A 264622-nucleotide genomic window follows, 5' to 3' on the forward strand; every position below is an offset into this window, starting at 1 on the left:
TATTACAATATGGTCAAAGGTGCCTTAGAACATATTACAATATGGTCAAAGGGGCCTTAGAACATATTACAATATGGTCAAAGGGGCCTTAGAACATATTACAATATGGTCAAAGGGGCCTTAGAACATATTACAATATGGTCAAAGGGGCCTTTGAACATATTACAATATGGTCAAAGGGGCCTTAGAACATATTACAATATGGTCAAAGGGGCCTTAGAACATATTACAATATGGTCAAAGGGGCCTTAGAACATATTACAATATGGTCAAAGGCCCCTTTGAACATATTACAATTTGGTCAAAGGGGCCTTAGAACATATTACAATATGGTCAAAGGGGCCTTAGAACACATTACAATATGGTCAAAGGGGCCTTAGAACATATTACAATATGGTCAAAGGGGCCTTAGAACATATTACAATATGGTCAAAGGGGCCTTAGAACATATTACAATATGGTCAAAGGGGCCTTAGAACATATTACAATATGGTCAAAGGCCCCTTTGAACATATTACAATATGGTCAAAGGGGCCTTAGAACATATTACAATATGGTCAAAGGGGCCTTAGAACATATTACAATATGGTCAAATGGGCCTTAGAACATATTACAATATGGTCAAAGGGGCCTTAGAACATATTACAATATGGTCAAAGGTGCATTAGAACATATTACAATATGTTCAAAGGGGCCTTAGAACATATTACAATATGGTCAAAGGGGCCTTAGAACATATTACAATATGGTCAAAGGGGCCTTAGAACATATTACAATATGGTCAAAGGGGCCTTAGAACATATTACAATATGGTCAAAGGGGCCTTAGAACATATTACAATATGGTCAAAGGGGCCTTAGAACATATTACAATATGGTCAAAGGGGCCTTAGAACATATTACAATATGGTCAAAGGGGCCTTAGAACATATTACAATATGGTCAAAGGGGCCTTAGAACATATTACAATATGGTCAAAGGCCCCTTTGAACATATTACAATATGGTCAAAGGGGCCTTAGAACATATTACAATATGGTCAAAGGGGCCTTAGAACATATTACAATATGGTCAAAGGGGCCTTAGAACATATTACAATATGGTCAAAGGGGCCTTAGAACATATTACAATATGGTCAAAGGTGCATTAGAACATATTACAATATGGTCAAAGGGGCCTTAGAACATATTACAATATGGTCAAAGGGGCCTTAGAACATATTACAATATGGTCAAAGGGGCCTTAGAACATATTACAATATGGTCAAAGGCCCCTTTGAACATATTACAATATGGTCAAAGGGGCCTTAGAACATATTACAATATGTTCAAAGGGGCCTTAGAACATATTACAATATGGTCAAAGGGGCCTTAGAACATATTACAATATGGTCAAAGGGGCCTTAGAACATATTACAATATGGTCAAAGGGGCCTTAGAACATATTACAATATGGTCAAAGGGGCCTTAGAACATATTACAATATGGTCAAAGGGGCCTTAGAACATATTACAATATGGTCAAAGGGGCCTTAGAACATATTACAATATGGTCAAAGGGGCCTTAGAACATATTACAATATGGTCAAAGGCCCCTTTGAACATATTACAATATGGTCAAAGGGGCCTTAGAACATATTACAATATGGTCAAAGGGGCCTTAGAACATATTACAATATGGTCAAAGGGGCCTTAGAACATATTGCAATATGGTCAAAGGGGCCTTAGAACATATTACAATATGGTCAAAGGGGCCTTAGAACATATTACAATATGGTCAAAGGGACCTTAGAACATATTACAATATGGTCAAAGGGGCCTTAGAACATATTACAATATGGTCAAAGGGGCCTTAGAACATATTACAATATGGTCAAAGGGGCCTTAGAACATATTACAATATGGTCAAAGGGGCCTTAGAACATATTACAATATGGTCAAAGGGGCCTTAGAACATATTACAATATGGTCAAAGGGGCCTTAGAACATATTACAATATGGTCAAAGGGGCCTTTGAACATATTACAATATGGTCAAAGGGGCCTTAGAACATATTACAATATGGTCAAAGGGGCCTTAGAACATATTACAATATGGTCAAAAGGGGCCTTAGAACATATTACAATATGGTCAAAGGGGCCTTAGAACATATTACAATATGGTCAAAAGGGGCCTTAGAACATATTACAATATGGTCAAAGGGGCCTTAGAACATATTACAATATGGTCAAAGGCCCCTTTGAACATATTACAATATGGTCAAAGGTGCCTTAGAACATATTACAATATGGTCAAAGGGGCCTTAGAACATATTACAATATGGTCCTTAGAACATATTACAATATGGTCAAAGGGGCCTTAGAACATATTACAATATGGTAAAAGGTGCCTTAGAACATATTACAATATGGTCAAAGGGGCCTTAGAACATATTACAATATGGTCAAAGGGGCCTTAGAACATATTACAATATGGTCAAAGGTGCCTTAGAACATATTACAATTTGGTCAAAGGGGCCTTAGAACATATTACAATATGGTCAAAGGGGCCTTAGACCATATTACAATATGGTCAAAGGGGCCTTAGAACATATTACAATATGGTCAAAGGGGCCTTAGAACATATTACAATATGGTCAAAGGGGCCTTAGAACATATTACAATATGGTCAAAGGGGCCTTAGACCATATTACAATATGGTCAAAGGGGCCTTAGACCATATTACAATATGGTCAAAGGGGCCTTAGAACATATTACAATATGGTCAAAGGGGCCTTAGAACATATTACAATATGGTCAAAGGTGCCTTAGAACATATTACAATTTGGTCAAAGGGGCCTTAGAACATATTACAATATGGTCAAAGGGGCCTTAGACCATATTACAATATGGTCAAAGGGGCCTTAGAACATATTACAATATGGTCAAAGGGGCCTAAGAACATATTACAATATGGTCAAAGGGGCCTTAGACCATATTACAATATGGTCAAAGGGGCCTTAGAACATATTACAATATGGTCAAAGGGGCCTTAGACCATATTACAATATGGTCAAAGGTGCCTTTGAACATATTACAATATGGTCAAAGGGGCCTTAGAACATATTACAATATGGTCAAAATGGCCTTAGAACATATTACAATATGGTCAAAGGGGCCTTAGAACATATTACAATATGGTCAAAGGGGCCTTAGACCATATTACAATATGGTCAAAGGGGCCTTAGAACATATTACAATATGGTCAAAGGGGCCTTAGACCATATTACAATTTGGTCAAAGGGGCCTTAGAACATATTACAATATGGTCAAAGGGGCCTTAGACCATATTACAATATGGTCAAAGGGGCCTTAGAACATATTACAATATGGTCAAAGGGGCCTTAGACCATATTACAATATGGTCAAAGGTGCCTTTGAACATATTACAATATGGTCAAAGGTGCCTTAGAACATATTACAATATGGTCAAAGGGGCCTTAGACCATATTACAATATGGTCAAAGGGGCCTTAGACCATATTACAATATGGTCAAAGGGGCCTTAGAACATATTACAATATGGTCAAAGGGGCCTTAGAACATATTACAATATGGTCAAAGGGGCCTTAGACCATATTACAATATGGTCAAAGGTGCCTTAGAACATATTACAATATGGTCAAAGGTGCCTTAGAACATATTACAATATGGTCAAAGGGGCCTTAGAACATATTACAATATGGTCAAAGGGGCCTTAGAACATATTACAATATGGTCAAAGGGGCCTTAGAACATGTTACAATATGGTCAAAGGGCCTTAGACCATATTACAATATGGTCAAAGGGGACTTAGACCATATTACAATATGGTCAAAGGGGCCTTAGAACATATTACAATATGGTCAAAGGGGCCTTAGACCATATTACAATATGGTCAAAGGGGCCTTAGAACATATTACAATATGGTCAATGGGGCCTTAGAACATATTACAATATGGTCAAAGGGGCCTTAGAACATATTACAATATGGTCAAAGGTGCCTTAGAACATATTTCAATATGGTCAAAGGGGCCTTAGACCATATTACAATATGGTCAAAGGTGCCTTAGAACATATTACAATATGGTCAAAGGGGCCTTAGAACATATTACAATATGGTCAAAGGGGCCTTAGAACATATTACAATATGGTCAAAAGGGCCTTAGAACATATTACAATATGGTCAAAGGTGCCTTAGAACATATTACAATATGGTCAAAGGGGCCTTAGACCATATTACAATATGGTCAAAGGTGCCTTAGAACATATTACAATATGGTCCTTAGAACATATTACAATATGGTCAAAGGGGCCTTAGAACATATTACAATATGGTAAAAGGTGCCTTAGAACATATTACAATATGGTCAAAGGGGCCTTAGAACATATTACAATATGGTCAAAGGGGCCTTAGAACATATTACAATTTGGTCAAAGAGCCTTAGAACATATTACGACATTGTCAAAGGATGAAAAACATAGAAAAAGTAAAATATTTTTCATTCGTAAATAATACTTATACTGCCAGCGGCATCAATTTATTAAAGCTGAACCTTAAACAAATAACAATATTAACCTCCCATTTTAATATCAGCCTGAGGGCCGGTTTCTCGAGTGCCGGCTAACATTTCTCGAACAGATAAAGTCCCTGCTAAGGCATTTTGGCTTTCTCGACAGGGACTCGGAGTCCCTGTTAAGCGTTTTCGGCTCGATAGAATGACAGCTGATTTCCCAAAGCCAACTATGAAGAAGAAACGAAATCACAGCTGACTTTTCCTTTGAATTATACCCAAACAGCTGATGAAATAATCGAAGCACGCCATTTTTTGCGCTTCACAGCACAATTCTGTGCGTTAACAGCACTCTGTAATTGTTTCTCGTTCAGATAAATTAAAGCAGTCGAGAAAGCGGATTTGCTTTTACGAACAGTTTATCTGGTCTTTAATTTTTTCGAACAGGGACTTTGACAGGGACTCGAGAAACCGGCCCTTAGTAAGGCTATTTTTACATTATTAGTTATTTTACGGCCGCATATCTTTTCAGGATTTCAGGATATTACGTTGGCAGGTCAGAATTTTTTTCATATCCTATTCGGCGGATGGGCCTATCGCCTATCGATTTTTATTAATCCCTACTGACAGGAGCAAAATGTTATTTAAAAATACGAAGCGCATGAATTTTAATTAAGCGTAGCCCGCGAATGCTTTGCCCACCCGACTCTGGTTTGGTTTTGGATCGTCAGTTCGTTTTTGTGTGTGGCTTGAGCCTGGACTCTGGCGGGGCCATTGTCCATATGAAAATTTGATTGATTACTCCCCGAACATCAGGGCCTTACCCTCTAACTATCGATTGTCGCTGTCATAAAAAAGTGGTGGGGCCAAAAGCGCACATATATGCATAAAGAGAGAATGAGTATGCAATGCCGAAGCTTATGCAAATCAAGACATGCCGCACACATCACTTTGTTTTACCAGCCGCCCCTTTCCCTGTCAGTCGCTCCATTTTTTTATCACCACCCACCAGCCACCGCCCACCGGCGAGTTCAGGAGCTTGTCAAAACTTGGTTTCCCGTTTTTGTTAAGAATCTGGTGTAAAAAAACGAGCTGGGAAATCTGGTTGATGAAGCAAACCAGCGAATACACTTGATATTGTTTAAAAAAATATTTTTAGAAATTATTTCTTTTTAAAACAATGAAAAAAATATATCTTAGAAAACAACATTTGCCATACAAAAATAAACAATTGCATCAAAAAATCTATAAATTGTAAATCTTCTGTTTGCCCAAGAACATATATATTTTTTATAAATTAATATCATCTATAGTATAACAATTTTTATTTCTCCAACTTAAAGTCTAGAAGGGATCTGATTAAAGAGTATCGAAAGCGAGGCCGAAAAAAATGTTGGCCACTGCATATTGTTTTCCGTTGTTTGGGAGCCCAAAAAGCAGGATCCAAGAGCAAAAATCATGCTGGGACTGACTCTGGGTTCGAGGCGCAGGCGGCGGCAGATTCCGCTGGCGATGGTGCAACACTTGCCCGAGTTGATTTTTGCATATTCCTGATAGCGATGGCATTAGTCTCCAGTGAACTGGCACATAAAAGCACAGTTATGGACTGATTGTCGGGGCCGCTATCCGACGTACGTGTAAATTGCCAGCCATCTTCCTTCGCCCCGCGATCCTGATCCTGTCTATTGCAGGCAGCAAGTGTTAGTATTTCAAACTTTTGTTCAATAAGATTTATATGACTGACAGTTCGGGGGGTGGCAGCAACGAGACCCGGCACAGTGCGGCAAAAAACAAGTTTTGATTTTCGATTCTATTTTTGTTCTTTTTTCCCTTCCCTGATGTGTAGTTTCTCCCTTTTGATTTTTTGCCTTTTGTTTTTTCTTGTTCACAGCTTAACTGCGCGACGTTTGAAATCCTAGTTGGCCCGCTGCAAAAAGAACAGTCTGAAATGCAGAATTTTGGACTAACGTTTTCATCTAGTTTGGGCAGAATTTACCACTCTAGTTTTTGCTTTTTAGAGGCCTTTACAATAAACAAATAAAATAATATTATATTTACATTTAATTTAGTGCATAATGAAGTTGTATAAAAAGTTCACCATAAAATGTTTTGCACTCGTAATTATATATTTTTGTAAATAAATATTATTTTGTTTAAACAGAAATATGAAGAAAAGTCAAACCAAACAAAAAAGAACTAACTAGTCTGCAAGCAAATATTCAAAGGCGTAACTAGAATATCTTTAAAATCTCGTTTAACAACCCATGGTAGCAATCTGAACAGATATAATCCACTACAGATACTGTAGAGAGATACGCAGATACTTGAGCAATAGCTCGCCATTTTCATTGTTGGCTTACGCCGCTGAGATGTTATTTTGCCCGGTGGCATATTAACTGCATCACGAGCCACTCGAAACGCAGCAAAGCCATCCATTCAATGGCGGCCTCTTCACTGAACCACACGGATATAAACGCACACGGATGGGGATGATGATGATGCCAGGACACACAGCCGCCGCACTGGCAACAATGCAGGAAGGATGAAGGACGAAGGACGAGACAAGAACGTACAGCCAAGCGAATACATAGAAATTCCTCGACTAGGCGCTGTTATTGAAACCACTCGAGCGCGAACTGTGAGTGCTAAAAGCGGCAGGATCTGTAGTGGGATATAGGGATATATACTGTGAAGGAGTGGATCGGGAGGGGATCGGAAACGAGAGCGAGGGGAATAGCGAGCCAAGTGCACACCTTGTCCGTATAGGTCTACAATAATTGCCTGCACTTTAAGTGCGCCATTAGTACTAAATTACAGACAGCCAGCCAACCAAGCGGCAGCTAACGGCGCGGTCTAATTACGCGCTCACCTGCAACTCCCCCATTTTTGCACCCACTTTCACCGTCCAACCACCCACAGACCACCCATAAACCCCACCCATCGAAGCAGCAAATGCAGGAAAAAGTAAAGTGCGCTAATGGCAATTAGAAGTTTACCCGAGTGCAGTCAAAAATTTTGTAACGGCTGCGCAGCTGAAACTGGGAAAAGGGAAATGGAAAATGGAACCCGATGCTGAAGCTTGTGCTGCATTATTGAACATTTGGCTAATTGCCGTATAATTATTGCAGTTAAAAAATTTAGCACAACGCCTGGTGTTGCTGGGTGTTGGCGGCAATCCTTGACCGTAGCAGAAACTCCCATTTGGCCAGGTCATTGTTACACTTGAATATGCTTAATTACGTATACGCAACGTTTGCCCCAGTAAAGTTCGAGCAAAAGCCACAAACATTTGCATTGCATTGGCCAAGACAGACAATCATGGGAGTTTATACACTGAAAGAGTTTTTAAGTGCTAGTCTGATAGTTTATAAAACTCATTTTAAAATATTTTTAAAATAAATAAATCATGAAAAAATATTTAAAATAATAAATTGCAACAGCGAAAATTTTATATTTAAATATTTGCTACTAAAATAATTGTCTAACATTACATTTAAATTCTTCACCTTACTGTTATTAATTTTCGATTGCAGATAATTTAAAAATGTCCTAAAATACGCTTAAATTTTATTTAATTTATATTTCAAAGGACTTTTGCCACAGTGTTCAGATGAGGCAAAAGTGGTTGTACTTTAGCAGCTGAGATGCATTGCCGCATTATGCAGTTGCAGTTGCTGTTTAGCAGTTGCATTGGCTCCCATCTAATGCAAATATTATGGCAAAATCTCATAATTAAGATAAGCAACTCGGTTGAGTGGTTTTAATGAAAATCAAACAATTGCCAAATGCAACAATAACAGTGACATAACAAGGGGCAAATGCAGGCGGACGGATGGATGGAGGACCGATGCACCCAACAATGGCAACCGAAGCCTTCATGTCTGCTTTGGTTAATATTTAATTAATGCTTAGACCGTGTTTGCTAATGGCTGGGCACTGCTGCATCCATTGCCGTGGCGAACAGCATAATTATTTTGCCAGTATTTTGGCCTGGTCACAGTCCGAATTGTACTCGTAGATCCTGGCGAACAATGTATGCCACTCCACGAAATTCGATAGGAATTTGTAAGGCCTGCAACCTAAAACTGTTTACCCTGCCACAGATGGAGTAATGAACCCAGTATGTTGTCCAATTACATGCAATTGATGTTTGAACCCCGTGGCAGGCTTTAAGTTTTTGGGCTAGTATTTTTGATTAATTTTATTCAGTTAGTTTATCAGCTTTTTTAATATTAGGAGGTTTACCTTAAGTTTATTAGATAGGATTTAAAGTTACTGACTTTGTTAAAAGATTTTTTAAAAATGATTTCTTTGAAAATCTGCAAATCATAAAAATTACAAGAAGCAATAATAGTAAATAAATAGTAATAATGGTAAATAATAAATATTTAATAAATATTATTAAGTAAATATTAAATATTTAAAAATATGTTGTTGAGTTAAAAGCTTAAAGTAACGAATTCAAAAATTTCTTAAAGGGTTAACTGCTAGAATCTTTGCTCTTAAATTGCCATCATGCGTAATCGAATCGTGAAATTGCGACTCGATAATTAGGATGAGAAAACTGTGTCGCCCCAGAAAGTAGGCAGAAACTAGGACCTCGACGGGGAGTGCTTATAATTAAGGCTTAATTGAACGCAGCAGTCGTCACGTAAGCCAGTTAATGATGCACACGTTACTCGCCTTTGACACGTCATGAATTCACCGCAAACAGCTAGCCAAACTCACCGATTTCGTAACCCTCTCAAGACCGAATTTAGTTTTGCGGTGGTGTAGTTGTAGTAGTAGCATGTAGTAAGCGGGATTTTCGTCTAACTCCATTAAAACATTTGCATTGCGGACTTTTCGAGGACCAAGCGCTTGTTTGAGGTCCTTTTGTGTCGCCTCGCCCGCAGACAGAGCATTGTTTGAGGTGTACTTTATTACATACCCGAAAAGTTGAATATGCAATTCGGTGTGCATATTAACCCGCAAATTCTGCTCGGGAGGGCGGTTGGAAAAAGTTGCCATTTTTTGGACCAACTATTTAGCATAACGACGGGCACTCATTATGAGGCAATGTACCCCCTTCCCGCCCTCTTAACTTTATTTGCCCAGTGTATTTGACCCCTGTTATTCGGAGGAACTGGAGCCGGGACATCAGGAACAGGAACAGGACAAGACGGCAGTTAGCTGAAAGCAGCTACCAAAGCACCGGGCACGTAAAATATGCGCAGTTGTACACCGGGAGTGTATGCCAGAGATCACTTGACTATAAACGAGATTAAAAATTCAATTACGTTGGAGCTGGAAGCTGCATCGAGTAGCAGCAAAGAGCGCAAAAAACACCCAGCGAGGGCCAAGCAGGGTAAAAAAAACATGGACAGCCAAAGTTGGCCCAAGCTGAACTAACGTGCAAAAGAAAAAACAATCATGACGGAAATAGTATTCTTCGCAGGCCGAAGTTTAAAGCACTCTAGGCAATCTATTGATCTATTGTTATGATAATAATAACCATCGTACTTATTGCTACTTTTTTGTACATTTTAAAATAACCAGGAAAAAATCGTTTAAATCTTGAGAAATTAAAAAGTTTTTGAGAATTAAGTTGGTTTATTTTTATACTCAGAACTTTATAGATATAAGATATAAAATACATATGTTTATTCTACTAAATTTATTCATAATGTATAAGTTTTAATGATATTATTATCCAAATCTCCTAAAACTCCATTTATAGCTCTACAAATGTGTAGATAAAATCGGAATACCCCAATCGAGAACTCTAAAAATGGTAGAAAGACAAACGCCATGGCTCTGGCGTATGCTCTCAAGTCAAAGCTGGCCATACGCTGGCGTAACCAGTTCGGGCAAAAGGGTTCCCGGGGGTCGATGGCTCCCCCGGCGGAGCAGTGGAGCAGGTGAATCGCTGGACACAGAAGTGGTCAGTGGCGGCGACGTTGTCGCATCCAACGGAAGTTGACAACAATTTATGTGCCTGAAACGGATACAATTTACAAGCCGAGCAGCGATGGCCCGCTGACTGTGCACGTGTAGCCCTGTAAAAGAGGTGAGTGCCGAAGGCTGGGTGCCCACTGTACAGGTGCTGCCATGGCCGAGAGCCCCGGCACCGGCACCCAAAAACTTCAAACGGAATTTTGTGTGAGTACTTAGTGCAAAGTGGCTAGGGACAGGTTTCCTTTTTGCGTATGTGTGGCTGCACTCGGAAAAATTCAAAAAGAATTTTACTTCAAATATTTGATTTAACCTTTTTTTAATTATTGGGAAAAATGGAGTTAGAGGTGGAAAATGTATTTCGGTAATTACAGAAACTAACAAGATATATAATTAGCTTAGGGGCGGACCTTTTGAAAAATGTTAAGCGGAGGGTTATTTTTTTCTGGAGGTGAACACTTTTTGAATCATTAAATTAAGTAATTGATTTATAATGCATATAAAGTGCGTGACACTAAATTAATTATAATGGAAAAATGATATTTATAAAATTAATGTAATGAAAATAAATAGTTATAGATAGCCAAAGATTTTAGAAATATTTCCTGAACTTGTAAGAATGTATTTTTTTGCTGACTGCGTATGTGAATCGCATTTTTTCACTCCACTTTTCTCCCCACCACCCCATCTCCTCAGTTGTTAGGGGCAACAGCCGGAGCCGAATCGCATTTGCAGGCCGAGAAAAACGAGCGAAACATTTGAATTTCGTTTCAAGTTGAAGTTGATAAAAAGCCAGAGATTTAGGGCGTGTCCTGGTGCTAGCAACGGACACAAATTTGGGTTCACTTTTTCCGCCGGATTCCCCCTCCCCACATCCCGCCCAGCAGTCCCTTGCTTTCATTCCGCCCAGGTAGCTTGCAGACCAGTCGCAAAAAAGTAACCCGCAATTAAGATAAAGTTTTTTTCTCCAGCGATATATTTTTAACTCGGTAATTTTTGTGTACTTTGGCCAAAGTTCTTGGGAGTGGGCGTGGCTTGGGAAAGGGCATTGTGGGCGGTAACGGCGCTTCAAAAAATAAATTTACTTAAATGCCTTTCATTTAATCAAGCACCGAGAGGGTGTTAATAAAGTGAAATAGACGAGAGCGGAATAGAAAAAAACGTTTTCAATGCCAATTTGATTAATGTAGCTTGTATGTAACGATGTGTGAGCTTCGCTTTGTTGATATGACGATGCTCCAGCCCACACTCTACTGCTTATATTTCTATTGCAATTAAAATGATATAATTTGTATGCAAAACAAAATAATAATAAATGCATACATGATGATAATAAATAAAAAATATATTTATGCGTATTGCAGTAGAATCTGAAATATAGGAGAAATAAATAATACACAGCAAAATAAGTTTGATTAGGTCAGCTAAAAACCCACCAAAAACTGCGCAAGCTTATCAAATGAAATTGACCCACTAAAATGATTACAAATCCAATAAATCATTTTAGTAATATAAACAATTTCACAACAAAATAATTTATGAGATTAATACCATCTAGTATCTTATCACTTTGATTAGACAATTAAACCGTACAATATTTTCCATTCCCACTGTGTCAATAGAAGCCTGTTTTCAGCTGAGCGTTATCAGAGGCAAACTCAAACAAAAAACAATTACCAAAGCTGATGTTGATAACAAGTGGCGGTGTTCCCCAGCTATTCGTTTAAAAAAAACGTCACACACTTGAAAGAACAAACAACTTTTGAGCAATAAAAAATATAATTTCAACGATCGTATTACTAGATAAGGCTGATAAGACAACTAGGTACTTAGGACTGTAAACAACAAACAGAACGGCAATGCCTCTACTGTTTCTTGAGCTTCTCGGCATGTGGGCACTTTTGTTTCTTGCCCCGCAGTAATTTGCAAGATAACTTGAGGACCACTAGGCTGACTAGTAGGGGTACGCCCAAGAGCACAGCCCATGTGTCCAGGCTGTGGAGTTGGATGGCGTTGAGATCGCGGGCGGCTGATCGCAGGTGAGGAGCGCCCTTGTGCCTGATAATGTATTCCGTCCACCAGACAGCTCGATCGAGAGATGTTTGCGGCTGATCGCGATACCGTTCCGAAATGGCTGCCGATGCTTTGGCATAGCTGGGATCGTTGAGCAGCGTTTGGATGGCCTTTTCCAGTTCCTCCTGCTTCAGATTGTTCAGATCCAAGCCCAAACCGAAGCCCATTCGCTGGGCGCGCTGCACATTCATGTGCTGGTCATAGAAGCACGGCAATCCCAGCACCGGTTTGCCAAAGTAAACACTCTCCGTGGTGCTCAGCAGGCCACCGTGGGTGATGAAAATCTTGACATTAGCATGGGCTAGAATATCCGGCTGGGGATACCATTTCTTGATCAGCACATTCGCTGGCTTTCCCGGCATATCATCGTCCTCGAACTTCCACAGCACTCGCTGCTTCAGCTTGGCAAAGGTTTTCAACAGGGTGTCACGAGTTTCCTGCGGCAGATCCTTGCTCTTCACATTGGAGCCCATGGAGAAGTAGACAACGCCATTGGGCGAACCCTCAATGAACTGCTTAATGTCCTCTGGCAGCGGTTTCGGCTTGTGCGAAATTTGCATTCCACCAACCTCGATCATGTTGGGCAGATAGGGACGCGGGTAGCTCAGGGAAAAGTGCTGTCCCAGCAGAATCAACGAAAAACTATCCATGATTTCCTCCATGGTTTTCTTTGCATTCGGGAAATACTTCTTGAACACCTTCTTCATATTGGGCAGGTGAACCAATTCCCAGTGAATATCCTCAACAAGGACTTCGTAGTGGTTTTCCAAGCGTTCCACAAAAGTCATCCTATCAGTGCGGGGAGAGGTCACCAATGGGTTGTACGAAATGGGTGATATATTGCCAACCGCCGCATCAACCTTTCTATCTGTTCCGAAGCTGGAGAAACCAATCAGAGTGGCATTGAAATGTTCCGCGAAGGCGTACAGCGGTTCCATTTGGAGCATCTCGGAAAGCACTATATCAAAAGTTTCTCCCGAGTTCAGAAGCTTCTGCACATCCTTATTGTCCAGAGTGACCTCAGTGAACCTGGTCAAAATGAAATCCATTGCATTTAGCTGCTGCCACAAAATTGGAACATTCAGCAGGCTCATCATTTCTGTAGGTTAAAAAAATTAAAAATATTAGTTCAAGTAAATAATAAAAGTCATCATTTGTTCTTTTGAGAATTTAAATATTTTTGTACTTTAAAGTTCATATTAAATGCAATTATTTCTTATAAACTTATTTCTTTTTAACTATTTTTAAACGGTTTTGAAAATACAGTCGCGTTGAATTTTTTTATTTTTTAATCTATCAACCATAATTAAATTCTCAAAAGAGCAATATTGTATTAAAACTTTTATTAATACACACCATCAGAGAACTCATGCGCTTTAAGAACCTCGATAAAGCGCATGTTTGGCGTTTCCTTGTTCTTGAAGGCGTTGATCACAGTCACCTGGTGACCCTTTGCGGCCAGGGCCTTCAGGTAGTTCTCCATAAATATATACTGGGAGCGACCCGGAAATGGCAGGGTAGCCAAGATCTTGGCACCTTCCGTTTCGAGCGGCTTGGCGCTCAGAGCGCAAAACACAAAAGCGATCACAGCGAATAATCTCATAGTTACTGATCGAGTCTCTAGCAACGACTAATTGATCAGATCGCCCAAGCTTCTCTATATATATGACAAGCTTTTGCTGATAGCGAGCGAGAGAGCTTTTCGAATAACGCTCAATCATGCTGATGAAGGGCATTAGCTTTCGCATTTTCATCGTCGTCGGCTATTTGGAGAGGAGAGATTAGAATTTCGATGGCGATCCCCAAGTTAGGGTAGTCCAAGTAAGACTTTTCATTGCTAAGGCTATGGCTATCACCCCACCCATATTATCTTTATAGGTTCTATAGGTGCACTGATGAAATCACAATTTTTAGCAGGGCCAGCAAACTATTTCACATTTTGTTCAAATATTGCCAAATGTGTTTGGAGCTCGATTTCAATAATAAGCTCCTGGTACGCGATGGCACAATCGTGATGGTAAAAGTTTTTGGGTTAGTATCATCGATTTTGGTACGCACCGGTACCACTATCAAGTCGTTAAACATCTTATACTTGTTTATGGAATATTTTTTACATTTTTGATAAGAAGCGACTGAATTGATTACTAAATAATTAAGTCTTATTTTTTATTAATTTATTTGTTTTGCTATAAATGTTTGTTGCTTAAATATGATAGTCCAAAAAATTTAAAAATCAAGTTTAATTAACAAGAATATTTATCAATTTGGATTTAAAAAATGTATATTTCTAAAAACAAGTGAATGTTTCTTAGAGTTGATGGTCCCAAAAATTATAAAATCAAGAATATTATTAAGTTTGGATTGAAAAGATTCCTATTCCTAAAAACAAAGGGCTTACAACTTTCCCTCCTGTCCCCATATTAATTTCTCAATTTGTACAAACTACTTAAAGTTGGCAAACTCCCAAGAGGCTTTTAAAGATCTTCCCGTGGAGCGGAATCCGTTGGACTGAGTGCTAGGCAAATTCCCCAAAGAATGTGCGTGAGAAGTGCAGGCCAAACAAGCGGAGGAGGCAACTAAAAACAAAACGCACAACAGGGAGCAGCGCCAAAGGACGAGGATGAGGACGAGGACAAGAACAAGGCTCGAAACGAGGACCAATGCAGCTGGCCAGTTGGGAATTTCTGCCGGTGGAGGCGGAACTCGGCGGAGCATAAAAGCCAAAGCGCTGCCTAAGAAAAGAAATTATTTGCTTAAGCGACGGCAAAGGACCTTGTCCGGAGCTTCCTTTTTTCCTTTTCCCGGAACAAAGCGCACACACACACACAGAGCCAGACAAGGAACAACAAGAATGGAAATAAGCTGAATGAAAACAGCAGGAAAGAAGGGAGAAAAAGGAAACTGAGTGGGCAAAAAATATTAAACTTTTATGCACGAAAATTTTTAAGTGTATGTCCGGCGGGAAAAATTGTTACTGTTAATTTATAAATAAGGTGGAGTTGTTATTGTGGGCTTCTTCTGACGGAATGTCCGTCGGTCCCTTCCGAAACCCCTCAACCACCGCAGTGGGAACCCCTTTTTAACCCACCACCGCCACCACCACATCCCGGGCTATTTGTTTTCACTTCAATTTATTTGCTTTCTTGCGCACATTTTCACTCCTTAGCCCTTGTTTACTCCTTTCATCCAACCCACTACCATCTTTCCCATCCTTCTTCTTTTTCTTCATTTTTCGGATACCGTCTCCAACCCTCTGAGCTCTTTTGCCCCTATTTTCTGTGGCCTTTTCTTTGGCCGTTTATTATGGGGCTTTTCGTTTGGTCGGCCCCGGATCGCCTTGCAACTTGATTCAATTAAGTTGCCTGATTATTTTAGCTACAAAAAAATGATACCGAAAAGGGCTTAGAGGACTGGGGAAACGAAACAGCCACCTTTTTTTCCTTTCTTCGGTTAGCAATTTTAATTTTTTAATAAAAGGCATGTGTAAGGCGAGAGCTCTACAAGTGGGGTATCTTGTGGTTTCTGCTACCCTACACTCATAGAAATTTTTACCTAAATACTAGAAAAGTCGCCCTAAAACCGAGGTCGCCCTAAAACTAAGGAAAATTTTCTTATTATACGGGTGGCTAGCCCTAAATATACGAAAAATCGCCATGGAAAATATTTTTATACCCGTTACTCGTAGAGTAAAAGGGTATACTAGATTCGTGCAAAAGTATGTAACAGCTAGAAGGAAGCGTTTCCGACCCCATAAAGTATATATATTCTTGATCAGGGTCACTAGCCGAGTCGATCTAGCCATGTCCGTCTGTCCGTCTGTCTGTCTGTCCGTCTGTCCGTCTGTCCGTCTGTCCGTCTGTCCGTCTGTCCGTCTGTATGAACGCTGAGATCTCAGAAACTACAAAAGCTAGAAGGTTGAGATTTCCCACACATATTCTTTGGCTTCCTACGCAGCGCAAGTTTATTTTAGCCGAGCGCCACGCCCCCTCTAACGCCCACAATCGCCCACTAACGATTTTAAAATGGGTCCTGCGCCCACATCTTTAAAGATTTCCGCGAAGTATAAATGCAATTTTGTTGTGTATATTTATACCTATCGAAATGTAGAAGACATTTTTCAAATCGGACCATTCATTAAAAAGTTATACGATTTATAAATTGTCAACATATATCTATCTCCCTCGCACTCCCTTTAGCTGAATTACGATTATTAGTCGGGACACCAACCCGACACAGCGTTCGCACTCCCTTTAGCGGAGTGACGGGTATTAGATAGTCGGGACACCAACCCGACTATAGCGTTCTCTCTTGTTTAGGGTTAGTTTTTTCAAAAAGGCAAATTTTCCCTGTTTTTTAGGGCGAATTTTTATGAGTCCCCTCCAAAAGTAATTCCTTTTTTTTAGGGCGAAATCGCCCTAAAACGTTGAACAAAATAGCAAAAAAAATGTTCTGAAATTGCCCTAAAACCAAGGAAGAGTCAAACGAAATTTTAAGACGCAATTAATGGATACATATGTAATACATGTGTGTATGTGTGTGTGGTTGACAGGTCAAAACAAGTGAATGTGTGTGTATATTAGGGCGGACCTTTTTCTATGAATTTTGATGCTGAGCGCATTTGACTTTAGAGAAGTCCACCCTTTTTCTTCTTCTTTGCTACTTTTCGTCCGCTGCAGTGGCAAGGGTGGGGGTAGAAAGAGTTGCATTGTCTAGACTTTGTCATAATTTTTCGGGCGCTTGGAAGTGAATGACGTGTTTTTGAGTAACTATTTGTTTGTGAGAAAGTAAAAAAATGGAAACGGTATTAAAAGACTTGGGAGGCGATTCTTTCTCTGTTTTCTGTTGAGTACATACATATATAATTGTGCAATTTGGATATTAATAACTAATTGAATTTACATATCTGTAACAGAGGAAAATGCAGCTGAAACTTAAAAGATTTGACTGGAAGCAGAGTTTTGGAAGTGTGGCAGAACAAAGTAAGAACATTAATAAGAGTATACATATATGTATGTGTATATGTAAATAATGCTTGAGGCAAAAAGATGATGCAACAGAATACACACATGTGTACAGATGTATATATTTACCAGAAATCTGTGTTTATGCACCGGACAAACCGCATTCACAAGTGCATATGCCTAAATAACCCCAAAATTTCTATTGCGTCATTTCGTCAGTAACCGAAATTTGCTTTTGTTGCTTCTTTTTTTCCAGAAGTAGCAGCAAACGCAATCGCAGGCTAAATGAAAATTCTGACTGTTAGTAGTGCATTTTTATATTAATTTCTAACAATTTTTTTTCTTGTTTTAGATTGAGAACGCAAACCACTTTTCGCACTTTTTAAAAGCGAAAGTAAGGGAATAAAACTGCTCAAATCTTTGGAAAGCCACGCTGAAGGTATGTGCTTTTTCTATTTTTCTTTTCTCATTCAATAAATAGACTGTTTTTATTTAATAGAGATACAATCAACTTTAATTTGGCTTGCGATCCATTCAGTGTTGGTGCGACAGCAATGACAAAGAAGGACGGCGGGAGCAAGAACGCGAAGCACACCGTTGCGGACCCGCGAAGCCGTTTCTTGGTTTGGAAGGCTACTGTTGGGGAACTGCAAACACATCTAAAGGCATTGACGGAAAATTGCAAATCCGGAAAGCCAAAACTGCAACCATTCAGCTGCAACGTGGGAACAAGCCCTTTTTGACCTTGGTGAATTTCCAGTTTACCTATCAGAGGTTTTTTTATAGAATGCGAACCTTATTGAAAAGTATTGATGTGTGCTTCAAAATATTTTTTGTTTTAAACCACGACATTTATCCAAAAAATGTTTTATGAAATTCATTTAGAGTCTGATAAGAAAGGTAGAGCTTTATCCGAACTCTTGGAGGATTATAAAACCATAAAACTGTAACTATTTTAAAGAAACAATCTGTTCATTCCAAAAAAAATATTATTTCTATGCCTTCAATTAGAAGTAAAATTTGATAATCAGTACTTATTGTAATAAACCTTAAAAGACCTAAAATTCCCTCCGGCGGAAGCACACAACCTAAAGACCAAAAAATACATTAAGCCAAAACATTATTTTTAAGATCGATGTAATTCTTTTAGCAATAAGAATAAGTAGAAAAGTATGTAAATGTATATAATTAGAAATTGTGTAAATAACAACAAACAAAAATATAAAAAAAAAAAACAAAAAAAATATAATGAAATCGGGTTTTTTATTTATAAAAAAAACCGGGAAATTTTGGGGAGCACTTTGCTTTTTTTAGGGCAATTCGCCTATAAATCCAGAAAAACGCCCTAAATTTATGAAAATCTGCCGTTAGTTTCAGGATATTTTTTCATATTTCTAGGGCAATTTGCCCTAAAATCCAGAAAAACACCCTAGATTTATGAAAATCTGCCTTTAGTTTAAAGGTATTTTTTCCGATTTCCAAGTCAATTCGCCTATAAGTCCAGAAAAATCGCCCTGGATTTAAAGGAAACTGCCTTTAGTTAGTTAGTTTTTAGGGCAATTAGCTTTGAAAATAGAAAAATCGCCCTAGATCTACGAAAAATCGCCCTAAATGTGTGACAAATTAACCCGTATTTTTAGGGCAATTTGCCCTAATTTTGTTGCCTAGTCGCCATTGACCCCCGTTTTAGGGCGATTTTCCTTGTTTTTAGGGCGATTTTACCGAAAAATTTCTATGAGTGTATTGTATTGGTTCATCATCAACTTGGAGTGGCGGGGGTCGACTCAAGTTCGTGGCGAGTCAACAACTGATCCGGGGTTAAGAAAAGGTCAACAGGCTGTTCACTTTTCAAGGGATTTTCCCCAGAAGAGGTCCCATCTTAATGGTCAAGAGCAATGAAAACAACTATGCATACAGCACTCGGGGAAAAATGGATGAGCATACCAACTTAACAAGATGTCAAGCATTTATGATTATCTACAGGATTTTAGGTTAAATAATTACAGCTTTTACCTTAAACAAATTTATACATTTTTCTATAAAAAGTCATGTTATATACAGTGCACTTCACTTTAGAAAACATAAAATTCATTGCACTTTTCCTATCTCAGAAAGCGATAAATTAGTACTTAAGCTGTCACACTAACAATACAAAATCTTAACTGCTCGACTAGTGCCTGAAAAACTTGGCTGTATCTCTCTTGTGTACTAAATGCTCTTGGCCTTTATTCGACTCGTTCGTCTCGTCAGTGGAAGAGCCTGAAAAAACATTAATCAGGATTACCTTGTCGTGTATTTTTCCCCACCTACAAACAACCCACACATGTCTGACTACCGAGGATGAAAGGAATTATCCGGAGGGCCGGAGAACGAGTAGCAACAGCTGCCACATTGACGATGCTTAAAGTGCAAATGCAATTTATTTGCAACAAGCACTTGGTGCACGTGCAACAATGGCTGGCCAGGAATTGAGATTGCCAGAGCTGCGGAACAATTTGCCCATAAGTAAAAATCATTTTTCATTTGTTTTCATTTCCGTTTTATGAAGCATTTTGATTTCTGCATAGTTTCCGACTTCCTCACACTATCCACTACCCAAGTCCTTCTATCCATATCCTTTCTCTTTCTGGGAGACTGGGGACATTAGAGAATGTTAAGTGATGGGCAGAACTGGAGTTTGGCTGAGAGACCTCGGCCATGTTGCTCCTGCATACCTGAAAATCACTCTGCCAGGAGCAAGTTGAATCCTTGAAAGTATGCAAGGTTGGAACTACGCTACACACTCACTCGCTCGAAGAATGCCAGTCAACGTTGACAATCGACTTTTATTGCTGCTGAAAAGGACCAAGAGCAAGGCAAAAAACAAGAGATCGGAAAAATCTGGAACGAGGAGAAAAAGAAACGCATGGATGCGCTGTAAGAAAACTTTATCGTTTTCCTTAAATCATTTTCATCTGTCCAGGATAAACGCCATAAAAATGTCCCCTAAAATAATTTAGAAATAGTGTCAGAAAAAAAACTGTTCTGTTAGTAAATAAATAATAATATAAGTTATACCCCCAAGACTTAAAGATCTGGTATTTTTTTTCCTGTGTACCATCGACTTTGTCAACTTCCAGTTATTACGTTTTGTTTAACATTTCAGCAAATTACACTGCATTGTCTAGAGCTCAGCTCCAGAGTGAAGTTGAAGTCCCCGTTTTCTTTGGTGCTTTTCCCCATTCGACAACTTTTTTACATTTTTTTCTCTCCTTTTTCAACGTACTGACCTCGTCCGGATTTCGATGAGAACTTGTGCAATTGCATAAGCACAATTTCCGGTTGGCACTAAGAAAATATCTGCTGCAGAAAAGCAAATGGCGATGTTATGAGGCTTGTATTCGAAGTTGGCTTGCTCTATGCAAAATAAATGTGTAATGAAGAGTGCATTAAAGTGGATTTAAAAGTTTTTATGTTCTTTATAAATTGTATTTGTATTATACATTTTTTTTTATATTTTCTCATGATATTTATAGTTTTTTAGTCTAATACAGCAACTAAAAATGTAATAAGGGTAATTTTATTTTATAACTCAATCAAAAAATCAAATTACTTTTTTTTATGCTTCAAAAGCAACATATTCTTTTTTAAAGATTTTCTCTTTTATCTCCCACCCAAAATAATATGGTATCTGTTGCTGGCAAGGACATCTAAGAGTATGCTACACTATTTTTGAAGTCAGTGACAGGAAATTGAAAAAGTGTGGGGCGTGAACCGAAAGTTCAGGAAATAAAGAAAAAGAAATAGTTTTCCCTTAATTAAGTGCGTGTGTTTGGATGGCCAGAGAACCTGGCTCCCACAAGTAAACAACGAATGCATGAATTCTTCGGTCTCAAGGTACAAAAAAAATCCACGGTCTAAGTAGTCCAGTAAACCACCGAGGAGGTGGTGGTACCTTGCCACCGACCGGTGGCCAGTAGCCAGGCATTGTTTCGTGTCCATTTCGCTGCGCTTGACTGCCCTGCTCGACGACCTCCGACCTCCAAGCGCCAAGCTACTATTTCAAACCTCTCGGGGAGTTTAACAACATTACGCCACACAGTTCAACAATTTTTTTCCATGTTCCGTTTGCTCTGCGTTTCCAGCTGCTGCTCCTGGCCAAGTTCACATTGTAATCCATCCGGGGAATAATTATTGTCTACATTAATATAGAAGCCGAGGAAGCCAAGAGGGTTTATCGCTTAGCCACGATGGACGGCATTATGATGCCCTCTAAATTAAATGGAAAATGGATGGTCTATAAATTCTAGCTCTTGGTTTTAAAGTTGCAAAAAAGGTTCTTTAACCGAGTCGTAAAGAGGTGTACGAATGGGGTTTCTTTATGGATTTGGTTATGGTTAACTGAGGCTTAAGTCGGGTTGATTTTCACTGATTTATGCAGCTGGGAAAGAAAAAGGCATCAAAGCTTAAAATATTTTTCGCGGACTTGTAAGTAGGAGAATATTTTGGCTTTTTACTATCTTCTCTTATTTTTTTTGGAATTAACTATTAAATGTTTCTCATTTATAATTATATATTCCATCTCCCTATCCTTGAAGATAATCCCCAAAAACCCTGAAATCCATAAACCGAATGCAAGGATGGCTGTTATCCATTATAAACTACAACTCATTAACCAGAATTTAAAGGTCCAACTTTATGCACACTCGCCAGCGGATTAAGCTGCCAGGTTTATGCCACTAAATTGCGTCGTTGTTGAGCATAATTTATGCATTAAAATTGCATGCAAAGGAGAAGTTGACTCTAAACTTGGATCGTACCGTGCTGCAAATTAAATCTAATTATGTGCGGCCAGCAAACGCCGGTGGTAAAAAAAAAACGAGAACGAGTACAGAGGGCTCGGCGAAGGGGGTTCCTGTTGGGTTCGGACATGGCTTTCTTTTTGCCAAACTGACCCGCACAAATGCGTCTATTGACTGAAACAATGCAGACAAAAGCGACGCAGTAACTGAGCCGGGATCACGAAGCGGGCAGCGGGAACGGGAACTGCTGCACCTGGAGGTAAACCAGGTGAACCAGGTGCAGCCGGTTGGCCCCCAATGGAAGCGCCATCATTGAGCGATGAAGACGGCGGCGGTGGCGCGGGATGAAAGGCAAATAACGTGCAGTAAATGAGAAACAAAGGAACTAACCTACACTGCAATCAAAATATTGCTTAGATTTAAATACATAACTCTATAATAACTGAAAAAAAAAACATTTCTTGGGCATTGGATTATAACATTTTCTAGAAAACTTGTTTTTTAGCTGCAGTTATTAAGTCAGAACATAAACAGATTTTTAGAAAATTTTCTTAATTCTGAAGTCGTAGAAAACCTAAAAGAGATACTTTTAGAAATAAATTTAAAAACAAGAAAGGAAGCTACCTTCGGCCAGCCGAAGCTTATATACCCTTGCAGATTCAGCGTTTCTATTTTTGAATTTTGTTTTTAAAGAGTCAAGAATTAAAACGCCTACTTCCTACAAAGTAACAATGAATTTTCTTATATATCTTTGAATATTCCTATGGGAGCCTTAAGATATAGTGGTCCGATTCGGCTCGCTCCGACATATGTACTACCTGCAATAGAAAGAAGAATTTCGGGAAAGTTACATCGCGATATCTTTAAAACTGAGAGACTAGTTCGCATAGAAACGGACAGACGGACAGACGGACAGACGGACCGACGGACAGACGGACAGACGGACATGGCTAGATCGACTCGTCTAGTGATGCTGATCAAGAATATATATACTTTATGTGGTCGGAAACGTCTCCTTCACTGCGTTGCAAACATCTGACTGAAATTATAATACCCTCTACAAGGGTATAAAAATGTTTTTAAATCCAGACTCTTATGATGTTTTAAACCCCAATTTTTTAACAGTGCAAATCTAAAAAGAAAAAAATTGCCTGAGCTTGGCTTGCGCCTGAATTGAGCTTATGAATGGATAGCCAAGAGGGTTTATAAAGGGGGCGAGGCGAGCGGAAAAGCGGTCAACTTATGGCTTAGACGCACGACAAAAATCCATATTTATATATATGAATGCAACGTGGCCATTGAAGTGGTCAGGGGGTCCTGGGACCTGGGACCTAGGTCCTCGGTCCTGGCGACAAGGGAACCAGACCGGACCGGGTTTGGGGACCGGGACACTCGGTTACTTATGCTTCAATGGCGCCCTGAAACTCGGTGTACGAGTATGTGCCGCAATTGCGGTAAAATATGTTTGCACAAAAGGAAATCGCCAAAGCCACGTGTGCAGGAAATGCTGAATTTGTCTGCTTGGCGCGCTAAAACAAAGCCAGTGTCGAATGGACGGCTGGCTATTCCCGGAAACGCTTTCGATTGGATAGGCAGATTTTTTCCATTGATTAAAGGGAAGACTTTTAACGTTGAAGGATGAAGATCTTTGCCATTGCTGACGGGCTTTACCTTCCATTGAAGAATTTTATGTGAATCTATTTCATCCGATTTATTTTAATGAAAGAGGTATTTTATAGGGTTTTCATATAAAGGTTTCAGTCCCATCTATATTTATACATGTCCATACAAAACTGAAAACTTTTAGTTTTACAATTTTTTGTAAATTTAGCAAACGAAATTATTACAATCTGCTCATTTATTACGCTTTTTTGATAAAGGTCTTAACAATTTTTACGATAATAAATAACTCTATAAGCATTGATATCACGTGTATTTAATGTTTTATTAGGGCTAACGAATATTGTATAGAACAACTGCATAATAATCCATTATTAAAATCACATTAAATCAAAACGATAAACACTGCAATGCGGAAACTTCCATTGGTATGAATACTCTTTGTCGGCCATTTAGGACCATTTGAAAAATGTAAATAAATGTCGAATTGAAGCTAACCAAGTGGAACCAGTTCTGGGAACCGGCTGCCAAATGGGCACCGCTCTTTTTCGGGTATTATTGCAATATTGCTGCCAGTGCGCCAAAAACTGTGCTTTCCCGGGCTAGATGGCGAACTACGGCGGCACTTCCGCTGCCACTGCCACTGGCACTCCGGTGTCTCTCGCCTTCCTGTTCATCGGCGTCTGGACTGGACTTTTGGGAATATTATTGAAAAGTTTTACCGCAAGCTGTGCCGAAGCGGAGCTCACTGCAAAAACAACCAACGTATTGTTCGCCGGTTGGATGGTAAAACCAACCCACCACCCCCCCAACCATCCTACACCCGGCAAAAAGATTCGAACAAAAAATCTGGAAAAAGTGGGGAATAATAAAAGGCGAAGAAGAAAGCGAGGATTAAAAATTTTTGCCAGTCCAAAGTTTCAGTTTTGTTGCAACTTTGGCCACCGACACCACAGCAGCCACACCTACTGCTTCTCTCCGATTCCCCAGATCAGCCCTACATACATATATGTATTTGGCCATAGTTCGTTCGCCCACATTTTCTCTCTTTCCCCGGGCAGTACATAAATTTTGCCGGCAATTTTCGGGCATTCGCCCAATCAGACATCAAGTCACTAAAGTATAAAAAGCAGCAGCAGCTAAAACTTTGAAGCGTGCCGTTTATGTGGAATATTTTTATTGCAGTGTGACTATTATTATTAGGATAAAACATATATATATTTTAAGATGTGTGCGTATATTTCCTAAATCCTAAAAGAATATTAAAAAAATGTTCAAGAATGCGTAATAGTAAGTGTTTAAAAAAGCCTTAAAAGCAAAAGCCCCAGAAAAAATTTCATTAAAATAATATCAAGTTTAATAATAAACCTGACTACAAAAATTAGATTTTTACTTTAAAAATCTACAGCTCATTATCCTGCCAAAGAGTAGTTAGGTGCGTTACATTTTTAGGGTACTCCCCGCTTCCTTACAAATAATAGCTTAGGTGCTCTAACATCTTTTTCCGAATCGCTGGCAATAAGTTTCCATTATTTATGGCAAAAGTTTAATACTTCAAATGCAATAATTTAAGCGAAAGCGAATGAGAATTGTCGGGGCAAACACTTTGACTGGGTCTCTTTTCCGGCCAAGGCCAATGGACAAACTCAAATATATTTAAGCTAATTGCATTTTTCCTTTCTGAGAGCGAGGCAAATGATGGTCAGCGGGGGTAACGGTGGCACGAGATTGCGAATCTAATATGCGATGGCAAATGACAGCGCACAAAACTGAATGACCATGTGTTTGGGGTGAAATTTGCACAACCTTGACATTTTCAGCCCCCAATCAAATTGACCCAACACGCTCCGCCAGAGAGAAAGAGGACGGCTGGGCTGGATGGATGGATGGATAGTTTCAAATATGCAATTCGATGTTGCTGAAAGCGGAACAAGCACCAATCCATCAATTATACAGATTAATAATCAACGTTCGCTCGGCTCACAATCTATTGAAAGTGCCCTGCACTCAGGAAAAAGTAGAGAATGTTGACAAAATCTAAAACTGTCGTCTTAAAATCAATATATTTTATTATTTTTTTGGTCATTTTAATGAAATCTTTACCATGACACAGAAAGAAATTACTTTATTTATATGTATGTTTCTTTGTTTATAAATCATGGAATTTATATTATAAAAAAAAATTTTTTCTTATGTTTCTTTTTTAAATTTGTAATATTTTCTTATCTTTATATAAGCGAATTATAATTTTGTGGTTAAACCTTTAATTTGTAGAGAAACTCCTAGTACTATTCTAGATTCATTCGGTTTAACAATCTCCCGAAACCTTTAGATACATTTAAATAATTAGATAATTAAAATTTTTAAGTGTAAAATGCAAGTGACAGTGGAGAAAAAGTTTTGCGGTCGAGAGTGTGTGCCAAGTAGTTGCCAATCAATTTTTGGCATCGTAACGCCGCCCCGCTGCCTACTTATGTGGGTGCAAAAGGGGGGGGACAGGAGTGGCAGGACATCACCATTACCATCCGGCATGGAGGCATCCAGGAGCCATCGGCAGCGGGGAATCAAGGAAACCACCCTGAGCAGCAGCAGGATCGTCAATGGCATTGTGGCCAACAGGCACGTCGATTTCAATTGAATGTGGTGCGGCCAACTACCAATGTCTCCCGTCCCCCGTCCCCCGCTGTCACCCCCATCCACTTTCCACTTCCCACATCACCCATTATGACACGCTGCCAGCAAACCAAACACAATCACAGGAGAGGATGCAGTGCCCACCGTCACACTCACTTGCAGTTGACACTTTTGTAGCCAGCTCGCATCCTGGCATCCCGGCATAGTGGCATCCTGGGATGTCCTTCTGTTTGTTAGCCGTCCAGTTTGCTGGTCCTCGTCGTCGTCGTCTCGTCTCTAGTTGTCTGTCACTTGGCCTATGCCATCGATGGTTCTTCCCCCTCTTATGCAAGACCCTGTGATTCACTTGCAACATCAATTCCGATGACGTGCCCACTCACCTCACCCTTTGGTTGCCACTTTGAATCTGCAACTGTTGGCTCGCATCAAATACGCCCGGAACAATGAGCTAACCCAATAAATATGAGCAGAGGGCTGCCGAAGGTGTGGAGTCTGTTTAATTAATATCTACGATTAGGCCTGTCGAGGCATGAATTTGCATTTAATTGTTAGAACTAGTTGAAGACTAAGTGCCTTAATTGTAGTAGTATATTACTGCAAGTTTTGCAATACTAAAGTTGAGAAAGCAACATTACTATAAAATTTTTAACATAACTTTCTGCCTATCTGTTTTATTTATCTTTCAAAAAAGCCTAGGCCATATCACCAATCAAAGCAGTCGATTTCAAACACTCATCAATAAACACCCTGATTTGGGAGACACCAAAAGTTTTTACCAAACCAACTAAATTAGAAACCAAACTCAAATGGCTAAGCAAACACAAAGGTATATTAGTTTGGCGGGATCCATGGTGCGCAAGTTTCACACGGCGCAGTTTCCACGATGTGATAAGGTATCGATGTCGAATTTCGACTGTGGTATCCCTTTGCCCTATAAGAAGCTAAAGGAGACTCTTGCCTGCGTCAAGGCCAAGCTCAAAGGGCCGCTGACTTTGTCGGAGAAGGTCTTGTACTCCCATTTGGATCAACCGGATTCGCAGGAGATCGTGCGAGGCAAGTCCTACTTGCGATTGCGTCCGGATCGCGTTGCCCTGCAGGATGCCACGGCCCAGATGACCCTGCTCCAGTTTATTTCGTCGGGCTTAAAGAAGGTTGCAGTTCCATCGACGGTGCACTGCGATCACTTGATCGAGGCCCAGGTGGAGGGCAAAAAGGACTTGGCCCGGGCAAAGGATCTCAACAAGGAGGTGTTCGAGTTTCTTTCCTCCGCGTGCGCGAAATACAACTTGGGTTTCTGGAAGCCCGGCAGCGGAATAATCCATCAGATCATTTTGGAGAACTACGCCTTTCCGGGTCTCCTGATGATCGGCACCGATTCCCATACGCCGAACGGCGGTGGCCTCGGTGGTCTGTGCATCGGGGTCGGTGGTGCCGATGCCGTCGATGTGATGGCCAATATACCGTGGGAACTTAAGTGCCCCACAGTGATTGGCTGTCATCTGACGGGTAAGATCAGTGGCTGGACATCGCCCAAGGACATCATTTTGAAGGTTGCCGAGATCCTTACGGTCAAGGGAGGCACTGGCGCCATTGTGGAGTACCATGGACCCGGGGTGGAGTCCATTTCCTGCACTGGCATGGCCACCATTACCAATATGGGAGCCGAGATCGGAGCCACAACATCGGTTTTCCCGTTCAACGATCGCATGGTCTCCTATTTGTGTGCCACGGGACGTGGAAAGATTGCCGCGGAGGCGATGAAGAACAAGGATCTGCTGGTGCCGGACAAGGGCTGCAAGTACGACAAGGTGATCGAGATCAATTTGGACACCCTGGAACCGCTGGTCAACGGGCCCTTCACGCCCGACTTGGCCCATCCCATCAGCAAACTGGGTGCGAACTCCGAGAAGAATGGCTATCCAATGGACATCAAGGTGAGTCTGATTGGATCCTGCACGAATTCCTCGTATGAGGACATGGGACGATGTGCCAGCATTGCCAACGATGCTTTGAGTCATGGGCTCAAGTCCTGCGTTCCCTTCAATGTCACCCCGGGATCGGAACAAGTTCGGGCCACCATTGCGAGGGATGGTTTCATAGAGGTCCTGGAAAAGTTCGGCGGCACCGTGCTAGCGAATGCCTGTGGTCCCTGCATTGGCCAGTGGGATCGCAAGGATGTGAAAATGGGTGAAAAGAACACCATTGTCACTTCGTATAATCGCAACTTTACCGGCCGAAACGATGCCAATCCGGCAACACACTGTTTTGTCACAAGTCCGGAAATGGTAACAGCTTTATCCATTGCCGGACGCTTGGATTTCAATCCCCTGACGGACGAACTCGAGGGCAAGGATGGCAAAATGTTCAAACTTAAGGCGCCAACCGCCGAGGAACTGCCGGCCAAGGGTTTCGACCCCGGCGAGGACACCTACCAGGCTCCGCCCGAGAAGGGCGATGATATCAAGGTCAATGTGGATCCCAAGTCGGACAGACTGCAAATGCTCGAGCCCTTCGAGAAATGGGACGGCAAGGACTACATTGATTTGATGGTTTTGATCAAGATCAAGGGCAAGTGCACTACGGATCATATTAGTGCCGCTGGTCCATGGCTAAAGTACCGCGGTCACTTGGATAATATTTCGAATAACATGTTCATCGGGGCCACCAATGCCGAGAATAACGAGATGAACAAGGTCAAGAACCAGAAGTCCGGCCAATTCGACGCCGTTCCAGCCGTGGCCCGGGATTACAAGGCCAATAAGTTGCGGTGGTGCGCTGTGGGTGAGGAGAACTACGGCGAGGGATCCTCCAGGGAGCATGCCGCCCTGGAGCCCCGTCACTTGGGCGGTGTGGCCATCATTGTCAAGTCATTTGCCCGGATCCACGAGACCAATCTCAAGAAGCAGGGCATGCTGGCCCTGACATTCGCCAATGCCGGCGACTACGACAAAATCCAGCCATCGAGCAAGATATCGCTGCTCAACCTCAAGGACTTGGCACCCGGAAAGCCGGTGGACTGCGAGATCAAGAACAACGGAGGCTCCGACAAAATCCAGCTGAACCACACCCTCAACGAGCAGCAGATCAAGTGGTTCCAGGCCGGCAGTGCCTTGAATCTGATGAAGGAGCTGTCTGCCAAGAGCGGGGACAAGAAATAGTTACCATAGTTTTTCTAAACAGAATATTATTTTAACTAAATTTGTACGTTATTTTATCTTATGTGGACCACAAGTAATATTTCACCATTAAAGTGGCAATCGAGTATTACAAGTATTACTTTCAATTAAACTTTTGGTATACATTAAGTTGTAGATTTAAAAATTTTTCAGGACTTATATCCAATTTATAAGTGTAATTATCAACTAAAAGTTGGCATTTTTCTCTTTGACACACATTGTCTTTATACCAGCAGACCACAAACTCATATAATTCTTTTTTGATATCTGCCAGAGGAATATCCCCTTAAACAATTATTCCCAAAAATAACTTAACTTTACATAAACCGCAGGATACTATAATGGGGGCAAAGTTTAATGCCAAAATGGCACATGAAATGCCGAAAAACTAAACCGAAAGCCGAAATAATTCAAAACTAATTAAAATCCATTTAAAATTGCACACAGCCTGCAATGCAGAAAAATAATAATAAATTTTCCGACTTAAGCTGGCCAACTTTTTTGTCAACTGGGTGGACGAGTGGGTGGTTGGGATGTTGGGTGGCTAAATGGGTGGTGCGGAGGGACAATAAGCGACGCTTATCAACGGTGCCAACCGAAACTGTCACATGCATTGTCATTGTCACAGGGGCGGGTGGCTCAAGGGGCTCAAAAGGGGGTTTTTCCGAGCAGAGGCCGTGCCATATTTGCATTTTCCCTCTCTTTTCTGCTTGTGTGTGTGGGTGAGTGTGCGTGCGGGCGTATGTGAGTTGGCATAGAAAATTATTTGCTACTTTTAATTAGTGCCAAAAAGTCATTCACAAAATCCTGCAAGAGAGAGAGACAGAGCGAGCACCCAGGGAAAGAGACATGCGAGGAGTAGAGTTGGCCACGGAGCGAAAGGGACCGATATGGGGAAAGCGAAAGAGACAGGCAGAGGATATAGGAGCCTCAGTGCACAAGTTCAACGAGCAAATACAAAAATGTCTATATATATCTGTATCCGTCTCGCTCTGCGAACTGCCACTGCTTTTTGCGGCAATATTTGCACAGCCTCCGACTGAATGAGCGGGTCATGAATGTGGTGCATGTGGCAATACAGTGCGTCTCGGCCTTATAAGGCAGAAATCAGCAAGGCAGTCAATAGCTTTTTGTTGATATTCAGTTTATTTTCAAATAAAATACAACACCTATTGTATTAATTACAAATTGATTAGACTACATACAGAGGAACAACATTCAAATTAATTAAATAACGTGTTAACTATTAACAATGGATTGCCTCGCGTGCTTTTATAATCACAATATAGACAGATCACATACCAATCATAGTCTGATTAGCAACATTGTAACATGTTTTTTTAATGAAACCAATTACAGATTGATGCACGCAAACAATGAAATAATAATAAAAAGATAACATAATTTTTCTATGGTCATTAAATAAACCTAAAGTCACATATGTTTATTATCTTCCAATAATTCGATGGGAATTTTTTTTAAAACTGCATTGCTATAATTAAACGCACTGTTCACCGTAAAAGAAGCCACAACCCCAATCAAAAAGGCCAACAAAAAATGATAGCAATTTAGCTCGGCCTAAAACCGAAAATGTTCAATTATTAACTCGTAATGGTAGGATGTGTATGTGGATCGGGGGGCTGAAAGGGGCGGGCCAGAAGGAGGTCCAGTTGGTAAGAAGTCAGCTAAGCTGGCGGCCCGAAATTATAGACTATGATTTTTGTCAAATTGCATTCAATTTTGCCAGAGCTCGAGCAGGACTCCTTTGTATCTCGGCTGCCACAAGCATTTGTATCTCTGTATCGGCTGGATCCATCTTCTCTCCGTCTCTTTCGCTCCTTCTGTGTGTGTGTGGGCAAGTGCATGGCAAATGTCACACATGCATTTCAATTTGAATTTACAATATTTCTGGCTTCAAATGCAGGCATGTGGTTGCGTGTGTTCGGCTTGCCAGGCACTTCATATATGTCTTGGTCTCTACCCGTCTCCCTCTGTCCCCCTATCCCCATCTCCCTCGCTCAGTTTGTCATTTGCATACTTTGCACTTAAGTGAATTTAATCTTTTCTGCATGCTCTCCTCTTCGATATTTGTCAGCCATGAGTGTGTATGTGTGTATGTCCTGCCCTGAGCTAGCTGAAAAATGTGTTTATCTTTTGTATGGATTTTTAATGCCATCTATTGTATCGGGGGATGCCCCTACAATACCATATTCGCCTCCCACTCTTGCTATTCCGGTTCCTTGCTTAGTTTATTTTATTAAAATTTTAATTGCTTTTTGGAAAATGTTTTGTCAATGCGTAGACGCAGCAACAACGAGTTCATTGATATACAGCGACGAAAACGGAAACATTCGAGATATTTTTATGATACACAAACATGTATTTTTCCGTTTTCCTTTTGCTTGGCTGGGTAATAATGGATTTTTCAATTGAACCCACATTTTTTGCAAGTTTGTCAGTTGGCCTGCTAAAACGTTAGAAGAATGATGGGGCAAAATGTAAATGGAAGGAAAATGTTTAAGATTTAGAAAATGTCTAAAGCCTGTGCGGAAGCTCGCAAAAAGTTATATTAATAAAAATATTTACTTTGATTGATTGCTTTTAAGAATCAATTGCATAACAATGCATTGCAGTCTTTAGTTGAGAAATGTTAAAAGAGAAATATTTTCATGGAGTTATTATTTTTGTGCATTGTTTTCGATAGTTTAATTCTAAAGTATTTTCGAAATAAATTCTTTGATTGAGTTTTTATTTGGCTTCAATCGTTATGCATTCCTAGAAATAGTATTCATATTTATTAAGCTTTTTTAAAACATTTCGTTTTTAATTGTAAGATTATGTTTTCTTCCCCTGTTCATATAAAATAATTCCAGTTCAGAAATAGCCCCCAAATATCAGCACCTCCTTCCGCAGATTACTTCCCCATTTGCCAGCTGCAATAAGAAAATTACACGCTTGACTCGAACCGATAAACGTAAATCACACACAAATGACAACTGCCAATAACCTCACACGCGCATCCAAAATGAAAGCAAACCGCAAAAAATAAAGAAAAATTGAAAGCAGAAACACAAACAAGCAAAAATCGAACGAAAATAAAATGAAACTCGCTCTCAACAAATAAATTGCATTTTGGCCGCTGGCGAGGTAAACAGCCACAAATGCCACACGAAAATAGAAGAGAGCCCAAGCAATAGAGCGGGCGGGAAAATAAAGCAAAACTTGACAATAATCGAAAAATTATTTCCACACATTGTGTGCTGGGCGGCGGTGGATGAAGGGCGTGTCAAATCAAAGAAACAAATAAAATGAGGAAAACAAGCGGAAAATCCACAGTGCACATAAAGCGGGAGAAAAAGAAAAGAGCTCGAATTAAGTTAAGCACTTTTATTTATTATTAAAAAAGTTTTCATATGAGGGGGTGCAAAAAAAAGTAGAGGGGCCGCGATGGGTGTGGCGAAGGAAAATCAGCAAAATCTGCACATAATGCAAAGAAAATCCCGAATTTATCGTATCACTTAGATGTGTGTGTGCGAGTGCTAAAATGTGTTGGTGTTTGCCCCCTTTCAAAGGGGTTAGAATGCGCATTATAAACGTTACAACTGTGGGTATAACTCGCAAATATATTCGTCAATATAAAAATATACATTTCAATATATATGTATTTATTTTTTAAAACAATAAGACAGTTATTCTCTTTTTTAATAGTATAATTAAATGTTAGAAATATATCTCTAATAAGTATATCTTTAAAATCATTTTAAATATCTGACTTTAAATTTTAGAAAATAAAATATACCATCAATTCAGAAACTACAGTTATGTCTGCAACTGTCCTCCCCGTGTTTGTGCATTCATAATATAACTGTTGATTATTGCGCCAACACGCACTCGACGTAAGTGAACCAGCAGCAACAGCTTCAGCAGCTTTGACTGTGAAATCTGCGAGCTGTAATCTGGCAACGTGGCGTATGCGCAATATTATTAGATATTGAAAGCAGCCATCGATGATGATGGCGAAACGCTGGCCCTCCTCCCTTAGTGTTTCCCCTCCCACCATCGAAAGCCAAAAACCGAGAGCCGAAAGCAATTGAAAGCAGCCACAGCAGCAGACATATGAATTTTTTCCTGGCTCCCTTTAGCACTCGGAATCGGAATAAACCTCTTTTAGCCCTGGCATCTCATCTCCCGCATTTATATGGGGCATGTGTGACGGTGGAAGGGGGGTTATGCGATTTGGATTCGGATTTGTCTGTGGGCGTGTCTTTAGCGCAGAGCTCTGCGGCCCCATTGCTCCTGCGGATGAAGCTGAAGCTGTATTAAATCGATGGCAATGTGCTAAATTTGTGGCAGATTATTTATTAGTGTAATGGCTTTAAATTTGCCAGCACAGATGCTCAAATCGAGGATGCTTTTCTCTACGAGATTTATGTTTGTGCTTTGAGTATGGCTATTTAAATATGTATAGATGGAATTTTTATACGATGCGATGAACACAAAATGATTGAGTCGAGATTTAACGCGTTTTTTATGCGGTTTTGAAGAAATTTATTGTGGTTCAATGTACAGATGAAAAAAAAAACTAAACAATTTTAAAATCTGCTCAAATGAGCTTATTTCATTTAGTCATTTCTATAAGTAACATAATAATTTTAGTTATAATCGGTGCAAGTGTACTAAAGGTTTCAATATAAATAACTTTGTAAATAAAGGATGAAAATTAACCATTTCCATAAAGTTTATCTATTCTTTAACATAAAGCTCACAGATTATAACACTTGAATTTAATATAAATTACCACTGAGGAATGCGATCTTCAATGGAAGAGGTAATATTATAAGTGCCGACGTGAACTCCATCTTTATAGAATTTACCGACGTGTCGGCAAAGGCCGCGTGGCATTATAGTTGGCCATCGCTTCACATTAAGGGTAACGTTTCTCAAGAAATACGTCCCCTTTGGGAAAACGCAAGCTTTCCTGTTTATAAATAGGTCTGTGTTAATTCCGTGCCTAATGCTATCCGTTATATAGTCCCCGTGCCTCTTGAACAGTGTGCAAATCCCTTGACTGGGCATGGATATCGGCATCAGCTTGAAATTGCCGTCGCGAGCGGAATTGGTGTAGATATCTACTGAGAATTTGTAGTGATCATCGTTAAAATCTTCAAGAATTTTAAAAGTTCCATTCAATATATGGTCTCGGCCAATTAATCGAAGTTTAGTCCAGTCAAATGGTTGTGAATTTGGTGCCCAGTCTATGGATACAAAGCTTGCTTCATAAGTCATTGGGATCTGAAACTAAAATACCGAAATGTAGTAAACATCAGTGATTCAAAATTAAATCTATTATATTTATATATTACCAGTGCTTTGGGTATGATTATGAGAAACACGAATACTATAAATGTCAACATCGCGGTAAGAGAACGATTCAACTATTGAAACTCAAACTCAGTTCGGGTTTTGTATTTATAGCCAGTTTTTTCGCTTTATCCCGTCCAACGTACATTGATCTAACGTGTTAAAAACTAGTTCAAAATTTAGAGATTATTCTCTACACCAACTTTACACGATAGCCATATTTTTATGTGAACTGAAAACATGTTACTAATTAAATAATACAAATTAATTATATTAATACAGACATTACGAAACTATTCCGCTTCGTCACTATGAGGAATGCAGCCTAGAGTAATACATCCAAATTGCTCTTGAAAGTATAAAATAAAAACAAAAGCATAAACTTCATTGAACGTGTGCTTTTGAAACTCAATTTACCTACATCCTTTTTATTTAGAGTTCACAAGTACAGGATTCATTTTAACCCGACAAGCTTAACTGATGTACATTGTTAGCAAGTAGTTTGTTAATAGGAATAAAATCGGTTTAATATATAAGTATATAAGTTTACTGAACATATTTATTTCTATAAAAACTATAGCAATTCCTAGTGACTGTACGTAGCCTATTTTGGCGTTCATAAGCTAAACACCGAGAAAAGAAGGCGTGCGATCTTCGATGGAGGTAGTAACATTGTAAGTGCCGACCTGCTCTCCATCTTTATACAATTTCACGACGTGTCGGCAAAGGCCGCGTGGCATTATGACCGGCCAACGCTTGACATTAATGGCGACGTTCTTCAAATAGTACGTCCCCTTTGGAAAAAGGCATGTATTGGTGCCTACAGATAAGTCGGTGTTAACTCCGTACTTAATGTTGTCCTTCATGTAGTCCCCGTGTTTCTTAAACAATGTGCAAATTCCTTGGCGTGGCAAGGATAAGGGCATCAGCTTGAAATTGCCGTCTCGAGCGGAATTGGTATAAATATCAATAGCCACTTCATAGTGTGTATCGTCCGAATCCTCAAGAATTTTGAAAGTTCCATTCAACATCCGCTCTCGGCCAATTAGTCGAATATTAGTTCCATCAAATGGTTGTGAGTTCGGTGAATAGTCGATGGATACAAAGTTAGCTTCATACGACATAGGAATCTGAAACTAAAATATTATAGAAATATATGAAACTGAATATCTCCCATTTTAAAATATTTTATATAAATTACCAGTGCTTTGGGGATCACCATGAGAAAAACGTACACTGTGTATATCCACATCACGGCGAGAGAACGATTTAACCATTGAAACCCAAACTTAATTCGGCTTTCCATATTTATAGCCAGCCTTTAGCTTTATCCACTCTATTTTACATTGATCTAACATGTTTTATACCATTTTATAATTGGAAATTATTTTTTACACCAACTTGACACGATATCCAATAAATGTGTTTACTTAGTTACATATTAAAAATATTTTATTAAAACTATTTTGCCTCGTCACTCCGAGGTCTAATACGAACTGTGATTATTTAATACTGCTTTTGAAAATCTTAAACAAAACCAATTCAACGAAACTAAACAGAAAACTTATCGAAAACTTCAGGATGCCATGCCCATAACCCTTTAGCATCAACTTATCTGTCACACTCCATCTCCAAAGTGGAATTGCTTCCATTTCCCCAACTCATTCACCCCTTGCAGCTTCTAATCTTTCTAACCATTTGGCCATTTTCAATTCGTTTTACCCCGTTCGGTCGCTTTTTTATCTGGCCACTTTCAAAATCAAATCTTACAAATTCACAACTGACAAACAAAAAAGGAGAAAAAAAACCAGTGAAAATAAGTGCGAAAAACCAGCAAAAGCCGACAGAAGAGGACTAGACAAAAAAAGAGCCAACACGAAAAATCTAATAAAAGAATAGCTCAAAATCGGTGTGTAAAAATCAAATAAACGCTGCAACTGCAACGGCATCCACCAAAGGGAAAGCTTGCCCCCAGCTGAGTTTTCTCTGGTCGGTAAAAAGTTTGTTTTTCGCCTTGCGCCAAGTTTTGTGCGTTTTTAAATGGCCCGAGCTGTGCTGCTACTGCTGCTGCTGGCCCAAACAAAAACGAGCAAGAAAAGCTGGGAAAACCATTGGAAACACATGTCCAGCCAGCGGACAAGGACAAGAGCCATGGATCCTTGGATCCATGGACCCCGGGAGCTGTGCAAATGTTTGTGAGCTTGGATTTCTTTTCGGTCATTACATTAAGTTGGCTATCTGTGGAGATTCGTAGCTGCACAAGCACACAAACTCCCCGATATCCGCATAAGTGGTATTTGTGCTTGTGCTTTCTGCTTTGGCTTGGCCCGCAGATGGGGAGCAACGGCTGCACCTAATGGTCAACGATTCGTAATATTTTTAATATTTGCTCAATAAAATGTCAGACAATTTCTGTCTCTGCCACTTAGACTCATTACATTTATTTGTACGGTTGTTGCTTTGTTTGTGCTTAGCAAGTTCTCTATAGCCATCGTAACTAGAGACCATGACCATGATAATACTCTTAAAAATTAGTATATTCCCTGTCAACTTTTGTTTTAAATATAGTATTGAAGTATAGCTTGTGAGGAAATTTTGTTTTGGAGGTGAAAAATGATTAAATAAAAATATAAATAATTTTGTATCCAAATAGTTATTAGGCTTCATTTTGTACGATAAGCCTAATTTTATAAAATAAAAAATAATAATAAATAAAATGGTGAGTAAATGTAATCATTTATATCCAGAATAAATTTTAAAATGTATAAAATATACCACTATTTACCTTTTCTTTTTATCCGTTTTTTAATGGACAAAAATATCAAATCCAATTAAATTAAGAAATATTTATACAGTAGAATCAAGCTAACTTACCGACTGCGTTATTTAAAAACAAACGTTATCCTTGGCATTTAATTTCGTTGGAGTATCCTTTAGAGTATATATTGATCCCCTTAAGGGAAGCCGAGACATTATTCTTCATATGCGTTGGCCAGGAAAAGCAGAGAATCCCGAGAGAACGGCAGCGTGTAATCCTTTTTGTAGTTGACGCAAATCCTGTTGCTCTTTGCCAAGTCATAAAGTTTAATTTAGTTTTAAGCCTTTCAACTGGAAAATTGCATGGCTGAGGGAGCGAGACAGGGACAGAGGCGGAGAGAGAGAGATCAACGAGTGCACACCACTTATCCCGCTCCCTCGCAACAACAAAGGCAAATGGCGTTGACCGCAGCCTGTCATTTTGTGTGAACGAGAGGGGGACGGAGATAGGACAGCCTGACGACTTGCTGCACTGCTCTAAAATTAACACACGTTTAATATGCAAGTCGTGCATAAATTGCGTTGTTGTTTTTGTTCCTGCTGCTGCCTGCCACCGGAAAGAAGAAGAATTTTCATCTTCTTCTTTACGCCTTTTAATTTGCCATCTGACGTCAGAGTGCAACAACAATGACCACATGTCAGCGCCCAGCGAGAAAATCCTGTGTGCACTTCTCTTATTTTCCCTGACACTTTTCGCCAAAGGGAAAATACGTGCCCGTCGTCTCGTTATCATCGTTATTCTTATTATTATCATCGTCATGGCGGCCGGACATTAATGTTGATGCGCTTTAATTGCCAATTGAGGCGATGGCCAGGTCCTTGCACTCGATCCAATCAGAAAACAGGCACTTAAAGCACCGCCGTCCACGTAATTTCATTACATATTGCCCACCGTTTACTCATACACTTATTCGCGCACTTTTTACATGTATTTCACACACGATTTTCTTATTTATTTGTTTATTGTTATTCCAGTACAAAAACGCAATAGATTCATTTCGCCGGCAAACGCAGAGTTGCACTTAGGTAGCAAGAGGCGTTAGTGCGTTTTTACTGAACAGTGTTGCAAAACGCCAAAAGTCAGGGCTTCAAGTTCTTTTTTTAAATTCTAGGAATCTTTTAGGCCGTTAAATGGCTGTATTGTCGAAAATTTAACATAAAATTTCAGCAATTGATGGTAACAACTCTGGTTTTCAACGATTCAACGACATTTTCAAAATCCTCGAGATTGTTGAATTGCTGAAATTTCTGAAAGTTGACTATGTTTGGAACTGCTGTTTAAAAGCTGACCAAAATTCAACTATTCAGTAAGTCAACAGTTTAGTGAATTCCCTTACAGTTTTTAACGAATTGAAAGCTTTGAAAACATTACTTATCTATGGAAATAACAAATTTTAATTTTCTCCTTTGGCCAATCTATTCTCCCTAATTTATGTATTTTCGCCCATTTATGCCTGTTTTTGGAGCAGACGCGATTTCCGCATTTTTGAGACAGTGCCAAATTTCTTGGCAGTCGCATTAACGGCAAATGTTGCCAAGTAAATTGGCATAAAACAAATCGGCGTCGTCATCGTTATTATCGCTCCTCTTCCTCCGCCGCCTAATTAGATTGTTCTGGCAGCTCAAAAACAACTGGCGAATAGCAGTCGAAAATTGTTAAATAATTTAAACCGAAATTAGCGGCCATTTTGGGTGTGTGCGTGTGTGTGCGCAGACAAAACAGCATGAAAATAAAAATTGTAACCAATTTCATGCATAACAGTTAAATAAAATTTAATTTAGCAGAAAAACGAAGCAAATGCGAGTTAAAACGGGGAAAAAGCGAAAAAGAAACAGAAACTGCACAAATTGCCAAAAGAAATAAAAATCACAACCAGATGAAGAGGGAAGTTAACAGTCGCGGCCACAAAAAGTGTTTAATTCAACATTTAAACATTGAATGTTGTATATGTACATAATATAATTAAAATAAATAAAAATTATAATACAATTTAAATATAATCTAATACAGATAAAATCGTACTAAATCTGGTTAACCCAGTCTTGAGCAAAATTGATCAATTTAAGATATAAGGACAAAACGATAAAATAAATGTATTTTTCCTGTTTAAAAAGTAATTTTTTTTCCAAGAATATGTTCAATTTATCCATGTAAAAATTATTATTTTTTACCTCAGTTGTAAGTGGGAGAAATGGTAGAAAAGAGAGAGTTTCAGAAAATAGACAACGCAAAATGCGTCGGCCATAATGAAGACTTCATATTTGTGTAGCAGCAGCAACAAATGAATGCCGTCAACATTTATTATTAATTTTAATATTTCAAAGAGCTCCGGCCAGCCAAACAAAAACAAAAACACTTAAAAAGAGAACGCCACTTTTCTTTTTGTCCACCAATAGCTGCTGGGCTTGAAGTGAAAAGGAAGTAGGCAGCTGGAATGCTTTGGCAAAGAGCCGACACACTAATTTAATGGCTTTTTTTGTTTGCCAATAAGAAATGGCCGCATTTAAAATGAAAATGCAATTTTTGACATATAATTTAGAAATTTACAAACCACTCTTTACACCTCTCGTTGGCCGCCAGGGACAACAATTAACTTTTAAACCATTGCCAAAGGTGCACAAATTTAATCAATTTATTTCGAAATAAATGGCACTAAATGCATGTGAAAATTAGAATTTCATCAAGTGAAAACATTTGGCTTCGAGCCTAGCCTGAAGTTTTAAGCTAACATTTGATTGTTTAACGAAATTAAAATGGGTTCATTTATTAACCAAAAACAACTTGAAGACCAAAGTTGACAAGAACTTTAAATATGGTCTTAAATTGTTTAATTTGATTTTTTTAAATTGCTGCATTTAATTTAAAGATAAAATATTGGTAAGCCCTTGCATTAATATTATCATATTTCTATATTACTTGCCATAGAAAACATCCAATTAAAACCGATGTGAAATATACTTAAAGAACAAAGTCACACATTAAATATTTCCTTTGTCTAAGCTGTGCAGTAAACGATCTGTCATCTTGTAAATTGCGCGTGTTAAAAATGCCAAAAAGAAGCCAAAGCAAAAAATCAAAAGACAAAACGAACTTAATTTCAACGACAACCAAAAAATAAATGGATGCAAAAAAAAGGAGCTTTAACAAGGAGAAAGGAGCAAAGAGAAAAGGGACCAAAAAGGCATCAACAATGAAAACCACAAAGCGGCGCTTTTGTTTGCCAGTGTCGCATGCAGTCAATCTATATATATATATATATATATATGTACGTATGTGTGTGTGTCGCCTGCCAATCAACTCAACAATCGCAATCAATTTGCCCCGCTGCATAGCCCCTCTATCCACCCCTTCGTCTGATTTTCCCCACCCCATTTTCCATTTCGGGCGCATTGTCGTGGTGCGAGTGCAACTGTCATTTCAAGCACAATCTCTGCATATGCTGAAGGGGGTAGAGGTCGGTGGGATACGTGTGATATATCAGTGAAACCGAAAAAAAAAAACACAAAAAATAATGCCCATGGCGCCGCAGTGCACTTTTTAATTACGATACTGCGACATTAAGGACCGCAGACGTTACATGCATGAATCATTGCCCCAAGATGTTTACAAAACAGCGAAAAGAAAATGTATTTTTTTATAACGGTGTCCCTAAAGTCGAAACTTTAAAGCATGAAATATTCTGTGGCTTATTATTATCCTTTTTATTTTATTAAAAAAATCATAGAGTACTTCTAAATTACAGTAATCGTTTATTTTTAAGATATTTCTTTTAGTTGGTTTTCCCTACGTACAGGTCGCCCCAAAGTAGGCTTTAAAATTGTCCAAATTTATGCACATTATATGCGAATCAAAATCGTAATCATAATACGCATACGCAGCGTTGTACCCGCATACACACACACACGCGCTCGTAAATTTGCCAAGCATTGTTATGCTAAATTTATTTGCCCTCGCAGCCATCTGTTGTTGCTGTGTTTTCGGTGTTGTTGTTAACTTCATCAGAAGTGCGATTGAAACGCAGCTTCCGTTTCCGCAAAATGGCTGTCAATGTGTGTGAGAGGTGGGGAAATGAAAGAGCGGGAAAATTCCACTTTGCCTGCAAACAAATCAACTTGAACTTCCGTTTCATTTCGCTTTTCTTGCCATTTCATATTCTTTTGCAAGTTCACCCTGCTCACCGCTCTGCTCCGAAAAAAAAACAACCCACTCAACTCTCAATTTTTATTTTCCCTTTACTGTGCATTTCGGCGACTTTAGCGTAAATTTACTTTTCACTTTCAGCGCGCCATCAAAAAAGTTTTTGTGCATAGCTAACTTTTTGGCTCACATTACGTATATTTTTCATATTTTTCCGTGCTTCACTTGCCTTGCCCCTCGCTCAATGTGTCTTTTCAATGTCATTGCACACACTCTTACACAAAAAGAAAATTTTCAAACTTCAATTTGAACAAGAAAAATAAAAGTACAACATATTCAAGAATAAATAAAAGACAAATTAGGAAAATTTTAAAAAATCTGTTTTTAGATATTAATTGCGAAACGAACTCTGATGAGAAATCTAAACAATATTTAAATTTCTAGAAAAATAATTTTTATCTGACATCATTTTCATTATTTTTTCGCTGTGTTCTGGCACACTTGGAAAAGCTTTCGTGTGTGTTTCGCGCGGGGAAACTCTGTCTTTTTGGCATTTCATTTCCTTCATTTCAGCCGTTTTGCACCTCGGAGCGGTTTCCTTTCTTTCTTTTTTTTGCGGCGTGGACGTGGGCGGATGGTACAATGGCACTCCTTGTGTTTTTCTATCCTGACTCACTCTTTCTGACTGATTTTTTCCGCGACCCAAGTTGTTGCTGCTTAATTTAATGCTCGAGTGCCTATTTAAATTTTCGTCCCTCATCGTCTGCATTTCCAATTTTGTATTGTCATTTACGTTTGGTTTATATTTTCCTCTCGTTTCCCAGCGAAATCAATCAGCGACCGGCACGTGTGTGCATTGATAACGTGGCCAATAATAGAAGAGCGAAATGTATTTTTGGCAGCCCATGAAAATACATCTCAACTTTTCGATGCGAGTTAGCAATTGTTTGTGCGATGGTTGGAAAAGATGAAAACAATTTTGTGCAGCATGCTGTTAGGGAGTAATTTGCTGTTTTGGCGTCGGAAATGGTGGAAGAACAATGGAAATGGATGCGGAGGCAGAAATTCAAATGTTTGGCAATTACAACTGTTTGTTGGAGATAATTAAATACATTGGTTGAACTCAATCTGCAGAGATTATAGTCTCTTAAAGGGGGATTCGAGATTCGGGAAACAATGTGGAAGAATACGAAATCTTTAAATTTCAAAATTAAAGTGGAATTCAGAAAAGGGAATCTAAAACTTATTATAATACAACAATATATAGTAACAATACATTTTTTTTAAATGAAGAATTTTTAAAAATTTTTCGAATTTTATTTTCTTGTTATTTTAATTCGTGTATAATCTAACTGTCATTCTTGAATTTGTGTTTCGTTAAAACTAGAGAACTACATTTCTAGTTACGTTTAACTTTTCCGTCCTTAGTTTTCTTACCCCCAGATAATATTTTCTTAAATAGCTTAAATATGGCAAAAGGCAGTCCAATTAGCAGAAAGATCACTGCTCCAAAAATAATAAGCAGTACGTCCACATTGTGATACTGCCACCAATTCAGTCTTTGGGCCGCACTCTGCAAATAGGCAGCTCCTTGATGGCGGGTCACATGTTCCACCCAGTAAATGGCCGTCTCCAGGGGTGTATTTTGCTGATCCCGATATCGGAAGGACATGCCCTGAACCAATTTCGTATACGAGGGCTCACTTGTAATCCTCTCGATGGCTTCCCTGAAATCTTTGGCATTTAGCGTCTTGAAGTCCAGCATGATGCCATAGCCAGTTTGCTCGGCATGAGCCATATTGAAGAACTGATCGCTAAAGATAGGCAACCCTATGACGGGTTTGCCATGATAAATGGACTCCGTGGTGCTCAGCATTCCGCCGTGGGTCACAAAAGCCAGGACCTTCGGATGGGCCAGTATGTCAGTCTGAGGAAACCAGTCGGAGATGTAGACATTCTCTGGTTTATTGGGCAGATCCTCTAGCTCGAACTTCCACAGAACTCGCTGTTTTAGTCCGCTAAATGCTCTCAGGATCTCCTGAACCTTTGCTGGCGGTAGATCCTTACTCTTGAGATTCGACCCCATGGAAAAGTAGACTGCTCCATGTTCTGATTCGTTAATAAATCTTTCGATCTTCTCCGGCAGCGGACTTAACTTTCCATCGATATGCATGCCACCCACTTCAATCATATTGGGTGAATACGGTCGCGGGAAACTCAGGGACACGTGCTGATTGATGAGCACTAGAGAGGCATTTCGGCGCATCTCATAGAAACACCTTTTGTTTCCCGGAAAGAACTCTTTGTACAGTTGCTCCTGCCCTGGCAAATAATAATAGTCCAGTAGAAATCGTTCATAGGCCAAGAAAGCTACGTTGAGAAGGCGTTCGTAAAGCGACATGTGATCGTTAAAGGGCAACATTATATGAGGCACAAACGAAGCTGGGGCGGGAGAACCAACCTGAAAAAGAAAAATTTAAATTAATTACATTTTTCATTTTCATTAATATAAATTAAACTATTTAATAAAATTCAAGAATATTAATTCACAATAAGGTATTGCGTTATTTTTCGAAATTAAGATCACCTTATCTTACATTGTTGTAAAATTCAAATATTGTTTACTTACCATATCTGTGATAAAAGTCAGACCTCCACCAGTGCTCAATCCAATTAGTGGGGCATTGAAATGCTCTGCCAAACCATAGTGAGCATCATTATAAAAGGTCTCACAAATGACCGCATCGAAAGTTTGGTTGCTCTTCAAAAGGGCCTCGAAATTGGTGTCCTCAAAAAGTCCTCTTGTGATGCGGAATCCCATTTGATAGTGATCAATAAGCTTCTGGGTCAGTGGCTTCTGGATGGATTCCCACAGGGCGGCAATGTCTCCTGATAAAAAACAATGAATTTTAATGAAATAAAGCAAAATCAAAACAATGCTTATTTTTTACTTACCCCCCATGACTTTAAACACATTTGGTACATTTATGTCGTGATATCGATCCATAGGTTTCTTCAGTGGATAGACGGAAACCACAGTGATCTCATGGCCAGCTTGGACCAATCCCTTGGCCAAGGCATGACCCACATTAAAGTGCGACCGGCCGGCGGAATTTAGAATCATTAGGAAATTGTAACCACAAGAGTAACCGAGGCTAAGTATTAGCACTAAGATCAAGGTAAATAAACGCATGGTGATGAAAATCGATGGAGGAACTTATAACCGAACCGAACAGAGCACGTTGCTACAACACACTGAGAATGTTTGGCGAGGGCAGCATAAACTTATATAGATATCAGAGTATATATATATGGATGTATACACACGATTATTGTGAAATTCTACTTTTGCGTGAGGCTCAGCATGGAGTGGACAGAAGCCAAATGGCAAACACAGTATTTTGATTGTGGAAAATCGAGTATGTCAAGTCGGCTGTCGAATGGGCTACAGTCGAAAGTGTACGCTTTCGATTTTATGAATATAAGTTTTTTTTTTATTTCTTAAATATTTGTACTATAAAATCTAATATTTTGTTGCTGAAATTATACAACAATTTATTTAAATCAAATATTTTGAAGTGTAGTGTCAAGAGCCAAATATGATCAATCAGCATTTGAATTAAAGCACTTAAGTTCTCGAGAGAGAGAGCTCACAAACACAAAACTTGTTTGACTCAACTCAAAGCTTTTTGGTAAGAGAAAATGTAATTGAACAAAGAGTAAATTGATTTTAAGAGAAAAAACTATATCTTAACCAAACAAAATAATAAAGGAAGAAACACAATTGTTTATTATTTAATTGACAACATTTTGGACCAATTAATTTCCTAAAACATAAATTTTTTTAATAAAATGTTTTAATAATTTAAAAATTTTATTTCTTTCCTTATATAATATATTAAAACATTTTTATCAATGAAAATGAATGCAGACAAAGGTGGGACATTTTGTAAATAGCACTGTGTACATTGTACGGCCTAGCCACTTCAAACGTATCACTAATCCACTCACAACTGTTCTTATCAAATACTATAACTAGCAGTGAGAAAAGTAGTCGCTCTTCAGTCTGCTTAGAACTTCTGAAAGAGCTGTCGCAATGCGTTGGCTACCCAATTCCTGGCTTTTTCTGTTGGCCACATTTTTGGGCCAGACATGGGGTTATTCCTACCTGTTGGTGAGCCATACTGCATCGAAATCACATCATGCAGTTGGTTTCGCCTTGGCCAAAGGTCTGGCTAACGCCGGTCATGAAGTCACTTTGATATCACCATTTCCCCAGAAGAAGCCTGCTAAGAACCTAATCGATATAGACACGCCGAATGTTATCACCGTGATGGGAGGTGAGTCCTAAGATTTCTTTAGATTAGTTCATTAAAACCTTTTTCCCGATCTGGCACGTATTGCTTATCGTCTGGCGTAAGCTACGCGTCATATGATAAGATACACGTGTGAATTAGCTGATTACCAGTGGGTCAACAACGAAATTATTGTTATTGTTTATTGGTTCATATTTAAAAAATCATATTAACCAAAAAATGTTTGATTTTTCCATAGTTCACAAGGCAAGAATTCTGGAAAATGCCAAGAAGCCGGTGATTTTGCGCTACCCAACAATGAGTGCCATGGGTTTGGATTTGACAGAAGCTCTTTTCAAGGCGCCGGCAGTGCAGGAGTTACTGGCCCAAAACCGAACCTTCGATGGAGTCATCTGTGAGACCTTCATGAACGACGCCCACTATGGGTTTGCCGAGCACTTTGGAGCTCCCTTGATTACCCTGAGCACTTTGGGAGCCACTGGCTGGACCTCTGATCTGGTGGGCACTCCGTCACCAGCCTCGTATGTGCCGCATAATTTACTGCGCTTCGGTGACCACATGAACTTCTGGGAGCGAGGCCAGAATCTTGGATTCCAGATTTACGAATTTATCTACCAGAATTTGATCAATCTACCCAGGCATGAGGTGCTGTACAGGAAATATTTCCCCAACAACAAACAGGACTTCTATGAGATGCGCAAGAGTACCTCGTTGGTGCTACTCAACAATCATGTTTCGCTCAGCAATCCGCGACCCTATTCTCCAAATATGATAGAAGTTGGTGGGATGCACGTCAATCGTAAGGCCCCAAAGCCACTGCCCAAGAATATCCGGGAATTCATCGAGGGAGCCGAGCATGGTGTCATCTACTTCTCATTGGGCTCCAATTTGAACAGCAAGGATCTGCCCAAGAAGAAGCGAAAAGCCATTGTGGAGACTCTGAGGGGCCTGAAGTACCGAGTACTTTGGAAGTACGAGGAGGAGAGCTTTGAGGACAAACCCGAAAATGTTTTTGTATCCAAATGGTTCCCCCAGGATGATATCCTGGCTCACGAGAAAGTGATTGCCTTCATAACGCATGGCGGACTTTTGAGCACCATGGAATCGATTTACCATGGCAAACCCGTCGTGGGAATACCCTTCTTCGGTGATCAATTCATGAATATGGCCAGAGCAGAGCAATCGGGCTATGGAATCACTGTGAAATATGCTCAACTAAATGCTCCTCTATTCCGATCCGCCATCGATCGGATTACAAGTGATCCCAGCTACCGGGAACGGGTCAAGGTCATGTCCAACCAATTTCGGGATCAGAAGGAGACGCCACTGGAGCGCGCTGTTTACTGGGTGGAGCATGTGACTCGGCAGAAGGGAGCCAAGTACCTGAGAAGTGCCTGTCAGGACCTCAACTTCATCCAGTACAACAACCTGGATGTCCTGGCCGCATTCTTTTCCGTTTTTGGCCTATCTCTTATTTTTGCCTTTCTAACAATACGATTTGTGGTAATCAAAGTAAAAAACAGTCTATCAAAGCCAAAGAGTTCAAAAGAGAAAAACAACTAGTTTTAGGTATAAATATGCATTTAGCTAAAATTTTAGTAAATAGTAACTTGAGAACATTACAAATACAAAAAGACAAAGCCTACACAGATACTAACTAAGCATATTAGAATTAACTTATATAAAGAATTAACTTGCTTGTATAATATTGTATAATATCCGTTGCTTGTAAAATATATATATACCTACAACAAATTAAAGATTACAAATATAATTTAAAATTTTATTTAAGAAATTATCAATTCAAATAATTTGAATAATTTAGAAAAGCTGTGGAAATCCAAACAGAACTAAACTCGAAACCATTTTCCCATTCTAATGTCAATAATAGATTACAAATCAGTGGCGGATCTAGGATTTTGTGGTGGGGTGTGATATCAGAACAATTTTTTTGCTGCATACTTGTTGAATACCAAAATTCCTTTTGAATTCTTAAGAAAATTATCAAAGCATATTATATGTATTATATAGAAAATCTGTGGCTTAAAAAATGTATTGTTGTATTTTTAAATCGATTTTTGAATATTTTTAAAATTGTCAATACAATTTAATAAAATCAATTAAATTTCTTTACTAAAAATAATTTCTTATATGTATGCAGTATGTAGGTATGTAAAGTTATCCAAACAAACATTTTTGTCAAATCATGATTCAACACCACCACTCGTCCGAAAGAAAAGAGAAACACAAACCGGCCGATAAAGCCGGTAAACAAAACAAAGCAAATGAGAATAGAGAATAGAGAATAACACCATATCGAAAACTGATTATGGAGGCGGTGGAGAGTGAGAGAATAAAGCGGAGTTATACAGATATTCGATCGTGCGAGGCGTATAAAATATTGAACAGGGGGTTTTCGGCAGCGTAACGATGATGAGAGATCGTGAACATAATATTGCTGGTCATTTGAGATATAGAGAATGAGAGAAGAATATATTGAAATTCCCTCTCTTCAAATGTCGTTGGAACCTAGCCCAACCGCTTATAATTACCTCATCGCGGGCCCCTGTTAGCTCAGTTTATTCCGAGGCGCCAAGGCGTCCGCACCTACCCCTATATCAGTTCCATAGAGCACGATCGTCGGCCGATAAGAACGCATTTCACAACTGGCAACGATTAAGTCAAATTAATTGTTTGGAATTAGTAGTTTGGAAAACTGAAAATGAAACCAACAGCTGGCCAAACGAGTTTTCTGGCCCTGCTGCTGCTCTGCCTGCTGAGCTGCGTGTCTGCCTACAACTACCTGTGCGTTCTCCACACCGCTGCCCGATCCCATTATCATGTGGGATCTGCCCTGGCCAAGGGATTAGCCAGCGCCGGGCATCAGGTCACCATTGTCTCCCCCTTCGCTCTGAAGAAACCCATCAAAAACATCAAAGATGTGCATGTCAAGAGCATTCTGGCATCCATGGAAGGTGAGTTTCGATGTTAAGTATTACAACATTTTAGTTGGGAAATTTCTGTAATTCTAAAGTAATGCAATTCAATCATTTATCAATGCAATGTCTTTATAAATTCCAGTATGAGTTCTTGGTTCAATGAATTGACAAGGCCTTATACATTATAATGTGCCGGGTGTGATCTGATGTAATATCAAATTGAAGCAATTCTAATGTAATTTAAACTATCAACAATGAAATTTCTTTATTAGTTTCAAGGCCAAATCTTATCGTTGTCCAACAAATCAGTGTTTCATAAAAAGTTCCCTTCAAACAAAATTCATTCTTTAATTCTGTAATTATAAAATATTAATGTTCTTTATTCGGGTTTGGAAGGCTATACATGTTGTTATTTATAAATTTGGAATAATGGAATAGTTAAATTTGTCTAAACCGGTTCTGTTACACTTTAGTGGTTCAGAATATTTCTTTTATAATTATGCAAAAGCCATCTCTCTCTAGCTATGACACACATATTTACGAATGTTTTATTTATTTACACTACAATGTTACTTCAGCTAATAGGTTTTCCATATAGAAAGTGTTATTTAGAAGGAAAACATTTCACCAATAAAATAACAGTTGCATAAACTACTTGAAAAAACAATCGGTCAGTCTTCCACTTGAGCTTTACCACAATCTTTTGCTTGCTATCACGAATTTGATAGCAATGTAATACATGCTGAGCGCATTGGGCTATCAATGCATGAAATCGTCAGTCATTCAATTTAAGACTTATTTGTTATACAATTTCAGGAAGAATGGCCAACCTGTTGGAATCATCCAAGAGGCCAATAATCGAGCAGATAGTTAATTTCCATGAGATGGGCATTGAAATTACCGAGTTGCTGCTGACGGAACCCTCTGTGGTGGAGCTTCTGAAATCGAATCAGACCTTTGATGCTGTGATATCCGAGGTTTTCCTAAACGAAGCACATTTCGGATTTGCCGAGCACTTCAAGGCCCCGCTTATAGGACTTGGCACTTTTGGGGCAATTAGCTGGAACACAGATCTGGTGGGTTATTCAGTGAAAGAGTTATATGAAAGGTGTGTTATTAATGGACTTTTTATTAATTCTTTAAGGTGGGATCTCCTTCACCGCCCTCATATGTTCCCAATGCCCTGTTGAAGTTTAGTGACCACATGTCTCTCGCCGAGCGAGTGGGAAATCTGGCCTTCCTCACCTACGAATATATCTTTCTGAACTACTTCTATCTGCCGCGTCAGGAACTGCTGTACAGCAAGTACTTCCCCAACAACAAGCAGGACTTTTACGAGATGCGCAAGAACACGGCCTTGGTGTTGCTCAACCAACATGTATCGCTCAGCTTCCCACGTCCCTATTCGCCCAACATGATCGAGGTGGGCGGTATGCATATCAACCGAAAGCGCCAGCCGCTGCCCAAGGACATTCAAGAATTTATCGAGGGCGCAAAGGATGGTGTGATATACTTCTCGATGGGTTCCAATCTCAAGAGCAAAACGCTTCCTTTGGAGAAACGTCAGGCACTGATCGACACCTTTGCCCAGCTGAAACAGCGTGTGCTGTGGAAGTTCGAGGACACTGATCTGCCGGGAAAGCCAGCTAATGTCTTCATTTCGGACTGGTTCCCCCAAGACGACATTCTGGCCCATGACAATGTCATAGCCTTCATCACCCACGGCGGTCTGCTGAGCACCACGGAATCCATTTACCACCGCAAACCCTTCGTGGGCATTCCAATCTTTGGCGATCAATTCTTGAATATGGCTCGCGCCGAACAGAATGGTTATGGAGTGACGGTCCATTACGAAGATCTGACATCTGACAAACTTTTGGCAGCCATTCAGCGACTAATTCAAGACCCAGAGGCCAGCAAGAAGGTGCGCGACATGTCCGACAGGTATCGGGATCAGCCCCAGACTCCATTGGAGCGCGCTGTTTTCTGGGTGGAGCACGTTTCCCGGCACAAGGGTGCCAAGTACCTGAGGAGCGCCTCCCAGGATTTGAACTTCATTCAATACCACAATCTGGATGCCATCATAATCCTATATGGCGGCATTATATTCGTGCTTTATTGCATTTTCTTGCTTATCCGTTGGGTGTGGCGACTATTGCAGGAACTGTTTGTGAAGAAGGAAAGTCCCAAGCCGAAGAAGAAATCCAAACAGAACTAAACTCAAGTGATAATTAACACTAGTATTCATGACCAGTTTATAATAAGGGTGCTAAGAAAAAGGTGTTTACAGTAGTGCAATTCTTCTATTTAAAATATATTTATAAAATGGGAATCCCAATATCCGAAATTCAATCCAGCATTCCAGAAATAATTGTAATAAACTCTTTAATTTTCTTTCCATTTTCCCATTCTAATTGCTCTTTTTAAGTTTCAGCTGCATTTTCCTCTGTTACAGATATGTAAATTCAATTAGTTATTAATATCCAAATTGCACAATTATATATGTATGTACTCACCAGAAAACAGAGAAAGAATCGCCTCCCAAGTCCTTTAATAGCGTTTACATTTTTCACTTCTTCACAAACAAAAGGTTTCACAAACACGTCTTTCGCCGCCAAGCGCCCGAAAAATTATGACAAAGTCTAGACAATGCAACTCTTTCTACTCCCACCCTTGCCACTGCAACGGACGAAAAGTAGCAAAGAAGAAGAAAATGGGTGGACTTCTCTAAAGTCAAATGCGCTCAGCATCAAAATTCATAGAAAAAGGTCCGCCCTAATATACACACACATTCACTTGTTTTGACCTGCCAACCACACACACATACACACATATTACATATGTATCCATTAATTGCGTCTTAGAATTTCGTTTGACTCTTCCTTGTTTTTAGGGCAATTTCAGAACATATTTTTGGCTATTTTGTTCTGCGTTTTAGGGCGATTTCGCCCTAAAAAGAAGGAATTACTTTTGGAGTCGACTCATAAAAATTCGCCCTAAAAAACAGGGCAAATTTGGCGTTTTGGAAAAACTAACCCTAAAAAATTTTCCATGGCGATTTTTCGTATATTTAGGGCTAGCCACCCGTATAATAAGAAAATTTTTCGTAGTTTTAGGGCGACCTCGGTTTTAGGGCGACTTTTCTAGTATTTAGGTAAAAATTTCTATGAGTGTATGTGCAGTTTCGATCTAGTTGTGATAATTTTTCTTTGTTGGGTCCTATTTTCAACCACTCTCTGCTTTCCTCCTACTGCTAGTTGCACATAGTTAACGCTTCAGTTGTAAAAATGCCCATCAGCGCGTTCAAATTTTTAACAGCAACCAACTGAGTGCCACGCCCACTCCCACCGAACGCCCCCATGCCACTCCCACTAACGCCTCCGGCTTAATGCTTTTATTTTCTTTGCCGTGCATCTTCCCCTTCTCTTTCCACTTTTTTGCCCGGCAAAAGGCGTGTAAAAGTTTTGGCCCAACTTATTGAAACTGTTTTGGGCCATGGCCGTGCTGCTGGAAAATCAGCGTCCGTCGCGGAAATGTTGGCGGCTTTAATGCCAATCCGGCTTAAGAGTGCAGCCAAGGAACTACTGTTTTTGTGGTACAATTTCAAGTTGTAAGGAAAGTCTTAGAAATAATACTGGCCCCAAATTAAGTAATCTCAAATCCCGGATTTATTTTACTAAAATAAGTACGAAATTTAATTTGAAAAAGGTTTATTAAATTATATTATTATATTATTCGAAATTCTATTATATTTTTCACACAGAACTAGGCCTGCGTTTGTTTTTTTTTTCATAAGCTTGACGGGTAATTTTCCTAAGGTTGAGAGGTTGCAATCCAGGGCAGTAACTTAGAATTTATAAAGAAATAATAAATTCAATTGAAAGAAAAAAAGGTAATTAAAGTTTTTTTATTTATCCTTTTTTACAAATTTTAATGATTTATGATGTCACAAAAATTAATGGATCGGTATAAACTTATCTTAATATTTAAACTGACTTTTATATATTACTCTATTTTATATTGTAAAGCCAATAATTTGTATGCAGCTTTTCTCATGTTCTTATCTGAAGCGACTATTCAACTGTTCACCATCGTCTTGTATAGGTAAAAATCTATATAAATAGAGACGACCAGGTGATCTTGTTATTATGTCAGATCAGTTCACAATCATTGCTGGGTAAAGCCCCAAAGTGTTGTGTATAAAAGCGGCAACGGAAACTTTTACGACTCAGTCTAAGGAAGGCGGCAAGATGATGAAGTTCATCTTAGTGGAACTGCTGGTTCTGCTGGCGAGCTCATCGGTTTTCTCCATCGAAGTGGACACGGACTTGGGACGAGTGCGCGGTGCTAATCTGACCTCCAGATTGGGCTTGACCTTCCATGCCTTTCGCGGCATTCGGTATGCCGAACCTCCCCTGGGGGAACTGCGATTTCTGAATCCCCAGCCCGTGAAGCCGTGGTCTCCGAAAACCTTCGATGCCACTGAAGATGGACCGATGTGCCCGCAACCGTGGGACAATATGACGGATGTTTCCGAGGACTGTCTGCGCTTAAATGTGTACACAAAGGATTTGAAGGGGCGACGACCGGTGATAGTGTTCCTGCATCCCGGAGGCTTCTATGTTTTCTCCGGACAGAGTAAATATTTGGCCGGACCCGAGCACTTCATGGATCGCGATTGTGTGCTAGTCGCGCTAAATTACCGGCTGGGCAGCTTGGGTTTCCTGGCCACTGGAACCAAGGAAGCTCCTGGCAACGCGGGAATGAAGGATCAGGTCCTGGCATTGCGCTGGATCCAGAGGCATATCCATCGGTTTGGTGGGGACCCCGGCAGTGTGACCCTTTTGGGATACAGTGCGGGCAGTATCAGCGTAGCTCTGCACATGCTATCGCCCATGTCGCGGGGTCTCTTCCATCGGGGAATCGCCATGAGTGGTGCGCCATATAACCCACTCCAGTATCAAAACAATGATATTCGGCTGGCCAAACGACAGGCTGGTCTACTAAAGTGTCCCCAGGAACCGGTCAAGGAAATGGTCGAGTGTATGAGGCAAAAACCCTACTTGGATTATGTAAACACCTTCAAGGAAATGTTTGAGTTTAGCGGGCATCCCATACTGAACTGGAAAATCGTGGTCGAGGAGGATTTTGGCCAAGAACGCTACCTCATCGAGAGTCCCTTCAAGACAGCTCGACGTGGTGACTTCTACAAGGTTCCCATCATTACTGGTATTACGGAGTTTGAATTCCTTTCTCCAGCCATTTGTAAGTAATGAGTATGAATCCATTAGGATATTATAATCTAAGGCAGTCTTTTTCAACGTCCTTCAGATCATCTGCGAAATGAAAGCATTGTGAGGAACTACAACCAGAACTGGGAACACTTTGCACCTATTCCCCTGATTTTGGAACGTAACTCAACACAATCGCGAGTTGGCAGTCGAGTTTTGAGGGATAAATATATGCCTGAGAGTAGGGGCAAGCTAGAATACCCGAAATCCGTCAAGGGCTTGGGAGAACTCTACAGCGATGCAATAATTGGAGTGTCCTTCAATCGGTTTCTTCGCTTAATGGCTCCCCACACACATATTTACACCTATCTGTTTCGGTACAAGGGAAGATATAGTTTCTTAATAAATCCCGATAACCAACAAGCTATGGGTGAGCAGATAGTTTATATATTTTTAGGTTGTAAATTATATACATTTTTTAAGCTTTTAAAGGGCCTGTTCATCATGATGAGCTTCTTTATTTATTCCATGTGGGTCTTAAGACTCCTCTGTTAAAGCAAGAGGATCCGGAAAACTTTATGATTGAGCTTTTGACGCGTATGTGGTTTGAGTTTGCTCAAAAAGGGTAATTAGTATATTTTCTAAATACACTTTATAAATGTTATAATTTTATTATTTTTTTTTTATTCATAGTGATCCCCACAATAAGGATGATGAATACTTGAAAGATCTCAACTGGCCACGGTACAATTCACAAGAAAAAGGTTATCTGGAAATTGGTACCAATCTTACTGCAAAAACTGGCGACTTCTTTCTGGATCGATATCATATCTGGGATGAATTATTTCCTCTATCAAGCTTTTGCTGATTGATTCCCTACGACTTGGAATGTCCTTTTACATGTTTTACATTTATTATACGCAAAACATTTTATTTAATTAAGAAATGTTTATCAATACTAGTTTCAAATATTAACGATAGCTGAATAAAAATTAGATTACCCTTTAAAAATTTAAGGAGTTTTGTTGTTGCAAAATTTTGGGCTGTAAGGAAAGTCTTACGAATAATGCCGACACGAATTAGCTGAGTGGCAGGGTATTCAACTATAACGATCTCTAATATTTTTTTTTTTAAATAAAAGCTGTGGTTTATTTATTATTATTATTATTACACACAATATAAAGAAAGTTAATTAGGGCAAGCCGAAGTTTATATACTCTTACAGTTAAAATAGTTACTTAACGTTTTATTATCAAACTGTTTCACTTCACCTTATCTGGGAACGTCCAGCTTTCGCTCTTTCTCTCTCTCTCGATTCCAGGAACAGTGAATATCAGATATATTATTGCCATGTTTTTGAATTTTTTTTTTAAATTGTCGAAAATCAAGATGCCTACTTTAAAAAAAAACAAAGTTATAATGTCTTTTCTATTATTGTTTCGATTATTAAAACTGGAATTATAAGATATAGTGGTAATGTTTGGGAAAGTTTCATCGAGACAACAAAATTAAAAAACAAGAGAGAACGCTATAGTCGGGTTGGTGTCCCGACTATCTAATACCCGTCACTCAGCGAACGCGGGTTGGTGTCCCGACTAATAATCGTAACTCAGCTAAAGGGAGTGCGAGGGAGATAGATATATGTAGATATTTTGATTGCGTATAACTTTTTAATGAATGGTCCGATTTGAAAAATGTCTTCTACATTTCGATAGGTATAAATATACACAACAAAATTGCATTTATACTTATCGGAAATCTTTAAGGATGTGGGCGCAGGACCCATTTTAAAATCGTTAATGGGCGATTGTGGGCGTTAGAGGGGGCGTGGCGCTCGGCTAAAATAAACTTGCGCTGCGTAGGAAGCCAAAGAATATGTGTGGGAAATCTCAACCTTCTAGCTTTTGTAGTTTCCGAGATCTCAGCGTTCATACAGACAGACAGACGGACAGACAGACGGACAGACGGACAGACGGACAGACGGACAGACGGACATGGCTAGATCGACTCGGCTAGTGACCCTGATCAAGAATATATATACTTTATGGGGTCGGAAACGCTTCCTTCTAGCTGTTACATACTTTTGCACGAATCTAGTATACCCTTTTACTCTACGAGTAACGGGTATAATTAGATGAGCTCGGCTGTAGTTGCTGATCAAGACCTTATGTGATTGGAAACGTCTCCTTCACTGCGTTTCAAACATCTGACTGAAATTATAATACCCTCTGCAAGGGTATAACTAGGTTTTGGTTTTTTTAACTTGTCGGGGAATTTTCCTAAGTTTGACATAGAAACTAATTCAACGAAACGCTAAAAATTGTGTGATGCAGTCCAGGAGGGTTATCTAGGACCACAAAATTATACAAATTTGATTTACAAGTAAAAAAATAGTGAACTGGTATTTATCTACTCCTCTTATAAAGACATTTGAAAAGCTTTAAGATATTATAAACAAGAACGGAAGCTAGCTTCGGCAAGCCGAAGCTTATATACCCTTGCAGATCATTCTATTAATATACAAATCGCAAAAATTTTAAATTTCTTATTATTTCACATTAATTTTTCGATCGTTTCTATCACAGCTATATGATATAGTAGTTCGATCTTTTAAAAATTAAAATCGAAATTCGGAAATATTTCAAAATAGTCATATCCCAGAGTAGAAGGGAATGTAATAAAAACTAACAAAGATATAATTTTTTCCCATTAATTTCCATTTAATTTTTCGACCGTTCCTATGGCAGCTATATGATATAGTGATCCGATTTAAAAAATAAAAAAACCGAAATTCAGAAATATATAAAAAAAAATATTCCCAAGAGTAGAAGGTAAAACAAGAGAGAACGCTATAATCGAGTGCCTCGACTATTAGATACCCGTTACTCAGCTAAACAACTTAATAGAAATATGCCTCCTTTTTTGTTTTTCGAAGCTGGAATTAGCTCCCGTTTTTTACCCAGGGAACTCCACGTGGAGGCCTTCTAAAACTTTCAATTCTGCCTAGCACATCTTCCGTCTCTCTCTAGCGCAGGTGAATGCACTTGTGAAAAACGAATACGAGCAAAAAGAGACAAAATGCGCGCCCTTTTCAAATAATTTAAAATTTGCAATAACATATTGTGAATTAGTGTGACCACAGAAAAAAAGGACAAAAAGTTCAAATTAACCATCTGAATAGATGGCGCTATTGTATATTGAATTGAGCCATCTACCCCAAGATATTGGTACTACTGGCCATGAAAGGCGGAAATGTAGGCGCTAGACAGGTTTAAGCGTTAAATGGGTTTTGCGGGCGTTAGAGTGGGCGTGGCAAACTTTTACTTGGCCAATCGATATGTATTGACGAAACAAATACATATCAGTTACTATTTTCATAATAGCTTCAAAACTGTGGGCGATAGAGAGGGCTAGTGGGCGTTAGAGGGGGCGTGGCACCTTTTTGAAATAAACTTGCGCTGCGTAGGAACTCCCAGAATCTGCATGCAAAATGCCAATCTTCTAGCTTTTATAGTTTCCGAGATCTCATCGTTCATACGGACAGACGGACAGACAGACAGACAGACAGACAGACGGACAGACGGACAGACGGACATGGCTAGATCGACTCGGCTAGTGATCCTGATCAAGAATATATATACTTTATGGGGTCGGAAACGCTTCCTTCTACCTGTTACATACTTTTGCACGAATACAATATACCCTTTTACTCTACGAGTAACGGGTATAAAAACACCGGAGCTAGAATTTTTTTACGTTTTTTTTTTTTGATCCTTCCTATGGGAGCTATAAGATATAGTTGTCCGATCCGGTTGGTTCCGACATATATACTACCTGCAATAGAAAAAAGACTTTTTTATCCCGATAGCTCAAAAACTGAGAGACTAGTTTGCGTAGAAACGGACGGACAGACGGACGGACAGACGGACGGACAGACGGACGGACAGACGGACGGACAGACGGACGGACAGACGGACGGACAGACGGACAGACGGACGGACAGACGGACGGACAGACGGACGGACAGACGGACATGGCTAGATCGACTCGGCTAGTGACCCTGATCAAGAATATATATACTTTATGGGGTCGGAAATGTCTCCTTCACTGCGTTGCAAACTTCTGACTGAAATCATAATACCCTCTGCAAGGGTATAAAAAGAACAATGTGTTAACCGCATTCAATATTTGTAATTCTGTAAATTTTTTAACTTTTTTTATACGTTGTAAAACAAAGCTGTTTTACACATTTCTTTGTTCCCAACTGAAGCGACTATTCACCTGTTCGCCATCGTCTTCTATAAATCTGTACATATAGCGACGACCAGGCGATCTTGTTATTATGCCAGATCAGTTCACAATCATTGCTCGGTAAAGCCCCAAAAGCAATTTCAGCCGCTGGGTTTTGTATAAAAACGACAACGGAAACTTTTACAACTCAGTTTAAGGCATGCGGCAAGATGCTGAAGTTCATCTTAGTGGAACTGCTGGTTCTGCTGGCGAGCTCATCGGTTTTCTCCATCGAAGTGGACACGGAGTTGGGACGAGTGCGCGGTGCCAATCTGACCTCCAGATTGGGCTTGACCTCCCATGCCTTTCGCGGCATTCGGTATGCCGAACCTCCCCTGGGGGAACTGCGATTTTTGAATCCCCAGCCCGTGAAGCCGTGGTCCCCGAAAACTTTCGACGCCACTGAAGATGGACCGATGTGCCCGCAACCATGGGACAATATGACGGATGTTTCCGAGGACTGTCTGCGCTTAAATGTGTACACAAAGGATTTGAAGGACCGTCGACCGGTGATCGTGTTCCTGCATCCCGGAGGCTTCTATGTATTCTCCGGACAGAGTAAATACTTGGCCGGACCCGAGCACTTCATGGATCGCGATTGTGTGCTAGTCGCGCTAAATTACCGGCTGGGTAGCTTGGGTTTCCTGGCCACTGGAACCAGAGAAGCTCCTGGCAACGCGGGAATGAAGGATCAGGTCCTGGCATTGCGCTGGATCCAGAGGCATATCCATCGGTTTGGTGGTGATCCCGGCAGTGTGACCCTTTTGGGATACAGTGCGGGCAGTATCAGCGTAGCTCTGCACATGCTATCGCCCATGTCGCGGGGTCTCTTCCATCGGGGAATCGCCATGAGTGCTGCGCCATATGGACCAGTTCGTTATCGAAACAACGACCTTCGGTTGGCCAAACGACAGGCTGGTCTACTGAAGTGCCCCCAGGAACCGGTCAAGGAAATGGTCGAGTGTATGAGGCAAAAACCTTACTTGGATTATGTGACCACGTACAATGGGATGTTTGAGTTCGGCTGGAATCCCACACTGAACTGGAGAATCGTGGTCGAGGAGGATTTTGGTCAGGAGCGCTATCTCATCGAGAGTCCATTTAAGACAGCTCGACGAGGTGACTTTCACAAGGTTCCCATTATTACTGGCATTACGGAGTTAGAATTCCTTTCTGGAGCATTCTGTAAGTGAAAACTAAAATTTAAGAAGAACATTTTAATCTAAGGCATCTAACCTTCTTCACTCGCTTCAGTTGATCTGCGAAATGAGAGCATTGTAAGCAACTACAACACGAACTGGGAACACTTTGCCCCTATCGCGCTGATTTTAGAACGGAACTCAACCCAAACGCGGGTTGGCAGTCGCGTTTTGAGGGAGAAATATATGCCCGAGAGTAGGGACAAACTGGAGTACCCGAAATCTCTAAAGGGCTTGGGGGAACTCTACAGCGATGCCATGATTGGAGTGTCCTTTAATCGATTTCTTCGCTTGATGGCCCCCCACACTCCTATTTACACCTATCTGTTTCGGTACAAGGGAAGATACAGTTTCTTGAAAAATCCCGATAATCAACAATCCATGGGTAAGCAGTTATTTAATATGTTTAAAAATTGCTAAATATATTAGTTTCTTAATTTGTATAGGTCCTGTTCATCATGATGAGCTTATATATTTATTCCATGTGGGTCTTTTGACTCCTCTACTTAAGCGAGAGGATCCCGAAAATTTTATGATTGAGCTTTTGACGCGTATGTGGTTTGAGTTTGCTCAAAAGGGGTAAGGAGTATATTTTCTAAATGTTACGGTTTAGATATTATTTATTTTTCCCAGTGATCCACACAATAAGAACGATGAATACCTGAAAAATCTAAACTGGCCCCGGTACAATTCACAAGAGAAAGGTTATCTGGAAATTGGTACTAATCTCACCGCAAAAACTGGCGGCTTCTTTCTGGATCGATATCATATCTGGGATGAATTGTTTCCTCTATCCAGCTTTTGCTGAGCGTTCCGAAATGTATTTCTATTTTAAAAAATTATTATACCTCAATTTTAGCATTCCAAACATTTTATAAAAATGAAAAAATATTTATATTTCAAACGTCTAAAAAAATTAAATAAATATGAGATTAACCTGTATAAATACTACATCTCTTGCATGCCGTTTTTGTATGCTGAAAGGAGCTACTCTTCAAGGTCCTTGTTTAGAAGCTAAATCAACAAAAAAAGTCCGATGACATACTCATCTCTTCGGGACAGAATTCACAAAAATTAACAAACAAAAATGACAGAATGGTTGAGCGCATAACTATCGCCAGGTGAACGAGCAATGAGCACATTTTCAGCAATTTCCATCTGATGTTTGGATTTTCTCGACTTTTTGCCTGCACAAATTGTTGTAAAAACACGACAGGAAAAGCGAGCGAAAAAGAGGAATGCAGTGAAGCGACCGATTTGCTTGGACAAGTTACCGATTAGATTCAGTCAAGAAGTGAGCTGATATTTCGAGACATCTCTGAGACTGCAAATTGGAATTGCTGACATTGCGTAAATAATAGCTACAGCTTGAACAAAAAACCCAGACAGTGTGTGTTTTCTTTTTCGGAGTGACTATTAAACGTCAAATCCTCTGCCTGGGATATGACAAATCATCATTTTTGCTCATGTTTCCGCTGATGATAATCAGCAGCTCATTAAAAACGCGTCGAACCACAAAACAGGACATCATTAAATAGACTCTTCTCCACTGGCGACCACTCGGGGGACATTTAAAGGGTTAAGAACCGGGAGCCACGGGAGTCGCCAGATCCAAACCCTAAATCGCATGAAATTATCTACATTTGCATGCCAACACAAAACACACAGAGCTAATGGCAATTCCAGCCACACCACATTTATATAGCTCATGAATTTTTGATTACGCATTTGGCAATGCGGCCAAAAACGGCCAAAAGCACCAGCCGAGCCCAAATGAACCAAACCAATCCAACGGAAGTGACTCAGTGCAATTTAATATTACGCATACGCAGCGAATGCAACTGATTGGCAGCGGTTAATAAATGCGCTCAAAACCGGCGCACATAAACGTATGTACATCCATAGCCAGCCACGCAAATATTTGTATGCGAATTCCATAATTCACTGGACGCCAATCGAGCAGCTTTGCGTGTGACCAGAAAAGCATCGTTATAATATAAATACGCGCATCATAATATCCCATCATTTTGGTGCGCTATCTGTGGCGAAAACAAACTGGGAATCGTGAAGCCTCTGAGAGGTGAATATTTGCGATAGGTGCTTATTTGCCAGCCATTATCTGGGAGGTAATAAGAATGTAGTTTGAAAATGGAATAAATAAAAAAGGAAATAAATGAAAATTAATTTAAACAAATTATTTTATTTACTTTTTTATCGAATTTGCAGTTTATTCAGATAACTTTCTGCTTTTGTTTCCTTTTATTAACAGGAAAGGATGGGAAGACCATCTTGAAAACCTTAACCAAGCTAAGGATTATAATAAGAACAATAACTACAAGAGCTAAAATAAAAGTGCTTAAAACGTCCAGGCTGTGATAAGTAAAGAAGTCCAATTCTCTGCCCGTTACTCGCATATATTTAGCCCCCCTGTGACGAAGGACGTAGTTAGTCCACCATACTGCAGTATCCAGAGGATTCATGGGCTGATCCCGATATCGAGCAGCGGTCGTTCTTGCCGTAACATCGAAACTCTTTTCTGTTAGCAACCGGAGAATAGAGTCCTTGAATTCCTCTTCAGTCATATCTTTGTAGTTCAAAACCAAACCTAAGCCCTGTCGTTTGATATGTTCCATATTGGCAAACTGATCGTAGAAGAAAGGCAACCCGAGCATAGGTTTACCATGGTGAATGCTTTCTATAGTGCTCTGCATTCCTCCGTGAGTAATAAACAGTTTAACCTTTGGATGGGCCAGGATATCCTGCTGCGGGAACCATTTGCTAATTAACACATTCGATGGTTTCTCTGACAACTTTTCATCTTCGAATTTCCACAGGATGCGCTGTGGCAGACTGGCAAATGTTTCGATCAATATTCTCTTGCGATCCTCTACCAGGTTTTTGTATCTCACGTTGGTGCCGAGGGAAAAGTAAATTACTCCAGGTTCGCCAGCCCCTTGGATAAATTCCTCCAAATCCTTGGGTAAAGGTTTCGTTTCCTGATTAATGTGCATACCGCCCACCTCGATAACATTTGGTGCATATGGTCGAGGTGGAGCCAACGTAAAGTGTTGATTGACCAAAATCAAGGCAAAGTTTTGCGAAATCTCGGACAGTGGCTTTTTGTCAGCTATTTCCGGAAAATATTTCCTGTAAAGGCCCTTATGCTTGCTCTCATACCGCCAATGCCAGTTCATCCAAGAAATGAAGCGTTCCACAAAGTGTCCCAGACGACCCACATAAGTCTCCAAGTCGTAGAAGTAAGAAGATGGGGACTGGAGATAAGACATTGGTGATGGATTTCCAACCATTTCATCGATTTTCCAGTCGGTACCACATGGAGCCATTCCGATAATCGGGGCCTCAAAATAGGCGGCCAAGCCATAAAGAGCATCATACTTCCAAAGATCTACAATGATCAGATCAAATTGAACTTTTCCTGGTCTCAGTACCTTTCGACGCACTCCATCATTATTGAATACTACTTTTGTAATGTTATACACGAATTCGTTGGTTACCTCAAAAAATTGCCAAGTATTTGGCATTGGCATTGTCATAGCTTTTAATAATTCTGAAAAAAATGTATCAGAATATATATTTTTAAAAACTCCATTTTACTTGCCATCAAAACTATCAAATACCTCCGGAACGGGAATCTCTTGTATATTATTCCCCGGTTCTTTCGATGGAAACGGAGTTACCGATGTTATTTCATGTCCCAAAGCGGCCAAACTTTTCAGATAGGGTAGGGCATGATAATAATGCGATTGACTTGGTATTGGAAACAAGGAAAGTATGCGAGCTCCTTCCAGAAATCCAGGAAGTATAAAAACAAATAGAGAAAACAGTCGAACAGGAAACATTTTCAGACTGCAAAGGTGCTTTCCACAAGATCTAACAGAAGACTGAAACCAAAACACTTTTTTGTGACAATTGATAAGATTAACCTGATAAGAAATTACACTGAAAAAGAAAAGAAAATCAGAAAGTGGCTTTTTAATTTATTGGTCTTTTTAATAGAATGAAAATAAAGCCGCGATTACCACTAAAATTCTTCTACGAAATATTTGTTTGATTTTGTTGTGTGGTTTTAAGTGTACACATTTTCGTTAGGTAGCGTTATCAGCCTTCCCAACCGCAACCACATCTTGAATTATACACAATTAAACTCTTATGCCTTGTATTTATTAGAATACTACGTTGCGTTTACCAAAACATAAGAGCCAAAAAATCCCTAATATTGTAAAATACTCACATTAATAAAAAATTATTTTTTTAAGTGTTAAAATTATATATTTTTTATTATATAGATATGTGTGAGGGATAGTTATCGAATAGTAATCCCCTCAACATTTATTTAGTTTTCCGCTTTCTAGTTTTTGTATTCTTTTCACTTCGCATGACAATTTTCAATAACATAAACACAAAAAAGACAACACTTGCAAAGACAACCAAAAAGCCTAGGAGAAAAGTTCCCAGGACATCCAGGCTGTGATAAGTGAAGAAGTCCAAGTCTCTGCCTGTTACTCGCATATATTTAGCTCCCTTGTGACGAAGGACGTAGTTAGTCCACCATACTGCAGTATCCAGAGGATTCATGGGCTGATCCCGATATCGCGCAGCAGTTGTTCTCGCCGTGACATCGAAATTCTTTTCTGTCAACAACCGCAGAATAGTGTCCTTGAATTCGTCTCCTGTCATATCCTTATAGTTGAGGACCAAACCCAAGCCCTGTCTTTTGATATGCTCCATGTTCCTGAACTGATCATAGAAAAATGGCAGTCCCAGCATCGGTTTGCCATGGTGAATACATTCGACGGTGCTCTGCAATCCTCCGTGGGTTATAAACAGTATAACTTTTGGATGGGCCAGGATATCCTGCTGGGGGAACCATTTGCTTATTAACACATTGGATGGCTTTTCTGGCATCTCCTCATCTTCAAACTTCCACAGGATGCGCTGTGGCAAACTGGCAAATGTTTCGATCAATATTTTCTTGCGATCCTCAGCCAGGTTTTTGTTCCTTACATTGCCGCCGAGGGAGAAGTAAATTACTCCATGTTTGCCAGCCCCTTGGATAAATTCCTCCAAATCCTTGGGTAAAGGTTTCGGTTCCTGATTGATATGCATGCCTCCCACCTCGATTATATTCGGTGCATATGGCCTAGGTGGAGCCAATGTAAAGTGTTGATTGACCAAAATCAAGGCAAAATTTCTGGTAATCTCCGACAAAGGTTGTTCGTCAGCAATCTTCGGGAAATACTTTCTGTAGAGTGCCTGGTGCTTCGCCTCATGACGCCAGTGCCAGTTAATCCAAGAAAGCAAGCGATCCACAAAGTGTGCCAAACGTCCACTGTAGCTTCGCAGGTCGAACCATTTAGCAGAAGGAGACTGGAGGTATGAAATCGGTGATACATTGCCCACTAACTCGTCGATCTTCCAGTCAGTTCCATAGGAAGCTATTCCAATTATTGGGGCATCAAAATAGGCGGCCAGGCCATATAGACCATCGAGCCGCCAAAGATCCACAATTATCAGGTCGAACTGAGCTTTTCCTGGCTTGAGAACCTCTCGACGCACTCCGTCATTGTTCAGCACTTGTTTTACAAGGCCAAGGTTGTAAGTGTTGATATATTCATTGTCATCCCAAGTGCCCCTGGATGTGCTTAAAGCGTTTATTAATTCTGAAAAGAGTTTTAAGATTTATTAACAGACTAAAATATTAGTATAATATACTCACCCTCAATATTGTCAAACAATTCCGGAACAGGAATGTCGCGAATGTTTTTCACAGGTTCCTTCGATGGAAATGGACTTACAGAGGTAATTTCATGTCCCAGAGAAGCCAAGCTTTTTAGATAGGGAAGGGCGTGATAATAATGCGAATGACTTGGTATGGGAAACAAGGCAAGGATTCGGGCTGCCTCCAAGAAACCTGGCATAAGCGCCACCAACAAGACGAACGATCTCGGGACCCACATATTCTCAGACTGGTCGTGCTTTAGCCTTTGGTTCAACTGAAAGGCTGTCTGGTAGAACTCACCCAGCATATTTCTTCCCGCTGATAAGCTTAATCACCAGTCATCCACAGTCAATAAATTTTAAGTTCCCGTTTCTGATTACTCATGATTACATGAGGGAAAGTACCGTATCTGAGTTGGCTTTAAATCAATCATAATTTGCTTATCTACTACCATATAATTTTTGACCTACTAGAAAATAATTAAATAAACTATATTTAAATTCTTGATCTCCCTTTATTATTGTAACATTACAAACTTTAATTTAATGACTTTCCTTTACTGAACCTTTTGCTTTTTCTTAGAGTTTCCAAAGCCAGCCAAGTTGGCAATTTTCCTTAAAACATACAATGCGATTAGAAGAGTGACAAGGACTCCGCCCATGAGAGCTCCTATGACATCCAGGCTGTGGTAGGCGAAGAAACCCAAATCCTGGCCAGCCACTCGCATGTGGTAAGCTCCTTTGTGCCGCAAAACATACTCCGTCCACCAGATGGCCGTGTCCAAAGGACTCATTGGCTGATCCCGATATCGATCGGACATCTGCCTGGCCGTTTCTGCAAATTGCGGTTCCTTGACCAATCTCTCGATGGTCGCCTTGAATTCCTGCTGCGTCATTGTCTTGTGATCCAGTCCCAATCCAAATCCAGCCTGTGTGGCTCGCTTTACATTCAAGAACTGATCGTAGAAGAAGGGCAGGCCCAAGACGGGTTTACCATGATGAATGCTCTCGATGGTGCTCAGCAGTCCACCGTGGGTAATGAATAACTTGACTTTGGGATGTGCCAGGATATCCGGCTGAGGAAACCATTTGCTTATAAAAACATTTGGGGGTTTGCTCGGCAACTGATCATTCTCGAATTTCCACAGAACCCGTTGCGGCAGACTGGCAAAGGTTTTCAGAATAAGTTCCCTTCTCTCGGCCGGCAGATCCTTGCTCTTAACATTGGAGCCCAGGGAAAAGTAGATCACGCCCTGCTCCCCGGAACCCTGGATGAACTCCTCCAAGTCCTTGGGCAAGGCAGCTGGCTTGTGGGATATATGCAGACCTCCGACCTGAATCATATTCGGAACGTAGGCCCGGGGAAAGCTCAGCGAAAAGTGCTGATTGAGGAGCACCAGGGAGAAGTTCCGGTTTAAATCACTGAGTTGAACCCTTTTTGAGACCACGGGAAAGTATTTCTGGTATAATTTCTCCTGCTCTGGCATGTGCACTAACCGATAGTTAAGCCAGGCAATTGTTGTATCCACAAAGTTGGTAACTCGCTCCCCGAAAGTCATGCGATCCGTAAAACCCGCTGTTACCAGGGGAGTAACCGATAGAGGCGATATATTGCCCACCAGCTCATCAATATTCCAGTCGGTGCCAAAGGTGGAAATGCCTATAATGGGGGCATTAAAATGGGCCGCAAATCCATAGTAGGCATCCGAGCGAAGAGCCTCCACAATTATCAGATCATAGTGATCCTTGCCAGGAGGCAAAAGCGTTTCTGTCACCTCTTTGTTGGTGAGAACTGAGCGAGTGACGTCCACAAAGAACTTGTTTATGAAATTGTTCTCCTGCCACAAGTTCATTGGATCGTTTAGCTCATTTATAATATCTGGAAAAATTATATATCTAAATAAATGCATCTGATATCGTAATATCATTTTACCATTGTAGTTCTCAAACACTTCTGGGATGGGAATGTCTCTAAAGTTTCCCACTGGTTTCTTTTGAGGAAAGGCATTAATCGAGGTCACCTGGTGACCCCGAAAAGCCAGTGTCTTTAAATAGGGCACCACATTGATATACTGCGATGGTCCTGGAAAGGGAAATATGGCCAGTATCCTGGCAGCCTGCAGACAAGCAGGCAAAATCGTCAGCAAAACACTTAGCTGTAGAGCCAACATCCTAAAGATCGTCTGGTTTTCGCAAACTCAAGCTATAAACTGAATCAGAAAACGCACATTACAGCATAGTCAGGGGCTATTAGATAACACCCACCGAGACACCGACATGCGATAGCAATTCTCGACAGATGCGATTACGGAAATTTCGTAGGCGATCCACATCTCACCGTGGCACCCCATCACTATTTTGTTTCCTATCTTATCCCCTTCTATCCCACAATCAAAAAGCATCACTACACTGCTCCACTGAATTAACAATGGCATACAGTGGAAGGAAAAGTAAGTAAGTTGGGTGTTTTAGATTGAAAATACAAACTTCCAGATTACTAAAATTCCATTTTGAAGACATTTTTATCTTATATAGTTTTTATGAAAAAGCTCAAAGCAGACGTTACCTAAAAAATATTTTCCCGAGTGTATTGGCTTTAATAGTGATAGCTTTAAATCAAAAGTTAAACAAAGTCTGGGGGTTCATGCGTGCATTAAAATGATTATAATGAAACGTCAAATGCTACGTTTTAACAGTAGACTGTTTTGTTTGAAAATTTGGTTGCCCTCACAAAAGGCTTATTCACTATGATTTTTACTAAAAATTTATTAGTTGTTTCACCACAAAATACATTTGTTTAAATTTTTTAATCATTATTATTTATTTAACATTAAAAATATTCTTAGTAAGTATTATAATGTTTACAAGTGCTAATAACAGAACAAATAATTTCATACATAAAGATCGGTGGCGGCATGAACTCGACTAGTTAATGGAATTTAATTGGTTACTGGCTCTTCAATTTACTCGACCCCTGACGACGCTTTGAGATGATATAACTGAGACCCCTCAGCAGGCAGTTCAGTGCAATCACGAAGATCAGTAGAGACACTAAAGCGACTGCGACGATCAGTCCCCAGGTATCCAGACCATGAAACTGTATGAAGTCCAGATCCCGGGAGGCACATCTCAAGTGGTTGGCGCCCTTGTGCCTCAAAACGTATTCGGTCCACCAAATGGCTCGCTCCAAAGCGGTTTCCTTCTGATCCCGGAATAATTTCGATTTAATCTGAACTGCTGCCGCATAACTGGGTTTATTCAGAAGTTCCTGAATCAGAGTAGTGAGCTCTGTGGCATTGGTACTCCATATATCCGCACTAAGACCATAGCCCGCCTGCTTGGCCCTCTGGACATTCAAGTGTTGATCATAGAAAACTGGCAGACCCAAGACGGGTTTACCAAAATATATGCTCTCAATGGTGCTCAGCAAACCGCCGTGGGTGATGAAAAGCTTCACGTTCGGATGGGCCAGGATGTCCGGTTGGGGAAACCACTTGCTAATAAACACATTCGATGGCTTTTCAGGCAGCTGATCGTCTTCGAATTTCCACAGAACACGCTGAGGCAGGCTGGCAAAGGTTTCCATCAGAACTTTGCGAGTGGCTGGCGGCAAATCGGCGCTTTTGATGTTGGAACCCATGGAGAAGTAGATAATACCCTCAGCCGATTGCTCCACAAATTCCGCCACTTCTTTGGGTAAAGCCTTAACCTTTTGCTGCTGTTGCAAATGCAGTCCACCGACTTCAATCATATTGGGCAAGTAGGGACGTGGATAGCTCAGCGAAAAGTGCTGACCCAGCAGCATCAGCGAAAAGCTATCCAAAACGTCCTCCAGTGATTTTCTGGCATTTGGAAAGTATTTGGCATACAAATCCCGCTGAGTGGGCAGGTGGACAATTCTCTTGTGCAGCCACATTATCGTAGCTTCCCACACATTCCGTAGACGATCCTCGAAACCCATTCGCTCGGTTCGCGATGACAGCAGCATGGGATTGTAGGATAATGGCGAAATGTTGCCCATCAACTCATCGATATGAGTGTCTGTTCCGTACGATGAGATGCCTATGGTCTGGGCGCCAAAATGTTGGGCTAAACCAAAGAGCGCCTCGGTTTGAACCGTTTCCATGACAACCAGGTCGAAACTCTCTCCGCTGGCCAGCAAATCCTTAACAGCCGGATCATCCAGAACACTTGTGGTCATAATATTGAGGAACTCCGTTGTCATTGTCAAGGTAGTCCATTGACTTGCCTCCTGGTTGAAAATCAGACTTCCAAATGCTGGAAAATAAAGTTGTTTTTTAAAAAAAAGTTAATTTACAATTTTCATATAATTTTTATATTGTTTAGCAACTCACCTGCCATTATTTCGTGAATTTTTTTGGCACCAATTACCCGAAAGTTGGGCTCTGATTTATCGCTGCCGAAGGTATTGATCACTGTGACATTGTGACCTCTTTGGGCCAGTTCCTTGAGATACTGCTCGGCAAATATGTACTGCGATCGGCCGGGAAAGGGAAACACGGCCAATATGCGTGAACTTTGAACCCCTTCATCGGCACTAACGCTGAATAGCAAAGCCAGGCCAAACAGCAGAACGCCCAGACCAGTTCCAGAACACATTATTCCCATTTCAGAAGCAACCACAGCGATTCGCTGACGAACGACAACTAATCTAACATAAAAAGTTTTCTATATATAATTATCGGTGGGTGCCGATTAAAAGAATCGCCCAAAATTTTCTCATTCTACACAAAGGAAGTTCACTGAAGCGAGATAGAAGCTTGGTTTTTTATACGCTCTTTCTGTATTTTAAAATTTATTCACATTATTTTTGGCGTCCCCGGCTTGCCTCTAAACAACTTGTTGATTGTTTACATACAAATTCAGTTGTTACGCAAGCGATAAGAGAATTAAAAAATACTCTTTTTTTCCATTTGGTTCTCTTAAGTTTTCGCTTTATCGCGACTCGACTCTCTAATTGTCAAACTCTCCAGTTGTTATTGTTTACTCGAACTTTTAATTGAACACAGTTTTTTTTTTGTTCAGAGAGCTGTGAAAATAATTATACCCTGCTCTTAATGTGAATATATTTATTTATAGGGCCCAGCTGATATTCAAAAATACTAAAAAATATTGCATTTAATACGTATTTACTTTAACATTCAATGAATATATTTAATTTATACATTTGTAATGCAAACATAAATTAATAAGGTGTCTTTGTATAGGTTTAAGTAGTTAATAATTGTTTGTATTATAATTTGTAAATTCTTGATTGAAAATCGACCAAATGTCAAATATTTATTTGTATAAATTTACAGTGCATCACACTGAAACGCTCTAAAAATAAATCTAAAAACACTTAGAAACAATCATAAATAAAGCGGCAATTAAGATTAGATAAAGCTACAACAGGGCTTATCATTCATTGTCCCTACTGTAATCAACCTAAAAAAAAAACACAATAAAATAATAACAATCGAATCCAAATGATATTCCTCCAAAGCGCAGATCGTTAAAACAGGCAATTCATTATTTTTTTTAGTCATACATTATTATTATTATTAGTATTTTAATTATTATTATTATTAAGTGTTCGAGTATAATGTAAAACATACAGGCGAACTTAAAGTCATACGTATAAAGATACTTTTAACTAAAACGTAATTTTTTTTAATGCTTAAAATATTTACATTTTTAAACCACATAATTAAAATTAAAGTTATTTAAAGCACATACATTAACTAATCACATCGTTACTACGTTGAATGCCAATTGTAGGCAAGAAATGCTTTGCAAAATTAGTTAAATAATTCAAGCAATATCTTCCTTTAGAAATTGCCAAAAACACGATACCCACCACCAGGGATAACCGTACTCCGATCATTAGGAATTTGTCCAGTGAATAGTACTCAAACAGTTTTACTTGTGATGGAGATACTTTCATATGATTGGCTCCCTTGTAGCGTATCACGTACTCGGTCCAATATACGGCGGTTTCCAAGGGATGCATGGGCTGATCCCGAAATCTTTGTGAAACTGCGAGAGCACTTTCTGCGTAATTTGGCTCGTTTATCAGACGATTCACAGTATCCCTCAGTTCCTGTCCTTCCAAGCTGTTAATGTTCAACTGGAGGGCTGCACCCTCCTCCTCCAGGACTTCCAAATTCCTAAATTGATCATAGAACAAAGGCAGGCCAAGAACAGGCTTCGCATAGTAGGCAGCTTCAATTACACTCAGCATTCCACCGTGGCTAATAAAAAGCTTGACGTTAGGGTGAGCCAAAATGGCTTTCTGTGGCAAAAGTTTGGAGACGTAGATGTTACTAGTTAATCCTTCCGGGGGCTCACTCTCAAACTTCCAAATGACTCGCTGCGGCATCGATTTGAAGCTTCTAATCAGTATTTTTAGAGTTTCTTTCGGTAGGTCCTTACATTCCTGCTCCACACCCAAGGAAAAGTATATTACTCCATGCTCTGCCTCATCGATGAACAACTGCAGATCCTCGGGCAGTTTTGGATCCTCTTTGGGGATGTGGAAGCCAGCCACCTCGACCAGGCCCGGCACATTCGACCTGGCCCGGAACAGGCTAAAGTGTTGATTTAACAGTATTAAGGAAAAGTCATGCCGGATCTCCAGGAAACTCCGATCTAGATGGCTAAAGAAGTGATCATGAACGAGGCGCAGTTTTGGTAGAAAAACCAAATTCATCAATAGCCACTCTTCGGTGGTGTAAAGCCAATTGTAGATGCGATCCCAAATACTTCGTACCGATTTTATACCCAATGGCATTAAAGGTTCCACCAAGAAGGAGGTTGCATGACCCATTAGGGTATTTATATTCCAATCCGCTAAACATGTTGAAATTCCGACCAGCGATGCATTAAAATGGTCTGCTAGCCCGTAAAGCACATCGGTAAAACCCGGCTCCACGACCACCAAATCAAATGTGACATTTGCTTGCATTAAGGATCGAACTTGCCAATTATTTAGTATATTTAGGGAAGCATTTGCCATTATTTTCGTCATTGAAGTCATTTCTCCCCACTTGTTAGTCGAAGAAACGATTCCTATGAACTCTTCAAAGTCTACGGAAAAAGAAAAGGAAGCACAGGTAAATATATTATTATATAACTCAGTTAAGAATGGCATCCTGACAGCTGCTTAAATTTAGGCTACATGAATGTTATTATTAGGAAAAGTCATTCCAATTTAAATAAACAATGGGTTTTCAGTTTAAGAATATTTTATAAATGTAATACACTTTGAAAAAGTCCTTTCTTGAATAAAACTAGACAGTGAGTAAAAATGTATGAAACCACAGCCTAACAATTTAGAAGTCTTTATCTTTAAATTTGAGATTATCAATCGATTTTATCAATTTTCAATGCAATAATATTTCTTATCTCGTGTCGTTAAAACGGTATAATTGCAAATTAGCTTATCTTATAAAATGTCTGAGTTTAATGGCATCTAGACTCAATCAACGGGCATGTAAGACTGCCCCCTGGTTATCCCCTCTATAGCGTACCTGAGTAAACGTTATTATTATCCCTTATACGAATGAAGGTCACATTCTCAATGAGCTTGCAGTGTTTGAACGCGTGAATCACGGTCAGCTGGTGACCCCGATCGTTTAGGGCCTCTATATAGGGAGTCATCATCATGCACTGCGAATGCGACTCAAAGGGGGCGATCAGAAGAATTCGGGCACCGCGAATCGAGCAGATCGCGTTCGAAATCAGCCAGAACATCGGGAGAAGCCATCGCCCCGGTGGAAACATATCGTTCGAGCTCCCGCCTTTCAACTGACTTACTGTAGAGTTTTCATTTCGAACTCTTGCGCATTTTCGCTCGTTTCATTTCGCTGATTAGATTGCCTCATCGGCCCTATCGAGCATGTATTTCGACCAAATCAAGGCAGTATCACTTCGGGCAGCGGCATGTGCGGTCGATTTACGTGAGATGTTTGGGGGCCCGGGCATTGCTGGTCTACTGCTCCCGGTTCTGCTCCTTGGCGTTCTTTGTCCCAAGCTGGCCGAAACGGAAAATATTTTGGCCATATTCTCCTACACCTTTGGCTCATCTTATTTGCTGATCACTCCGTTTCTGAAAAACATCGTCCAGCGGGGTCATCAGCTGACTGTGATATCATCCGTTGCAGAAATGCCCCACATAGAGGGTGTCCATCACCTACGCGTGAAAAAATTAGATATGCTGATGCAAAGTAATGATCCTCAACGAGCTCTAATCTAAAAAAAAGTTATTAAGTTCCACAGCCTAAATGGCCCCTTGGAAAAATGTTGTGATTTTTCAATTTGGCTGCTATAGATACATATCGTGTAATAACCTTGAATTAATAGAAATTTTCCTATGAAATGTAGGAAAACCAACCTGCTGATTGTTTTGAGTTTTTTTTTCATCAGTGTTATATTTACTATCAATTCATTTTTGTTAATTATGAATTAATCTAAAAAAACGTTTACTATCTAATGTTTTGCAGTACTCCTGGATTACGATTACGACTTTCAGTTGAGCAAATGGATGGAGGCTCAATTCGTTGCCGAATACTTTTACAACTGTTCGAAATTCGTCCTAGAGGATCCCGGGGTGCAGGAGCTGCTCCACAATGCCAGTGCCCAGTTTTCGATGGTTATTCTGGAGGCATCGCACACCGATGCCCTCTACGGATTTTCGCAGCACTTTAATGCACCGCTGGTGGGCATTGCCGCCTACGGATCGGCATGGAACATTGACTTCCTGGTCGGGAACTCGGCACCGAGTGTCTACGAACCGATGTCCGCCCTGGGATATTCGTCTGGCCTCAGTCTGATGGAGAAGTGGCACAACCTGATCTTCATCACCGAGGAGCGTCTGGTGGAGCGATTCATCTACCTGCCGGGCCAAATTGATTTGTACAAGCAGCATTTTCCCGGAGTGCCGGCTAGTATTCACGAGCTGCGACGCAGATTCTCACTGATCCTGATCAATCAGCACTTTAGCATGGGTCGAGTGCGCAGTAATGTTCCCAATATCGTCGAAGTGGCCGGCATGCACTTGGCCGAACCCACACAACCCTTGGATGCGGAACTTAAAAAGCTTTTGGATGAGGCCGAACATGGAGTTGTCTACTTTTCAATGGGTCTGCAGGTCCTTGATAAATGGTTGCCAGCTGGAATGATTGAAACGATGCTGGCTGCCTTTGGGCAACTGAAACAACAAGTGATTTGGAAATTGAACAATACAGCGATAGTTGATAATTCAGGGAATGTCTATGCGAGATCATGGCTGCCACAGCGAGAGATCCTCAATCACCCCAATACGAAGCTCTTCATCACCCACGGTGGACTTTTGAGCTCCATCGAGGCGGTTCACTATGCGGTTCCCCAGCTGTGTTTGCCGCTGTTTTACGACCAGTTTCAGAACACCAAGCGGATGGAGCAAATGGGCGTGGCCAGGAGCTTGGATATCACAAACATCTCGCAAGACGAAGTTGTAAGGGTCATCGAGGATCTCGTGTACAATGCTAGTTATAAGCTAAATGCCAGGGATCTATCCCAGCGATTTCATGACCAGCCAATGTCGGCCATGGAGACAGCGATTTGGTGGACGGAATATATCCTGCGGCACAAGGGAGCCGATCACATGCGAATCGCCGAGCAGGAAATGTCCCTGATGCAATACTATAACGTGGACGTCGTTTCAGTGCTTTTCGGACGAATCGGATTGAGTGTTATAATCGTCATCTTTGTGGGCTGGAAGTTGGTTTGTTTGGCAACGAGAAACCTGGAGTACCGCTTCAATGTGCCCATGGTGAGGTGAACCTGAGATAATTTTGTAACCCCATAATGAAAATTTATTTGTAAATAGACCTACAATTTGGTAAACTTTTGTTTTAAAAAGTATAAGTCAAATTTTTAATTCTTTGGTAGCGGTTTATATTTTTTAATAATGCAATTTTTTATAAGATCACTTAGCAAACCTAAAATTTATAACCTTACATTAGCTTAATCTGAATTGTATATGTGTATGTTGATATGAGTCGACTATTATCGCGGATAGCGTAAAAGAAAAAAGTGTATTAGTTGTAAATGGTTCTATCGCATTGATAGCGATTTATCTTATCAGTCTGTTAAATGGCCGTGGAGGCGCCAAATAAAATATTTCGACTAGCTTTGTTATCAATTAAAATTTTTAAAAGTGGGTAAACATTTGTTTAATATATTTTTCCCTGGCTCTTGTAATATTTGGAATAATTGAAATGTATCTATAGTCCTCTCTTAACAGCCACGCATATTATAATTAGAAAACTTTACCTCCTTCAGTCGTTATCTATCCAAACCTTTTTACCCTCGGCCCTTCTTTTTTTTCGCCCATAAACATAACCGCGCTCATTACGCATTTTACATCAATCAGCACGTGCCCAGCATGTTTTCAACTCTTTTCACAAAAAAGAACACAAAAAGAAACAAAGAAAATAAAAAGGGAATTGAAAAAAGGGGATACTGGAGGAAAAAGGGACATTAAAATGCACAGGAGAGGCTGGTGAAAAAAGTGCGCACAATTGCTCCCTCAATTGCTGGGTGAAATACCCCAGAAACGTGAACCTGAAGAAGTCGATGCCGAATAGACCAGCGAACTTGAAGGTGAACCCGAAAGTGTCCAACTTCCCCTTCATAACCATTGGGGCGTAATGTCTGTGACGGTCCATCGATAGCCAAGGTAACGAACGCACTGCGCATAAAAACAGACCCAACCACAGTGATCGGTCCGTAAAATGGTTAAATAAACAATCGCATTCTGATACTGCTTTGTGCACTTGTTGGTTTGGTTTATTGATTAGATAACTTGATTGCAGTTTGTTTATAAAAATATTTTGCTAGTGCTCCCCAATCGAGCTTGTCCAAAATAATTCAATTTCAAGAGCTTAATAAAAAATGGTAGCCAAATAAATTCAAAATATTTATATTTAATAACCTTAAAACATTGAAAAACACAATTAGTCAATGCTCACCGTGTTTCCAGCTCATCAAATTTATTTGAAAGCCGCTACTAGTAATTGAAAACAAAAATCTATAAAAAGCTATCCTCTGCCCACAAGAATGTCAAATTATTTATGCCCAAAAATAAACCTAAAAAGCGAAAATAAAATGTGTGCCAAACGTTGGCATGTTAATAAGTTAGGCGGAAAGGACCGAGAACCAAAATTGCACTCAACGTGTTGTCAATTTGATGTTTATTGCAGATTTTTATTTGATTTTATGTTGGCTACATTTGAATTTATGTGCCGGCCATAAACTGCCGTCGAGTCTAATCCGAAAATTCTTGTAAAATTGCCAAAGCCTCGCGAGGAGTTGACCCAAAGTCAGGCCATTTTTATTGGCCATTTGGCAGAGGCGCCATGGCAAACTTTGTCCCTCATTGTTGGCGTTGGCGTTGCCGCTGCTCTTGGCCAATACTCAAGTGGGCGGCTTTCATTGGCGCTTAACTAACTGAAATTAAGTAAACTTTTCTTTTGACTTTCATAAGCCTTTTAATAAGCCATAATCCCCGCTGGCATTATCTGGCCCCCGTCACGAGCGCACAAAGGACAAACACACACAGACACAGACATGGGCATAATAAAATCTAATTAACATCCAGGACTGAGCTCGGCCCAAACCCCGCGCAATAAAAATCATCAATAGTAGGAAAGAATTTTATTAAAAGTGATTTTCATCACTGCGGCCAAGTCTCTGTGGGTTGATATGCTGGTGCAGGGCAAACAGGAACTAATGTTGAGGAAAGAACGAACATTTCCCGAGCCGATTGACTTTATAACACATGCCCGCCCCAGAAGGGTCGCCAAATCGGGGATATGACCAGCAGCTTTTCTACTTTTCTTGAGCCTGGGGATAGGCTGAAGTCTTAGGAATATACTCTTAAAAAAGAGAAAGGGAGAAGATAAATTTATAATAAAAGATGAGATTTTCTTTTTGGTTGGAATATATTTTCTAGAACAGAAGAAAATTTAAAAACAATTCAATAATAATAAAAAAATCATTTACAAAATATTGTATTTAAATATTTAACCAATATTTTATGTCCATCTACTCATTTTCAGTATTCCTTTATTGTGTTCCTTTATTTTTGACGATTTAAAAAAGTTTTTTTTTATATTTTTCCACGAAATGCAGAGCATATCCAATGCGTCACATCGATAAAACCGGTAATTTTCATTTTCCTATGAGTCTTATACACTTTTTTTTGGTTAGAAAAGTTATGCGGCAGGCTTTTAATTAGCGCCTGCCAACCAGTCAGCCAGCCGTCGTGGCCAAAGTCCCAGAGCGCATTACGCATACGCAGCGTTGACGCCGAGGTTGCCGCTGAGGCTGGCACATTGGCTTTGGGATTGCCGCTGGCTGGTCGGGCACGATTTTAATTAATTAGACTTTTATGAGGCGTACATGCAGCTCCGGCACTGTTGGGTTAAGGCCCAGTTATTGTTTTTTCCTTTTTTGGTTTTTTCTCCTCTCCCTTCTTTTCTGCTGAACTCCCTTGTGTTGTTTTTGCCGCTTGTTGGCCTGGCCTAATAAGCATTTCAGAGCTTAACACCGCCAACGAAATGTGTATCAAAATTTAGCATTTATTTTTGGCGGACGGGTGTGAGGGGGTTGCGCTCACACATGTCCATGTCCGTTGGCCATGTCGTGTGCGGTAATGAAAATTGCGGTGGCATTATGCTCAACATTTGGCATAATTGCAGTCCAGGATATGCGTTTATGCTCAGAGATTACTTTTTGTGGCTGCTGGCTGCTGGCCATTGACCAAGCCCCACCACCACATACAGCACCACCATACGGACAGAGCGGACACCATACGGACAGTACTACCACCGCCGCACCAGCAACAACAGCGAACGGCCAAGCGTAATAAAAGCCAGACGATGTCGCCTTTTGTATAAAGAAATAAAAATAATACCCAGCTCTGCCCCAAAAAACCCCGCCCTCGATTGTTGGTTTTGTGTTCCAGCTCTTGTTATTGGTATCTCGCTTTGCTACTCTCCGGCTTCTTGTTCCCCTTTTTTTCGCCGGGTTTTCCAGGCAAATTAATTTCTACTTGCCTTCGTTTTTTTTCGGTGGCGCGACATATTATTTGTCGTTGCCAGACCTTAAAAAAGGAATCCTTAAGGGTAAAAGAGGGGTAAAAAATGATAACCAAAAGCATTGTTCTGTTTAAATGTCAAAGAAAAGTGCTATGTCTGTTAAAGAATTTATGTAAATAAATAAATATAAATATTTTAATGTAAGTTAATTCTTACAAAAGCCTAATGCATAACACCTATGATTTTTTCCCTTTTAGTCAGTGAAATACATAAATTACTGCGAAGATGTGGAAGTAGAAAAAAAGACTCAGTAAAGTGCAAAAGACTCTTGTCGTGCAAATCAAACAAGACCAGCAAAAAGTAACCAATAAACATATAAAAGGCAGTTGCAAAACAATAATTAAAATGCACACGCAACAATTTTCTGGCTAGGCAAATGTATACATAAAAAAGTGAATAAAAAATAAAGAATAAACCAAATTATGTTTATTATTATGCACGATGAATGGGGATGGAAGTGAAATGGGAAGTGGAAGTGGGAGCAAACAAAGCGCCAGAAGAAAAGTGAGCTGGGAAAAAAGAAGTGAAGAGAAGGGAAAACTTGGGGGGTGGCGCCAAGTAATCCGCTTGTTAAAAATAAACGAAAAGGAAGAGACCGGAGAGCAGCGAGCAGAGGAAGCGCACACAAAACATAATCATCATAAACCGGAAATATCCCGACGGCAAAACATCCGCACATAAATTTTTTAAATAGTCTACAATATTTCGTTTTGCCGTTCGGCATTTGCCATTTGCCATCTCTGTTTCGGTTGGCTCTTTGTTGTTGTGGTGGTGGTGGTGGCTCTTCCACTTGTTGTTGGGCCATATCGCGTGTAAATACGTTTAAGTGTCGGTGCTCTCTCCCCAAAGATGGTCCGAATCCGAATCCCAAGCCCAGCGCCGAGCCGAACTTGGCCAACTGCAATAAACACACAAATTAACCCGTAATACCCAAGGCCAAGCCAAGGACCAAAAGGACAACGTGCCGCAATTCCAATTCGGTTTGCTTTTGCTCCTGCTGCTGCTGCTTTTGTGGTTATTCCAGCGCCAGCAACAACGCACATAAATAAAATATTACAATTTTAATTTGTCTCTAATCCCGTTGGACATTGAATGGCTTGTGGCTGCCAGCCATCCGACCATCCAGCCAGCCGAGTGGCTCTGAAATTTCGCCCCGGGAAGGGATTTCATAAATTGCTTGAATACACCCAGACCACGTTTATCTATACGGGATTTGTAGCCACGAAACAATGAATACATAAATCAAATGGATCGCTCCTGCTGACAGAGCTTATACGGTGTACTGCGTAAGGTAAGGTAAGGCAGCTCCTTTTCTTTCGCCCTCTCAGATTGTCGCGGATTTTCATATAGTTCTCTGATATTAAATCTGGCCAGCTTAGCGTCCAATACTTGATTGAAAGTTCTGTCGATTGACTGGCCGCTGATTGACCCTAAATTGAGAACTTAGCTCTTAGCCTTTCTTATTCTTTCCTATCAATATTTATTTTGTTACGATTATAATCTACTTGATCTACTTATAAAGCGCCCTTTTAATACCACATTTTTTATGGTCTATATATCGTAATGGCCTATTTCAGTTTAAACTTAATGCTCCCTAAAAGATGTCATATGTTCCATCATCAACGTTATGTGTTGGTCTACTTATTTATGATAGTTTCCGTAGTATTCGTCGATTTCCTCTACATTCCGAGCACACGCTGCGTATACGCAATCCACGCTTTCACTTAATTCAGTGGGGTAAGATAGCGAGCTCTTCGATTGCAGCCCACTAAAAATCGCGATTTGAGCCCGGTTCCCGACAATAGCCGGCGGCGCGACACTAACGGTAACCGTTACGGCAACAGCAATAACTACAGCACCAGCAAAACTCAAAAAGCTCTGGGCCAAGTCCTGCCCTCCACCGTTGTTGCTTTTGCCTTTGCTATTGCCATTGCCATTGCGATTGCGATTGTGATTGCTACTCGCTGCCATCGGTGTTGGGAACTTGGCTATATCCAATCTTAGTTTACAGGAAAATATAATCGTTTGAAACTATAAACAAGTTACCTATATCGGAGTTAAAATAACCGAAAACTTTCGGATATCATCAGAAAACTACAATTTACTTATAATAATTTATTTTATTTTGTTAGATATTTAATATATTTAATACACGTTTTAAAAACACTTTAGTTAAACCAGGAACCTATTGATTTTGTAAAATATTTAATAAGGTCTTTTAAATATTATATTAGAAATTTATTTACTTGGAAGAACCAATTTAAAGAACCTATTTGGTTTTAGTTTTTTTCTTTCCAAAAATAATACGTGTCTCAGTTTTAGTTCTTGGCAATGTCCTGCCATTTTGTTTGGTTTATTTTGGACCAGTATAGTTGCCAGCACTGATTTTCAAGACTCTTGCCAGGGTCTGCTATTGCTTTCACGTCTCTTTTATTATTTCACGCCATTTCAACAGCCGTGAGCAACAAGATTATTTATGCGTTTTTCTCGCCCAGTCCCAAGCACGCTTTAAAATCGTCCCGGGTTCATGTCCATGTCCGGGTCTGTGGCCCGTAGTCCATATTCTGTATTTTGTATTCCAGGAGTCCGGGAGTCCAGGAGTCGGGGTATCCGCGGTCCGAGGCCAAACGCATTTTGTAGACGCGCGTGTTTGGACACAAGTTAGGGAGTCTGTCCATTGCCTACTTCGCGGCGTTGTTACATTGTGGGTGGTGGAGGGTGGATGGTGGGAAAGTGGTGTAAGTTGAGCAGAATGCGTATTCCGTGGAATGGGAACCGAGAGGTGTGAGCACTTGGAGTGCTATAAAATGCCGACGGAGGGACTGTTATTGTGATTTTTGGCAATGAATACGAAATGCCGAGCGTCTCCGTTCTCGTTTTCGTTTTCCTCCTCGTTCATCACCATGCTCTCCCCCACTTGTTCATCATGGCTACGCCGTGTTGTCTTTTGACAAATGGCTTCGATGATGTTTTTTATTGCCCAGACCTATCTGACTCAACTGTGTGTCTCCATGGCTGCTGACATTGTTATATAGCAGTCGCATATACAAATATATGCCTACATATGTCTATCCACGCCTATCCACAGGCCTATTTTGTTCATTACATTCGGCCCAGACTTCAACCTGTCCCTAACTCTATTTTTTTGGGCTAGTCAAATATTTATTTTTCTTTTTTCTTATTCTTTATCGGTATGTAGAGCTCATAAGGTTTTGTTTACTCTATCTAAATGTTATTATTATGAGCAAAACTAAAGAATATAAGAATAAAATAGTATGATTTTATTATCCAAAAATTTTTGTACAAAAATTTTAATATATTTAATATTTAATTAAAAAAAAATATAAAAAACGAGAAATGGTCTTAATTTTTAAGGAATAACTATCTGTTTCAGAGTATTAATCTCTTCGGTGTGATTCCGTCCAGCCAATTCGGTTTCTTTTTGTATTTATTTTATTTTTTCGTATGTTTTTATTGTTGTCATGTTGCTTTGGCCGTAATGGCAGCTCGTAAAAATGTTTCATTTATGCTAAATTCATTTTTGTGCCTTCGAAATCTGTTGCCGCGCCAAAGTAATAAAAGGATTCTTTCCATTTGCCACCATTCATTTGCTCGCCGTTCATTCATTCTTTTTCTTGTCTAGTGGCTGGTTTTCTTCTCGCTTCTTAGTTGTTCGGTGGCTTCCGCATCCGCCTTTCCATTTCCATCCACTTTTTCGACCCACTCAACGGGGGGGCCAGAGTTTATTGGTCTACAAATTATATTTGCTTTGTTCGGCAGTTAATGAGTCTGTTAACGTTGTGTGTTAGCGCTTTTGAGTGTTCATAAAACCAGCGAGTGCATACTGAGTGGCGTTTTGAGTCGCGGCGTCTCTTCAGCTATTCATGGACATTCGGGCTTTCACCCTTTGATGCCGCATAATTACTCGATAATGTGCATTCAAATCGTAAAATCGCCAAAGCCCCGCGAACCGCCGAAAAGGGCTGTTAACGCCGAGGAGCTATAAGGCGTGGCCACCTGGCACGCTTTATGATGGACATCAAATTGTCCAAGTGAAGAGTGGAAATTTTCGCAAAATAGTTTTCAATGGATTCCGGGGTTTCGATGTTCACGTTTGCATTTGCAGCTAATTGCTGAATCCACTTAGCATTCAAATCCAACTTTTTATTGCATACTCTCGGAGCAAATCGCTCCACCAATCCTTGCACTCGAAATCCCATCCAATTCCATCCAATCCCAAGCAAAGACAGCGACAAATCAGAAATCCAACAAGCTGTGCAGCAATTCACACCCCAAACCTCGGGACTCAAACCACAGGTCATAGGACTCCCGACTAAGGACTTTGGAATCCTCGAATCTCTGGAATCCTTGGCCATCGCCAGCGAAGCGTGGCGCAAGTGACAGGCATTAAAACCGAGTGAGACGGAGGAAGGAGAAAACTGCGAGGAACCCAACCGCCATGTCATTAAATGCGAGAATCCATTAAAAGCCGAAAATCAAACCAACTTTATTGAATATCAAATTAACATGTTCATAAAAATGCGCACATTAAATTAAAAGCGGAATGGCGGAGCATCCTCCATCGCCTCGCCATCCAAGGACAGAATCCAGAGTCCAATACCAATTTCAGTGGCTGTGGTGTGAAGAGGAAATAATAAAAATTAACCAGCAGGCAGAGAAAAAAGATATAAAAAGAGATTCTCAAGAATGGCGAACTACGTTTATGGGATCGCAGTTATTTTAATTCGTATATAATGACCATCAATATGGGGTCACTATTTAAGCGGAGTAAAATTAAATGCCATTTAAATAAACTACTCATAAAAATCACCTTTAACCATAATACGAACATTTTCACAACAGTTTAATCACATTACTATTTTTTGATCCCCAATTATATATGCATTCCATTGTGTATTGATTTATTGAATTAAATAGTTAATCAACTAAGTGAAATTGAATTATTAATAATTTAATTTAATTAATAAGGATTTTTAGCCACTAAGCTTCCGAAAAATAAATACAGGAAATTTTTCAAACTTTTTTTTATTTACTACACTATTCTAATTTTTTTATTTGGTTCCTTTTCGATATATCAACGTATAAACCGTCGGTTTCGGGAACACTTGTTAGCCAGGACAAAGATGTCCTTTGGTGGCCTGTGAAAATAGCACGAACATTTTATTTATTTATTACGCTTAGGTGACAAGGACATTGGAGAAGATTTTCCCAGCTCCTTTTCCGATCTGCCATCCCCTGCATCTCCTTTCCCTGGCGCTTTGTGTGTGTAATTAAGTGAGGCATAAATAAAATGCCTTTTTAGTATTCATCACAATTTATGCTAAGCTCTCAAAGCATCAAGTTGCCTATGACAAGGCGCCAGAATCTTTTTCGCATTCCTTGCGAGCAGTGGAGAAAGCGAAGGCCGGGGGAGAAAGTGGGGTGGGTCGGGGTTTGGGTTTTGTATCTCGCTACTCTGTTGCATAACTAAGTGCGTCGTGGGTTGGGATTGGGCGGATTATGGTGCTATACATCCACTAGTTTGGGGCTCCAACCCCTCGCACATTCCACCATTTGCGTCGCCGACCGGTTCGCAGCTCATCAAATATGCAATTAAATCAGTTTCCGTTTAATTAAACCGGAAGTGCGTCGACTGCCATCCCGCTCTCGGTTATGTATTGGCATCCCAGTCTCACACTCTGCGGTTTGATTTTTAAGTGCTGCGCCAAGCTGGGATTTTTACATTTTTATGAGGTTTTACCCAGCATTCCATTTAATTTTCTCGCTGTTTTCCTCTCCGGCTCATTGGTTATTTTGCATTTTATTGACTTGAATGAAAGGATCTGTTCGTAACGAATCGAATTGGATGGGGAAATGAACGGCAAACCACAAATGAATCAACTAAGCTGAGCATGCAGGAAGGCTTAGCTTAGCAATTAGTTAGCCATTGGCATTGCCATTAAGTTTGCAGGCTGCAAGTTGCAATCGCCGTTGCCTTGGCTGCGCTTTAAGCCCTCAAAACTGGCTAATTAAACCACGCGAATTGCGCGCCCTAAGTTATGCCACACTCGAAAGCAACAATATTGCCAACAACAATGGCAATTGCTGGCTGGCATTGCCTCCTTTTCTGTTTTCTGCTTTCCGTTTCGCTTCTTGTGCTTATTTCTTAATTATTAATTAAGAATGAAAACAAGGCAAAAAGTAAGTTGCATGCGCGTACTTTCGCTGGAATTGCCACAATTTCACTGGGACGCCCGTGAGCATGCAAAAGCTCCTCCGCACTAACATTGATGGGCGGGCATCTTGAAATTTACCACTCAAATGCCAATCAGGTTGTTGTTAATAATTCATAATGTTTTATTGTTAAATCATTATTTAGTTATTTAGAACAATTTATAGAATATGTACATTATTACTTACGGTTTATTTTAAATTCGTTAAAATTTAGAAAACTAAATTATATTTTTTTTTTTACATTTATTCAAAACGCTAAAAAATAATTTAAAGGATAGAGCTTAAACTTTAAATGTTTTAAAACACAACATTATGTGGATAAGTGTTTTTTTAAGTTTTTGGCTTTTTTTACAAATAAACCAAGTTTTTGAAAGAGCATTCACTACTTTACCTTTCAATTATTTAACATTTTGCAATTTTCCCACTTTGGCAGCCTCGTCAAGACATTTGGATACAACAACTGTGTCACTTCAGCCATTCACCTCACCAGCCCGTCCACCCAAGCACCCTCCTCCCGAATACCCACCACGCCCACAAAGCCCACCGCCCACGCCCAAAGCCCCGGCACTTGTATACCTTAGGTATTATCCAGCGTTGTCAACGGCAACCAACGACAACAATGGCAATGATGATGATGATGACGACGAAAACGAAGACGAAGACGATGTTGCCATAAGTTAATTTGCGTCTCATATATGCATGCCTGCATTTGCATGTGTGTCAGTCAGCCTGGGTTTTGCATTAAAACTTGAAAATTTAAATGCCCTAAGTGATGCAACTTCAACTGTCTTACAAGTGGCCATATAAGTATGTATGTCTCTCCTTGTGCCAGTATCTTTCACTCAACTGGTTCAGCAGCGATTTCACTTGTCTGTGGCTTTCGTAATTAGCATGAAAATAACTTTCTTAACCGCCTCGAGGCGGAACTTTAAAGATTTTTCACCGAAACAAGCATGCAAAACGTGGTACTTGGCACTTGGCGAGTAATTGAAACAAATGCATATTTAATGAATTGCGCATAACTGCTAATATGTGTCATCTGTCAATAGAGACGTTAGGTTTTGGCCAGTAATTGATTTTGCGCATTTATCACGCAAATTAATGTTAATTGTGAGCTAATATCGAAATTTATCACCCCGCCCACACTGCGTATGATTGATATGCGCTCAAGTGCAGAACTTCAACTCGATATATGGAATGTGTTTAAATAAGGCACCGAAAATAATAGTTAATTGAGGTTTATTTTTATACCCTTGCAGAGGGTATTATGATTTCAGTCAGAAGTTTGCAACGCAGTGAAGGAGACATTTCCGACCCCATAAAGTATATATATTCTTGATCAGCATCACAAGACGATCTAGCCATGTCCGTCTGTCCGTCTGTCCGTCTGTCCGTCTGTCCGTCCGTCTGTCCGTCTGTCCGTCTGTCCGTCCGTTTCTACGCAAACTAGTCTCTCAGTTTTAAAGCTATCGGGATAAACTTTCGTAAAAGTCGTATTTCTATTGCAGGTAGTATATATGTCGGAACCAACCGGATCGGACAACTATATCTTATAGCTCCCATAGGAAGGATAAAAAAAAAAAAACGTAAAAAAATTCTAGCTCCGGTGTTTTTTGAAATTTTACCTTTTACTCTTAAGAATATTTTTTTTTATATATTTCTGAATTTCGGTTTTTTTTTATTTTTTAAATCGGATCACTATATCATATAGCTGCCATAGGAACGGTCGAAAAATTAAATGGAAATTAATGGGAAAAAAATTATATCTTTGTTGGTTTTTATTACATTTCCTTCTACTCTGGGATATGACTATTTTGAAATATTTCCGAATTTTGATTTTAATTTTTAAAAAATCGAACTACTATATCATATAGCTGTGATAGAAACGATCGAAAAATTAATGTGAAATAATAAGAAATTTAACATTTTTGTGATTTGTAAATTAATAGAATGATCTGCAAGGGTATATAAGCTTCGGCTTGCCGAAGCTAGCTTCCTTTCTTGTTTTTAATAAAACTAAACAAAAACTATTCAATGATTTATTAAGCTTAATATCAGGCGGTGAAAATTACTAAAATTATATGGAGTAATTTTACCACAACACACGTGACCCCTCACATTTGCGGAGGGCAAGGCGAAAGTATTGGAGAAACATTCTTCACTCTTTCTTCCGCATGGACTTCGTCTTCTCCTCTTTTTTTCAATTTTAATTACAAAACTTTTCAGGGAACCGAGCAGAGTTCCGTGGGGGTCCCTGTTCAGGCGCCACGCTTGATTACAGGGCGTGCTTATGCGCTGATTGCTTGGCTATGAGTTCCATTCACTCGCTCCTGCCCATTAGCCCCTGCCCCTTCTACCGCTCTGCTCCCGCCTTACTGATTGTTTCATGCAGCTTGACTTTGCCATCATTATTGGCTATTGGTTGTTCTTTTATCTCTGCTTTTATTTTTGTGCTTTTTGTGTTTGATTTCGACCCCCTTTTTTTCTGTTGGTCGGTTTAAATGCCACATAGTTGTCCTTTTTATTATTTATTTTCCTTTTGACTGCAAGCTGAGGCAACGAAACTCTTTATCAAACATTGTTCTGATGTTTTTATTACTTTCTAAATACTTTGGTGGGGCATTGGTGATTATTTGCACAATGCCAGAAGGGAAATACTTTTAAGGCAATCATAATCACTGGGGAAGAGGATAAATATTTTTAAGGTGAAGAGGAAAATACCCTATGTATTTATGAAACTAAAAAAATTAGATATAATAAGTCAAATTCGTATATATAATTTGAAAGTTTTATTAAGAGATTTTGATAAAAATAAAGAAATAAAATCAAAGTTTTAAGTATTTAAGTAGTCTTTCAAATTTTTACCTATTCAATAGTATCACCCTTATATTACATAAAAATCTTTTCAGGGCCTCATACCTTGAGTAAGAGTATAATGACGACTTTTCCGCTTGATTTCCCGCAAAGGTCTTTCCGATACCTTTACCTTTTGGTCTTCACTTTCTTTCTAACCTTTTTCCACTTGAACTTTTGTCTAAGGAATTTTTACCAAGGATTAAGGCCAAGTTTCATTTAACCAAATTAATTTCCCAAATTAATGGATGGCATGTCTGCTTACCTCGTTTTCCAATTGCCTTGCCCTCCTCCACCGGTTTTAGCCATAAAAATTTCTTTAAAATCTTGGCAAGCGTGTATGTTTTGTTTCTGGAGAGAGGGTTAAAATATGTTGAAAATGTTGCCACACTGCTGGCAGGCAAAAGAGTTGACAGCCATCTCCCGCTGAGAGCGAGACAGCTACATGTGAGAGGCGGTGGGTGGAAAGGGGCGGGGCAGCCTACGACGAATTACAATTATGATGACACAAATTGGTTATGTTTCTGCATGTGTGTGTTGTTTTTTGTTCTGCCTTGAAGTTGGTTTTATTTTATTTTATTTTACTTATTTTTTTGCTGCTTTTTTGGTTTTCTAACAACCCAAAATGTCAGGATACTCAGACAGGATACATGGCATGTGGGGCTTGTCATCGTTTCGTTGGCATTCGGTTGGCTCTCTATCCATTTGAAAATTTTTCCGGCTCACCCCAAAGCGAATAAAAACAAAATCGTAAAAAATCATAAAGTATAATGCTGAAAAATGTATGCAAAAAATGGCTTGCTAGCCTTCTGGCCAGGCCAACATAGCCGAACATAAAATATGAAATTACATATAATAAAAAATCAAGCCATAAAGTTGTTTGCTACTGCGTAAGCTCCACTCTTTGATGCTGGTTTCATATTCGTTGGGGGTTTCTTAGGGCAAGATGGAATGAGGACCTGTGCCGCCAGTCTTTCCTTTAAAGTAACTAGAACAAATTGCATTTGATTAGCTCGATTATGGAGTGGATGCGAGGATGAAATATGAATACCTAAGTGAGCTGAAAAGGGGAAGCTGGAATCTAAGGAATTTAAATTTTAAAGTGCTTTAAATTCTAACACAAAAATCTACATTATGATAAACGTTACTGGAACTGCAGCAATTAAAGTTTTTCAAATGGGAAATCCTGAAAATTCATTTATTAAAATCCAACAGGTACAACTTTTGTGCGAAAGTCAATTGTATGCTCAATAGCTAATAACCGCTGGCTATGTGTGCGTGTCCTGGTTTTGCAGAGGAAGAGGGGTGGTGGAGAGGGGGAAAACAATTTGGAGTAACAGACCTCCCGCATACAAACGACTATTTCAACCCTCTGGCTAGGAAGAAGAGCACACCACCACCCCCACCAGGCATCCCCACCACCCACTGAAATAACTTTCCCACCTGCTGGCCAACGAAAACAACAACAGCAACGAGGGCATATAAATAACAATGTTGCCACTGAATATGAGGGGGTCTAAAAATGGGAAAATGAAAATTGTTTACGCTGCCCACGGAGTTCTTTTGCCAACAGCATAAGACCCCAACTTATTAAATTATTGTTTTGACCATAATTTCAACGACACTAAAATTAAAAAACCATTACTAAGAGCCAAAAAGGCATTATTTGCTAAAAATGTGGAGGAGAATCACCCTCGCGTCCCACGGCAGGAAAATATATTTCCGCTTAATTTATTAACGATTTTTGTAAGCCATAAACTTTTCATGCGTGCGTGTGTGTGTGTGTGTGTGTGGGCCCTCTGGCCCTCCACTAAGTGATTTTTATCTTAGACGGGCCAACCGCCCCCGTTTTTGTTTTTTTTTTACGATTTGCACATAATTATAATTGAAATTGCGACGAAGCCGTGAGCGCCAAACGACTTTCATTCGAGTGCCAATAAATAATAGAATCAAGTCATAAACTGATAAATGATGTGCCACCATCAGCGGCAGGAATGGGTGGTACTCCCCCTTTTTTTTTCTTTGGCTGTAATAAACAAAGTTAATCATTTAGGATAATTGAAATTTTTACGAGACACTCAAAGTTATGTTTGCCTCTTTCTATTTCGCTTCTCTCGCTTTTCACCAATTTGGCAGGTAGCTTAGACCCAGGACCCTCATTAGTCTACCCTTCGGGGGAGCTCTTCGTCTCGACGGTTCGATGGCTAAGTGTTGGGTACTTATCGATGCAAGCTGTTGATTGGAATTATGCCCACACGCCCAGGAGAACAATGGCCTATGAGGACGAGATGGCAAAATACATAAATAAGAGCCAACACGTGGACTATCAAAACGCCTGGAAGTATGCAACAAATGGCGAGTCAGCAAACAAAGCACAAAGGACTTGAATTTTGCGGTGGATGAGAGCGGTTGTCTGGACAGGTTGTATAATGATTCCTGCTATAACTAAAAAACACAAAAAGGTCACCTTACATGTTATATTATATTTCAACTAAAAATGGGAAGTATTAAATAATATTTATAAATATATTAAAATATTAAAATGTTGAACTTGTTAGAAAATATATTTAAAATTTAAAAAAAATGTATTTATCTCACCATTCAATAATTAAATTTCCCATCCATTTTTCCTTCAAAAAGGTAGTTCGTTAACCTAATCCCTGCCACTCTGACCACATTTGCTGTATACAAAACAAACATATGTTCTCCCCCACAAAAAAACTTGCTGGCAAAATACATTAAAATTAAATATTAAATTTAAGTGCATCATAAACGAAAAACAATGAACCCATCAGACAGTCAGAGAGAAAGAGAAAGACAGCCATCGAGTATAAGAATGAGATGGGTTGGGAATTTACCTGGGCACAAAGTGTCGACGCCTCAATTTTCATCACACCGAAATAAGAGCAGAGGTGGAAGAAATCCGAACCCAACCCCACAAAAAGAATGGGACCCGAACGTAAGCCAACTGACAATATGTTAAACCGAAATGGTGGCACGGAGTGACGAGGTGGGATGACTTGGATTAAGCTGCACCAAAGAAAAATTCGAAAAGTGGCGAGAGTTCTGCACTGGGAAATGCAGGCGTTTTGTGGCTTTTTCAGTTACGGTCCCTGTTTTAAACATCCTAAAACTTCGTATAGCGTTTAAAAATCACTAAAAAAGGTGTCTAAAAGTATGCAACATTTATTTTTAGCCCGTTAGCGATGAAAACTCTAAATTATCTACAGTATACTTTTTGGCATCACTAAAAATCAGGGAACGAAAATAACTGTTATTGTAAATTTTTCATACAAAAAAATCACGCACTTAGAAGGGTCCTAAAAATTTTTTAAATACACCACAATTTTTATTAGCCATTGTAGTTTACAAATCCGTAATGATTTTTATTTTTTGATTTTTATAATAAAACTCAAAAAATAACTGTTATTTTTTGATTTTTATGAATAACAGTTATTCCTTTGACATTTTTGAAAAACTGAAATAATTAAAAAAAAACATGATACCCGTGCTTTTTATAACTTACTAAAAATTTGTTAAAAAAGGCAACCGCGCATATTTTATACCTATATTTTTTTAAAATTTTGTTTACCCACAAAATCGCCATAAATCAAGTTTGAGTTTTATGTGATCACGACGAATAACTGTTATTTGTCAACTTTTATTATAAAACTCAAAAAATAACAGTTATTCTTTGAGTTTTACTTTACAAATCAGAAAATAACTGTTAAAGTGTGATTTTTAAAATAAAACTTATAACAGTTACGTTCCCTGCTAAAAATGATTTCAAAAATCTAGGAGAATTTGGCAGTTTTAATTTTTTTCAAAGAGTATTTATTACTACCAAAAATAGGTTTTCCCTATATTGGTACCCAAAAATCATTCCGATTCTTTCAGTGTAGCCCCACTGTTACTGCCACTACTGCACTTGTCGATATCGACGTCAAAGTCTCGTAATGCCGGCACTCGCACTTGTCAGCCTAAAAGATGACAGTGATGGCGATGTGTTATTCTTGCCACGGTGTGGTTGCGGGAGCGAGATGGCGACTGAAAGGACGCGAGGTCCTGGCGGGTTAACACATATTACGGCCCTTGCGTATTGATGTCGATCAAACCGATATATGTATGTGCTCGTCGGTGAGTGTGTGCGGATGTATCCAACGCAATTGAGGTCATGTCCATGCGGCATCGGCGAATGGCGACGTATATGCCAAAGCATTAACTCGGCATTTGTTTCAAGCTGCTCGGAGGCAAGTCCGAGAAGGGCGACATGGGTTAAGGGGAGGGTATGGGGGACAGGGATACTGGGGGTATTGGCGGGTGGACAGATAGCGCAAGTTTGGGCCGAGAGTTGCGACATATTGAAAATCATTGCACACATACCCGTACACTCGCCAGGCAGGGCAAATTCAAAAAAAACAAGAAAGAACGCTATAGTCGGGTGCCCCGACTATCAGATACCCGTTACTCAACTAAAGAGAGTGCGAAGGATTATACATGGAGATAAAAACTTTGATCCGCCGTAACTTTTTAACGAATGGTCTGATTTAAAAACTTTCTTCTACATTTCAATAGGTATTCATAAACACAATAAAACTGCATTTTTACTTTTCCGAAATATTGAAATTTTTAAAATCGTATATAAGCGATTGTGGGCGTTAGAGAGGGCGTGGCACCCTTTCGAAACAAACTTGCGCTGCGTAGGAACTCCTAGAATCTGCATGCAAAATGTCAATCTTCTAGCTTTTATAGTTTCCGAGATCTCAGCGTTCATACAGACAGACAGACGGACAGACAGACGGACAGACGGACAGACGGACAGACGGACAGACGGACATGGCTAGATCGACTCGGCTAGTGATCCTGATCAAGAATATATATAGTTTATAGGGTCGGAAACGCTTCCTTCTACCTGTTACATACTTTTGCACGAATCTAATATACCCTTTTACTCTACGAGTAACGGGTATAAAAATAAAGGAAGCAGGAACAATGTATTGAAAGACAAACGGCATTGGCATCAATTTTTATTTGCCTGAACTGGCATGTTTGTGTGACTGTGTGTGTGTGCTTTGGCCGGAGGAGAAAAAATTTTTATTACATTGAAAATTTGCATAAAATATTTAAGCCAAATGGTCGGTCGATTTTACGGGTAGGAAATGTGGCCAAAAACAAAAACTTCCTTGATGTGATGGCAGAATAGCAGCGCCACTCCTGTTGGCCTGCGAAAGCTGATGGGATTTGTTGTCTGAAGATTTGACAGGCCTTAAGGGCTATGGAATGGTAACCGACAGTTGCGGTTTCGATATGCGAAATATCCTATAATGGAGTACCTCCTTGAAGTGGGAACACAGTTTGATGCGAAGGCTGTGCAGAATCGATTTTGGGAATATTTGAGTGCCATCATATCAATATAAGAATAAATAAATATATATAATTTAAATCTTCATTTTATTTTATTTATTTTGAGTTGACATATTGTCTTGCATTTTTTTTTGGACTTTACAAACTTCAAAAAACTTTAAATTAGTAAAAAAAACTAAAATGCGCGACTGAGATAGCATCACATTGTTATAGAGAAGAATGGATGGAAAGACAGAGAGAGGAACCCCGGCAATATATAGAAAACTTCAAGGATTCGCTGCACGTTCGCATCTTTAACGCCATATGTTGACTTTTGCTACAACTTTCATGCTAACCCACAATGAAGTGGGGCAACAGGAGCGGAGGGGAGGGGTTGCTGGCCATATCCTTTATCTTATATACGCTATTTTATGCCTGCACCACACCACGCCAACTCCCCGTCTTATATGGCTGTTGTTGTTTCTCGCCTCTTTCGCCAATAGATTGTGCCACCACACTTTGGCATTTTATAACATAAACTTTCATTTGTTTTCTTTCGTTTTTCTTGCTGTTATTATTTTTTTTATTTTTTTCGCCACATTTTTTGTTTTTTTTTCCAATGTTGTTGTTAGTGCTTGTAATGCGCTCATGTAGTTGTCCCTCTCTTCTTGTCTTTATATTCGGTTTGGGTCGCATATGTTAAGCCCCGAATACATAGAAACGAGTCTGATGTCTTGACATCTGTCTACCGAGGGCCCCCCAGCAGCCAACCACCCAGTTTTTCGGCTTCGAAAATCGTCCAAAAATGTAGATTTGCATGCACATCAGCATTGGGCATTCATTTATCTCGCCGACGATGGCCCCTTAATGCGATGGCGCGCTAAAAGAGGACAGGAGGGGGATAAAAATGTAGGACTTTAAGGAAAAATTGTATCATATATTACAAATATATTTTAACTATTCCATTAAAATATAAAAATGTATACCTAAGTAAATTCAATGCAACTGCATAGGCGTTCTTGGTTTCAAGAATAGGCGTTCTTGGTTCCAAGAGTAAATCGTTCTCGGGTTTAATAATTTCTCTCTTACCAAGAAGAACGTATTCTTGGTTTCAAGAAGACAAATTCTTGGATTCAAGCATAGGCGTTCTTGATTTCAAGAATAGGCGTTCTCGATTTCAAGAATGTTCCACTCTTGATGCAAAAAGGAATTTTTCAGAAAAATTAAAAATTTCATATATTCACTTTTTTTTATTTTATTAATTTTTTATTTATTATTATAGATATAACATAATTACAAATTACTTATAACTAAACATATTTAAGTCTAACAGCAATCTTATCATTATTAAGTAAGTACGAATAAATTTAAGTAATATAAATAAAACGTACAATAAATATAAAGTTTTATAATTTTAAAATGTACCTTGCCAAGCGTGCTACCTCCTCTAGGTGGACCGATACCAATCAGCGATTTTTGTTTCTCGCTCTTTTCCTGATTACGTCCCACAAACTGCAAAATTTATATATAGTTTAAATAACAATAAATAATACAAATTGTATATTATTTATATATATACATACTTTCGAGTTTTGCGAACAGCTTCTCCCGGAACACAATACGTAAACCAATTGGCGGAATCGCCTCATTGATCTCTCCTTGTCCATGAAGACACTCCAGCGCCTAAAAATAGTTAAAGTATTATTTCATATTACTTTTTAAAACAGAACCTTACAAGCGCAAGCACGCTCCTGCATAAACACACATATGTATACATACATAGATGCATTTAGCGTGGCGTCACTTTTTTCACAAACATACAAATTCGAAGTATTTATTTATTATATAGCTTATTTTCATTATATTTTTTAATACACTAATGTTATTATTAAATACTTACGTTTGAGGAAGGGGAGCGCACTCAAAATATCTAGTTCCTCTAGAAGGTTCTTTAAACGTGTGTCGTCCGCGTGTGTACTCCGCTTCACTCTAAACTCCATTAATCTCTTGGCTTTTAATTCGATAGGGTAAAATGAATATCCTAACCGACCTGAACTCACACTGATTGGGGTGGATGTGCTCAGTTCCGTGATTGATTGATTCGAGTAAGTGCAACAGTTTATTTGCATATTTTGCAGAATTTTATTGCACAACGGTAAACAGAACTGAATTACTGCAAAAATATGTAAAATATTTAAATTGCCAAAATATCCCTTAGCCGAGCATATAAATAAGAGTTTGCAGATGTCAAGGGAGGCCAAAGGGATGGCCAGTTGCAGAGGCCAAACAAATGTAAACTCGCTTTGTAGTTTATTGAAAATTTAATAAAGTGCTGCCCACAAACGAACGGACAAGCACAGGGAATGGGAAATAAAATAGGGAAATGCCGAAATGCCAATGAATGCGGAGACTGCATGAAATAAGAAATACCCAAATAAATATGCTATTTGCCTTTATTGCAATTCAATTTACTATCAAAGCATCAGCCCTGGAATCAGCATCAGCAGCCAATGGACATATTCGGGGCTAAATTTATTCCATAAAGGATTTGCAGCTCCCTCAGCTGCTCGGTATTTTTGGAATTTAAATGGAATTTAAAAAGCATTTCTATTCGGAATGCTTGTCAAGAACTCCGCACAGGTATGATGACACAAATCCGCCCGCAGGTGAGGCAAAAGCCAAGACTGGGACAGCCTTTCGACCTGCTGTCATCCGATTTCTTTGCATTTTTGCGATCAATAAGTGCGGCTGCATCAAAAAAATGCTTTTGAAACGAATGAGTGATTGTTTTCTATGCGTTATCCGTTTTTAATTTAATACCCTAGAAATTTTGTTAAACTACGAATAGCGCACGAAATCCAGGAATTAACTGACTACAAAATATTTTTAATTATCATTTCTTGAGGTTTGCATATATTTTTTAAAAATACATTTATTTCCCCTTATTTTTCAACTCAGAACTAAATTTTATTTAGTTAACAAAACATAATTGTTTTTTGTTTAAATAATTTTTAGATAAAATACAAAAGAAGAAATATCACAACAAAATAAAAACTTTTTTTTACAAAATATAATTATTTTTTAAATTAATTTGCAGTGGAAAAACAAAAATGATAAAATGGGGACTTTACGAACCTTATACTATTCTCAACGCGATGCAATGCTCTAGATAATTGCCATCAAACATAAAGCAAAGAACCAACAAAAAGGATCAAAATTTGTGAAAAGGACGAATATCAGCTTGGTTTTAGACCAGTATTGTTTTCATTGTTGTTTCGAAGACAAAATCAAAATCCAACAATATGGCAATAAACGAATTTCGGTTATAACAATGCAGTTGACCTCCACTGGGTTGTTTCCCCAAAAAAAAAAAAACCACCCTTCCACACAAACTGCGTTCAACCGCATGCAATTTTGTTAGCATGCACATGTATCCATGGTCCGGCTATGGGGACAATGGTCGTAGCTGGCGAAAAAGGGTTCAAATTGGGGGAGGGAACCTCCTAATGGGGGACAGAGGGCGATCCAAAAATGTCCCTAGGTGTTGGCCACATGGGAGCCGAGTGAACGCATCTATTTGTATTTTGTTACAGGACATGCTCTCAGTGGGCATATCCTTTACTAGGATGTGTCATAGGGACATCAGACAGAGACTTTATTGAAAATGTTCAATGGCAAAAATTCATAACTGCAACGGAGTACACATAAAAAAATATAAAGCTAAATGCCTTTATTTTTCAATAAATCAAAATTTATTATTAAATTGTTATAATGTGATAACAATATATCCAATAAATATGAATCAACTAGTCCAATTTAAAAACAAAAAAGGAAAAATAATTTTAAAATTTTAAAATAAATGGAGATAAATTACCCATCATTTTTGATGAAAAGTTTAAGTAAATATTTTTTTTGATTTACCAATCATACTTCGCAAACACTTTTTCGAGCAGCGCACTGCATTTAGGTTTTCATTTTGAAATCAAAAATGGAGAGTCCTGTCCCCCGGGCAGGACATTTGACTTCGTCCGCTTTTATGGCAAAGAGAATTATTGAGTTTTTGCGAAACGTTGAGTAATACGATTGCGGTGCTAATTTAGCTGCAATCTGCAGTGCTTCAGTTTTAGTCTCTTTTTTGTCTCTCATATCCGGCACTTTGTTAGTGACGTTGGCAAATCATTGAAACGCTTCGATTGCCGCCAGGGAATCTTATCAATGGCCGGCCAAGTGGCCGTTGGCTCTGCGGAAAGAGGCTCTGCAAAGTCAGTCAGTGTCAACATGTCGTCGTGGGTTGTATCCACCACCGAGCTGTACGATTGCGGTGCCAATGGGCCAACATCATCCTCAGCCACATCCTCGCAACACACCCGACTGATCCTGCTGGTCTGGCATAACCTGGCCGAGAAATGCCAGAAATTTGGTAGTTTCCTAAGACGCGAGACGAATAAGCCGCTACCCAAAGAACTGAGACGATCGTTACGTCTTAACAAATCGGCCCGCCGGAAAGGCTATCGGAGTTGCGAGAGCGAGGCAGATAAACGGTAGGCATTATAAACTTATGTATTATATTCGAATGGGCTAGATAAGCCCATTGTTATTGTTTACCCCAAGGTTCGTCTATGTACTGCTAGAGTGAACCTCTTTAAGGTAATGCATATATTTTCTAACTTTGAGTGGTTAACGTAGAAGTTACTATCGATTAAGAAAGAAAATAAGTTTTCAACATATTCGACTTTTTATTATGCATTTTAAAATGGAACCATTTGAGTTATTGCTTTTCATTCGATCTGGTTTATAAACAATCAAATATTTTCTTAGAAACACCTTCTTGAAAAGTGTATGAAGCAGTGCTGCCATCACTCAGCTTGAAAAACAGGACAGATAAGCCACAAAAAACAGGGAAAAAAAGGACAACAAATTTAAGAAAAGGACAAAAAAAAGGACAAAAGTAAATGTGCCTACATTTTTCTGTTTTTACCAATGGGTTATATATTTACTTAATATAAATGGATTTTAAATAAAATTTAATTATGTAATGATCTACTGCGCCCGACTCACAACCTTCTTTGTTTGATCATTTTACCATGGTAAATTTTTGTGCGTATACGTAATAATCTAAAATTATTATAATAATTAATGCATTTCAAGTAACTATATTCGTAATACAAAAAAATTAAATATCTGCGTCAAACCCGAAAAAGAGTCGTTCAAATCTAAATTTTTTTTCTGACAAAAAAGCAGAGAAGAAATTTTAAGAAATTTTAAAAGTGCTTTCCTCTTTTTTTTTGCTACAGAAAAAATCGTACTATAAAGAAAATCCATCGACTGCTTTACGTCTCTTTGATAATTTGTAAAAAGAATTATTTTTTAAGTGTCGAACTGTAAGAATGATGGTTAAAAAGGCATTTTAGCAAATAAAAACAGGTTTATACACTTTCGACTAGCAAAAATAACACTCAAAACCTTTTTTTTTGAAAAAAGGATAGATTTCCGGATAGGGGATGTTTGAAATTTTTTCCGGATAAAGCCGTTAAAAAAAGGACAGATCTGTCCGGAAAGAGGACAAAATGGCAGCACTGGTATGAAGTGTAATATTTATATTTGTAATCCTATCTAAATGCAATTAATTAAAAACTTTCCATTTTCCAGGCTGATGAAAGAGCGTTTAAACGAGCCCGTCAACATATCCATACGCATGGGACCAGCCTACGACTATAGACCGTCGAACATGTAATGGATCTGGAAAAGGATAATAGGATATCGCAATTCGAATTGTTAGCTCTGCTACTTACTTAGCCTAAGATGTAATGTTATTGTTACTAACTGACTGTTGTAAACTGTTATTAAAAGTTTAATTTTTACATATTTTTACATACATGTCGTAAGTTTTGGAAAACAGCTGATGAAATCCGAGAGCTTTGCGCAGCAATCAAAGCTCTACATTTCTCTTAGACCCACTTGTAAACTTGATTCGATGAACTCTCTTCGGCTCTTAAGAACGCCCACACAAAAGTTTATTGCCCCGCTCACAACAAGTGGACGTGACTTGGGGTATAAAGGGGTATATTCGCTTTTTTAACAGGAATTAAAATTTATAAAGGCTATTATCAATTTTGTGTTTGTGCTGGGTTGGTATAATTAGATAAAATTAAAGGAAATATTTTATAATTTACGGATAACAAAAAAAAACTCTAATTTAGGTGCACTATAATTCCCAAGCTATTTTTCTGCCCATTTTTTTTTAGAAATTTTGAAGATATGCATATCCCCATGGGGGACAGTATCCAGTTAGTCGGTGAGGCCTAGTGTATAACTCGAATCTCGGATGGCTTTTCCTTTCTGCCGCTTTGCACTAATGCGCGCCGTCTGGTACTCTCACTCTCCGCGGAGCACTTTCTCTTAATTTCCCAACTGGTCTCTTCTCATACGTCACAGAAAGCGTTATCTCCCAAGTTTTTTTGTGCGGTGCCCGCTTAGTGTGAAAAACGTGTTCGACGCGGAAATGACATTGATAGTGAAATTTTAACCAAATTTAAAGAGATCGTGTTTTGTTTTTAACGTTTTTTTCGGCCAGCAAACAAACCAGTTTCAGAAAGTCCCAGAATTTGATTTGATGAAAAGTGACCTTTGATTGAAGCCACATAACAATAGTTTTCACCATTAGCATAAACAAAGAGTTCAGTGCAAAATGAACTTGATTTCCACAATTGTTTATTTACTAGTGGCATTCTACAAATTCGTCAAGAAGTTCCTGTAAGTGGCCCAAATTATCTAATATTTACAAGCTTTGTGTGTGTTTTTTTGGGTGTGCCGGGCCTTGTCCTTTTTTCGCCCTTTTTTCCCTCCCTTAAAACAACAATAATTCTTGGAGCTTATTGATAAAACAACAAACAAAACATTTCGTCGTTTTCTGCTGCTTTTCATAAATTAAGTTTTCTTTGTGAAGCTTTTCCGTCTCGGTCTTTGTTTGCTGTTTTTCTTTAAGTTTTTTTCCTTGGTTTTTGTTTATGTGGTTTGTTTTTGGACCTGCAGTTTATTACACAAAAATACAAATTTGCTCCAATCTGCTGACTTGTGCGAGCGAGAAAGAGAGCGAGATAGAGTCCCAACCGCTCTTTGTGTGCTCTTCCCGCACTCTCCCTGTCCCGCTCTCGCACCTCCCCACCCCAGTAGCGCCACGTTTTTGTTTGGGTTTGAGGTCGCTAGGAAATTGGATGTGGTTTTGTTCCATGCGGAGATTGTAATTTACCCAAGTGCCTGTATGTTTGGGTGTGTTCATCGGGCGGGGGTTACAGCAGAAATGGGTTTTTAATTACTATAACTGTCCTTTTGTGGGCCCGTTTTCTGCGAGCTCTTCAATTCTGAGGGCGTTGTACACATAATTTACAACAAGCACATAAGATCTGTTCTGATTAAAGTGAATATCTGTTGTTGGAGGAACCCGTAATTTCATCACAATTGACCGGAATTCCCGGGCTCAAAAACATTCCACTTGTTGAGGGTAATCATGAGTGACAGAAAGTAATTTGGTGAAAGCAAGTTATACGTCCTTTTTAATTGCAATGAAGAAATGTGGGCGCTATTAGTAATAACAACGTTTGAAGGTTCTAAAAAATTAGGGTATCAAATTTGTTAGGAATGAAATCGCACACACAAATTAATCGATCATATTAAACATTAAAAAGCATTCAGGTGATTTGACCCACCAATCTTTCCAATAAAGATAAATTATACCTATCTATCCCTTATTCATATCTTATCTCCTTATCCCATTGTTAAAATAATTACCGATTCTTATGATCTCTTATCGTAATTTAAAAGTTCATGATCTTGACTTTATTATTCTTACCTAACCTACCACAAAGTTCATTAAAATCCTAAGCCTTCGCCGGAAACCCGTCTCAACCGGAATGAATCAGTTTATAGACCTTATGTTCACATATTTGCTGTTGTGCATGTAATCCGAATAAAGCCTTTGTACGGATTAATATACAGACGAAAAAATTGGGTATATTCATGAATGGATTAACTGTAAACAGTAAACTATTTAAAATGGTTTTAGATCTCTGTGCATCAGACCTTTCCAGAATGTTTGTATGAGATCTAGAAGCCAAATGAGCTCGGTTAAATGACTTATTTTAATGATATTTTATTGGTCAAATGAAAAATTCGACTGGACTTTTAATCATTAAATTTGTTTGCCTGTACTGTTTAAAGCTGGGTGATAATGGCAAATATATGTAGATTATAAAAAACGGTCCAAATTCCAAAAAAATAAAAGTAATATGCACTCGTAAATAAGTGAGTATGTACATTATACAAACGGCACGCGTTACTCAATTCCGTTGCCCAACTGATAAGGCGCGAAAGTAAGTTTGGCAGACGTGAATAAATGACACCAAGAACTGTATTATATAGACGATAAACTAAAGAGCGAACTTTATACCGAAGCACTTAAACAAGGCCGCTGTTGGTCCACTCGAAAGCCTTATCTTATCTGGGTGGCTAGACCACTGGCAGCGAGTAATAGAAATACTAAATGCCGGGCTATATTATAGAAATAAATAGTTGTACTCCCCTACCTAATCGGCAGTCACCACTGACCTTGACAGGCCAACTGGGAGCGGGATTTGCGAGAACTACGCAAATCCAACCGCCTAAAACTAATTGAAACCAATTAGATCCAGGCTACGTCACTTTTTTGTTGCATTCCCCGTTCTTATCAATAAGTAGTAAATCAAATCCCGTTTGAAAGTTTTATAACTGACCCGTGCGAAGGAATTATGCTGGGAGAAACGTTTTCAAGTGGCTAATGCCTGCGGTTTCTTCGCTCCCGATAAGATATACACACCAGACACAAGACCAGACACGATCCTCATGTCAATGGCATTGTTATCAGCGCGAATTTACAAATTGTTCACAATTGACCCACTCAGATCCAACAAAGTAAGTGAGTCATTTGATTGACGTCTTTGAGTCTTTGTTTGCCGGGGGAAAGTGATTGGGAATTGCCTTTTGAATGTACCAAAGATTATAAACTGACTAGATTGCCTTACTTACCTTTGAGCTCGAATGAAATCTTGGTCTAAAATACCTTAAAGGACCTATGAATAAGCTCAGCCGTAAAAGAAACTATAAAGTTTTAGGTCAAAAAGATATAAGGTAGATTTATTGATGTTTTATTATACCGTTACTCGAAGTTCGGATCTATATTTTTTTATTGGTATCAGAAATATTGAGAATGTAAACTAAATCCTTAATAAATCTTTCAGAAATACGGAAGTTCAGAATCATAACTTTGCCAAGGGTATGATCCTTTCAAAATAATTTATCAACATCTAATCACATACAAATATCACTCATACGCGGGGTATGCCCAAAAGAATCCAAATAAAGATCCCCTCTACAGTATTTACACTAGTGTTACAGACCCTGAGAGCGTGAGCCATTGAACTTATTACGATAATGAGGTAGAGAGTATGAATGTACGAGAAGACCCCTCTCTCGCCGGGCGATTGTGCAATGGTGATGGTTGCTCCGTCGACCAGGCCAGACAAACAGAGAGGGTCTCTTGGCATTATCCTTATCAGCCGATGGGCACTGAGAGCGTTGGTATAAATGTCGCAAAGCACGTACCATCGAGTTTAGTTCTTTGCAGCTCGCCGGAGCAATTGAACCGCTTGAAATTCGCGCTCTGTCAGTCCGCATTAGACGAATTCTCCGGATCGCGAAAAGCCTGTGCGGGCAGTTTGGATACTCTGTCTTCGCCATCTAACCATGTGTGGTAATGCTCAATAGTGCAGGCTGCAAAATGGTGAGTCTGAACCACTGAACCACTTGCAAAGTGCGCCACAAACCTTTCGGGAAAAGCGGTCGAAGTTTCATTTTGCGTCCAGATGGAATCAGCTTTTGCCGGAGTAGAACCAGTTTTTTCCAAGCCAAAGCCGATGCGATACTCTCCATATGTAGTACGCGTATGTGTCCCAATCTGTCGCTATGCTGTTGTATAACAAAAAATAATCGCAAGGCAGCCACAAAAAGCACAAGGCGTCCTCTATTTGTATATACCCTGTAAAAAGTCAGACAGAGAACAAAATAAAGTGCTGGTATTTCCTTAAAAATACATCTTTTTTAGAAGAAATAAAGATAGAAATCTTAACAAATGCTTCTATTTTATTTTTTAGTTTTTTAATAAATATATGTGTTAGTCAGGAAAATCGTTATTTACAATTTTAAATTTAAAATAATCTTAAAAATATTTACCTAAAAAAATTGTCTAATTGACAAAATACACACTCCCCATTACCTTTAACAAAAGTGTAGTAAGCAAGCCTTGATAATAAGAAATGAAAGATCGAAAAGCATACGTCCTTACAATCTCTATACAAATTTTAATATACTCTTTTTATATTACCATCTGGGGCAGATGCAGGTCATCTGATAGTCGAGCATCCCAGATGGTTTCGTGTGAAGTTCCCTGATAAGCTTATCAAATCGTTGGCGTTTTTGCCTTTTAATTCGTTTTTTGTTTGCTTCGGATTAATCCATATCAGATGAGTGATCGATGACCCGATCAGCCAGAGGTAGCAGGTGGTCAGCCACTAAGTAGTCAGCTGAATTAACAAAAAAATAGTTACATAGTGGCTCCCAACCAATTTCTATTATCTCACCCACGAGGCTCAGGCCTGTCATAAATTGAATTGAGCGAACCTGTTGCCAAGTTCATGTGGCATTCTCGCCATTTGGACGACTCCCCAAAGGCCCGTACACTCACGTACATATAGCCATATAAATAAAACTCAATGTCGGCCGCTGCTCTTGTTGATTCCGCTCGACTTTCCGCAGTGCATTGCCAAAAAGAATCAAGATCCGTAGAAACGATTGTAGAGCAGTCACACCTGCGGAAGGGGAAGAGAATATTATTTTCAATTAGTGCTATATCGAAAATTGACTCAAGTTATATAGGTATGTATGTACGGCTGAAAATATAGAAAATGTACATTGAAGTAGATCAAGTTCAATAACAGCTGAGCAAACATAAAAAGACAAGTTGAGAGGAAGTATGTTTCTTAAATAGGAAACTGCAAGTTTGTGGATCAATACAACAAATTTTAATTTTTCTGCATATTAGTGTAAGTGATCGATAGACTACTAATAATATATTTTATTTTCTTAACTATGAAAATCTTATATATATTAAATCTGCTATACATTTAATCAAATAATCGTCATTTTACGTATGTAAAATTATAAAACTTGTGCCGACTTTTAGGCAGTCTTTAAAAAAAAAAATAATAAAAAATAGCAGTAAATAAATTGAATAAATAAATAATAAACTAAAAATATAATAATTTTTGAATACAATATATAGTAAATAAATAAATCTAATTAAAGTGTAAGGAGAGATTTATAGATATTATTATGGTCTCATAAATTACCGTATTGCGGAAATGAATGTAAGTCATTCGGTTCATTCAATTTGTTTTTAGCTTATTAGCCAAATGAAATGCAATCAAATTGCTCTTGAATTAATGCAAATCTTGAAAGTGCATAATAATTTATTAGCTACAAATTAGCATTGGAGGCTTTCGTCTTTCCTATCATTCCGTTCAAATGACGTTTTGGGGGAGGAACAAAGTGAGGCGTAAAATTAATTATGTCTGTGTGGATGTCAAGTGACTGGCAGCCGACATAGAGCGTAATTAATCAATCGCTGCTGATTGGAAATTGTTCTTTATTTATCTGTAATTGATTGTTTGCGGAATACGGAATGCCAATATGGCACTCAAAAATTAAAGAACACATTTACAATTGATTAGAAATTGATGTTTTGCTTGTTGCAGAAATTACTTCCTTTAATTATAATTATCTTTATTTTTGTAAACACAATTTTTGAAATATTCGCAATTATTTCACACACGTTGCAACCTTAAGCAGCCGAAAGTTCAAGTGCAATCTTGTTTGTTATGCTTTCGAAACAATAACAACGCTCGTTGCACTGATTCATCGGGTCAAGTTTAAAGTCAAGTCGATGAAAGTATTATTTAGTATCATTTAGTATCAAACGTATGTCTGTCAGAGTCTCTATTTGGCTAATAATAAATTTGACATTTTGGAAAGTAATCAAACAAAATGTGGTTTGCCTTTAAAGTTTGAACGAACCGAATGAGAGCGGCAATTTCAATTTCAATTTCATGCTATATTTTATATATATTATATGAGTACCTATGACTGAACAGCGGCAATCTGTCTGCGGCTGCTCTTTTTTTTTATTAATGAGAAAACCAGAGAGAGATCGGATCAGGGAACTGAGCAACTGGCAACTGGCAGCGGGCACTTGATTGCCTCGATCTCGACTAGAGTCGGCCAAAAGATATAAATAAGGAAAGGCAACGCACGCGCGTATTAATTGTTGGCTGTTCTAAACGGCCAGAAGTGCGCTCGAATATTACGCATACGCAGCGTGGTCGATGATAAAAAATAAACTGGTCAAGTGAAATGGATCAAAAGAGTGGAGTACGTGAAAACTATGGCCATCGTCGTCAGCCAGCCTTGGGCAAGGCCATGCCAGTGACGGCACTTTTATTGAATTTGGAGGTGAATCCTTTGGATTACCGAAGAAGTGATGGTGGATCAGATCAGGTGCCAGAAGAAGATGATAAACCGCCGCAGTTGTTTAGCGTAACCGATGAGCCGCCTTCGCCCAACGAAGACGAGGACTCTGGGCCACCCAATCACTATGCGGAAGATAAAAAACTGGCTGGTGATTCGCAAAGGGTTATACCCTGTTCGAACTGCCTGCAATCGGCACCCGATCACCTGATCGATCGCCCCTCTGCCATCAATGAGATGTGCCAGCGACTGTGTGGTCCCGAGTGCAGACGACCCCAAGGCCTCACGCTCGACGGTTTTCGCCAGGATTTCCTCAGGCAGTACGAGATCGCGGAAGCTGTGGCCAAGACCTCGGCCATGACCTCCACCGTTCAGATGAAACAGCGCCTGGCGGCGCGAAAACTGGAAATCGGCAAGGAAATGGATGATCAGCTGGGCGTGGCCAGCCCCCATATCGATATCAATCTCGGCCAGAGCTCCAGTTCCGCTGCAGTTTCAGCTGGAGAGTTTGAGTTTGAGCCGCCCCGCGATCTGCTCTTGTATCTGGTGAGGTGAGAGACTCGTTTCGCACAGGCGCTATGGATATGCCTTATGCCTTACCTGTCTGTCGGGCTTATAAATCAAGTTCATGGCTGGCAGCGTGTCAAGTGTTCTTAGGCTTTGGCCAGGCCTCAAAGCCACTTAGCGGCAATCAACAACAGCAGCAACAACAGATCACCGAGATCACCAACAAAAACTAACCTTGCACAATTTGCGCGAAAGTGATCATGACAAAACTGACAGTATAAAAATATATATATAGCTGTGGGCCAGGGAAAGGGGAAATACGAAAGATTTTATTAAAAGTATAGGTTTTTTAATTGGCTTAATATGCACTTTATGCACATTGTAGTTGTATTTTTAGATGATTGAATTAATTTGCATTTGGTAAAATCCAAAAGAAACATCGTTAATTTTGTTTGATTGATTCCATTTACAAATAATTAAAAAAGTATTTAAATAACTGACATTCTGATGAGTTAGGTTAAATATTTTACTTAGAATCTCAATGAGTTAAACTTGAAAAAAACTTATTAAAATACTCATTGGTGTTGTAGACATTTATTAAATCCCGTTTTCTTTCCACCTTCACCAAGCTCTAGCAAATACAATTCTCCGAACCGGAAAATGTTTCTATAGGCTTTAGTGTTCATATTGTTAGCTTATCTAACGCAAAGCTGAGAACTTAATGGCTTTCCATTAAATGATAAGTCATAAGTGACACTTAAATTGCCATCATATCAGTGTAAATGAAGCAAAAAAGATCCTATCAATGAATAAAATAATTGCATTTCGGTCATGAAACTGTTTCGACACGTGCCAAATGATAAAATCAAGTTCAAAATTCCGCTCCGAGATTAGTAAGCATCTTGCAAGTGACGTTCAGCGAATGGTCAACCCGAATCGAACCCAAATAACTATCATCTAACCCTGTAATAATTTTGCCTTTCTAGGAAATACAGATGGGGCCGCGTCTCTTTGACATTGCCATACTGACACTTAATATAAAACATTTCAAGTTATCGTAATATCTAAACAAGAAACGAAGAATACCAGAATCCCAGTTAAACAGTCAGAAACCGAATAAACTGAAAGTGATATTTTACTTGGACGTTGAGTAAAAAGTTTGCAGAAAACGGTTCAAAAATGGAGTTTCTAATGAAAACGTCGCGATTGATCGTCACATCGAAGACGTTCGCGAGACGTGTGGCCGTGCCGATTCCCAGGTAACGAAAACGAAATTGAAATCAAAAACCCCCCCCTCGCCAGAAAAAGTTGCAGATACAACAGATATATATATGGATATATCTTCAGGCGGACAGCTCATTACGCATGTAACTGCGTTGCTGTATAAATTGTGCAGATACAATTGTATCTCTTTTGTCTGCGCAATTAGCATTTGAGAACATTTGGGATTCTGCTTAGGCATACAACACCGCCGGGCATTAACTAAGGATGCTGGATTTTGCATACTTTCTATACCCATATATATGCACTATATCTACATTCATACAAACATATACAACTGAAACCCGAGCACTTTTGTTTTCATTAACTGATAGCCGCATAAATATTTAACGAGCCCCGTCAATAGTCAGTCATATAGAATCGTTCTTTTGTTTAGCATTTTGGCGGGGCGCTCTCCACACGTGAGCCGAACGTATTGATCTCGTTCTGGTTAGCTGGGGGTATCTGTATCTTGCAGATACATCTCGTATGCGAAATACCCGTTTGTGCGTGCTCTCCTCGCGATCTTTTCGCTGCCTCGAGCGCGAATGATCTCTCTAATAAAACCCCGCACTTCAGTTGGCATTCAGTTTCGCCAAAGTCGCTTGCAAGCGCACCTCGTTCCGGCGCCCCCAAGATCGCAGATTTGAGATCCCAAAAAAAACCAAAAATTCTAAATCCCCAAATCCTTTTGATCCTGCCGCCAACATGGAGCCAGCAGTGCCAATAAAACGAGCCAACAAGGCGCCCTGCAAAAACGATCGAAAGGCCTATCTGCAAAAAGTGATGCTGACCAGGTGAGAGGGCTGGCATCTTTGGGGGGCATCCGATTGATTGATTGCGGTGACAGGCCGCAAACCCGTAAGCCCCAAATCCAGTCCCCAGCCATTCGCCATCCAATCCCCGGCGGGAACTGGTTTCGATTCTCTCGCGGAGCGGACCAAACCAGCCCAACAGCTGCGAAGCTATTGACCGAGCGACATTTTTCGCCTTTGTTTTTGTTTCGCGGGATTATTATCGCGTGGGCGACCCACCATCTCCTCCCCTCTAATCCCCCCATCCCCCGATTCCCGGTAATCTCCTTAGAATCAGAGCATATGTGCTAATTGCCGAGAGCTTCGGTGTACGAAAACCAGAAACGATATTTTCATCAAAAAAATAGAACCCAGTAATGGAATAAAGTTTCAGCTGAATCGGAATCCATCATCAGGAAATCCTATTAGTTTTAGGCAGGAACAAAAAAAAAAAGTATTTTTTTTTCAAATTAAGGTATTTATGTTCATTTCTTCAGTTCCAGTTTCACCCATAGATATGCATAGATATTTATAAAAGATTTGATCCTTTAATGTAATCCTTAATTTCGGAGTATTCCTATTAATCCTTTACTGCTTTGTTCATGTTGCTTTTTCATTTTTTGGTTCTGTACCTTTGTTAAATTAGAAAAAAAATGCAATTAAAAAAATCCTAACAGTTTTAAATATTTTTCTCCCTCCAACACACAATTTTTAACACGACCAAACAATGCATTTCAGCAAGGGGAAAATGGAAAAATTTTATACGAGTCAGCGTCATAGTCATAGCCTATTCATTTTCAGCATAATACTGAGAAAAATTCTATATAGAAAACCAGATGCGTTGTGAGTACCAGAAAATGTTGACATTATACATATATTTTATCGATGTTGTTTATTTGGTGTTGTTCGCTGAAAGTTGTTTGTTTGTTGCGAGAAGCTTTTATCCGTTTTTTTTCGATTGAAATGCCAAAAGAAAACATAATTATAAAGAGTTGCCAACGAATGATTAATACAATTTTTGTTGGGTTTACCTTTGTGTTTTGCAAGCAATATAATCGAATTGTGAGTGATGAACACGTTTGCTTCGCCGAGTTAAATCTCTTTGGCTATGATTTCAAAACTAATTTAAACCGATCTAATCGTTTTCCAGAATGGGCTCGTTCAACTCGGCTCCAAAGATCAACAACGTGGACTCCCAGGACGATGGCCTGGAATTGCCCACGGGTCTGAGCACCTCGGCCCTCCTTCAGCATGTCCAGCAATTGAGGGGTGGTGGCATCGAGCAGCCCTCGCTGCTCACCCGCGGCTTCCTGAAACCGCTCCTGGTGGATGAGGATGTCGCCGACGGACTGCGATGCCTCCAGCTGAACTCCGTGTCGAGGGGTACGATGCAAATCCTTGTCTTAACCGCGGGATAAATATTCTAATGTATGTATTTATGCAGTTTGCAGTGCGCCAGTTGAGGGCGAGGCCTCGCAAAACATTCGATTGCTGCAATGGAACATTCTATCGCAAAGTAAGTACTGAAAACCTATCTAACATTTATAATGTTATTTAAATGAAGAACATTTTAATATGTATTTAAAATTAAAATGGGATTTGTTTATAGAATCTACGATTAAGTTCTAAAATCTTTGAACATTCCCAACAGTTTTCTTTAATTTTCAAAAATATATAAAGTGTTTTAAAATATAGGTATTGTATTTCTGAAATAATATATAATGAATGGCGTTTTCTAAAAAGGCTAAAATGTTGAATTTATTTGTTTTTGATTTAATAATTACATTTTCTGAAATAAATGTACTTTGTTTAAATGTATTTAATTTATAAGATTTATTAAATTAAGATGGATGTTATCTAAACAAAAACTAACTCAATTTGTTGCCCTAAAATTCAGCTCTCGGCCAACACAACGATGGATTTGTGCGCTGTCCCGAGGAGGCGCTCACCTGGGAGCACCGCAAGTACCTGATTGTCCAGGAGATCCTGCAGAACCAGCCCGATGTGATTTGTCTGCAAGTATAGTCACTCCATCCTCGACTTTCGAGCGGTAGCGCTTTAACGTGTATTTTAATGCATCCAAACAGGAAGTAGACCACTTCAAGTTCCTGCAGACCGTGTTGGGTAGCCAGAATTACGAGGGCATCTTCTTCCCGAAGCCCGATTCTCCGTGTCTGTATATCGAGCAGAACAACGGACCCGATGGCTGTGCCATTTTCTACAAGCGGGATAAACTGCAGCTGCAGGGCTACGATACCAGGATCCTGGAAGTGTGGCGGGTGCAGAGCAACCAGGTGGCCATCGCCGCCCGGCTGCGAATGCGATCCAGTGGTCGAGAATTCTGTGTGGCCACCACCCATTTGAAGGCCCGCCACGGCGCCCTCTTGGCCAAGTTGCGTAATGAACAGGGCCGGGATCTCATCCGGTTCGTGAAGCAATTTGCCGGCGAGACGCCGCTCCTCCTGTGCGGCGATTTCAACGCTGAACCAGTGGAACCGATCTACGCCACGATCCTGGGATGCGATCTTCTCCGTTTGGGCAGTGCCTATGCCGATGTGAAGCTGGACCGCGAGAAGATTCTCCAGCCCAGCGAGGATGTGGGCGAGTTCGTGGCGGAATCGATGAAACGGGAGCCACCCTATACCACCTGGAAGATTCGCGAGGAGGGCGAGGAGTGCCACACCATCGACTACGTCTTCTACACCCCCGATCGCCTTAAGGTATTATTATTATTATTATTGATTTGATTTGATTTGATTTGATTTGATTTGATTTGATTTAATTTAATTTAATTTAATTTGATTTGATTTGATTTGATTTGATTTGATTTGATTTGATTTGATTTGATTTGATTTGATTTGATTTGATTTGATTTGATTTGATTTGATTTGATTTGATTTGATTTGATTTGATTTGATTTGATTTGATTTGATTTGATTTGATTTGATTTGATTTGATTTGATTTGATTTGATTTGATTTGATTTGATTTGATTTGATTTGATTTGATTTGATTTGATTTGATTTGATTTGATTTGATTTGATTTGATTTGATTTGATTTGATTTGATTTGATTTGATTTGATTTGATTTGATTTGATTTGATTTGATTTGATTTGATTTGATTTGATTTGATTTGATTTGATTTGATTTGATTTGATTTGATTTGATTTGATTTGATTTGATTTGATTTGATTTGATTTGATTTGATTTGATTTGATTTGATTTGATTTGATTTGATTTGATTTGATTTGATTTGATTTGATTTGATTTGATTTGATTTGATTTGATTTGATTTGATTTGATTTGATTTGATTTGATTTGATTTGATTTGATTTGATTTGATTTGATTTGATTTGATTTGATTTGATTTGATTTGATTTGATTTGATTTGATTTGATTTGATTTGATTTGATTTGATTTGATTTGATTTGATTTGATTTGATTTGATTTGATTTGATTTGATTTGATTTGATTTGATTTGATTTGATTTGATTTGATTTGATTTGATTTGATTTGATTTGATTTGATTTGATTTGATTTGATTTGATTTGATTTGATTTGATTTGATTTGATTTGATTTGATTTGATTTGATTTGATTTGATTTGATTTGATTTGATTTGATTTGATTTGATTTGATTTGATTTGATTTGATTGAATTGATTTGATTTCAAATCATTTGATTTGCTTTGATTTCAAATCATTTGATTTGATTTGAATTGATTTGATTTGATTTCAAATCATTTGATTTGATTTGATTTGATTATCTGAAATTAATTCCAAATTTTATCTAAAATTTCAGATCAAAAACTGTCTAGACTTTCCCGAAGGAGAGCAAATTGGCAAGAACCGCACACCCAGCTACCAATATCCATCGGATCACTTTTCTCTCGTCTGCGATTTCGAGCTGCTACCTTCGATGGAAAACGGAAAGGAAAGCGCCAGCGATGAGGAAAATGGAACGGAGGGCAGCAAACATGGAACCATTCGATAGAAGACGCCAGTTTCAAAATTCACCAGAGAAGAAGTTTCAATTACATTACATCGATTGTGATATTAGTTGTTAGATACATATTAGCCGTTGCACTTCAGCTTGCAGCTTTTACAAATGATAATCCAAAATTCACAATAAATAAATTACATAATATGGAAGAAAGTTAACAAAATGGTTTTTGTACAATAACATAATAAATTCTGGGTGGAAACAATAAAAATCAATTTAAAATTTAACAAGCCATTAAAGATGTTTTGAAGTTATGAGTTCTATGACATTGGATTTCGATTTATGCTAAAATTAATAAATGAATAGTCTTCAATATATGATATTTTACTAAATATGTTTGATATCTTATCTTATCTTATTATTTTCCGACTTCAAATGAATGTTAATTTCCCAAGCAATAAATATCAATCATAAATCAATCAATATAAATCAAATCAATTCGAATGATTTGAAATCAAGTGATTTGAAATCAAATCAAATCAATTCAAAACAAATCAAATGATTTAAAATCAATTCAAATCAAATGAATCATGATTCAAATCATGATTTGAAATCAAATTTGAATCATTTGATTTGATTTGAATCATGATTTGAAATCAAATGAATCATGATTTGAAATCAAATGATTTGAAATCAAATCAAATGAATCATGATTCAAATCAAATGAATCATGATTCAAATCAAATGAATCATGATTCAAATCAAATGAATCATGATTCAAATCAAATAAATCATGATTCAAATCAAATAAAATCAATTCAAATGATTTGAAATAAAATCAAATGATTTGAAATCAAATCAAATGATTCATTTGATTTCAAATCATGATTCATATGATTCAAATCATGATTCATATGATTCAAATCATGATTTGAATCATTTGGTTTTATTTCAAATCAAATCAAATTAAATGATTCAAATCATGATTTGATTTGATTTGAATCATGATTCATTTGATTTCAAATCATGATTCAAATCAAATCAAATCAATTCAAATGATTCAAATCATGATTCATTTGTGAGTTCAAATCATTTGATTTTATTTCAAATCATTTGAATTGATTTGATTTGATTTGAATCATGATTTGAATCATTCGAATCAAATGAATCATGATTTGAAATCAAATGAATCATGATTCAAATCAAATAAAATCAATTCAAATGATTTGAAATAAAATCAAATGATTCAAATCATGATTTGAAATCAAATCAAATGAATCATGATTCAAATCAAATAAAATCAATTCAAATGATTTGAAATAAAACCAAATGATTCAAATCATGATTTGAATCATTTGAATCATGATTCATTTGATTTGATTTCAAATCATGATTTGAATCATTTGATTTTATTTCAAATCATTTGAATTGATTTTATTTGATTTGAATCATGATTCATTTGATTTCAAATCATGATTCATTTGATTCGAATGATTCAAATCATGATTCAAATCAAATCAAATCAATTCAAATGATTTGAAATAAAATCAAATGATTTGAACTCACAAATGAATCATGATTTGAATCATTTGAATTGATTTGATTTGATTTGAATCATGATTTGAAATCAAATGAATCATGATTTGAAATCAAATGATTTGAAATCAAATGAAATGAATCATGATTCAAATCAAATGAATCAAAAATGAATGATTCAAATCAAATAAAATCAATTCAAATGATTTGAAATAAAATCAAATGATTTGAAATCAAATGAAATGATTTGAAATCAAATCAAATGATTCATTTGATTTCAAATCATTTGAATTGATTTTATTTGATTTGAATCATGATTCATTTGATTTGAATCATGATTCATTTCATTTGATTTCAAATCATTTGATTTCAAATCATGATTCATTTGATTCGAATGATTCAAACCATGATTCAAATCAAATCAAATCATGATTCAAATCAAATCAAATCAATTCAAATGATTTGAAATAAAATCAAATGATTTGAACTCACAAATGAATCATGATTTGAATCATTTAAATTGATTTGATTTGATTTGAAATCAAATGAATCATTTAATTTGATTTGAATCATGATTTGAAATCAAATGAATCATGATTTGAAATCAAATGATTTGAAATCAAATCAAATGAATCATGATTCAAATCAAATAAAATCAATTCAAATGATTTGAAATAAAACCAAATGATTCAAATCATGATTTGAATCATATGAATCATGATTTGAAATCAAATGAATCATTTGATTTGATTTCAAATCATTTGATTTTATTTCAAATCATTTGAATGGATTTTATTTGAGTTGAATCATGATTCATTTGATTTCAAATCATGATTCAAATGATTCATTTGATTTCAAATCATGATTCAAATGATTCAAATCATGATTCATTTGTGATTTCAAATCATTTGATTTTATTTCAAATCATTTGAATTGATTTGAATTGATTTGATATGATTTGAATCATGATTTGAAATGAAATGAATCATGATTCAAATCAAATCATTTCAAATCATTTGAATTGATTTGATTTGAATCATGATTTGAAATCAAATGAATCATGATTTGAAATCAAATGATTTGAATCATGATTTGAATCATTTGGTTTTATTTCAAATCATTTGAATTGATTTTATTTGATTTGAATCATGATTCATTTGATTTGATTTCAAATCATTTGTTTTCAAATCATGATTCATTTGAAATCAAATCATGATTCAAATCAAATTAAATGATTCAAATCATGATTTGATTTGAATCATGATTCATTTGATTTCAAATCAAATCAAATCAATTCAAATGATTCAAATCATGATTCATTTGTGAGTTCAAATCATTTGATTTTATTTCAAATCATTTGAATTGATTTGATTTGATTTGAATCATGATTTGATTTGATTTGAATCATGGTTTGAATCCTTCGAATCAAATGAATCATGATTTGAAATCAAATGATTTGAAATCAAATGAAATGAATCATGATTCAAATCAAATGAATCATGATTCAAATCAAATAAAATCAATTCAAATGATTTGAAATCAAATGAATCATTTGATTTGATTTCAAATCATTTCATTTGATTTCAAATCATTTGATTTTATTTCAAATCATTTGAATTGATTCATTTGATTTGAATCATGATTCATTTCATTTGATTTCAAATCATTTGATTTCAAATCATGATTCATTTGATTTCAAATCATGATTCAAATCAAATCAATTCAAATGATTCAAATCATGATTCATTTGTGAGTTCAAATCATTTGATTTTATTTCAAATCATTTGAATTGATTTGATTTGATTTGAATCATGATTTGAATCATTCGAATCAAATGAATCATGATTTGAAATCAAATGAATCATGATTCAAATCAAATAAAATCAATTCAAATGATTTGAAATAAAATCAAATGATTCAAATCATGATTTGAAATCAAATCAAATGAATCATGATTCAAATCAAATAAAATCAATTCAAATGATTTGAAATAAAACCAAATGATTCAAATCATGATTTGAATCATATGAATCATGATTTGAAATCAAATGAATCATTTGATTTTATTTCAAATCATTTGAATGGATTTTATTTGATTTGAATCATGATTCATTTGATTTCAAATCATGATTCAAATGATTCATTTGATTTCAAATCATGATTCAAATGATTCAAATCATGATTCATTTGTGATTTCAAATCATTTGATTTTATTTCAAATCATTTGAATTGATTTGAATTGATTTGATATGATTTGAATCATGATTTGAAATGAAATGAATCATGATTCAAATCAAATCATGGATTTTATTTGATTTGAATCATGATTCATTTGATTTCAAATCAAATCATTTCAAATCATTTGAATTGATTTGATTTGAATCATGATTTGAAATCAAATGAATCATGATTTGAAATCAAATGATTTGAAATCAAATCAAATGATCATGATTCAAATCAAATAAAATCAATTCAAATGATTTGAAATAAAATCAAATGATTTGAATGATGATTCAAATCATGATTTGATTTGATTTGAATCATGATTTGAATCATTTGGTTTTATTTCAAATCATTTGAATTGATTTTATTTGATTTGAATCATGATTCATTTGATTTGATTTCAAATCATTTGATTTCAAATCATGATTCATTTGATTTCAAATCATGATTCAAATCAAATTAAATGATTCAAATCATGATTTGATTTGAATCATGATTCATTTGATTTCAAATCAAATCAAATCAATTCAAATGATTCAAATCATGATTCATTTGTAAGTTCAAATCATTTGATTTTATTTCAAATCATTTGAATTGATTTGATTTGATTTGAATCATGATTTGATTTGATTTGAATCATGGTTTGAATCATGATTCATTTCATTTGATTTCAAATCATTTGATTTCAAATCATGATTCATTTGATTTCAAATCATGATTCAAATCAAATCAAATCAATTCAAATGATTCAAATCATGATTCATTTGTGAGTTCAAATCATTTGATTTTATTTCAAATCATTTGAATTGATTTGATTTGATTTGAATCATGATTTGAATCATTCGAATCAAATGAATCATGATTTGAAATCAAATGAATCATGATTCAAATCAAATAAAATCAATTCAAATGATTTGAAATAAAATCAAATGATTCAAATCATGATTTGAAATCAAATCAAATGAATCATGATTCAAATCAAATAAAATCAATTCAAATGATTTGAAATAAAACCAAATGATTCAAATCATGATTTGAATCATATGAATCATGATTTGAAATCAAATGAATCATTTGATTTTATTTCAAATCATTTGAATGGATTTTATTTGATTTGAATCATGATTCATTTGATTTCAAATCATGATTCAAATGATTCAAATCATGATTCATTTGTGATTTCAAATCATTTGATTTTATTTCAAATCATTTGAATTGATTTGAATTGATTTGATATGATTTGAATCATGATTTGAAATGAAATGAATCATGATTCAAATCAAATCATGGATTTTATTTGATTTGAATCATGATTCATTTGATTTCAAATCAAATCATTTCAAATCATTTGAATTGATTTGATTTGAATCATGATTTGAAATCAAATGAATCATGATTTGAAATCAAATGATTTGAAATCAAATCAAATGATCATGATTCAAATCAAATAAAATCAATTCAAATGATTTGAAATAAAATCAAATGATTTGAATGATGATTCAAATCATGATTTGATTTGATTTGAATCATGATTTGAATCATTTGGTTTTATTTCAAATCATTTGAATTGATTTTATTTGATTTGAATCATGATTCATTTGATTTGATTTCAAATCATTTGATTTCAAATCATGATTCATTTGATTTCAAATCATGATTCAAATCAAATTAAATGATTCAAATCATGATTTGATTTGAATCATGATTCATTTGATTTCAAATCAAATCAAATCAATTCAAATGATTCAAATCATGATTCATTTGTGAGTTCAAATCATTTGATTTTATTTCAAATCATTTGAATTGATTTGATTTGATTTGAATCATGATTTGATTTGATTTGAATCATGGTTTGAATCAAATGAATCATGATTTGAAATCAAATGATTTGAAATCAAATGAAATGAATCATGATTCAAATCAAATGAATCATGAATCAATCAAATAAAATCAATTCAAATGATTTGAAATCAAATGAATCATTTGATTTGATTTCAAATCATTTCATTTGATTTCAAATCATTTGATTTTATTTCAAATCATTTGAATTGATTTTATTTGATTTGAATCATGATTCATTTCATTTGATTTCAAATCATTTGATTTCAAATCATGATTCATTTGATTTCAAATCATGATTCAAATCAAATCAAATCAATTCAAATGATTTGAAATAAAATCAAATGATTTGAAATCAAATCAAATGATTCAAATCAAATCAAATCAATTCAAATCAATTCAAATGATTTGAAATAAAATCAAATGATTTGAAATCACAAATGAATCATGATTTGAATCATTTGAATCATGATTTGAAATCAAATGAATCATTTGATTTGATTTCAAATCATTTAATTTAATTTCAAATCATTTGAATTGATTTGAAATCAAATGAATCATGATTTGAAATCAAATGAATCATGATTTGAAATCAAATGAATCATGATTTGAAATCAAATGAATCATGATTCAAATCAAATAAAATCCATTCAAATGATTTGAAATCAAATCAAATGATTCAAATCATGATTTGATTTGATTTGAATCATGATTTGAAATCAAATGAATCATGATTTGAATCATTTGAATTGATTTGATTTGATTTGAATCATGAAATTGAATGATTTGATTTCAAATCATTTGATTACAAATCATGATATTAGTTGTTAGATACATATTAGCCGTTGCACTTCAGCTTGCAGCTTTTACAAATGATAATCCAAAATTCACAATAAATAAATTACATAATATGGAAGAAAGTTAACAAAATGGTTTTTGTACAATAACATAATAAATTCTGGGTGGAAACAATAAAAATCAATTTAAAATTTAACAAGCCATTAAAGATGTTTTGAAGTTATGAGTTCTATGACATTGGATTTCGATTTAAGCTAAAATTAATAAATGAATAGTCTTCAATATATGATATTTTACTAAATATGTTTGATATCTTATCTTATCTTATTATTTTCCGACTTCAAATGAATGTTAATTTCCCAAGCAATAAATATTGCCTTCTTTTCGGTGCCAATTCTGTTAACGCTCTGTTAACTAGCGTCGATGATTCGGGCGTATACTTGATTTCCCTGCCCTCAAGAAACAGCAAACTGTCTCCCAAATCGCCCAACAAATTAAGATCTTCATATGAAATGAACAAAAATCGATAGAAAACACGCAAGCCCCATAAATTGCAGTGAAAAACAATCGAATGCAGCGCATCCGAAGCCCTCAAATGGGTTGCGTAACACAACAAATAGCCTTATAAATATACACACTACATGTATTTAGTATATAACAATTTTCACATAATGCTCGCACTAGAATTTAATAAGTATAGCCGGGAACTTTGGCTTAGAGCAGGGCCAAGATGGCGGTCAGCACGAAAGAAGTAGCCACCATTGCGTAACCGGTCGAGTAGACCTCCTTGATCTTCAGGAATCGCCCGGTGTCCCAGAGGAGGTGGCGGATGCCATTGGCGGTGTGATAGCCCGCCGGATAGGCGATGATAAACTTGAGGGCGGTCAGAGTGGCGCCGCTCAGCTGGAGACCCTCCACCATGGTCACGTAGTGGCTGATGTCGTGCGACGAGATCAGGGCGCCCAGTCCCAGGCCCCAGACGCCCACACCGAGGGCCAGGCCTGTGCCGCGGTGGACGATCGACAGCATGGAGGTCAGCTGCGGCTGGTAGATGGTCAGATGCGGCGACAGCTTCCTGCCCAGCCGCTCGTTCTTCTCGAAGAACGACTCGTCCTTCTGGGTGGCGCCCACGGAGACCACCTTCAGCGACACCTGGCGGCTGGCAGCGGCCACCTGGAGGCCCTGGCGCAGCGCCGGCGAGCGGATCAGCGAGCTGGAGAGTGCATACCTGCAAAAAGCAGTCTCAAATCAGGGTTTTCGCCGTGCCATCGCAGAAATTACGTACATTTCCTTGTTTTTTTCACTCGAACTTGTATTGGTGGGACCGTACTCTGGCTGCTCTAAATTGCCGCAGCCGGTGATGCCACTAAGTTGAATAAAGTCAGCAGGTCTTCGTGTCGATAGTATCGCTAACACACTCCTTTTTTATTTGGGGCTTTCTCAAAAATCTCTTTAAAATCTCTCACATAAAGGATTTTGTTTGGAAAAAATTCTGTGATTCCCCTGATTAAGTAAGTTATTCTGCGTATTACCTAAACTGTTGTATTGCTAATTTGCTGAAAAATCCACACAAAATTTCAGCAATAGAGGGAAAGTCCCAAATTGTTTCTGCGTATTCCCTAACCTGTTGAATTGATAGTTTGCTGAAAATTCATCACAAAATTTCAGCAGTAGAGGGAAAGTCGCAAATTGTTTTCCGTTGAATTATTAAACATCTGTTAGTGGTCAAATTTTATAGAACTAAAAACTTGTAAAACTGTATTTCTGATTGTTGGCTACTGTTCAAAATTATTAAAAAGGTCAAGGTTACAATATGGGTAACATTAGAGATAACGAACGTAATTTGTACCAGTTAATTTTAAGAATAAGACATGTAACATTTATTTTTTTTTTTGGTAGTTACCGTCTAAAAGTAATAATAAAACGCATAATTTATTGAAACAGCCAAAATTCAATAGTTTCAGGAATACCCTTATCAATAGTATCGATACCTAGTGTGCGCTGCCACACCGGCGTTTGGCGTCGCGCGAGTTGGCAGTTCATTTGCCATTTTTCTCCCCCATTCTTTTGGCCGCTCTCAATTTAACATAAATGTTAAGATACAACGTTTTCTTACATTGGCAGAGCAGCGGCAGAGGCGCAACAGTTCTGCCAATGTAAGAAAACGTTGTATCTTAACATTGCTGTTAGAAAACCATGAAATCTAACATTTAAGGCGCCCTCTATGGAAAAATTTGTAAGCTGACAATTGCTAAGTGGAACGAAAAACAATCGTTGTGCCACCCGGCGTTTGGCGTCGAGTTGGCAGCTCATTCGCCATTTTTTCTCCCCCATTCTTTTTTCTGTCGATTCGAGCGCGTGGCAAGTCGTCCGCAGTGTTCCCGGGTGCAGTTGTAGTTGCATATTCGCCAGCGATTTAGACGCCATCTTCCGACCCCCGCAAGGCCAATCACCATGAAGATCTACAAGGACATCATCACCGGCGACGAGATGTTCGCCGACACCTACAAGATGAAGCTGGTGGACGACGTGATCTACGAGGTCTACGGCAAGCTGATCACCCGCCAGGGCGACGATATCGTGCTGGCTGGAGCCAACGCCTCCGCCGAGGAGGCGGACGAGGGCACCGAAATCACCTCGGAGACTGGCGTCGACGTTGTGCTGAACCACCGCCTGTCGGAGTGCTTCGCCTTCGGGGACAAGAAGTCCTACACCCTCTACCTGAAGGACTACATGAAGAAGGTGCTGGCCAAGCTGGAGGAGAACGCCCCCGACCAGGTGGACGTGTTCAAGACCAACATGAACAAGGCCATGAAGGACATCCTCGGCCGCTTCAAGGAGCTGCAGTTCTTCACCGGCGAGTCGATGGACTGCGACGGCATGGTGGCCCTGGTGGAGTACCGCGAAATCGATGGCAACAGCGTTCCAGTGCTGATGTTCTTCAAGCACGGACTGGAGGAGGAGAAGTGCTAAGTGCGCCCCTTCCACCCCCCGGAACTATACTCATGCATACCTTCTACATAAATATTTATCAGATGCTTAGTTACAATTTTGAAAGTCTTAAATTTATGTTAAACGCTGACAAGATGCCTGTCCCCTCGATCTGTGCGATTTTATAAATATTATTTTTGATTTCTTTCGGCCGGAGCACTCATAAATTTGACTCAATCAATGTATGTTTATTGTTTAAAATCACACCGAGCTAAACAACTGAATTGCGCCAACAACTATTGTAATTAAAATACTATTTTGATAGCAACACCTTAAATTTTTGTATGCATTTTCGCTACCATTTGTGCAGAAAATAGAAGCAAGCTAAAAAAAAAATAACCGCAAAATGGGAACACCAGTACTGAAATTAAACGGAAAACCATATACAACTGTAAATCCGCATGCCTGTACTTCTTTGCATTTAACCGTTATGCGTAGGTAGACGCCGCCATATGGTGGCGCGAGTGCGAGCGAGACGGCCGACCCGCCGTCTGAGTCACACAGACTTGGGTTATTTTTTGTTGTCTTTTTTGGGCAATCGCGGAGTTATTGACCTTTGACAGTGATGTACACGTGCCCCCCGTACACATGTACGTAAGTATTTGGAGGTCATGCGCAGTGCGCCCTGGAGTACTATTTTCTGCACGCTGCAGTTCCACTTGCCCCAGTTTCGCACGTTGGATTCGCCCTAACCTCAACAGCGCTAACGAAATGCGTCGCTCTCGGCAACAATTTGGAATTCTATAATCTAATTCTCGGGCAGGGAGTACGTTCTTCATTATCTGCTGGCGGGGCGGGGCGCACCGGCACAGGTGCTATTTCCATTTCAGCGAAACGTGTCGACCTGTTGCCATTGTCGCGTGAGAGATGCGCACAGTGGGTACTCGCTTGGGCTAACTTTGCCAAAATATCTTGGGATTTAAATTAAAATTCTAATTCAACTTGAATATTGTTACGAAAACTATATTTAATTGTCTGACAAATGGGCTTAGAGAAATGTTTTGAATTTTGTAAATTACGAATACCATTTGTTTTTACACAGCTTAAAAATTGGAAAAACGTGTTTAAAATTTGAAGAAAAGTTTTTTTTGCTTAGACAATTTTGTAGATAAATAACCAATTGGTTTTCCTTATAGTTGATGTTTTAAAAGTATTTAATATACTTCCAGAAAAGGGTATTAAAACCGGAACACCTTTCTTTAAAGAGACTAACTTGTTTTGATATTTATATATTTTAATTTTATTGATAGGTCCACTATCGGCAATCTTCAATAGAAGTTTCTAAAATTAGGCTGATCAGTAACTAAACACTTTAACCAATTATATGTACGTCAACAGGTTTATGAACCTCGGATACCTTTGTAAATATTACAAACTGGTTAAATTAGGTTTCACTTAAACCGAATGCATTAAGTCAAATGTGGTTTCTCATCTACAATAACAATTTAAAATTTCTTTCAAATACCCACCCAACCGGAATTAAAACTCCTTTCAGTTCGGTTTACGTATAAAATTGCTAATAACAAATTAAATTTTATTTCGTTCATAATTTTGTTGCTTCAAACTGTGGCATAAACGGTTCACTCAATGCACTTCCACCGCACAGCGGAATGTCCGTGGAAATGTCAGTCAGATTAGATGCTATTTGTAGGTATGCATGATTCTGGTTTTGTTCATTCTGAATTTTAAAAAATCTTTAAATATATATATTTACTCTTGCACAAATTCTTTCGCTTAGCTTACAATTACACTAATGCTCCTCGATCTCGACTACCGCATACGCTATGTTATGCTTATGTATAGAATGGAATGAATGCCGAACGCATTTCAACAAATACAAACGTTAATAAGTTAAGTTAACAAAATTCGGAAAATTACTAGTACAACTGAAGATTGAACATTTTGTTTTACTTAGCTCTTGGAGGGGACTTTTGGAAGTGATGGGGGGTTTTTGTGGCGTCGCAGTGAACTAAAACTTCAAGATAATTTTTGATAACGTCGACGCCCGTTCGCACTGCACACAAACATACGACACGCGTTGTTAAATATACACATCATTGTACAAGGACACCGGTGGGCCGATCTCCTCTGGATCAAACGTAATCCAGCTGTATGTAGATCTGCTTCACGCCCACCGCCTCGAAGATCATCCGCGTGTGCGTAACCACGTACTTGGGATCGACGTTCTTGGACACCTCCAGCTTGAGGGCTCCCACGTAGACATCGGAGCAGAGGGTCCAGAAGTGCGGCTCCTGCACCGCATAGACGCCGGCCAATCCCGTGACCTTCTGGTAGCACTGCGGCAGCGAACGATCCAGGTCGGTGGGCTGACGCTGCATCAGGATCATGATCGATTCCTTGATCAAACTCAGCACACTCAGCGCTATGAGCAGGGCGATGAAGATGGAGCAGATGGGGTCCGCAATCATCCAGCCGAACATGTGCATCAGCACTGCCGAGATGATCACGCCCACCGATCCCAATGTATCGGCCAGGATGTGCAGGAAGACGCCGCGCATGATCTGCGAGTTGCTGCCCGACATGTCCCCATGCGAGTGGTCATGGCTGTCGTGGTCGTGCGAGTGTCCGTGACCTAGAAACAGGGGGAAATTCATTACAATATTATCAGTAACCAGTTTATCTGACAGGTCCTTATCATTAATTAGCCCACTACAAATTTAATATAAGAAAATCACAATCGCTTTAACAAAATACTAATTTTTAGAGCAATAAAAAAGTAGCTAATTAGCGAAATGAAGGAATGGAATCGAATTTTACATGACTAAAAACTATTGTTTTTCACAATAATGTGTGATTCATAATTTCTAACTAATTCATAGCAATTAATGAATGGTGCATAAAGTAAATTATCAAAATTTAAGCTCAGTCACAGCGTAAGTAAACCGCACCCTAAAGATTAGCTAATAGCTCCTACTCCCAGTATATCTTTGAGATATAATCTCAAACTACACGTTACCATTGTCCAAAGTGATGGCCTGGTGATTGTGGCTGCCGGCGTCGTTGTGGCTGTGCGAATGTCCGTGTCCATGGCCACCGCCGCCGCCGTGGGAGTGCCCGTGTCCACCGCCGCCATGCGAGTGTCCGTGGCCGCCGTGATTGAAGGCATAGATGCCCACCAAGTTGACCAGCAGGCCCAGCACGGACACAACAAACAGACGCTCGTGCTTGACCTCCGGCGGCTCGATCAGTCGCTCCACGCCCTCCGACAGGATGAAGAAGGCGATGAACAACAGGAACAGACTGTTGACAAAACCGGCCAGCACCTCGGCGCGCACATAGCCATACGAGAACTTGTCGTTGGCCTTCCACTTGGTGATAACCGAGGCGGCCAGTCCCGCCAAGAGGCCCGTGCAGTCGAAGAACATGTGGAACGAGTCGGAGATCAGGCCTGCGGATTAACCATCAAGAGGGTTATTAACTGCGGATAAGATAAAACACAATTAGTGGCCAAGAACGCACCCAAACTATTCGTCGCAATGCCGTAGAAGAGCTCCACGAAGGCGAAGCTCAGGTTGAGCAGCAGGAAGAGGAACAGATTGCGGGAGTTGCGGTCGGAGAAGATGAGCCGCTTCCAGCTGTTGAGCTTCTCCCGCACCCGGTAGCCGAAGCTGCTGCGGTCCTTGTGCGACAGCGGTATCATCTTGCCGGCTGTGGATCTGCAAAGGAACCCCGAGATCTAAATGAGAACGGATTGCCTCCAGATAACGCGCTTTGTTTGCTTACGTGGTATTATCGGGGGGGCGACGAAGCTATAGCCGCTAGTTCCAGCTGATTCCGTGATTCCCACTCCGAATCTGGCCGAATCCGCGAGAATCTTTATCGGCGAGCGGCGGCGGCAGCAGGTCTTTTCTTTGATTCCAAAATTACCTCACAGCCCCAAACGCTTCCTGCTCGAAGTCGTCGTCGTCTTGCGTCGTCTTGTGTGCACAGTTGTGCGGCGCGGGCTGGTCGATCTGCGATTTTGCTACTGCTTAATTCATTTTTACTGGCTGCCAGATACCAGAACAAAACCGAACTCCCGTCTTTGCCAGCACCAAACCAATCTGCCGTGTTGTCATCAAAATAAAGGTAACCACGTAAACATTTTGCCCGAGCGCAGGCAACCCTTCGCTGTGAATGGCAACGGCGCACAGTGGGCATCCGCCTGAATGTTCGCTGGGTGAGCAATCTATTGTTGGGGTGGCAACCCGGAAGGGTTTTATTTTAAGCGCTTTGTATTTGGGGTAAAATTATATACCCTACTCATAAATAGCTGGCATTCAAAATAACAAAAAGTCGTCCATAACAAAAACCTTCATATGAAACAAAATTTCTTGACGTTATTTTCATATGAAGTTTTTGTTTTATGCGACTTTTTGTTAAGTTGAATACCAGCCCAAAAGTTTCAACTTTTTACCCAGAGCAAGTTAAGAAATTGTTTGGATCGGACAACATTCTTATTATTTCTCTGTATAGCCCAGGGTTCGTAAAATATCCCTCACAATATGTCATTTTGTTTAAATATATAAATATCAACATAGGGCGGTGATATTTGTCACAATAAAATGAGGAGTAACCAAGATGACAATTTGTTTTTATCGTGATTGATATATATTTATTTTCATCACAGCCGGCTTGTTTTTGAGGGATGTTTAAAATGAGTGATGTTTACGAACCCTGGTATAGCCTGATACCTGAAATTTAATTAGTGCAGCCGTTATTTTACACATTAATCTTCGGTTCAACAACTTTTTAGTCCATGCTTCCATAGATATTTCAAGGCTGTGTTAATTTAATTGGGACTCTGTCTTTAATATATTTTCCAACCATTAAATAAGATTAATCTATACTTTGAGTTCAGATAAAAAGGTTTTAAAGTGGCTTATGTACATTAAACTTTCTATTAGCTCGCGTATTCCAGTGCTCACTGTCACGTGATCACGTAAAGTGTGAATGTCGTCGCAAGGAAGAACAAGCCGTGTACAAATACTTATTGGAAACTCAAAATCAAAAAAAATATTATAAACATATATGTATACTAATTAATGTAAACTTAACGCTTATTATAAAAATAAGAAACCTCAAAATTAAAGGTGTCAACCAAGTTGACAAATCCACAGTTTAATGCAAAAGTAAATATTTGTATAAAAATTAATACCATTTTGTGAGAGTATAACGAAATTATTATATTCTATGCAAGTATTCATTACTCATAAAAATAAATTCATGACAAATAATTTACTTAAAAAGAAATTGGCTTTTTTAATTGATGAATAATTTATTACTCACACATTCCCTGGTTATCACAAAAAGTTTTGTATTTTCAATGCGGAAAACGCAGACCTAGGAAGTATCTTGGTATTCCATGCAGGAGACTAACATCGGTAAATGAATTTATGCACTCAGCTGATAAAAAATCGAAAACCACAAAAACTATCCTTTTTCAGAATCTTGATAAAAGGCGAACAAATTTTAGAACTGACCTAGTGCTAGAAATAGAATATAGCATTGTTCAAGATACTAGTCTCTTAGAGCAGCAGTACACATACTCCCAGTCGGCGAACTAGTTTGAATTCTAGGATCCGCGATACTTTTCGATGAGAGAGTATCATATCAATAAAACATCACGCAAATGTCCCTTACATCAATAAGAAAGCAAGTTTATTCAACATTTCACACACAGCGGCATCGTAGAGCCCTCGAATACAATCAGTGTACTATTGTAAAGCGAATGCAACCACGGATTAGCGAGACGGGTAAAAGGTAAAACATTTATGCCTCATCGCCCTTGGTGGCACGTGTGTAGATGACCTGGGAATGATGCTGCACGACCTGCTTGATCAGACCTGAAAGCGGAGAGGATGAAGGATTAGTTCTAGAACAAATGGGATACTGGATTCAAGCCGAAACACATACCCTTCTCGCGCAGCTCGATGAGAGCACGCTTGGCCAGGGAGCCGCGGATCTTCAGACGCTCGGAGACCACCGATGGGGTGATCAGCTTGTAGGCGGGAACTTCCTTGTACAGCTTCTCGTAGGTGGCCTTGTCGAACAGCACCTGGTTGTTCAGCTTATCCCTGACTTTTCCCTTGGACCACTTCTTCTTCTTGGCCTTGCCGCCGCCGGATCCCTCCTTCTTCTTTTGTGTCTTTTGCGGCTGCTTGGCCGAAGACTTTGCGTCCTTCTTAGGCGGCTGTTGGGGGATAGATAAACAAAAGGCTTGTGTTAATAAGTGGCACTAATAATAATACAAATAATCCCCCCAATTGACCACGGGAGCAGCACCTGGAGAGCTGGCCGCTTTCGAGGTTAGGGCATGCTTTTGTTTTTAGCCCGGATTTTCGCATTTTCCCCCTTTCGGAGGGTGGTGTTTTCATGGCCCACCCTTGGGGCATCACTTCAGTCATGTTTTGCCATAAATTGCAGGCCACTTTCACAGTAAAAAACCATTATTTTCGCAGAATTCAGTAGCAGCGAACTCACCATCGTGAAAAGTCAATGCAGAAAGATGGAGGGCGGAAACGGCCAGAGTTACCATTCATCGGCTAGGGCTGCACACCTGCCTATCGATAGTTCGTGTCGTGGTGGGGAAAATACTAAAATTATATTTGTAATTATTTTTGTAATAAATATATATCTAGTAAAACTAAATTTACATTTTACACATAAACAATTTAACATGATACAAATAAGAAGAAAGTATTGGGTGGAGAAAAATGCATTCAGATATGCATTGATAAACCATAAGGATAAACCACTATACAGTTATAAAGTTCTGTTCTCATAAGTTCATTATTTGGCTTAACAAATTTAAATTTATAAAACATTTTTTGTATGTTAAATCTAAAAATAAATCTAAATAAATTAGTCCATCTCTAATTTAAACCAATATATTTGTAATTTAAGTATGACCAGCCATGAAATGTGGTATTCCGACCAACGGGCATATCTTTTGTGCTTGTCAAACAAATAAATTTAAATAATTGGCAAATCAATTGGGCAAAAATGAACGAGTTCTGCCGCACCTGCGGCAAGACCATCGTGGCCGACCAATGCCTCCAGATCTTCTCGAAGGAGGGTCGAAAGCTGCTGCAGTGCGTGCGCTCCATAACAAATTGCTGGGTGAGCACGAAGGGTAATAGATTCCATTAGGGATTCCGTTTCCACTAAAGATTGTTTACAAACTTGCAGCTGCAGGATGTCCAGAATTTGCCCAACCTCATGTGCTTCGATTGCCAGGTGCTGCTCAGGCAGGTCCAGAAATTCCGCCGGCGCTGTGCGAAGATCGAGAAATACTTCGCCAGGCGGCGGAGCAGAATGAATCTCGGCGAGGCGCCTGCCGCTGTGCCGCTGCAGCTGCCCGTCCAGCAAACGGCCGCTCCCGATCCGCTGGGCATCGATGAGCTGATGGCGGCCAGCGAAATCAAACTGGAACCCAGCCAGGTGCAAATGGAGCAGGAAACGGAATCCTCGTATCCAGAGGAGCAGCTCGAAGAAGGCATTAGTTATGAAGATGCTCCGGGTGAGGACTTTCTGCCCCTGCCAGAGGACTACGGAGAAGCACAGACGGAAATGATGGCCACCACCACCACCACCACTGGCAAACAGGGAAGAATCAAGACCAGTGTCAAGTCCAGCAGGCACACAATGCGCATGGGCAGGAAACTGATCCACGTGAAAGTCATCGACGACAAGCAGCCGAAGCGAATTGTGGACCGCAACGGTCAGAACGCCAAGCCCTGTATCTGCGAGCACTGCGGCAGGCAATTCAAAGACACCAGCAATCTCAATGTCCACCTTCTGCGGCACACGGGCACCAAGCCCTTTGAGTGCGAGCAGTGCCACCAGAAGTGCTACACCCTACATCTGCTGCGTCGCCACCAGCTGAAGCACACGGAGGGTCCCTACGCCTGCACTTTCTGCGGCCTGGAGTACAGCACGAATAGCTCTCGGGTGAGGCACGAAAGGTAAGTAATCCCAGGTTGTATATTGCTCTATAAAAATAGCTTATTATTTAACAGGGAGGCGTGCAAAAAGGGACGAGCTCCGCAGTCCAAGTGGGAGATCATCAAAAAGGGCGAACGCACTTTCCAGTAAGTTTTTATAAGCATTACCCATCGGCTTAACTAATTTCCCTACTTATTTTAGCTGCGAAGTGTGCGATCTGTGGTTCCTGCGCGCTGGCAACTTTACACAGCACATCAACTCCTCCAGTCACGCTGAAAACGAACGCAAAAAGAAACGCAAATCGAAAACAGTGGAACCCTCCGCCCTAAATACATGAAACAACTGCGATTTAAATTCAAACTCTCTTTTCATTAGTCTTCAACTAATGGTTCTTGGCCCGTTTTGCGAAGGTTTTCCTGATGCATTTTAGTGCTGGCATGGGTCTTCATGTTGTACTTGTAGCGGAAGTTCACATTGCAGACCTCGCACCTGCAAAGATTACCAGTTTATCACTTGTTTCTTAAGCATATACAATTGCTAACCCACCAATAGGGACGTTCGCCGGTGTGGATGAGCTCGTGCTCACGCAGTTTTGTGCGCTGAAAGAATCCCTTCAGGCAAACATCGCATTGCAGCGGCCTCTTCTCGTGGGCCATCTGCACGTGGCGCTTCAGGCTGTTGGGATCCGAGTAGCACCTGCTGCACTGCTGGCACTTGAAGGTGTTTGCCTCGGTGTGCGCCTTTTCGTGCCAGCTCAGCGCGTACTTGGAGGCGTAATGTTTGTTGCACAGCTTGCACTGGTGGCGCACACCCTTTTGAGACTTGGGCCGGGGGTTGATTCGCTTCACAATCAGACGGGGAGCAGCGTTGTGTACCTCACTGAAAGTGCGGAGAGTAGTTTTATGTGTGGGTAGTTGTAAAGTCTTTATAGTATCCTTACTAGAGCCCTGCGTGAACCATTCAATTTTTGTTTTATTTTAGTATGCCATGAAATTTTTGATTTGTTTAATTCATTGAATGAATGTTTTTCTAATTCATTTCGAATTGAATGAATAAATTTTTTGTTAATCAATGTTAACTGCTTAGAAAATAAAATTCATGCAGATTTAATCACAAAATTATTTATATTATAAATTCAATAGAAATTGTCGTTTGAATTATTTCGAAATTTATGCCATTCCTTAATTCAATTCTATTAAACTCAAAATTCAAATTCATTCAATTCTATTAAACTCAAAATTCTAATTAAATCATTTATATAAGACAACAAATTCAAAATAATTCATTGAATCCATTCATGCAGGGCTCTAATCCTTGTATACCTTTCATGTTTTTGCCTAGCCCCCGCATAGGCAAACGTTTCGCTGCAGAAGCCGCAGGCGAAGGGCGATTCGCCGCGGTGCTGGATGCGGACGTGCATGTTGCGCATGTAGGCGTCGTAGAAAGTCTTCGGACACTCGCTGCACTGGTAGTTCTTGGTGCGACTGTGCCGCAGCATGTGGATCCGCAGGTTGTGGGCCATGCGGAAGGCCTGGCCGCACTGGTCGCACACAAAGTTCGGCTCTCTAGCCCGCAGCCGGGCACGTCGCATGGAGTTCCTCTCCTCCTTCGTCTTCGGATTGGCTTTGCGCGCTGGTTTTTGTTCACAAACTGCCGGTTTTATGATCCTGGTCTTCTTAACAATTGTCTCCTCTTTTTTTGGGCTCCTTTTTTCGTTACCCGTGTATTGGTCTATCAGTCCCTTCAATATCTTGGCCCCTAGAGCCACACTAAGTGGATCTTGAGTGGTGGTGTCAGGGGATTCCTGGAGGATCTTGGTCCCCAGAGCTACATTAAGTGGATCTTGAGCGGCGGGGTCAGGGGATTCCTCGGCTGGCTCCTGAGTTAGTTGGTCCTCCTCTGTGGGGTCAGAGGAATCCTCGGCTGGCTCCTGGTCATCACCTTCCGCAGGCTCTTCCTCTGGATCTTCGATCTTTTCTATGTTGGTGTACTCTGCTTCGAATAGCATATAAGGCTCTGAGCTAACTGAATCCTCATTTGCAGCATAGTCCTCCGTTTTATCTGGTTCCGTTTCAGCTAAGGACTTGTTTTGTCCGATCCTGAGCTCTGCGTTGATGCACATCTCCCGGAAATCGATGGCCAGATTGAGGGATAGAACGCAGGCAGGGCACATGAACTGGGGTTCGTCAGGTTTCAGGCTGATCTGAAGGATAATTGGGAGATTAAGTGATAAATATGTACATTTAATGATGGAGGTAACTAACCCAGACACCGCTAATGACTTCTATGTGGAAGAGCAGGACACTGTTGGCCTGGTCACAGAGATTCTTGGCCGTGGAGTCCACGGTGAAGTCCTTGCAGCAGATGCGGCACTTTTCCAGTTCTTTTGGCTCATCCTTGGCCATTAAAGGATCAAATTCCATTGATATAACCTCTGATAAATCCACATCCCGCACTGGACTGGCTGGACAAGAGACCTCTGGAGCTGGAGTCGTCGTGTTGGCCTCGCTTTCCTCCAGGAGTTTGGCCACCAGTTTCTGGTTCTTGCGCCGCTGTTTCCTTTCCTTTTTGGCCCTTTCCTTGGCACTTTCCTTGTCCCTGTTTATGCAGGGAACCGCTCCCGGTCGCAAGGTTCGTTTCTTGGCCAGTCCTGGTTAAAGTACAAGGATTTAGTTGATCATTTCCAATGTCCTACTGTCGGCACCATCTCACCCATCTCGAACTTTAGGGCGCCCTGGATGTCCTCATCCTTGAAGTGTTCAATGCAAATGATGGGATTCTTGGTTTTCAGGGTATCCATCGTCAGTCCACAGAAGGCGAGCCAACGTCTGAATGCTCTTGGGCGCTTGGGGAACGCGAAGAAGCACACCTGTTTCTGCAGAGCCGTATTCTTTCTGGTTCGGCAATTCGGCACTGCACAAGTTCTCATATTTTTAGAAAAAAGTGCGCAATGTTTATAAAATTTATTTCTTCAGCATTGAATTAGTATGACCAACCGTTGCTTTGGCACGATTACCAGAGGTCGAGGTGGTTATCGTAGTGACGTCACAAATTTTAAATTAAATATTGAGGGGATTCAATAAACTGTTGAATTGCTAAAATTTCTGAAAGTTTACTTTGTATGGAACAGCTGACCAAAATTCAACAATTTAGAGAATCCCCTGATTATTTTAAAACATAATTTTAACATTTTAAGCAACCCCAAAAAATCTTATTTTGAAGAAATTTTAACTTTCTCGGACCAAAAGTCCAAAGATTCGATCGTCGATGAAATGGAAATTCAAAAATTCTTCTAAAATACGTAAATATATCAAACATTACCCAGGAATAACATTTGAATCTTTTATTTGATTTCTTTGCAAACCAAAGTAGTGTAGACATACAATTAGTTTGCAGAAATTTTCTGAATTTATTGGGCACTTTGCAAAAAACTGATAAGTCGATGTGGACCGTTCAAAATGATTTTTTTTCTTTTTTTTCGCCCAATTTACTATGAATTTTACAGAAATGTGAAATATACGTACATGGATAATATGTATGAGTAACTAAGTCTAAACTAGGCATACTTTTAAGACAATAAATTTAAGAGAGTACGAGTAAGGAGCGGAAGAAAACCCTAATTCTTGGTCTTCTCCACCCGGCCAGTCTTGACTCCATTGAGCTTCTGTTTGGGCTCCTGCTTGGCGGGCTTCTTGGACTTCTTTTTCTTCTTCTCGAAGGCGCTGAAGTCGACGGTATCGGAGTCGTCCTCGTTGCCGTACTTCTTCATCAGGCGGTCCATCAAGGAGCCAAAGTTCGACTCGCGCTGATTGCGACGCGCCAAAATCATCTGCTGCAGATCGCCGCCATTGTCGGCCAGCTCCTGGTCGTCCTTCTCCTTCTGGCGGCGCTTCAGACGCTCCTTTATGACCTTGGCCTCCTTGAATTCGCGGGCGTACTTCTGGTGGCGCTTCTTGCGCTTCGCCGCCGGCTCCTCGGTGAAGATCTTGAACTCGGGCACATCGCCGCTGGCGATCATTTCCTGGACGATCTTCTGGATGCGCGGCTCGTCCTCCACCTTCATGAAGGGCACGTGATTCATCAGGTAGTTGATGCACCCCTTCCCCCCCAAATAGGCCTTCTTCACGTCCGTGCGCTCCAGCTCAGAGTCCACATACTCCTTCTCGTAGTTGTTGATGTCCTCCTCGGAGATGGGCTTGAAGATCTTGCTCCAGAGGTCCAGCCACGAGGACAGCTTGGACTCCGCCTCGTCGTCGTCATCGATCACGCCCTGTTCGTCGTACAGCGCCCGCTTCTGGGTGTCGGTGAGCACCTGGTAGAGCTTCGACAGGACCTTGAACTTCTCGGTCGACTCCGCCTTCTGCTCCTCCGGCACTCGATCGGGGTGAACCAGCAGCGAAAGCTTGTGGTAGGCCTTCTTCACCTCCTTCTCGGCGGCGCCCTTGGCCAGGCCCATCAGCTGGTACACATCGCGCGTCCCAAAGTACTTTTCGCACAATTCCAGCGTCGACATTGCGAATTTTTGCCTTTATTTTTCGACACAAGCACCAACACAAAATGCGCCAAAAAATACCAAATGCCAAGTGATGGTACACCCTGTTTACCAGTTTTGTTCCCGTTTTTTGGCGCCAAATCGCGGCAGTGTGACCGCGTCGGGGGTAAACCAAGAATCTCGTATCTTATTGGTGTGAAACTTGGCTGTAGTTGATTTCTTAAGGCCCTTCTGCACCGCAGGATTTCATATTAATTTAACGTAAGCCTTTGTTTGAATTTCGTTTTGATTAAAGCCTAGTTCTGACTTTAATCAAAAAGATTACGACATTTTTGTATACACATTGTCTATTCGGTGCCCTTTTGACTAAGGTGAGGGAAAGGTACTTGTATTTTGCACGCAGATATATAATAAATACATAAATGCCTTGGAAAGGTAAAAACATAAAAAAATGGGTCGTGATCTCTGAAATTTTAATTGTCCAAACAAATGCTGCGCATTGGAATTAATAATTGTTTTATTTTCTATTTAAGCCTAGTACTCAGTACGACGAAAACTGCTAGCTAAGCATATGAGTAAGCGAGAGGCAAATAGGTAGCTAAAGCCCTTATGCCCTCTGCTCATTATGGACGCGTCGCGTTTGCATCCATTTACCGTTTAACGCGCCCAAATCCCATACAAAACTTGTAGGCAAGGGGTGAAGAGGGGAGGGTGGAAATTTGTCGCGTTACAGGGCTGGAAAGTGAAATTTGTGGTATATTTAAGCAGTATTAACCAGGCATGAACATTTTTCTGGACCCGAAACTGATAAGAGGCTGATAAGAAGCGGGAAATATTAAAACCATTTATTGTTGATATTTACATGAACTTTATTTCGTATAGATTGGTATTTGATTTATGATATACGCCAAATGATCTGGCAATAGTTCAGAATTCCGAGGATGATCCAAGCGCATAAAGAGCAGTAGCAGTTCGTTTATCCAATGGAATGGCTCGGCTAGAAAGGATCGGAAGCGAAATATTGGTCGTTGCAGCGCAGTCACATGGGCTTCCCTGTCTTCATGATCTTGACGTTTGCTTCGCGTGCGCCATTCGTCCATTAAGGCGACCTCCTGGTTAGACCGTAGATGGCCATTCCATATTCAAATGACACACGTTGACAGGCGACTGCTGGAAAAGGGCACATCTCCCTCTTTCTTGCGCACAATGTTCTTGTAGGATTTCTGCCCCGTATCAGATTCTGCCGCCGCAGAAGCTACTGCTGTCGCGGGTCGTGTCAAAGAATTAATTAAATGACTGTTCAGATCTATATATATGAACGCCTTCTGCAGCAGATCCTTTTGCTTTCTGCCGTAATTAATGCTCAAGCAGCGTAACGTGGGATGTTGTTGCTTTCATCATTGCAGCAATGTTTCCACGCTGTTCAAATGCTGTTCTGCGATTACAATTATCAATAACAAATTATTTAAATCCATTGTTTACTTCAGCTCGCAAATAACAATAGCACAACAGCTGTTTTCAGACGCGTTTGCCAATGGAAACACCTCACGTCCGCCTATCGCGTTGCCAATCGAAAATACACAAAAATACCGAAAAAACCGCATAGTGGAAAAATGCCTTTAGCCGGGGACTTTTTCCCACCTCGGTACTCAGTTGAGCTAAGGAAATAGTAAGAAAATACCACTAAAATACTAGATTTAGTGGATGAATTCTGATGAACGCCTTTAGCCGCGGCCCAAAGAATAAAAAATTTGATCTTTGGCTGTGTTTGTGCAGAAGCGGTGTGCCAATAACATATTATAAATAGAATGAAAGCCCCAAAAACCAATGGAAAACTGCCTGTAGGAGTTGCAGCAATACATATCCTCATTCCAACAGCAAATTTAAAGCTTGCGACCTAGGTCGGCTAATCATTTTATAATATTTCAAAATTGGCGCCAGTTGATTTGTTTGCAGAGAGTAAGACCATGCTACATGCATTGCGGATGAACTCCGAAAACTTCGGTCACACTAAAAGATTAATGTTTTTCGACTAGTAAAATTCTTAGCCGAACTGAGTACTAGGCTTTAATGACAACATTATTTCAGTGGTCATAAGATAAACACCATCAAAAAAACATCAAAAACAGAGTTGCCAGATCAACTTCTACGGCGGGACAGGAATTTCGATTTTTTTGACGCTGAAAATGTGTTTGAAGTCCTACTTCTCGCGTATCGACTATGGTAACTTAAAAATGTTGAATCAGGATTTATGAGAATATTTATTTATTTATTTATATAAAGCTAACTTACAGTGAAAAACTATGAGCTAACTGAGACTTTTTAGAGCGCTAGCAACTAAGGCTTTCGGTTCAGTCCACATTCACAGGCCCTTGAAGAAACACGCATACTTCAAGCCGGGTAGGGCAAGGGACCTCGTGGTGTGGATTCACTTTTAGCACTTTTGAAACAGACAAACAAGACAAAGTATCTGGTCATATGCACTAGTCGTGCGACCAACCATCACTTTCAAGTTGAAAGTTTCAACATTCGTTGTTGAAGTAAAGCTAAAAAAAAAAAAGGCTTTCGGCTCGACTGTATATTTTATTGAGGGGCAGTTTTCTTAAATGGTTTCTTAAATTAGTGGTATTGTTCGCGTTTAGATTTCATATAAATTTGTTTGACAAAGATAGAAACGATTTTATCTTGCCTGTGTTCGCGAAAATGTTCGTCCAACAAATTCGACTGTGGATGGCCTGCTTTAATTGTCGAGTTGTTGCAGAACGGGCATGTATTTGGAAGTGATCTATCTATGTAGGGAGGATTAGTGAGCTTGGTGTGTCCTAACCTGAGTCGGTTTACAATAATTTTAGTGTTCCTAGTTTGGTTTGGGAATATGTTACTGATGAGAATTTATGGGAATATATAAATTTTTTTAAATGGCATTTTTAATGCGATTAATTCGTTAAGGGGTTTTATTAACAATGTAGCCGGGCATCGCCACTAATGTACTCTTGCCGCGCAGTTCTCCGGCTGGATCATCTCGGGCTGGCGTTCCAAGAGGCCCGTCGATATGATTCTCCACTGATTGGCGCAAGACACGTTTAGCCTGAACTTCGCCTCCAGGATCTCGCCCATCAAAAGGAAACCCCTTGAGCAGGAGGCCCTTTGCGTTCTCCCCGGTCTGGTAAGTTTCTGCCAGGCACTTCTTCAGGTGCCGCTTATTGTAAAGAGTTGGCAGACGCAGGAACCTGAGTATGTTATTTATAGGGCACGCGTCGGCCAAGCCCTTCAGGACTTTTTTGGCTTCCGATGCCCAGTTCGTCAACCATTAAAAAAAAAGGACTTGTCCAGTTGAAGTTCTGAAAGTACCAGATTATGCCCAGGGCGGTAAATGTTATTTGGTGTGGGTTTGTGAAGATTATCAGAGCCTCCCTGGACAGCTCCAGGTGCCTGGGAACCCTGGGGATCGCAGCGAACAGCTCCAGCACGTTCAAATCCATGTTTAAGTTTGGCCCGCGCTTTTCCCAGGTATTCTTTGAGATGGCAATTCTTTCGATACGGCCCGCCGCTATTTGGTATGGGTATTCCCTTGGCAATTTAATTATTTACTTATCAATCGCCAATGAATAAATTCTTTTTCTGGCTACATTTCGTATTTTTTAATGAATATCTTGATCAAGGTAAAAATATTTGGAGTGAACAATTTAAAAAGTTTTTTTTCAACTATAAAATATTTAGCTGCTTATTAATTCATGTTGCTATTCTCGTCAAATTTTCATTCGTAAAATCTGCAAGGTTATTAAAACATTTCTGCAATTTATTATTTAATAGGAATTTTAACGCAGTCGAATACCCCACTTAAATTATTTGTAGTTAGAGGTGGGCGAAACATTGGAACATCTCCCTGCCGATGTTCCACCACTGACTAAGCTTTCCCAGCCGTTAAACGTTAAAATGTCGAAGAGCAACCACTATTATTACGGCAAAGTGGTTATTAACAACTTTTACAAGTCGGGAAAGCGAAGGCCGGTGTCCGAATCAGACTCCGACTCGGATTCCGCGCCCCCACCAGCTCGAAAGTGTCGAGCCACAGAGCGTGCCCCAGTGCGCGATCTCCCAGAGGAGCAGACTCCTCGCTCAAGGCGCGATCGGTTGACTCCACGGCGCGATCTCCCAGAGGATCAGACTCTTCGCTCAAGGCGCGATCGGTTGACTCCACGGCGCGATCTCCAAGAGGAGCTCTTAACTCCACTACGCGGCAACCCGGCGTTTACTCCACGAGTAGTGCGCGATCTCCAACCCTCTCCATCTACCCCATCCCAGAGATCTCTTCTTCTTCTTCCTCACCAGCGCCAGCTCTTTGTAGAGTCGCCGCCAACTGCGCCTCCGTCAGGTCCGCCATCTCCAAGAGCGTCATCGCCAAGTCCGCAACCGTCGCGGCAGACGCCACCAATCGTGCTGCACCTTTCGCCGAGGACGCACTTGCGCTGCCCGAAGTGCTACTCGAAGAGGGCCTCGACAAGGGATCTAATTGCCCACATTGCGACGTGCGACCTGTCGAGCAAGGAGTATAAGTGCGACTTCTGCATTTACCGCACCGAGTCGGAGACGGGCAAGTACGTCCACCAGGGGCAGTGCCGTCACAACCCAGTGGTTATTAACCGGCTGAGTACCATGCGGGTGTACAAGCGCGTGTACTGCACCCTGACGTTCAGCGGAGAAAGCGCGCACAGACTCCTGCCCGTCCGCTTGGCATTGAACACACCATCGCCCTCGGACCAAGGATCGGGTGTATCCGAAAATGATTTACTCGTTGCAGCTCTTTGGTCTACCTTGTAAAGAGGTGAGAATCGAAATTAATTTTTTGTACCGCCATTTTCGACATACACAAAAAAAAAAAAAAGAATGCTATATTCGAGTGCTTCGACTATCAAATACCTAAATGAACGTGTGGTTTTTTTTTTTTGCTTTGTTTTAAAACGAATGTTGAAAATGATAGTTGGTCGCAAGACTAGTGCACAAGACCAGATACTTTGTCTTGTTTCTAAAAACTTAACCTAAAAGTGAATCCACACCACGAGCTCCCTTGCCATAAGCGGCGTGAGCTATGCGTGTGAATGAGTCGAAAAATATTATTTTTTTGTAGTGTGACCGAAGTTTTCAGAGTTCACCTGCTTTGCTTGTAGCATGGTCTTATTGTAAAGCCTAGTACAAAACATTAATCTTTTAGTGTGACCGAAGTTTTCGGAGTTCATCCGCAATGCATGTAGCACGGTCTTACTCTCAGCAAACAAATCAACTGGCGCCAATTTTAAAATATTACAAAACGTTGAGCCGACCTGGGTCGCAAGCTTTAAATTCGCTGTTGGAATGGCGATATGTATTGCAGCAACTCCTACAGGCAGTTTTTCATTGGTTTTTGTGGTTTTCCTTCCATTTATAAATTGTTATTGGCACACCGCTTCTGCACAAACACAGCCAAAGATCAAATTTTCTATTCTTTGGGCCGCGGCTAAAGGCGATTTACTACTGCTTACTACTGTTTACTACGATTTACTACGGTTTACTACGATTTACTACTATTTACTACGATTTACTACTGTTTACTACGGCTTACTAAGATTTACTACGATTTACTACTAATTACTACGATTTACTACTGTTTACTACGGTTTACTACGGTTTACTACGGTTTACTACTGTTTACTACGATTTACTACTGTTTACTAAGATTTACTACTGTTTACTACGATATACTACGGTTTACTACGATATACTACGGTTTACTACGAATTACTACGGTACCTTAGGAAAAATACTACACCGGACTAGAAACTATAATTTGCGTGCAATTTATGTTTATAAAATTTCATATTTGTGTTTAGATGGCTTTAATTCGCGAAATATGGACGTTTAACGGTAAAATACTAAAAATGTTCGCTAATTTTTCGATTTCTAACGCCCTAATACGTTTTACTACGATTTACTACGGTTTACTACGATTTACTACTATTTACTACGATTTACTACTGTTTACTACTGCTTACTACAATTTACTACTGTTTACTACGGTTTACTACGATATGCTACGGTTTAAAGTTTAACATACAAAAACACCAAAATCAGATCAAAAGTTCAACTTCCCGCTTATCAGAGTTCGGAACCAATGTTTGCGCCTCAGATATGTATTTTGGGATTACTTTTTTATGTGCATTTCGTAACTGGCCCTCGGTCACACTAAGCCCAATCGCAGCCATCTTCGCTTTGCCGTGCATCACTCCCCTTCTTTTCGTTTTCATCGTCTGAAGAGAACAGACATGGTAAGTTTTTCTCTCCTCTGAAATAAGATAAAATATGTGACCTGTGAAGTTGGATAAAGTGAAAGTAGAGTAAATTGTTGAAGATGCCAAGAAATACAAGCGATTTGCCACAAGCAACGCGATTAAAGTAAACACCAAGCCGTATTTCTACATTTTGCGGCACTCGCAACATCCACGTGGTCACCTAACCTCAAAGTGAAAAAGGCCAAATTGCTGATGGATTTTCTCCGTTTAATTTCCAGTCGCATCGCAAGTTCTCGGCGCCTCGCCATGGTTCCATGGCCTTCTACCCCAAGAAGCGCTCAGCGCGCCACCGCGGCAAGGTCAAGGCCTTCCCCAAGGACGACGCCTCCAAGCCCGTCCATCTGACCTGCTTCATCGGCTACAAGGCCGGCATGACGCACATCGTCCGCGAGGCCGATCGTCCTGGCTCCAGTAAGTACTTACATTCACCCAGAATCCCCCGAAAATACTATTTTTTCATGATGAGTAAACTAGAAGATTTATGGTTAGAACACAACTGATTAACCGTGATTATCTCAACTAGGGCGGACTGATTAAAGCCCAGCCAAAAGTGGGGTTTTCAATAGCTAGCTTGGCATGAGTTTAATGGCCTGTTTTCTCTTCTTTTCCCACAGAGATCAACAAGAAGGAGGTGGTCGAGGCCGTCACCGTTCTGGAGACCCCGCCCATGATTGTGGTCGGTGCCGTCGGCTACATCGAGACTCCCTTCGGTCTGCGTGCTTTGGTCAACGTTTGGGCCCAGCATTTGTCCGAGGAGTGCCGTCGTCGCTTCTACAAGAACTGGTATGTATCCCGGGGACCACGTGGTTTCCACCCCTTCTCCCTCTTTTCTTCCGACGCCATTTTGTTTGGTACACACACAGAAACCACGTGTTTTCTAGAGCCTGAATGATGATACGATGGTATCTGAATGAGCAAAATATTGTTGAGAAGCCTTCTACCATCTGCTGCCTTCCTTCTGATCGGCATCCTAGAAAACACTAGGTTTTTGTGCGTTAAAAACCCCGCTTTTCTTATAAACTCTTGACAACTTTAAGACCCCTTTATTAAATGTATAAATGCCATCATAAAGTTCTTCGATCAGCTTGCTGAGAGAGCTTTTTAAATCGCTGTCGGTTGTGTGAGCTGTCAGGTTTTTGGTTAAGGGCTCTTAGCCCCTGGTTAACTGAAGCTACTTGACGAGTGAGCACGACATGGAAGACTGCATCTCCGCTCGCCGCTTGTTTGCGATGAGGTGCACTTCCTGTTCTATCTCGCCCCATAAACTTAAACAGCAGCGCGGCTAAGAAGTTGGAGTACCAAATACCCCAATGGATTGCGTCATGTCGCTCGTTTCTGACCAACTCCAACTTGACCATCGTCCATCAGGTACAAGAGCAAGAAGAAGGCCTTCACCAAGGCCAGCAAGAAGTGGACCGATGATCTCGGCAAGAAGAGCATCGAGAATGACTTCCGCAAGATGCTGCGTTACTGCAAGGTGATCCGTGTGATTGCCCACTCGCAGGTAAATAATATCATTTGTAATCTAGTAGAAAATCACGACGTCCTTGGCCTTGTTGCGCCACTGGTGCTGGGTCCTCGGGCTCGGTGCCTCTGGTGCGCCTGGCCTAAAGCATTCGCGCTGTGGTCTTCAATGCACAGTTTAGGGATGCAACGTCGCAGAGCAAACTGCCCCTCGGGTGGCGGAGCTTGATATATTCCAGTAACGGTGCGGAGCCGTTCAGGCGATGAGAGCGCGGTTAAACCATATCACGCACAGTCCTAAAATCTCAATATCATATGAATGAAACTAACTTAGACATCTTTTTTATAGATCCGCTTGATCAAGCAGCGCCAAAAGAAGGCCCATGTCATGGAGATCCAGCTGAACGGCGGCTCCATTGAGGACAAGGTCAAGTGGGCTCGCGAGCACTTGGAGAAGCCCATCCAGGTCAGCAACGTCTTCGGCCAGGACGAGATGATCGACTGCGTCGGCGTGACCAAGGGTAAGGGTTTCAAGGGTGTCACCTCGCGTTGGCACACCAAGAAGCTGCCCCGCAAGACGCACAAGGGTCTGCGCAAGGTGGCTTGTATTGGAGCCTGGCATCCGTCGCGTGTGTCCACCACGGTGGCCCGTGCCGGTCAGAAGGGTTACCACCACCGTACCGAGATCAACAAGAAGATCTACCGCATCGGTGCTGGCATCCACACCAAGGACGGCAAGGTAAGCTACTGCTCCATTTGTTTTTCACTTGAGAAATCCCATAAGGCTGTAGAGAATTCTGTTGCACTGATGATAAAAAACCAAAAAAATCAACGACATCGAAAACAAAAAAAGCTTGATGAACCGTGATTCTTATAATGATAGGACTGATCACAGATCTCAGCCAAATACGATTGAATTACTCTCATTTTTGAAAGTATACAATAAACTGATGAAATCTATATCTCTTGCAGGTCATCAAGAACAACGCCTCCACTGAGTACGATCTGACCGACAAGAGCATCACCCCCATGGGTGGCTTCCCCCACTACGGTGAGGTCAACAACGACTTCGTCATGATCAAGGGCTGCTGCATCGGCTCCAAGAAGCGCATCATCACCCTGCGCAAGTCCCTGCTGAAGCACACCAAGCGCTCTGCCCTGGAGCAGATCAAGCTCAAGTTCATCGACACCTCGTCCAAGATGGGTCACGGTCGCTTCCAGACGCCCGCCGACAAGCTGGCCTTCATGGGTCCGCTCAAGAAGGATCGTCTCAAGGAGGAGGCCGCCGCCGCCACCACCAGCGCTGCTGCCGCCGCCGCCCCCACCACCGCTTAAGCGAAATGTCGTGTTTAATTGTCTGCTTGCTTCTACCGCCCTCTGCTGCGGTAGGGCGGCGATCAATAAAAAGATTTTGACTAAGCTAATTTGATAAATGTTTTGAATTAAAACTACTGGGGAAAGACTGATAATTTGACTACGGATTTTAAATTGGTAACTCTTACCTATGAATATACTATTTTACCGATCTTGAAATGGATTTGGAAATAATCTTCAATGCACGGCCCCAATGCAAGTTAAGATTTGTTGTCTTAATGCTATAAGCTAAATATAAATTATAATTAGTTAACCAATAAAAACAACGAAAATATATAAAACTCCCTCTATTTAATTCCAATACATTAACAATTATACAATAGCTTTGTATAACAAGAAAAGTTTAAAAACCCTGGTCGTCAACAATTTCCAAGTCCATTTCAGTTCCTAGAACACCTTGGCGTTTTCAATGACCTTCTCGTTGTCGTAGATCTCCTTGGCGTAGCACAGGTTGGGATAGTCGAAGGCGGCTCCGTAGCGGTTCTTGCATCCCGTGGTGGCCTTCTCTCCCGGAGTGTAGACGGGCTGACCCACAATGTTGGAGGTGGCGAAGTTGCAGGTCAGCACGAAGTGGTTGTAGAAGTCGCGGGAGAAGCGCACGGCGGCACATCCCACATGGGTGTTCTTCTCGGCCACGGCGACGGTGAACTTGGCCACATCCTTGCTGGGCAGTTCCTCCGGGAAGCTGGCGAGGATCTCGGGAGAGGCGTTTGAGCGCTGGGCGAACCAGTTCTCGATCTGCTCCTTGACAATCTCTGCATCGGAATACTCGGTCACTGCTCCACTGTAGCTGAAGATGGCGTTGTTCTGGCCAGCGTAGGCGAATCTCTCCGTGCTGCGGCATTTGTCTGGCAGGGATTCACAGGTCTGCACGTTGAGAAGGGCCAGGTGGGAGAGCTCCTCGCACCAGGACATCTTGGCCATGCGGATTGCCTTGGGTAAGCCTTCTACTTTGCCACCAGCCACATTGTTACGGAGTTCGTTGAATAGGGTCAGGATCAGTTTGTGATGGGGCTCGATCTTCACCTCCCGCACATCCTTGGGACAGTTTTCGCTGAAATTCTGAGGAAGAAGGATGAGAACCAGGAATAGTTTATTACCATTACTTACTCCCTTGTTATTGCAGGCTATGTGTTTATCCAGACACGTGGGTAGGGCACAGTAGTCCACGGCTAAAGTTGAACCAAAAAGAACAACTGCCAGGAGAAGGAAACCAGATATTTTGATAGAAGCCATTGCTTGGATTGCTCCTGAATTGCGACTGACTTAACTTGCTCAAATATGCAGCTTTTATAGAAGATTGGAGCACTGCCTGGTTAAGTTACCACCATGATTATTAGGAATTTTGAACTGGAAACTGATATTCCTCCGAGAACAGCTGCCTATTTTGCAGGTGATTACTGAAATTCGAGGAATACGGCTGCAAACTTCCTATAAAAAGAACCCGCTGTACCATTGGCCATTCAGTGAGGAGCCAACAGCGGAGATCACCATGAAGTCAATTATTGTATTAGCCTTCCTGATCGGAGCCACCATAGCTGTGGACTATTGTGCCCTACCCACGTGTCTGGATAAACACATAGCCTGCAATAACAAGGGAGTAAGTAATGGTACTAATCTATTTCTGTTTCTCATCCCTCTTTTTCAGAACTTCAGTGAGAACTGTCCCAAGGATGTGCGTGAAGTGAAGATCGAGCCCCATCACAAACTGATCCTGACCCTCTTCAACGAACTCCGTAACAATGTGGCTGGAGGCAAAGTAGAAGGCTTACCCAAGGCGATTCGCATGGCCAAGATGTCCTGGTGCGAGGAGCTCTCCCACCTGGCCCTCCTCAACGTGCAGACCTGTGAATCCCTGCCAGACAAATGTCGCAGCACGGAGAGATTTGCATACGCTGGCCAGAACAACGCCATCTTCAGCTACAGTGGATCGGAGTCAGAATACACCGATGCAGAGATTGTGAAGGAGCAGATCGAGAACTGGTTCGCCCAGCGTTCGAATGCCTCTCCCGAGATCCTCGCCAACTTCCCGGAGGAGCTGCCCAGCAAGGATGTGGCCAAGTTCACCGTCGCCGTGGCCGAGAAGAACACCCATGTGGGATGTGCCGCCGTGCGCTTCTCCCGCGACTTCTACAACCACTTCGTGCTGACCTGCAACTTCGCCACCTCCAACATTGTGGGTCAGCCCGTCTACACTCCGGGAGAGAAGGCCACCACGGGATGCAAGAACCGCTACGGAGCCGCCTTCGACTATCCCAACCTGTGCTACGCCAAGGAGATCTACGACAACGAGAAGGTCATCGAAAACGCCAAGGTTTTCTAGGCAAGAACTGGATATGGATTTATAGGATGACGAGATTGGAATGGTCTGAAACCTTTTATTTTTAGTGTGCTTAAAAGAATAAATTAAAATTTTAAAATATGAAAGTAACGGCTTTGTACTATCCAAACAGCTGTTTCGTCAGCAGGTGGGCAGTCCCCTTTTGAAATATTTGTATACCCCGTAATTGTGGGATGGGGTATACTCAGTTCTATACTCATACTTATTTTTGTAAACCTTTCATAATAAAATAATTAACATAAGAAAAAACACGGGTTTTAGTCTATACAAAATATTTCAACTATATAATCGACGCACTTAGTCTATTTCATTTTAAAAAATCTTAGATTCAGTATGCAACCAATAAAAATGAAATACAGGGTATCCCGCTGTCGACCATCTTGCCTAAACGAGTTTCACATATTTTCCGTAGCAATTTGTTAGCCGGCTCGAGATGTTACGCGAAGCTCTAAGGATCGGCAGCCGGCGCTGGTACAGCTACAAGTCCGTGCGTCGTCCGAATCTGGGTGCCACAGGTGCTCCCAAGGTGGAGCCGGTGAAGGAGCAACCAGGGACATCCTCCACATCGGAAAACGGACAGGGCAGCCTGGCCAACCAGCTGCGCGCCAGGATTCTGGCCACTGGACCCATTCCCGTGGCGGAGTACATGCGCGAGGTGCTGACCCATCCGCAAGCTGGCTACTACATGAACCGGGATGTCTTCGGCCGCGAGGGCGACTTTATAACCTCGCCGGAAATATCACAGATCTTCGGAGAGGTAATCAATTGCTAATAGAAGTACTCCTGCTGATTCTCTCCTTTTCACCACAGCTCGTGGGGATTTGGCTGGTGAGCGAGTGGCGCAAGATGGGCAGTCCCTCGCCCTTCCAACTAGTGGAACTGGGTCCTGGTCGCGGCACTTTAGCCAGGGATGTGCTCAAGGTGATCACCAAATTCAAACAGGACGCCGAGTTCTCTATGCACATGGTGGAGGTTAGTCCGTTTTTGAGCAAGGCGCAGGCCCAGCGCTTCTGCTACAACCACGACACCCTGCCGGAGGACGCACAGCTGCCCCATTACCAAGTGGGAACCACGGCCAGCGGGACCAAAGCCTTCTGGCACCGCCGGCTGGAGGATGTTCCCCAGGGATTTTCCCTGGTGCTGGCCCACGAGTTCTTCGACGCCCTGCCCGTGCACAAAATGCAACTGGTGGATGGCAAGTGGCAGGAGGTGCTCATCGATGTGGCCTCCAATGGTGGTGACTTCCGGTACGTCCTCTCGCGCAGTCAAACGCCCGTTTCAAGCGTTTTCCAATCCCTGCCCGGCGAGACGCGCTCCTGCCTGGAGTACTCCCTGGAGACGGAGCGGCAGGTGGGACTCCTGGCGGAGCGCATTGAACGGGACGGCGGCATCGCTCTGATCATGGACTACGGACACTTTGGCGAGAAAACCGACACTTTCCGTGCCTTCAAGCAGCACCAGCTGCATGATCCCCTGCTGGAACCCGGTAGCGCCGATCTCACGGCCGACGTGGACTTCAAGCTGGTGCGGCACACCGCCGAGCAGCGCGGCAATGTCCACTGCTGCGGACCCGTGGAGCAGGGACTCTTCCTGCAGCGCATGCAGGGCGAGGCTCGTCTGGAGCAGCTGGTTGCCCACGCATTGCCCGAAAACCAGCAGATCATTCGCTCCGGCTACGAGATGCTGACGGATCCCAAGCAAATGGGCAGTCGCTTCAAGTTCCTGGCCATGTTCCCTGGCGTCCTTGCCTCCCACCTAGAAAAATATCCCGTTGTTGGATTTAGTTAGTGACCAATTTAAGGACTTAAATATGTTGCACATGATTGTTATAAACAAAATACGAATGTTATTTCTTCTGGAATGAGGCATTGATCGCCTGCATCTCGGCGGCGGTGAACTGGAGCACCGCCGAGATGGCGTTCAGCATGTGACGCTTGCCGTCCGCGTCCCGGGTAACAATGTAGCTGATGATCACGTTCTTCAGGTACTCCAGATTGGCGCCCTCGCGCGTCTTGCAGCGTTCGAGTCTGAAAAAAGAGAGATTGTAATATCCATTTTGGATTTAGTGTTGGGTAAAAACTGTTCATTTGGGAGAACGTGTTCACTTGTTTTTTTTCCCAATGAGTCAACTCACTCAGTTTGCTCACTTGTTCACTTACTCACTTGTTCACTTGCTCACACATCTGAGAAAACAGATGATTGACTGTAAAATTTTATGCAAAATGCATCCAAAAAGTAAAAAAAAAATACTTTTTGAGCCAAAAACAGCAAGAAAGCAACTGAGCAAGTGAATTAAAAAGATCAAATAAAAGAACAAAAATGAGCAAGAGAACAAAAAGGAGCATGTGAGCAAAAATGAACAAGTGAACAATAAAGAACAAGTTCAGAGGAACATGTTCAGTGAACATTGTTCACTCACTCATTTTAGTGAGCAACTCTTTTTTGTTCACTCACTCATGAGCAACCCAACACTATTTTCGATTGACTATAATAAGAACCCACCTGTCCACCTGCTCTTCCAGGCACTCGATCTTCTCGTGCATTTCCTGCTGCGATGTAACCTTATCTTGGATAGCTTTTCTAAGCGTCGACTCGGCGGCGTACTTGGCCTTGCGCAGATTGGTGATCTCGATGTCCTTGCGCGCCAACTCATTGGCGTAGTGCAGCATGTGGCAGTTTTCCCCCAGCGACATCTTCTTGGAGCGCACCTTAAGCTTGCGTTCCCGCCGCTCGCTGCCCTCGGCCTCGGCCACGCTGTCGGCGTCGGAGGAATAGTTAAAGGATTCCGCGGCGGCTTCCAGCGTGGGCGTGGCCAGTGTGCTGTGGCCCACACCGCTGGCCGAGTGAAAGACCTCGAAGGAGGTCTGCAGCGTCTTGATCTCCTGCTCCTTCTCGTCGAGCAGCTGCAGGGATCTCTGGCGCTGCTTCTGCAGCAGCTGCTCCAGTTCGTTGAGCTTGCAGCGCGTCTCGTTCTCCAGCTCCGCCTTGGCCTCCTGCCACTTGCTGCGCTCGCTCTTCAGGGCCAAGCGCAGCTTCTCGCCCTGCTGCTTCAGATCGATTTCTGCCTCGTCGATGTTGCGATTCAGCACCTGCACCTTCTCCTGCAGCGTCTGGATGTGCGAGTGCTGCAGCTGCACCTTCTGTTCGAGCAGTTGTCGCTGCTGTTTGGCCGCCTCTAGCATTTGCTGAACTCCCTGCAGCTGTTGCTCGCAATGGGCGTGACTTTCGGCCCGCGTTGTCGTTTGGCCGCTCAGAGAAAGGATCTCGGCGAGGTCCATGGGATTGGCGGATCGGGCATTGGCAGTGGTAAGCAGCTTCTTGAGGCGCACCATCTCGTCCACCAGCGTGGCCACGTCCACATCTTCACCAAGAGCCGTTGAATTGGCTGTGGGACGGACGTGGACCTGCAACTGCTGCTTGAGGTCGTGGATGCTCTCCTGATCCTGCTGACGCAGGCGATCGTATCTGCCCACTGTGGTGCTGAGCTCCGCCAGTCGGGCCTCCAGGCTGGCCACGCGATCCTCGTGGAGAGCCGCCTGCCTGCGACTCTGCTCCTCGGCCCGCAGCACGCGTCTTTGTTCCTGCCGAATGGCCACCGCATGCTGCTCCTTCAGCTGCTGCATTTCCAGGCGCACCTGCTGCAGCAGAGCCGCACTATCCGCACTGGCGGCTGCGGCCGCCGACTGCTCCGCCTTGGTCTGGAATTGCTTCAGCTGGGAGCGCGCCTCCTTCAGTTGCGACTGCAGTTCGCGCAGTCGGCTGTTCTCCGCTTCGTTGCTGGCGAACTGAGTCTTGAAATTGTTCAGCTGCATCTCGATGTTGTCCTTCAGATGGCGTTCGTCGGCATAGAGCTTCTGCAGCTCGCGGATCATGAGCATCTGGTTGTTGGTCTCCTTCTCACGCTCCTGCCGCTCCACAATCCACTTGGCCTTGACTTCGTCCACGTCGCTTTTGGCCCGCACAGTCTGCTCCTTGGCCCGCAGGTGCAGCTCCTGGATGGACTGCTCCTTCTGGGCGATTTGGCTGCGCAGTTGCTTCTTGTCCGCCTGGAAGGAGGCCTCCATGCGGGATTTCTCGGCCGACAGAGTGGCCAGCGAGTTCATCAGGGTGATAATCTGGGTCTGCAGTTGTCCATCGGCGGGAGGAGGAGGAGGAGCAGCACCTCCCTCTGCCGCTCCGTCCGCGGAATCTGTGCTGGTGTTCTGGGACTCCACCTCCCTGGCCGGCGATCCCGCATCACCCACCGCCGTGGCCTCCGCATGCGCCGCCAGACTCGTCTCCAGCGCCTCCTTCTCCTTCAGCAGTCCCTTGTAGGCGGTGACCACGTCTGCAAATCGGATTAATCACTCTGGATGCACTGGGAAATTGGGAAAGTGCTCACCCTTCAGCCGCTTCTCGTAGCGCCCAAGCTGCTCCTTCTGCGTGGAGACCAGCGCCTCCAGCTCCCTTTGCCGCTTCTCCATCTCGCCGCGAATGGGAATTAGTCGCGAAACTTTCAGTTGACTTGGCTGCTCTATTTATTTCTCTCCCGTGGCATTTTTGCATTCCCCTCAATTAACAAATTTTAGCAGCTGCCAGGCGGGGCTGCCAACTTGTCGCCAATGCAAGCGCCTAAAAATGGTCGGTACCGTGATTTAAGTAATTATACCCGTTACTCGTAGAGTAAAAGGGTATGTTAGATTCGTGCAAAAGTATGTAACAGCTAGAAGGAAGCGTTTCCGACCCCATAAAGTATATATATTCTTGATCAGGGTCACTAGCCGAGTCGATCTAGCCATGTCCGTCTGTCCGTCTGTCTGTCTGTCTGTCTGTCTGTCTGTCTGTCTGTCCGTCTGTCCGTCTGTATGAACGCTGAGATCTCAGAAACTACAAAAGCTAGAAGGTTGAGATTTCCCACACATATTCTTTGGCTTCCTACGCAGCGCAAGTTTATTTTAGCCGAGCGCCACGCCCCCTCTAACGCCCACAATCGCCCACTAATGATTTTAAAATGGGTCCTGCGCCCACATCTTTAAAGATTTCCGAGAAGTATAAATGCAATTTTGTGGTTTATATTTATACCTATCGAAATGTAGAAGACATTTTTCAAATCGGACCATTCATTAAAAAGTTATACGCAATCAAAAATTATTGATTAATTATTTAGCTGAGTTACGATTATTAGTCGGGACACCAACCCGACACAGCGTTCGCACTCCCTTTAGCTGAGTGACGGGTATTAGATAGTCGGGACAACAATCCGACTATAGCGTTCTCTCTTGTTGTTTTTAACTTGGTTCAAATAATTTTTAAACATTTAATTATTAATTATCAACATTACAACAACCAATTTTTATAAACTAAGGGCGGAATCACTATTTTGACCGCAGCTGTATGTTTTTACGTTTTATGGCTGTTTTCTTTTATTTTTTTCCTCTTAAAAAAATTTTAAAATATTTTAAATATGGGGTTTAAAAGATAAAGAGTTGTACTTTTTAAATCCTTAGACATTACCATAAACTAAGATACCGTTTTCCTGTAATACCCCCGGAAAATTCGCCATTTCTGTCATTTCTCAAACTTTGAGGTCCTGTTTCCCTGAATCTTTGCGTCGGGTCCTTTTTTTAAAAACGCAGTTTAATTTGGGAATTTATAACGAATTCAAAATTACCGCATCCGGAGGGGTAAATTTAAAAAACAATAATTTTGTAACATGGTATTATCGTTTTCTCCATTTCTACATAAGTTTCCAGGTATGATAAGTGATTGGTAATACACAAATTTGTAAATTATAAAACTACATCGATTTCAATTCTTTTAATAATTTTTTTAAAATTCTATTATCGTACACAATTATCATCTAAAACCTGGCTCTGTGTATTTTGTGTGACCTAATTGTAACTATTCAAATAAGATTGCCTTAATTAATTTGAGTTTATTCGTTGTCCTCCTCCTTCATCATCTGCTCAATTAACCGCTTCCTCTCCTCAGCCTGTCGCATCTTCCGCATGACCAGGTCCTCGTAGTCCGTGGCTGAGCTGGAGTTTCCAGTTGCGGATGATTTCGATGGCTGCTTCTCCTCCGCGGGCGGCGTCACCCACTCGAAGTGCAGTGGCTTGGCGGGATCGCCCTTTTCGTAGGCCAACACCATGTCGCAGGCTTCGCGCGTGGCCAGCTCCACCATGGCGCGTCCGCGTCGCTTGCTGTTGACCACCAGGGCCACCACGTCGCCGTACTTCTTGAGGTACTTGAGCAGCTGCTCCTGCGTGTAATCCTGGCCGGGATCGGCCTTCCACTTCATCTTGATGCGATGCTGGGCCGAATCGAACGGGGTCGGCTGTTGCAGAAGCTTCTGTTTCTCGGCATGACTGCGCCGGAACTGCTCCTGCATGGCCCGCTGCTCCTCCTCCAGCAGTCGGGATCCCTCCCGTCTCAGGCGCTCGATCTGCTCCTGCAGCAGCTCCTCGTCGCTCTTGGCCACCGTGCTGTAGGGCTGGGCTTTGGCCAGTTTGTGCAGGGCCGCCCGTTCCCGTTCCTCCAGCTCCTGCTTGAGTTTCTGCCGCTTCCCGTCCAGCTGGCGACTCCTCAGCTCCGCCGCCTTCTTGGCCTTCAGCACCTTGTCGTAGGCTGCGCGGGCGGATTCATCGGTGAGGATCTCCAGGGCCTTGGACAGCTCGTGGAATCGCTCGACGGCCTTGGGATTATCCGGATTCTTGTCCGGATGGCAGTCGAGGGCTCTTTTGCGGTACGCCTTGCGAATCTCATTTTGATCGGCCTCCAGGGAAATGCCCAAAAGGTCGTACAGATTGATGTCACTGAACTTTTTGTTCGCCATTTCGATTTATCTAATTTCACAACTGGAAAAAATCACAAACAAAACATTTGCTTGGGTAATTGTTTACCAAACAAGACTGAATCAGCTGTTTTAAGTGGCTAGTGGTGGATATTGCTTGTCCTAGCTTTATTTACTGAATTTAATAAAAAATATACGTTGTTTTTAATATTTTATAGCAAATAATATATATTAAATCCGTAGCCGGCTTCCCTTGAAATGAAAATAAAGCATTTGCTGGGCATTTTGTTTACCGAATCAGCTGATCTGTGCACCGAGTTGGCAGCACCGCCACACAACGTGCCCATTTGTTTGGCGTGGATTTATCACAATCGCTGTACAGCCTATATATAATGTTTATAAACCCCTAGAATAAGAAGAAAGTACGTCATGAGCATCTATCACGACGAGGTGGAAATCGAGGACTTTGAGTACGACGAGGAGGAGGAGATGTACTACTATCCCTGTCCCTGCGGCGATCGATTTCAGATCTCCAAGGTAACGAGGGGTATACGCAACCCTATCAGACCTTAAATAATTTGGGTAATTTTCCATTTTAGGAGGAGCTGATCGAGGGCGAGGAAGTGGCCACCTGTCCCAGCTGCTCGCTAGTCATCAAGGTCATATACGATCCGGTAAGTGACTCACCCGGATTAATCTAGAAAACCAGTAATATCCCGAATTTCAGGACATGTTCAAGGCGGAGGAAGATGAGGAATCCGCTCTGAACGAAAAACTCAGCGACTTGAAGCTGGAGAAGAACTAACACAAACAAATTGGGTGTAATTAAATAGTTTTTATTTATATACTTTTATATATAGACTTCGTTTTAGTGTAAATAATACGTTGACTAGTAAAACAATGAATTCAAATTATTCAAGCTCGCGGAAACATTTCGATTTGTTATGGATTATTCGTTTTGGTGAGTTACAAATGATTTATACACGCATTGTACAATATCTAGAACTAAAACATGGGGTCATTACAAACATACATATATTGCACTGAGCACTTTTTGGTCTAAGTAAGTTTCACAAGCAGAGCGCAATATGATACCCAAACGGAAAGTGACAATTTGGAAACACAAATCAAAGGAACTGTGGGCGCACCAAGTGTGGAAATGTGTGTAGTACAGAGAGAGTTACATACAGAGGAAAGCGGTTGGAAAAATATATATATATATAACATACAGTTACCACTTTCTGCTTACGGCTTAGGAATTCGACTTAAACTTAGCACGTACATATTGTTACGGTTCGTCATGCAGCATCCAGTGGATTGGATATTGGATTTACTCTGCTCCTGATTTTCTTTTTAGAGAGCGTGCTCGTTCAGCAAGTGAGTGGAGGAAAGTTTCCCCCAATATATGCGCTTAACTGCCGTCTGCAATATATTTCGAGAGTGGGCGGAATGTACTGATTCTACTGTTCCAACCAAGATCCTGTGACGGCATTGGGTGACTTAAGCTGTAAGATACAAAGTTTAATCTTTGGATCCCTCTTCGATCTAACGCCAAACTCTCACCTTTATGTTGAACTGCTTCAGAGTGCTTTCCAGTGCCATGGCGTTGCCCGAAAAGTAAGCTGCGATGGCATTGTGCAGCAGAATCAGTTGCTTGTGCATCACTTTTATCTGTCGGGGGAATATATGTTACTACGGATTTATTTATTGTTTTATTAAGCTTTAACTTACGCGATTCTCGTCGAGGAATTGCATTTTAATGGCCACGTCAGAGCGCAGCTTCTCGTATTGCTCCTTGTGCTGCGCATAGCTGCGCTGGGTCTCCTCCAAAGCGGCAGCCGAGGGCGTCAGCTCCGGCTTGGTGTTCTCCAAGTCCATGCGATAAGCATCAAATTCGATTCTAAGGGGCGAAACGAGATTTATCATGACGTTGTTTTTATATTTTTTTTCTTATGCTAGATAAGAAATAAGTATACATAATTATTATTATTGAAGGAATGAAAATTTGATAAGCAAGCTTGTGTGCTTTAAATATCTCTTAATAAAGAGATGAATAGCTAACTAGTTTATAATACTTAAAATCACCAAAAGTATTTAATTCTAAATTGTTAAAAAAACGTTTTCACAAATGTAGTATTCAATCATAGCATGCAGGACTTAAAATCCACATTTTTCAAGCAATGAAAATTAGATAAGCGAGCTTGTGTGTTTATATAGAAAATAACGCTTTCAATAGCTCTTAATAAAAAGAATACTTAAACCCACCCAAAATATTTAATTCCAAAGTGTAAAGAAAACCTTTTAACGAATGGCAACATCTATAATAGCATGCATGTCTTGAACACCATATTGAACATGTCTCAAGAGCATAGGACAATTGCATCATACTTAAAGAGCTTTATTACCTGGCTGTTTCGTAGTGTCGTATCGTCAGCAGCGTGTCGTCGATCGTCTTGTTGCACAGCGTGTTCACCGACGAAATGAAGAAGTTGAGCGCGTTGAGCAGCAGCTCGCCGTTCTTGGTGAGGTTGCGCTGCGTCTCCGAGTTGCAGGTGAACTCCTTCTGCAGCTCGGGGTTCTTCTGGGCGAGATCGGCGAACGAGTCGGCCAGGGCGTGCTGGGTGACAATGACGTGCTGGAAGTGCGAGCTGAACGCCCGCGTCAGCCTTAAAATCGACAGATACTTGCGCTGCGTCTCGCGCAGCTGCTCGATCTGGGCCTCCAGCTCCGAGTCGACGGTGCGCTGCGACTTGCCCAGCTTCTCCAGCATTATCTGCCGCGTGCACTTGTACGTGGATATGCTCCAGTTCTTGAGGCTGTCGATCTTGGAGGCGCTAGTGCGTATGAGGCTGCCGCTCCCGCTGTCCGTGGGGCTCAGGGTGCCGTTTCCGGATGGTGGACTACTGGGCGACATGGGTGTGGTGGGTGCTGAAGGGAAATATCGATGGATACCGATGAGTCAGGCTGGCAGGTGGGCCGAAAACGATGAGATAACAACTCACCTGAGTGGTTGCGCAGCGGCAGACTGTTGGGGGCGCCGAAGGGACCGCCCGCGGCCCCATGGCCACCTCCACCTCCGCCCCCGCCGGCGATGCTGTGGCTGCTGGCGCTCCCGAGGACCAGGCTGCCGCCCTCGGTGCCCGTGTGTACCGCTCCGCAGCTGTCGTTCAGCGAGGGCGCGTCCTTCAGCATCTCGTGAATGCTGCGCTCGCGGTCCGCCATGGCGATTGTTTTTCTTTCGGCCCCCGAAAACCCTCTAATTGCCTGCGGAAAATGGCTTTTCCTGTCTGCCCGTGCGTGTGGGGGTGCGCCTGTGTAGGTGTGCGGGGCGGCGGAGAAGGCGGTTCTACTGCGATTTCCACGCCGGAATCAATATTGCACGCTGGCCGCAGCTGGACTTAAGCAACCTATGCCCGAACTCTCTGTAGTCTCGCAATTGATCTGGGTAAAATAAAGTTCATCAAACTTTTTAACTGAAAATCTGTGTGACCCTGCAGCGTTGTCTGTTCGATACCGCACTTGCAACGAGTTCTAGCTACCGGCTATTCTTTTTAGTATTTAATAGTACAATAAAAATATTTAATACCAGACATTTGCATGGTTTTTTTTAAAAGAACCCTCTGCGGTCACACCAAAGTGGACACTATTTTTATTTTTGGGGGATTTCACAAAAAACCCAGCGGCGTTCCTTATCAGTTGGTTATTTAATCCTTTGAATTGCGTTGTTTTAAGAGCACAAGTCGGTGGAAAATGGTTTACCTGAATTTACTGGTTGGCCTTGGCGTGGTTTTGGTGGCAGCTGCCACGGCCATCTACTTCAGCCAGCCGACTTACCAGACGCCTCATCGCCAACCGAGGAGTCGCAATCGCAGGGATGAGGACGAGGAGGAGTTCGACAATGGAGCCAGTCTGCACCGGCAGTTCAGGGATCAGCGAACGCGGCGCAGGTTGGCGATGCCAAGGAGTGAAGATCTTGATTGTGGTTCCTAAAACCCCTTGTTTTATTTCAGCCTGCCTGGTGACAAGTGCGCCATCTGCTTAAGTGAAATGCGACATGGCGAAATGCGCTTCATGAAGTGCGGACATGCCCTGGACGGCGGCTGTTTCGAGGAATATCGCTATGTCCGCCGGAACTGCCCACTGTGCTACAGGACCGTCAATCTCAGTCTTCCCGGCGACAGCTGCGCGATCTGCCTGGACTCCCTGGAGAGGACCAACATGGTGCACCTGCGCTGCCAGCATGCTTTGCACTTCGAGTGCCATCAGCAGTTTATTGCTAGCGGAGCCAAGTGCTGCCCACTGTGCCGGGAGCAACTGTAGGAGTCCCACATATCACCCAAGTCTGCTCCGCAGGAGGATATTAAGGAAAGCACAAATGTTATAATAATAAGCGAGTGCTACACCCTTGGTGCACAAAGAATTTGTACTAATTAACATTAGGAAAGCGATAAGCAATCGAAGCAAGTCTGTTATAGCGTCTAATTCTCGAGAGTTTTTTTGTTAAATAAACATCTTAAAATGCCTTATAGAAATGACCCGATTTTACTTTGTAAATTTAACGCGCGTTGCGCTAAATAGAGTTATCTCTAGTCTGCTGATAAGGTTTTATAGATATATGGGCACTTCCAAAATGTCGCTCGGGACATTTGCACACCTTTAAAGTTGAAAAAAAGTTGTAAAACAATGGATTTTAATTTTAATTATGGGCTTTTCTTTTCACTCTTTCCAAGCTCTATTTTTGGTAAAAATCTTAATTTTGTACCACTTTTAGTTTTTAAGATATCGGTAAAAAACTGCCGTATTCGCTCGGGACAAAAATAGAAGTGGATTTCGGGGAAGTTCATACAACACCAGAAATTAGCAAATTCTGATGGAATATTTGAATGCGATTTTTTTTAGAATGTTGTTCAAACATGTCGCTGTGAAATGCTTTTGGTTTCACTCAAAAATTCTTTGCCGTTTTTTTTTTATGCAGTTTCAACCACATTCGCTCGGGACATGTCGCTCGGGACATTTTTTCCGATTGTTTTGTAAAGCGGATTTCTTTACCTCTATCTCTCAATTGCTGGATGTTTTGCTTTTAACTTTATAGTTTAGCATGTGAATGAAGCATTCAGCACAGAAAAATGTCACATATTAGCATTCCTATAGGATAAATTAACAACAGAAGACAGGTCCAAAAAATAACAAAAAAATAGCCAAAAACTGATTTTTGCGTATATTGGTGGGGTTTGTCATAAAAATAATCAAACTATACTCCAAATTTGTAGTTAAGCTCAGTATCCAACTAATTAGAAACTAATATCGGGGCAAAATCATGTGGAAATATGTTTTATTCAAGTTTCAAGGTTTTTGGCTTGGTGGACTTTTTTTTGGAAGTGCCCATATAATGTAAACAAGACCTCGCTCGCCTAGCACAAGTTTTGATCTATCATAATATTGGGATGCAGTTTGGATTTATAAATTAATCAAATTGTTTTGGTAATTAATATATATATGGTTTTTTACTTTATAGACCATGCACATACATATTTCCTTTATTTTGATGCGAAATAGGCAGTGTGTACACCAAGAAATAGATATTATCAACAAACATCAGCTGATTTGATTCTTCTTCTTCTTCTCTATTCTACTGCCATTCACTTGAAAATGCAATACAATAATGTACAACTTTAAAAAACATTTCGATGTTAATTGTTATGTGTTTATAATTTATGTTCAAAATGTCTGAGCTGCGCTCAGTTTGCCGAACTTGTGGCAAGAATGTGGAACATTCGGGGGCCACCAAGCTCTTCGAAAAAGACAATTATAACTTAATTAGTTTAATAGAAAACATCACCGATATGTATGTAAGTATGTGAGCATCTAAACATTGAAGTCTTTTGTTTAATCAATTGGTTTAATTATATTGCTTAGCTGGAGTTTGATACTTCTATGCCAGATCTCATTTGCCACTGGTGCAAACAGCAGCTGGAAAGGATTACGGAGTTTCGAAACAGTTGCTTGATTGTCCATCAGTCCTTTCTGGCCTCCAATAGGAATCGTTTGCAAGGAATCGGAGTAATAAACGAGGAACCTGATGAGCAGGAAGAGGAGTCTTACCAAGAGGAGGAGGACCAGGAGGAACTCCAGTTGTCTCCCAGGACAGCGGTGGCTAAGCGGTCGACGCCACGCTCCAAGCCCTGGGTCTGTGACCAGTGCGGCGGAGTCTTTAAGGCCAAGTCAGTCCTCGATATCAAGCTGCACCTGCAGCGCCACACGGGTCACAAGCCCTTTGGCTGCGACATCTGCCAGGCCAAGTTCTACACGAAGAACGAGATGCACCGCCACAGGATCCTGCACTCGGATGCCAGGCCCTACGCCTGCCGCATCTGCAGCAAGACCTTTCGCTCATGCAGCAGCAGGGCGATCCACGAACGGAGCCACACAAACGAGCGACCCTTCCACTGTCAGCACTGCGACAAAACATTCACCTCCAGTTCGACGCGCCAAAGGCATGAAATGCTGCACACCGGCGAGCGAAAGTACCAGTAAGTTGGAGTACTACTACGAAAAATGGAACTAACCTCGAGGAAAAATACTTCTAAAACATACTTTAAGATGGTTCGATTGGCCGAATTTCGGTTACCTATAATAGATCTAAAGGTTCAGTCAGTCAGAAGAAATAAAATAAGGTGCTTTAGGGACCACAATAACTATATATTAATTTTATAAAAGAAATCAAAATCAATATTTATACTTAGCATAGCACAATATACTTTCTTACCTTTGATTAATATTTATTTTTATTATTTTATTTTCCAGCTGCGAGACCTGTAACTGTGGGTTCTACCGTCCTGAGCACTTAACTTTGCACAAAAAATCTAAACTACACCAACAGAGAGTGAAAGCTGCTCTAACTGACTAAAAGAAAAGGATAATCGCACATAGTTTTAAGTTAAAAAAGTGGATAAACACAATTTTAAGTTGCTTCGACTTCCTAAAAAGGAAAAAATATGATCTTATGATGACTCTACTACCTGTAAAAAAGGTACACAAAATTTCATGTTACATTGACTAAAAGAAATACTAGAGTGATAAACTTAATTATTAGTTAAAAAATGGATAAACCTAAGTTTTTGTTACTTTGATGTTAAAAAAAATCCAATAATTTCATCTTTAATTTACTATCTAAAAAGAAGATATAACCATATAATTTAAAATTGCATTGACTGCATAAAAACGAAAAGAAATAATATTTTGATCTCTATAGAAGATATAGACAATTTTAAGTTCCATTGACTGAAAGAAATACAAAACTTCTAATGTACCTAAAATAAAAGAAAAACTTAATTATAAGTTAAAAGTGGAAAAACTTTATTTTATGTTACTTCGGCTGTTAAAAATACTTTCAAATATTTTCGTTTCGCATTTGGTGTATAAAAGAACTTAATTTAAAGAAAAAAATTACATTTTAATTTGCCAAAAATCATAAATAGAGGTGAAAAGTCATTTTTGAATTCTGGGGGATGAACGCGCTGCGGGGCGAAAGTCAACTTTGGGGGTTGCATGCCCTTTTCTTGTTCTTCCGTGCAAACAAAACTACCATATACTTCCAATCGATCTGGGGTTTTGTAATTCCATTTCTTAAGACATGCGGTACATTTGCAGGACCTGCTCGCGAATGGCCGATCCTGCGGAGGCCAAGAACCTCTTCGATCCATCGAGTTCTTCCGTTTTGCGACAAATCGAGACGCTGACCAGTTTGCAGGTGAGTGCGGCTGTCCCCATGGCAAAAGGCCGGATGTTTGGCTAAAATCTATAATTACTCGGCAGCTGAAAGAGGACGACAAGCTGCCCAGGTTCATGTGCCAGGAGTGCCAGCACGACCTGCAGATTGCCATTGACTTTCGCCGGGTTTGCATCGAGGCCCAGGAGCTCCTCGAACTCCAGCTGCGGCAGGTGGAGAAGGAGGAGGAGGCCTTCGAGAGCCTGGCGGAGCAGTGGCTGGACGACTGTCCGCAGGACTTGTCGCCCTTGCTGAAGGATGAATACGCTCTGGATCCGGAGCCGCATGAGGGGGATATTGAGGAAATAGAGCGGCTGGCTAAAGCTGAATTCAAGGATGAATTCCAGCCACAGGATAGTCCACTTATTGTCCCGGAATTCGCCACGGAAAGCCAGTTGTCGGAGGAGAACTTCGATCTACTGATCTCACCGCAGCCGGACCCTCCGAGTCCCCAGGGAAGTGAAGACATCGATAATCCCGACTCCTCCAGTCACACCTGCAGCAAATGTGGCCTTGAGTTCGACAATGTGGAGGAGCTGACGCTGCACAAGTATCATCTGCACGACGTACCACCAGATACCAAGTAATCCTTGTTCTATATATTCTTAATAATTTAGCTAGCATGATTACTAGACCTCGGATTTTGCATTTTTGTCCATTTTTGGTCAGATTCTTACCAAAATTTCTAGGTAGGTGTCATATTTTTCAAACGTAATACATTCGGATGCATATCGGAAATATTCAAAATATATGCAAAAAACATTTGCATAAAATCTGAAAAATATATATAAAAATATATGCCAGCAACTGGACAACAAAAACGTTGAAAATATAAATAGGGTTCCCTTAAATTTGGGAAAAAATTAGATATCTCAGAAACGACGAAAAGGAACAAATAAATTTCTTAAGGTAAATTAGGTTGGCTATGAAATGGTCAATCTTGAATAGTTGAGTTTATTTTATATTTTGCATATTTTATGCATTTGCATTTTATGCAAATATGCAAAAAAAAAAAAAATTGCCATTAATTTTAAACTACATTTTTATCGAAACGAACTTTGGTGTTTTCGGAATTGATCTATCTTTATCCTATAAAAATATGCAAAATCCGAGGTCTTATGATTACCTATGAATTCATTCCCTTTTAATAATTTCAAAATTATCAAAATTTAAATAGTACAGATTCCTGGCGAAATTTAATGTTTTTTTGTTTAGTTTTTGATTTTATATTAATTTTGTTTCTTTTTTAATTTTTGTTTTAGAATGATTTTCTATATCATTTAATTCCGGCTGTTTTGAAGAGAGGGGAACCTTTTAACCTTATCAAAGACTGACCATAACTGTCGCCCACAACTTATTCACAGTATGAGAAAGAAAACCATTGAGGAGCAGCAACTAAAGCTACTTTCCTTCCAGATTCGTTTGCGACCACTGCAGCGAGGGCTTCCGATCGGCCGCCGCCCTTACGCGGCACTGCAACATGCTTGATCTTCCAAAGACGCACCCGTGCACCAAGTGCAACAGCAAATTCCATAACCAGATCCTGCTGGAGACCCACGAGGAGCGATGTCACAAGCCGCCGGACGCCCAACATGTGTGCCATATATGCGGCAAGCGGCTGACGACGGCCTTTAACCTGAAGAACCATCTGGTTCGTCACGCAGGAACGCGACCCCACAAATGTGACCAGTGCGACTCCTCCTTCGCCGCCGCCGCGGAACTCAGTTCGCATCGGAAAACCCACACAACTGAGCGCCCGTACGCCTGTCGCTATGACTGCGGGAAAACCTTCCGCTTCTGCAGCGCCCGCAGCATGCACGAGAGGTAGATCCTAGCCAGAATTCCCCTATCAGTTAACCCGAAACTCACTCAAACTTTTATCTCCCCAAGAGTTCACATGGATGCCAGCAAACGAATCTACCAGTGCGAATATTGCCCCAAGTCCTATGTGACTCCAAGCGACTGCCGAGCCCACCAAAAGTATCACAACCTGGGTCGCGATCACAAGTATGCATTCCAAAAACATTTACCTATTTATTGCCGACCAATCTGAATATATTTCCTATGCAAATTTAACTTATACTCAATCGATATATATTATATTTGCTGAACTGCACTATATATGCAAATGCTTGCGTTTAAATTTAATTCACTTGTTTTATAATGGATTATGATAATGAACAAACTAATCTCTTTTTAGGTGTGACATCTGCCGCATCAGTTTCAAGACAGTCAAGCACTATAAATCTCATTTAAAGTCAAACGCACACAAGACTCTGGAAGCGCGTGCTAAGGCTACCAAGTCCTGAATCCCAACATTCCCATCATGAAAGCTATTCCTCGAATTGAAATTATTATCGTCTGCCGCATTTTAATTATATATATGTACCTTAAAGATATTAAATAAAGCTTCCGTTCCGTAATCATGGGGTAAATCCTATTGTCTTGTCCAACCTAGAAAACCTTGGCGTTTTCGATGACCTTCTCGTTGTCGTAGATCTCCTTGGCGTAGCACAGGTTGGGATAGTCGAAGGCGGCTCCATAGCGGTTCTTGCATCCCGTGGTGGCCTTCTCTCCCGGAGTGTAGACGGGCTGACCCACAATGTTGGAGGTGGCGAAGTTGCAGGTCAGCACGAAGTGGTTGTAGAAGTCGCGGGAGAAGCGCACGGCGGCACATCCCACATGGGTGTTCTTCTCGGCCACGGCGACGGTGAACTTGGCCACATCCTTGCTGGGCAGCTCCTCCGGGAAGTTGGCGAGGATCTCGGGAGAGGCATTCGAACGCTGGGCGAACCAGTTCTCGATCTGCTCCTTCACAAGCTCCGCATCGGTGTATTCTGACTCCGATCCACTGTAGCTGAAGATGGCGTTGTTCTGGCCAGCGTAGGCGAATCTCTCCGTGCTGCGGCATTTGTCTGGCAGGGATTCACAGGTCTGCACGTTGAGAAGGGCCAGGTGGGAGAGCTCCTCGCACCAGGTCATCTTGGCCATGCGGATTGCCTTAGGTAAGCCCTCTACTTTGCCTCCAGCCACATTGTTACGGAGTTCGTTGAAGAGGGTCAGGATCAGTTTGTGATGGGGCTCAATCTTTACTTCTCGGACATCCTTGGGACAGTTTTCGCTGAAGTTCTAAATGGGATTACGGAATTTCAATGTGATTTTGTTAGTCTGAGGAAAGATTTCATTAAATAATATATAATTTTTCATACCCCCTTGTTGTTACAGGCTATATGTTTATCCAGACAGGTGGGAAGAGCACAGTAGTCCACGGCTAAGGAAATCCCAACGAAAGCTAGGAGGATCACTTGGAGTACCTTGGAGAATGCCATGTTGCTGGTTCTTCGCTACTAGATTGCAACTGTTTAATCGTAGTCGATGGGCCTGCTTTTATGAGGCACCCAAACGGAGCTGGATTACGTATTCCTCGCCAGAAATTCCACGCAACCCAGCTGTGAAAATAACGCAAGGCAGGCTTCAATTGAGATCCGATTACAGTAACAGACCCTCTCAACTTATCCTATAAAATGAGAAATGTAGCAGTCTAAGCTTCAGTGTAAATCCAGCAAACATGGCCATTAAGTCTTTGGTTTTGTTGATTTCCTTGGTAGGATTCTGCCTGGCAGTGGACTACTGTGCTCTGCCCACTTGCCTGGATAAGCACATAGCCTGCAATAATAAAGGAGTAAGTAATTATACTAAATTATAAGTGGTCCTTATCCTTCTTCTTTAGAACTTCAGTGAGAACTGTCCCAAGGATGTGCGTGAAGTGAAGATCGAGCCCCACCACAAACTGATCCTGACCCTCTTCAACGAACTCCGTAACAATGTTGCTGGAGGCAAAGTAGAAGGCTTACCCAAGGCGATTCGCATGGCCAAGATGTCCTGGTGCGAGGAGCTCTCCCACCTGGCCCTTCTCAACGTGCAGACCTGTGAATCCCTGCCAGACAAATGCCGCAGCACGGAGAGATTCGCCTACGCTGGCCAGAACAACGCCATCTTCAGCTACAGTGGATCGGAGTCAGAATACACCGATGCGGAGCTTGTGAAGGAGCAGATCGAGAACTGGTTCGGCCAGCGTTCCAACGCCTCTCCCGAGATTCTAGCCAGCTTCCCGGAGGAGCTGCCCAGCAAGGATGTGGCCAAGTTCACCGTCGCCGTGGCCGAGAAGAACACCCATGTGGGATGTGCCGCCGTGCGCTTCTCCCGCGACTTCTACAACCACTTCGTGCTGACCTGCAACTTCGCCACCTCCAACATTGTGGGTCAGCCCGTCTACACTCCGGGAGAGAAGGCCACCACGGGATGCAAGAACCGCTACGGAGCCGCCTTCGACTATCCCAACCTGTGCTACGCCAAGGAGATCTACGACAACGAGAAGGTCATCGAAAACGCCAAGGTGTTCTAAATCCGATTATTTCATCCGACAGATCATCTTCAACGACTCCATTTATCCGTATCCATAAAAGCATGCAAATAAAAAGCTAAAAGAGCTAAAAAATTTACAAGATTACCATTGATTTTAAGAAATATCGACTTTTTAGGAAATTTAAACAAATTACAGGTTGTCTTTTTAATCTAAATTGATTTATTTAATTATATCATATCATATCATGCGAGAGGTATTCATAATCTTGTCGTCTGCCTTCAACAGCTTTCGTTTAGATGTCCAACTTGTACATTTAAAACACACATTATCACAATCTTACGCAGGTATATAAAACATTATCTAATTCTCCAGTGTTTCTAACCCTCTGGATCGGTATGAATCTTTGAGGATGCAATAAATAAAGTTACTGATTGCTTGGGTGCAAGTGAGTTAGCCGATGTCATCCCGATTTGTGTTGGTGGGTGATTTTTAGAGGGGGAGGCCGTACAATCAAATGATCTTTAGTTAGTCAACGACTTTGTACTAAAATGAAGAATAAATGAAAAGGGGGGATAAGTGGAAGAAACCAATTGGGGATTACAAAATAAATAAATAGATAATCGATAATTTAAGTAACCATTAACAATAAATAGACAACTATGATATTTCGGATTGGGCTTCGGTATTTCTTGTGTACGAGTGACAACAACTAAAACTACGTCTAGTATTAACTAAGTAGGAACTGGCCATTACTTCTCCTTGGGCGCCTTGTCGAACAGGTACTCCTTGGCCATGCTGTAGGCCAATCCGACGGTCAGACATCCGACGACGGTTCCCTGGGCGGCCACTCGCAACTGCATCAGGAACACACTCGTGCTCATCGTTCCGCGGTTCCGGTACTTGTAGGCTCCAATCACTCCAGCGGCCACAAATCCAGCAATACCTGTAAGTAAAAGTGGAAGTCACTGATTAGTTTCACTTGGTCATTCTCTGGGTGGTTTGTTGTTGCTAGCTGGCTGTACGAAACAGCTGATAAAAGCCAGACGGCGCACAAATATAAACATAAAAAAAAATTTTGTAGTGCTGCCCAAAAATAATCTAGCTATATATCTGTATATTTTATTACAATTAAATTTTGTGACAAGTTTTGTTTCCGTGAACTTGTTATATTAGGCTAAAAAAAATAACGTATTCGTTCTAGAAAGTATCTTCGAAATATTTAAGAATTTTGAAGCAACTACTTTTTATGTATTTTAGAAATGATTAGATTTTATTATCAGTGTGATTTAAAAATAGCGTTGAAAATCTCAAATATGTAGTGGGATTGAAAAATATGTTGTATTTTAATTGGTAGGTAGTACCTACTAGGTATACATCCTGCAACGCGGATTTTGATTGTGAAACGATTTTCCAGATGTTGAAAATACCATTTTACTCAATAAAAGTGTTTAAAATATATGATTTATATCTATTTTCTAGCCAAATTTCAGCATCATCCAGAAATATATAATAGCCAGATAAAGAAAATCGGTCAGATTAGCAACACTTGTTAGCGTCAGCTGTTAATTGTCACCTACGCAGACAAGCGAGATAGTTGAGTATTCGAACACGCGCCAAGATCAGATGGCAACGTGACGTCACGGATGTGATAATCCCATTTAGCGTTGCATTTCGCACGAACACCGTTTAGGAATTGCGAAATATTCCTGTTACATCATTAGGTTTCCAGGAAAATGACAGATCACGCAGCATTAACCGTTATGTCACCTAGTCTTAAAGGAGTCCCCTAACTGCCATTAACCTCAGTGGATGATTTACATGGCCAAGGTCAAGATTAGCCGACTTTCCCGCACACGCATTATATATGTATACATATATATATCTGATGGTCTGCAGCCAAAAGTTTCCATGTGACGTCACGGCGGCAAAACTTCCGCTCGGTGGGAATTCGCGAAACTCACCCACTAGCATGAAGGGCGAATCCTTGGCTTTCCTGGCCAATTTGTTGGACTGGGCGGCATCCTCCTCACTCTCGAAAAGGGATTTGGAACTCATTTTGAAGGCGGGCGGATTTAGATTGGTTTTCTCGTTTTGCAACGTTCGCGAAACTTTTTAGCAATGAGCGCAGAGTGACCAGCTGATAGGAAGCAGGCTAATACCTAGTGTGTTTCCCTGTTCACACAGAAGGTGTTTCTGCAACAGCAACGAAATTCCGCGACAGCGATGTTTTCAGAAAGTTCTCAAAAAATAAATTAATTGTTTAAAATTGAACGGAGAATTACCCTGAATTGTTCCCATAAAATTTTTAAAACGACTGTGACTAGTTTTTCCACATTTTTGCAATTAGAAGCAAGTAAAATTATTAAAATAATTATTATTAATCTAAATGTTATTCTTAATTTAATTTGAATGTTTGACAATTGGGTTTGACTGCAACAAGCTGAATACCCTAAATATTTCCGCTGCTGCATTGGTCACACTCGATAAAAATACCAAATACCGCCATCAGCTGTTTTTGGGCTTTCGGCGCTTTCCCGCCAGATGGCGCTTTCGCCGTTTCTGTCATGACATAAGAAATTGGTATTTTTTAAAGGGAAATCGACGTTGCTTTGCCTTGGCCGCTAACTCTGTTTTAAATTCGAGTGCTTTCAAATAAATTGACGAGTGACAATTACCGCCGACCCGTGATCCGCGAAACAGAGTCGTCGCAGCAATGACGGGAATAATTTCGATCGTAACGAGGCGGCTGCCGCAAACTTTGGGAGTGCGAGCCCTGCGGAGTAATGAGGTAAATTTTCGGTGCGCTCCGTGGGATTCCCTGGTGAAAAGGGGGGCTCGCCAGGTGTGCGATCTAAATGCTCCGTCGATCTATATACACATATATCCATTTATATCCCATCTTTGCTGCCCGCCTGGCACTCGGCGGTTATGTAATTGTATGGGTGTGTGTGCGTGCGCGGCTGAAAAATGGGAAAAACTTTTGTTTTGGACGCCCCGCTGCACGTGATCCGTCAGCCGCCGTCGCCTCCTGGTTGTGCAATCACTAATTTTCTCCTCTGCCCACCAGCTGAAGCGCTGCATCCGCCAGTATTCCCGGCTAGTCGTCTGCGCCGCCCAGCAGCAGCAACTGCTCCGCCACGATGCCTCCAATCGCTGCCAGGATGCCACCAGGTGAGATTGGCACTGTCCTCTTACGACTCTCCATTCAGACCCGTCTACTTTTCAGGCTCCTCACCTGGCAGGGCTTCCACACCACGACGAGCATGTGGTCGGAGCAGACGGTGAATGTGCCTCCCTTTGCCGACTCCATCGCCGAGGGAGACATCAAGTAAGAGCTGGTTTTCAGCAACAGGTTCCGAACTGAGTAATGACCAATGCTCCCCGACAGGTTCACCTGCAAGGTGGGTGACTCATTCGCCGCCGACGAGGCCGTCATGGAGATCGAGACCGACAAGACCACGGTGGCCGTGCCAGCTCCCTTCTCCGGCTCCCTGACCGACATCCTGGTGAAGGACGGCGACACCGTCAAGCCCGGCCAGGCTCTGTTCAAGATCAAGCCCGGTGCAGCGCCCGCCAAGGCAGCTGCTCCAGCGGCCGCTGCCCCCGCTCCTGCCGCCCCCAAAGCTGCCCCAGCTCCCGCTGCTGCTGCTGCGCCTCCCAAGGCGGCTCCCCCTCCAGCTGCCGCCGCTGCAGCCAAGCCACCACCACCGCCACCGAAGGCAGCGCCTCGTCCGCCGCCAGCTGCCCCAGTGGCCGCCCTCAAGCCGGCCGTCGCCCAGGTGAAGGTCCCGCCGGCTGATGGCTCGCGCCAGATCTTGGGCACTCGGTCCGAGCAGCGCGTCAAGATGAACCGCATGCGCCAAAAGATCGCCGCCCGCTTGAAGGATGCCCAGAACACATGTGCTATGCTCACGACCTTCAACGAGATCGATATGAGGTGAGTTTTTAGCTTAGAGTTCCAATAAAGCAACTTCTATTAGCTTAAAATTAATTTGGAACTACTAAAGTAATTAAATCATTTCATACCCGGCTTTTATAATATACGAAAAGCGGAAATACCTTTAAATGAAGAAATTTGTTTATGAGTTTCGTAATTATAACCTTAGAAGATATCATAAAACAAATTTTTGTATAGCTTGTGTATTTATACCCGTTACTCGTAGAGTAAAAGGGTATACTAGATTCGTGCAAAAGTATGTAACAGCTAGAAGGAAGCGTTTCCGACCCCATAAAGTATATATATTCTTGATCAGGGTCACTAGCCGAGTCGATCTAGCCATGTCCGTCACACATATACTTTGGCTTCCTACGCAGCGCAAGCTTATTTTAGCCGAGCGCCACGCCCCCTCTAACGCCCACAATCGCCCACTAACGATTTTAAAATGGGTCCTGCGCCCACATCTTTAAAGATTTCCGAGAAGTATAAATGCAATTTTGTTGTGTATATTTATACCTATCGAAATGTAGAAGACATTTTTCAAATCGGACCATCCATTAAAAAGTTATACGCAATCAAAAATTATATATCTATCTCCCTCGCACTCCCTTTAGCTGAGTTACGATTATTAGTCGGGACACCAACCCGACACAGCGTTCGCACTCCCTTTAGCTGAGTGACGGGTATTAGATAGTCGGGACAACAACCCGACTATAGCGTTCTCTCTTGTTTATTTTCTGTGATTATTGTCTCGTTGGTAATATTCTGTTTTTTTAAGATATGAGGTGAGTTTCTTGATTGAAGTTCCAGTAAACCCACTTCTACTAGCTTAAAGTTAATGTGGAACTACTAAAATAATTAAACAATTTCTAATAATAATGAGAGATTTTTCCTTTGAGCTAATAATACAAAAACCGGAAATACCTTTAAATGAAGAAATTTTTTGATGAGTTTCGTAATTATAACCTTATCAGAAATAATAAAAAAATGTTTGTATAGTTTGTGTATTTTATTTTTTGTATTATTGTCTCGTTGGTAATATTCTGTTTTTTACCAATCATCATAATTTTACGTATACTTTATCCCATAAAAATTAAACCGAATATCTCTCTTATTTTTTACAGCTACGCCATGAACTTCCGCAAGCAGAATCTGGATGCATTCGTCAAGAAGTACGGCATTAAGTTTGGCTTCATGTCCATCTTCTCGAAGGCCAGTGCCTATGCGCTGCAGGATCAGCCCGTGGTGAACGCAGTCATCGATGGCACGGTAAACAAGCCTCCGCCCCGCCCTCCGCTTATCATTTCTCTTATCGCCCGTGACGTAGCTTGATAGGCCGTGCTGTTTAAAGTGCCCTTATCAGGCGACAATTGTGCTTTTTATGTCGCGTTTTGTTTATGCAATTTCCCGTGGCGATATGATGATGAATGTGGAATATTCTGTGTTGCCAAGCGCTCATAATTCCTTTGAATTCGCAGGACATTGTGTACCGCGATTACGTGGACATCTCGGTGGCCGTGGCCACGCCCCGCGGCCTGGTGGTGCCTGTCATCCGGAACGTGGAGGGCATGAACTATGCCGACATCGAGATCGCCCTCGCCGGCCTGGCCGACAAGGCGAAGCGGGACGCCATCACCGTGGAGGACATGGACGGCGGCACCTTCACCATCAGCAATGGCGGAGTGTTCGGATCCCTGATGGGCACGCCCATCATCAATCCGCCACAGAGTGCCATTCTCGGCATGCACGGCATCTTTGAGCGGCCCATCGCTGTCAAGGGAGAGGTTCGCTATTCATTCAATAGCCATAACTACCTGTTTACTAATCCCCCTTTTTATTTGCGAAACCAGGTCAAGATTCGTCCCATGATGTACGTCGCCCTGACCTACGATCACCGAATCATCGATGGACGTGAGGCGGTTCTGTTCCTGCGCAAAGTCAAGGCTGCAGTCGAGAACCCTGCGATTATTGTAGCCGGATTGTAGAGTGAATTGTCCCCAAACGCGTCCACGGCCTTCAGTTGATATTAGCCTCCATAATTTGAAACTAATTTTTGGTTATTTATTATTTTAATTCGCGAACGTCACAAAAAAAGCAGAAAAGCAACAAAATTCGAACTCTACTCGTAGCTTTGGAAGTAGTCAAAATAAATCAACGTGGATCTTTTCTTAAAAATCAAATAAACTGTGCACTGAATGTTACTGTTAACCTAAGACGCTGCGATGCAATGTCGTAATAAAGCGATGACGAATATTGACCAACCTCAATGCATGCGACTTTGATCGTTACACTCTAAGCAACTTGCACCGTGTAAGAAAGTTCTATTGTTATTTGTATTATCTAATTATTTCAAGTGGTGTATTAAGAAGATTACCCTATCTTTCAAAATTAGTCTATCATAATTCAAACTGTAAACAGTCTTATCACATACTCAGTCATGTGAGGTTGGCTTTTAATTGAATTGAAAGTAGCGTGCGGTAATCGAGGGGGATTACCACTATAGCAAATTTGTCGGTAGCTTTTGCAGCTATGGTAATTTGTGACTAATGAATCTTGGATATTATTATGCGCTAAAAAAAAGTATTGAATATGTTCCTATTTTTATTGGAAGTCTTAAAAATCCCTAAACCGTCGGTAAAACAAAACTTAATTCCACTTAGTTTTTTTAGTAAAGGTAATAATTGTGATCAATCAATGTGATTGTTTCGCTTTTCACTTTCAGTATACATATTAATAAATACATAGACTTCATTATATTTTGTCTTCATGTCCTTTTTGGATGGTTTCAAATATTTAAATTTATTTAAATATTTAGATTTGTGTGTGTTATGTATGTTTTTATGTTGTGTTGAGATGATGTCGCGTCTTTGCTTGATATGTTTCAATCCGAAGCCGATTCTTGAACGCGAGTTCCAAATACTAGGTACTCAGCAATGGGTCATAAAAATCCAACAAATTTAAAATAAATACCATGGGGTGGTAAAAACCAAGCAAGTGTCACATTGCCTTTGCCGTTTTAAGCAGATACAACAGATCATTCCTGCAGATATAATTACCCCAATTGTTTATAAATATTGAAGTAATTCCACCTGAAATACCTTTTTTCGGAAGTCACCACTAATCGCCCCTAAATAATGGTAATGTTAAGTAAAAGTCGTATTTGATTGTTTTGTTATTAGAGCAAATTGGCTTGTACAATTTTATTGATTTTTGTTTGGTAATAGTAATTTCACTATTTCTAATGTTTACAATATTTATGTGGTTTTTGAGGTTGTGCGGTTGAATTAACAATTTAAAATCTATGTTCGTACAAAGGATAAAATGTGATTTTTGGATGTGTGCTAAAAGATACTTTTGGTTACATAATTTTCGTTTTGTTTAACTTACTTATGAAAAATTAATTTTTTGTTTAGATCTATCAAAGATTGATTAACACAGTTTTGATTTAGTTTGGTTCCTTAATTGAATTTGTTTTTCCTGATGCTTTTCATAACATTTTTGCTTATCACATGTGTCGAAAAAAAAATGGTTTGAATCTGACGACGATAATGATAGTAGGGAGAATATCGAAATAAAATATATAAAAATATACTTGTGAGTGTAAATGAATGTAAATATAAAATCACATAAAAAATGCGGCAATCGTTTCGTCTAAAACATTTCGCAATTCGATTGCGAAATTTCCAAGAGTTGAAATTTTAGACAAAAGGATTGGCATTATCTACATTAGTTTTCTTTTCTTTTGCGTTTTTTGTGAGTTTTTGTGCAATTTCTCGTACTTCTCGTATAATTTTAGCTTAACTAAGGGGATACAGAGTGTAGTTACGTGGTACAATTCGCGCTTAATCGTAGTTCCTGATGATGGTGCTTTTTGGGTCTAAAGAGGCCTAAGGTGAAGCTAGCGTTTATCTTTTTTGATCTGCCCGATGGGGAATTTCCATTGTCTAGGGGGTGGGGTGACTTAGGGGTCAGGGTCTAGGGCGTTTGTGGGCGGGGTCAGTCGGTACTGCACTTGGTTAAGTGCAACACTCTTAATTCTAAGCAATTACACTAGGTATCCCCAACCTTGTGACCGAAATGTTTTCTTTTAGCGCTTTTCCTTTTTCTTCCTGTTCTGGCTATATGGAATATATATCTATTCTCTATCCTTTTTCGTTTGGCTTGTCTCTCTCTATCTATCTCTATCTGTCTCTCTCTTTGCGTAGATCTTGGTCTGGAAGGATAATATTCTTTTTCTTTGTTTTTTGAATGTCTTTCAATAGAACTATTGTACAAGATTCCATTTGCTACTCTTCGTGGGTGCTTCTCGCGTCTGTCTCAATGATTTTGCAAATTTCCAAATTGCCCGAAACTTCCTTAGTACTTTTCGTTTTCGATTTTTTCCTACTAGCCAAAGGTGGAAGATGCTGCTCTCTGATGGTAAGGGGTTGTGTGTAAATAAAATTCATAACTAAATTTCTGGGCCGGATTCGGGGGTTCGAGCTTTTCTAACTGCTTCTTCGTTGTAAATTTGGTTGCTTGAATTTGCTTTTTTTGGGCTTCGGCTTGGGTGTTTTCTACGGTGGTTTTGCTAGTACAAGTCGGAAATGTGTAATTTCATAAGACGGTTTTTGCATTTTCTTGTTTGCCAAGTCTCTGGGGTGGTGTTGTGTGTCGTCATATAGTCATCGTGGAGTCGGCTGCCACTTGGCCGGGCAACTTTAGCCATGAATTTATAAATCAAAACGTTCTGCTGTCTAGTGGCCATTGACTGGGTGGGTCTGCTGGTCTGGAGGATGGGTGTCTCTCTTTTGGATTGGGTGTCGTGTCTCTTCTTGGCAGAGGGTCTGTTCTGGAGTCCTGGCCCTGATACTGCCCCTCATGCCAGCCATATTTTATTTATTGATGGCAATTATGCCTCGACCTCGGCTATTGCCAGTAGTTTATATAAATTTGGAGTTTTGTTTGATGTGCTTTCAGCTGCATGATGATGGTTCGAACTTTTGCCAAAGAAACCAAGTCTGACCACATTTCTGAAAGGGATTCTGATTCTGGGAGTCTGGAGCTGGGTCTGAGTTTGAGTTTGAGTTGGAGATGGAGTTTCTAGTTTTTTAGCTGTGCTCGTGACACTCGTCTCGAATATTACTTAAAGTTGCGGTTCTGCTGGCGTGCTGCCTGTTTGTTGCCTTCATTTTGTTTGAGATTTTAATTTTGATTATAATTTTGATTTCGAATTGGATTTGGGTTAAGTTGTAGTTCTGTGTGTCTTCGAATTTCAGCATTTTTTGTGCGGCGGCCTTCGGGCGAAAGTAATGCGCTTGAGGCCTCTCCTGGGGCGGATCAAAGTGGTCATAGTCGAGAATCTTTTGAGGATGGATGCTGATGACTTTGCCGGGTCAACTGATTTTAGTTTCTGGTTTTTCAACCCCCTTCTATGGAGAATGTTCTTTGAAATCGCGTGCCATTGTTTTTGTTTCGGTTTTTGTTTCAGTTTTCTGTTTTCAGCTTTCAGTTTACAGCTTCAGTTTTTGTTCTTGTGGATTTGGAATTTTCACGAGAGCTGGGAATTGTTTTGTTTCGCTGTGATTTATCTGCCGTTTGCCGCTCGCCTCGCCCTCGGCCGCCATTTGTAAGATTTTGGCCAGAAAGTTGCCAGGAGTTTCCCTAACCATGTTCCTGTTCCTGTCGCGTCTTCTTCGCCAGCTCCAGCTCGGAATTTTGGTGCCTTTCGGCGGCCTCCGTTTTTGCTCCTGACATTTGTCGCATTAAAACTTCCGCAGTTTCTTGTAATTTATAATACTGCCTTTTTGAAATTTAGCTAGAGCTTTTTTTCTCTTATTTTTGAATTTTTGGCTTTGTTTTGTTTTCTGAATTTAATGGGTGGGCTGCGAATACTTAATCATCTTAATGTGGTAATAATTATGCACCGAAGGTTCCTCGAATGCTGCGACTTCTGAACAGGATTTGTTTTCGACTTATTTATTTTTGGCAGTGCTTTGGTTTGATTTTTGAATTTCAGATTTTTCTTATTGTCATTTAAGTTGTTTTAAAAATCATCAAATGCATTTTCTTGTCTTTTGTTTTCGTTGAGTTCGGATTTGATTAGAGCTTTTGAGTTACCTGGTCTGATAAAATGCTTTAAATTAAATTTTGGACTGAATTTTGAATTTTGTGGCCGGTCAGTGGTTGAATTTTGACTTAAATGCTGGTGTCAGTTTTCAATTTTGATGATTGCCAGAGGAGCCGAAAGTTGAAATTGGATATTTGGATTTGGTTTGGCTGGTTCTAAAATAAAATAATTTAGATAAATATTATTTTTGGTTTTAAAAAAGATACACCTTTAGTCGAATAAAATTATAAATATTTTTAAAGTGTTCGATTCTATTAAGTTGAGGTATTTTGATGAATGTTATTAAAAAATGTTAAAGGCATTTAAATTTCTTTTGAGATATAAAGCAGTTTTTTTTTTGTTCTAAACCTCAAGTAATGCTTCTTATGTGGTCAAAAAATCTTTTAAATTGGTGTCAAACATTTGATGAATTTACATAAATAACTTTAAATCAAAATTGTTAAATATTTTCCATATGAAGAATTTTAGTGCAAATTTTGTTAAATTGTTAATTGTGTTCCTAATGTTTTTGAAATGCTAAAACTAATTTTGTGTTTCAGAACTAAGATTTTGATGAAAATAAATTTTATAAGTTCTGGCTTTAAATCAAGTTTGGTTCACAAAATGGTTTAATTTTAAATATAAATATTGAGTGATTTTGATTTTTTGTATTGCTTTTTGAGTAATAATTAAATGGATATTATATTTTTAAAATATCAGTCTTAAGGGGGAAATTGACTAAACTTTGCTTAAAATGTTGTATTTGTTGAAAATTGGCTGACGAATTTAAATAAAATTTGTATTCAATATTTAAAAAGTAAGAACAACTTTTTTAAATTGTTTTTAGAACTGGCTGCGTTGCCATTTAAATTTAGAGGTATTACAACTTTTGTTTTTTTTTTGTTTGTATTTTGTGAATTTTCATTAATATAGTTTGTTTAATCAGAATTGGCTGAAGAAATGTTTTTTAAACTTTTTTTTCAGGACTAGCATTTTGGATTTTCTAATTTTATGAGATTGCAATTTTGTTTTTTAGTTGCATATATTTTTCAAGAGTTTAATTTTCCGTATTGCGCTATCAAAACTTTTTAAAGTGTTGTTCACAAACATTTTTTGGATTTCCTTTTTAAATGTTTTTTGTTTAAATAATTTTTTGTTTTTTTTGGGCTTGGCTTTTATAAATTTTCTTGCCAGTTATATGTTTTTAACAGTTTAATTGTGCGTAATTTTTGCGGTGTCTTGAATTTATTGTTAGCTTTTGAAAATCTTGTAAGGTAAACTATATATTTATTTCTTGTTTAAATTTGATTGCTCTTTTAAATGATATGTAGCTTCGAATTTTAAGTTTTTGAAAGAATAGTTTTAGATGATGGCAGTGATTTGTTATTTTTGGTAAATAGTATTATTGAAAGTAAAATCAAAAACAGATTTTTTAAATCATATCAATACTTTGATGAATATTTTTGGGAAAAATGTGAATTCATTTTAAATTAGAATTTTGTCTTAATAATTTGGAGCATTTCTGTTTAATATGTTTAAAGTATAATATTTTTATGTTTTTCTTGAAAGGTATATTTTTAAAAATATTTTAATTTTTTGTTTGTAAAAATTGGAATTTTTGATGTTGTGTTTTAGATTTAGTTTTTTCTAATATTTCAAGAACCAAATTATTTAGAATTTTGAAATAATTTAGAAGTTGTAAAATTGATTTTAAATTATAATTTTGTAAAATTTTGGTCTTTGTTTAGAATTAGAAGAGATATTTACATTTGAAATTTTGAATTGTGTTAAATTTGGTTTTCTTTTAAATTTGGTAATATTTTTTAATTTTTTTGATTATTGAATTTTGTTCATTTTATTTTTGTGCTTCGAATTTAAATATAAATATTTTCATTTTTGATTTTGAATTGTCTGAAAGTGTTGTTTAGTGCTATTAAATTTGTTATGCTATGATTTTGAATTGATTTTAAATTTTGGTACTGATTTTTGATTTTATGTTAAGTTTTTTTTCGGGAGAACGATTTTTGTGATTTGGTTTTTTTTTTTTGATTGCTTTCTTATTTATCGAGAGGCTGTTCTGAATTGAATAATTAACTTGTATTTATATATTTTAAACTTAAATTTTTTTTTTGGTTTGGTTTTGGACTTGAAACATAGTGAACCTTTAGATGAAATCTTTTGAATTTGTATGATAAATTAGTTAGTAAAATTTTTTGCGGTGAACGTGTTTCATATAAAAAGAATGATTGTATTTGTAATCTTTTGAATTTTAATGTGGGTTCTTTTGATTTATTATTTTTTGAATTTAGAGAGTGATTTTTCTTTGTTTTCTTGATTTATTTTTTTGAATTTAGAGGGTGCATTTTTCTTTGATTTATTATTTTGAATTTAACTTGATATTGAATTTGGATAGTAATTTTCTTTCTTTAAATTTTTGTAATTTTTCTAATTTAAAGTAGTTAAATTTTTAATCTCTTGAATTTGTGTGTCTTTTTCTTGATTTATTCTTTTGAATTCAGAGGGTGACTATTTAGGTTGTTTTGTTTAACTTGGTTATGAATTTGGATGGGAAATTCCTTAAACTGAATATAAATAAAATGTTTGAATTTTAACGGCGTTTTGATTGAAATAATTTTTGATTCCTAATTGTCAGGTTTTCGCTGCCTGAATTGTACGTTTGATGGTTATATAATATGCTGAGTAAACTGGACATATTTTTTCGAGTATTGAAATCTATCTATTGAAATTATCTATTGAATTTCGATGGCCTTGATTTGAGTCTTTTAAATTTGGATTGTATTTTATCGATTTAAATTTTTTTCGACCCAATCATAATGTATTCCTGTTTAAGTCGTATTTTTGTCGGTCAAATGTGGTTCTGAGTCAATGACCAGGAGACATTTTGGTGTGCTTAAGGGTTGAGGGTGGTACTGATGACTTCCTTGGGTTTTGTATTGGTTTGATTGCTGTACAAATTTGCAATAACATTTCATGCGCATTAAATATTTCTTTGAAATTTTCAAAAACGTGTGATTAAAAATTGCCGCAACTCCTTTGCTTTCCTTAATGAAAGTGTCAACGAAATATTGAAAGCGCTGAGAAATGCTTGAGTTAAACCTGAGTTTTGAGTTGGCTATAGTATTTATCTTTTTTTTGCTAAACTATAACTCGTTTTCGTTGTATTTTTCTATCGAACTTTTGGGGTCAGGCTATTTCTTTTCTTCTTGGGAATCGTAGAAGCAGCTTCCTTTGCAGCCATTTTATTGCCAAAGGGGTGTGAGTGTTTGGGTGATTGTGTGTTGGTGAGCATACCCCTGCGCTTGTGTGTGTGATGCCTAATGTGTGTGTGTGTGTGTGGTGTGGTGTGTGTGTGTGAGTGAGTGTGGCTGGGTGGTTGATTTGCGCCTAAAGCTCTGGGCCATGCGAAACGGTCTTTTTGACATTTTGCTGATTTTAGCATTAAGATTGTGGTTTTAACTAAAGATTCGTAACAACGAAACATAAATTTGGAATTTCAATTCTTTCGATTTGCGTTTTGGGACACAAAATGATAAACTATTGCATTGAGTGTGTGGAATTTGGCGGGCAGGGGCGAACTCTTTGGTTGAATAAGAAAAAAAAATTCAGGGATTCTTGGTTTGCCTTCTGGAAATGAAGCCTTCTGCGATGCCGTAGAAGAAGAGTTCGTTTTTGGATTTGGAGTTGTATCGGTGGGATTTTGAAATTTTGCTTCTGGGCTGCTTGTATAGAGATTGGAAGATGGTCTACCTTTGGCTCGTTTTAGGGTTTTGAATTTGGATACTTTTAGAGTTTCAATTTAAGTGTGGTTTGTTTTTGGAATTTCTAATTAGGTTTCAGAGGGGTTTCTCAAATTTGTTTTTGAAATTAGTTTCTAAACAGTAGTCAAAACATACTTGCGAAATTTGGAGAGCAAAAGGTGGACACTCTCTCGCTCTCTCTCTCTCTGCTGCTGCTTCGGCTCTCTCTATCTCTCTTTCTGTCTCTCTCGGTTTGTGCTTGTGTGTGAATTCGCCGCAGGATGTGGGCTGTATGTGTGTGTGGTCTTCTTGTCGAGGGGTGGCTTTGCTTTTGCTTGTGCTTGTGCTGCTTGGGGTAAATCACTGCCCCTGCTTAGATATTCAGCAGGATATCTACGGCGGGGCAGCTTTCTCCTTCTTTCTGGTTATCTGCTGCTTCTGCCGGCGTTGGCGTCGCTGCTGCTCCCTTTCGTCCTTTCGCTCCTTTCGCCGTCAAATGCTCGATCCTCCTCTTCGCCATCGAGTTCATCATCATCAGCTTTTCGGCTCGGCGGCCCAGCAAAAGTGTACTTGGATTTTTGTTGTGTGCCTGGACTTGAATTTTGGTTTCCTTCCTTGCAGTTTCTGTCGGATTTCTGTGTGATTTGCTGGCCGGATTTTTTGCTTGGGCCACAGGACTCTTCGGTGGGCGGCGGCGTCGGTGGGGCGTGGCAGTTGCTTAAGACACTGGCAGTTTGGCTGGTCGTTTTGAATTTTGATTCGATTTTGTTGGCAGTTGGGATTTTGAATTTCGTTCTTGGCGAGATTGTCATTGCAGTAGAGAATTATGAGCAGTAAACACTTAAGAATTTTGTTGAGTTTCATAACAATTTCGTTGGTGGGGATGTGAGTCTGATCCGGATGCAAGATGTGTGGTTACTGCTCGATCCATAATAGCTTTCCTTCTTCAGCTTCTTGGGGTTCCTTTAAAATTAATAAATATGCATGCATTAAATTTGGAAATAACAGTAATTGTAATAATTTGTAATAATATTAAAGCGATATTTACCTGTAAGATATAAAAACGATATTATTATCTCTCTTCACTAAAGATTTTCATCTCGTCCTGTTTGGCCAGATGTGTTTTAAACTTTCCAATTGGTTCCAGGTATTTTACGATTTGGTTTGTTTTCAGCTTTCCTTGATTCTAGTTGTTAGTTTTGAATTTTGTTCGGAATTATTTCGTTGTGAAATTAGCTCAAGTTGATATCCATGAATTGTATTTCAATTTAGTTTGGTATTTCGCTGATTTTTGATTTTGGATGTTTTGTTTTTGAATTTCTTTTAACTTTTGCTTAAATTTACGGTTTGGTTTGTTGGGTTTTTTTGTTATACTTTAACCATCTCACGAAAATGTGTAAAAAGTGAATTTCACATAAACTATTTTCGCAAATTGTTCGTTTCGAGTTTGGCTTGTTGGTACTTGGGTTTTATACAAATTAATCTGACATTCGGCGGTTGAATTTTAGCAACTTTTCGACTGAATTTTGTTGGGCTTGCTGCGTTGGATTCGGTTGATTTTCGGTTGGTTTTATCGGTCGGTGTGGAGATGCTGCAACAGCCTCCCTAGCGCCGCCTGGTCATGGCGCTCCGAGAAGTCCTCGATCCTGGTGCTTCTGTTGCTCCTGTGCGGCTCCTGCTCCTGCTGCTGCTGCTGTTGATCCTCAGCGTTTGAAGATTGAAATGAAACTGATTGATTCTGCGCAGCAGCCGCAGTTTATATACCCGAAAGATCGGGCGAAGCGACGCCAGGCGATCCGATCGCAATCAGGATGCTAGAGCTTTGTCCATTGTCTGCCAGGATGTGGACAAAGGACGCCGTTGGCAACAATGAAAACCCGTTGGGCAAGTTTATTGTAGAAAAAGCGACGCTAAAAAGATCGGAAAACGCTCGCGTTTCCCTTTGGTGGTGGGTCGGGGTCTGGGATCGCGGGGTGGTTATAGGGATGCGGATCGGAATCTACAGCATCAGTTGGCACACCTGGCGGGTGAAAAAAGCTGCAGCAGCCGCAGCCTCTGGACCAAACTGGTTTCCAGGGTCCGAGGGTTTTTACCATCATCCTCGCGTATCCTTGACCATTTGAACTGCAATTGTCTGGCCATCTGATGATGGGAAAAATTCCCCATTTGAACTTGTTTTTCCACACTCAGTTCCTTTTCGGTTTGCAGACCGGCAAACGAGTTTCGTGATCTAGCGAAATTTGTCAGCTTTAAATTTATGGCTCGCACAGGTCTGTAGCGGATTTAAGGTGAAAGGTTCTCCTAACCCAGATTGCCCCATGTAATCCATTCGAGTGAGCCGCTGCCCCCCATTTGAAATCCGTAATCCATCACCCACATCACTCGCAGCTTTCCGCTTGTGGGTCAACCTTTTCCTTCGGTCGCCAGCCGGCGGTGAATCCTTGCTCCTTTTCGTCCGTTATTTTTTATTCGCATCTTTGCTAGTTTCATTTTGGATGCCATCTTTCGGGCATAGCAACAAGTTAAGGGTTGCGCCGCTTTTTCTTTTTTTTTTGCGCTCTTTCCGTTTCCCCGAATCCCAGAGCCGAGCACTTTTATTATTTAAATTGCTGTTAACCCTTGTTTGGCCTGGGTTGGTCCCGGTCATTGGGTTAGAGGTGGGGTCACGACATCTACGCCAGTCTGCGAGTGTGAGCGAGCATTCCGAAACGGGACGTTAGTGCTCGTCCATTGTGAATGAGCCGCTTGGCTGTCGTTAATGATACGCCCTGTGTGCAAATTGAATTCCGGAAGTACATACAGTCCAACTTCCTTAACATAAATCACATTTTCCTGAGAAAGTAATTCGGCTTAAAAATATGGCTAAAACTCCAATCAAATTGATTACAAAAGTTTGATGATGCTTACATTAAATAATTGTATTTAATTTCATTAAGACGCACAAATACCAATTTAGTAAACTGTAGCAGCACGTTTAGAAATAAGAAAACAAACGGTTATGAGAAACCCCAAACTGTATTTATGTAAAAAAGGTTTTAAAAATACTTCACTTAAAGATATAAAATATAAAGAGATGTCAATGGTAATTTTGAGTGACTTAAAACTGTTTGTAAAATCTTCGACAATAGAAAAATTGTTTTTATTTGACAATAATTTTTTTGTATTTGAAATAAGGGGCAAATTAATAAATCCAAATTATTTAGGATCTGCTCGATAAATCAATACATTTTCTAGCCCTCAAGAATTTTATAGCGCACATTTTCTTTCCCAAAACTTGGCAGTACAGTTGTGTACAAAATGCCAAAACTTTAGATGCCGTTAGGCTCGGGTCCTTTGGCCACCTAAAATGTGGAAAAGGGGAGGCCTGGACGAAAAGAAAATTTACATATTTCTGTTAATTTTGCATTGAAGTTGGGTTCATAACGAAGAGGAAACACTTGAAATTTGCATACATTTTCCTCGCTCACACAAACACTAACACAAACTTTCACACACACACACATAGACAACGAGGGGACTTCTATATATGCAAATTTGTGTGTTGTAAAGTTTTCGTATAAAATACAAGTAAAAACCGAAAGAGAGAAAATGGATTTGGGGATGCGGCCAAGGATGGGAGGATGCTGCCTGCTAAGGACAACGGGTACAAGAAGGACAACAACAACAACACACTGGCACACACACACACACACAACCAGGGCCTACACAAAGGAGGCCCTTGCCAAGAAGGATTGTGCGTGCCAGTTTATCCTGGGAAAGTGTCCTGACCGTGTGTATCCAGGCCGAGTGTCTGAGTGCCTGAAAAGTCAGCAGAAGATACACACAAACGCCACACACTCTCACACACACTCCTACTCCAAAAAACCCACACGTACAGATATGGGAAAAATAAATTCTGCAAAAGGCTTTTCCAGAGAAAATGCTGGCCTTTAAGAAGAAGGGGGTCAAAATGGGTGGGGGGTTAGTCGAGTCCAGTCGAGCCGAGTCGGCTGGCATTGTTTGGATCAAAAAGGCGCCTAAAAATACTCGCACAAGTTCCTATCTCTGCCGACGACCCTCATTTTTGGTTGGCCAACCATTTTTTTTGTTCATCCTTATCCTTTCCCACGTTGCTGCCCTGCCTGCCGCCCACATTTATGTTACCATAATTTGACTTCAAGGAAAAAATACAGAATGAAACAAGTTAAACTGCGGACAAGGAAAGATGGGATACTCTTTTTGGTAAATGAATCTACATGCTGCGGCAATGAGCTAGATTCACTTTAAAAACTTCTCAGTCAACATATATTATTCGTCCTTAAACTTTGATTTTATTTTAATTTATTTTACAAAGCCACATTTTAAAAATTTCTGCTTGGTTTTAGTTGTCTAGCAATAAATAAAATTTCTATCTGAAGTACACTTATTAATAAGTAATACAATTATAAGGAAAATAATGATAAAATATTTAATTTCGGCTATTATTATTCATATTATTGCCAATTATCATTATTTAAACATAAATGTGTTTAATCGGGTAATTGAAGGACCAAACTTTCCTAACTACTTGTAGGCAGGGATAGTAATGCATCCTTTTTAGGTGCATCAAACACCTATCAAAATGCATTGGATGACGTTGATCGGAGAGCAATCTTCTATCAGAAGGGTATGAGAACAAGGACACTCATTAAACACACACACATGCAGGACACCCACACTGGAAACGGGGGCCAACACTTGCTAACCGAATTTCCGGCTGTAGTTTTTCGGCCATGATGGGTTCATTTTTCAGCACCCACACACACGGACACACTCGCAGGGACATGTGAGGCAACCACTTATGAAGCGAAAGTTGGCATGCGCACACACACACACACAACCCCCACACAGACTCTTAGAAGGGGGGCATTTATGTGGGTGTGTGCGTGTGGCGTTCTTTTGCGGATTTTGCAGTCAACTTGAAAGCCAACAGGCAAAACTATATGGCTAATGTGTTCATGTGAGTGCGAGGGTGTGCATAATGTGTGATTGTGTGGAAATTTTTGGGCAGTTTCATTTCGTTCATATTTATTAGTTGGCCCAGACACTCAGACAAACACATATATAGTTTTACTTATACACCCACAGGCAGACAGAGAGAGAGTCATCAAAACAGGACAACAAGAAACGGAAACATTTTTTTACTTTGTATTTCGTATTTTGTATTTTGTATTCACCCTCATCAGTGCAAGTTTAAATGATGTTGCCTGTTCTATGGCAACTATCTCCAGAGTGGTTGTACAGACAAAGAAATTCTGGATTTTATAGGATTTATTTTTAAAAACTAATGAATGTTTATTCAAGAATATATATATTAGTTATATTTAAATTAAATACAAATTATACTCTATTATCTTTTTAATGTTGCTAAATAAACAATAAGGTAAATGTAAACTGAATTTTTTAAAATTTTCATATTTATTATTCTGGTAATGAAATATTAGAGAATTTATTTTAGGTTACATTATGTGTTTTTTATGAAATCATATCTTCTATTTCAATGTTAGGTATTTTTCACCCTTTTTTTCAGTGCTTGTGAGTGAGACCCATTTTCATCCACATATACACAAATACTTGGACATGCTTGGACCTCAAGGATATTTCCTCCCCCTTAATAGTTGGTGTTAGTGCAAGAAAATAGAGGGAGGCTTGCTTGGGTCCAATGGGCTGGAATGGGTTAAGCCTGGGCTTCTTCTAGCCCATTTCCTGACCAGCCAACAGTTTTGCATCTCAACTATAACTACTGGGCTTCTGGCTGCTGTCCCCAGCAAATGTAATCAATTTTTATGCCATTATTGATGCTTCGCAGGGCAATTTTATTTTGAAAGGAGGTAGGATGGTTGCCAGTTTCTATTTACGCCTGAAAATTGATGTGCAAATTAATTGGGAATTTTTGGCTGATTTAGCCTGGCGAAGGAAATGGCTTCCGGTTGTGTCTGGCCTGGAGATTGAGTCAGCCTTTAAATGGAGGCGTAGCTGGATTGTGGTTGGGATATCAGGATCCTATCGTTGTGAGTGGAGAATATTCTGGTGGAAAGAACCATTAAAGTTGTGTATTCGAAAAATGTTAGCTGATGTTTAAACGTAATTAATAAGAATAAAAATATAATAAATTTCAAAACGAATTGGTTTAGGCTTAAAGACAAAAATGAATTTACAAATTTATTTAAAATTTTCCGCTTCGATTTTTGTTCCCTTCTAGAAACCCTTCCTTCTGACTTAGGTTGTATTCGTCCCTTGCGTATGTCTGTGCTTGTGTCCTTTTTCGTCCTCTGGCCAAGAGTTTTGTATGGCTGCCACATTTGGCATTAAACATGTGTGTTACCCATTTTTGTATTTTTATCATTAACGATTTTGAATGCCAAAGAAGAATCCTTTTGTTTTAGCTTGAACCCTTCAGATATGTGTCTCTGCTTTTGGTCCTCTTTCTGTTTCTGTTGCTGTATCTGTATCTGTGGGTCCTGCGAGAGTCCCTCGGCAAGTGTATGTGTTTTTTTCTGCGACTGTGTGTCCGTGTGTGACACATTTGTTTCCTTTTATAATTATGTCAGCTGCAAGTATTTCTCCTACAAAAGAGTTTATCAGCGCCATAAAGACACAAGTGCCTAATGGCTCTGTCCCTCCTCCGCTGTGAGTTGGGATTTGTTTTGCTTCGAGAGCTGAAATTTGCCCTTTCAACTAAAACAAATATTAATAAAGGATGTAAGGAAAGGACAACATATAAACGCTCTAAAAAATTTTAACAATAATATGTAGACTTTTCTTTTAAGTATTTAAAAACAAGTATTTAATGCAATAAAACCACATATTTTCAAGTAATCAAAAAAAATTATGATTCTTTCAAGGATATTTAATAAAACTATTCCTCACACTAAAGAAATTTCTCCCTCGTACTTTGCTGATGGATAATTCATATAATTATTTTCTTGATTGTATTTCTCTGCTGCTCCATATTCCTTAATGAATCTTTTAATACCCGCCATAAAATGTCCGTTAATTTGCCGCCATCTGCAACAATCATCACACAAACACACACTCAGCCGAACGAGTATATTAAGGACTCGCAGTATTTTCTTATCAGAGTCCTTTATCCCTGCGGGTCGCACATATACACAAACACACGCACACAGACGAGGACGAATTCCATTAGCATAAAAATGTCATAAATAAGAAGCACGCTTACTCGGCCCGTACTTACGTTTCGGATTCGGGTACTCTCCTCCTACAGAACCGGGGGTTGTTCTCAAATTCAAAATGGCGCCGCTTTCTTATTAGAATCGAGAAGGGGCGGAGGGTTTCAGCCGGCAGCATCTTCCTACGTGCCAGGGGTGAGTTTTCGCAACAACAGAAAACCGAACTGAATCCAGAAAACCCGTTTTCTCACACCCTCACCCCATCGACCATGCCACGCCTTTTCTTGTGTGAGTGTTTTTTAGCATGGGTGTGTACTGTACACTGTGCCCTCATTGTTGGTCCAAAGTTTCGGAGGCGGCCAAGATGACGTGCTCTAATTGATGTCGCCACGAAGGGTACAGAAAAGGAAGGATGCCGCATCCAGGCATTTGAATATTGATTTTTCACCACCCCCGGCCCCAAATTTTCGGTTGGGAGGCCGTTCGTTCATTAATTAAGCTGACTTTGACGAGGGGAAAGTTTCCGCACAAGGCGGACGGGCTGGTGAAATAGTTGCTCTTCCGTCCAAGGCAGATCCGTAATGCGTGCGGTCGAACATCAAAAGTGGAACATGAAAAGCACTCGGCCGTGGAGTATGTGCGCCCATAACCACCCACCAGTTCCCCCATAAGCAGCATGCAAATTGCGTGTGTCCCACCTAAACGCCCCACTAAAACACTGGGCGAAATATTCATAGCTTATGAATTGTTACAACCGAAAGGTCCAATCACAAATATAAATGATTTAGAGAACTGAAAAGTATGAATCATTACTATTTGTAGAAACATCAGCTTGATAAAACCACCTAAAATAAATTAATAAATATTATAAAAGGCAACCAGATTGATGAAAGAAAACCGGAAATTTAGAAGACAAAGTTTAATTTAACTATTAAAGTTGAATTATGGGATTGGATATGTGAGATCCTTGTAAATTAGGAAATGGTGTTCAATACATTATTTGTAAATGCCAATATTACTTTTATACACAAATTTAAAATATATTGTTGAAAATCTGGTTTAATATGGTAAGCTAAAATTTAAAGTTGCTTACAATATTATTTTACTTAAGTTTTGTTTGGTGCGAAATTGACATTGTATTCATACAACACTTCATCTGACATTTATGATTTTTTTGTACACCCAAAAAAAAATCGATATGAATCGTAGGTCAATTTGACCTTTTTTAAGATCATTTTTAACTTGATATGAAGCCAGGTAAATGTGATATGGTCGACCAAAACTTATACTAGTGCGAGCGAGAAAACATGCTTTCGAAGTACGTCAGTTCGAATTTCGAAAACGTCTTTCTCGCTTCCACTCATGTCATTTTGCTCGCCATATTGATTGTTGCGCTCTTTTTCGAAGTTAGAGAATCTCCGAGAGAGAGAATTCGGCAAAATGATATTATTTAATGTACATTTTATGAATAATTCAGGTAAAAACGATATGAGTAGGAATAACCAGAAAATTACCTGGACTTATCGATTTTACGGCGACGTGCTTTTTTTTTGTGTGTACCTCTAAATATTTTTTATGGACCTCTCCTCTTTTTAAGAGGTATTTTTCCTAAGTGTCCTCCCACTTTGGGCTTTCACTTAGGCGAAATCGAAGCTGGGGACATCTTCTTGATGGTTGCGATAAATCATAAGCAAAGAGTCACAAAAAAGCAGTCGACAAAATGTTATGTACATGAATGTATTTAGAAGCCATGCTAGATGCGACTTCCATCCTTTGCCGCTTCCTGGCCCATTTCTCCTACTCCTCCCACTTTTGCCTCCGAAGCTTGGCTAAAACTTCTTGGAATTTGCTGCTGCAAATAGTTGGAGTCTCGTCCTGCTGTCCCCCTCTCCCGTTTTCTCCGCCTCCGGAATATTTATAAATGAAAATTCCAACAAGAACATTTTCTATTAAATTTTGCCTCCCTCTGCACGAGAAAGTTTTCTTGCCAAGGCCCTCCGTTTGAGTTTTCGGCTTTGGGTTGGGTTGAGTTGAGTTCTGTTGGGTGATGGAGTGGGTGGCTGGGTGCCTAGGCCAAAAGTGTTTTCGTTTTATTGCATTACATTATATACGATTCGCATGTACACATAGATATACATAGGTTCTTTTTGCTGAGCAAACTTTTTGCTTTGGCAAAAGTTTCTTGCGAATAGAGCGAGATGGCGAGGACCCATTCAGGATCTCCCATTACTTTTCAGCTGCAAAGTAAAAGTTCTTAGCAGTAGCACCATCCCAATTCCGCTTTTGCTATCCAACCCCACTCCAAACCCATCCCCATGGCCATTTACCAAATGTGCCAACTACTTTTTCTCAAGTACCACTGCGGGACATTAAATCCTGCTACGTGCCTCGTCCTGGCCACTGCCGGATTGTTGGATTGTTCAACTGTTGGAGGTATTATGCCATGACCGAAAGTTTGAATAGTTCTTGTGCAACAAAAAGTGTGGGAGGATGTGGTGGACTGCCACTGCATTTGGCAATCCGTTTTGGGCCCCGGCCCCAACTATTAGATAAGGTTTGACCCTGCCATTACTCACAGCTTGTCTTGGATCGCTCCTCTGAAATATTATATCTTTTCTCCTCGAAGATGCTCTTTCCCACACGAAGGTGATTCCACAACTGGACAGCATCCGTTCCCACAGACGGAGGCTGTTTCGATTTCCAAGGGTCCTAAAACCCGCCTGTCCGGTTGCCGGAGAAAAGAGTTGAAAAGCTGCCCAAAACTGTGTGAGAAAATCTTGGCCAGATTGACCTCTGACCGCCCAGCAGAGAAGATCGCAGAAGGGGTTGAAAGCGGACTTCGAAGATGCTGCAAAACCCGAGATATCATATGTGTTTTCGGACGTTTCTAGATCCGAAATTCGGTACAATCTTTATTTCATTAACTGGCTTCAAAGCACATTTAGTGAAATGGAACTTTGTTTTAATATTATATTATAATCAAAAATCCCAACCCTTAAGCCAAAGTCCGCCAAGATATTTGAGGGTTCTTTGCCTCCTACCTCGATCCCAAAATAAGTTATGTTATTCGGTTACCATATCCAATATTCAAGGGACAACCACAATGCCCAGCTCCAAGAGCTTTTCGTTTTCTAAATTTATCAAATTGGGGGTTGGATTCTACGCAAACTCGATCGGGGGGTGTGTAGGCGAAAGAGGCTTAAGGGGTGGGTAGGCTGGCAGGCGATAAGTTTTTATGTCTTGAGCTGATGGTGTTGAAAAGTTTTTGTGAAACTAAACACAGAACATCTACCACCCACTCACCGGCCATCTGAAAAGGATATAGTTCGGGGGTTGTTGGCCAGGAATATGGCCGCAGCAACTTTTGTGCGGGCGTTTGCGAGTGGGTTTTAATGAAAGAGTGTGCCGTGCATATACACACACACATAAACAGGATACCAAGCCCCAGGAACGTTTTCTTGAAGGAACCGGGGCCGAAAAAAGGGTTGGAAGGGCACATCCTTGCCGGACATTGTCAGGAGGATATGCTGTTGTGCATAAAAGATAATGATGTTGCCTTAAACTTTTGGGAATAAATAATAGTTGTAGTTCCCCCCGACTCGCTCTCTCTCTCCCTTTCTCATCCCTTCGGCACAATGTCCTTGTTTCAGTCTGGCTGTAAGCTAAGGTTATTATCTTTCAAGTTTTCAAGCCCCATGTGGAAGTGCCACAACAGGAGCAACAAGAACAACAACGAGCGAGCCGTAAAGGGACGGGACCCAAGGCCTTAAGCTTATAATTAATTGCATGTTTGGTCGAGACGAAATAATCCTTTGTACAGAAATACACCCGACCCTGGATTCTGGACGCCTCGCCCCCTCACATCTTATGTTTGCCCATGCGTGTTTTTAAGCCCAAACCTCCCTCTTTGAGGATAGTTTCGAGCAGCGCCCCAAAGTTTGTAACATGCCTTTTGGGAAATTTACAGGCAAATGAATGTTATCATAGCTCCCACTGCTCCCCAAAAAATCCCCCACTCCAAAGGCCTATCCATCCAACTACCAGTGACCAGTGACCAGAGCTTGTTCAACCGTAAAGAACTATGCCATATACCCAACCGCCGTTCGTATATGGTAGCCATTTCGCTTGCCTTCTGCGGTTGTTACCCGTTGGAAATATGAAATTTTATTAAAATTGATGAATGTGCCGCTAATTAACGAAACGCCGACCCGTCAAACGATGCTAATGCAGCCTTTGTCCCTCTGATTTAACGTAATCCATCTGGGGCGAAGTCGTCCCGGCGTTTATGGATATTAATGACGCGCTTTTGTGCGTGGGATTCGCTGACTAATCAGTCGAGTTAGACGAATCCTGTCAGTTAGATAGCTCGGAAAAAAGCGGTTTCAAATTGTGATACGAGATTTTATTTGAGATATTTTTTGCAACGGCTTTAAACTGCCTTTAAAAGTTTAAGCTTATTTTCAGTATAAACAAATTAAAACTAACTTTATAAATCACAATCCCGTAAGTTACTATTAACTTAGATTATCCTATTGTAGTTGTTGTATAAAAGGAACTTGTATTTTTATAATAAGTTGTATGATTTATATTTATTATTATACAAGTATTCTAACATATTTATTTATTACGAGAATAAGGCGGTGGCCCTCCACTTCCTAATTTTTATAACTTTTAATGGCCTAAATTAAATAAATAGTTAAAAATGTAATGTTAGGATGCCAAATATAAAAAAAATAGGCAACAGAATTATAACAATCTTCTTTGAAATAAATATAATATAACCACGGTTAGGCGTATATTTCTGTTTATTAGTAAAATCCGTATTTATTTTTGCGATTTTTGCTCAGTGAAGTGTCAGTAATGAAATCAGATTTCGGAAGTTTTGAAGTTATTCTTGATTGCCCTCGCAGGCTGTGAGATATGTGCATAGATGGTCAGTGGTCCTCCGGCTCAACTCACGCCCCTCAGGCAGTTTTCGGCTCTATCCTATGACAACAAGAAGCTGGGAAGATTGAGGAGGGCAGGCAACCAAATGACAACAATGGCCAAATTTTAATTGAAAACTTTAATTTGGCAACACAACGAAGTTTGCCTGGAGAAGAGAAGCCGGGTTCGCAGGGGGAGGAATGGATGCTGCAGTCTGTAGTCTGGAGTCTCTAGTCTGCGTCTTGGTTGAGGTTTAGGTTTAGGTTTATTTTGTCGCTGCCGTTGTCGTTGTCGTTGTCATTGCCCTTGGCTACGTCTTGTGCAAAGGAGCAAAGGATCTGGGGCTGGGCAGGAATTTGCCAACAATAAAATGCCGAAATAAAACAAGAAATTCAGCTCGGTGAGCGAGAGAGTGTATTTACTTATGGCCAGACAGCATCACTCCTCCTTTCTGTGTGTGTGTGTGCTGGATGTTGTCCTTCGCACGCCTCGGTTCGGTCCTTGTGCATCCTTATATCTTGCTCTTGATTTCTTGTTTCTTCCTTTCATGGCTGCCTCTGCTGCTGCTTTTGCTGCTGCATTGTTCAAATATATGCACATGTCCTTCTGCCTGTCAGCCAGATCCTTTTGCATTTATTTCCAACGCTTTTATTTATTTATAAAGCCAAGGCTCGTAGCTGGTCTGGATCTAACTGCTTCTTGTTGGGCTGCCATGTAGCTGCCATGTTCGGTTCAATTGTTTGCCATTCTTGGCCATTGTCTGGACGTCTCCAGTTCCATTTGTAACAGCCCCGGCTTCATCTTATCCTTACTCTTTTGTCTGCCGCCATGGTCTGCCTGTGATTCTTGTTCATCTCTCTTTTGTCTGGGGGCCCATTTGAAATTGATTTCTGAATTATTCACAAATTTGTGTTAGTCCTCCGTTTCGCCTCAATTGGCAGCCTCGCATTAGCCAATAACTTTGGCCCCACCCTCACCACAGCCACACATCCTGCATGTCCTGGCCATAAGTCATCGGATGCTGCCTCCTTCTTTCCGTTGGCAGCAGCTTGCTGTTGATTGCTCCATCGCCTCCACAGCTCCTCCTCCACTCCACACTCCCTCTCCTCGGCCAGTTCATCAACTCAAATTTTATGCATTTTAGATGAGTTTTCCTCACAGTTTGTTTGCAACAACAAGAGAAAAAACAGCAAGAAGGAACATTTTGTTTTTCGTTGTTATTTTTATGCAACTTGATGAAAATTTCCAACATCAACATCAAGTTTGGCCAAAATGTCAATGGGGTGCCTCGCCTTGGCCAGCTTCTCTACAGTTTCAAACTCAAACCCATCCACCATCCATTTATGCCCGGCAGCATTTTGTGGCCAGTTGGAGGCAGGAGCGAATTCTTTAGTAGATCTGCAAAATAATAAAATTATATAAAATATATAATCAATAGTTTCTATATTATAACGCAAGTGATAGAATAGAATAATAATAATAGAATATAATAATAAAATCTATTTAAAAAAATATTTTTTAGGACACTTTAAACTCTATGTTTAACTTTATTAACTCTATTAACTGGAATTACACTATTCATATGAAATGCGAAAATAACATTGAAAATATTCAATATTTTTATGTCTTGGCGCCCAAAGAGACCGCTCCATGTCCCCCAGAAAATTCATCAACTTTTCTGCATTTTTACTAATTTCAACAGTTAACTTCCTTTGGTTTTCATAGTTAACTTTTACCAGCATGGAAAAATGTTGTGCCTTGGCAAAAATTGAGCAGAGTTACTACGGAAGAGGAGGTCGAAGGGTGGGGGGAATTAGGAGGACTTGCAGGAGCAGCTCGAATTTTCAACTCACAAGTTCAATAAAAGTTTCGACGCTCTCGTCCTTGTTGCAATTTTATTTGCTGGCTGGCGAAAATGCAATTTCCAGGACATGGCTTTCTCCCGTTTTCAGCCTCCTTGGTGTTGCTGCACCTAAGGCAAGAATTTTGCCCCCCCACCGGCAAATTGCATAAAAGTGGAGCATGCCGCTCGCCTCGAGCGGACCAAAGCAAAACAGAGTCCTGGCCGAAACTCTGCTGCAAAACTTTGCTTTTCTTAATTTATTTTGCTCACGAGTTGGGCGAATTATAATTACCAGCCAACCCACCAAGCAACAACGGCAAGTGGTGCATTTTGGGGATAGTTAACTAGGAGAAAAACAATCATCTATGTTTTAAAAATTTACAATTATTTATGAAAATATAAATATTTAAATTATATTCACTAACTTAAAGTTTGATAGTGGTTTCATTTTTTTGCTTTTTTATTCTTAATCATTTTGCAATGTAAATTATAAATAATTTGTATAATAACTTATAAATATTATACTAGAAATGTATTATATTTTTTTGTTTCTTTTTTTATATTTATTAATTTTATTTATTTTACCAAAAATCAGTTTTCCAGTGTGAGGTTAGTTCAGGCTAGAGGTTCGTTTTGGGTTTGCCAGCTCGATTTATTGGCTTGGCTGGCGCCGAGTTCGATATTAGTGGTCAGAGCTCTCAACAAAATTTTGCCTTCCTGGCGGAGGACGAGCAGGACCAGGGGCGCGGGTCGCGGGGAGGAGGGACAGCCATAAATATTAAATATGATACTTTATGCACTGGTCCTGCTGCTGCAACTTATCAAATATTCCTGGCTGGCAATTGGCCATCATCTCCAGCGCTGCCTTGGCCACATCCTTGCAGGATATCCAAAGCGTGGCTGAATGAGCTTCATTTGCTTGCCCAGATACGCGCCGTATTTTGCATAACAAACTTTGACTGGGACTGCGATGGTATGGGATGTGATAGGATGGAACGGAATGGGGCTATCCGGAGCGGAGCCCCAAAACTAATTAGTCGCGTTGCCCGAGTCGCATCGCATGGTGTCCTGTAATGGGCAAAGGAGCGAGGTCCTCCAGCGAAGACACGTGAGCTGCTGTTGCTGCTTTAGGACTAGCTCGAGTCGTGAAACTTATTTTAATATTAATGGCTAATTGCGGCCAACTTGTCTTTGCCTGCCATGGTAATCGGATGGTTTGGTTTTGGATCCTTGTATATTTTAAGTCTGAATATCGACCACTTTTAAGCCATTTTCAATAACTTAAAAGTCCATGGAAAATTACATTTTCTCATTTTATAATAAGGGGAACCAATTGTTTTCACATAAAAATGTACATTTATTTATGTAGTTTTAGTGGTAGTGGTTACGAATTTATTGCTGCATTATTTATTTCTTAGCTAAAATTACGATCACTATAAGTTTGTAAGAATTTTGCATTGTCCAAACCCATTTTTAAACGAAAGAAATTAGTAAGTATTTATTCCTGCGAAAAATTCGTTAATTTTCGAAAATTCTTCGTTTCAGTCTGGAGACCTAATCCACTTGAAATTTCATTTGATTTTCCAGCGGAAGCTGTCTCAGTCCCGGCAGGAAACTCAGCCATGTCTCTGGCCGTTCCCCCGAATTATTCGAGAGGTGGAACTTTGTAGCTCATTAGAATATTTTCTGCAGAAGTTGGGCCTGCCTGCCCGAAAACTTTCCTCCAGCTAGAAGGACAGCACCGAAAAGGACAAAAGAGATGGAAAGCAATTGAATGGGACTAGTGAGAAGGCAATGCATGCATTTATTTATAGCGCAAAACGAGTGAAACGAGAAAAAAGCATTCTTTGTTGGCATTCCATTTAATTGGTCTACGAGTTGTTCCTGTCGAGACTTTGGACCAGCATATCCCAGTCCTCATCCGGGAAGTTTCCCAGGCTCAGCCTCTTGCAACTGGCTGCGAAACAGGTCCTGCCACCGCTGGACCGACCAAGACTGGTCCTGATGGTCACTAACCTTTAACCCAAGTGCAAGTTCAGCATCAGGAAAAAAGGGTAAAAACCTCCGAAGATGCTGCGCAGATTTCTCAGATTTTCTCATGATTTTCTTCGCCTCAAACTGGTCAGCGGCAGGATTTGGATGGGCCAAAGGATTGCGCTGGGCATCTAAGGGTGGTTTTAACGGACGGTTGGTCCGAGGCATCTTCACTTTCGTGTCACGTGACTGTTTATGTATACAGAAAAAAATTCTTTGGCCAAATCAACAAGTTATACAATACCCAAATTGATCTTCCGCTATCCGAAGTACAAAACAGCAAACCTTTTTTATTTGAAATCATTAAAGCAGGTTAAGTTACAGAAAAAAATATTAGGAAAAATCGTACCTTAACCAAATCAGTATTTTAACAAAAGCAAAAGAAACCATTTCTCGTCATATCTCGATAAGCTCGTAGTGAAATTCTAAATCAATTGGTCAAACCCCTGATAAAAAATGTAAAATTTTGCCAAAAGTGGAAATTTTAAAAGTCGTCCAAGGACAAGGATGAATTTATTATATTATTAGCTCTTCAAAACGGTACGCAATTTTGATATGGGACAATTTTTGACCAAGTTATACCAAAAAAAAAACCGATAAGAAAATCCTATCTTTACCAAAAAATACAGATACAAATTTTTGCGTTTACAATATTTGCTTAAAAACTCGAAGAGCAACGAAATTTTAATTTAAATTCCCTTCCCATCCCCTTGATTCCCCTTAGAGGTTTTGGCTTTTATATTACCGCCCTCTGTCGCTCGGTTTCCCAAACAACAGCAAACCACTCTGTACTTTGGATAACTCTTTAAAGGTTTGGCCTTCAACCACCAGGCGGCGCACTCTCCGGATAAGTAAATTATCCGTAAGTGAGAGAATTTTAATCTCTCGACTCTCTCTTAAAGAATTAGAATAAAAACAACAACAATTTTTGTTTAAAAATTTTATTTATTGTTTAGAGAAATAATGTTAAAATAAAAATGTACTTTTTACTAAAACGTAGTTGTACAATTTGTTAACTATTAATAAATTATTTATTTTAGCACTAGCATTATGTAAACAAATTAAATTTCGAAAAATTTAACTAAGGCTGGAGTTACTTTTAAATTAAAATAAATTAAAGAATTTCTTATTTTTTATATAAAATGATTATCTATAACCTTATGTTTTGGTTTTAATTAAAAATGAAATTAAATTTATAATCTTATAAATGGAAAAAGGAAAACGCTTAGGTCCCAATGAAATTCAAGTATTTTTGTTTTATAGGAAATACTATATGTGAAACCATTTCGTTTGTAATAAAATTGCTTAGCAACAATTAATTAAAACTACCCGGGGGCTGTCTGACCTATCCATTTCCGCTCATATAATCCAACCATTCCACGATATCCCCTTTTTTCTGCCGTTACCCAGCGAAAATCTTATTGGTGAAGGCGAATCAAGGCGACCTCAAGCCAAGTCCTTCGTTTCCACCTTTTTTCTGCAATCGCATTCGGCTTGGGCTTCGCATTCGCCGTCGCGTAGGAAAAGGAGGCAGCGATATAAAATAAATTAAAAGAAAGAGCCAGCAGCAGGACGAAGCCGGAAAAAGGAGAAAAAAGGACCTGGGCAAGGAGGAAATTCAGAAGCAAAGCAAAGCCAAGCAAATGCTTTGCATTTTTAAAATAGAAAAGGGGCGGAGCACATTTAAATGTGGCTTGGTTTTTTTTGCACTCCTTTCCTTCTTCGTCCTTGTCGTCCTTTTCACTTGGCTGCTGCCACTTACTCTCTGCAGTCCAATAAGACGAGGCGAAGGCAAGGAGGCGAGCGACAGAGACGCAGATAGAAACTAACTGGGAAAATCGGAGAGGGTAAGGGTCCTGGAAATGGCAGGACGTGCACTTAAAAGTATAAAAGGCAGCAAAAGAAAATTATCAAACGAAAACAAATATTAATGCCAACGAAAGGGGCGGGGGGAAGTGGGGGAGCGGCAAATGCAAATGACAGCTGGTGGAATGAGAGTCCGAGAAGTAGCAGAAAAAGGACCCAGTGACAAAATGGCACTTTGAGGGCACGTAACGATGGTTGAAAAGGATATGAAAGAATTTTCGCAAACGTAGTTAGTTCGGTTGGATAGTTGGGCAGCTGGGCGGTTGGGGTGGTTCAACAGCCGCTTGTCTGATTCTCCAAAGGACCAAGCCCCCGAGGAGCAAGGACCAAGGACCAAACGCCAGGCAACGGACTGCATTCATTTGTAAATATTGTAGCCTGCAGGATACGTATGCAAATAACATTAAGAGCATCGCATAGAAAAATGTAATTTCACTTGATTTGCTCAAAAATGCAAACAGAGACGAGGAAGCACACACACACACATACAGACTTGCCGACACACAGACACGAAGGACACGTACACGTACACGGGCAGACAGATAACGGGCCATAACATGGTAGAAAGTTAAACGAAGATAAGAGCCAGAAGAAAGGAAGGAAGGAAGGAAGCAGCGGCAACAGGAAAAAGTCAGCTCCTGACAGGATATGAAGGACGAAGGACGAGGGGCCGTTGTGAACCGCTGGAAGGCATTCGAGGGCATCGAGGAAGTAGGCAGTTACTTCGATACGACTGGAGCGGGAAGTAAACCAAGGGGGTACGGTGGTTCAATCTTAAATAGGTAAGGTGGATCAAGTGGTCTCACCAAAAATGAAGTAATTGTATGAAGAAGAATTTTGAGTGCTTAAAATTTTTCAGCTTTAAAATATTGAAATTATTTTGAAAAAAAGTTGTCTTGGTAAATTGTCTACTAAGGACAAAATATTAACATTTATTATTAATTATTAGCTTAAATATTTTAATAAAATTCAAAAGGCTCAGGGCCAATGAGAATAGTATTTTGTAGAGTTTTTTATACGTTTTTCAAGCAGAATTACTTCTAATAGGAATATTTTTGTTTTTGGATTGCTTTGTGGATTGGCTTTTCTTGAGACACCCTTCTGCAAAACCAGCCTACTTTCGAGTTCCCTGAGCCAGTGTCCTTTTCTCACCCCATACACCCCTCAAAGTCTGGTCTGGTGTCTGGCGAGCCTAGCAACTCAATCGTGGCTGCTGCTATACGGGTATCCTGCTCATCCTGCTTCTTCGTCCTGTCTGTGGAAATATCTTATAGCTGACAGCTACGAACACCGTCGAACAACAATCCCTGGATCACTGTAAAAAGGATAAAAAAATTGATTTAATTTAAAATAGAGAAATGGCTTTAAAATTGCTATTACTCAAAATTAATATCTTTATATGTACGTGGTAAAATCAATTTGATTTATTGCTTGGATAATTATCAAATGTATATATGTTTATAACAAATTCGTTTAATATTTAATACCTTTGTCTGAAAGAGGCGACAGTATCTTATTGTAATTATTGGTTATTTTTCAGGGTTTTTTCCTGTGTAGATACACAGACTCCGCACACCGACACAGTTGCAGACGGTCGGCCTTTGGCTTACATTTTAAGTGTCTGAGGCCTCAATTGCTTTACTGGCTTTTCGACTGCCTAGAGAAACGATGGCGATGGCGATGATGATGACGATGACGATGATGGTCGAAAGTCTGGGGAAAGGGGAAAAGACGGAAGGGATGGCTGAGGGCCGATGGCTGGGTTATGCAACCAAGGCGGTGAGTCAATGGACTCCAACTCGTTCACGTTACTTGCCTTTGGTCCTTTTGTTGCACATTTTATCAGCGCTTTAACGTTCAATTCAATATAATGACTCCCCTATGCATAAAATGCCCGATGCACGGGGATCGGAGGGGAGGAGGAGGAGGAGGAGGTCCTGGCAAGTGGAACGTCTGTGTGAACGAGCACATACTTTTTATGGCGCCATCGAGTGCAGACAAGGATGGGTGGTGAGGTGTAGGAATGGGCATCCTGGAGCAGTCGACTTAAGGGGAAGATTTTAATTTGCATTCGTTTGCTTTCGTTTGCAGGATGTTGTTGCTGCTGCTGCTCCTGCCTTCCTACCGGCCTGCCTGCCTATATTTAATCGTTTTTGCAATTTCTCGTGATTTTCCCCTGCAGTTCGGTTCCGGGTTTGGGGTCTTCGTCCTCGCCGGCAAATTGTTAAGTCGCCCATAAATTTGACTTGTTCTTGCAGTTTGGGGCTTTATGGGGCACCCACTGAGGCTATTTGCATAATGGTTTATAGAAAAGACAAAGCCCGGACTTTGGGATCTCGGCATTCCGCACAAAGAACACACACACACGGGCACAATGGCATCCCATTGCCTGGGTTGATTTTCCTCGGTTTTGTTGTGGTCTATAGCCTCCCTGGCATTCTAAAACCGGAAAACGAGTGGCTTTAAGGGCCATGCTCCTTTGTCCAGCATCCTTGGCTCGAAGTTAAAACCATCAACCACTTAAAATAAATTAAGGCGACGCCATTTTCCTTTCGCCCCGAGAGCATTCAGCAAACAACCCCGAGCTGAGGACCAACCGAGCAAGGGCCAGTACTTGCAGGATACACAGGATACACATCCCTGCTCTCCCCCCAAGACGACGAAGGTCTCCGTGCGCCGTGTTGGCCATTACTTTTTCCAGCTTTTTCATTTATTTTTATATTTCTCCGTATATATATAGCGTATAGTATAGTGTGTGTGTGTAGAAGCCCGAAGGGATCCTTTTTGCTATTAGTTTAGCAAGAGCTGCAGGGTTGGTCCTGGTCCCCGGCCCTGTCAAGTACAGTTCCGTATTCTTCTGCTTAAGCATAACGAATGTCCTGGCCCACTCCCACTACCACTTTCTACCCATTCCTGCTGCCACTTTTGGCCAACATAGTTGGTCGGACAATTCCCTGGGAGAGAAACGTCCTGGGCAAAAGTAATTTTTTACTGTTAGTTAAATAAATGCGAATGCGAAGCAGCTGCAGCAGCTGGCACCGCAGGACCCAGGATCCAGGACTCAGGACTCAGCATCCAGGGCCCAGGACGAGGGCGTTAAAAGTTTCCACCATTTACTTGTGCCGCATCCTGTTCGTCCTGCCAGCTTTTTTTGCCCGCTTTTCTTTGGGGACCAGGACGTAGAGCACTGCCTTGTCTCGCTGGCTGAAAGACGTGCCAGGACCACGGGCAGGACCTGTCTCTCTCTCTCCCTCTCGCTCCTGCCAGACGACTGCCTGGCTGGCAAGATAAAAAATTAGTTTGGCGAACAAGATGAATGCCTTTTGCTGATTAAAATTGCGCAGCAAGCGAACCGATGGGCGGAAAAGGCGAAGGAAAACAAGGACAGCTCTTAATGAAATAATATGCGAAGGAAGTTAAATTATATGCAAACAAATGCTGCTATTTATTCAGGCTTAAAGCCGTTCTTCGGTATCTTATTATTTGCTTGACAAACTAATTTAAATGTAATTATCAAAGAACATGTACTTAAACAGCTGAACTAATACAGTTTCTTTTAAATTTTTGAAAAGTAATTTTTTTGTATTAACTAATTGAAAATATTATTTAATATTAATAGGTAATTCTCAGGAGCTAGAACTGAGCTATGATGAAAATATTTTAAAACATTTTCAAGACTTGCTAGAAAAGTTATTAAATTATTGAGCTGTAACTCCGTTTTAACTTTTCAGTTCTTAAAAGCAAAGTCATAATTTTAGGTTTTCCTGGATTTTCCGTGTCACTTTGCCATTCGCTGCACATCATTTGTCTGAAACGAAATAGAAACCGAAAACACATTAGAGAGATGATGCCAGCAAACATTTTCAATTCGCCAATGGCGCAACAATTAGTGTAATATTCAAATCGTAAATCATAAATAAGGCGGCCGAAGGGCTGACCCTGTCTGGTCAATTATTTGGCCAATTGCGAACGATAATTTTCACACAGGACACCTGATGGCCGCCGCAGTGGGTCACCACCAACAGAACAGAAAACAGAACAGAACAACTGGGTGGCGTTGCGAATTAGTCGCGTGTCGAGGGCAACAGTTGAACGGTCAATTTTGATTTGCCATAAATAAAGCTTAATTGAATTATTGAACGGAAAACACAAGCGAGCGAGGCGAGCGGCACGCAACTGTTGCTTCTGACCCCCGTGATTTCTCCATTTAAATATGAATTAAACCAATTTCGAGTCGATTAATGTCGACGGCTCTCCGCATTCGATTTCGCCTTTCTCTCCTTCTCTCGCGACTGCACTTCATTTCTTTTTTTTGGCCTGCAATTATATTTATTTTTCGGGTTCCCCAGCCTTTCCCTCATTTCAGCTTGTTTCCTCTGTATTTTTTGTGCCTTTTTTTTGGTTGGTTTTTTTTATTTTTCGGCTACCCGGCACTTTCGGTTTCGATGCGGCCTCGGCACCCGGCGCCCAGATCCGGGACAGGATCCAGGACAGACCGGCTTATTAATGCGTGCATTGATGGAATACGCACACCCATCCAGCTGACCCACACACACGGACACATGCGTAATGCAGGCGGTTCCATTCCAGTCCATTTTTTTCTTTTTTTTTATGCTGTTTGCGTTTTTTGTTTTTTGGGAGAAACCCAAATAAAAATTGCATATTATGTAAAGAGCGGCGGCTGGCGTTGCTCATGTTGTGGCATTGCTGTTGTTATTATTGTTGCCGGTGGGGCGGCAAAAAAAAATACAAAAAAAAGTGTGCAAAAATAATTCTGGGTGAAGGACGAGGACACTGGCCAGCCGGCGGGTGCATCCTCCTCCTTTTCTCCTTGCTCCTCCGTATACGGGGCGTATGTGCGATGCTCGCTCATTTTTCTCGCTTTTCCTCATTCCCATTGTATGGTAAGCGTTGGGTGGGTCACTATTGGGTGGACCACCCGGGGTAACCGGAGTCTGGCGTTTCCGCATGCATCATCACAGCTGGCAGACGAGCGGCAGACACCAAACTCCCCCTTTCGGTGACCGCCTCCCTCCTCCTCCCACTCATTAAGTGCAATAAACTGTGAACGGGAAAACAGAAATTAACTCCCACGCCCAAGGACCCAATTGGCACTGCAATTGTTTCGCGAAAATCGCTTAATAATTTGGTGGGGATATTAAGGTATTGGGATTTATTCAATCAGTAGTTGGGATTTCAGCCAGTTACTTCGTTTCTGCATCGAGTGGAACCACCTTTTTAAATAGTTCAGATTTTCTGACTTCAAGTTATTGTTATATTTAATATTGGGGTATATTATATTTTATTTTTTGCGAAAAATTAAATCGATTTGAAATTTAATAACGAGCTCAGAAAGGTATGACAATCCATATTTGAATCAATATTTCCTTTGTTATAGCAAAAAAACTGATTTCTTTCAGCCAAAAAACTGGTTTGTTATTTTTTTGAAATTTGGGATTTCGGTTTTTGGCAAAAATATTAATTTTTTCTTTTGTTTTTTTTTTCTGTAACTTGGCCAAAAATGGTCCTACATCAAAAATTCATACTGTTTTGAACAGATAACAAAATAATACAATAATCCATGACACACTCCTGGTGATCTTGAAAAAATAAAATTTGGGCCAATTTTCAATTTTTTTATGAGGGGGTACATCATGATTTTTTACGAAAAATGGTCAAAAAATAAAATGTCCAGGATTAAATGGCAATCGTTGGGGAATTTAATAAAGAGTTCAGAAAGGTATGACAATCCATATTTGGATCAATATTTCCATTGTTACGGTCAAAAAACGAAATATTTTTGTGAAAAATTTTGATTCGAGTTTTTGGTACAAATTTGAACTTTTTCTCTTTGTTTTTTACCTGTAACTTGGCCAAAAATGGTCTTACGCCAAAAATACATACTGATTTGAACACATACTAAATAAATTCATCACACTTTCCGGGTGATCTTGGAAAAACAAATAAGCAAGTCCCAGTTACCCTAGTTTATTCATTCAGATTCAGTAATAAACGACGGACACACTCTGTTATTCAAGGTAATTATTTTTTTTCCTAAATTTGAGATATTGCAAAGTCGTACAGTTATTAAGATCGATTTGGGCGACCTGCACAGTACCACGTGAATATCAAGCTTGTTGTTATGTTGTTATATATAGCCGAGTCTATCTAGCCATGTCCGTCTGTCCCTCTGTCCGTCTGTCCGTCTGTCCGTTTCTATGCAAACTAGTCTCTCAGTTTTAAAGCCATCGCGATGAAACTTTACCGAAAGTCTTCTTTCTATTGCAGGTAGTACATATGTCGGAGAGAGCCGGATCGGACCACTATATCTTAAGGCTCCCATAGGAATATTCAAACAAATATAAGAAAATTCAATGTAACTTTGTAGGAAGTAGGCGTTTTGATTCTTGACTACTTATGTATAAACAAAATTAAAATAGAAACGCTGAATCTGGAATCCCTGGAACTGCACCGAGTGAGCATTACTTTATCTACAAGGGTATATAAGCTTCGGCTGGCCGAAGGTAGCTTCCTTTCTTGTTTTTGTTTAAATTTATTAAAGAACATATGTGGTGTGTTTGATGTGACTTTATAGGAAAAAGAAGAAACTTATATTGAAATTAATAAATATTATTTTTGAAAGCATGTTAAAAAATATTTATTAAAACACATTCCTGACCAATAAGTGGAAAAATGATCAAGGACAATCCATTTCCACGTCCTTACTGCCATTTCTCTTTTCGAATTTTCCATTGCATACTTTTCAGCGGGCGACGAATTTTTTTTGTTAATTTTTTTGTTTTTTGGCCAATTGCCCCGGCGAAAGTATCTGTGTGGGTGAGTGCAGCAGTGTGTGTGTGTTAATGCGGCTCATACACGTAATTGGCATTAAATTAAACGCCAGCCCCCAAACCGCCCCCCATTTTCCGTCTGGTGTGAAAAAAATGAATGACCAGCCGCAGTCTGGCATTCGTCTCTCCTCTCCAGGATATTTTTAGTTTATTCTTTTTTCGGCTGGCACTCACACCGATGTGCATACATATAGGTATGTGTGTGTGTGTTTGGGAGGCTGTTGCATCTGCTGCTTATGATAATTGCCGGTTGCACTGCGTTTTCTGGCTCTCCGGCACGTGTCTCTTTTTCGCCACCCATTCCACCCCTGGGTTTCTCTTTTTTCGGCTGTTTGTTTTTCGCATATGTGCTGGATTTTTTATCCTTTTTTTTGGCCGTTCATTGACATTGTCAATGTCATTGTTGCCATTTGAGTTGTCGTCGTTTTTTACTCATTTGCCTTTTTTTCCCATTTTTCGCTTGTTTTTTAATTTTATTTCTGCGCACTTTTGCAGCGCATTTATATTTTCATTTTTTATTTTATTTAATTGCAATTTGTTTTTTGCTGGCGCGTGCCACTTTTACAGCGGCGAAATTTAAGTTATTTTTTTCTCTTTTTTTTGACACTTTTATGATGTTTACATTATGACGTCACGGACGGTACATATGTGTGAGTGTGTATGTGTGTGGAGTGTCCTTTTTGGTGCGAATCTGATGGCAGGTCGAAAATCAGCTGTTTGTCTGCAGTTTAATTGACGTTTAATCAATGATTACTGCATACATTTCAGCAGCTGAATTTTGGGGGAGTGTCAATTTATTTTGGTGCAATATTTGGAAAGGATAGAGCGATATAAATAAACTTGAACATATAGGCTCATTGTTTTTAAAGCTATTGTAATATTTGTAATTTTTTATTGGGATCATTTTTGGAAAGTTATTTAAATTGTCTCAATAGTAAGAGGATTAATTTTTAATACCTGCTGATGATTTTATTATTAATTGATAATTATCATTATTACATTACATTACATTACATTATAATGTAAGTTAATCATTATTAAATTCAATTCAGTTATTAAAAGCTGGGAGATAGAATTTCTGAATAGATAGATTTCTGGGTAAGTGAAATGAATGATTTTCTGGCTACAGATGAAATGATTTTTCTGCGAATTGGAGAGTGGCGTTATTGGGATCCGAAAATTAACTAAAACGTCAGGCGCATACACATATTTGACGTTTGAGTGAAAATGGGTAAAATTTAAGCTGCCGGAGGGGCAAAGTTGCCCGGGGCTGTGAGGCCCCTCTCGAACAAAAACAACAAATTTCCATCACACTTCAAAAATGTTGAATTTCATTTTTCATTTTAATGAATTTGTGTTGTTGCCGCACTGATGTTGTTGACGTTGCTGGCAGTTGTTGTTGTGCCGTTTCAGGTTGCCGCTGGGCGGCCACACACGCAAATTACCTTATTTAGTGCACACATCGTCGCATATATAATATAATTTACTGTACATAGACCTTTTTTCCACATATAAACATACATACATATATAAACTGGCATGTGTGGGTATGTGAGTGTGTGTTTGTGCGTGGCGGGCTTACATTACCGCTCTTCCTGTTGTTGTTGTTGGCGTACATAATTTACTCAACTGGTTTTTGGGTTGGCGCTTTTTTCCACTGCGGCTATCTGTCCCAGTCCCAGTGCTATTCCCAGTCCCAGTGCTATTCCCAGGATCAGGATCGGGACGGACCAGGCCCACTCCCCGGCTGAAGGGCCTCCCTCTAACCTTTATCGTCCTGGCTATTCGCCAGTTTTGCGAGTGTTTGTGTGCGTGCTTTGTCCGTTTGGGGGCATTTTTCAGGATATCTATTGGGACCGGGCGTACCCTACCTTTGGTAGACCATATCAATTCGTTAGGAAGTACTTTCTCAGAAAATTTTAAATTAAATTATTAATAAAGTCCACTATTCTTTCTTTAAAATAAAAAAAATCAATTTGTTTTCGTGGAATAGCTTAAAAATAAATTTACCCTCCTGTTTACGAACTTATTGAACTTTAAACATTACTTTTTAAATTTATTTCAATTTGTTGATGTTTTTTTTAAAAGCTGTTTCTTGCGAAGAATTTTAAAATGATAATGATTGTAAATATTCCATTCCTTTTGCTTGCTTAATTTTAATGTTGCAATTCCATTCTCGTCGCTGCTTTAATTAGTACAAATAAATATGAAACTATTTTGTTATTTAAATGAGGAATATGTGGATTGGCTTTATCCTTACTTATAGGCATAACTTTGGATAAGAAATATTCTGCATAATGGCGATTTAATTGGAGCAACCCCAGTGTTGTATTAATTAAAGCCCACGAAACGAGCGGAAATCCTTTTGCGCTCCCTGTAGGACTTTCTCGATTCGTTTTGGCTGTCAGTTTGAAGTTTCCCCCAACTTTTTGCCTGTCGGCTTAAACTAAAAATGGTAAAATTTTAAATTAACGACGCACGCACACAGCTGCAGATGCGGAGACCGACACTGACAGGACTCGGAGATCTGATGGCTGTGTGTGTGTGAAGGGTTTTGCGGGCATTTTATGTAATGTCGTCTGTAATTTGACGTTGGCGTACGCAGGCTGCATTTAAAATGAAAATATATATTGCCACACACTCTGATAAATGTGCAAAGAGAGATGGGTAATCCGTGCGTGTGCCAAAGCTCCAACTTTTGTGTTTAAGTATCTGATGGATAGGCGAGGAAGGCCTCCACAGAAAATACTATTAATCAAAGGGCTTTGAAAATGGCTAGGGGTATTGTTTAGCCCTAAGTCCCCACCAGTAATCGCCAGCTGCTTTCGAGGATCCGCGGTTTCTATTATTCAAAGCAAAATAATTGCAGCTCGCAGCTGCTTTTGCGTCAAATAAACCCAACCCTCGCAGCGAAAAAAGGGGTGGAATGGGCTGGCAAGGGCTAAACATACCCTTAAGCCACCAAAAAAAGAGGGTAAGTTCTCCGGTCGGCCATTTTGGATTCGCAGTCCACAGCATAAAGTTGCAAAAAGGTGAAACCTCAGTTTTTACTTTAAATTCAATTCAATTTCATTTCGCACAAAAAACTTTCGGCTACTGTGTGCAGATGCAGCCGATTAAATTGGCAAAAAAGGAGTCACATTTGCCGCGCTTTCCGCAGCTGAGGAGTATCCGTTAGATACAGATGAAAATGTATCCAAAGCGCGCCATCTTTGCCTTATTTTTGGCATAGAATAATATCTTGAAATGAATTAAATATGTTTGTAATTGATTGATGGTTAAAGCTAAATATAGCTTTATTTTTTACAGGCAAGGAGAAAATGATTTTACTTTTATCGTACCCCATCTTAATGCTTTTAATGGGTTTTTCCATTTCTCGATTCCCTGACTATTATTTCCCGGCTCTTATCTTTCAAGGTGGAGCCGATTACCTGATGAAGCAGCCGCGATAATGATGACAATGTGAGCCGGCACAAACAAGGAGAACTTATTAATGTAATTAATTAAAACAAACAGCTTCAATTGAAACGCGACAGTCCGGATGGCATTGGGGGCGTGGCGATGGGCAGTGGGCGGTGGGCGGTCGGCAATTAAAGGAGTATGTGGCTGCCCTTGTCCCACGTCTGCAGGCGACACACATCAAAAGCAGCGGCAGCACACACAGATATTCTTCCTAGCAAGGGATGAGGGCAGTGTTGCCAGGATTGTAAAACCAAACAAATCCTTTTTTAAACAAAAATAAAAATAATAAAATCTATACAATTTTTTAGTCAAGAAAAAATGGTTTTAATATGATATATTAATTTTTAGAAGTTAAATTTAAATTAAATTGTAAAACTATGAAAGAAAAAAAATTAGAAACATGATAACAAATTGATTATATCAATTTTAAGATGTTGAAATCACTAAAAAAAATACTTTTTCCAACATTTGAAGTCCTTACAAATCGTAAAATGTTTTTTTAATTTTCCTGTGACTCAAATAAATGTCAAATTATATTAGAATTTTGCCTACGCTTTTTTCCAAGGCTAGCAATGGTTTTTAGAAAATTGTGTGACAATCTACTCAAGCGAGAAGCAGATAGGTTGAATATATTTCGCCATTAAAAGGCGCAAAAAAGGCTGGATTTGACGTGAAAAGTGCTGAAATGGCAGCACGGGATGTGGGTGAGTGGCTGGCTAGGATGCTTGGTCTTCACACCACGCGTTCGAAATTTAAATCATAAATCATGAGCTTTTCCTCCACGGCATTTTTCATGCTTTTGTTTTCCACCTCCCACCAAAGCGAACCCCTTCCGGCCCACCCTCTGTCCGCACTCGATTTTCTCTCAGTGTTTTTTTCTGTTGCTCGCTCGCTCTTTCGCTTGCTGCATTTTGTTTTTCGCATTTTTCTTTCGCCAACGGACTCTGGGGCGCTTTTTAGTACGCATAAAAAGAGAAAAAAGAGCCGCCATTTTGTTTTTTCCACTTATTTTCTCATTTTCGCCCGATTCACTCGCATATAGAAAATAAAATGCCGCAACATACAAAGGCAGAGGCAGCAACAACAAAAATCGAAATTGCTGCATACAGAAAATGCGATGCTCCCCTTGGCTCATTTATTTTGCAGCCCCCTCATGGAAACCCTCCACCCACTGACACCACCACCCCCTGTCCGACCTTAAGCTCTATTTGGGCATTAAGGGTTTTCGCTTGGGTCCTTTGCGAAAGGGTTTTAGCTGCCTGCTGCCAGCTCCTTGTTTATCTGTTTTTGTGTTTCGTTTTTGTTTTTGGGGAAACGCTCAAAGACCCTAAATTATTCACGCTCCCCAGCCTCCCAATTTTCCCTTTCTCCCGTTCAGTCGGGGGTTCTTTTTTCCGAAGGGGGAAACCTGACATGGGAAAATTTCGTAATTCAAAATTAACATTTAAGGATGACTTGGAGTTGGCCGCCATTCTCCTCGCCATTTCCCTTGACGCTTTCGTCGTACGGCGAAAAGGATGCGAAATGTGTACACAAAATTAACGAAAAAAGAGAAAAAGCAGCGTGCACAACAAAAAAGGATAAAACAGTACAGTTGCGACAAAATGCGATTTTTACTTTGCGTTCGTTGCGAATTTACGCATTTTGAGGTTGTTTGCTGAGACTTCTCAGCCACATTGTAATTTGGTTGGAGAAATGCCAGGTTCTATATGAAAAGGCTAGGATTTATGTCAAGGAGTGTGTCAAGGTTAAATTGTTAGTCTCCTTGAGCTCCTTGAGTCTTAAAGAAGAACAAAATATAAAGAAATAAATATAAGAAACAAACTTAATAATAAATAATAGTAAGACATTTTTAGACAATATTCAAGTTATTTTCATTGCAATCATAATTATTTTTCAACCCCACGTTTTTAATTTATTTAAATAGAATAAAATCAATCATTTGGCCAACTTTCAAAAATTAGCTAACAATTATACTTTCGGAGCTAAAAAAGCTAAAGGAATAATTTACAACATTAAGGGCAATTCTATCGTCCGTTTGTTAAATTTAAAGTAGAGTTAAAACGAGAAAGCGGCCCTAGCAGTTCACCATTAGGTTTTATTTTCAAGACTAGATTTATCTAATCTATATTGTTTGGGCCAGTCCATTTTTAATTTAAATTGTATTTATTTCAATTTATAAATGGATATACTTTGTTTTAATTGGTTTCATTATTGCTTTCTCATTCTAGCTTGTCTTTCCATTTGTTTTATGTCTTCTTTGATTTCTTTTCTTTTTTGGATGCCTCTGCATCTTTGTCTTCCTTGTGGCCAGGATGCAAACAATTTACGCAATCTGCCATTGCACTTTCTCCACCCAACCACCCACTAAACGGAAACCGAGCGAAACAGAGAGAGAGAGTGTCGTCCTGTGAGAGAGAGAAAGCCGGCCGAAGGATTTCTCTCTCGCAGAGTGACTGAAGGAGCAGAAGAGTTTGAATAAAATAAAATCAAATAATATGCACGGAGCAAGAAAGGCATGGCTGCCTTGCCATTCCAGCCCCACAGCCGCCCACTTTGCAACACCCCCCTCCCAAAGAACCACCCCCACCCGTCCGGAAGTTTCTTTCCCACACAAACACATGCATACACTCTCACAAGCGGCTCGGCTTCCTATAGAAAAACGTGGCAAAAAGTCCGAGCCACCCACCTGACGCCCCCCATTTTTGCTTTTTTCGCTGGGGAAATTTTTTGTCTTTTTTTAAGCTCCACCTACTTGCTGCTCTGCCATTGGCTGCTGCTCCCGTCGACTGCGAAAAGCAGAAAAAGCAGAAAAAGCCAGGCAGCAGCCGCAGCTGCAGCAGCAGCAGCAACAAAAACTGGCTAAAAGGGGGAAAAAAGGCTAACTCGGCACACACAAAAACCCCAAGCACACACACACATACAGACTCCTGCCGCCTTTGATTCTGTGTTGTTTGCTTTTTCACATTTTATTTTTAACATTTATATTTTGCGTGCGTGTTTTATGAACAGGCTTCAAAGGAGAACAGTGAAGGGGCGGGCGGTACCACACATATCCACACACAGAGGGACATGATATATACTATAGTTAACAGCATTATGAAAAATGAAAACGATTTCCCTTTGCAGCGCTTTTCCTTTACCCGACTAGACGCGTCTGTGGTGCGTCTCCTCAAATTTTGGCTCAGCCCTAAATAGCACCGAAGAAAAATATTATAGCATTAGGGATATGCTATCATACGATTTATAAGATAATTCCCTGGTTCATGTTAAATGAACACCCTATAAAAACTCGCTCTTTTCTTTCGGATATAATAAATAATGTTTACTAAATATAAACAAATGCTATATTTTTTTAAGTTGTTATTATATCGTTAGGGATATGATGTCATACGATTTATAAGAAAGTACCCTGGGCTATCTTAAATGAACAGAACTATCTTAATAAAAACTCGTACTTTTCTTTCGGATTTAGTAAATATTGTTTACAAAATATAAACAAATGCAATAGTCCTTTTATTTGTTTGTTTCAAAAGAAAATAAATTATTTTCAATCTACTAAATAATCTTGGAAAAATGTAGTATGGTATTATTTAAAGGATTTGAATTCTGGAAAAAAAATAATTTGTAATGGCTATAAAATAATTAGTAACCTTTCGTGTTCTTTAATTAAATATTTTTTTAGTTTCTCAAGTTAGTTTAATCGAATTGGCTTCTAAAAACTTATCAATATTATTTCTCTCTGTGTGCTTTTGGGGTAATATTCCTTTTGCTATGGCCCAACTTTAGCCGCTTGGTCACGTTGCACTCGCATCCTGGCAACAACAATGCGACCCTGGCTCTGTTGGCCGGCAGTGGTTGAGTGTTTAGTAAGTGGTTTAGTAAACACATTTAGTTATTTGCCAAGCGGCGACCCGGCAAATAGAGAGGCCGCAAAGGGACGAGGGGGCAAACTAAAGCAAGGCCTTCCGCACGCACCGAAGGACATCGAGTGGAGCACTTAATGACACTTAGTGATACTCAATTATCACTGCGGCTCCTTGCTCAATTACTTGACGAGGCCTCTATCCTTTCCTGTTTCCTGTCCGAGAATCTTCTCCACACATTTCTAATCTGTGTAGGTACAAATACATATGTACCTCCCCTCGCAAATGTAATCTGAAAGTTTAGCGAAACTTCCGGCCGATTCTCTGGCTGCTGCAGTTTTCGGCCAACTTTTATTAGCTTTCCCGCTAATTGCTTCTAATTTAATTAAATTTAAAAACTTTTGCGCCCTTTTAGTTGGAAAATATTGTGCATGCGGATTTTTTTGGGGGGGCACCTGGGGTTTGGGTTCCGGCTGCTCTGCGCTGAGCTGGCAAATGAGTTTGGGCGTGTGTGTCGCATAATAGTTTAGCTATAAATTTTATGCGTCTGCTTGCATTTTGCAGTAAAATATTTTATAATTAAATATTTGTTTAATTAGTGCGAGTGGCCGTCGTCGCAGAGCATTTCGTTTCGGGTTTTTGAAGGGGCTGGGGGATTATGGCTGCGGTTCACGAAAACTGTTCATTTAATAAGTGGCCAGCATTACATTATTTTGCCCTCTGTCCAACGGGGTTAGTTTGATAAATTTAATTTCGGTTGAGAGCTGAAAACTCCGCTTATGCAATGGATTTTAAATTGTATATTTGCAAGCTGGCAGAGCTCAGCTGAATTAATTGAATAAAAATGTTTTGAAAGCTGTGATTTAATTTAACTGAAGACATTTCTCCCTCGGAGACCTATAAGTCTTAGCTTGCAAGCTTTTGTTCAAGATAAACAAGAAATGGTCTTTACAAATCACCATAATTGATAAGACGGGAGCAAATGAATTGATTGCTTGTACTAGAACAGACAGTTGTTTATTTTCTATTAAGGAATATTTAACAAATAGTCCCCAGACATCTCAAATATTAAACATTCATATTGGAAAGCCCTTCTGCTGTGGTTTTGAGTTTATTTTACATAGGAAGGCCTACACCTGCAATTTTGCTAATATTTTTTAGAGAAAAATTAAACGCCATTTTAATTTAAATGGGCTTTCTAAACATCGTTTACAATATAAAGGTTCTCTAAATTAAAGCCATAACATTTAGAATAGGAAGTTCTGAATTATCTTTCATAGTCCATTTATTCTGATTTATGTGCGGATCTCATTAACCATCCTTGCTGGCTGCTTACTTTATTTTTGACTATTTGTAACTGTCGATAATTAAACTGAAATCGCCTTCTTAGCCAGGCAACCAGGAGATGAGCCTGGTCGGGGGTAATTAATAAGCGTAAGCCCCGCCGACATCGCTTCAGCTTTCAGCCATTTGTCAGCTATTGTCTGACCCCGGTAATATATCAGCCGGAGAGATGTGGAAAATACGCTAGAAACCATTTTGGAGGCGAAACAAATTGGGGAAAAACAAAATAGCGCTACAATAAGTAAAATTAATGAGCCAAAATGTAATTTTATAAATTGTAAAGAGCTTCCGGCGTATCCTGTCTAAAATGGGAAATGAAAGCAGAGCATTTGGCAGGCCAGCGAAAGTGAGGAATTATGGAAGCCATTTCGAAAGGATGGATGGAAGGAAGGAGGAAGCAGGGAAGAGGAGAGAAGAGGAGGAACCGGGGAAAGCAAGGGTGAAAGTGGATTTACTTTCGTCTACGTGACACGAGTCCTTGCCCCCTTTTGCGGTTGTTGCCGGCGACGATGATGATGATGAGTCCTGTCCTGTCCAGGACCTTCTCCCTGTATCCTTTCCATCCTTCCTCAAGCAGGAGACACGCATCGCGTGGAACGTCTGCGAGCAGATTAACGTTCACGTACCGAAAAGGGGGCTGTGAGGGTGATCCCCCCCCACCAGGATTCCCCTGGGTCCTGGCCACGTCCTTGCTGTCAATGGCAGCAGGAGTAGCCGGAGCAGCTCGAACATGGCGGCCATGATTTTCGAAATTAATTCAACTTGATTTTGCTTTCTTCCTTTTTGTTTTGCTCCCTCACTTCGTTGGTCCTTCTGTTTGCAAGTGGGGTTTTCGTTTTTCGTTTTTGGGTTTTCGGTTTTTATTTTGGGGTATGGGTGAATGGATGTGAATGGCTGGGTGCTCGCTGTCGGGCACCGCAGACAAGAAATTAAAATTCATTTCAAAGGCCAAGCGGGGAGAAAGGTTTTCACGAATATTCAAGGCGCAAGCCTAAAAGTATGCAAGGACCGTGGAGATAACCAACCCTCATAAGGCAAACAACAACCCTTCTTGGGGGCGGTTTTCGTTTTTTGTTGCTTTCTGCCTTTCTGCCTTGCTGTTTCTGCTTTCCACAATGGCTGCCATGTTTCCTTTTCCTTTTGTTGCAGGCCAAAAAGTTTTCTATTGTTTTTCAACTGTCATGATGAACTTTTGCCTTTGTTGTCGCATACTTTTGGCAACAAATTTCCGTAACCCCATAACCCTCTTCACCCCATCTCACATCGACTGCACATATTTTATTCTGCTCGACTTAATGCGGGGCGACTGTCAGTCGCTTTGTTCTTGTTGCGTGTCTGCCAGCTGTCGTCTTTATGGCACAGATCCATTAATATTCCCTCCTAAATGTGTGCCTCAGGTGCAGGCAGTCTTTGTCCTCGACTTTTTTCTGCGTGTGTTTTTCAGTCATTTTGCATTGTTTGAGACGCTGCCATAGGAACTTTTCCTGACAGCTCGGCTACCTGCGAGAATTGAGCCGTAAGCTGTTCAATTGCCGTGTCTAGTCGAGAGAGGAAATCTGTAACAAATCATGGTCTCTGCCTTGGCCTGAAGGTATGCCAAGCACAGCGTCTCATACTCTGATTTTTACACAGAAAAAAAAAGGATTTAAAATCCTGTCTTATCAATACCTCTGTAGGATTATTATAATAAACTGGAAATTCAATTCAAGATTTCCCTATCTGAATCGAGAATTAAAAAAAAAACGATTTTATTCACATACAAATAATTCTTTTGATTCTTTAAAACTCCAAAATAATTTTTTTTAAATGAACAAAAATTTATTAAAAACATATCATTTAACTATGAAACCAGTCTCATTTACGTGATGAAATAAAAAAAATATTTCCTTCTATAGTCTTGTAGTTTGCTTCTTCTCAGTTAATTTCTAAGGTTAAGAATATAAGTGCTTTTTGGTATTGAAAAATTGTGAGTTAATTTTTTCTAATCTAAAGGCAAATTTCTTTGCGTGTAGACGGCTTGGAGTAAGCGAAAATTGTTGTGCCGTTTCATTTTATTTGCATGTCTCCCCATTTTATGTGCACAAGTTTTTAACCCTGGCGAGTCATAAAATTAAAACCAACGCCGACTCTTAGGGTGCGACTGGTGGTCCTGGATTCGTTCCTGCTTCTGTGCCTGCCAGATTGCCATTGCCTTTGAAAGCAGACCCACCTTGCCCCGGCCGCAGGGCTTCTTGGGCTTCACCTGTCCAGCCCCCAGTTCCCACCACTGGGATGCCACCTTCCACGGCCTCGTCTGCAGCAGATTCTGAATGCAAGCCTAACGACCTGGCATTGTCGTTGATAAGGTCCAAAAATGCTTGTCTACCGATTTTTTTAAGCCAGCTCTTTGGTGAGTATGGTTGGAAATGGTTAATGTTTATGCAAAGGGAGCCAAGATGGTTTTGGAAGGGCGGAGGACATGCTCACTTGGATTCACTCAGGCGAAAGTGCTTGGAATCCTGTTTAGTCCAAAGTGGAGAAATTTGGGGCCTGCAGACTTTTAAGTAAATATTCGGCTAAGCTTTAAGATTATCCTCATAAATTAGTCTACTAGCTTCTGCCTTTTTTTGGCTTTGGAACTTTTTTCTGTAATCCGTTAAGTGATGGTCAGAAAATTCCTTAGCTTATTATTTTGACTTGCTCTAGACAGAATATATATAATAGATAATAATAATAGATAATATAGAAACAAAATATTATAAAATGTATATATTTTTAATCAGTGCTCGGCATTTAAGCTTTGAATGCTTATTTTTGAAAATTTTTTTGCAAAATATTAAGATGTTAAAAAATTTAAAATTGTCCAAACAATTTAATATACAGAACACATTTCGTTGAAACATTTGTTTGGCGAAAGTTAAACTTGGAACACTCCACTCATATTCGTCAAAGACCTACCCTCTCAAGTCATATTCTAATTTGCATATTCAAGTGGGCACGAGTGGCACAGGCCGAAAGCTCAGCGAAAAGCTTTTTGATTTGAAATTTTAGAAAGCGTTCCATTCTCATCCCCTGTTTAGTAGAGATTCGAGCACCCGCCTATAGATGGCGCTTCTATTAAGTTGGCATGCTAAGGGTGAACTTATGTTAGGACTTCAAGGCTCGAAGTGCTGACAGCAGCCAACCAAAAAAACAGATAAAATCAGTCAAGAAAATAAAAAAATAAATGTATGTAAATGATAACAAAATTATGACCATTTTTATACCTTTGCAGAGGGTTTTATATTTTCAGTCGGAAGTTTGCAATGCGTTAACCACATCCTATATATATTCTTGATCAGCACTAATAGCCGAGACCATCTAGCCATGTCTGTCTGTCTGCCGTCTGTCCGTTTCTAAGCAAACTCAGACTCTCTCAGTTTTAAAGTGAAATGAAACTTTCCCAAAAGTCTTCTATTTATTGCTGGTAGTACATATTTCGGAGCCGGATCGGACCACTATATCTTATAGCTATAGCTTTATAGCTTTGATTTTTATGAAGTAGGCCTTTCGACCAGCTGAAGCTTACTTCCTTGCTTGTTATGTTTAAGAACTAAATGGCAGGAAGCTTAATTGTCCTTTTTAAAACGTAACTCTAGTAAGCATGATAATTTAACCATGAGTCTTTAGTTTATGAACTTATTTATGAAGCTCCGGAAAAATTCTTGTACAGTTTAAAATCAGTAAGGTCATATCTTTCCGGTTTTTATTATGATAAAGTATAACAAACCTGTCATTAATAGTTCCATCAGTAGATCCAGTAAGCTGGTTTTGCTGCTGCTGCGCCTCGTGATTATTGAATTAGCTCAAATATTAAAAAGCGAAAATGAAAATTGCCAATAAAGTCAAAGCATTTTTATTCAAATTACGATTATGATAATTATAATAAGCACAAGCATATTATTGATCAACTAAAAGCCAAACTACATACAAATAATGAATTACAGCTAGAATTACTAAAGCATTTCTTATCAACTAGTTCGGTTAGTGGGCCTCTAGTTAAGCTCGAGCTAAATGCAATTTTCTGGCCGGGTCCTTGGGGGAAATCTGCAAAGATAAAGAGAGAGAAAAACGGTGAACAAGTTGAACATTCTGTTTCTGGAGACAAAAAAGCCACAGGAGACGACCCGGAATGGACATCTCCGCTTTCCTTTCAGTGTGTGCCCCCCAAACGCAAGAGTTTACAACAAATTAAACTTGCTTGTGGGCACTAAAGCAACGGCAACAACATTGGCAACATGGCAAAGTTTTCACTTCAGCGAAAAGTTTTAATAGAAAATTTTAGTTAATAGTTTTTAACTTTGCCGCTGCGGTGGATTTGATAAGGGACCTCCACCCAGCACACAACACATGTAGAACTTTTTAGGAAACGACCGCAGCAACAAAGGAGGTGGCCCCAAAGGGTGGGACGGTTCGGCTTGGTTTGGTTTGGGGTTGGGGTTGGATAATGGGGTACATAGCTAGCCCTCTGCTCCTGTCCGGCACGGATCTGCTGGCCAGCGTCTGTCTAATTAATTAAATTCGCTTTTGTGAGGACATCGCCTCGTCCAGCGAAATCCAGTCTAAGCAGCAAGATAAGCAAAAAGTTTCGGGTTCTTTGGCTTGGATAAAGTCGCTTGGGTTCATTGGTCCTTCGATAACTCGGAGATCCTAACCTCTAGATATAACAGACTAAAGATTTTAGTGCCTTAAATTGGTAACCGAAATATTTTTTATTTTAATTTTTATAAATCTTTCCTTAAATCTAAGTAACATATATTTTAATGGGTATCTTTAAGGCGATCCCCTTTCGCTTGGCTGCCCGCTTGCTAATTTCCTGTTTGCTGATAAATAATGCGCCACACACATACAAGGCAGGCAGGACATAGAAAGGAGTTAGAACGGCGCTGTCCATCCCCGCGTTATGTAACTTTAGAGCACCTAAAATATTAAAACGCCCCCTGAAATCCCAATCCCCTGTGGGAGGTCGGATGGGGGCTTTCCTGAGTGACTGGAGGAGCGGCAGTACTGCAGATAAGGCGTAGCTGGAGCCCGTTGGCTTAGGATGGCCAGGATGCGCAGGACACGTTGGCAAAGAGCTTAAAATGTGGCCCTAAAATAACTTTGACTGACCTCCCGCCCACTCACACACACTCTCGAATACTCGCAAAACCCTCACGTCCACTCGCTGCTAGGATTTAGTATGCCACGCCCACTCCGCTCCTCCTTCCATAAGCCATCCCTCCCACATTTTAACTGCTTGGGGCATACATCAAAACTTTGGCTTACGCTTAGGATTTATTTATTTTCATATTTACCGAGGGCCAACACGGACGCACACGCGCCGCAAATGAGAGGGGAATGGAGGTGGTGCGGGGCTGAGGAGGGAATTTCGGAGGGGCAGACAAGGATCTCAAGGATTTGCACCTTCTGCAGGGAATTTTACGGCAGCGAGCACAGTTAGAAAATATAATGAAGAATATTCGGTTATTTTCTTGTCAAGAAAACTCAAAATTAATATTATACGTCAAAGAGAAATTTTGAAAAAAAATAACTCAAAAGGAATAGTTAATAAACAAAATATTTAAAGTTCTGATCGCCTTATAAATTATCTAAAATGGCAAGATTTTAGTATTTTTATTTAAAACCTCTTAAATTTAATTTAAAGATGCCACCATCTTCTTTATATTTAAACAGCAATAAATTAAATTAAATGCCTTCATTCTTACTTTACTTAATTTGCACTGTTATGAACATTTTTAAGGATAAACTGTTAGCTTATGAAATCCAGATATTCAATTGTTCTCAGTGCACCTACATCTAATTCGGGTTGGGCTGCCTGGCGCCACTGGCCGTAAAAAGGAAGCTGGACCAAGGGGGCGTGGCAGGTGTCCTTTTTGTGTGTGAGTTTTAATGACTACGTGACCAGCTCCCAGGCGGCATGTCCAGCGCTGCTTGGAGCGGCTTACGTGGCGTATGCGCGTTATCAGCAGGAGGACATCTTCTCGGGAAGGACTCGCTCAGATTTAACGTATTCGAAGCTATTAAGAAATGACATTAAAAAGCGAGCACTGCCCCCGGGCAGACCCAAATCTCCTCCGAACCACCCCACTCGATCCCTTCGCTCGTTGCGTATTTAAATGCGCCATTTGCATATTTATTAGAAGGACTCGACGCGGGTTTTATTTAACTGAGGTTTTTTTCTGGCTGTTTTTCGGGGGAATCTCTTGGACAGTGCGTGGCTGGAAATTATTAAAATAAGACAGCGCTACGTAATTATTTTGCACCCCACTCACGGCGGGCAACTTGGCATTTATGGAAGGCAAACAAAAGTTAATTTAGACGCTGCTTACATTTTACAAGCAATTTACCCGGCACACCCCGTTTATCCCCCATTCGCGGCAGCCATTGATGTCGCCTTTTCGCCCCCAACTCATGCCCCGTTTTTCGAATGGCTTTGTGCCGCCGACTACGAGTACTTTTCATCCTTTTCACAAACAAATTTGCACTTCCACGCATTCATTAATTTGCTTATTAAGAGCCGAGGGGCAGGAGTGAGTGACGGTATGTAAAATGTTTCCTTCTCCACATGGCAAGAACCTCCCCCTTACAGGACTCGCATACCGATCTGTCCGCTGAGCTCTCTTGTCCAAATTTAAGCGAAGTGGAGCCAAGCCAACTGCAAACTGAGAACTTATGCCAAGAGCCATAATAAATGCATATGACAGGCTTTCCTTTTGCTGACAAGAAGAACTTTCCCTCGGTTCCCTTTTCACCGCCGGACAAGTAGCACTATATATAATTTCATAGTCGGGACTGCTGTACTTGCGGTAGCTGCAGTGGCTCATGTCCGGTCGAAAAATGGACAAGTTCTCTAAAACAATTTCTCAAAAAAATACAGAAATTTCCGAGAAAAAATGTATAAAATAAAAATTCTAATAAAAAATTTACAATATGTTTGAGATATGTGGAAGTTTTATTTTCTTAGGGAAATTTAGAATAAAAAGAACATCGAATTTTAAGATACAATGATCTTGCCATAAGCAATGTATTTTAATATTTCGGAATATTTCTTTCTTTGAACACTAGTAAATCTCTTTATAGAGACCTCTCTAGTATCTAGTTTTATTTAGGGGATTCCCAAAGAAATATAAACCTAGAATGTATTTTACTTATATGCATGTATCACTAAGTAAATGGAAGCCACCGCTGGGGCAGTTAAAACTAAAGCGGCAGGGAAACTTACGCAGAGTTAGAGGGCTGTTGGAGATGGGTTGTCAGGGGGGGAATGTGGACTGGAGACTGGAGAAAGGAGAAAGGGGCAGGACAAGGCCAGTCGCAGGCATGCAGCAATTACAAAGCCAAGGGTTGTGTCTGGGAAATGGAATGGGAATGAGAATGAGAATGGGCTGTGGAAATCGGGGGGTGGACACGTAGAAACTTGCAAATATAAAATTGCACAATTTAAAACGCAGACAAAAGAAGGAGTGGGCGATGCGAGAAGGGGGCGTGGCGAAGCGGGGCACGTAGGAAGCCGTGCTACGTGCAAGGAACAAGCAGCAGAGTGTCCTTGTGTGCATGGGTGTAATGGTGTCCTGTGCGCCATTTACATTTCACATTTCTAGTTTTCAGTTCAGTTGAGTCATTATTTTATTGCCAAGATACGAGCGGGGACTCTGCGTTTGCGACTTCAGTCCACTGAAACCACCCACATCCTCATACCCCATCCTTTTCATGTGTCATTGCAGGACGAGAAGGACTCGAAGGACTCGTAGAACTAGAAGGACGAGGGAAGTGAAGAGGCAGCAGCAACAACACTTTTGCTTTTGCATTATTTCAGGGGTTTGAGGCAAACGGGAGTTGCAACCACGGACGTTTTCTCGTCTCTCCTTTGGGTGGCTCCTTTCGTTTTCGTCCTTTTTGGACATTGCTACTTTCGCGTACGTGTATGTGAGCGTGTGTGTTATTAGATTGTTTCAGCTGAAATGTTATTAGAAAATTTTGAATTCAAATTCAAATGACTTCGTTCTTCCTGCCCATTTCCAATGGCATTTCGTCCTTTCTGCAAAGGACGTGCACTTCCTTTGTGCACTTGCATTGGTCTGCGTGTGCGTTGTTGGTTGCAAGTGTGCGTGTGAGTTGGCCTGTGCGTATGTGTCTGTGGCTCGGTCTCTTGCATAATAACACGGATGCTGTGGATGCCTTCTCGTCCATTAAACGTAAAATGTTTGGAGTGCAATTTGCGTTCGTTGCTACACGTTGGCGCACTTCTAAAACGGGCTTAGGGGAGGGACCATGGAACGGGTGGCTTATCCATAAGGGATGATTTCTCAACCATGTAAGGCACTTTGCTCCTTTCAAAGCTCGAAAAAAAGGCATACGATGTCAAGTTTTAAAAAAAAGTCTAAAGAAAAGAAATAATCTTTAGACTCATTTTTTATTTGTGTTTTTTCTTATCGTGTTTCTTTTATGTAAATCCTCAAAAGTAAGTTGAAAAATATGATTATGGTTTCAATGTTTTACTAAATTTTGATTGGTCCCTTAAAAAGTACTATAAATATTTAAAAAAAATATAAAACAATTTTCCGTCCTTCCATTTAACGAAACATCTCTATCTTTATGGTGATTTTAAGCCATATTTAAACTTAATAAGCAGAAATCGCTTACGCAGATGAAATTATGGCCGGAATGAAATTCCAACATTAAAAAGATTTTCACTTGTACAAAGCGGGCCAAAAAGAAAATTCTTACATGCCAAATGGAACCTCGTTTCCAATCTTGAAGCAATCAATTATTTAATTTCAGCAGTTCACATATATGAAAGTCTGCACATAGGTATGTGAGCTTTCACCCTGCTCTGACCTCGATGCATTATGCCAGTTGGCAAAGAGAGATCCTTAAGTTTGGAAGGGGAAGGGCAGGATCTGGGGGAAATTTCAAATATTCCTTGCTACGTTTGCGGCAAAGAAAAGTTTCAATAAAATCCAAGCACACAGGCGGGCTTAGTCGGATGGCCAACCCCCGAGTTCTGAGCTCTGGGTTCTGGGTTCTGGCCATGGCCAATACACAACACCCACAGTAACCGCAGTCGTAACACGGGCTGAAGTGAGTAAGGGAGTAAGAGGATTGAGAGAGTGGTAAGTGGGTGGCGGCTGGCCAACCTGCAGCGTTTGCAAACTATCTGAACTGAGTTTGGGTTCGGCTCTGTTGAGGAACTGCGGTAAAGTTGCTAACGTAATCATACAAACCTTGCTCTGGTTAGATGACCATTGTGGCATATATAGCCTCCTTCCCCTTCTCATTCTGATTCTCATTCTCGTACTCAGTCCCTTTGTCCTGCACTGTCTCTTTCTGGCCAGTGGACAAAAGACGACTTTGTCCAGTCGCCGGCATAAGATGGAGAACATGGCAGTGGTCGCTGCAGCAGGGAGGGAGGGATGGATGGTGCTTTTATATTCAAATAAAATGAAATTACATTGTTTTCAGCTGGCAAACAATTTGAATAGAATTTTAACTTTTTACTATTATTTTATTTCAATGCACACAAAGGCAGGAGGCCAGTAAGGACATCCAAGGACCACAAGATGTCCAGCCACGAGCAAGGGGAAATAGTCAGCTGCCTCTCTGTGTTCCCCGGATCAGAGTTTTGGCAAATGGCTGCTAAGGCCGTTCGCCTGGGATATTTCTTAATTAGAAAGATTTTGCCAAAGGGTTGTTCGGCACTTCTGCCGCCCCTTTCCCCCGATGGTCTTCCTTAAACGTCATTAATTTTACTTGAAAATTTACGTTGCCCCTGGGCAGTCTGGCCCCCCAAAAACCTTCCATAACTTCTAATTCGACGACCCTTTTTGACGTTTTTAAGGGTTTAGGCCATGGGTTCCAGCTGGATACGTGACATCACTGTCCTTTTGGCGTAATTTATCGTTTTGGGGGACTAGCGAATTTTTAGTTTTATGAAATTGTTCCGGTCAATTAATTGTGGAAATTACGGGCGGGCGCTTAAAGCTTTAAGTTGTGAGTTAGAAGCAGCCAGCAGAGCAGCCAGAAACAACCAGGAACAGAAACAACCATTGCCCAGCCTCCTTTGTAATCCATGCCAATCCATCTGCCAGCAAAATGGGCGGTCTGCAGGCTGGCCAACGGTCCCGAATGCATTTTCCCCAAACGAAATTTCCAGGCTTTGAAATTGCAAAATGCAGAAATTTTTGCCATCCTATTTTCAGATGGCGTTGGCTAAAAAATTTGCATTTTTGCCCCAGCGAGCTGGCCCAAATGAATGCACATGCACGCACATAGATGCACTCGGAAAAAATCCACACACACACACACATATACACAGATACTGAAGGGGTTTTCGGGGGGCCAAGGGGATGTCCATGTGAATATGCACGCCCAGCTCTTTGCCTTTGTTGCATTTTTGCCTAGATTGCAATTTTTTGCAGCCCAATTGAAACTGCAAAAAGCCCGAAACCCCGATCCCGAAACCAGACGCAGCACTACAAATATTGTACATCAAACGTGCGAGTCCTGCATCCATGGTTGTGTTTTAGAGTGGACCGGAAAGGGATAAAATTTGGAAGTTAAAATTACTTTTTCAATGGTTTTTCAATTTTCGTTTTATATTTTATAGAAATTTTTTTCACCGAAAGGAAAGATGACTTTACTACAGTATTATTTGCTATTAAATGCCTCGAAAAAAATATTCTTATAAAACTCTATGATTAGCTTCTATAAAAATACATCGAATCTAAACAATAACTGTAAACCAATTTTGCTGATATAATTAATTTTTCTTTTTGACTTTTTTGACCCAAAGAATTTAGAAATGTAAAGTTCAGCACATGATTAAGGTCCACCCCATTTGGCCAGTGTGGGTTTTTGTGTTAGTCCAGAGTCCTGGGCTCCATCAGCAGGACGAGCCAATGCATTTGTCGAGCCCGAGTCCGAGCAGACAGATCCGGAGTCACAGAACCCCGAGTCGGAGCCACAGCCGGAGCCTAAAATGCAGTTTTTGGCATGCAACGGGTGCCCGAAAAAGGGGCAAAAGAGTTGGGAACTGCAGAAGGAGTTGTTGAAAAAATTTTGAAATTGCATTTCAGATGAATAGACGGGTGACAAGGTGGGTGGGGTGCGAGGAAGGTGTACAGAGGGGCGGCTGTACCATTCTGGTAGGTTCCCCCGAACGAAAAAGGACTATTGAACAACGGATGCTGTGACGATAGATGGCCCAACTGGCCCTGGTTGTGTGAGTGACACGCATGGCTGCCGGAGCATGGCGATGGGAAGTCCCTCCTCCAACTGGATCCCCCAGCTTTTTGTCCAGGCGGCCATTTTGATGCAAATGCATCTCGGAGTCATGTTTGTTGCTTTTGCATCTGGTAGCTATGGAGAAGTAGGAGATGTACACCCCCGTCCCAAAAAAAAAAAACAAGGAATTCATTGGGTGGGAGGGAGAAACTCCCGGGACAAAATGGCATGCAAATGACTTTGCTCAGATTTCTCCTAAAAGAATTGTCAGTGTTTAGTGCTGGGTGAAACCAAATTGAGCAGTGGTCTTAAGTCGGCCCCCAAAAAGATGCTCGTATTTCTGAAATATCGTTGGAAAATTGGGAAAAACAAAATCTGGTCTGCATAGAAACAATTTGCACATTGAAGCAGCAGAGAAATGTTTGCTTTGGGCCACAATAAATCGGAATAATGCTCTTTTGATTTACGATTTATGCAGAATTCCATTGCAGAATGCTTATCTCTAAAAAACCGCAGGGTGCACAGCCTACATTTTGTTTAATTTTTAATTTAAGCGTAGCTAAGGGCAACCTTTAAGCTCTGAAATTAGCCCGTTTTCGCGATAAGGATTTAATTTATCCTTAACGAGAAAACCGCTGCATATTTGGTTGGAATTCAATTTTTTTTGTATTGTTTTTTTGGCTGGTTTATTTTGATTGGGATTTTCAATTGTTTTGTCATTGCGGAGTTTCTCCATTTCCGCGATTCGCTCTATGTTTTCCCTTTCTGTTTTCACTTCCTTTTCGCTGGCTGTTTGTTTTGAGTGAAAAGTGGCCAGGGAACTGGGTCCTCTGCCCGCACATCCATCCATTTCTATTAGTTATTTGTTTTCCGAACGTTTTTGTAATTATTTGCCCGCCTGCCGCATGCTAAATTGCCTGAGTAAATATTTGACAATTTTGCATTTGGCCAAAGCGAATCGCCAGACCAAATGCACTGCCTAATGACACTGAATTTCGAGGGGAAAGAGGTGATTTCGACGTGTTTACCTTGGCGTTAGTTCGATTAACCACACCCCAGGAAAATGAGTTGAGTGTGGAGAGCAATTCAAGGCAGGTCAATCAATGACAAGCGATATTGATCGGGAGGAAAAATTCCATCCTTTTTTCAGCTTCTAAGCACTCCCAACTATTTCAATTTGCATTCCAATTAAAACGCCAAACTTACCCAGCGACGAAGGCTCCGTAATATCTGCAAACAGAGGAGAAATATTCCATTAAAATAATTGAATAAGTTGCAGCTGCCACATGAGAAGAGTGATAAAATATGGCTTAAGTAAATCCCCATGGAGTGGGGCGGAAGGAAAAGTTTTGCCATAGCTAAAATCCTATTCATAACTTTTGTTTTGTTGCAGTTTTGATTGAGCGAGCATAATGGAAAATTTGCCATGCGAGTTCCTGCACGTTTCCAAACCCCAACCGCCCACCCAGCTGTCTCCGCGGAGAGTGCATTCAGTCAGATTAGGTAGCCTCTTCCCCGCAGCCAAAGGACACTCCATTGGTCTGCCCCCCATCGAGCAATTGCCTCCATCAGAAGCAGAAACAGAATCAGAATCACAATCCATGGGGTTGCCAAAAAGCATGCGGCGATTTTTTCAAATTTCTTTTCTTCTGCCCGCCGTCGACTACATCAAAATGCATTTTGGCCAAAAACGGTTCCGCGACGAGACTTCCCCTTCCTCTTTTCGGCGAAACCAATCCCGAAACAAAGCATCGAGCAGCACTCGGCAAAAATTGCAAATTTACAATGGACCCGGGCAAGGGAAATGGCCCCGTGGATCGGGAGTCCATGGATTCGTACATTTCATCTGCTGCCCCATCCTGGCGCTCCCTTTCCGCATAATTTGTATGCGCGAGCCGCATAACTGTCTCCCATTCCCAACAACCTATCCCCCTTTGGAACCTAACACAGAAAAAAAGTTCTGAAGAAAAAACTAGAATTATTATTTCAAGGATATGTATATTCTGTAACCTGAAATCACTTTCAATGGTTTACAAATATACTTTTTTTAGTCGGTATTAATCTATTAAAATCATTTAATAGTGAGGTCTCTTAAATATTTAATAAACATAGTTCCTATGCTTTAAGATCAACTGTCATCTAATTGGAATTAGCTAATTAATTGATATAAATTTTGTAATAAAATTTTGTAATAAAATAAAAAAAATAAAATAGGTTTAAAAGTGTAATACTTTGAGCTAATAAATTGATTAAAGCCAGAAACCTGAATATAATAGAAATTAGAGCATTTAAATGCATCTAGGGAGTCTTCAAAAAAGTTTTCCCTTCGAAGATAATCGTTAGATAGTTCGACTAAGTTACACATATATTTTGCCTATTAAATATCTCAAAATTTTCTTCAGTGACTCCCTAAAATATTCTCCTCCTTCGTGCATGTAACACTTTAGGAATCAGTGCAATGGCCAGGCTGTAGCAACTTTGCCGGCCAAAGTCCTGGCCAAATTACAATGAAGAAAAATTGCATTGCCTGGATGGCGGAGATAGACAGAAAAAGCGGAAAAGGAGAAAGGGTCAAGTCTCAAATCCCTCAAGGCAGACGTCTGAGTGGGCACTTTTTGCATATTACGCACTAGACATCGTCACGTTAGCTGCCCCAGCGAAATGTTCATCAAATCAACGTTGCAGCAGCTGCGCCTCGCAGTCCCCAACCCCCGGGAAATGCCAACCCTCTGCCTCTTGGACCTGCCTTTTGCCCCCCTTTTTGGACTCACTTTTGTTGCAACGTTTTATGCATTTTTTCAGCGTCTGCATTGGCAACGTCTGTTGTTTCAGCTCCAAGACAAATGCCACAGTATTAAGGCCTGGGCCACGCCCCCTTCCCACGGCCGCCCACTTCCCCGCCAGACGCTGGAAAAAATGGCCAAGCTTAACAATCCGCGTTTCTGGATTTTCCATTTTTCCACATTTACCCCAAACTGCCAGAGTCGCGTACGTGCCGAAGTCGCCTTGTCCTGATGTCCTGAACTAGCCCACAGCCGGCAAATGCAGCTTTCCTTTTGCATACAGTCCAAGCCTCAGATCCCACTCCTCGATCCTCCATCCACCATTACCCCAATCCCCCAGTGCAATAAATACAAAATGCAGAAATGCCTGGTCGGTCGGGCACATCTTCAAGGCGCCCACTCACCCATTTACCCCCACGCATTTTTTGCACTATATGAATTGCATTGCCAACCCTTGCAACCATCGCCAAATAGTACACTGAGCCGAAAATATATATTAATAAATATATTAGTTTTTGTAGAAAGACCTAGAACTATCAAAATGCCAAATTTAACTGCAAAGAAATTAATTGTTTATGTTGTCTTCATATCTTTATGATTTTTATACCACCGAAGAAGGAGTATGTTATGTTATTAAATAAATCGAATGAAAGTCTAAAAACAACAAAAATTATGAATGTGAAGGGTAAACTAATATTCTTCATAGAATATCATTGAATAAAAAAATATTTCGAATTTTATTTGTGAGATTTTGTAATCCTGAACAAAGGTTTTTAGTAAGAAAGAGAATGATTTATTGCATTTAGCACTACCGATTTAATACAAAATAATTTACAATATTATTAGTGCAATTTATGAAGCCGTTTTGGTAAGAAAAGTGCCATCTCCTTGATATTTGCTCTCTGTGCACCCAGTGGCACCCCGAACCCCCACATCTGGGGCAGCTGAGGCGTCTCGACGACGAGTCCGTTGATTTGGCATCGCTGCAGCGCCGTGGCCATATCCCGTGTCCAATCCAATTCCACTGGCTGGGCCTAACAATGTGCATCCGCCTGGGAGGGGACCGGGTCCTTGGACTCCTTCGTCCTGCCACCACTGATTCGTCGTTGTCCTCCTCATTCGGTTTGCTTTGTTTGGGTTTGGGCTCGGGTTTTGGGAGTGAGTCGCACGGCGCGCTGCTTGTTTTGTGCCATTTTTACTGCAGCCTTTGGCTTGCATTTTTTCTTGCTGCCTTCACTTGAACTGAACTGAAGTAGAGATACCCAACCCAGCACCCTACACCCATTCCCACCCATTGTCCCTTCATCCGGCAGTGCTGCAGTTTTTGATTTCACTTTTTGGCCACCCAACCCCGCCCCTTAATATTTTCCTTGGGAGTGGAGCTGCACTGAGCTTCGATTCGGCAGGGGGCGTGGTACTTGTCCCGCCCCTTTGGCGTCATGCAACACTTTCGTGGACGTTGCATACTTTTTTCGATGCCGTTCTGCAGCAGTAGGCAAATAGCAACATTTTTTGCTCGCGTCTTTCTATTTTTCAGCTGCGGAGTTTTTCGCATTATTGTGTGCCGGGGAGAATACACTGAGTGACAAAAGGCAAAGGAATATTTTGGAGTATATTTTGGTAATTAATAATTACTAATTACACTATTCTCATAAGAGATTTTAGAGGCCCATGAATAACATCATTGCGTGACACAACTATTTTTCATTTAATTGAAAGGTATGATCTAGTTTTCATTGTCTTATTTAGCTGTTTGAACAATTCAATAAAAAATAGTTTAGAATGTGATTAGTGAAAATCATTTTGGGTAAACAACAATTTTCTAATTGTTAAATTCTGTGCAAAATTGTTTAACATTTATATTTATTAAATATTAGTTTGGATAAAAAAGCCATTTTAAACGGATAATAAATAAATAAAAATAAAATCTAAGTTTAATTTTCAATTTTATAGAGTTACTGAGAGTAACGTAAATCATCATGATTCTGATATTTTTTTTTAAAGTTTATTTAAGTTATTTAATAAAATTCTATAATTATTTTATTGCCAAAACTAAAAGGTTCCAGAATACTTATAGTGATTCAAAAATTATTGTATTTTCTAACATTTAAATTAAATTTAGTTGCGATTTGGCAGTTCAAGTTACAGAAGTTCAGGATCCTGTTTGCTCCTGTGAGGGATCCCCTTTTCTGGCGGGCTGAATTCCTAGTGCACTTGCAGGCTTAGTCCAGTCGAACAGGTCCTGATTTTAGCCCCAGTACGGGGGCTCAGAGGCAGCAAAAGCAAAACACATTGCTGATTGCATTTGCTTTGTCTGCCCCATGCCGCTGCAACCCCCTCCCCTGCAGATTTCCACCCTGCGGCTCTGTGTCTCTACGTGTATGAGTGTGTGTGTGGAAACTTTGGTGCCCAACTGCAGTGCCAAAAAGCAAACTTGTTGTTTACGTTTTGTCCCATACCCGAACTCCCCACATACCCATCCTCATGGCCGCCTGCTAGGCTCATGTGCAGTCTTATGATGCTGACAGTTGTCGCCATTGCTGCTGGTCCGCAGGATCCTGCTCCCCAGCTCTCCATCTGCAGCCATTTTGAAATGCAGTGCAGGCGGGAGAGGGCGATCCAAAAGGGGGAATGGCAGTGGGTGGCGGGGCCAGGACATTTCATTTCTGAAGAATTGCTTTGTCGGCCCAGCAACGTCGTCTCATCCAAAACAACAGCAACAGCTATGGGAAAAAGAAGGATGAGCAGCTGGAGTGGGTGGCAAAGGACCCAGGATACTGGATCCAGGACCAGTGCATTTGCCTCTGGCCAGGGGGGCGGTTGCGAAATGCGGATCCATGGTAAAAAGGAGTGCCGCACGTTGCACAAATGAAATTTTGCATTTTCAATTTTTTGAAATAGGCTTTTCCTATGCCCCAGACAGAGAGAGCAGGATATCCCCATCCATCCGACCATCCTTTCTGCTCCCTTCTGTTCGCAGGACTGCGGCAAGGAAAAAACTCCCCATGATTCGGCAAAAACCTTCGACTTGTCTCGTTTCGCTTTTGTTGTGCACGGAATTTTATTTCTCGGCATTTGATTTTGTCGCTTTTCGCTGGCCTGCACATCCTGCCTTCCTCCTTTTCCCCATCCTGGCAACTGCATTTTTTCCTTTGCCAACTGCACTCGTCCAATGCATTTCTCTCTGTGGCTTTCTTTTCTTTATTTTCCAGAAGGGGGACAGAGCACAGGCGGGGGGTTGGGGCTACCCCTGCGCACTTGTTATTCAAAATGGTGGCCACCATGCATTTTGAGTTTTTTCTTTGCATTGCTTATGTTTCAGTTTTGTTGCCATGGCTGCCATCGCTGTTTGCTCTTTGGGTTTTGCTCTGTTTTTGTCCTGTTTTGCTTTCAACTGCCGGTGCAACAGCAGGGGGAGTTGGGCGGCGGCAAAGAATGCAGTTGTACATAGCGGAAGGGTTGGATGGATGGGTGGTGCATCTGCATCTGCAGTTAGCTGTGCGAATTCTTTGCCTGCTCTTATTTTTTCCGAAAGGAGGGGGGATGGGGATGGTCGCTCTAGGGAAGGCGCCTGCAATCGATAAATTGAAGAAGACTGCTCCCAGCTGAGCGCACCACCTCCAACCAAAGCCCACCCCCTCATCCATCAGTGCCAGCGCCCTCCAGCCCCCGAATCCAGTCCAATCCCAACCCCACGGGCATGGCATTCGCCTTTATTAGTTTCTGGCTGGCGGACAAAAACTGCATTCGCGGCGAGCTTTGTGAAAAAATGTGAACCTGCATATGATCCCGATCCCGCTCGCAGTTCGTTAGCAGCACATCCTGTTTTCGGGATTTGTGCCCGCTCAAAGGACCCTTCTGTATTTCGTGGGCGATTCGGTCTATTTGATTTCTGATTTGCTTCAGTAAATCATATTGCAAAAATCTTTTGAGGCCATTAGGAAATTATAAATTTTATTTTATGAAGTTTGGGTTTAAAAAATATTTTTAATCATATTTTTTTTATTTTTGAGTGTGATATTTGACTTTGCTTAAAAATGGTCATTTATAATCCTGACAATCCTTTTTAGCTTTCGCTTGCGTAAACCACTACTTTAACCTATTGAAATTAATCGCATTATCATCGATGGCCTTTTAGTTTGAAATGTATATCTTCAACTATATTTTTAGGAATTGGTTCAGTACATTTATAATCCCTGCTTTTATGCTGCCATGAGTACGAGCTAGAATTTATTTAGAATTACATACGTATTCGATTGAAGAGTGAATCTGATATTGCTGTGATGCATCTGCGGACACCTCCTGGCTGCAACAATGGCAATCAATCAGCCGTCGGACAGCGCTTAGATAAATTACAAAAGCGGACAGTCGGCAGCAGGACTCTGGCAATTACACGGCCGGCATTATGAGTGTGTTTTGTGGGTGGGTGATTGGTCCGGAAAATGCATCAATTAAAATTAAAGCTGCCGCATCAGCAACGTGCAGCGTGCAACCCAAACCTGCAGTGTGGCCCCAACTTTGATTAGATAGGAGTGCATTGCTCCGAGTACATAGAGAATGGATGGATGGGTGGGAGGAGGATTGGAGGTGGCTTCTATGTGCCTGGCCCGCATGCATGCATGCCGTACATGGAGCCGGGCTTACGTGGCGTATGAAAATGCATTTTGGCAAAAACATGATTTCTGGCCCGGCAGTGAGGGAGGCCACTGTAAAACCAAAGGGCAAACATTGCAGCCTTTCCTTCCACATCGCCATCGCCATCGCCTGGTCGACAATGCAAATAGGAAAGCCGGAAAAACGCAATGCACACACATGCACACAGCTCCAAAAATAACATTGCACTGGGTGGAGGCCTATAAATTGGCAGCAAAAAAGGATTTGGGTGCGTGGGTGTTGTGCTTAGGTGACTCCTCGCCTCTTCCTCCCGTGTCGCTCTGAAAAATCCTGCAGGACAATGGACGCAGACGCAGCGCAGATGACATGCATAAATTGCATATCAAAGGTGCATCAGGAGCAGCATCGGAATCGGGAGGAGCAGGAGGCAGTGGAGGTGGTGCTGCATAAACCTCCTTTCCTGCAATCCATAGATTTATGCAGCCTAGAACCCGGAGTCCAAAACCCCTGCCACATATAGTTATGATGCATAACCCAGAGCTACTGCCATTGCAGCTGCAGCCGATGTTGGCTGGCCTCTGGCCATGGTCGAAATGGTTTTCGTTTGTTTGCCCATTTCGTCCCCAAAAGTTTTTGATGAAAAATGATGCACTTGCCCCGGACTGCCCGCCACCCTCCACTCCTCACTCCCTCCTACTCCGCCAGCTGCTTTGTTTTGTTTTGTTTTTGGAAAATTTTCAATTTGCCGGCGACCAGCGGAGCCCAAATTGGAAAAATGCCACGGCCAGGAGACTAGAGCAGCGATAGAGGATACTGAGCCCCAGCAAAAACAGGAGAAACAACAAAAACAGCGGCTGCCGAATATTATTAATGAAAATCAATACATAAATTCTCGCCATATTTAGATTGTTTCGGTTATGTGTTTATTTTGTATTATAGTTACGTTTATTATGGAGCCGCGGCTGAGTTGCCAAGGCAAAAACAATGCCGGTCATTTTGGGCCGGCCTGAATTGGTGTTTTGTGCGAACGGGCTCGCTGTTAATCTGGCCATCTGAATAGTCTTTAATTTATTTGAAATTAAATTGCACGCTCTTGTGCAACGCATTCAGCTAGGTCTATAGATCACCACGGGATGAAAAATCTCCGAGCGTTCCTGTTTTAAAGTTATTAAAAATGGGGTCTTTAGTTTGGTGACCATTGCAACTGGCGAGTATTTTTTAAAATTCTTAAGAAGCGTGTTGAGAACTAGTCGGTTCTAATGTTAAAGAACATTTAATTTAAATTACAATTTAGAGTGCAACAAAAATCCTGAGAGATTCTCCTCAAAATATTCGGTTTATAAAAAAAGTTTCGACATATATGTAGGAAGCAATTTCTGCAGTAATATTTATATTTATTGATTAATAATATCATTTTGAGTGTCAAATTAGATCATAAAGAGAGAAATCATAAAGTTTAATTTTTCGATATAATTCCCAAAAACATAGACGCTTTTCCCATTTTCCTTGATCTTATCGTGTTAAACTCCCAACTCAATCACGCATACGCACCATTAACTTCTAAGGATGCCCAACATAAAACCAAGACCAAACACACGCATCCTAGCAAGTGAAAAAGGAGAGAAAAGCCGTTTAAATTATATCCCTGCGTTTGTGTGCTTGTTGTATACATATGCTAATACAACCACACACAAACACACACAGATGCAAAAGGATGTGGAAAAATGCGAGTGAAAAAGGAGAGCGTTTCTGGCATTTTTGTGTGTGTGGCTAATGTCGAGGACTCGAGTCCGATTCCGATTGCAGCTTCGGGTATATAGAAAAAAGAGGATGCAGTCGAGTAAGAAGAAGAAGAAGATTTGTTGGAAGCAAGGGTATATCGAACTAAGTCCTTACTAAAGGATATGGCAGAATAATAAGGATGTCTTTAGCTTAAGTCCAGCGATCTATTGAAAATCCATTTTTTCAGATCGATATGAAGGCGCACAGGCCACCCACTATCTCTAAAAATTCAGCTGCCACCCACTTCGTCCTTCGTCCTGTTGCTGCCGCGCTCTCTCGCTCGGTCGCTGGCCCTCTCTCTCTATCGCTCTCTCGCGCTGCGCAACGATGGCAGTTCGGCTCGCTCACCAACACCAATGCGCAGCGTTTTTCTAATGTCTGTTTCTCTTTCTCGCGCATTAGTTTTAGTGTTTTGCCTCTCGCTTTTTTGCTCCTTTTTGCCACGGCTCACCCATACAGTCGCACACACAGCGAGGCTGCGCATGTAAAGGGCTCCCATACCGCCCCCCAATCCCCACCCCCCTCGCCTTGTACATAAAACATGGGCGTGTTTGTGCCGTCGACGTTGCTGCCAACTGCGCTGCCGGCGCTCCAAAATTTTGTGTACTTTTTTAGGATACCAAATAGGGATACGCACCGACACAGACGCAGGACCTTTATATACCAGTGTGCAAAAAGGGAGTAAAAATGCATTCCGCCTGCACCAACTAAAAATGCGCAAGGCACAAAAAAAAGAGGTGCTCGAGTGGGTGGGTGTGTAAAAGTGCATGCTGCTGCTGCTGCCATTTTAGGCGGCCATCATGAGGCTGCAGCTCCAAAAACTCCTCGGCTCTAATGCACCTCTGCCTGCGTCGACGTCGCTGCTATTTTTCCATTTTCCATTTTGCCACACCCAGAAAAAGTGCATTTTTCTACGACAGTTTTTGGCATTTTTGCACTGTTTTTATTTGGCTTTTATTTTTCGTCCCTGTTTCTGTTTTTGATTTCCCTTCGCTTCGGCTGGCCATGTACAACAAATATTCACTTGCCACTCTTTTTTCTCTATGTATATACATGCATGCATACATGCAGGCGGCAGTACGAGTGTGTGTGTGTGTGGAACTGCATTCGGTTGGTGCTAAAAGTTGCACTCTATATGCACATTTTGTGTGCGTGGCCAAAGCCAATCGGGTGCCCGCTGCAGTTTTGTGCTGCTTACTTTTTCTCAACCCCCCCACCACCCCACCTTGGGTATCCCAACCCAGAGCGACTCCAGCTCAAGCCCCTTTACTGGGTCCTCGAGCTCAGGAAATAGACTCCCCCGCCCACTTAGACTTTGGCCTTTCCTGCTGCATTGCATCGCATCCCAAGCTGAAATATTTGCAAGCTATAATTTTCCATCAGCAAACGATGATGTGAAAACATTTTTGAGTAATTGAATGTGTCGTTAAGACATTTCATCTGATAAACCTTCAATGGCCGATTCATCTTGATGGGATTGGCAATTAGGCAGGGTAAACTTTTAGAGTTTCGTAGAGATTGCTATTCAATCACGATCAATATAGTGGGGTTAATTTCAAAATATGTAAATCAAGTTCTATGTTCAGTTTCATTAGAGTATTTGGCTTGGTAAAAAGGGTACTTTTTTGGTAAAAGATCATTTTAAAATTGATAGATTGCTTTAAAATAGTTATCCTTTTGGTACGTAAATCGGATTATTATAAAGAAGAATTATGTTTTTCATTTCATAGAATTTTTAATATAAGTTTCAGTTTTTTAAGCTTTGAAATTGTTCAAATTTCTATTCAATGGTAAGCTGTCGAAGTCTTATGATCCAATGCGAAGTAAGTTGAAATATTTATAGTTTCCCAAAAATTCAAATATCTTTATAATACAAAGTATTTAGACTACCCACTCTTTCTAAATTGAAATGAATGCCATATTTAATGGGATTTCCCCATCAAATAAATATTAAATGAAAGTCTAATCCTTCCAGATCAATAGCCCCAATCTCCTTCCCTTTACAGACCCTTCTATATCCGCTGACTAGAATTCGAAAACAATCGAGGGCAAACGGAGTCAACCACATTGGAAACAAATCGGATCGGCGTCAATTAATAACGAATTAAAACTCCTGCCGGTAATCGACCTCTGGATTCTAATCAAACAAATATAAAGCGACCGTCGCAAAGTCAGACCCACAATGAGGTCTAAAAAAAGAATATAACGTAAAAAAATGGAAAAAAGTCATCGCTGCGCCCACAGAGTAGTCGCTCAGCTTATTCACATTTATAATATATTTTTATACCCGTTACTCGTAGAGTAAAAGGGTATATTAGATTCGTGCAAAAGTATGTAACAGGTAGAAGGAAGCGTTTCCGACCCCATAAAGTATATATATTCTTGATCAGGGGCACTAGCCGAGTCGATCTAGCCATGTCCGTCTGTCCGTCTGTCTGTCCGTCTGTCCGGTCTGTCTGTCTGTCTGTCTGTCTGTCCTGTCTGTATGAACGCTGAGATCTCAGAAACTACAAAAGCTAGAAGGTTGAGATTTCCCACACATATTCTTTGGCTTTCTACGCAGCGCAAGTTTATTTTAGCCGAGCGCCACGCCCCCTCTAACGCCCACAATCGCCCACTAACAATTTTAAAATAGGTCCTGCGCCCACATCTTTAAAGATTTCCGAGAAGTATAAATGCAATTTTGTTGTGTATATTTATACCTATCGAAATGTAGAAGACATTTTTCAAATCGGACCATTCATTAAAAAGTTATACGCAATCAAAAATTATATATCTATCTCCCTCGCACTCCCTTTAGCTGAGTTACGATTATTAGTCGGGACACCAACCCGACACAGCGTTCGCACTCCCTTTAGCTGAGTGACGGGTATTAGATAGTCGGGACAACAACCCGACTATAGCGTTCTCTCTTGTTTTCTATATCCTCTCGTCCATTCTGAAACACACACACATACATATAACACACACACATGTCCTGGTGGGTTTTGCTGATTTTTTCGCGCGACTTTTGTGCGGGGGTCGGGATTTGTATTTTTTGCATGCTGCCATTTGTTTGTTTGGGTTGTTAGAAAATATATTTTTTGCGAAATTTACGACAGTGGGAGAGAGGAGAGTGGAGAAAGGAGAGAAAGCGGGTGCCGAAAAGGAGAAGCGGCAAAAAATATGCGATATGTGGACGCGCCAGGAAGGAAAAGGAAAGCGGCAACAATTTTTTCTATGCTGCTGCGTTTCGTGTTTTGTTTTGCTCTGTTCTGGTCTGGTCTGGACTAGCTTGGGTTTTTTTTAGGCGAAGGCGAAGGACGTTTGAGTAACCTTGTAACCCTTTTCTCGCTCTCTCCTTTCCCCACTCTCCATTCGCCTTTCTCCTGCGGTCTGTCGAAAGTGTGTCCTTTAAGCGACTTCCGCCCGCAGTTCCCCATTAAATTGCATAGTTTTTGATTCTCAAGGGGAATCCCCATTTCGCCAATTTCCGGCGGAGAGACTTACCAGGATCAGGAAGGCGACAGCAAAAGAAATCCGGCGCTCAGTTCCGCTTCGATCACATCGCGTTCGCTGCTAAATTCCAACTGATCTGCGCGAAGGTTGGCCAAAATGCTCGGACCCACAAAACAGATCCTCGTTTCAGAACCAGTTTCAATCAGCGGATTTGGGTGAAAAAATTCATCATTTTTCAGCCCAGAGTTTTTCTTTTGTTCGACCAACAATTGATGACGGAAGATCTTCGCGTTGTCTTCAAACTGGTTTGCTCGATGGTCAGCAGCGCCTCACCTTTTTCACCCGGTTCACCCTTTCAGCCTTTTCCCAAAACAATTTCGGTTAATAACCTTGACAAGGGTGCCTGCCAGGGGGAGGGGGATGCTTTTTGCCTGGGAACTAAAAAGCCTGTCAAACTAGTTCTATCGTCTATGAGAAGCAAAAGTTCAGCCGCCAAGGACAACGGAAAATATCAATGGATCCTCTGAGCTGAGCTATACAAACAACACTTGGAGATTATTTGGCAATCCCGCTAATTGGGGTGGCTCATTCCGATACGGGACAGGGCCGCAGGAGTCAGGAGTCAAGGGTTAATTGATCTCCACACCCATTTGGGATGGGCTATCTGCGTCCGGGACAGACATCATCCCTTAAGTGTGGCCAGCACGCGTGCGCCCTCCGATCTTGACATTCCAAAATGGGACCCGAACTTGGAATAGGGTTAAATACAATAGGGGTAAAGATACAAATCCCATTAAAGTATCATGCATTTTTTTTTTTGCAAAATGGAAACCCAACATTAAATAATATAAATTTATATATTTTATAGAACAAAAAATACTATCACATTATCTGAAAATACTTTAAATAAATAATTATTTTAAAATGGGTTTGATTAAACTTTAAACTTCTTCATTTTCTGTAAATTATGGTATTTATCTTTCAAATTAATCGTAAATCAATGTGATAGTTATAATACTTGGTAGCAATTGTCTTTTCATATATTCTATTTTCATATATTTTATGTAGTTGTTGTTTTGTATTCGCACACTTAACTCACATTACAGAAACTGCATTCCCTAATGAAATATTTTCTCAAAATTGCTTTGCTCCGGTTCCAGAGACAAACTTTATCCGCTTAATGAGTATCTCCCTCTAACAAGAGAAAAGTTTTAGTTTACGCTTTCAAAAATAATAATTATGAATATGATTCTCAGCTAATATGAGCAGGGTCCTTCCACACTGCCAAATCCTGCTCCCAGAATCCCTACCATGCCGAGAAGATAGAGTTTCTCGACCGACTCCATTGCCATCGCCCTCGAGCTTCCAGGTTCCCTTGGTTATTAACATGCTAAAAATATACATTTCGTGGCCCGTCTGGCTGCCACATCCTTTTCGGCTCCCTGGCTGCAGTTTAGCAAAAGGTAATTTACTAGAAAATTTGTTTGCAATTAGTGCAATTTAAAACGCTGTATGAACAGGGATTTTCGCTGCAGGTGTGGATGTAGCTGCACTCCCTGGCACTCGACTAATGCTTTAAAATTTAAATATTCCGAGGAAATTTCCATTCGACATCGATCCGGGCGTTGTCAAGGGGTTAACACAAGCCAAGTCAAACAAAGAACATTAATAAGAAAGGCTCTTCGCTTCGCCCTCGTCCTTTTTAGTTGGTTTAGCAATTTGATCCGGCAATGAAATGGCAGCCCAGCTCAGGCGAGGCCATCAGAGACCCCCAAGGACCCAACTTCTTAATGTCATTAATTTTTTAAGCTTACTTGGAATGCAAATGCCCTGACCCTGGGCCGCATAAAAATGGCAGGCCATCAAGGAATCGCCACCAAATGAGGCGGGACGGGGGGCTCGGCAAAGTAAAACGGAACGGAACGGAAAAGGGTTTAATTGTTTTGGGCGCCAATGAGGTTGGCCCGGGTGGCAGATTTAGTTTCAAAACACACTTGAGCCTACCACTGGGCATATAATTAAAGGTCTCCATTCGCCGGGGGCGGAGGTCGAAGAGGTCCTGATGATTTATTGTCCGGGAGACACAGAAGTTCCAGGACAACGGCAACGACAACGGACTGTTTGTGTTTTAGGCAAATTAGAAAGGGTTCTTAGCTGTCTCCGGCAGCTGGGGAGTCTCCTTTTCAAAGCACCCGCACCACCAGCTGTTGAGGTTGGAAATCCCCTTCGAAATCCTCAGTCCCGAGTCCTCAGCACTTTTACTTCGGTACTTCCTTTCGGTCTGTTTGCTGTCACGCTGTCTAGCTATTTATTTATATTTAGTGTTATGTTTAATTTAGTAATGGATTAGAGCCGGCGAAAGGAAGCTGTTCATTACGGCCCGGCACGTAGTGCTTCTAAGGTCAGGGTGAGTCCGTAGTCTCTCCAGGATCTGGCCGAACCCATCGCTCTTTCTCTCTGGGGGCTGAAGATTTATGGAGATTGTTTCTTGGAGTAATGATATGCAAAGGTTGCATTTATTCTGCACCAAGGGTATGCTGGACCGTTCCTTAAACTACAAACCCTTAATAATAAAAAACATAATAGTAGGTCTTATATAAAATAATTTGAAAAAAAAAAAATCTATAAATACAATACATTTCTGAGGCATTCTAAATTAATTTTAAATGAAATTCTTTCTCTGGTGTGCTTTTATTCCACTCGAAATCCCAAACAGGCAAACAGACACCCAAAATGTCGGGTGGGGTTCAAGGAAATGACGTCCTTTTTTGGCAGCGAAACCGCTCGAAATACAAACAGAAGTTTAATGAAGCAGCACGGCACACAGACCATGGATTGGTTATTATCTTTTAGTTCAGTGCATAACTTTTTCACTCTGCATGTAAATTTTATGCCACAAACCAGAGTTTTGCCAACGTTGCCCCCGCTTTGTTGGCTGTTGGCTCTCCCCCCCTTCACTTCCCTTTGGCAGCTGCCCGATTTCACGTATTTTTGGCGAAATTATTTTATAATGAATGTTCGTATTTAGCTAAAGTTTTATGAATGGCTTTCATTATGGACGTTGTAGGAGCCGGTTCTGGCCAGCTCTCTCTGAGCTCTGAAGTGAACCACAAAAATATGAAAACCACATTTATATTGTACATCGGGCAGCTGTTCCAAAACTTTGTCTGTCTCCCTATGCTGGCTGTTCAGGTTGGTGTCGGCCATGTTGGCTCCACTCAGATAGTGGATAGTGGTTCTCATGGTAGTTCGCGGTGGCTGTGGGTTGGTGGGCTACAAAAGTGGGGGATTCTGCCTGCCAGCGGCGCTTTTTGGGCCAAAAACACAGTTGCTACTAGCTACCAGAAGTGGGCGAGTGCACTGATTTTGGTTGGCGAACTTTCGCAGAGTGGTTTTTCGAAAATGAAATGAAATGGCATGGAATGCGCCACAAAGGATGCCCGAATTGATGAAGAAATTAAAGTTTCTAATGGAACTGCCTGCATTTAAAGCACTTATTCCCGTACTTCCTGCCTTTTTCCCCGGCACCATTCAAAAAGCAGTGAAGCAAAAGCGTAACGAACAGTTCAACTTAAGCAAGGTTGAATGGGGAAGGGGGGAAACTGGGGGTGGCAAGGGTGCTGACAACCCTTTCAGAATTCCGACTTGACAATTAAGTAAAATAAATGAGGAGTCTACGGCATCGGAAGCCCGGCTACGTGACGCAGTCAGCAGAAGATGCCCGCAACTTTGACACCCCACAAAGGGCACTGGGAAGTGAGAGATGGGAGGGAAAAGCTAAGGGGGAAAGCCCGGGTGGTTTTCCAGCTAGTATTTGTGGCAGATTGTACCCCAAGGTACACGGCAAGTGCTGACCCCCCACATCCCTAACTTATTCTGCTGCCGCTGCTGCCGTTGGCAGCCATTATGGGTAAACTTATATTTGCACTAGGAGGGCACAACAAAGCACAAGTCCCATTCCACCTGCCCAGTACCACCCACTTCTCCTCCTTATCCTCCTCCTGATTATCCTTCCGCTGCCGCATGTTTGTGCGCAGTTGCCGAGGTCACTAATGTCGTAAGATGAATCCTTTCGGCAAATGCCTTCAGGGTGCAAAAATAAAACATGCTAACCGTAAGCCCTTCGCCCACTCTCCTCCTAATTGTGACACTGAAAAAAGGGGAAAGAAAGCTTGAATTTGCACCATTTTACAATATTTATTGCAAAAGAAGAGGCTTATTTAGCGATTTAAAAAATATTGTCACTTGATATTTAAAGTAATCCACTTATGAATAGCTTTTCTTGAGTTGGTTTTCTTTTTTCTTCGTTTAATTAACAATGTTATACAAAAGTCGTATAGAAATTAAATTTTTATTTAATAAAGAAGAAATGTTTAATTCTAAATTATTTTCTTTCTTTTTGATACATATTTTTTAACATTCTCAAAATATTTAATAAAGCAAAAATTACATATAGCTTAGGACTTTTATTTTCTGTGCACTCTAAAACCCTTCACCAGCCAGCAGCCGCGTTTTAAATGTAGATTAGTTGTTGTTGTGGTGGGTGCTGGCCTCCTGACATCCTCGCATCCTGGTCATCCTCTCCGCCGCGCCGAGGAAAATAATGAAAACAGCAACTTTCATAATGAAGGTTGCCGTCCTTCGTCCTGCGTCCTCAGTTACTCTCCATACTCGCCACCCCCCTAAGCGAACGGAGCTCAACTCAACCGTTTCTGTCCTGTCCGCTCGTCTCTTTTGAAATTATAATCTGCGCCACGGCGCCATCCCGGCATCCAAAGCTCCTCCGCCTCCCTGCTCCTTGGCCACGTTGCGTTTATTTAAGGACATGCGCTCGTTTTACACGCTTTTGCTTGGAGGACTCGAGTCCTCGAGGACTCGACGACTCGAGGGCGCCACCGGTCCACCTCTTTGCGCTGGGGTACTTTGTTTTGCCCGCTTTTGTAAATAGCTTTCGGTTTTTCGGCTTCTTCCTTGCGAAACTCATGCCCTGCCTTAAATTTATTCAGCAAATGTCCTTAGTCGACTAATTTGCATGCAGAAATCAAATAAGCTGCATGTTCACATAATGAACACACACAAGGAGAGAAGTTGGAGCCGGAGTTCGCAATTCGCAAATGGGCAAGTACTCCGGATTCGGATTCGGGACCGCTTTCCTAATTACTTTGACGGACAAAAGCAGCTCGAAGTTTGAGCGACGCAAACAATGGCCCATGGACAAATCAACATAAGCGAGAAAATTGAAAAGTTGACTGCGAATTATTTGCCAACTGGCATCTGAAACTATTCAATTTCCTGGGCCCAAACGAATTCAATTTGCCAAAGGACCAAGGACCAAGGATCCGGGTAAGTAAGTTTTATTGCCACCCCTTATTTCAGCAGAAGCCAAGCCCACATTGGTCCTTTTTCTGGGACTGGGATGCCTGCGCAGACGGAAGTCACAACTATCCCAAGTCGGCATGCGGGCCCGCCTCCTCGTCGTCCTTCGTCCTGCGCCCAATCCCAATTCCTTCCCATCCCCCAGAAAGTTGCGACTTTTTGGCCACACCAAAGACGCCATATTAGATTGGAGTTGCCATCAGCAGGAGCGGGAGGACAAAGAACGGGCGGCTGAATTCAATTTGCATTTTACTGCTAGTTACAAATATTTGTCTGGATCTCGTTGGGGGCCGGGGAATGAGTTATTGAATTAGTCAAGGGTTTCGTGTGTCTTGGCCAAACCTCCGCCCTGAAAGTGAGTTATTAAATGTGGTGGAAAGGGGCATCATGTCTGGGGACTTTACAAAAGAGTCAAATGGCATTAAAGTAAAATTAAAGTTTACTATTATTAACTAAAGGTTCGGATTGGGGTTTCCTTATGCTTTGTTTATGAATAAAATTCTTTAAATAAAAAATTAAACTTGTTTTAAAAAAAAAAAACTTTTTTTAAAGTTTAACCATAATTGTAAAGCTTTTTATAAAATAAAAGATATAATCATATTTTTTTTAAACTAAAGATTTCTGATTGATTTGCCTTTCAAGAATGGTACAAATTGATATTTTCTTACCTATGTGTATAATAAGTCTTGTTTTAAAATGTATCCTTACTCCCAAATCAGAATCAAGAAGGAGGCATCCTGGGTTGCGATCAAAATGTTAACAGTTAAGATTACTACTCCTCTGCCTGAGGATCCCTTGCAAACTGAGACTTTAAACTTAAAGATTTTCGGAAAACTCTTCTGTTCCATCTTCATCTTCAACCCGTTTTGGTCTGCGTGGATTAACCCTTTTCTCGGTCTAATGTGTGCACCGCAAATATTGCCTCAGACGGCCGAATGAACCCAAGAAAGGAATAGAAAGAAGGGAAAATAAGGAAAAGGATGCCCCGGCAGGAGGGAAAGGAGCAAAGCCAGCCAAACCAGACAAACAGTGAGGCGATGGATCAAAAACAGGCCGGTCAACAAAAAAATAGTGCAAAGGAGAAGCCAAGAAGATGAAGGGTTGCGTCTGGTCTTAGTCTAGTCCTGTCTGGTTTGGGTCTGGTTTTTTTTCTGTGCCTTTTGCTTAGACATTTTCCTGCTTACTTTTCCGCTTTTTTGAGGTTTTCATTCCCCTTGACACGCTTCCAACTCGGGACTCTATTAGGTCCCATTTGAGTAAGTGTGGCGCGTGGCTAAAATTTCGGTTCTTTGAGTGCTTCAACTGTCGTCTGTAGTAAATAAATGCTGAAATTGCAATTAGTGCAAGCCGGGCAAATCCATAAATAATCCATAAAAATGATTAATTACTGATCGATTCCGTCTGTGGGTGCAGCTTTTGTCTGCTGTCCATCCAATGCATCCTGCAGCCCATTAGCCAAAATTTAGCAATTTATGATTATGATGGGCGAGAAATTGCTCTGCCGTCGGCAGCGACAGCTTCACTTTGCTTCACATTCGATGTCCTGGACATGCGCAGTTCGCCGGCGTGTGTCTATGTATCTATGTGTCTAACAAAGCAACGGCCATCCTGTACCTTGGCTTCCATTTAACCCGCGTCGGCCATGGCGTTCGGTCGCATCGCAGCTGCAACCCACGCCTGCCCGAAATCCGCCCTGATATCGTATATATGGAATTTCACCCACCCGATGATCCCACCTTTTCGGGCTGGGTTGGCAGCCCCTTTCGGGCGACGTCCTTCCCACCCCCCGGACAGCTCTTAAATCCAAATGCATGCTTAGACTCTCTTCGTTTATCCACCTCCCATTTCTCTTAGCCTCAAATTCTAGTTTCTAGCCACCCAGCAATAGGGGGCGTCTTTCTAAGGACTCTGGGCAAATTATCCTTAGATGAGGTCTGTGAAATAAATAGGGTTGGTATTCAGTTGCTCAGCGAAGGGGAAGTTATAGTTTTTTCGGGAAATTATCTTCGGGGGAAATAAATGTTAATAAATTCCTTTTATGAATTTTGAAAGCTCACGACTGTCAGGTATTTCTATATGAGTTTTTTTTTATCAAGAATTTCCAGGAAATTAAATGTGTAGTAGAAGTATAGAACTGTTTTTTAAAGTTTATTATACTATGCTTGTAATTTAAAATCGCTTTATTAGCGATCTTGTCATTTTAGTTTTCTTTCTTTTGTGGTTTAAAAATCATCTCATATCATACTATTTTTTTGTGAACATTAAAAACTGTAAAGTATTAAAACTAAATTTTAAACAAACAAATTTTTATTTTATGAATAAAATGATTTACAAACCAATATTGAGTATATCATAATTTTATTTTATCGATCAATGCATTCAAACCAGTTGCCCTTTCTTTTTGACAGTTCAATTGATTTTCATTTTCATTTTTTTTTGCCATTTTCTCCTTTTTATCCCATGCAGTTTTTTGCTCTGCTTTGCTATTTACCTTGTCATTGTGTTTGTGTTTGACTTTCGACATTTTTTCGATTAGGCCCTCAACCCCCCGGCAATATGTTTGCTTTTTGTTATAATTCGCATCCCAGTTGTCTGCCTCGTTTAATGTCGAGCCGGAGTTTTGGACAATCGCAGTTCACCTGCCGATGCCGATGGACTTTTGTGTCCCCTTGGTTTTGCTAGTCAATTTGCTGTTGTTTTATGCGATTAATCCACGACTATGGAGGCCACTTTGGCGCACATAATTGAGGTTACGTTCGGCTGCGCAAATTGCCAGCATTAATTGATTCTGGTTGGGCAGAAAGGCCGAAAAAAAGAAATGTAATAATCGGATTTTTCATGGCTGCATTTTGGCACATTTAATGTTTTGAGTGGCCACATTTTGGCTGCCCTGACCTGCTCAACGAGTCCCAAGGATGGACCCCGGTCCCATTGTCCTGCAGCGGGAAACAACCACCGAAAAAACCAAAAAAAAAAGTTTGCGGCATGTGCTTGGGTCGTTTCAATCCCCCGCCTCCTGGGCGTACTTATGTTTTTTTAACAACTCAGATTTATGGCTCATCCGCGAACCCAGTTAATTGCCTCTTTTTGATGGCCGATTTGCTCATCTTTCGATCTTACAAGCCGGAATCTTAAATCTCGCGGTTCTCGACAACAGTTGACACTTACATAAATTTCGCATGGGGGCAATGACAATTTTCGGCTGTCCATTTTTTTATGACCAAGATGATGGTAAATTGGCCAATTAAACTTTTTTCATATTTGTTTCACATTTTGTTTTCTTCCAAGTTTCCATTTAATGACTAATGTATTTTCGCGTTTTATTGGTTCGGCGTGACTGCCATTTAACTGTAGCTCAAGAATCAGCGACTTTGATTTTATTTTTTAGCAGATCTTGCATCTGTTGGGAAATTGATGTTGATGGCTAGCCCGTAAATCCTTGGAAATTAACAGAAATGGTGGAGGATTGTACAATAACATCTAAATTTACTAAGTATCGGCCCAATAATCCTATTGGTAGCCACATCAACTTGAATATAATCTTGTTTTGTAGTATGGAAATGGAAAATGACTTATACAAATCTGAAAAATTGAAATTTAAAAGCCAATCGATGGCCCATTTTTTAATATCGTATATCTAATAGTCTAAATAAAATACAAACATTTTAAAGTTTAAGTTCAGACTCAGAACTTTTTGAATAATACCGATTATTTTAAGATTTCAATTTATATATGTAAAGACTTCGATTTCCAGGTTACTGATAATCATTTTTTTTTAGGGAAAATACCAATATTAATTTTATTATTTATTTTAAAATTTTGAATAAAGATATAACATTGCATAGTTTACTAAAGCTCTTTAACATAATTATGATTATTTATTGATATATTATTTTAGAATATTAGACTGCTTATCCCCAAAACTCTGTTAGCAAAGGACTTATTTGTCCGGAAGGGGAACAATTGCCAGCACTGGTGTTGGGTAATAATCCGTGCATCACTCATACGAGACGTTGTCGGTGGGTTTGGCAGCATAGCGGCAGCAGCAACAACAACGAAACGCACAAATTGCAAGTTGATTTAGCTGCTTTTTTTATTTGCCTCAAGTGCAGTCGTCTAAAAAGTGCAGAGTCCGTGTGCCAGTCGCATTCGCATTTGCAACGCATCCTTTTCAAAAAAGAGTCGGAGCCCGATGTCCTGATGGCCTGATGGCGTTGGTGTGAGCGCGTTTTCAATCAAAATCGCTCAGGCTCTTGACGGCAACAACAGCGGCCAAAACAACTGGGTGGAAGTAGCAGTGGCAGGAGCAGTGGCAGCAAACTTCAGGGGATTGCACTCGGCAGCATTTTGGCAAACTCGCCAAACTCTCGCGGCTCACATGAGCGCACAAAACAAACAGTGTGCGGCTGTGTGAGTGCGTATGGCACTTGGCTCTTTATCTTTTTGCCTATAAACGTCGCTGTGCCCCCTCCATCTACACACCCCCTTTCGGCCGAGACTCAACCCCTTGAACAATTTCCCGCCTTGGGGTGCTGAATGCATTTTTGGTCAGCTGCAGCTCGCGACTGGCATTTTTTCTCGCTGCACTTTAAGTGCAGTTTACCTCTTTGGCAGTTGTGTGTTTGCTTTGCCCCCGTGCCACGCCCCACGCCCCTCGCCGCCCCGCCAGACTGTCCATTGCCCGAAAGCCGCCCAACACCCACCACCCACTCCACCCCTTTGGCGACTTTGAGTGTGTGGCGTTAGAAATTGGGAGAAAAAAGTTTCGCTGTGCAAATGAATTCTTACAAAGGACATGGCCCCAAACTCCCAACCCCACATACACATGCCTACTCTCACTCGACTGCATTGCCATGGGCGGGGGTCAGTGGGGGTTAGGGGTTAGGGGTGGCAAGGGTCAGGGGGCTAACTGGCATTGCATTTTTGTGCGTCCCTTGGTTTGCTGACGACCAAGTGGCATGTGGGATTAAACCACTGCGCTTAAGTGCCACTGCATCCCCTGCCGCCTTTCCGGCCTTTCCTCGCCGCATTTCTTTTTCATTTAATTAAAATTATTTGCCTTTGGCCGCGACGGCCACTCGGAACTTAGCTCTTGGGCAGCGATTTTGGCAGAGAGTCTTTGCCGCGTTAAGTGCGTGCGGCGGTGGCCAATTGTCAATTAGCCGGGCTGCAGACAGGATGCCAAATGCAGCGATGCATTCAGGCGGCACTAACCAAAGCCGAACCACGCACAAAAGTATCCGCTGCACAGCTGAAAAAATAGTAGGAATTAATAACCTAAAATATTTAGTTTTGGATATATTTTAAATGTAGAAAAAAGAAGGGAGGGAAGAAATTAAAACATTTTACGTGTTTCTATATTTCTATATTATATATCAAAACATCTATACGATTTAAATAGTATTTATATTTATTACACCTTAATTAAAAATATGTAAATATTTTATTAATAAATTGAACTAAATAATGGTGCGATTTAGAAAACCCCTTTTCTTTCCGTGCACAGCTATGTGTTTCAATGCAATTATTTTGCAGCACACCGCTCAAAAAAGAGAGGAGCACAAAAGATGCCAAATAGAAAAAATCAAAAGGCTCAAAACAGAAACAATTGCACGAAATGCTTTTTATGTTGCCAATTACAGACAACGCACAGGGCCAAATGAAAGCGGACACTCGTGAGCGGAATGTGTGTACCTTTGACCAGGCCAGGAGTAGGATGAAAAGGGGCTAAAAAAAAATAACAAAAAGAACCTTCTTGCCGGCAATTGCCATTACATATTACACACACATTGAAAGGGGTATTGCGTCTATGACGACCACCTGCCTGGCCTCCTATTAATAATTCCAAGATGCGTAATTATTGATTTTCCATTAACACTTCGAGGCAGGCAAAGCGCTACAAAAAAGGAACAGAAAAAAGCGTAGGAAAAAACGGGGAAAAAGGTTAAGAGTAGAGAAGCGAGGCCCACGCATGTGGACGGCCCTCACTTTGAACTTAGGCCGCAGGATCCCCAGATCCTGACTGCCGTCTCGCCACAGGAGCCTGGGAGAACTCCATCTCGCCCGTCACCTTTGTGACAATTAGTCGGCGTGTGTGCTTATTTATTAATAAATATTTTACACTTCGACGCGTGGGGTTAATTGCAGAGATGGCGATGAGATGCGTATGCGAGCATGTAGGAGGATATATTCAGCGGAGTGAGAGATCCTTTAAGCTGGCCGCCGCTGCTTCGGTATCCGCAAGATACTCACTCGTTGCGTAATTAAAAACTGGCCCCCGCCTCGGGGCTTTGTTATTAAACTTGGCTGCAAATTGAAAGTCAAACTGTTTAAGACAATGTACAAACACACTTTGAGCCGGAGATTGACAAGGGTAGGCTCACGCTGCGCTGGCTACGAATATATATAAAATCGCAACCCTTGCCCGTTGTCCAGCTATCCATTCATCCATCCATCCAGCTATCCATCCATCCATCTAGCTGGCCATCCAAACATCCACCAACGTGACGCTAATTTCTTTGATTACATGTGCGCTGGAGAAGAGTCGAGACTCCAGGAGCTTGAGACTCCGGCATCCGGGCATCAAGGCATCCTTTGTGCTCTGTCTTACGGCGGAAACGAACCGCCTGCAATGACCAACTGAACTTCAAAACTTCGACTTGACCAGCGGCCAACCCTGCAATTCCGCTTCCTTTCGCTTGATTATCGAGCCAACTCATCCCGCACTCATCATTCGGCTTCCTTCATTCATCCACCTCGTTCGCCGAGCGACTTTAAAATGTGTTAATTTCAAATTATTGCTGGATTGTAAGAGCGAGGAGTACGCAGGCCATGCCATGCCAGCCAAGTGGCGGCAAATGAAAATCTTAATTAGGGCTAGCTGACCGGCTGGCCAGCCCATTCAACCTCTGACCCGGGGGCAGTTCCGAAGATGTGAGCTGCATTGGCGAGTGGAGGTCCAAACTTTAGGAACACAGAAACAAATATTATTAAATAACAGTTAAGCTTATGAATTTAATAAAATTTTACGAACTGTTTTTAAGAGAATTACGAGAAAAACGCAGAATAAATGCCTGAATAAGCCTTATATCGTTATTTTCAACCAAAATTTACCAAAAATTTGATGTCTTACCGCGTTGAATTCGTAATAAAATTCCCTATCGACCTACATTTAAATCTAAAAACTTTAATTTTGAAATATTTAAAAAAAACGCGTTATAATTATAAAAATAGTTATAAAATATTTTACATAATATATATTTTTTTTTTAATTTACTCAAAAGTGATATAGATCTTCAGCATAGGTTAATAGCTATTCAAACAGTCATTCATTTAGCTGAGGGAACAATATTAAGAAAATTATGAAGAAAATTCAAAGAAAAAAAGTAATTTATTAATTTATTTTGTATACAAATTTATAATACGCTTTTCATTATATTTAAAGTTTTTCCGATAAATGGAAAAAGTACACGTTATTACTGAAATTTTTTGCCATCATCGCTTTCAAATATTTTTTCATTTCAAAATCAGACTATCAAGTAGATGCTCTCGTCGAAATGAAGGGTAGATCGAATCTTGACAGCCTCGCACTCGCAGACTCTCTGCCAGCTCGTTCAAAAGTTCTGGTGCATCCGAGTTGCAGGACGAGGCCAATGATTGATGGCTGCCTAAGCAGGATGAATTCATATTTATATCCACACATGCATTTGCATTTCCATATGCGATATGCGAAATGCGAAGTCAGTGTAAATAGCTAAGCCGAACAAAAAGACCTCTCGCCAGAAAGGAACTTTTGCCCACATGCACTTGCGGACTCTGGCCGAGCATAATGCTGGATGAATGCCATGGGATATGTGTGGTGCGCTTTGGAGTGGGGCTGGTTAATTGGGTGGTGGAGGTCAAAGGGTGTGGGTCCAGCTACTTTGCGCTCTTTGTGCGACTGCCTCTCGTCCGCCCGTGGAAATGGGAATTCTTTGGTTTGATTTTTTGTTCGGCTGTTTGCGCCGGGTCCGTCCGTCATCACTAAAAAGTTAATTGCACGAAAAATAAGTTAATACTCGACGCCTGCTCCGTGCCAGTCCACTTCGATGGCCGCTCCAGTCGCTGTTTAATTTAATTAGTCGGCCTCCTTCTGTCCCCCCTCCCAACTTCTGAGCCCCATGTGTGCCTTCCACAGTCCCAATTCGAGTTCCCTTGCCCACTCCCACTCCCATCGACGCGACGCGGCTCCTTGTCGTCCTGCAAATGTGTGTGCGAGTCCTTTCGACTGTTTGTCAATGCGATTCCGTGGGCTGGGCGGCCTGCAAGTCAATTAGCAAGTGTTTTAATTGCCTTAAATTTGCATAATTCCTGTCAACAAGGCATCCTACTAAACCCTTCTCTTTGATCAAGAGTTTTTTAACCTTCTTTTTAAGTTTAAAGAAAGATAAATAATATTAATTTAATTAAGAATTTAATTTCTCTGAAAATTCGCTATGCTTGGTCAGTGACTTGATGAGTTTATACGAAGATTTGCGTATTAGTTTCAATTAGTTGATTCTGACAATGGGTCAGCCAGTGCCACGCCCGGATTAATCCCTCATTGAGACCCTGCTACGGGCATTTCAATTAACCCGGGACGCACCTTAAGCGATGGCCAGTTAGAGCACAAGACAATTCCAATTCCATGGAACGTCCTTCCCATACGATCTGACCTCGTTTCGACGGGCAGAAGACGCACAACTAATTAGACACATGCCAGGACATTAGACACACATGTGCGGTTATGAAACTACACTGGTATCTGTGTATCCTGTACCCTGAATCCTATATCTGTATCTGTGACTGTGACTGGGACTGCGGCTGAATGAATCCAACCGCTTGCCTGCTTGACCGTACGCAAATTACTTGTGTCATAAATTCAGCCCGCAAAAGCGACAAGAAAAGTCGGGCGGCGGCAGCCCGAAATAAAACCCGAGGCTTATAGCTCACATGGCTCGCAAGTGGGTCGAAGAACTGGGGCTTGGCCAACTCGTTGTCTCACGTATTCGTATACGATGTCCTTTTGCCGCCGCAGTTTATGGCCACAAAGTTTCGATAACTCAAAGGGGAGCCAACCGGGCGACCTTCATAAAGATCTCAATCTTAACGATGACAATGCCAAAGTTTTCGGGCACTACTGGTCCCCTCAAGATCCCCCGAAAACTATCGTCGCCAACTATTCATCCTCAGCCATATACCCCCACCACTCCGCCTTTGTCTTCGCGTTAAGTGAGACAAAAGTTGACTTAAAATCCCAAAAACCGATGGGAATACCCACATGCACACCTTTCCAAACCGGTTGCTTATCGAAGCCTTTTGAATGCCTTTCGGGGGTTGCGAGATGCAGGCGCTGCGATAAGCCTAATATGCGTTTTCCTCGGCTGCTCATTACGTTCACATAACCCAAAGGACACGCAACTACAGTGAGGCCTCTGTGGATCGCACTTGAATATGTAGAAGTTTTTAAAAGTCATGAAAATAATGTCACTTTTAGGTCGCATTTTAAATTGATTTTTATAATTTATCCGTTTAATAAAATAAAATGTTGTATTAGGTGAACTTAAGACGCATCCATTAATAAGTTTTTTTAAAAGAAATGTTAGGGGATACTATATTTTTGAGCCTTAAAAAGGGGTTCAACTTTTGGGTATTCGACTGTATTACGACACCAAATTCATAAACACTTTGGATAGTTGTAATGACCCACCCCGAGTTGGGAGGACAGCGAAACAAAAGGACGAAGGCCGTTCATCCTTCTCGGCCGTTTCTTAATTTGCGCTACGTGATGGAAAATAGAGGAAAAGGGGTATTCCATTTGGGGGTCTTTTGTATCCGAGACCCATTGTGTCTTCAAGATTAACATCGCACCGATTTCTTGCCGAGTTATGGACCAAGTTGCACCAGTTATTCTGCTCTTCGGCCAGTCAATGAACTGACCTTACAACGATTTTTCGTTAATGGCGAAATCATGAATGAAATTGCGTAAAAGCGATTGCCGAATAAAAAGAAAGAAGAGAGGGCCCCCATTGAAAGTGAAAGCGTGTGGAAAAATAATAACAATAACGAAAAAAAGGCGAAAAAAACGCTGTGGAAAAATGAATTATTTTCGCATATTGGGTAATCAATTAAAATTAACCGAAAACAAAATAAAATAAAATAAAATGCGCAAACTACTCGTATGCGTATATATATGTGTGTGTGAAGGGGGAAAATGAGGCGGGACATTGTTGACGAGACGAGGGGGTGGGCCGAAATGGGCGGTGGGAGGTGGTTGGCGGGCAGACAACCTCTGCCCGTGACCCCATTCCAATGGGGTGCGTGTTCATTAACCGGCATTCGCATACCCACACACGTGCGTTTACGCATATAAGTATATCCTTTGGCCCACACCACCCCCCACCACTCTGCAGGTCATCGGACGGCGACAAGGACCTGTGCCGGCATTTTTATTTCGCTTTTCCGCTCTCTCACACCATTACCATTGGCCATTTACCACTGCATGTCATAATAACAACAAGCGGCCACGGCAGCACCAACACCAACAAACAGCTGTAACCCAAGGCCGCCCAAGGTCAAACCATAATCGTTGATAATGAAAATTATTTGTTTCGTATTTCGTTTTTTCCCGATTTCGGACTCGCTCCTCTTTTTCGGTTTTTTACTCCTTTTTTTCGGCCAACCGCGTCCTTGCCTCGCATTCGTTTTTGTCACTCGTTTTCTTTAATTTCCATTTAATGCATTTCACGCCCCATCCCCATCCCCGCCCCCTTTTGCACACGCCAGTCGGCGGGCGCCCATGGCCCATTCATTGTGTAAATTATTGCCAAAAAAATAAAAAGCCAAAAACAAGGAGCGAAAAAAATCGGGCGCCCGAAAGTATGCAACATAATTAAAAATCAATGGCATACAAACAGATAAAGGCCAGCGCCTGTTTTTGGGCGGCGGGGGCGTGGCAAACAGCCTGATTTCCACATTAACAGGCCACCCCACTCCTCCCCCCACTGCCCACTGCCCACCATCGTTGTTGGCTGCAATTTATTTTTGATCGTTTTTTAATTTATTTTTTATTCGCATAAAAAGCGCAACAAAAAAATTATGAAAAAAGCGCGCGAACGTGCAGCACACAGCAGAAATCAACGTGGACGAAATGGGGGGAATAAAAAATAAAGGCAGCCGAAAAAAAAGGAGAGCAAAAGAACGAAAAAGCAGGCCAAACAACGCCGGTCAGCGGCAGGAGCAGGACGAGCCCACATGGCTGCGGATGTCCTGGCTGCCTGTGCACAATTTTTGGCGGTGTGGCGGCCAATGAACAGTAAAACTGTTGCTGCGGTGTTGCAACGTCAGCAGAGACCGGCCCAAATGGCCAAAAATGGTAAAAAAAAACCCAAAGTGTCGAAAATATAAAAAGGCAGTAGAAATCGGAGTATGAGGTTCGCAGATAGAAGGTGACTAGATCTGACACTAAAACACTATAGAAATCCCTTCAATTTGCAGAGCACAAATTGTTGAAATGCAAGAGGAGATGTTTAAAAAAAATAGCCCATTTAGGTACTCCTTTCTGGGGTCTTATGCGAAAATTCCCACTGAGCTTCGCTTCTGTTGTCCTTCTCACTCGTTTCCCTTCCGTGAGTTCAGGAGTAAGGCGACTTTTCTCGGGAAATCAGCTTAAACACCTCATGGGACCCAGCGAATCCAACCATGTGTTGCATGCTCGGATCGAAAAGGATGCAGCCTTTATCTTTCGCCCTCCAACTCCACGTCTCATTCACTTACATACATTTATTTGCAGTCCTCTTTCTTTTTTTTTTGGGCTAGTGTTGTGAGTGAGCGAGTATCCTTTCATCTTCCATTTGCTTTACCCGGCTTTTTTGTTGTGCCTTTTTTGCTGGCCTGTAAAAATCACGTGAAATTGTTAAAATTGCAAAATAATGCCGGTCAAACTCATTATATATATAAATTCGTGACGGCTGTTGATGCATTTTTTCAACCTACTCTTTTTCGGTGAATAAGAGTTGCAGTTGGAATTCGTTGATGATATAGAATGCAATAATATTGGAACATATGAAGGATAAAATATTTCCTTAATAAATAACATAGAAAAACTTATTTCATCTTGGTATACAAATATATAAAATTCAAAATAAATCTATTATTATACTTTTATTACATTTTGATTAACTACTTAAAAAGCCGCTAATTAATTATACAAACTTTTGTTCTAAAGCTTGGAAAATCGGAATACTTTAAGGAGATCAGACACTATGATTTCTTGTCTTGTATTCTGTAGCCTTAACTCATTTGGCTTCGCCAGAATTGCAGTCTGCTGCACGTGGCTCGGGCAATTTGCAGTACTCAAATTGTTACGGGGTAGTTAGTCCCCATCGAATACACCCCACCTGTGAAATCAGTAAAATTACGACCAAGAATCACCGGCTTTGTTTGTTTGCCATCAATGGAAGTTTTTAATTTGCTGCACAACCCTTGCCAACGACTTCGCCTTTGCTTTGGGTTGGCTCTTGCCTTCGATTCTACGTTAGGTTTTGGGCGGCAAACTGCAGTTTCGGACATAATATGCACTTTGCACCGTTTTCGGGCCCAAGGGGTTGTTAGCCGACCGACGACCTGCAACTTGTCTATTATCCTGCCCCCTTTTTGGACGCACGGCCCGTGGAACGCAATTACCCAAACAAAACTCCATCACTGCACCGCTTTCTTCTGCCGACATGTGTGCAATTTCATGCAACTTTGTTTCGGGCTGCGTTATTTTGGCAAAAGTTTTGTGTAAATTGCATTCCGAAATTGCCTTTAAGATTAAAGTAATGCGAAAGAGTTGGGAATTAGTTTTGGCAAGGGGGAGGGAAATAAGGGGCGCCAGGTGGGCGAGTCGTGCAGTCATGACGCCACTTCTTGACCCCGAAAGTAAGTCATTCCAAGAGGGGTGCGCCCGGGTTACTTACGAGTTACGAGCTGTGTATCTATGTGCTTAGCCAGGCGACACTTGTAGCCAAATTGACACTAAAACCCGGTCCCACCACCCACTTTCTCCCACATTCCCCCGAAGGACCGGTCCCCAAGGCTTCGAAGACGGCGACGACAACTTTGGCCGCACCTTTGCTTACCCACATGTGGCCAGTCGGGTAAATAGTGCTCCTGCTCCGTGTGTCGTAGTGTGTGTCCATGCAAAGTAAATATTTTCACTCGCAAGGATTTCATTATCCTTATCACATGACAAGCGGAATTTTTTCGCACCACACAAAAGCGCAATAGCGGCAAAAGATGTTACGGCTCCGCTTCGTCGGCGACCCAAAGGCGATGGATAAATGCATGTATGTAGGTTGGGACGCCAGGACGTCGCCTTGCTGTCGTGTAATGTCCTTTAAGTCCTGCTCGGTTCAACTTTAATTACACAGTGCCGCCTTCGACGCGAGGTATTCACTGGGTGTGCTCAAATTATGCTGAGTAGAATGGCTTGCAGAATTTTACGGTTTCATTTACCTTTTGGATTGAAATTGTCGAAGCTAATTTAAATTATTGAAGTAAATGACCGAGCTTATTCGGGGTCCCATCAAAACTGTAAACAATTTGTTATTGATTTTTTAATTGTGATAATAAAAAATATTTGCAAAATTAATTATATGACAAAATACATACTACAAAATACAGCATTACAAATATTTTGAGTCTATTTATGGTTTTTGAATATAGTTTTTTTCTGGTTGGGTCAGTCAAAAGTAATTTTATAATTGTGATATAAAAAATTTGTCTATCTAAGATAAGAATATGAAAATAATACCTCAGTTCCAACTTTTTAACTTTTTAAATATTTTTTTCCTTACAGGATATAATTTCTTCTGGCCTTGGCTTTTGTTACACTGAAGTTTATGTTGCTGCTGTTGTTGCCTTGGTGGTTTCATTGTCTCTTGAGATATTCCTTTATGCGTGTGTGTGTGTGGCTGTGTTCTCGTGTGAGTGGCACTCCTGTGTGCTTATCCTTAACGGCGGTTGAGCAACTTAACTATTTGCATGTTTGTCCTTCGTTGTCGTCGCTGTGGTCTTTGCCTAGTTTAGAGCCCTCGAAGATGACGTCGTCGTGTTTCTCCTTTCAGGACCTTGTTGTTAATTACCAGCCAGCACAAAGGAGCCCCGCGAACTTAATTGAAATGAAGTTCTGCCCCGCTAATGTCTTCATTAAAAGTCCGTGCCAGGAAGGAAAAAAGTAGAGGAGTCACCTTAAACAAGTTAAGTAGAGCAGAGTCAATGCCAATTATTTGTCAATCAGCGAGTGTGGAAGTGGGTGGTGCGCTGTTTGGGTGGTGCAACGGAAACGAAGTTCGCTTGCAAATTGCGGCTAAAAGCAACTGCCTGTGTACCATAGACAACAACAGCAAGAAGAAGGCCAACAACAATGGCAGGGGACAACAAATTGATATATATGGACAAGTCCGCGGATTGACAAAGCAGCTGCAGCGTAAAAACCCAGCCATGTTGCCTGTCCGTTAAAACCCTTTGCCCCCCCTTGTCCCCCCTTTCAGCCCTTCAACCCCCTTCCTGTGAAATGTAGCATTTGAGGCTGATGCTGCTGCTGCTGCTGTCGCGAAAAGTGCATTTTGTTGAACGTCGAACGGGGCGTATGAGCAACGCATCGGAGGAAAAATAGAGGGGGTTTCCAAACGAAAGGGTTGTATATGAGAAAAAGGGGGTCGGTCGTAAAGGAAACAGAGCCGCTTCGGCGACTGTCGCAGTTGCATTGAATTTTTGCCATTGCAACGATGGCTGACAGACGCCAGCCGTCAGCCAGTACTACCACCCCCCAGGCTCCCAACCCCCCAGCTCCCTCCCCCACTAAACCAAAAAACCCCCCCTACACACACACATCCGCCGCCTTTTTAGTAGGCGGGGCATTTTTGTATTTTTTGCCTTTTGTTTTTCAAACGCAAGCGCGCATTTTAAATGCAACAACAACAACGCACAAAGTGCATGCCAGAGCGAGAGGGCAAGAGGGGTGAGAGTGAGCAGGACAGCAGGAGAAAAAGCGAGTGAATCAGTTTTATCCCAGCTTAGTATTTTGTTTTTGCCCTCCCCCTCGATGATGCACACCGCCTGCCAGTGGAATCGCAGTTAAAAATATTACACATCGAAAGTTCAAAGTTCGGTTGTAGGGCATCCGTTTGCATGTCCTTTGAGCTCTCGGCCCTCGGATCCGCTTGATTAATTAAAAGCAAAATATGTTTATGGCCAGCAACAGTTCCTTGGGGGATAACCGGATGCTGGCCGGGTTAAAAAAGCGAGTGTGTGTGTGCCATGAATTATGCAGATGGCTCTGGGTAGCTGGTAGCTGGTCACCCGATTCCCAGATTCACACTCCACGCACTCCGCGGACAGGAGGCAACTGTACCGCTTGACACTTGGCAGGACCTTCTCCGCACAAAGGACTAAACGGCAACCCCTTCTGCGTTCTGCGTTCTGCTCCTTCCTTCCTTCCTTCCAACATTTTTCGTTTGGTTTTGTTTGCCTTGCCTCCCCAAGGGGGAGGAGGGGGGAAAGGGATGTGCTGCTGCAACTGCTGCACTGCCTCTGCTGCAATGTCCTGGACATTCGAATGGACTTTTGTTGTCGTCGTCGTCGTCCAAAATGCAGCTGTCGCGATGCATGACCCTCCTGTCTCCCAGCCTTCCTGTTGCTGCTGCCGCTTGTTTAGTTTTTCGCGCAATTTTCCGCGCTGCTTTTGTCATTTTTCGGCCTTTTTTCCATTCCGCCTGCCGACCGAACGACCTGCCTGCCTGCCAGGCGATATTTTCGTTATATAAAGCCCTGGACATTGGACCCATGCTTTTAGGCAACGGCCGGCGCATGCAAATGCAACTGCAACTGCAGCGGCGCTTTGGGGAATATGCAAATCAGCCATCAGCAGCGCAACTGCAGCTGCAGCAACAAAAGGCTCAAACTAGAAATGCTTTATGTGGCTATCCTAGGTGGGTGGGAAAATCCTGCCTAACTTCCCCTTCCCCCACAACTTTTCGACGAAAGGCGAGCGCATAATTGATGCTTTTCGGGCCACGACCAGCTTTGCACGGCCATTAATTTGCTATCGAATTGCTCTCAACTAATTGAACAGCAGCATAATGCGAATTTAATGAAGATCGTCGTTGGTTTAGAAGGCCAGAGGGGGATGGCTGATTAGAAACCAGATAATAGCCAAATTGATACAGCCATTTTTTTGTTGTCAGGATTATGCAATCATAAACACGAGGATTGTAACCATATATTCTTTCTGTTTTATTTTGTCACTGTGGCTTAAGCAAATTCATTTGCATTTTTAAAGATAAATCTATCATAAGCCAAAGTCCAAAATTTCATTAAAAAAGCAGTATTTTATCCGAAAACAAAGCAAAAATTGACCAAATCTAAAGTTCACGATCGATTGACATTCAATTCGAGAAACATAATTTTTTCACAATATTTGACAAAAAGTCGATATTTTATAAAAAATAGACCAATTTTTCGAAAATGTAATGTCGTTAAATCTACCCAAAAGTGATGTGGACTGTTGGCATGTGATATAAGCTGCACGGAACAGTCGGTCTTTTCACTGGGGTGCCTATTTTACAAAAATAACGTCAAAAAATCGAGGATATATTTTATCCTGTTTTATCATAAATTCTTAATTCTAATTTTACTCAAAAGATTTCAGTATTTTATCCACAACAAATGGTGGAAATCTGGAATATCATAAAATCAAACCTAAAAAACTTAAATTTTAGAAATTTGTTTCAAAAAATCAAAATAAAAAGTTTGGTTAAATTTCTAAAATAGTGGCTATAACCAATTCTTAATTTTCTTTAACCCTTTTAAAAAGTTTAAAAAATTCATATCAAAATGTTATTCTAAATTCCCACTACGCACACACTTTAAAAGATAAAATTTCAAAAATTAATAAAAATTTTTAAATCTTATAATTTTTTCTTTCCAATTATATGTCAAGAAAGAAAGCATATAATTTTTTGCGGTTTGTATATATGCAGATCAGTATTTAAATTCGTTGAAATCGAAATGCCCTAGGAGCTCCATTCCCGGTTCGCTTCGATTTTTAATGCGATTTCCGAGTATAGTCATTCAGCGGATGAGCCGATGCCTGTTGCGGCCCGCGAGCTCATTAATTAATGATGACTGGTCGGGACGGCAAAGGACGAAGGGTTTCAGACCGCAGCAGGTGGCAACGGGCCTACCCCCGTCCACGGCCTTTACATTTGTGCATAACAACTTATGAATCCATAAGCTATCTGGCAATCTCTTTATGAGCAGCATTCCAAATTCCTCTCCGGTATCGGACCAAGCCAAACCAAACCAAACCATACCAAACCATAGCAGACCGTACCAAACAGAACCAGACCAAAACCATAGCAAGCCCGAAGCAAAAGCAGAACGGGCACAGCGGCAAAGTCAATAGCCAATGCCATCGATAAAGCCATAAACTCCGTGTAGCGGGTGGGGATTGTGGGTGCTGTGCCTATCCGGCCTAAACTGCGCCACCCCCGTCCCCCCGCCTCGCGTTCGGGCCATTTCCGGGAATACGCGGCGTATGAGTAACGAGCGCGATGCGTAGGATTAAATGCAGGCTCTGCCTAGTTCCGATCTGTCCCTCCGCGTCTATATATCCCCATATATATATACAGATATATATCCCCACATATATCTTTGGGCACGTACATAGAGAATTGCAGTGGCTGTCGCTGCATTCGCCCACCAATTTTTCTCCGCTTTTTTGATGCGCTTTCCCCCTCGGCCACCACCCCCTCCAGTTTTCCACGAGTTAGTGGGAATTTATGCTGGCTCTATTGTTGTTGCTCTTGTTGCCGCCGATCCTTTTGGCGGGGTTTGAGTGCGGATGACGCTCTATATTTTTTCCAGCTGCACTTTTCTTTGCTGGATATTTTAATGCCAACTTCGACGATATACCAATACCAGTGCCAATAGCCCAACACCCATAAATGGCGGCGAAATAAAATACAACAAAAAAAGGGAATAAAAAAAAAAAAGGGTTTCATACGCGCAGGGGCAACATAGAAAACTTTTACGTTTCGCTTAGGTTTCTGCTGTTTTATTTGTTGCCTTCAGAGTTTCCCTTTTTTTTGTGCGATTTTCATTTTGTTGCTTTGCCATTGCAAATGAAAACGAAAAAATTGCATTTTCCCCGCATATGGATGTGTGTGAGAAGCACGAAATCAAAACAAAACATGGCCACATGGCGGATCCTGTGGGTTGGGTGGGGTTGGGTTGGGGGTAGTAGCTTGTGGGTGATGGTTTATGGATGGCAAAGGGGGAGGGTGTGGCCCACCAACAATGCACGGCCAGGAGCAACAGCTCCCACAGCTGCCACACTGCCTCCCGATAGATGTAGATGCAGATGTATCTGTATCTGCGGAATGGTATGGTCAATCTGGCTGGCAGGGGGCTGGGTTTTTAGGTACACTTAGGCTCGATGGCTGCAGTTTTTCGCCATCCACCCACCCACCGAAGAGTCAGCCATTACCAGTCCGAAAACCACCTCATCAGCCGCTCGGGGGTTTGGGTGTTGCATACTTTTTGGCGTTGTTTGATTTTTAGGCGCAGCAAAATGCGTTTTGCTCTTGATTGGAAGTGTGCAGAGTGTGGGGTTCGAGTGTGTGTGTGAGTGTGCGGTATGTGCATTGTCCATGTCCTTCTCGCGGCGTGCATGTGTTGGTGAGGACGCCACACTGCTGCCTGTCGTCGCGCTTTGTTTTGATTTTTCGCGACTGAGCGCGCGTTGCTGTCTGTTTCTCTCTGTGTTTTTGGATTTGTCCAGCATTGCATATGTGCGCCCACTGTTCTAGTGTGTGTGTGTGTGTGTGTGTGTGTGAGTGAGTGTTGCATGTGTATGTACATTAGCAGGAGCAGCGCTGACGTCGCAGTCGCAGCAATTTTTTGCGCCAAAGCCAAACCAAAAAGGACGAGGACAATTCGGTTGGCGCTGCTGCCGCTGCCTGCGACGTAGCCGCGGAATTTTTTTGCGCGTTTCGCGCCCGGCCAGCGGCCACTTTCATCCGTATCCACGTATCCCCGCGTATCCCCGCGTATACCGACATCCGCACATCATCCTACTCCAACTGGCGTCCCTCATAATCAACGCGCTGCAGCGACGCCATCGACAGCGGCTCTTTGGCTCTGTGACTCTGGGGCCCGTCATCGTTAGCAATTTTTGCCAGGACATTGCAACAGAAAACTGCTAAACGCGAAACAAGTTGCGGCGCTTTTTTCTGCTCCTCGGGTTCTCGTCTCCCTGTCCTGGCTGGCTGTCCTGAATCGAATCGAACTGGACAGAACTGAACTAAACTGAACGGAGCCGTGCTGCCAGGATCAGGCGGCAGCAGGCAGCAGGCAAGGCACATCAGTAGGCAGTGCAAGGCAGGCAGGCAGGCAGTCGGCAGGCAGGTCGCCACTTCTCGCAGACTTCTTCGCATCTGCATAAATCAAAAACCCAGAGGCAGTAGCAGTAGCAGAAGCAGAAGCAGTTTTCCACCCCAAGAAAAAACTCTAGAAAAAATACAAAAGAAAGAAACCGAAAAGACAGACAGAAAAACAGAGAAGAGAAGATGGGAAAAAGTGCCAAGTGAATGTGAAAGTGAAAGTGTGTGCAAAATGACTTGAAGTGCAAGACTAGACTAGCTACCCATCCACCCAGCCCGGCCCCCTCTACGTATACGCAATGCGGCCCCGACACTCATACGCCCCGTTGGCCCGCCAGCCATTCGAACTAAGACTCGGGCTGGGGCTCGAGCAGCCATCGCTGGCCACCATGCCGTCTTGAGTGCATCGCAACCCGCCAAAAACCAAAAACCAACCCAACCGGCTTGCGCCAAAAGACAATGTAAACGCCGGCACTAGAATGTAGCGCAGTTTTTTCCTCATTTCCCAAAACTAACTAACAAAACCAGCCAGCCAACAACAAATAACAAAATAGACAAAGTTACATTTTTACCAATATCGATAATAATAATCACTTGATAATCAGCGCCAGTCAAACGCAGCATTTCGTTCGTAATCAACAACAACAAGCATGCAACCAACAACAACTAGCTAAAAGTCAAAGCCAAGAAGCAACCAAATAAGCAGGCAAACAACCAGTCAGTCCATAAAGTCAGAAAATCAGAAAGTTGAATAGAAAAAGAAGTAATAAGATTGAGTAACTCCAGTTTCAGTTCCGCACCGATTCCGATTTGAGCCAAAATTAAAGCGTCTGAATTTGATTTCGATATCGTCTGGCCCGTTCCGTCTTCAAGTCTCGGCCACAGGTTCGTCATCGTCCCGACACACTCTCAGTTTCTACAAATTCAGACGTAGATCCTTAGTTAGTTCACCTTTTGTATTGTGCATTTCGGCCACAACTATTTGGAAAACGATCCAAGAGAAGTCAAAAGAGCAGGAGAAGAAGAGCAGAAGTCAACACTCGAAATCGAAAACTACGAAATTACCTGAAAATTTTTAAACAACCAAAAAGTCTATGAATGCAACAAAAATTACACGCTAAATTTTACAAGTGCAAAATTTTCTTATAATAATTTATCAAAAAATGAATAAATAAATTTAACAAAAAAAATGATATAAAAGAAGAATACAAAAAAAAACGGAACTATAGTGAAAAAATTAATCAAAGTTTAGGGAGAACATTAAACGCAAACGGAATATCAAAAATTGTTGTGATGTGATATTTTTTCGATGTACTTTTATTTGAGGGTAAGTAAAAAGCTTTAAATATACTGTAACCATACATTTCTATAAAGTCTTTCTGTTAAACCTCTTCTAACTATGATTCTAATTCTGGACTTCTTGCGGATTTATGATCTTCAAAAACGTGAAAAACTATAGTTATCAATAATGGCAGGGAATTATTTGTTTAACGTACATTTAATGAATACAAATAGGAGTCGATGGATTAGAATACGATTTTGCTTACAAGCATTGAAATTGTAATAAAAAAAAACAATAAATCAAGTATGAAATACTATCAATATTGTCATGAGAAGACTAGCGATTGCAGGTTCATATCAATATTGATTGTTAAACAGGTTACAGAATAAAATTATTATTATATCCTTTTAGAGTATACAATAGATGCTCTGCAGATGCCAAGAGAAAAAGTAATCGGTTTACAATCCCAAGATTTTGTTCTTAATCAAATAACTAATGCTTGATGCTCGGCATCCATATGATTAATATTGAAGCATCGCCAATGATTTGACAAAATATTAGGTCATTTAAATCACGTTCAAGATCTTTCAAATACTGATTTTCCGAGTTGATAAGGCACAATATAGAAATGTTTTATTAAGTCGTAATATTGCCGTTACAAACTGATTTAAATAAATCAAAAAGTTTCCTTTACACAATTTCTTATTTCATTATACTCTCGATCATAAGCAACTCATAGATTTGGAAAATATGGTTTTTAAAGTGCGCCTTTTGAAAAAAAATTGTTGGTTTATTATTTTTTAATATTTCAAAACCATACCATTTTTAAAACTGATCCCCTGGACTTGTCATGAGCACCCTAATTCAAACTTAAACAAAATCTGACCTCAGCTAGAAACTAATAAAAAAGCCATTTAACACATCTGCGTTATTAATTGAAAGTAATTACTCCTTTGGAAAAAAATAGCTCCTATGAGTTTCTTAGTTTAGTGGGTCTAAAGATCGCAGAAGGCTGGCCTTCTCTCCGCTCTTAGCTCGGCTCCTTTTCGAAGGACTTCGTATCCTGTCGTCGGGTGATGGAGCTCAGCTGCAGCAGCAACATGCAACAGCAACAGCATGGTGTTGCTGGTGTGCGTGCCCCTCTCACCAGCAGCAGAAGCAGGTTTAGTTGTAGTTGTAGACTTTTTGCTTTTCTACATCCTCACACACGCACACACACACAGAGACGAGTGCAGGAGGCGAAGTTTTGGAGCCGTGCACATAATGTAAACAAGGACATGCGCAGTGCATCGCTTCCCCAACAGGAGAAGTGCATTGCAGGCAATGCAATTGCCAACTAGAAGATAGCAGCAGCTAAAGGGGCAGTGGGTGGCTGGGTGGGGTGGCGTTTTGGGGTGGTGCTGGGTGGCTGGGGGGCTGCTTCATTTACCAGCGGCTGCACTAGTAAAGCAGTTGGCGGCGCAGTCGACGGTGGCAGCGCAGTCGGCGCCAACTTGCCACAGTTTAGATGGGAAAAAAGGAAAACTCCAAAGAGCCGGAGAGAAAGACAGAGTGAAAGAGAGGGGCAGAGAAAGAGAGAGAGAGTTGCGCAACGAGAGCTGCGAGTGCAGCCGAAAGGATGCAACGCTGCAAGGCAATTGCACTCCAGGACTCTCACACACACACACACAAGCACACAGAGGCAAGCAGCTAGACTGAGGCGGTTGCTTCTTTTTTGGTTGTGTTGTCTCTTTTCGGCTTATTTTTAGAAGTCCTCCCCCTTCACGGCTGCAGTTTATTTACTTGACCAGGCCTCGGAAATTTACATGGCAGCCGGGGCAGGGGGGACTGCTGCATCCACAGCTTCCACAGTAGCCGTAGCAGCTGTTCCTGGAGCCCCAGCACGTGCAGCAAGCAACTGCCCTTCAGCCACCCAGCCACCCATCTGCCTGCGTGATTTGTGCGTTGCCAGCAGGACAACGACGATGATGATGATGATGACGATGAAACTCGTAATGATCTGGGGCCCAAAAGGGGGCAGCAGGAGGAGGGGACGGCGGTGGTGCAGCTGCATTTCTTTGCCAGCATCGCCGTGCGTGGTTGGTCGGCTCGAAAAAGGGTCGACGGGGTGGGTGGGTTTTGGGTTTCAAGTGTGGGCGCGTAGACATTGCGTAGAGCTGGAGCCAAGTTTTTTCTATTTCTTGATGGGCAGCCCACCCCCTCCCCCTTCGGGCCGCGCTTCATTCGCACATCGAGTGGTCAAAGTACATAGAGATACCCGGATGCCCGTGTGTGTGTGCGCTTTTTGCGCGCGCGAACTTTTGCCAAAGGAAAAAAACTTAAACAGAGCTGCCTTTACATACAAGGGGGGTTGAGGGGGATGCCTCGCTGCATTTTGCGCGTCTGTAGCTTTTTTTGGCGGCTGTCGATGGGGGGGATGGGTGGTTGGTGCTTCGCAGGGTGGAGGCCATGTACGCGTCGTCGTTTGCCAAAGTCCGTGTCCGTGTCGCGATGACGGAACGCCGAACGAACTGAACTGAACGCATCGCATCGCATCGCAACGCAACGCATCTATCGGCATCGGAAGGCATCGGCCGGGCACCGCAGTTGGCATACGGCTTTTGGACGTCTTTTGAGTAGAACATTGCTTTTTTATATTCTCGGCTCGACGCACCGCACCGAGCAAAAGAAGTAACGCCAACGTTAGCGCCAACGCCACGTAACGATAGCTGCCGCTCCAGCGAGGAGCCGCAGAGTTGGTCCAAGTCGTCGACGGTTCGGTTCAGTTTCGGACTTGCTTATTTTCTAAAAAATCCAGCTAACCAGCCAGTAGTAGCACACACACACGCGGTGGAGTGGAGTGAGGCCGCATTATTATATATAAAATATATA

At 40.8% G+C, this 264622-nt stretch overlaps 39 protein-coding genes, 2 long non-coding RNA genes and 2 other non-coding genes across 56 annotated transcripts; 22 read left to right on the plus strand and 21 right to left on the minus strand.

Annotated features, from left to right (window-relative positions):
- Positions 1–12220: 12220 nt before the first annotated feature.
- Positions 12221–14171, minus strand: Ugt35C1 (UDP-glycosyltransferase family 35 member C1). The gene is made up of 2 exons (XM_017150429.3): positions 13890–14171; positions 12221–13632 (listed from the first exon to the last, which is right to left on the minus strand). Exons 1-2 carry the CDS (start codon positions 14134–14136, stop codon positions 12326–12328), a joined length of 1554 nt encoding a protein of 517 aa, XP_017005918.2. The 5' UTR covers positions 14137–14171; the 3' UTR covers positions 12221–12325.
- Positions 14172–17428: 3257 nt separating this feature from the next.
- On the plus strand, positions 17429–18153 carry LOC138913538 (uncharacterized). The gene is made up of 3 exons (XR_011419309.1): positions 17429–17512; positions 17847–17933; positions 17994–18153. It is a non-coding gene; the product is annotated as an uncharacterized lncRNA (long non-coding RNA).
- A 9089-nt stretch (positions 18154–27242) lies between these two features.
- On the plus strand, positions 27243–29799 carry mAcon2 (Mitochondrial aconitase 2). Its single transcript, XM_017150421.3, has one exon. It carries the CDS (start codon positions 27336–27338, stop codon positions 29685–29687), a length of 2352 nt encoding a protein of 783 aa, XP_017005910.2. The 5' UTR covers positions 27243–27335; the 3' UTR covers positions 29688–29799.
- A 4700-nt stretch (positions 29800–34499) lies between these two features.
- Positions 34500–35174, minus strand: LOC108063351 (uncharacterized). Its single transcript, XM_017150418.3, has 2 exons — positions 35069–35174; positions 34500–35003 (listed from the first exon to the last, which is right to left on the minus strand). The coding sequence occupies exons 1-2, from the start codon at positions 35117–35119 to the stop codon at positions 34500–34502; spliced, it is 555 nt and encodes a 184-aa protein (XP_017005907.3). The 5' UTR covers positions 35120–35174.
- A 453-nt stretch (positions 35175–35627) lies between these two features.
- LOC108063359 (uncharacterized) lies at positions 35628–36350 on the minus strand. The gene is made up of 2 exons (XM_017150425.3): positions 36268–36350; positions 35628–36202 (listed from the first exon to the last, which is right to left on the minus strand). The coding sequence occupies exons 1-2, from the start codon at positions 36316–36318 to the stop codon at positions 35690–35692; spliced, it is 564 nt and encodes a 187-aa protein (XP_017005914.2). The 5' UTR covers positions 36319–36350; the 3' UTR covers positions 35628–35689.
- Positions 36351–43417: 7067 nt separating this feature from the next.
- Positions 43418–45264, minus strand: Ugt302K1 (UDP-glycosyltransferase family 302 member K1). The gene is made up of 3 exons (XM_017150423.3): positions 44977–45264; positions 44651–44910; positions 43418–44482 (listed from the first exon to the last, which is right to left on the minus strand). Exons 1-3 carry the CDS (start codon positions 45212–45214, stop codon positions 43421–43423), a joined length of 1560 nt encoding a protein of 519 aa, XP_017005912.2. The 5' UTR covers positions 45215–45264; the 3' UTR covers positions 43418–43420.
- An 835-nt stretch (positions 45265–46099) lies between these two features.
- Positions 46100–47908, plus strand: Ugt302E1 (UDP-glycosyltransferase family 302 member E1). The gene is made up of 2 exons (XM_017150432.3): positions 46100–46361; positions 46576–47908. Exons 1-2 carry the CDS (start codon positions 46118–46120, stop codon positions 47898–47900), a joined length of 1569 nt encoding a protein of 522 aa, XP_017005921.2. The 5' UTR covers positions 46100–46117; the 3' UTR covers positions 47901–47908.
- Positions 47909–48929: 1021 nt separating this feature from the next.
- On the plus strand, positions 48930–51676 carry Ugt302C1 (UDP-glycosyltransferase family 302 member C1). Its single transcript, XM_017150428.3, has 3 exons — positions 48930–49312; positions 50093–50352; positions 50421–51676. The coding sequence occupies exons 1-3, from the start codon at positions 49060–49062 to the stop codon at positions 51492–51494; spliced, it is 1587 nt and encodes a 528-aa protein (XP_017005917.2). The 5' UTR covers positions 48930–49059; the 3' UTR covers positions 51495–51676.
- A 1818-nt stretch (positions 51677–53494) lies between these two features.
- On the plus strand, positions 53495–55408 carry LOC108063360 (juvenile hormone esterase-like). 2 transcript variants are annotated; one of them, XM_017150426.3, is made up of 4 exons: positions 53495–54541; positions 54608–54937; positions 54991–55132; positions 55201–55408. In XM_017150426.3, exons 1-4 carry the CDS (start codon positions 53527–53529, stop codon positions 55373–55375), a joined length of 1662 nt encoding a protein of 553 aa, XP_017005915.2. In that variant the 5' UTR covers positions 53495–53526; the 3' UTR covers positions 55376–55408. The 2 variants fall into 2 exon arrangements, with proteins under 2 accessions (XP_017005915.2, XP_017005916.2); XM_017150427.3 differs by having other exon boundaries at positions 55000–55132.
- Positions 55409–58967: 3559 nt separating this feature from the next.
- Positions 58968–60947, plus strand: LOC108063363 (venom carboxylesterase-6). The gene is made up of 4 exons (XM_017150430.3): positions 58968–59982; positions 60052–60381; positions 60443–60575; positions 60630–60947. Exons 1-4 carry the CDS (start codon positions 58968–58970, stop codon positions 60802–60804), a joined length of 1653 nt encoding a protein of 550 aa, XP_017005919.2. The 3' UTR covers positions 60805–60947.
- Positions 60948–62227: 1280 nt separating this feature from the next.
- On the minus strand, positions 62228–63955 carry LOC108063358 (UDP-glucosyltransferase 2). The gene is made up of 2 exons (XM_017150424.3): positions 63616–63955; positions 62228–63564 (listed from the first exon to the last, which is right to left on the minus strand). Exons 1-2 carry the CDS (start codon positions 63854–63856, stop codon positions 62228–62230), a joined length of 1578 nt encoding a protein of 525 aa, XP_017005913.2. The 5' UTR covers positions 63857–63955.
- Positions 63956–64331: 376 nt separating this feature from the next.
- Ugt35E2 (UDP-glycosyltransferase family 35 member E2) lies at positions 64332–65997 on the minus strand. Its single transcript, XM_017150422.3, has 2 exons — positions 65734–65997; positions 64332–65677 (listed from the first exon to the last, which is right to left on the minus strand). The coding sequence occupies exons 1-2, from the start codon at positions 65972–65974 to the stop codon at positions 64347–64349; spliced, it is 1572 nt and encodes a 523-aa protein (XP_017005911.2). The 5' UTR covers positions 65975–65997; the 3' UTR covers positions 64332–64346.
- Positions 65998–66226: 229 nt separating this feature from the next.
- On the minus strand, positions 66227–67927 carry Ugt35B1 (UDP-glycosyltransferase family 35 member B1). Its single transcript, XM_017150419.3, has 2 exons — positions 67669–67927; positions 66227–67614 (listed from the first exon to the last, which is right to left on the minus strand). The coding sequence occupies exons 1-2, from the start codon at positions 67904–67906 to the stop codon at positions 66293–66295; spliced, it is 1560 nt and encodes a 519-aa protein (XP_017005908.2). The 5' UTR covers positions 67907–67927; the 3' UTR covers positions 66227–66292.
- A 624-nt stretch (positions 67928–68551) lies between these two features.
- Ugt35A1 (UDP-glycosyltransferase family 35 member A1) lies at positions 68552–70561 on the minus strand. The gene is made up of 2 exons (XM_017150433.3): positions 70091–70561; positions 68552–70013 (listed from the first exon to the last, which is right to left on the minus strand). The coding sequence occupies exons 1-2, from the start codon at positions 70362–70364 to the stop codon at positions 68683–68685; spliced, it is 1605 nt and encodes a 534-aa protein (XP_017005922.2). The 5' UTR covers positions 70365–70561; the 3' UTR covers positions 68552–68682.
- Positions 70562–71475: 914 nt separating this feature from the next.
- On the minus strand, positions 71476–73529 carry Ugt304A1 (UDP-glycosyltransferase family 304 member A1). Its single transcript, XM_017150420.2, has 2 exons — positions 73268–73529; positions 71476–72824 (listed from the first exon to the last, which is right to left on the minus strand). Exons 1-2 carry the CDS (start codon positions 73518–73520, stop codon positions 71476–71478), a joined length of 1602 nt encoding a protein of 533 aa, XP_017005909.2. The 5' UTR covers positions 73521–73529.
- On the plus strand, positions 72523–75908 carry Ugt303A1 (UDP-glycosyltransferase family 303 member A1). 2 transcript variants are annotated; one of them, XM_070217161.1, is made up of 2 exons: positions 72523–72652; positions 74240–75908. In XM_070217161.1, the coding sequence occupies exon 2, from the start codon at positions 74281–74283 to the stop codon at positions 75556–75558; it is 1278 nt and encodes a 425-aa protein (XP_070073262.1). In that variant the 5' UTR covers positions 72523–72652; positions 74240–74280; the 3' UTR covers positions 75559–75908. The 2 variants fall into 2 exon arrangements, with proteins under 2 accessions (XP_070073262.1, XP_017005920.2); XM_017150431.3 differs by lacking the exon at positions 72523–72652 and adding an exon at positions 73702–73963.
- A 21635-nt stretch (positions 75909–97543) lies between these two features.
- On the plus strand, positions 97544–99185 carry LOC108054913 (uncharacterized). The gene is made up of 2 exons (XM_017138024.3): positions 97544–97851; positions 98960–99185. The coding sequence occupies exons 1-2, from the start codon at positions 97589–97591 to the stop codon at positions 99042–99044; spliced, it is 348 nt and encodes a 115-aa protein (XP_016993513.3). The 5' UTR covers positions 97544–97588; the 3' UTR covers positions 99045–99185.
- A 602-nt stretch (positions 99186–99787) lies between these two features.
- cu (NADP/NADPH phosphatase nocturnin) lies at positions 99788–112647 on the plus strand. Of its 7 annotated transcripts, XM_017138027.3 has the most exons (8): positions 102950–103124; positions 107416–107688; positions 109222–109326; positions 109634–109866; positions 109928–109999; positions 110381–110502; positions 110571–111203; positions 112284–112647. In XM_017138027.3, exons 2-8 carry the CDS (start codon positions 107609–107611, stop codon positions 112473–112475), a joined length of 1437 nt encoding a protein of 478 aa, XP_016993516.1. In that variant the 5' UTR covers positions 102950–103124; positions 107416–107608; the 3' UTR covers positions 112476–112647. The 7 variants fall into 7 exon arrangements, with proteins under 7 accessions (XP_016993517.2, XP_016993520.2, XP_016993516.1 ...); XM_017138028.2 differs by lacking the exons at positions 102950–103124; positions 107416–107688 and adding an exon at positions 99788–100063; XM_017138030.3 differs by lacking the exon at positions 109222–109326 and having other exon boundaries at positions 102951–103124.
- A 6790-nt stretch (positions 112648–119437) lies between these two features.
- Positions 119438–120090, minus strand: SdhC (Succinate dehydrogenase, subunit C). The gene has a single exon (XM_044395664.2). The coding sequence runs from the start codon at positions 119847–119849 to the stop codon at positions 119535–119537; it is 315 nt and encodes a 104-aa protein (XP_044251599.2). The 5' UTR covers positions 119850–120090; the 3' UTR covers positions 119438–119534.
- A 1098-nt stretch (positions 120091–121188) lies between these two features.
- Tctp (translationally controlled tumor protein) lies at positions 121189–122207 on the plus strand. Its single transcript, XM_017157463.3, has one exon. It carries the CDS (start codon positions 121275–121277, stop codon positions 121791–121793), a length of 519 nt encoding a protein of 172 aa, XP_017012952.1. The 5' UTR covers positions 121189–121274; the 3' UTR covers positions 121794–122207.
- A 1099-nt stretch (positions 122208–123306) lies between these two features.
- Positions 123307–125980, minus strand: ZnT86D (zinc transporter 86D). The gene is made up of 4 exons (XM_017157452.3): positions 125556–125980; positions 125292–125488; positions 124789–125220; positions 123307–124404 (listed from the first exon to the last, which is right to left on the minus strand). The coding sequence occupies exons 2-4, from the start codon at positions 125470–125472 to the stop codon at positions 123905–123907; spliced, it is 1113 nt and encodes a 370-aa protein (XP_017012941.2). The 5' UTR covers positions 125473–125488; positions 125556–125980; the 3' UTR covers positions 123307–123904.
- A 1466-nt stretch (positions 125981–127446) lies between these two features.
- On the minus strand, positions 127447–128390 carry RpS25 (ribosomal protein S25). Its single transcript, XM_017157152.3, has 3 exons — positions 128295–128390; positions 127728–128004; positions 127447–127657 (listed from the first exon to the last, which is right to left on the minus strand). Exons 1-3 carry the CDS (start codon positions 128295–128297, stop codon positions 127584–127586), a joined length of 354 nt encoding a protein of 117 aa, XP_017012641.1. The 5' UTR covers positions 128298–128390; the 3' UTR covers positions 127447–127583.
- A 324-nt stretch (positions 128391–128714) lies between these two features.
- LOC108068048 (transcription factor Ouib) lies at positions 128715–130095 on the plus strand. Its single transcript, XM_017157424.3, has 4 exons — positions 128715–128933; positions 129003–129778; positions 129833–129904; positions 129960–130095. Exons 1-4 carry the CDS (start codon positions 128817–128819, stop codon positions 130093–130095), a joined length of 1101 nt encoding a protein of 366 aa, XP_017012913.2. The 5' UTR covers positions 128715–128816.
- An 11-nt stretch (positions 130096–130106) lies between these two features.
- On the minus strand, positions 130107–132771 carry LOC108068042 (zinc finger protein 2). Its single transcript, XM_017157410.3, has 5 exons — positions 132471–132771; positions 132023–132408; positions 131081–131961; positions 130305–130637; positions 130107–130247 (listed from the first exon to the last, which is right to left on the minus strand). Exons 1-5 carry the CDS (start codon positions 132685–132687, stop codon positions 130130–130132), a joined length of 1935 nt encoding a protein of 644 aa, XP_017012899.2. The 5' UTR covers positions 132688–132771; the 3' UTR covers positions 130107–130129.
- Positions 132772–133086: 315 nt separating this feature from the next.
- On the minus strand, positions 133087–134511 carry LOC108067887 (J domain-containing protein CG6693). The gene has a single exon (XM_017157164.3). The coding sequence runs from the start codon at positions 134269–134271 to the stop codon at positions 133375–133377; it is 897 nt and encodes a 298-aa protein (XP_017012653.2). The 5' UTR covers positions 134272–134511; the 3' UTR covers positions 133087–133374.
- A 5935-nt stretch (positions 134512–140446) lies between these two features.
- Positions 140447–143464, plus strand: RpL3 (ribosomal protein L3). Of its 2 annotated transcripts, XM_017157388.3 has the most exons (6): positions 140447–140552; positions 140795–140987; positions 141191–141359; positions 141945–142080; positions 142390–142779; positions 143013–143464. In XM_017157388.3, the coding sequence occupies exons 1-6, from the start codon at positions 140550–140552 to the stop codon at positions 143373–143375; spliced, it is 1254 nt and encodes a 417-aa protein (XP_017012877.1). In that variant the 5' UTR covers positions 140447–140549; the 3' UTR covers positions 143376–143464. The 2 variants fall into 2 exon arrangements, with proteins under 2 accessions (XP_017012877.1, XP_017012886.1); XM_017157397.3 differs by lacking the exons at positions 141945–142080; positions 142390–142779; positions 143013–143464 and adding an exon at positions 141649–141882.
- LOC123003379 (small nucleolar RNA U43) lies at positions 141035–141113 on the plus strand. The gene has a single exon (XR_006412582.1). It is a non-coding gene; the product is annotated as a small nucleolar RNA U43 (small nucleolar RNA).
- LOC123003381 (small nucleolar RNA U83) lies at positions 141462–141542 on the plus strand. Its single transcript, XR_006412584.1, has one exon. It is a non-coding gene; the product is annotated as a small nucleolar RNA U83 (small nucleolar RNA).
- Positions 143465–143724: 260 nt separating the features above from the next.
- LOC108067965 (antigen 5 like allergen Cul n 1-like) lies at positions 143725–144687 on the minus strand. The gene is made up of 2 exons (XM_044395716.2): positions 144525–144687; positions 143725–144476 (listed from the first exon to the last, which is right to left on the minus strand). The coding sequence occupies exons 1-2, from the start codon at positions 144648–144650 to the stop codon at positions 143802–143804; spliced, it is 801 nt and encodes a 266-aa protein (XP_044251651.1). The 5' UTR covers positions 144651–144687; the 3' UTR covers positions 143725–143801.
- Positions 144688–144862: 175 nt separating this feature from the next.
- LOC108068002 (antigen 5 like allergen Cul n 1-like) lies at positions 144863–145841 on the plus strand. The gene is made up of 2 exons (XM_017157336.3): positions 144863–145014; positions 145063–145841. The coding sequence occupies exons 1-2, from the start codon at positions 144907–144909 to the stop codon at positions 145735–145737; spliced, it is 783 nt and encodes a 260-aa protein (XP_017012825.3). The 5' UTR covers positions 144863–144906; the 3' UTR covers positions 145738–145841.
- A 304-nt stretch (positions 145842–146145) lies between these two features.
- LOC108067924 (protein arginine methyltransferase NDUFAF7 homolog, mitochondrial) lies at positions 146146–147593 on the plus strand. Its single transcript, XM_017157205.3, has 2 exons — positions 146146–146512; positions 146566–147593. Exons 1-2 carry the CDS (start codon positions 146189–146191, stop codon positions 147541–147543), a joined length of 1302 nt encoding a protein of 433 aa, XP_017012694.2. The 5' UTR covers positions 146146–146188; the 3' UTR covers positions 147544–147593.
- On the minus strand, positions 147527–150326 carry GCC88 (GRIP and coiled-coil domain containing 88 kDa). The gene is made up of 3 exons (XM_017157194.3): positions 150137–150326; positions 148258–150082; positions 147527–147782 (listed from the first exon to the last, which is right to left on the minus strand). The coding sequence occupies exons 1-3, from the start codon at positions 150216–150218 to the stop codon at positions 147602–147604; spliced, it is 2088 nt and encodes a 695-aa protein (XP_017012683.2). The 5' UTR covers positions 150219–150326; the 3' UTR covers positions 147527–147601.
- A 1127-nt stretch (positions 150327–151453) lies between these two features.
- On the minus strand, positions 151454–153347 carry LOC108067950 (dnaJ homolog subfamily C member 17). 2 transcript variants are annotated; one of them, XM_070216455.1, is made up of 2 exons: positions 152821–152942; positions 151454–152591 (listed from the first exon to the last, which is right to left on the minus strand). In XM_070216455.1, exon 2 carries the CDS (start codon positions 152567–152569, stop codon positions 151670–151672), a length of 900 nt encoding a protein of 299 aa, XP_070072556.1. In that variant the 5' UTR covers positions 152570–152591; positions 152821–152942; the 3' UTR covers positions 151454–151669. The 2 variants fall into 2 exon arrangements, with proteins under 2 accessions (XP_070072556.1, XP_017012747.2); XM_017157258.3 differs by lacking the exon at positions 152821–152942 and adding an exon at positions 153215–153347 and having other exon boundaries at positions 151455–152591.
- On the plus strand, positions 152931–153441 carry Dph3 (Diphthamide biosynthesis 3). Its single transcript, XM_017157373.3, has 3 exons — positions 152931–153064; positions 153127–153201; positions 153255–153441. Exons 1-3 carry the CDS (start codon positions 152957–152959, stop codon positions 153330–153332), a joined length of 261 nt encoding a protein of 86 aa, XP_017012862.1. The 5' UTR covers positions 152931–152956; the 3' UTR covers positions 153333–153441.
- On the minus strand, positions 153343–156036 carry Arfip (ADP ribosylation factor interacting protein arfaptin). Its single transcript, XM_017157243.3, has 5 exons — positions 155530–156036; positions 154933–155455; positions 154259–154427; positions 154091–154198; positions 153343–154032 (listed from the first exon to the last, which is right to left on the minus strand). The coding sequence occupies exons 1-5, from the start codon at positions 155747–155749 to the stop codon at positions 153988–153990; spliced, it is 1065 nt and encodes a 354-aa protein (XP_017012732.2). The 5' UTR covers positions 155750–156036; the 3' UTR covers positions 153343–153987.
- Positions 156037–156147: 111 nt separating this feature from the next.
- On the plus strand, positions 156148–157059 carry LOC108068007 (uncharacterized). Its single transcript, XM_017157350.3, has 2 exons — positions 156148–156474; positions 156538–157059. Exons 1-2 carry the CDS (start codon positions 156278–156280, stop codon positions 156845–156847), a joined length of 507 nt encoding a protein of 168 aa, XP_017012839.2. The 5' UTR covers positions 156148–156277; the 3' UTR covers positions 156848–157059.
- Positions 157060–158177: 1118 nt separating this feature from the next.
- LOC108067958 (transcription factor Ouib) lies at positions 158178–159600 on the plus strand. 2 transcript variants are annotated; one of them, XM_070217187.1, is made up of 3 exons: positions 158178–158372; positions 158444–159057; positions 159332–159600. In XM_070217187.1, the coding sequence occupies exons 2-3, from the start codon at positions 158462–158464 to the stop codon at positions 159432–159434; spliced, it is 699 nt and encodes a 232-aa protein (XP_070073288.1). In that variant the 5' UTR covers positions 158178–158372; positions 158444–158461; the 3' UTR covers positions 159435–159600. The 2 variants fall into 2 exon arrangements, with proteins under 2 accessions (XP_070073288.1, XP_017012759.2); XM_017157270.3 differs by having other exon boundaries at positions 158178–158376; positions 159332–159550.
- Positions 159601–160085: 485 nt separating this feature from the next.
- On the plus strand, positions 160086–162718 carry LOC108067933 (transcription factor Ouib). 3 transcript variants are annotated; one of them, XM_017157215.3, is made up of 5 exons: positions 160086–160277; positions 160343–160878; positions 161712–162119; positions 162186–162302; positions 162496–162718. In XM_017157215.3, the coding sequence occupies exons 1-5, from the start codon at positions 160161–160163 to the stop codon at positions 162602–162604; spliced, it is 1287 nt and encodes a 428-aa protein (XP_017012704.2). In that variant the 5' UTR covers positions 160086–160160; the 3' UTR covers positions 162605–162718. The 3 variants fall into 3 exon arrangements, 2 of the variants coding, with proteins under 2 accessions (XP_017012704.2, XP_070073328.1); XR_011419194.1 differs by lacking the exons at positions 162186–162302; positions 162496–162718 and adding an exon at positions 161558–161658 and having other exon boundaries at positions 161712–161847; XM_070217227.1 differs by lacking the exons at positions 161712–162119; positions 162186–162302; positions 162496–162718 and adding an exon at positions 161558–161704.
- LOC108067979 (antigen 5 like allergen Cul n 1-like) lies at positions 162636–163664 on the minus strand. The gene is made up of 2 exons (XM_017157304.3): positions 163505–163664; positions 162636–163424 (listed from the first exon to the last, which is right to left on the minus strand). Exons 1-2 carry the CDS (start codon positions 163622–163624, stop codon positions 162750–162752), a joined length of 795 nt encoding a protein of 264 aa, XP_017012793.2. The 5' UTR covers positions 163625–163664; the 3' UTR covers positions 162636–162749.
- A 178-nt stretch (positions 163665–163842) lies between these two features.
- On the plus strand, positions 163843–164800 carry LOC108067989 (antigen 5 like allergen Cul n 1-like). Its single transcript, XM_017157315.3, has 2 exons — positions 163843–163977; positions 164026–164800. The coding sequence occupies exons 1-2, from the start codon at positions 163864–163866 to the stop codon at positions 164698–164700; spliced, it is 789 nt and encodes a 262-aa protein (XP_017012804.2). The 5' UTR covers positions 163843–163863; the 3' UTR covers positions 164701–164800.
- Positions 164801–164857: 57 nt separating this feature from the next.
- Positions 164858–166786, minus strand: LOC108068017 (HIG1 domain family member 1A, mitochondrial). Its single transcript, XM_017157361.3, has 3 exons — positions 166623–166786; positions 165415–165604; positions 164858–165204 (listed from the first exon to the last, which is right to left on the minus strand). Exons 1-3 carry the CDS (start codon positions 166714–166716, stop codon positions 165183–165185), a joined length of 306 nt encoding a protein of 101 aa, XP_017012850.1. The 5' UTR covers positions 166717–166786; the 3' UTR covers positions 164858–165182.
- Positions 166787–167239: 453 nt separating this feature from the next.
- Positions 167240–170865, plus strand: LOC108068054 (dihydrolipoyllysine-residue succinyltransferase component of 2-oxoglutarate dehydrogenase complex, mitochondrial). The gene is made up of 7 exons (XM_017157437.3): positions 167240–167449; positions 167729–167832; positions 167888–167989; positions 168050–168598; positions 169723–169867; positions 170077–170382; positions 170449–170865. The coding sequence occupies exons 1-7, from the start codon at positions 167375–167377 to the stop codon at positions 170581–170583; spliced, it is 1416 nt and encodes a 471-aa protein (XP_017012926.2). The 5' UTR covers positions 167240–167374; the 3' UTR covers positions 170584–170865.
- Positions 170866–171819: 954 nt separating this feature from the next.
- On the minus strand, positions 171820–180161 carry LOC138913473 (uncharacterized). The gene is made up of 3 exons (XR_011419241.1): positions 179493–180161; positions 178601–179407; positions 171820–174862 (listed from the first exon to the last, which is right to left on the minus strand). It is a non-coding gene; the product is annotated as an uncharacterized lncRNA (long non-coding RNA).
- Positions 180162–264622: the final 84461 nt, after the last annotated feature.

Source organism: Drosophila takahashii, chromosome 3R (genome assembly GCF_030179915.1).
Source record: "Drosophila takahashii strain IR98-3 E-12201 chromosome 3R, DtakHiC1v2, whole genome shotgun sequence".
NCBI lineage: Eukaryota > Metazoa > Arthropoda > Insecta > Diptera > Drosophilidae > Drosophila > Drosophila takahashii.

Bases quoted from the DNA above. Each gene is read 5' to 3' on its own strand.
- LOC108067989 (XM_017157315.3), top strand. From the start codon at position 163,864: ATGGCCATTAAGTCTTTGGTTTTGTTGATTTCCTTGGTAGGATTCTGC. The intron at 163,978-164,025 runs GTAAGTAATTAT...CTTCTTCTTTAG, and splicing joins TAGCCTGCAATAATAAAGGA to AACTTCAGTGAGAACTGTCC.
- LOC108063359 (XM_017150425.3), bottom strand. From the start codon at position 36,318: ATGTGGATATACACAGTGTACGTTTTTCTCATGGTGATCCCCAAAGCA. The intron at 36,203-36,267 runs GTAATTTATATA...ATAATATTTTAG, and splicing joins TGGTGATCCCCAAAGCACTG to TTTCAGATTCCTATGTCGTA.
- ZnT86D (XM_017157452.3), bottom strand. From the start codon at position 125,472: ATGATACCGCTGTCGCACAAGGACCGCAGCAGCTTCGGCTACCGGGTG. The intron at 125,221-125,291 runs GTGCGTTCTTGG...GTTAATCCGCAG, and splicing joins CATTGCGACGAATAGTTTGG to GCCTGATCTCCGACTCGTTC. The intron at 124,405-124,788 runs GTAACGTGTAGT...CCCTGTTTCTAG, and splicing joins GGCCATCACTTTGGACAATG to GTCACGGACACTCGCACGAC.
- GCC88 (XM_017157194.3), bottom strand. From the start codon at position 150,218: ATGGAGAAGCGGCAAAGGGAGCTGGAGGCGCTGGTCTCCACGCAGAAG. The intron at 150,083-150,136 runs GTGAGCACTTTC...TCCGATTTGCAG, and splicing joins CTACGAGAAGCGGCTGAAGG to ACGTGGTCACCGCCTACAAG. The intron at 147,783-148,257 runs GTGGGTTCTTAT...CTCTTTTTTCAG, and splicing joins CTGGAAGAGCAGGTGGACAG to ACTCGAACGCTGCAAGACGC.
- LOC108063360 (XM_017150426.3), top strand. From the start codon at position 53,527: ATGATGAAGTTCATCTTAGTGGAACTGCTGGTTCTGCTGGCGAGCTCA. The intron at 54,542-54,607 runs GTAAGTAATGAG...AACGTCCTTCAG, and splicing joins ATTCCTTTCTCCAGCCATTT to ATCATCTGCGAAATGAAAGC. The intron at 54,938-54,990 runs GTGAGCAGATAG...ACATTTTTTAAG, and splicing joins CGATAACCAACAAGCTATGG to CTTTTAAAGGGCCTGTTCAT.
- LOC108063358 (XM_017150424.3), bottom strand. From the start codon at position 63,856: ATGTTTCCTGTTCGACTGTTTTCTCTATTTGTTTTTATACTTCCTGGA. The intron at 63,565-63,615 runs GCAAGTAAAATG...CATTTTTTTCAG, and splicing joins GGTATTTGATAGTTTTGATG to AATTATTAAAAGCTATGACA.
- SdhC (XM_044395664.2), bottom strand. From the start codon at position 119,849: ATGCTGTCGATCGTCCACCGCGGCACAGGCCTGGCCCTCGGTGTGGGC.
- Ugt35B1 (XM_017150419.3), bottom strand. From the start codon at position 67,906: ATGTTGGCTCTACAGCTAAGTGTTTTGCTGACGATTTTGCCTGCTTGT. The intron at 67,615-67,668 runs GTAAAATGATAT...TAATTTTTCCAG, and splicing joins AGTGTTTGAGAACTACAATG to ATATTATAAATGAGCTAAAC.
- Ugt303A1 (XM_017150431.3), top strand. From the start codon at position 73,702: ATGTTTGGGGGCCCGGGCATTGCTGGTCTACTGCTCCCGGTTCTGCTC. The intron at 73,964-74,239 runs GTAATGATCCTC...AATGTTTTGCAG, and splicing joins ATTAGATATGCTGATGCAAA to TACTCCTGGATTACGATTAC.
- LOC108068048 (XM_017157424.3), top strand. From the start codon at position 128,817: ATGAACGAGTTCTGCCGCACCTGCGGCAAGACCATCGTGGCCGACCAA. The intron at 129,779-129,832 runs GTAAGTAATCCC...ATTATTTAACAG, and splicing joins TCTCGGGTGAGGCACGAAAG to GGAGGCGTGCAAAAAGGGAC. The intron at 129,905-129,959 runs GTAAGTTTTTAT...TACTTATTTTAG, and splicing joins AAGGGCGAACGCACTTTCCA to CTGCGAAGTGTGCGATCTGT.
- LOC108067958 (XM_017157270.3), top strand. From the start codon at position 158,242: ATGTTCAAAATGTCTGAGCTGCGCTCAGTTTGCCGAACTTGTGGCAAG. The intron at 158,377-158,443 runs GTAAGTATGTGA...TATATTGCTTAG, and splicing joins AAAACATCACCGATATGTAT to CTGGAGTTTGATACTTCTAT. The intron at 159,058-159,331 runs GTAAGTTGGAGT...TTTATTTTCCAG, and splicing joins ACCGGCGAGCGAAAGTACCA to CTGCGAGACCTGTAACTGTG.
- Ugt35E2 (XM_017150422.3), bottom strand. From the start codon at position 65,974: ATGTGGGTCCCGAGATCGTTCGTCTTGTTGGTGGCGCTTATGCCAGGT. The intron at 65,678-65,733 runs GTGAGTATATTA...AACTCTTTTCAG, and splicing joins ATTGTTTGACAATATTGAGG to AATTAATAAACGCTTTAAGC.
- LOC108067979 (XM_017157304.3), bottom strand. From the start codon at position 163,624: ATGGCATTCTCCAAGGTACTCCAAGTGATCCTCCTAGCTTTCGTTGGG. The intron at 163,425-163,504 runs GTATGAAAAATT...AATCCCATTTAG, and splicing joins TAGCCTGTAACAACAAGGGG to AACTTCAGCGAAAACTGTCC.
- Ugt302C1 (XM_017150428.3), top strand. From the start codon at position 49,060: ATGAAACCAACAGCTGGCCAAACGAGTTTTCTGGCCCTGCTGCTGCTC. The intron at 49,313-50,092 runs GTGAGTTTCGAT...ATACAATTTCAG, and splicing joins CATTCTGGCATCCATGGAAG to GAAGAATGGCCAACCTGTTG. The intron at 50,353-50,420 runs GTGGGTTATTCA...TAATTCTTTAAG, and splicing joins TTAGCTGGAACACAGATCTG to GTGGGATCTCCTTCACCGCC.
- LOC108067924 (XM_017157205.3), top strand. From the start codon at position 146,189: ATGTTACGCGAAGCTCTAAGGATCGGCAGCCGGCGCTGGTACAGCTAC. The intron at 146,513-146,565 runs GTAATCAATTGC...TTTTCACCACAG, and splicing joins TATCACAGATCTTCGGAGAG to CTCGTGGGGATTTGGCTGGT.
- LOC108068042 (XM_017157410.3), bottom strand. From the start codon at position 132,687: ATGAGAACTTGTGCAGTGCCGAATTGCCGAACCAGAAAGAATACGGCT. The intron at 131,962-132,022 runs GTTAGTTACCTC...ATTATCCTTCAG, and splicing joins AAGTCATTAGCGGTGTCTGG to ATCAGCCTGAAACCTGACGA. The intron at 130,248-130,304 runs GTGGGTTAGCAA...TAATCTTTGCAG, and splicing joins ACCGGCGAACGTCCCTATTG to GTGCGAGGTCTGCAATGTGA.
- LOC108063363 (XM_017150430.3), top strand. From the start codon at position 58,968: ATGCTGAAGTTCATCTTAGTGGAACTGCTGGTTCTGCTGGCGAGCTCA. The intron at 60,382-60,442 runs GTAAGCAGTTAT...TAATTTGTATAG, and splicing joins CGATAATCAACAATCCATGG to GTCCTGTTCATCATGATGAG. The intron at 60,576-60,629 runs GTAAGGAGTATA...TATTTTTCCCAG, and splicing joins TTTGAGTTTGCTCAAAAGGG to TGATCCACACAATAAGAACG.
- LOC108054913 (XM_017138024.3), top strand. From the start codon at position 97,589: ATGTCGTCGTGGGTTGTATCCACCACCGAGCTGTACGATTGCGGTGCC. The intron at 97,852-98,959 runs GTAGGCATTATA...TCCATTTTCCAG, and splicing joins GAGAGCGAGGCAGATAAACG to GCTGATGAAAGAGCGTTTAA.
- Tctp (XM_017157463.3), top strand. From the start codon at position 121,275: ATGAAGATCTACAAGGACATCATCACCGGCGACGAGATGTTCGCCGAC.
- LOC108068054 (XM_017157437.3), top strand. From the start codon at position 167,375: ATGACGGGAATAATTTCGATCGTAACGAGGCGGCTGCCGCAAACTTTG. The intron at 167,833-167,887 runs GTGAGATTGGCA...TCTACTTTTCAG, and splicing joins CGCTGCCAGGATGCCACCAG to GCTCCTCACCTGGCAGGGCT. The intron at 170,383-170,448 runs GTTCGCTATTCA...TTGCGAAACCAG, and splicing joins CCATCGCTGTCAAGGGAGAG to GTCAAGATTCGTCCCATGAT.
- Arfip (XM_017157243.3), bottom strand. From the start codon at position 155,749: ATGGCGGACCGCGAGCGCAGCATTCACGAGATGCTGAAGGACGCGCCC. The intron at 155,456-155,529 runs GTGAGTTGTTAT...ATTTCCCTTCAG, and splicing joins GCCGCTGCGCAACCACTCAG to CACCCACCACACCCATGTCG. The intron at 154,033-154,090 runs GTGAGAGTTTGG...TGTATCTTACAG, and splicing joins TGAAGCAGTTCAACATAAAG to CTTAAGTCACCCAATGCCGT.
- Dph3 (XM_017157373.3), top strand. From the start codon at position 152,957: ATGAGCATCTATCACGACGAGGTGGAAATCGAGGACTTTGAGTACGAC. The intron at 153,065-153,126 runs GTAACGAGGGGT...TTTCCATTTTAG, and splicing joins ATCGATTTCAGATCTCCAAG to GAGGAGCTGATCGAGGGCGA. The intron at 153,202-153,254 runs GTAAGTGACTCA...CCCGAATTTCAG, and splicing joins TCAAGGTCATATACGATCCG to GACATGTTCAAGGCGGAGGA.
- cu (XM_017138025.3), top strand. From the start codon at position 105,809: ATGGATCAAAAGAGTGGAGTACGTGAAAACTATGGCCATCGTCGTCAG. The intron at 106,474-109,633 runs GTGAGAGACTCG...ATCGTTTTCCAG, and splicing joins CTGCTCTTGTATCTGGTGAG to AATGGGCTCGTTCAACTCGG. The intron at 110,000-110,380 runs GTAAGTACTGAA...CCTAAAATTCAG, and splicing joins ATGGAACATTCTATCGCAAA to CTCTCGGCCAACACAACGAT.
- RpL3 (XM_017157388.3), top strand. The intron at 141,360-141,944 runs GTATGTATCCCG...ATCGTCCATCAG, and splicing joins CGTCGCTTCTACAAGAACTG to GTACAAGAGCAAGAAGAAGG. The intron at 142,081-142,389 runs GTAAATAATATC...TCTTTTTTATAG, and splicing joins GTGTGATTGCCCACTCGCAG to ATCCGCTTGATCAAGCAGCG.
- Ugt302K1 (XM_017150423.3), bottom strand. From the start codon at position 45,214: ATGCGTTTATTTACCTTGATCTTAGTGCTAATACTTAGCCTCGGTTAC. The intron at 44,911-44,976 runs GTAAGTAAAAAA...GTTTTTTATCAG, and splicing joins TGTGTTTAAAGTCATGGGGG to GAGACATTGCCGCCCTGTGG. The intron at 44,483-44,650 runs GTAAGTAAACAA...TTTCTTTTTCAG, and splicing joins TGACTTTTATCACAGATATG to GTTGGTTCTCCCGCCCCAGC.
- LOC108068007 (XM_017157350.3), top strand. From the start codon at position 156,278: ATGGTTTACCTGAATTTACTGGTTGGCCTTGGCGTGGTTTTGGTGGCA. The intron at 156,475-156,537 runs GTTGGCGATGCC...GTTTTATTTCAG, and splicing joins GATCAGCGAACGCGGCGCAG to CCTGCCTGGTGACAAGTGCG.
- LOC108068017 (XM_017157361.3), bottom strand. From the start codon at position 166,716: ATGAGTTCCAAATCCCTTTTCGAGAGTGAGGAGGATGCCGCCCAGTCC. The intron at 165,605-166,622 runs GTGAGTTTCGCG...TTTTACTTACAG, and splicing joins TTCGCCCTTCATGCTAGTGG to GTATTGCTGGATTTGTGGCC. The intron at 165,205-165,414 runs GTAATGGCCAGT...TCTTCATTTTAG, and splicing joins GACAAGGCGCCCAAGGAGAA to TACAAAGTCGTTGACTAACT.
- LOC108067887 (XM_017157164.3), bottom strand. From the start codon at position 134,271: ATGTCGACGCTGGAATTGTGCGAAAAGTACTTTGGGACGCGCGATGTG.
- LOC108067950 (XM_070216455.1), bottom strand. From the start codon at position 152,569: ATGGCGAACAAAAAGTTCAGTGACATCAATCTGTACGACCTTTTGGGC.
- Ugt302E1 (XM_017150432.3), top strand. From the start codon at position 46,118: ATGCGTTGGCTACCCAATTCCTGGCTTTTTCTGTTGGCCACATTTTTG. The intron at 46,362-46,575 runs GTGAGTCCTAAG...ATTTTTCCATAG, and splicing joins TGTTATCACCGTGATGGGAG to TTCACAAGGCAAGAATTCTG.
- LOC108067933 (XM_017157215.3), top strand. From the start codon at position 160,161: ATGCGGTACATTTGCAGGACCTGCTCGCGAATGGCCGATCCTGCGGAG. The intron at 160,278-160,342 runs GTGAGTGCGGCT...ATTACTCGGCAG, and splicing joins AGACGCTGACCAGTTTGCAG to CTGAAAGAGGACGACAAGCT. The intron at 162,303-162,495 runs GTATGCATTCCA...ATCTCTTTTTAG, and splicing joins AACCTGGGTCGCGATCACAA to GTGTGACATCTGCCGCATCA.
- LOC108067965 (XM_044395716.2), bottom strand. From the start codon at position 144,650: ATGGCTTCTATCAAAATATCTGGTTTCCTTCTCCTGGCAGTTGTTCTT. The intron at 144,477-144,524 runs GTAAGTAATGGT...CTTCTTCCTCAG, and splicing joins TAGCCTGCAATAACAAGGGA to AATTTCAGCGAAAACTGTCC.
- LOC108068002 (XM_017157336.3), top strand. From the start codon at position 144,907: ATGAAGTCAATTATTGTATTAGCCTTCCTGATCGGAGCCACCATAGCT. The intron at 145,015-145,062 runs GTAAGTAATGGT...CCTCTTTTTCAG, and splicing joins TAGCCTGCAATAACAAGGGA to AACTTCAGTGAGAACTGTCC.
- Ugt35C1 (XM_017150429.3), bottom strand. From the start codon at position 14,136: ATGAGATTATTCGCTGTGATCGCTTTTGTGTTTTGCGCTCTGAGCGCC. The intron at 13,633-13,889 runs GTGTGTATTAAT...TTTAACCTACAG, and splicing joins AGCGCATGAGTTCTCTGATG to AAATGATGAGCCTGCTGAAT.
- mAcon2 (XM_017150421.3), top strand. From the start codon at position 27,336: ATGGCTAAGCAAACACAAAGGTATATTAGTTTGGCGGGATCCATGGTG.
- Ugt304A1 (XM_017150420.2), bottom strand. From the start codon at position 73,520: ATGTTTCCACCGGGGCGATGGCTTCTCCCGATGTTCTGGCTGATTTCG. The intron at 72,825-73,267 runs GTACGCTATAGA...CTTTTTCCGTAG, and splicing joins TAATAATAACGTTTACTCAG to ACTTTGAAGAGTTCATAGGA.
- LOC108063351 (XM_017150418.3), bottom strand. From the start codon at position 35,119: ATGTTGACATTTATAGTATTCGTGTTTCTCATAATCATACCCAAAGCA. The intron at 35,004-35,068 runs GTAATATATAAA...TCGGTATTTTAG, and splicing joins TAATCATACCCAAAGCACTG to TTTCAGATCCCAATGACTTA.
- Ugt35A1 (XM_017150433.3), bottom strand. From the start codon at position 70,364: ATGGGAATAATGTGTTCTGGAACTGGTCTGGGCGTTCTGCTGTTTGGC. The intron at 70,014-70,090 runs GTGAGTTGCTAA...TTTATTTTCCAG, and splicing joins AATTCACGAAATAATGGCAG to CATTTGGAAGTCTGATTTTC.
- RpS25 (XM_017157152.3), bottom strand. The intron at 127,658-127,727 runs GTATGTGTTTCG...CTCCGCTTTCAG, and splicing joins CATCGAGCTGCGCGAGAAGG to GTCTGATCAAGCAGGTCGTG.